This window comes from Saimiri boliviensis, chromosome 8 (genome assembly GCF_048565385.1).
Source record: "Saimiri boliviensis isolate mSaiBol1 chromosome 8, mSaiBol1.pri, whole genome shotgun sequence".
In the NCBI taxonomy this organism is placed as follows: Eukaryota; Metazoa; Chordata; class Mammalia; order Primates; family Cebidae; genus Saimiri; species Saimiri boliviensis.
The window spans coordinates 105,953,917-106,242,274 of record NC_133456.1 but is presented as its reverse complement, the minus strand read 5'-3'; the positions used below and the strand labels follow the sequence as shown (position 1 = coordinate 106,242,274).

General features: G+C 40.8%; 1 protein-coding gene, 1 long non-coding RNA gene and 1 pseudogene across 2 annotated transcripts; 1 reads left to right on the top strand and 2 right to left on the bottom strand.

The window, feature by feature from the left end:
- Nucleotides 1-41,124: 41,124 nt before the first annotated feature.
- Nucleotides 41,125-42,277, bottom strand: LOC101044951 (transcription factor E2-alpha pseudogene; annotated as a pseudogene).
- Nucleotides 42,278-54,056: 11,779 nt separating this feature from the next.
- ITGA8 (integrin subunit alpha 8) lies at nucleotides 54,057-240,280 on the bottom strand. The gene is made up of 30 exons (XM_003930633.4): nucleotides 239,928-240,280; nucleotides 239,138-239,271; nucleotides 205,931-206,031; nucleotides 201,697-201,820; nucleotides 197,348-197,409; nucleotides 196,209-196,254; nucleotides 191,291-191,416; nucleotides 189,620-189,664; nucleotides 184,897-184,940; nucleotides 182,709-182,765; nucleotides 178,722-178,774; nucleotides 171,844-172,049; nucleotides 169,987-170,178; nucleotides 146,805-146,850; nucleotides 144,008-144,115; nucleotides 138,639-138,694; nucleotides 138,065-138,219; nucleotides 136,678-136,815; nucleotides 136,117-136,184; nucleotides 133,862-134,009; nucleotides 126,621-126,713; nucleotides 121,282-121,361; nucleotides 115,847-115,927; nucleotides 108,063-108,168; nucleotides 104,596-104,754; nucleotides 90,887-91,015; nucleotides 80,805-80,918; nucleotides 69,395-69,496; nucleotides 57,707-57,829; nucleotides 54,057-55,651 (listed from the first exon to the last, which is right to left on the bottom strand). The coding sequence occupies exons 1-30, from the start codon at nucleotides 240,134-240,136 to the stop codon at nucleotides 55,565-55,567; spliced, it is 3,192 nt and encodes a 1,063-aa protein (XP_003930682.1). The 5' UTR covers nucleotides 240,137-240,280; the 3' UTR covers nucleotides 54,057-55,564.
- Nucleotides 92,451-123,977, top strand: LOC141585452 (uncharacterized). The gene is made up of 4 exons (XR_012518932.1): nucleotides 92,451-92,570; nucleotides 121,506-121,572; nucleotides 122,658-122,758; nucleotides 123,890-123,977. It is a non-coding gene; the product is annotated as an uncharacterized LOC141585452 (long non-coding RNA).
- Nucleotides 240,281-288,358: the final 48,078 nt, after the last annotated feature.

Sequence of the window (288,358 nt, the reverse complement as noted above, 5' to 3'; positions counted from 1 at the left end):
CCTCAATCATCTTTTTTTTTTTTAATTGGAATGACCTGAAATGTATCTCTTATTTAGTAAATCTGTTATTCATAATAATAACAAATAAAACAATTTTTCCAGGCTAATTGTTTTATTCTTGGTTAATACAAGAAAAGGGACATCAGAGGTTACTATGTAAATACTAAAAGAGGGTGTTACAGGAGCACAGAAGGCCTAATGGAAAAAAAAATAAATAAAGAGGGTGCTACTTGGGATGACAACAATATTTAGTAATATCTTTCTAAATTTTCTGAGTGGAAAAAGAAAATTATGACCTTAAAATTCTGCTCCTTACTTTTATACATATCTTTTATTGAGTACCCACTATATGCCAGGTTTTCTGCCAGGTGTAGTGGCTACAAAGATGAATGGGATATGACGTCTGTTAATTATAGCAGGCATTGGCACTGTGGTTAGCATTCCCTTTAAAAAATATCTGCTCTTTTTACTCTATAACTCAGATCAAATCTATAACTCATCCTTTTCAGAAATAATAAACAAAAGCATTGACTTCCACCTGTCACAGCCCAAGCATATCTGAGTCCATTAGGTAATTTGGGTAGAACATAATGGCCTGTGAGCCTTCTTTCACAGCTCTAGGAAGAATTGCAAATCATGTTTTGTGAGTAACTGGACTGAATGTTTGTGTTTCTCCTTCAACCAAATTCAGATGCTGAAATCCTAACTGCCAATGTGAGGCTATTTGGAGGTGGAACCTTCGGGAGGTAATTAGTTTAGTTGAGGTTGTAAGGGTAGGGCTCCCATGATGGGATTAGTGCCTTATTATAAGAGGGATGGACACAAGGAGCTTGCACTCTCCACTACGTGAGAATACAGTGAGAAGGTGGCTGTCTGTAAGCCAGGAGGAGAGCCCTCCCCAGAAGCTGGCCATGCCAGCACCCTGGTCTGTATATGCAAGGTCTCTAAGAATGTGATCAGTGCCCTTCTCCTATTTCCATCCTCAGGAGAGTCAGATAGAGTGCCTGGCACCCAAAAGGTTCTCAAGAATAATTTCTTAAATGAAATTCTTTCTGCTATTTTTTATGCTTTATTAAAATAACAATATCCTTGGGGAGCCTTTCTTCCTTTCTGTGTTCTTTCCTTTTTCTTATTTTATGAAATATTTTCTTTTTACATATAATTTAAATTTAAATCTAACATTATAGCAGGCATTGGCACTGTGGTTACCATTCCCTTTAAAAAAAATCTGCTCTTTTTACTCTATAACTCAGATCAAATCTATAACTCATCCTTTTTAGAAATAATAAACAAAAGCATTGACTTTCACCTGTCACAGCCCAAGCATATCTGAGTCCATCAGGTAATTTGGGTCGAACATAAGGGCCTGTGAGCCTTCTTTCAAAGCTCTAGGAAGAATTGCAAATCATGTTTTTTGAGTAACTGGACTGAAACATTTAACATTAAACCTATTCTTTATAGATGTAATACATGCACATTTGTTTGAAAGCTGGAATAGTGTTAAAAGACTGACAACAAAACAGTGGGCTGGTGATCCCACCTCCATTTTTCCCTCCCCGTATCACTTCACAGAAGCAATCACTTTCAACTTTTGAGAGCTTTCATGTGGTTTCTGATAAGAGGTGCTATTTGACTTCAGTCCCCTTTGATATTGCCTTCTGTATATAATCCTAAAGTACTATAACCCTAAACAATGACTTATAAGATAATTTTATATTTGATACTAAAAGCAGACAAACTGAAAGATGTAGGAAAGTAAAAACAAACAGTAATTCTATTAACTAGCAATAATTTTGTCTACGTATAACGGTGTGTTTCCTTCTCTTTAAACAAAATTCAGATTACATATACTTTAATATATACACAATTTGAGATATGTACAATTTGAATCACGTCATTAAAAATTTTTTTGCAGAACTTTTTTTTTGGTGATCATATATTTCCTTAAGTCATAAACTCAATGTTGAGGATTTTTAGATTGTCTCCAGATTTTCCTGGTCCTAAAATGCAATCATAAATATTACCATCATTGTATGTAAGCCTTTCCTCAGTCTAATCTTTTCCCTGAGATGAGCTAGAGACCTAGAAAGGAAGATTCAATGGGATGTCACTGTGCCCCATTCTGGTCCAGGGACGGTATGCAACAGATTCTTGCTTGCTATTTCTAGATTGCTTTCCAGTGAATTTACACCAAATTACACCAAAGGAAATGGTGTGAATGTTTGGCTCCTCAAGAGAATGATGGCATTGAGGTACATATTAGAGAGTAGTCACCATTCTCAAATATCCTGAGACTGTAGCCACAGAGCTTCATATCAACCACAGGGTATGATTGGAGAAGTGAATTACTAAAGGAATGACTTATGAGTTGTCAAAAGGAAAGTAGTGCTCACCAGCATCTCTTCCCTCAGAACAACTTGGTCATACTAACTTCTTTTGGTAGTAGGGTTTGTAGGGAATGATATAGTGTTTCTGGATTTCAACAAGGGAAATCATGGGTGAAATGGAGGAAAATAGCGAAATACAACCCTAATAAGAAGGATGTAATTTTTACACTCTAGAACTTAACTTGAGAAAAAGTCATATGGAAACCTACTTTAGCTTAACATTAAGACTCTTTGTGCAAGGCTGGGCATGGTGGCTCATGCCTGTAATCCCAGCACTTTGGGAGGCCAAGGTACGCAGAACATCTGAGGTCAGGAGTTCGAGACCAGCCTGGCCAACATGGTGAAACCCTGTCTCTACTAAAAAATACAAAAACTAGTCAAACATGTTGGTGGGCATCTGTAATCCCAGCTACTCGGGAGGCTGAGGCAGGAGAATCTCTTGAACCTGGGAGGCAAAGGTTGCAGTGAGCCAAGATTGCACCACTGCACTGTAGCCCTGGTGACAGAGTGAGACTCTATCTCAAAAACAACAACAACAACAACAACAACAACAACAACAAACAAGACTCTTCATGTAGAAGCAATGGCTCCTGGGGGGAAAAAAACTCCCTCTGACCCTGGAGATAATTAAATGCAGGCTGACTAATACTTGTTCAGGGAGTCCTAGAGGGGATGTGAGTACTAGATACATGTTAGAATCTAATGACTTTGAAGTTTTGTTTTTTTTTTTTGAATTCTTAGGATCTGTGATTTTTTTTTTTTTCTTTTGAGATGGAATCTCACTTTGTTACTCAGGCTGGCTTCACTGTAGCCTCAAACTCCTGGGCTCAAGCAATTCTCCTGCCTCAGCCTCCTGAGCAGCTGAGACTACAGGTGCACATCACCATGCCTGGATAATTTTTAAATTGTTTTGTAGAGACAGGGTCTTGCTACATTGCTCAGGCTGGTCTTGAAACTCCTGGCCTCAAGTGATCCTCCTGCTTTGGCCTCCCAAAGTGCTGGGATTACAGGAATGAGCCACTGCACTCAGCCAGGATCTGTGATTTTCGCTACAACCAGAGGCCTGGTTGGATGAGATCTGTCCCCAGTTCCCAGATATAGCTTGTGATACATAACTAAACCATGTTCTCATGGGCAGGTCACCATGGGTATTAAAAAAGAGTGCCAGTGGATAAGGGCAAAGTCATCTCACCGTCTCAATCACAGGAACAGTCTAAAGAAACAGTAAAGAAACAGATGTCCTATTCATAGGGACTCAACATCTCATCACACTAAGTCCTGGATAGCTTGGGTGTAGTTAAAAGCCATTTTCCTGGGTGGGTCACCAGGCTGGTCAGCAGGGGGAATACAGCACAGTTCAAGAAGGCTATAATGTCACCCTAACATCACAGACCAGTCAAGGTGATCTTAACCTGCAGGCAGAAAGATGCACTCCAGAGGCTGTGTCAGGTTCCTGTCTATCTCGTAATTCCAAGACACAGTAACTCAGTGACCCAGAAAAAACAAGGATTTCCCCTGAGACCAGGACTCTGAGCCAAAGCTGACCACCCACTGTCATCAACTCCCTTGAGAAGAGAAGCGATGTTCTCTGTCTCCCAACCCTACAAGCAGCAGCCCTGGCCTCTTGGCCTCACAGCTTCTGCGTGTGCTCTCCGAATGCTTGGGGAGGAAACAGCTGGCCTGAACTTTGGATGTGGCTAATAGCATTCTCATGACTTTCTCGCTCGAGGCCTGCCCCATCACCCGTACTGATTAGGGCTGGAAGTTCGGAGTCTGGATGGCTGGCTTCCTGCAGACAGGACTGAGAGGCTGAGCCACAGCCAGCAATTCATGGAGGTCACCAGGTCATTGTTCTCTTCTGTTTTCCTGTCCCCTGAAGCAGCATTTTGAGTAAACAGCTCTTTCCTCTCACAAAGAAGACATGAAAAATATTTCTGGGGTTCAGCTCGCTGCTTTCCTGGTCTGGTTTCCTATGCTCTGTTCATACATTCCCTCTGATTTCTGTCCTTTTGGGGTGTATCACCATGACAAATAGGAATAGAACAAATAGGCCACAACATTAATACTATTGCATTTCAGGAATGGTCTAAGTTACAGGAATCTTTTGTGTTTGGAAAGATACTGTGTTTTCTTAAAGGTATTTTCCTTGCAGTAATCAAGATTTCAAAAAATTCCACAAAGAAATATTTCCATTCTTGGTCATGCTTGAGATCATGCATCATTTAGAATTGGGTGAACATAATTAAAACAAGCAGGAGATTCAAACACATGCAGGAATATCAAGACTTCTGAATGCCAATGCAGGAATATAAAGTTGGCATCTCTCATCAGCAATGCCTCTGTTCTGTTTTCCTAACTTTATTGACTCCATCAATGGCTACATACATCTGCACAACCAACAGCCCAGTGTACACTACTCAAATATGCAACTGCTAACTATACACAGATCCCCGGATTTTTGATGATGATGATTTCTTCAGGACAAACCAACATAAAATGCTTGGAGGAAAAAAAATGTTCTTAGAATGTAAATAACATTTTACATACCAGTCTGGCTGCTGTAATGATTAAAACGCATTCTGTTTTCTTGTTTATTCCAAGTTCATTGCTTAGAAACCACTGAACCTGGAGATGCAGAATAAGTTATCCGCTCTTTTAGCCTTCTCTTTGGGAGTCATTTATGTGATTCTTTTCTTTCTTTTTTTTTTTTTTTACTTAATGTGTGTTTCCAGAGGTGGAAAAATTTGGCATTGTTTATCCTCTGCCTCCTAGTTCATTGATCTGAACTCAATGGCAATGATTTTGTTATTTTGAGCTTAAATTCCTGGGACCTGGCTTCATCCAAGCTATTATTATTTCTTGCCCAAATGTGTAAGTATTTTCATAACAGTTCACCAGTATATAAGTTGTTTTTCTCTAGAGATTTTTTTTTTTTTGAGACGGAGTTTTGCTCTTGTTACCCAGGCTGGAGTGCAATAGATATTTTTAAGACTCTCTCTGTTTTTGTCTTTCAACAGTTTGACTATGATAGGCATACATATGGATGTGTTTGTATTTATGCTACTTGGATTTGTTAAGCTTTTTGGATCCGTAGACTAATGTTTTTCATCAAATGTATGAAGCTGGTGGTCATCAGTTCTTCAAATATTTTTTCCTGCCTCCTGCCCCACTTTTTTCTCCCTTTTTTCTTCTTGGACTCCCAATAAACGTATGCTGATACTTAACATTGTCACCCAAGTCTCTGGGCTTCTGAATACATATTTTTACAATCTCATTTCTCTCTGTTCTTCAAATGGAATAATTTCTATTATTCTATTTTCAAGTTTATTGATTCTTCTGACATTTCAAATATTCTGCTGAAGCCCTCTATTAAATTTTCATTTCAGTTATACTTTTCAACTTCACAATTTTCATTTAGTTCTTATAATTACTTAAATCTCTTGAGATTTATTGTGCCCTTGTCATCATACTTCCCTTTAATTTTTTTAAACATGATTTTCTTTAGTTCTTTAAGTATACTTATGACAGCTTTCCCTGCTAACTCCAGCATCTTGGGGTGCTCAGAGACGGTTTCTCTTGACAGCCCTTTTTTCCTGAATATAAGCCATGTGTTCTTGTTTCTTTGCAAGTGTCATAGAAATTTTGACTTTTCTTCTTTCTGAGGGTTTGTGGCAGAGGTGATGTTGCTGGTTTTTCTTTAGTAACTTGCCTTGAAGGAATTTGTAAATTCTGTCCCCCGCAGCATTGTGCAGACACTGACATTTTTCTTGCTTTTATTTCTAAGTCTGGTTTTGAAGAGTTGCTCCGTTGTTTACATACCTTATGGTCCAGCTGAAGATTCACCAATGATTGTGCTCCAACATCTCAAGCCTATAAGAAGCAAATTCAGGCCGGGCACAGTGGCTCATGCCTATGGTCCCAGCACTTTGGGAGGCCGAGGCTGGAGGATCACTTGAGGTCAGGAGCTCAAGACCAGTCTGGCCAACATGGTGAAACCCTGTCTCCAGAAAAATACAAAGATTAGCAGGGTGTGGTGGTGGATACCTGTAATCCAAGCTACTCAGAAGGCTGAGGCAGGAGAATAATTTGAACCCGGGAGTCAGAGGTTGCAGTGAGCTCAGATTGTGCAACTGCACTCCAGCCTTAGTGACAAAGAGAGACTGTCTCAAAAATAGATAAATAAATAAATATTAAAAAATCAAATTCAAACTTAAGACTATGCTTACATCTGCCTGGGCTTTTATTCCTGCATGCTCTTTTATGTCTCCTCTGGGCATGTGCACAGGATCTGTTCATTGGCCAGAGATGTGTGGATGGCTTGGGTTCTGGTCTCTGCTGTACATTCAAATGACTTCTCGTCAATTTGGGATATATGGAATGCTTGCCAAGTCTCCTAGGGCTGTGTCATCTCTTGGAAATCCCTGTTATATCCCCAAGTAATCTGCCTACCTGTTGTTGTTCCTAAGCCAGACATCAACCTTAGGCTACTGGAGTCACTAGCTCTTCCTTTCACTTGTCAATGTGAACAAAGTCCCATTAACAGGCGATGCTTCAGGTCAAGGAAATTCACTCTGAAGGCAACTGCAAAGCTGCTGGTTTCCACAGCATCTGAAGAGTTTGGGGTGGGGAGAGATGGGAGCAGCCCTGGCCAAGAACGCCACTGTTCTTTTCCAAAAGTTAGTAGTATTCACAATAAATGCTTTACAATGTGCTGCATGCCTTTGATTAAGTTTCAGAATGCAGGGGTTGGTGGTTTTTGCCTGTTTTGTTCAGTTTTATAGTTGGCTTTTGGGGTGAAGGATTTGTTAACCAGTCACTCTGTCATGCTAGATGTCAGACGCCTCTCTCTGGCTTCATGTTACCACTTTCCCCTCATTCACTGTGCTCTGGCTCCACTGACCTTCTTCTATATGTTGAACACACTAAGTCAATTTCTCCTGCATGACTTTGTGATGGTTAATTTCATGTGTCAACTTTTCTGAGCAAAGAGCTGCCCAGAGTGCTTGTAAAACATGATTTTTAGATGTGTTTATAAGAGTGTTTCCAGGAAAGATTAGCATTTGTATCTGTAGACAGAGTAAAGAAGATCCCCTTTCACTAATGTGGCAGAGGTGGGGGGCTGGGGAGATCATCTGATTGGTTGAGGGCCCCAAATAGAACAAAAAAGTAGAGAAAGGACACATTTTGCCTCTCCTTTGTTTTTTTTTTTTTTTTGTTTTGTTTTTTTGAGGCAGAGTTTCACTCTTGTTACCCAGGCTGGAATGCAATGGCGTAATCTCGGCTCACCGCAACCTCCGCCTCCTGGGTTCAGGCAATTCTCCTGCCTCAGCCTCCTGAGTGGCTGGGATTACAGGCACACGCCACCATGCGCAGCTAATTTTTTGTATTTTTAGTAGAGACGGGGTTTCACCATGTTGACCAGGATGGTCTCGATCTCTCGGCCTCGTGATCCACCCACCTCGGCCTCCCAAAGTGCTGGGATTACAGGCTTGAGCCACCGCGCCTGGCCCATGCCTCTCCTTTGTTAAGCTGGGCCACCCATCTTCTCCTGCCCTTGGATACCAATCCTGAACCTTCAGATTCAGGGGTTTAGACCGGCACCCTACCTCCCCACTTCTCCCCAGTTCTTAGGCCTTTGACCTCAGACTAAGAGTTACGTCATGGACTCCTTTCGTTTTCAGACCTTTAGGCTTGGACTGAACTATGTAACTGGCATTCCTCGTTCTCCGGTTTGCAGGTGACATATTGTGAGATTTGGTCTTCATAACCTCATGAACCAATTCCCATAATAAATCTCTCTGTCTATCCTGTTCCCCTCCCCACCTCCGCCGGAGAAACCCAAATAATACAACTTTTACATTCTAAGTTTCTGGGAATGTTCTTTCACCATATCTTACTTACTTCTTTCTCTTTCTGATTATTCAGATTTCTGTTCAAATGACACCTTCTTAGAAAGGCCTTCCTTAATCATCTTCTTTAAAATAGCCTTTTACTCTCTCTTCACCTCTTGGCTGGGTGTGGTGGCTCATACCTGTAATTCCAGTACTTTAAGAGGCCAAGGCAGATTGCTTGAGCCCAGGAGTTCGAGACGAGCCTGGGCAGCATGGCAAAACCCCATCTCTACAAAAAATCAGCTGGGCATGAAGGCACACATCTGTAGTCTCAGCCACTCAAGAGGCTGAAGAGGGTGGATAACCTGAGCCCAAGAGGTAGAGGCTACAGTGAACCATGATTGTGCCACTGCACTCCAGCCTGGGTGACAGAGTAAGACCGCATCTCAAAAAAAAAAAAAAATCTCATCTTAGGTCTCTCCATCTACCTTGTTGGTTCTTTTTCTCTGGAGAAACCCGAGTAATACAACTTTATATTGTAAGTTTCTGGGAATATTCTTGCACCATATGTTACTTCATTATTTCTTTCTCTTTCTCATTATTCAGATTTCCATTCAAATGTCACCTTCTCAGAAAGGCCTTCCTTAATCATCTTCTTTAAAATAGCCTTTTGCTCTCTCTTCAGATCCATCTCTTTATCTTGCTTTATTTTCCTCATAAGAAGCATCAGTATTATGTTATTAATTATTTTGTAGTTATCTTTTCTCTCAAGCTTCAAAAAGTAGGAATTTTGTCAATATTTACAGCTGTATCCCCAGCACTCAGAGCAATTCCCAGCATGTTGTACATCTCAACAAGCATTTGTTGAAAGAGTGAGTTGAGAATGAAGTTGAACTTTGTCCTCTACATATGAGCCTCTTCTCATTTTTTCCTGCCTCCTCCCCCTCTTCTCATATGTAGAGGATACAGTTCTATGCATGCCTGAAGTCACTTTCCTTTTTCTTGTTCTGAAAATGTTTGCTTACATCCAGTCTTAAAATTGGAGCACTTTCAGAACACTGCAAATGTCTTTATAGACAATGAGAGTTTTTTCTCAAGTATAAGGCAAGTGTGGCTGCACCAAGGAATGGAAAACTTGGGCTGCATTGATTGATAGTAAGATGCAGACCATTCACTTGAGCATCCTTAGGTGTGACGCTGTTTGCAAAAGTGGCAGGAAACCTACCTTCCTCCAGAGCTTACTGTTCTATTTCTTCTTCTTTTCCTTCCCCACCCCTAACTCTGGCATATGAACAAATCCACATTTCACTAATCTACGTTGCAATGGAGGTTTGCTCTAAAGACAGATAAAATGACATGGACACACTAATAGAAAGATTTATAGAACAATCAGAGAGACAAAAGAGAAACTGAAAGAGCAATTAAGAGGAAGGGCACAGTTAAAAGGAAGGGCACTTGGATGATGGTGAAGATTCTTTGCCAGGGTAGGAACTTGCCTGTTTTCTGAATGGGGAAGCAAGGTCAGAATAGGAGGATGCAGGGAAAGGTGCTTTTATGACAGTGGGCAGAAAACTATATGGTGGCTGGATTAGTCCGTTTTCACAATGCTGTACAGAAATACCCAAGACTTAGTAATTTAAAAAGGAAAAAGATTTAACTGACTCACGGTTCTACATGGCTAGGGGGGCCTTGGGAAACTTGCAATCATGGCAGAAGGCAAAGGGGAAGCAAGCACCTTCTTCACAGTGTGGCAGGAGAGAGAAGAATGAAGGAGGAACTTCCGAACACTTATGAAACCATTAGATATCCTGAGAACTCACTCACCATCAGGAGAACAGCATGGAGGGAAAACGCTCCCATGATATGATCACCTTCCTCCCTTAACTAGTAGGGATTACAGGTCCCTCCCTCTACATATGGAGATTACAATTCAAGATGAGATTTGGGTGGGGATACAGAGCCAAAATGTATCAGTGGCCCACTGATGGGGGTCCTAATGTGTTTTTCTTGGTGGAAGAAGTTTAGGAGGAAGACAGATGTTTCCAAGCAAGTCGAGCCTGGTGTGAATTCTGGAGGACTGACTGGGGTTAGCTGGGTTTGGTGGGGAGCCAGAGGTAGGATATTCCAAGTAGAATGAGTAGACAGCAAACAGCAAGGAAGAAACAATCCCCTAAGTAATTGCTTTTCAACACTGGTTTGTTTAGTTCAGTCTGATCTGTGTCTTAGCTCTAAGCACACAGCTGCTGAACATGAGAGGCAAGGACCCCAGACAGGCTACAGGGTGAGGGAAGCCAGCCTAAGTTTAAAAAGGGGTCATATTCTGAAAGGTTAATTCACAGAGATATTTGAATGATGCTTGCATTGACATTTTATTATGAAATCTGTATTACACACATACTCACGGAGATGATTTTTCTACCATTTCCTATAGGAAGGACATACACAGTGTTTTCGGTTTATTTTGTTTGCCCCAGTGAATTGTTATACCTTTTGTCTATTCATTTAGATGAGATTTTACTGAGGCAGTTGACCATTAAAATAAGTAATAAAAATAGGGAAGTATGTCCAGAGTAGTCTGGTGAACTTTGATTAAATGAGAAATTAAGCTGGGTGCAGTAGTGCATACCTGAAGTCCAGGCTACTCTGGAGGTCGAGGTGGGAGGATTGCTTGAGGCCAGGAGTTCAAGGCTGCAGTGAGCTGTAATTATGCCACTGCACTCCAGCAGTCCGGGCGACAGAGCAAGATTCTGTCTCCTAAAAAAAAAAACCAATAATAATAATAATACATGAGAAATGCTACTCCAAGAGACCCCCCTGAGTCATTGCAAAACCATCTTGGCCTCAAGCGAGGGTTGAGCATTAGGGAAATTCAGCACTGTTGCCTTCCAGTAATGGCATCTTCTCTATCTCTATTCATCATCCAACTGCAGTTAAAATAACATCTATTGCTCTCTGCTTAATGTTCTAGAACAGATAATCAGGAAGCTATTAAAGCAGAGAAAATGGTAATTTAAAAATCAGTGTGAGGCCAGGCGCGGTGGCTCAAGCCTGTAATCCCAGCACTTTGGGAGGCCGAGGCGGGTGGATCACGAGGTCGAGAGATCGAGACCATCCTGGTCAACATGGTGAAACCCCGTCTCTACTAAAAATACTAAAAATTAGCTGGGCATGGTGGTGTGTGCCTGTAATCCCAGGTACTCAGGAGGCTGAGGCAGGAGAATTGCCTGAACCCAGGAGGCGGAGGTTGCGGTGAGCCGAGATCGCGCCATTGCACTCCAGCCTGGGCAACAAGAGTGAAACTCCATATCAAAAAAAAAAAAAAAAAAAAATCAGTGTGATGTCCTAACCAGTCTTCCCCCTACTTGCTGTAATTGGTTAAAGGCAGAGGAGATACCATGTTAAGCTGCCTCATGCCTGTCCTGAAGTGTGCAATTGGAAGCATGAGCTAGAGAATTAGAGCCTGAAAAGGGTCTTGTCTAAAGAGGCTTAGGAGTGGTACAGGGATTACTGGGGAGAGCCTGCTACTGGAAATCCAGGAATCTGCAACTCCAGTAAATTTCCACGTGGAGCTGGATTGGGGAAGAGTGAAAATAGGCTGGTATCAGCCATTTTTCTTCCCTGTGCAATCTTCCTTTCTTTTCCTTTCCCTTCCCTTCCCTTCCCCTCTCCTTTCGGAAGGAACTCTGAGCGCTTATCTGTTTCACTGCTTTCTCCTTAGGAACCAATGACATTGCTGACAGGGAGACCTCAGGATGGGAGCTGCCTGGCTTCAGCCTTGTCTAATAAGCCCCATTTCACCTAATTTCATCTTCTTTTCAATACATGGTCTTCATATTTAGCCCGTAGTGTTTTCTTCTATGGAAAACAGAAGGCAGTTTTAAGACCACGTATCCAGACATTGCTTTTTGAGTTGCCAGTATACAGATCCTTCCTTCCATCTGCCTCCTACAAAGAGTATTTTGGGAAAATGAATTGCACATGGCATCTGCTCAGATGGCCCCACGGGCTCCTGGTGGCAGGCAGACCCCTGGAAGATTTGGGTTAGACGTGACTCATCATGTCCTATGGACTACACCTTTGAAAGGGCTCTCTCATTTTTTCTTTGGAATATTTCTCTTCCTTCCCCTCTCTCTGTTGCCATAACCACCCCTTTTTCATCTCGACTCTCATTATCCGTGCCTGGATTTCAGGACGAATCTGACCAGCTAGCTGGCCTGACTCCCTGCTTAGAAATGTGAGGTGGCTTCTTATTTTCTCATCATTTCTTCTTGCCTAGATTTCAAGTCGTTCCTTGTCTGACCTATACTATCCCTCCAAGAATTTTAGTACCAGTATACTTCATCACAGACCCTCTGCTTTGACTGGACCGACGGTCTCATTCACCCCAGGTCGTTTCCCTCAAAGTCTTACTTCCTGTCTTATTTTATCTTGGGGTGGGATGTCTTTTTCCTTCCCTTCTGCCTAGTCAGTCACAACTTCCTCAGCCTTTGAGACTCCATCTTCCACGAGGCCTCTGTGGATATCCCTGCTTCCATTCACCTGTGGATTTCTCTGAGGCTTTGTGACAATACCAGCAACTTCATGCAGTTTTGCATTGACTTCTATTGCTCTCCATGTGTTTCTGGAGCTTGGTTTTTCAATTTTAAAATGTTATTATTGACGATTCTAGTATGCACTTAGTCGGTGTGTTAAAAGTGTCCTCAATGGTCCTGGGCCCATAATAATTCTCAGTAAATGCTCGCTACTTGATTAAGTCTGCACTTTTCAGCCCTAAGGAAGACTGTAGTCAGTTGCACAAATATATCACTTCTTTCCTTCTTCATGGTTATGGTAAGATACTTTTAACATCTTTAGGGGACTGTGTGTTTTGGATGATAGGGGCAGGATAAAGTGGCTTGAACTATTCATTTGGAAATTGTTTTTTAAGATACAATCACTCTTGTGACCAGAGTTCTTTCATTTCCTCTAAATACCACTGAGATGTCCCCCTCCCCTTCTCTCTTGCCCACTGAGTGCTAATACCTCTCAGGCGAGAATTTCCACCTAAGAATGGTGCTGTGTTCATTCCATTCTTCCCCATGGTTATTTCAGTCAAAACATGTACATTGAGTTTACAAATAATTCATGTCATTATGCACAGATTTAAGTACTCCATGTCAATTCACAAACACCACAAACACTGAAACATAACAATAGCATTTGGGTTTCATGGGGTTGTCATCCCACAGGCCAGTGAAGGTTTTTGTCTCAGTGCCTGTTTTACTAAACAAAGCCCAGATCTATATTGTTCTCAGGTCACTGGAATTTAGTTTTTCTGCTCTATTGAATTGGAGGTGAAAATTAATTGACTTGTAGGGAGTAGGAAAATCACATTTTGTTAAGAGGAACATTTTCATGAATCCCCCCCAAATCACATTTTGTTAGGAGAAACAGTTCACGAATCCCCAAGAATTCCTAATCTTTGATTTCTCTATTTTACAGCAAGAATTCACGCATGAATTTCCTAGGTTTTTTGACTCTGTTCCAGTCTTGCTCATGCTTTTGGAGGTCTGTGTTTTGCGTTATTTTCAACCAGATGTAGAACTTTTGCTGCGTTAAAACGTCACACCTCTAATTCCATTTTGATTCTCTCTGGGTTTTCTTTAAATTTTGTTTCCTTTCTTTGCTCTTCATCTGCCAGGTTATTAACAAAGACGCCTCTAATGGTCACCTCACAATGCTCTTTCTCAAATGGTCTCTAATGGTCTTTCTCAAAAGAGTTTACTGTTAATTAATCACCAGCCAAATTTCTCAAGAAAACTACGTAATGTATTTTCTCATTCACTTTATCTTCAGTTAAAAATTTTAAAACAGATTGAACTATTGGGACAATAATTTCACACCAATTTCATACTGTTGGACTACTGGATCTCATTGTACTGCCCAGGTTAAAGAAATTATCTTAACATTGATTCCTCGGAGACGAATATTTCTTTTAGTTCACCTGCAAAACAACAAGCCATTTCTGAAAGATTTTCTGGAGATGCAAATAAATGAGATAAAAGGATTTGAGAGGTTACCTTTTGGGGAAACTATCCATCATATAGAATATGTGATGCATCTCAAATCCTCAAAGATGGTTAGGAGCATCTTGTTTCTCCTTCACCATTTCTTTGTAAAATTCAGAAAATTTCATAGTCCCAAAAGCATTGTTCTGTTTCATTCTCTTCTTCTTTCTTTCTTTTTTTTGGAGTTGGAGTCTTGCTCTGTTGCCCATGCTGGATTGCAGTGGTGTGATCTCAGTTCACTGCAGCCTTTACCTCCTGGGTTCAAGTGATTTTCCTGCCTCAGCCACCTGAGTAACTGGGATTACAGGTGCCTGCCACTATGCCTGGCTAATTTTTATTTATTTTAATTGATTAATTAACTTATTTATTTTTTTGAGATGGAGTCTCACTCTGTTGCCCAGGCTGGAATGCAGTGGCTCAATCTCGGCTCACTGCAACCTCCACCTCCTAGGTTCAATCGAGTCACCTGCCTCAGCCTCCCAAGTAGCTGGAACTATAGGGGCAGGCCACCACAGCCAGTGAATATTTGTATTTATAGTAGAGACTGGGATTTACCATGTTGGCCAGGATGATCTCAATCTCTTGACCTCATGATCTGCCTCCCTTGGCCTCCCAAAGTGCTGTGATTACAGGCATGAGCCACATCACCTGGCCTAATTTTTGTGTTTTTAATAGAGATGGGGTTTCACCATGTTGGCCAGGCTGGTCTCAAAACTTCTGACCTCAAGTGATCTGTGTGCCTTGGTCTCTCCCAAAGTGTGTCTCATTCTCTTTTTAATCACTAACTCTAGAATTCCCCCTTACTCAACAACCACCACTTGATTTCTTCCATTTCAGAGGATTTGCAATAGAGTTTAGATTTAGAAAGAATACTTTTGGAAGGAAAAAATTGCCCCCATCTCAGTGGGGATAGAATCCCTTACACCTTAGTGAGCCTGAATTACCAAATCTTGCCTGAATGGCATGTGGGGAAGGTGGATATTAGCAGGAGATTTAGGTCTCGAAATGAGCTTTCCTCCATTGCACAGTGGCCTCCCCTTAGTAGGGTGGGGAAAAGGAGAGTGTGTATTATTGAAGCATTCATGGGTGACTGGATAAACTGCATAAAGTTCAGCAGGCTAAAGAGATAAACTCCTTCATTCCACATGCAGACATCCCACTGCTGCCTAAAATCAATAGCCTTGTGTTTTTAGGCATCTCTTTCCAAGACTGTGTTTTGGTGGTATGGCTGTTTATTTTGGAGATGTAACAATAAATAACTGCAGAGAGGATATGGGACAAGGCCTCCTTGGGAAAGGCTACAGATTCTTTGGGGACATAAAGCCTCATGTATGTGGCCTCTGATAAGAGGAAATCACTATATGATAGTATTTGCTTTTTCTACATTCCCTAAGGACAATAAAACAGAAACAGGAACAAGCAGTAGAAAAAAAAATCTGTTTGTTTGCCTAGTCAAGCCTTCTATTTTAGTAATTTTGCTTAAACAAGGGAATAAGGACACTCGATTCTGAGTTGAGTCAGTGCCCTGAGATGCACCAGTCAGATCCCCTGAACACCCAGGAGTTAGATGGTTATATCCAGTGGGGTGAGACCCACTCTCACACAACTGCGCCAGCTCTTTGAGGGACTTGGCAGGACTGTCCTGCATTGATTAGGTCTCTGGCCCATTTCATCTGCCACCATCTGAGAATGCCTGGTATAGAGTTTGGAGACAGGTTTGCAGCTGTGATGAAGAGGAAGGAAGAGCAAAAGTCCGTTTACCTCCCTCTCACAATGGTATGTACTTGTTTGCCCGAATGCAGGGGGCTTTATCGTCCCTAATCTCTTTGAGCATTGCTCTGTACCGGTTTTGGCCCATCCACAACCACTGCCACAAGAATCCACAAGCCAGAGCCAAATCTTACATCACCAGGAAGAGGAATCATTCCCCATGGAAGACCTGCAGCCACAGAGTCCATTGCTCAGGGGAGAGAAATGCATGCTGACTGCATCCTAGGGGGTGGCCCTCCCCAGGACCGGTACCCCTTACCTAGAAGAGGAAATGTCTCCCAAGGAGTCCCTGAATTACTCAGAGCTCATCAAAGAAAGGACTCTACTTCCCTGGAGAGTTGTTTATTTTTCTTCCTCATTACAATGCATAAAGGTATCTTTCCTGAAATGTTGATTTGGAGATTCTGAACTTATTTGTGAGGCTGCTTTCACTGTAGCTTGCAAAAGAGTTAGATTCTAAACAGCCCAGCCAGAAGCACCTTGGAGTCTAATATCCTTAACAAGGAAGGGGTAGTGCCGGGGAGTCAGGGAACAGTTACATTACTGACATTTTCAAAGGAATTATTAAGGTGGACAAAGATGGACAAATAACCGTGAAAGCCTCGAGCCACTGCATTAAAAATAAGAGAGCTTTAATGAGAAGCGGTCCCCTACTTATCCAAAAGAGCAGGGACGGGGGGAGGCACACTGGAATTAATTATACTTTAAATCTCAGAGGAAGATTCCTCTCATGTTGTAGTTGACAGAAATGAAGAATGAACTTTATTATCTGATCAGAGGTGCAGTCAGAAGTTGCTGAGGCGATACATATGGCTGGTGGGGATGAAGAAAAAAGGGCAAGTTTAAAATCAGCCCAGGAAAGGCTTATTTTCATTTATTTATTTGGGTTCGAAGCAACTGAATTCTCCCCAGTGTGGACTGTAATTGACATTTGTTTTACAAAGAAAGAAAACAACAAGAAGGAAAGTAGAAAGCAGGTACCCAGGTCCCCTGAGGAGCTGTGACCCCCGGGACTCACCCTCACAATCTTTCTAAGCTTAGGTATACTTTGTGGGGCCACTGACATGCTGGGCTAGTCTGGGTCCTCTGGGAAATAGATGCCAGGATGAGGTCAGTGTGGGTACGGGGGGCACATTTGTGAAAGAAAATAGAGCGGGAGCCATGAGAACCCTGGTGAATACCACCCAGAGTGAAGGAGGCCAAGAAGGAAGAAGGTTGGGTTCAAATATCCCAAGAGTGCTGTGCAGTTCAAGGAAAGTTCCGTAAGGCCACTGGGGAAGCCTTCAGTCAAAGTCAGGTCCCACATGTCAGAGAAGTGTCAAGTTTCCCAGGGGTGCTCCGCTGTGCTCAGCCATTGGCTGGGTTCAGCTCGTGAGAAGGGTGACCTTGATGTAAATGCAACTGTGGATGTCAGGATGTGCTGCTGATCCCCTTGGTCAATTACACTTCCTGTAGTTGGAGGTTTGCAAGATGCATTCTCATGGTCACTGCAGTTCTTCAATGCAGCATTCTTTTTTTTTTTTTTTGAGACGGAGTTTTGCTGTTGTTACCCAGGCTGGAGTGCAATGGCATGATCTCGGCTCACGCAACCTCCGCCTCCTGGGTTCAAGCAATTCTCCTACCTCAGCCTCCCGAGTAGGTGGGACTACAGGCGCGTGCCACCATGCCCAGCTAATTTTTGTATTTTTAGTAGAGACGGGGTTTCACCTTGTTGACCAGGATAGTCTCAATCTCTTGACCTCGTGATCCACCTGCCTCGGACTCCCAAAGTGCTGGATTATAGGCGTGAGCCACCGCGCCCGGCCGCATGCAGCATTCCTAATAGCAGGATTATCCTCTGTGCAATTGGAAGCAAACTTGAAGATCACTGTTCCAACTGTCTGACTGTGAAAATAAAAAGACTCGGGTAGATGGGGCTAGATGATTTCTAGGACTGGGGGACCCTGGAATGGGGGAACTAATTTTTTTCTAAACCTGGATGTTTCTAAAAACATCTAAAACCAGGAATCATCTAAAAACATCAATCTAAAAACACTGGAATCAGACAGATTTGAGTGTGAACCTCCGCTTGGTCCCTGTACAGTGGTCCTTGGATGACAGTGAATCAGTTCTTCAACCTCAGTGAGCTTCAGTTTAATTACTTATCCTAGGAATATCCCCTCAAAGAAAGGAAATCAGTGTTCCAAAAACATCCAGGTTTTTAGAACTCCAGAACTACTCCTTCCATGGAGCTAACTATACTAACAAATTTTGTGCTAGGTCACAATTTAAAAAGAAAAAAAAGGATTATATTTCTGATGATAAAAATGTACATATTCTAGAACGTTTGGAAAATAAACAGAAGTAACAAGAAGGGGAAAATATTATTCAGAACATGTCCAGCCAATCCCTCAAGTTCCTAACTATTTGGTGTTTTTTTAATAGTTTTTTTTCCCCTATGCCTTTTTTACACATCAAAGTTTATACTACATGAAACTTGAATCCTGATTTTTTTCACATGCCATCATGACCTCAACGTTTCATATATTGTAAACATTTCAGAAACTTAGTATGGATGACTATACAACTTATTCATCTTTTGATTCAGCCACTGTGAAGTATCTGGGCAAACAAAGGAAAATTTAGGGACATTTAAATTGAGTATAAGGATATTTATCAGGTGGACAAAATTTGTAACAACGCTTCTACTTTATATTTTGGAATATCCTTCCTCTAACTTTTAAAGAAAAATATTCAGACTGGCCTTTTAAAATTCATAGTACTTTCTGACAAGACATTATTTCTCAATCGTTTCAATATACCTGATTTCTGTATCTACTTGTTTGTGTTGAGAGTTTTTGTTTTGTTAGCTCTTTGGAAGTTGAAACTGGTTTGCAGTTTTCAGACTAATTGACCTAGTAAAAGAGAATTCTTTCAAGCAAGACTTTCTTAGTAAATCTGAATTTCAGGAAACGAAGCACGTAATAAAAGTGGTTAAAAGCATGAGCTTTGGAATCAGACAGATTTGAGTGTGGACCTTAGCTTGGTCCTTGTACAGTGGTCCTTGGATGACAGTGGATCAGTTCTTGAATCTCTGTCAGCTTAAGTTTAATTACCTATCCTAGAATATTCCCCAAAGAAAGGAAGTCAGTATACTAAAGAGATATCTGCCCTCCTATGCTTATTACAGCACTGTTCACAATAGCCAAGATCTGGAAGCAACCTGTGTCCATCAACACATGAATGGATAAAGAAAATGTGGCACATATACACAAGGGAGTACTATTCAGCCATAAAAAAGAACAAACTCCTATCATTTGCAATGACATGGATGGAACTGGAGGTCATTTGTTAAGTGAAGTAAACCAGGCACAGAAAGACAAATTTCACATGTTCTCACTTATTTGTGAGAGCTAAGAATTAAAACAAAATAATTACAATTTTTTGAAACTTTCATTCTCATTTTAATTTTAATTTTATTCCCATTTCACAGGAAATAGACCATAAATCTCACTTGATTTATGTAAAGATCAAAAGGATAGAATGCAAAGAAAGTACTTCTATTCAGTTAGGTACCAAATAAAATCACTATTATTATTGTCATAAGCTTTAGTCTGTTAGTGTCTTGTTTATTATACTTTTTAGTGTGTTTTAAACCTGAATGATGTATCTTGTTCACATAGTAAACCCAGACATTTCCTTGCTTTGTCAATGACAGTGACAAAGTCCTTTTGTTAACACCTATCTCTATTTGATGTCCCCATTATCAATCAATCAGATGTGGGTTATTACTGCAAATATACAACACTTTTAGAGGAAATACTGAGTATTCAGTCTATGCCTTATTTATGCTTGAGCTATTAATTGTGATTAGTGTCTAATCACACTTGTTCGGAAGAGTTGAATCCTAAGCTCCTAGCACAGGTAATGGAAGAAAGTCTGGTTTAACCCAACTCAAGGCCCTAACCCACAGCTTTCTGACACACACAGGGATCCCGTATGTTCCCCAGATTCTGATGACAGAGTGAGCTGTCCTGCCCCTTGGTGTCCTGTCCCACCAAGCTGTCCTAGCTTGGTGTCAGCTTGGCTCTGGCTATAGACGTAAGCTGGCTGTGGCCTATGCTCCCCTGTAGCCGGATCAAAGTCCAGTTGCTTGAGTACTTGTAGTGACTGTGAGTGAGGCATTTTTGTCCCAGGATTTTCCATGTTGCACGAGGCTGCTGCAGTAGCAAAAGCCCTGTTTCGAGGGTCCTCCACTCCACTTGGTTAGCTAGACTCTGTCTTGTCATGATATTTTAAAAAAAATCTCATGAAGATATGAGAATACCTTTGAGTTGCAAAGAGTATAAGGAACAATTTAGTTGTACTGAAAAATCTTATATTACAACCTTGCCCCACTAAAAACTCAATAGACAGGCCAGGCACGGTGGCTCACACCTATAATTCCAGCACTTTGGAAACCGAGGCAGGTGGATCATCTGAGGTCAGGAGTTCAAGACCAGCCTGGCCAATATGGTGAAACCCCATCTCTACAAAAAAAATTTAAAAAAATAGCTAGGCATGGTGGTGGGCACCTGTAATCACAGCTACTTGGGAGGCTGAGGTAGGAGAATTGCTTGATCCCAGGAGGCGGAGATTGCAGTGAGCTGAGACCACACCATTGAACTCCAGCCTGGGCAACAAGAGTGAAACTGTCTCAAAAAAAAAAAAAAAAAGGAAACCCTCAAAAGACAATGTTTCTTCATCTTTTGGTACTGAATATTGCAGTAGCATTGAGCACTACTGTAATTTCTATACCATTGTTGAGAAATGTTATTCTTGCTTGGGTGCTTAAAGAATTGTTAAAAAGTCCTATAAGCTAGAGATTTTAATAATTTCTTCCTATTCCCTAATGCTTCATAGAGAATGCTTTATCCTTAGCCCTATGGGACAGCTCTAATTACTGTATGACCCTGCTATTTTGGGCACAGATAAGGGGCCATGGATGGATAACTGACCAGAGCTGGACCATTAATAATCTTATCCAGAAATCTGTAACTGGGGAATCAGACTGAGCTTGCTGTAGGAAGTTGAATTCTGAGATAGTGTAGACTCAAGTGCTGATGTCTCCTTTGGGGGCAGCCATTGTCAACCTTGTAAAAATAAGTAAATAAGCAGAGAGGCCAGTTTATAGAGGAAGTTGAATGAAGCAGTCATAGTGTGAAAGCGAGAGGTAGCTGTGTGTGTGCACGTGTGTGTGTGTGTGTGTATGTGTGTGTGTGAGAGAGAGGGGGGGAGAGAGAGAGAGAGAGAGAGAGAGAGAGAGAGAGAGAGAGAGTGGGTGGGGGGGAATGCCCACTGGAGACACTGCCAGAGAACACATTGCAGGGTGCAGTATCTTGAGAGTAGAGTAGGGAATTTTCTTCTTTGTAACTCCCCTCTTTACTGGCTCCAGCAACTCTAGCCAGCCAAGTGCCTGGTCCCATCTGTGCATGTCTAGGGGAGAGCAGATCCGCTGCTTCCTCTTGGATTAACTGATGGCCATGGGCCTCAGTGGCACTCAGTGCAGGGCTTTAGAGAGATGGGAAGGCAAGTTGGCCACTCTTCCCCTGATGAGGGACCCTTAGCCTTGCTTTGGCATGAAATAGCCTTTGGAGCTATCTCAGAAGAAGGAGAAGCTAGGGTCTGGAATTTGGGTAAAAATGCCTTAGAGGCCAGGAGGAACTGAGTTAGAGGCAAGCCGGCGGTGGTTTGGAAGGTGATGGAAAGTGAGAATCTGTACCTTTCAGATACTGTATTTTTCTAAATCCAGTGCCCTGCTTTACTCCTTCTTAAAGATCATGTAACAGTGAGAGATAGGGGATTTGGGGAACTTTGATGCTGAGGCAGGAAAGTCAGGGGCTCCTGTTGGCAGATTAGGAGTAGAGTGAAAAGAGAATGAGGTCTTAGTGGACCCAATCAAGCAATTGAGAGTCTGGGCTCTCAGTAACACCTCCCAGTCCATTCACACTCTTCACATCGAGAGAATGTTGTTTGTTATAACCTGAGCCAAAAGGTTGAGAAAGGATGAGACCCAGTGAAACAAAAGGCAAGGAATCATTCCTTCACGCCACAGCTGATCATTGGACACAGAGGCACAGTTTCCTTGCTCCCCTCACTGTTTACTGGAATGAATTAATAAAATGACACCATAGGTGGCGGCTCTCCTCATCCTAGCCAGGGGCAGGAGCTCAGCTGGAGTCTAAATGAGCCTGGGTAACATCGGGTATAGGATTTTGGCCATTGTCGGTAGATATTTCACCTCTACAGAAAGATGCCATAATCTCTCCATAGAGTGTTTGGATCTTTGCACATAGAATTTTTTTTTTTAAAGGAGATGGTGGGCCTTGGAGAATGTTTCAAATTCTGCAAAGCACTAAGAGCACTGATGGGAGCTGTCTGCATGATGATCAGATATTTAAAAATTATGTCACAGATCGTGAGCAATTCCAAAGTCTCAATAATTATTAACTGTGTATGCCAAATAGCTGGCTTATTTCTAACTGAGAGAAGACTGAAAAACCATTCAGTGTCTTGGGAAATTCAGAGTTAAAAATTAAGCTTGCTGTTGAAGAACAGAAGTTGCCTCAGTCATTCAGCAACAATGGAAATTACGTCTCTAAATTGTATATGCTATTGAGAATACTACTTTGTCTTAAGTGCCAATAAGGCTAACAGCCCAAGTGACACATGAACTATTCAAATTATCTACACATAGCTTCAGTTTCTTGTCAAGTCACAGAGACTTTACAAAGTGGCTCTGTTTTTTTAAGCAGGAAAAACGTCAATGAATTAGTGCAGAAGTTACAGCAATTCCAATGGTGTTGATTTGTTTCCCCTGCCAAACAGTAGGATCAAGTAGCTTCTACCTATATGGTTCTCATTATTTAAGGCTAAAATTAGAATAAAGTCACTTCTGAAACGAAAGATTAGATTTGACAAAACCAAAGTATCCTTAGCTACTGAAATCACCATCTTTACCCCTTTGATCTCTTTGACTTGTAAAGTGTGAAAGGTCAAGGAAGCTAAAGGCAAATTAAAAGTGTTTGGTACAAAATGTGAGAAGACGTTATAAGATATTGTATTGCCTCAGTTGTGCCTCGTTATAAGATACTGTATTGTTCACTCAGCTAAAAAATTTACTGTGCACCTATTATGTGCCAGGTGTTTAAGACGTGTTCATTACACATGGGGGAACAAATCCAAGGTTCCTCCTTCCTGAAGCTGACATGTAATAATACTAACAAAGAACTCATGTAATATAAAATTTTACCATGGCCAATGTGGTTTGGTAGTTGACAGCCCTGGGTGGCAAATTAAGAAACTAGACTTTAAAACAATGGCATGCCACCCAAAGAGCTATGCGTTCTCAGGAAAGTACCTGATAGTTTCCATTCTACTGCCCTAAATCTTCTAAAGGGCAGGGCTAGCATCCGACTTGCTGAGGTCCCCTAAATTGCCTAACAGATTCCTTTGTCTGATAGATATGCAATAAATGTTTGGTGAATGAACAGACCTCACATTCTCTGACATTTCTATCATTCTATTCATTCTCCATGGCAGATTGCTTTTGCCATGGAGAGTCTAGCTCTCCATCTCTGACATGCCAGGTTTTAGATTAATCCCTTAGAAAAGGAATGCAGGAGAGATGTCCTTCCTTCCTTGCTCCATACACATATGAAAAAAGCCATTCACTCTTTGAACTGGTATTTCCCTATCTCATCTATTTGGGCCACAGTGCTTCTATCCAGGATGAATTTCACTGGTCGTCCAGTAATTCTTCTTATCTGTTTACTGACTAGGGTCATCCAGCAGCCATCTGCTTGATGCTCTTAATCCCAGTATGCAGGTTACCTCCCTGCAAATGTCCCTGTAAACAATGACTAAGTCAATTTTAAAATCCTGTATTACAAGTAAACAGAAGACTTCTTCAAGAATGTCTTTTTCAAGAAGGGGAGAATAAAAGCAATGGCAAAAGCACCAACCTAAATTCTGCACTTTATACTTACTTAAATACTAACCTAGATATTTGCCTAAATACAACTATACTTACCTTAATACTATAGTAATACTTACTATACTTTTACCTAAACACATTCTGCAATTACTTTACTCTGAGTCTTCATAGGCTCTGCATGTGCAAAAGTATTGCTCAATTACTTTTGCATAAACCTAAATACATGCAGAGCCAATGAAGACTCTGATTCCTTGGTAGCTGTTCGTCTTTCATTCTGACTCCTCCTCTTCTGACTCTGCTGACTCCAGAACCTGGGACCAGGTCTGTCATCCATATCACTTATCCAAGGACAAGTCTACTTGCTGAACAAATGAATCAATGCCTCCAGGCGCAGTCTTTTTCTTTTCTATTTCATTTTCTTACACTTCTGTGTGTCTCTCTCAGTTAAGAAGCAGTTTATTAGTCTTAACTATGTTTGTAATCATTACTATGTTACATTTTACATTTTGGTATAATTTCAATGCTGGCATCTATATCTAAATCTAAAACTAAGTGGAACTAAAGTCTCTACCCAAACAAGGCAAATGTATTGCAGCTATCATTTAAATAAATCATTGACAGATGCTTTTGAAACAATTGGTGAGACTTGGATATGGAAGAGTAGCTATCCGTAGAGACTTGGATATGGAGTAGCTATCAGAAAATTATCAATAATCTCCTTAGTAGTCATATTGTGATTATGTAGAAGAATGTCTTTAAGGAGATGGAGAATTATAATATTTAGAAGTCATGATGTCTTCCAAGCGACTTGCAATACCTGTTTATTGTCTCTCTATCTACCCCTTATCTAGATAAAACAAATACAGCTGGGCACAGTGGCTCACGCCTATAATCCCAGCACTTTGGGAGGCTGAGGCGAGCATATTGCTTGAGTCCAGGAGTTCGAGACCAGCTTGGGCAACACAGCAAAACCCTGTCTCTACAAAAAATACAAAACTTAGCCAGGCATGGGGCATGCACCTGTAGTCCCAACTACCTGGGGAGGCTGAGAGGAATATCACTAAAGTCCAGTGAGATAGGAATATCACTGAAGTCCAGGAGATCAAGCCTGCAGAGTGAGTTTCTATCTCAAAAAAACAAAACAAAACAAAACAAAACACTCCAATATGGTGGCGTGTTAAAAATTTTGATTCTTGATGATGGATCTATGTGTAATTTTCATTCTCTTCTTCAACGTGCTTGACAATCTCCATAAAAGCATTTTAAAAAGTGATATAGCAGATGTTTCTGATCTTGGGGACAAGTATGAACTGATCTTGTTCAGAGTCACCTCCCACCAGAATCACATTTGAACCATGAGTGTTGGAGAATAATGTTTCCCATCTTTCCTGGTAGCCTATTCTGTATTTTCATCATCTTTGCAGTCAAGAAGTTCTTTCTTCTGCCTATTTTAAATGGTAATGGAATCAGTTTGGCTCTCAGCTATTTTGGTATCTTCTGATTTCATAACTTGAAGGTTGGAGAATGTGTTAAATTTTGACTTTTCTCCAGGATTCATGTTCCCATGGGCATTCTGGAATGGCCGGTAGGAGAGATTTCTCTCCAGTGTGGTCTGATATTTCTTTGGAAACTCTGCAGGGAAACAGCACACTGGACTCTGATGCTGAGCCACAGAGCCACAGAGCCACATGGCTGTCCCTCAACTTCATTCATTCCCTCCTCTGTGTGTCCTGTCTAAAAGAGCATCCATTACTCTCTCTCTGTTTCCTGGATTTATTTTATTTTTTTTGAGACGGAGTCTCGCTCTGTCACCCAGGCTGGAGTACCGTGGCGTGATCTTGGCTCACTGCAACCTCCGCCTCCCAGGTTCAAGTGATTCTTCTGCATCAGCCTCCTGAGTAGCTGGAAGTACAGGTGCATGCCACCACATCCAGCTAATTTTTGTATTTTTAGTAGAGACGGGATTTCACCATATTAACCAGGTTGGTCTCAAACTGCTGACCTTGTGATCTGCTGGCTTCGGCCTCCCAAAGTGTTGGGATTATAGTCATGAGCCACTGTGTCCAGCCTTATTATTATTTTTTTAATTAGCATTGATCGCTGCCTTATGTTACAAATCAGTTTTTCTTTTTTATTTTTCTGAGACGGAGTCTTGCTCTGTCACCCAGGCTGGAGTGCAGTGGCGTGATCTTAGCTCACTGCAAACTCCGCCTCCTGGGCTCAAGCTATTATTCTCCTGCCTCAGCCTCCCAAGTAGCTGGGACCACAGGCATGTACAACCATGCCTGGCTAATTTTTGTATTTTTAGTAGCGAGGGGATTTCACCATCATGGTCAGGCTGGTGTCGAACTCCTGACCTCAAGTGATCCACCTGCCTCAGTCTCCCAAAGTGCTGGGATTACAGGTGTGAGCCACCGCGCCTGACCACACATTTCTTATTTACTTATTGTCTGCCTGTTCCACTAGCATGTACACTGTGAGGGTGTGGCCTTGGTCTGTGTCAATTTCGATTTCAATTTGGACTCAGTGGTTCCAGTTTGTAGTGTTTCTTTTTTGGCTTTGATGTCTTCCTGGGATGCTTATCCTTCATTAAGGATATTTCCTGCTAGTCAGTTTCATTCTAAAGGAGCCACCATTATAAGGGACACTTCATTAGGAGTTCCATGCTTAGGGGCACCCAGGCAAACACCAAGAGGTCATTCTCCAATCGAATTTAATTTCTAGGATCTCCTAGAAACAGAATAGCTTTAGCTAAGTGCCCCCAAATACTTTCCTCAAGTGAAATTTGATTGTATTCTACTAAATTGAACAAAACATGCTTTACTCCACATAGAGAACTGGGTTACTGAACTGAGTGCCAGAGAATAGGAACAGAATAATCTTAGGTATTATTATTAGCAATGTGCTATCTTTGTGAAAAACCATAGTTTCCAAATGACACAAGTGATCTCATCTTTCTTGGAATTATTCTGCAGCGGCCAGTTTGGTGTTTAAGGGACCTAGGGAAAATTGAGAAATGTGTCCTTCCAGAGGTATATTTGTTGTGCAAGACTTTGTGTGCACATGCCCTGTGGTAAAGATACGTTCTGGTCTGGAAATGCATGTGTGTGTATATGTATACACACGCACACATACCACCTACAAAAACACATACATACACACACAGAGGCACCAACTAAATACATGAGCTTGCACACTGGAATCCAGGCTGAAAAAAGCTGCTCCATCCTGGATGTGCTCAGATGGCTGGGGGAGTGGGGATCTGGTATATTTTCAAGGTTCTGTTTTGGTGTCAGATTGAGTGGCGATAGAGCAGCCATTAATTTAGCAGAGCATCTGGGATCTTTAAAGACAGGAAGAGCTATACAATTTATCAATCTTAATTTGCTCGCACTATCGTTAGACAGAGAAGATCTCTGGGAAACTCTGACAGGCCCCAGATGTTCTCTATGCGGCTGATATCACACACACCAGCAAAGGCTGCTGCGCCCCCACCCCCAGCTTCCTCAGTCACCCTTAAGCCTCGTCCCTTGCACTTGGGCTTTCTGTGCTAGTTCCTGGACAGTATTTAGTAGCAGAAATGCCCTCATTCAGTTAGAACTCACTGGGCCACCCTCCTTGCAACAGGACACTACCCTGTTGGAAGCTACTGGCACTGAGGGCCAGGGTGAAACTTTCAATCAAGAAAACATTTGTGTTCTTAATTAGAGAAATGAGAAGAAATGAGCCAACCCACCTAGAAATGCTCTCCTGGGTCAGCCATATCTTAGGACCCATGGAAGAGCTATTATTGTCACTTCATTATTTTAAGTTCCTTGAAGGTAGGACTTGAATGTAAGATGTAACTTATCTTCCTACAGTTTCTCCTTTTATGGCATATACACCAATTTTCAATTAATGTACATGGCCAAACTGGATCACTGGGCTCTCACCAACTTATCCAATTTCATACATTCTCCTTGAAAAGGAGGGTCTTAGTTCTGCAGAGTGAAAAATAAACAAACACATTCCTCTCTTCTTTAGGTTGTTCGTTTCCAACTACGTGTACCATCCCTGGTGAACAGGAGATAAGACAGACAGCATTTTTGGCTCCACAAACTTTAAGGTCTGGTGGTTGAGACACAGAAGTAAACAGCTGCTACACACAGAGTGATAAAATTAGAGGATTGGGGAGGGAGAAGTCCTGGGTTTTCTGAAAGAGTATAGCTGATTTTTTAAATTCTAGTTTGGGGTTGGGAGGAGGAAGCCACATTTATTTTGATTCTTGAAGCATGAGAAATGAGCCAGGTAAAGATGAGGGGTGACTCTTGGCACAAAGTTTACAAAAAAGTTGAGCATGGCATTTCGTTGTTGTTGCAGTTGTTTTGAAGCCAGAGTGATTTCCCTTCATTTTCCTAGTAGTGTCCCTAGGCATGGAAAGAGGAAGTGACTCTTCTGCTACACATAGGCATCAGCTTCTTGCCATATGCACTGTTCCTTTGAACTAAGTCATTCTATTTCAGAAGGCTTCAGTATAAATGGAAATGCTTCCAGAGAGAGGTAATATAAATTACCCATTAGCAATTTCAAATGACTTAAGTTATTTCTTGATGTTTTCTAGTCACCTTTCTGGGCTCTGACGAAATGAGCAATGTGGCTATTGATTTTAGTTACTTCTTTATTTTGAGACAGTGCTACTGTGTTGCCCAGGCTGGAGCAGTGGTGTGATCTTGGCTCACTACAACCTCCGCTTCCCAGGAAAGTATAGTAGCAAGTGATTCTCCTGCCTCAGCCTCCCAAGTAGCTGGGATTACAGGCACTTGCCACCATTTTTATAATTTTAGTAGAGACAGAGTTTCATCAAGCTTCCTGGGCTGGTTATAAACTCCAGACCTCAGGTGATCCTCCCTCCTTGGCATCCCAAAGTGCTAGGATTACAGGGATGAGCCCAGCCATGAATTTTGAAAGGAAGAAGTGAAGTTCAGAAGAAGGAAGGAAAAATAGAGACGGTAAGGTGTTGAGTTTCCCCAGTTGGGTTTCAGGAACTGTATTTCCACCTGGTGTTATTAGGTCTGACATTTACTCCTCTCAAAAGGTCCCATGCTAAAATAAGTTGGGAAAACACATGTTTAAAGGAAGTGAAAGTTTATTTATAGTAGGCATTTTTGGAGCTTTCATTATGCCAAAGTGCAACGTGACTTTTCAAGAGATGTTATAACATTAAACATCTTCTAAATGTGTTTGACCTCAGAATCTCTCTTTTTTTGGAAGGGAATTAGTGTTTCAGGCAACACATGTTGGGTGATTCTGGTCTGGTCTATGGAGTAGTTGAGAGGATGGACCACTCCTAGAAGGACCTACACTCTGTCATTGCAATGGCCAAAGCACTACATGGTGGAGGGTTTTGGGCTGACTCATTTGTACCCAAGATCAGACTGATTTCTTGCATGAATATATGTTAGTGTCTTTTGATAACCTAGTGTGGATTTAAGAATATGTTAGTTCTCTAAACAATCCTCCCTCAATTTATTTTTTGTGATTATTATTTCGAGATTAAAAAATTTCCATTATGCGCCCAAAAATGAGGTAGATCCCCAGAGTGTCTGAGCTCTCATGCAATAGCTTTCCAGCCAAATGTGCAAACTCCTTCTGTAAAAGTACCAGGCAATCCATCTTGTCCGCTTGACCTCGTTTATCTTGCTTCATTTGTCAGTTCATCTTGGAAACACACTTTCACCAAGCTGACCATGACTATTTATAAACACTTGGAAGACATTCCACTGGAAATTACTCTCAAACTGCTCTGTTCAGTATAGCAGGAAAGTGGTAATAGGACCCTACTGTGTCACCACTATGTTTTCCTTAAGATAGTTTCCTGTAGTGTTATCAGCTGGTTAAAGATTAAGAAAATCTCCTGCAGGCATTTCTAAACTTCCTTCCAACTCTTTTGGCTTCTTCTAGAGCAAGAAAAATTTATAAAAGATGAGAAGCAAAAATCTGAGAGGAAAGAGGGGGAGAGCTATTTTCTTTATTTCAACTGTTTAGATGTCTACTATACACAGAAGACTCTGTTGGACACTGCAAAAAGTAGAAAGGGATATGATATAGCCATGTGGTGCTTGCTATTATTAGGAGGTTGACAAGAGAGGAAAACAAGATAGCTGCATAATTGATTAACTATCAGGCAGCTAAAGGCAAATTCGAGATAACATCAAAATGCTGGAGGGAGAAGTTTCTCTAAAGACTTCCTGAGAGGCTAGGCATGGTGGCTTATCCCTGTAATCCCAACACTTTGGGAGGCTGAGACAGGTGGATCACCTAAAGTCAGGAGTTTGAGCCCAGCCTGGGCAACATGGTGAAACCCCATCTCTGCTAAAAATACAAATATTAGCTGGACGTGGTGGCGCACGCCTGTAATCCCAAAGCTACTCAGGAGGCTGAGGCAGGAGAATCACCTAAACCTGGGAGGCGGAGGTTGCACCGATCCAACATGGAGCCACTGCACTCCAACCTGGGCAACAAAGTGAGACTACACCAGAGTCCCTGGGTCTAGTGCTGGCTCAGACTTCTGGGAATGCCAGAAGTCCATACTGTTCTGTAGCAGGGAACGTTCTAGGGATTAGGTATGTCCTTTCTGAGGATTGATTGCCAGTGCCTTGCCGACGGCAAGAATAGTGGTGAGAGAGGGCCAGAGAAAGTATGGCGGGCTTTTGGCCTCTGTTTCATTCTGATTTATACTCAGTACCAGTCCACTTCCTATAAAAGGAAAATTTCTACATTCATAAAATTATATACCTAGACTGTTCGATTGCTCTTAAAAGAAGAATGTGAGAAATGACTGACTGCAAATGTGAACGCTGGTGACTAGGACACGGCGTAAAATGTTCATTTTCGGAAGGAATGAGGCATTGTTGGTGCATACCATGAAATCCTTTTAGTATTTTCAGGGCCAGGAGAAAAGGTACTTTACCCTGGTACCTTGCATAGGTCTCGTTCTTACCCTTTCTTAAAGAGAGTGCACTTAAGTTCACCATGCTTTCATTCATACGTTTGTGTGTTTACAGCCACTGAAACTGTCTGGCTATTTTAACTCAATCCAGTCCCCCAAAATATCACTTGCCAGAAACAGATCTGGAAAAACAAGCAGCAGCAAGGTTTAGATTAAGCCTGTGAGGAGGGGGAAATGGTTACACAGGTCAAATTCCACTGAGGCAAGATTTGGGCAAAATCTACTATGATCTGCATTTTCCTACTGATCAATAGTTTTCCTGAAGTAGGTTTTCTCATTAGGGTGCAGCCATCTTGCATTATTGTGCATTTCTGTGGTGACCGGATTTAATCTATAAATAGAACTTGAATGACTTTATTCTTCTGGGAATTAGAAGCAAATCGGCCCTAACCTCAGCTTTCATAGGTGACGTCTCAAATTATGGTCACTGTACACTTTCTCCTTCCTTTGTTGGGAAACAACACATTTTTGCATGGTGGTGTCATCAAAAACTTTGCAATACAGGGAATTTCCCTAAAATGCTGTGATTATGTTTAAGGATGTCTTCAGGCAGCTGATTTCTGCCCTGAGTTTGCAAAATGAAACCCAGATTTCTTTCTGGAGGTGTAAACAGAATTACTCCTATGGAGAAGCAAGGCCAGGGCATGTAAAAATGAGTACTCCATTAGTTTTCAATAGTGTTTTATGATTTTATGTGTCTGCATTCTTGACTACAAGTGGTCCCCAGGAAAGTAAAAATAGGTCAAATAAAGAAGGGGGATTAGAATGGTGTTCCAGGTAGGGAACAGCATTGGCAAAGTCAAAGGAGCAAGAGAAGTAATCCAGTGTGGGAAACAGCCAGTTGCTTGTAGGCAGGAGGAATGTAGGAGGAAAATGGGCAAGGCTGGTGTTGTGAAGAATTGCCTATGCCCCATCCTGAGGGTGAGGCATGGCCGCTGAGAAGTAGACAGAGGGGTCAGGGTGAGGGGCGGGTGCATGATCAGATTTGGACTTTGGAGTCATTCTTTTGGCAAAAGGATGGAAATGGACTGCAGGTGGTGACAGCGATGAGCAAGTCTTTGTAGTAAAGAATGTGAAAAATACAGCAGGTCTGGGCTAGACCAATGATGATGGGGATGAGCGAGATGTTCTGACTGAGCAGATACTTTGGGAGGGTGGTCTTGAACTCCTGACCTCAGGTGATCCACCCGCCTTGGCCTCTGAAAGTGTTGGGATTACAGGCGTGAGCCACCACCACTCCTGGCCTACGTGTACTTATAATAGCAATCATATTGTGCATATTCACAACTGCGTTTGTATGCTTTTTTTAAAAAAACATGTGTTTCAGAGCTCTTTCCATGTTGTTAGTTATAACAACCATGGCAGCCGTAGCTAACATTTATTGAACATTTTGTATGTGTAGGGCACTGTTCTGAGACTTTAATTCTCACAACAAAGTGGGTGTTGTTAATTCTGCCTTTCAGATGACACTGAGGCATGGAGAGGTCAGGGGTGCCAGTCACACAGACAGTAAGTGGTTCAGTTGGCATTTGAAACCTGCAAGTCCGACTTCAGTGTCTGTGAGCTCATGAGTCTATCAGTACCATGTGATACTGCCTCTCAGGCTTCTCAACTATTGCAGAGTATTTATATTGAATCCAAGACTCTTGAAGAACTTTAAGCTCCTTTTTGGTTATATACTTAGAATTTAATTGGGCATTGCAAGCTCAAATGCACTCAGAGACTAGGCAGGCATTGTAAATAAAAGATAATTACAAACAATGGGACCCATGAGAAAATGGAGATGGTGTGCCCCAGCAGAGGCCTCCAAATTTGAAATTGTGATAAACAGCATGGTCAAACAAAACACATGTCTCAAGGCTGTATTGAGCAAGTGAAGCTGTGGGTGTGTGGGTGTGGAAGCTTTGCTAAGTAATCCTTTCTTTAAAAACTGTACTACGTTTTAAAAAACTATCAATACTAATTGACTTTAGGTGGTTCCAAAATCTTATTATTACAAGATGACAGGGATATCTTGGTACATACATGCACATATTTCTGTAGATTAGATACCAGGCAATGGACTCTGCTGAGTCACCAGCTAATAGAGATTTAACATTTTATTATCTACTACCACATAAGCTCTAGCAATTTCTATTCTGACCCACAGTCTATGAGACTGCCTATTTCTTTGCCAATCCATGATAACATTCTTTTAATTTTTGCTAATCTTTTAATGGTTAAAAAAAAAATGGGGGAGACAGATCCAAGATGGCTGATCACTAGCAGCTCGGGACTGTAGCTCCCAGTGAAAGCGCAAAGAATGAGAGGATGCCACACCTTCACATGAATTCTTGTTGCTCAAGCACCGGGACATTCCCAGCGGAGGAGCCCCACGGGTCACCAGCGCGACTCTTGTGACCGGTGAGGTGGTTTTGCCGGCGCCTTGGAGTGTGGATTCTTGGTGCAGAGTCAGAAAAGCACCATCAATCTTAATGCCGCTGATTTAGTCGGCGCAGTGGGTTGCTCAGATTTCGGCGCTGAGAATCAATAAGTTGGACGTCCACTCAGAAACCCAATTACAAAGACGGTAATTATAAAGACCACAGATGGATAAATCTACAACAAAGGGAAGAAAACAGCCAAAAAAGGCTGAGAATACCCAAAATCAGAATGCCTCTCCCTCAGCAGGGGATCACAGTTCCTCATCAGCAAAGAAGCAAGGCTTGATGGAGAACGAGTGTGTTCCAATTACAGAAGCAGGCTTCAAAATGTGGATAATAAGAAACTTCTGTGAATTAAAAGAACTTGTTCTAACCCAATCCAAAGAAACTAAGCACTTTGAAAAAAGGTTTGACGAAATGTTACCAAGAATACGCAATTTAGAGAGGAATATAAGTGAACTGATGGAGCTGAAAAACACAATATGAGAACTACGTGAAGCATGCACAAGTTTTAACAGCCAAATCAATCAAGCAGAAGAAAGGATATCAGAGGTCGAAGACCAACTCAATGAAATAAAACAAGAAGACAAGATGAGAGAAAAAAGGATAAAAAGGAACAAGCAAAGTCTACAAGATTAGAGAAAAAAGGATAAAAAGGAACGAGCAAAGTCTCCAAGAATTATGGGACTATGTGAAAAGACCTAATCTACACTTGACAGATGTGTACCTGAATGTGACGAAAAGAATGAATCCAAGCTGGAAAATACGCTTCAGGATATTATTCGGGAAAATTTTCCCAACCTAGTAAGGCAGGATAATATTCAACTCCAGGTAATACAGAGAACACCACACAGATATTCCTCAAGAAGAGCAACTCCAAGGCACATAATCGTCAGATTCACCAGGGTTGAAATGAAGGAGAAAATACTAAGGGCAGCCGGAGAGAAAGGTCAGGTTACCCACAAAGGGAAGCCTATCAGACTTACAGCAGATCTCTCAGCAGAAATCCTACAAGCCAGAAGAGAGTGAGGACCAATATTCAACATCCTTAAAGAAAAGAACTTTCAACCAAGAATTTCACATCCAGCCAAACTAAGCGTCATAAGTGAAGGAAAAATAAAGTTTTTTGTGAACAAGCAAGCACTCAGAGATTTCATCACCACCAGGCCTGCTTTCCAAGAGCTTCTGAAAGAACCACTACACATAGAAAGGAACAAACAGTATCAGCCTTTCTAAAAAATACCAAAAAGTAAAGAGCATTAATATAATGAAGCATTTACATCAACTAATGGGCAAATAGCCAGCTAATATTAAATGGCAGTATTAAACTCAAATATATCATCATGGCCGGGCGCGGTGGCTCAAGCCTGTAATCCCAGCACTTTGGGAGGCTGAGGCGGGTGGATCACGAGGTCGAGAGATCGAGACCAACCAGGTCAACATGGTGAAACCCCGTGTCTACTAAAAATACAAAAAATTAGCTGGGCATGGTGGTGTGTGCCTATAATCCCAGCCACTCAGGAGGCTGAGGCAGGAGAATTGCCTGAACCCAGGAGGCGGAGGTTGCAGTGAGCCGAGATCGCGCCATTGCACTCCAGCCTGGGTAACAAGAGCGAAACTCCGTCTCAAAAAAAAAAAAAAAAAAAAAAAAAAAAAAAAATATATATATATATATATATATATCATCATTAATTCTAAATTTAAATTGACTAAATCCCCCATTCCAAAGACAGACAGGCAATTTGGATAAAAAACTAAAACTGATCAGTATGCTGCATACAGACCCATCTCGCATTCAAGGATATACAAAGACTCAAAACAAGGGATGGAGAAAAATTTACCAACCAAACAGAGAGCTAAAATAAATAAATAAAAAGCAGAAGTTACAATTTTTGCCTCTGATAAAATAGTCATTAAAGCAACAAAGATCAAAAGAAGCAAAGAAGGACATTATATGATGATAAAAGGATCAATGCAACAACAAGAAGAGCTAAAGATCCTAAATATATATGCACCCAATACAGGAATACCCAGACATACGAGACTAATAAAGAGACTTAGATTCCCACACAATAATAGTGGGAGACTTCAACATTAATAATAAACAGATCAATGAGACAGAAAATTAACAACGATATCCAGGACTTGAACTCAGATCTGCAACAAGTAAACGTAATTAACATTTATAGAACTCTCCACTTTAAATACACAAAATATACACTCTTATCAGTACCACATCATATCAACTTAGAAGTTTAAACGAAATGTTGGTTGGCTCCTTGTTTGTTATTCTCTTCCCTCATTTTCTTTAAGGACAATTATAGGCATACCCACATTTAGACTGCATTCTAGCCTGGGCAATAAAGCAATACCCCCATTCTCTCTCCCTCTTCCTCTTTCTCTTTCTTCCTCTTTATTCTTTTTGTTATTTTTTCTTTCTCAAAAAAAAAAAATGATGTGTCATTAAAAAAATTTGCATGTCCTTAATTACTAGTGAGGTTTTGTATGTTGGTCATTTAAATTTTCTCTTCTGTGAATTGCCCACTAAGAATCTTGCTGAGTTTTCTATTGGGTTCTTCGTTTTTTCTTACTGATTTTGGGATTTCTTTATATATTGTGGATATAAATTCATGGTCTCTTTTAGGTAACATTAAAAAAAATGAGAGGGGGCCAGGAGCAGTGGCTCACACCTGTAATCCCAGCACTTTGGGAGGTCAAGGCGAGTGGATTATCTGAGGTCAGGAGTTTGAGACCAGGCTGGCTAACATGGTGAAACCCCATCTTTACTAAAAATATAAAAATTAGCTGGGTGTGGTGGCTCATGCCTGTAATACCTGCTACTTCGGAGGCTAAAGCAGGAGGGTGGCTTGAACTCGGGAGGTGTAGGTTGCAGTGAGCTGAGATTGTGCCACTGCACTTTAGCCTGGGCAACAGAGTAAAACTCCATCCCCCATGCTTCCGCCTACGAAAAAAATAAGAGGTGGCATCAAGTGTGGGTTATGAGCACAGTCCTGAAGCGAATATGTCTGGATTCTAATCTTGGCTGTGCCACTTACTAGCTGTGTGATCTTGGCTGAGTGACTCAACCTCTCTGTATCTGAGTTTCCTGGCCTGAAAAGTGGGAAGGATAATAATAGTGCCTACTTTACACTGTTGTAGTAGTAAATGAATAAGGACATATTAGGTTGGCATCTGGCACATAATTAGCAGCATTTGAAGCAGTTATTACTGTATTATTGTTACTTTTTGCAAATATCTTCCTATCTGCTGTTTGTTTTCAACTTTGTGCTCCCTGTAGTATTAAGCAAGTTTAACTTTATGTGTAGACAAGGTCTGTCTCTGTTGCCCAGGCTTCAGTACAGTGGCATGTTCATAGCTCACTGCAGCCTCCAACTTCTGGATTCAAGTGATCCTTCTACCTCAGCCTCCTGAGTAGCTAGGATAACAGGTGTGTACCACTGTATCAGGCTAATTTTAATTTTTTTTTTTTTTTTGGTAAAGATGGGTTCTTGTTATGTTGCCCAGGCTGATTTTGAACTTCCAGACACAAACAACCATCCCACCTCAGCCTCCTAAAGTACTTGGATTACAGGCCTGATACACTGCTCCTGGCTGGAAGTTTGAAATTTTCGAATAGTAAAATCCATCAGTCTTTCTCTTGAAAGCTTCCGAATGTCATGTCTTTTCCGAAGGAGGCCTTCTCTATCTTAAGGCCATTTATGAACAAATTCTGTTTATTTTACTACCTATGTTACATTTCCCTGCTGTTTAATCCATTTGGAAATCATTTTCGTGTGTAGTGTGGAACAGAATTCTACCCACTCCATGAAGGAGGCATCTAATGTACAGTGTCTACCTGGTTCTCCTGGCTGGTTCTCCTCCAGAATGTTGCCATATCAGGGGCTTGGCTTGGTCTCTGTTGGCTGATGGGTATTCTGCAGTGGTGGTAGCCCGGCCAGTCTTGTGGAGGGAAAGTCAATATTGTTAAGCTGGTAGATGGTTTCCACCCCACACCTTGTCAACCACTGTGCATACTCTGTTCTGTGCCCCAGGGAGCTGACTACATTAGGCTGTGTTGGTCTCCATCATCTGCTTGAGTCTGGGAAATGACAGATGTTGGTGGGAGATCAGAAGACAGAATGAAAGAGAGGTCAGAGTGCTGATTCCGCTTGCTCTTTCCCTGACTGGCCACAGATTTGTCCTCTGTAAATAATCCTACTTTTAACATGCTTCAGTCCAATCTTCTGAATGTTCTCTAAGTGTCCTGCAGGACTTTGATTTATAGAGCAACAGGAATGCAATGAATGAAAATGTGAAACGACAAAGTTTTAGATGGAAGGAAAGCAGACAAGGCTGACACATATAATAGAATCTGATAGCAATTCAGCCAAAAATCTGTGAATGATAAGGAAATATACTGAATGAAACCTTGAGTTGATGACCACTCTAATTTTTTTGCCCATTTGGAGGGTAAGTTAATTGTTTTAGTGATTGCTAGTTGCTTCAGTACTATGGAGTGTTTAGCTGAGATTTAAAGTTTGCTGCCATGTGTTATATAGCACAACATGATCTCCCAGGATGAATATTTATGTTATTTCTGTTGAGGGAGGAGGAAAGAATCCTGGAGAAGGAGGGAGTGGATGGTGCTACTGTCAACACATAATTAAACAAATTTTTTCAAGGTCCTGTGTTTCAGGGACCTATGATTCCAATGTGATAACAAGGATAAAATGTGGCTTGAGCTACAGAAGCTTTGGAAGAATTTTTAGTGATTGTATACAAAACCATTTGACCTGGGTCCTAAGACCTGCCTCATGCTTTAAACTCCTTTAAAAACAGCCCCGTAAGAGCTGCATGAAGGATGGCTGTATTTTTACCTACCTCCTATAAATCAGGACACCGTGCTGTAGACCTGGTCGAGACAAAACAGTAAAAAGGTTGAATTAGTAACTCAGTACACCTTCTTTAATGGCATATTAATTACAGATGGATAATAGTTACAGAGTGGAAATCCATCCTACACAATTGTGATTACCTCCTTATTCCTCATTTAACTGACTTATAGAAACTGCCCATCTCTCCTTCTAATTTGTTTCGGGCAGTTTGGTACTTCCTACTGATTCAACTACCAATAAGTTAGCAGGAAGTGATTAAAATGTAAATACCAGCCAGGCTAGGTGGCTCACACCTGTAATGCCAGCACTTTAGAAGACCGAGGGGGATCACGAGGTCAGTGGATTGAGACCATCCTGGCCAACATGGTGAAACCCCTCTCTACTAAAAATACAAAAATTAGCTGGGTGTGTTGGTAGCACATGCCTGCAATCCCAGCTACTTGGGAGATGGAGGCGGGAAAATCGCTTGAACAGTTGCTCTGGTCGGGGTAGACTGAGAGGAACGTGGGATGGGGGAGGTGTTATCGTTTAGGGATTTATGTATAGAGTGGTGAGCCACCTGATTCTGTGTCATGGAAATGTGTTCCTGCTGGACTCGAGGCAGACGATCCATTTCCCATTCATCATGTCCCGGCGAAGGCCGTCTCCTTCAGTGTCCTGGTCACCAAACCAGATGCTACTTCACCCCTATGTCCGACTCCCAACCAAGGCACCAGCCAACTGACCCTTCTCCCTCACTCCGCCCCTATTCAGCAGGAAGTAGCCAGAAAGAAGCGGGGTCCTATATCATCAAAAGGTTCGGAATGGAGGCCGGACACACCCACCTCTGCACTCAGCACCTGACTCTGCACTGGGCACCAGGCTCTGCCGCTTGGCTCCCCTGGAAGGCTCCTGGCTAATGTAACCCTGGCCAGCTCCCGCACTGGAAAACCTGCCCAACAACCCACCAACCAATAGCAGCCCACCCATCTCAATCCCGCTCCCCTGGACCCAATCAGAGCACCCAGCTGTTTCTCATTCCTCCTAGCCATAAACCACCCCCGCCTCACCTGGGAGCTGAATAAATTGGCATTTAATTTTCTTAAATAAAAAAAAAAAAATTCAAGGCTTGCCATGAGCTATGATTATGCCACTGTACTCCAGTCTGGGCAACAAAGCAAGACCGCTTCTCTCTTTTAAAACAATTTTAAAATAGTGTATTCACAAACGTTTGTTCACTATTTAAAATTTCTACAGCCTTGTTAAATATGAAACCCAAGAAACGGCAAAATATCTAGGAAAATAAGTGCACAGCTACAAATTTGATTACAAAAAAAGTATTATAAATAGGCACCAGAAAATACATCTTATCTTGCAAACTCAATAATGGTTCTTCACACAAATAATAAAAATACAAAAAATAAACGTCACAAAATTACACTATTATAGAACTTATTTTAATAACTCTCCATTAGTAACTGTTCTTTTTTGTTGATGAATAACTTTGATTCAGTGTATATTCTTCTTAACCTAGTGAATAATAGTGGCTGCGATTTACAAAGGAATAAAATGGAATAAAGATTCCACGAGTACCTGGGGTCAGTGTTTGATATGTCACCAGGAAGAAAAAACAATGTTTGTTGGCTCCCTTCTTCAATATGCCAACATATTGAAGTAATATATATTATCCACAAATAATTAATGGACAACTATAGTGGAGTGATCCCTTACAGGTTTATTTCTTTGTTAAAAGAAATACATATATATACATATACTGCTCCAGCCCCAGGATGACCTGAACGGCCTGCTGCAGGATGAGCAGTTTGGTGTACAGGGAATGTACACGGAGTTCAGTTAGAAGAACAGAGAGCAATAGAATTTTCAAGACACAGCTAATATTTTTCAAGCCAATTAGGAGAAAAATAAAGCCTCCATAGAAATAAATAATGAAATATTTAAATACTACTTATTGATTAGCTTGTTTATGGTCTTTTCACCCACAAAATTGTAAATTCTGTGAGAGAAGGGAACATCTTCTTTACCAGTCTCTATTAGGTGCCTAAGCAGTGCTTGGCCTATGGTAGTTACTCAATGGTTATTTATTAAATGAATAAGTGAATGAATTCAAGAGCAAGGAATTAGCACAAAGGACTCTGAAAAATGCAGGCATCCCTAGCACACAGTGTAGGGTTAATTAGATCACCCTGAGATTACACAAGGTAATTAATTCAATTTGTACCTTGTGATAGGCAAAATAATGGCCTCCCAAAGAGTCTTTTTTTTTTTTTTTTTAAATACGTAATGTTCATTTTCCTTTAAAAAATACTACGCATAGGCACAATTTCCTGGTGGCTTTTGAAGGGTAAGCCAGGTTTCCACAGCATCTCCCTCGAGTGATGTTTTGATTTCTCCACATTTCATAGTTAAGGCATTTTTTTTTTTTTCTGACAAAGTGTATGTTTTGTTGCTTGCTTTCAGGTTTTGTTTACTTAAAAAAAAAAAAAAAAAAAAAAAAAGCTCCTGTCAGCCCAGGCAACAGGACCAAGATGCAGTTTCAGGATCCATGGGGCAGGTTACAGGGTGGCTGAGATTCGGGGGCAGGGGGAGTGAGGGGTGAGCCGACGTTCCCAGGGAGCGCCAGGTCCCAACGTTACCTTCATCGCCCCGGTCACTCCGAGCCTCCTCAGGTCCGCGTTGGCTCCATGCTGACAACAGGTGTGTGAGGTGTGGATGTGGATGAAGCCCGGAGCCTTGAGTGGCCGCTCTGGGCCCGGCGCACGGGGCTGAGGGCGGGTGACTTGTCCCACAGAGACGTGCCTTTCACACGTGTCCGGTGGGGTTGTGTGGGCTTCACTCAGGCCCCGGGTGGGCAGCGGAAAGCACCATCTGGGGTCTCTGACCACGCCCGACACCTTTTCCTCTTCTGGCCGTTTCAAACATGCTGCTTTGGGTTTCAGGTTCCGCTCTTGCACCTGCTGCTCCAGCCCGAGGATGACCTGAACGGCCTGCCGCGGGATGAGCAGCTCGGTCTGTGCCCCGTCCGACCCGCGGCGCATCTGGCACATGCGCCCCAGCTCCCAGAAGGCCGCGTTAATACTGCGCATGCGCATCCGCTCCCGCGCCTTCCCGGCCTTCCGCCTCTTCCGGTCCCTCAGGTGTTTCTTCTCACGGCACCTCCTCAGTGCTGCTGGTCCGGGCCCAGGGGGCCTTCGGCTCCTTCTTCTTCCCGTCCGAGTGGTCAGCCGTGGACGTGTTCTCTTCGTCCTCCTTCTCCTCCCACTTGACTTCGCCGGTGGCTGCTGCGGCACCTGCTCACCCTCGGGAGGGTAAGAGTCGCGAGGCGGGAGAGGTTGGGGATGGCGCCTGGCTGGCTGGGGAGGGCCGCGTGGTTATGTATGAGGCTGGCGCTGCCTGCAAGGCCGTCCTCTAAGTGTCTGCCTCCGACCAGGCCTGCGTGCCGCCCTGCCAGCTGCACGGGGCAGTGAAGCCCGAGGCCAGCACCCCATGGCTGGGCAGCGGTGTATGTGCGCCACCTGCCGTGCCCGCGGAGCACGTGGATGGCCTGGTCCAGGTGGTCTGCCGGCCGCGGAGAGCTCCGTCGTAGCTGGGTGATGAGGCACCGGGGGTTCCTGCTCGGGGACACTGCGACGTCCCTGCCAGGCCCTGTGGCCCACGGGAGTGGAGGGACTGGATGAGAGGTTATTGCTTGAGTGATCTGGGGACTAGATCGAGACCAGTGCCTTCCCGAGGGCGTCCCCGGAGCTGCCGGCTGTGATCCCTCGGAGCCCAGAAGGTTGTCGGCTCCATTTTCAGGCGGCGTGTGGCTGGAGACGCCGCCATACGCAGCTTCGGGGGCCGAGGAGGACGTGGATGCAGCCGGGAGCCCGCCGGGAGCCTCTGCTCCCTGCAGCTGGTAGCCCATGCGCTCCTGCTGGTGCAGGCCACCAAACGTGCTGCTGCCTCCGCCACTGGCCACAGGGCCGCTCCCTGTACTACTAAACATTATTATCCAGGTGTGGTGGTGGATGCCTGTAGTCCCAGCTACTCAGGAGGCTGAGACAGGAGGATCGCTTAAGCCTGGGAGGTATAGGTTGCAGAGAGCAGAGATCTCGCCGCTGCACTTCAGCCTGAGCAACAGAGTAAGACTCTGTTTCAAAAAAAAAAAAAAGATGTTCTTTTTTACAAAAAGATTTATTCACTTAACAAATAATTGTTGAATTCCCTAGTATGTGCAAAACACTGATTTACTTGCTGAGGAAACGGTGGTGAAAACAATAGGCATGGTCCTTGCTGTTGGGGTGCGGGTCGAAATAAACATAAAGTGAATAAGATAATTTCATACTCTGCTTTGAATATATAAAATCTATAAGGCTGGTTGGGCACAGTGGCTCACACCTATAATCCCAGCACTTTGCAAGGCCGAGGTGGGTAGATGGCCTGAGGTCAGGAGTTCGATACCAGCCTGGCCAATGTGGTGAAATCCATCTCTACTAAAAACATAAAAATTAGCCAGGTGTGGTGGCAGGTACCTGTAGTTCCAGCTACTTGGAAACATTGGCGATAGAACTGAGGCAGGAGAATCACTTGAACTTGGGAGGTGGAGGTTGTAGTGAGCTGAGATCGTGCCATTGCACTCCAGCCTGGACAACAGAGTCAGACTCTGTCTACAAAAAAACAAACCTGAAATGCCTATTAGGTGTCCAAGTGCAGGTGTTGAGGAGACAGTGGCATGACAGATGCACCTGCCAGGACATGACTGGAGATACATAATTGGAGTCATTGTCATCCACGGAGCTGTGGAGGTAATCTGGAAAGAGTGTAAACATATTCAATGAGAGAGCATAGGATAGAGCATGATAGAGCCTCACATTTGGAAACTGACCAGTGGAGAAGGAGAGACTCGGGCAAAGCAGTGAGCACAAGGTGAATGCGCTGATGTAAAAGCCAAGAGATGAGAATATTTCCAGAAGGACCGAATGGCTGGGTGAGCTGAATCCTGTGTGGAACTGGGGAAGAGGAACAAGAGGTGGCCATTGGCTTCTTGGAGTCTAACTTATTACCTTTGGAAACTTTTTTCATTAATTTTTTTTTTTTAAATAGAGATGGGGTTTTGCTATGTTGCCTACACTGGTCTTAAACTCATGGGGTCAAATCATTCTCCCATCTCAGCCTCCCTAAGTGCTGGGATTACAGGTGACCCTAACTTATTTTTAAATAAAGGACTGTCTCTAAACAGTTATCTCTGGTCAAGCCTAAGAAGAGTTTAAAACATTTTAGCAATTTTTTTTCTCCTCTGAGGCGACTTGGGGCAGTGATTTGCACAGCAGGTCATGTTTTAGCGTGGACAAATACTAATTTATACTCCGATGAGAATTTAATACTGTTTTATACTTTGATGATTTGATGTGCCAGATTATTGTTTTTTCATTAATCAAATGGTATATAGGTAGACAGATAAGAGAAAGGATGAGAAGTTCTCAGATGATTCTAATAAAGGCGCAGAGGCTGGGGGATGATAGTCCCTGGCCACACTCAAGGCTGTTAGTTACCTACCGTCTCTCTGTGACATCAGCCTGGATTATCAGAGCAGACACCACAGGGAAATGATGTATAAAGACTTACATTTTCAAATCGTTTAAAAGAGATTGTCCACAAAATCTCATCAAAAGCTCTGTTTGTGCCCAATAACTAATTGCTGTACAAGATTTAGTGTTTCCCTAAGACCTCCCAATTTTAGTTAACAGGATCTTCCTGGTCAATAAATTTAGGCCAAAAAGTGGTTTAACAGCCTAAATAAACTGTTGAATTTCCTCTCTGAACACACACTGTTTTCCTTCCGTCTCAATAAAACCCACAACCATTAGAAAACACGCCTACTTCCAAGCCAAAGCAAAATGGTCACACTAGGGAAGTCGTCGCATGACATCCTCTGAACTGCTTTTGCGGCCACACAACTTAACTCTCTCCAGATGTAACTCCTCATTCCTCTGACCTCCTCATAATTTTTGTCTTGAGTGAAACTACTAAAGGAGAATTTTTTTTTTTCTTACACGAACTCAAAAGTAGGAGCCACTGAATTGCAACTTCAGTGATAAATGCTTGATAGAATGGGCTTTATCTCCTGACCCTGGGATGTACATATAAGAATAATGGTATTATGAGAAAAAAATACCTAATACAGATGGGTCAAAAAGACTAGATTTTAAAAATCATGATAACTCCTGTATGTCTACGGGATGGCAGGGGACCAGCTAATCTATATTGGACTTGGGAGGAGGAGGCCCTGCTCGTTGTACCTCTAACTTTTATTCTCCTCCTGGGAAAAGCAGCATAGCCCTGGCATGTCCTTTTCATGGTGACAGTAGAGATGAACGGGACCAGGCTTCATCTTGCACATGCTTTTTCCAACATACTTGCTTTCCATTTGCTAATATCCCACTGGCCAGAGCATGCCAAGTGGCTGAACTCAGAAGCAAGGGTCAAGGAAAACTAGCTGGCCTTTTGATGGGAAGAACAGCAAAGCCATGTGGCCAAGGGCTTAGATATAGGGGAGAGTGAAGGATTGGGGCTGGTAATACAACCTACCATTTAGGGGCATATCCAGTTCCCCCAAATGATATCACTGAAAGGCATTGCAACACAGGAGGAAAAAAAGTTATAACCTTCATGCTACATATTCCTTCCCCATTGTCCATGGGATGAAGCTCTTTGCAGGGATTTCCCTTCTTCATGTCTCCCCTGTCCCTGACTTGTCACTCTATAAACCTGCCCTTTTCCAGTCTCATGCTGTAAATCTCACCGGCACTGAGGGAAACTCCCTTCCCTCTCACCAGACCTCTCCGTAGGATCCGTTCCTTGCTGAAGCACTGCATTTCCCCATACCTGAGCATCTAAGCTGGTAGAATGTTCCTTAGGATGCTTGCTGGTAGGTTTTGACTTTCTATGTGACCCCTTTGAGGTTTTTCCATGAGCATGCATCACAGACTTCTTCTTTCTCCACATACATATTATCTCTTTCTCTTACACACACACACACACCCCCACACTCACACCACCTTCACACATATTCCCCTAAAATCCTAAGGATAAGTATTAATGACAGTTTGGTCTTCATAAAGAGACAGAATAAAATTTTCTGTATTTCCCTCTCTTTCTGTCCAACCATAATGAAATGCTGTCAGTCTCAAGATGGCTTCACATCCCACATCAGGCAAAGCCACACCATCACCTTTCTTTCTTTGAAGAAAATTTTCAAGCCAGAAAGGAGGATTATTTTCTCTCCCTCTCCATCCCCCTCTCCATTTATCACATAAATTCAGGTTTATGTGATATTGAAATGCTATACATATCTTTTTAATGAAGATGCTGGGTGTAGAATTAGAAGAATGAATTTCTCCTAACTCCCCTTTATAAAACTTTCAGATCTCCTGAGACTGACTCACTATCATGAGAAAAACAGGAGAAAGACCTGCTTCCCACCAGGTCCCTCCCATAACACGTGGGAGTTATGGGAACTACAATTCAAGATCAGATTTGGGTGGGAACACAGCCAAACCATCATCATATACCAAAATTTTTAGGTGTCAAAGAAAGTTGAGAATGTTTAATCATGTGTATGAATCTAAATAGAATTCTGAAAGTAGAAGAGGACAAAATGTCTGTGGTTCTCGTTCCCAATTCTTTGTAAAATAAAGGAAGGATTCAGTTTTGTACTTCTGTATCTAGGAGCCCTTTGCAGATCTTAGCTCTTTTTATTCTCTGATTCTAAGAAGATTTAAAAGGGATCATTGAGGTCATGGCAAACCATTTCAACCTCATTATTTTAAATGGTTCCTTCTCTGCTTTCAACATAAATCCAGTAGGAATTCTCCATATTTGTTACTAATGGCAAATTATAGGATCCTGGTCTCTGGAATTAGGCAGACCTAGATTTGAATGTCAGTTCTGCCATTTGCTATGGGGCAAACCAGCAGACTAAGCCATGTACTCTGTCTAGCCTGTGATTCAGCAGCAAAACAGGGATCAGTTCCATACTGGCAAAAATTCTTTCCTTGGCCAAACTTTTGTCAGGCTCTTCTTAGCTCTCTCCTTGACCAGAGCCAAACCTGGGCTTTCATCTTTGTCCTTGTAGTGTCCTGTTTTAGAAAGAATCCTAAGTCCATTTGGAAAGAACTCCCAACCTTCACATCTGACCAAATTCCTCCTCCATGCCTCAGCTGATATCTGATTACCTTAGTCTGCCTCAGCCTTAGCCAGAATTGCCCGACCTCTGATGTTTCCTCTTTGTGATTTACCATCCTCCAGCCTCCACCCTGCTCCTTGCCTATAATCCCCACTTTTTCTTGCTGTATTCAAAGTTGAGCCCAATATTTTTCTCTACTGCAAAACCCCATTGCCGTGGCTCCTACACTCATGCCGATGGTCCCGAGTAAAGTCTGCCTTACCATCTAATAAGTGTCAGAATAAATTTTTCTTGGACAGTATCTGTCTCATATGGTTGTGTTGAGGATTAAATGGAAAATGCACATAAAAAACTTAGTGGAGGGCTTCATACAGAGTGGATGCCTAATGCATGTTCATTCTTATCGCTGTTAATGTTGTTTTTATGATTCTATCCTCAACTCCTTCCTTCTTTACTTTGTCTTCCTCAGAACAGTCTGTTAGGGACTTGGGGGTCAGTGTTTCCTCCAGACAGTCTCTTCTCCAGTTTAATCAACCCCAGGTGACTCAGCTATTCCCTGCGTGGTGTGGTTGAGGCATCTCCTATTTTTGTTGTTTTTCTCTCATTGATGAAATGCAGCCAATATCACTGATGCGTGGGGCTCCTGGGCCCAGAGAGACTCCTTAACCTGAGTGTGGGGTGAGAGGCCACTGGCCAAAGGAATATATTTAATACCCTCCACCTGGAGCTGGAGCCACTCTACATATAAATCAATGGAAATTCCCCAATAAATACTTGGAAAGAAGGTGGTGGGAAGAGCAGATACATAGGGTGGAAGCAAGAGAAAAGGCTAGCTTAGGGGACCTGCAGGCCAATTGTCCAATCTGTGAGACGACGGTGATGTCTGTGGGCAGGTACAGTTCATTCCCAACTGTGGCACCAAGGGCCCTACCTACTTATGTTTGGTAAATTCACTTCTACCGTAAGTGTGTGGCCCAGTGCCACATATAATATGTGCCCAGAGAATGTTCATTATCTTTATTTTCTTCATGCTGTCACCCACTGTGGCAACTGTTTTTCTCAGCCCTGGATCACTATAGATTTAAACGCTGTCTTCTCTGTGTTAATAGTGGGCTGGGGATGAAGCCCTGCAGCCCCAGTACAGGGGCCTCCCCTCTGCTTCCCACTAACTCAGCAATCAGCACCTTTGGGTTCTAACCAGCGAGGAATCTACTCATTTATATCATAAAACTTGGATTTATGCCTATTGCCCATGAGAATAAAATGATTATTTCAAGGGACAAGAAAAGTGGAGAAAGAGAATATGGCTGCTAGTGGTAAGAAACTGCAAAGCCAGGCAAAGATGAGTAAATTATATGAAAAGTGCAATTGTCTTCATCTTGTAATATGTGCATAGAGGTAGTAAGTGAAGGGAAAACATAAATTTGTATAAATCTATTATGCACTCTGCAATACAAGCATATTACCTGGGTGAGGAGAAATCAAAAGACGAATACAAAGATATCCTCTTTAAAATCTTCAGCCTATCCTTAATTCACATGCTTAAAATTTTTTATCATTATTATTAGAAACAGGGTCTTGCTCGATTTCCCAGACTGTAGTGCAGTGGTACAATCATAGCTCACTGCAGCCTCAAACTCCTGGGCTCAGGTGATTTTCCCAAAGCTCTGGGATTATAGGCAGGAGTCACCATGTGTAGCCTAGAACAGACACTTTTGAAGGGGGATGTTATGAGTTGAGTTGTGTCTCCTCCAAAAGATATGTTGAAGTCCTACCTTCTGGTATCCCAGAATGGGACCTCATTTTTAAAAGGGGGTCTTTATAGAAGTAATCAAGTTGAAATGAGAAAATTTAGAGCTGACTATAATTTTATTTATATGTCCTTATAAAATGGGAAAACATGGACCCAGGTCTACACAGAGGGAAGATGATGTGAGGACACATGGAAACACCATGTGATGAGGGAGTATCCATGTGCTGCATTTACAAGCCAAGGAACACGGGAGACTCCCAGAAGCTGGGAGAGATGCCTAGAAACAGGTGCTTCCCTAGTGCCTTCAGAGAGAACACAGCTCTCACAACACCTTGATTTTGGACTTCTGGTATCCAGAACTGTGAGACAATAAATTTCTCTTGTTTCAAGCCATCCAGTTTGTGGAACTTGTAGCCCTAGAAAACTAATACAGAAGAAAACTATGGAGTTTAGAAAAATTAAAAATCCTTGTAGAAATAAAAATTGTAGTTACGCATGTACCTTACAATCAATGAAGTGAACAAAAGTGGAAATACAAAACATTAAATCCAGGAAAGTCCACTGTAACTTCTTAAAAATCAATCCAACCTGAAGGTTGGTTAACAGGACAATTTGCTAATGACTTAGTTGTTTCTATAACACAATGCACAATCAAAATAAGCCACAGCACAGAGAGATGAGGAACGATTTCTACTGTGTCATATCATGGCACCAATAGAAGTTAAATCCCGTTGGGCACAGTGGCTCATGCCTGTAATCCCATCACTGGGAAGCTGAGGTGGGTTGATCACCTGAGGTCAGGAATTCAAGACCAGCCTGGTCAACATGGCGAAACCCCATCTCTCATAGGATACAAAAATTAACCAGGTTTGTTGTGGGTGCTTGTAATCCCAGCCACTAAGGGGGCTGAGGCAGGAGAATCACTTGAACGAGGGAGGCAGCAGTTGCAGTGAGCCAAGATCACGTGTACCACTGCACTCCAGCCTGGGCAACAGAGGAAGACTCCATCTCAAAAAAAAAAAAAAGAAAAAAGAAAAAAATAAATCTCAGACTTTTTATTGTCAGGAAGCCCTGGTATCAGGCTACATTTCTGTATGGATTTTGGCCAATAATCACAATAATGAAGAACTTGCTCATAAATAATCCCAAAGACAGTTGGTATTTGTGGGGTTGGGAGGGTTTAAAATGGCAAGCAGAGTTATATATAACACACTGGCCATCCTGAATATGCCATTGACTTATGCATCACTGGGGGAATTATCATTTTATTTGGCTCCCAAAATGAGCCTGAAGTTTCAATGCTTTAAACTTCTCATGCTAAAGAAATCAACATTTTAAAGTAATCAGAGTTGTAGAGGAGAAAATCTGCTATATTTGGGGAAAAGAAGATTAGACCCTAGGGAACTACTGTCTTAGCATTCATGGACATCAACCAAAGGTTTTCATGTTCTAGATCTTCCTTTGGGCACCAGAATGAGTGTTATTTTCTCTACTGGTAACCTGTGAGGATAGTGCAACATTTTCAGAGGAAGTGTGCAATCCACAAAAGAATTCTACCTTGTTAGAATTCTGCAAGGAGTGATTCTTATCTCATTTCACCCAGTCTAGGCACCCAAATCTCAACTCAACATTTAGGAAGTACTGCCACAGTTAAGCTTCTATATTTAAAATGGGAAGCAGCAAAGAGATCAACAGAATTCATTGAAGACTGAGCTCCCACCTTGTTTGTCCAGCTACAGAGCATTTGACTGCTATGAAAGACCTCACAGGAGTTCCTCTTCTTCTTTACGATGAATATGTGCAGGCTTTAACCAGTGGGACTGGCCAAGATGGTGCCTTCTTGTGTATGTCTCATGTAAGTCTTGCCCCACACAGGCTACTTTACACTGGCTGAGTGCTTTGCTCTTCAGCATCTGGCCAGGCGTGGTGGCTCATGTCTGTAATCCCAGCACTTTGGGAGGCCAAGGCGGGTGGATCACTTGAGGCCAGGAGTTTGAGAGCATCCTGGCCAACATGGTGAAACCCTGTCTTTGCTAAAAGCACAAAAAATTAGCTGGGTGTGGTGGCATGTGCCTGGAGTCCCAGCTACTCTGGAGGCTGAGACAAGAATCACTTAAACCTGGGAGGCAGAGGTTGCAGTGAGCTGAGAGTGGAGTGATCATAGCTCACTGCAGCCTTAAACTCCTGGGCTCAAGCAGTCTTCCTACCTGAGCCTCCTGAGTAGCTGGGACTACAGGTATGCACCACCACACTTGGCTGATTTTTAATGTTTTTGTTTTGTTTTGTTTTTCTGGTAGAGATAGGGTCTCATAATTTTGCCCAGGCTCGTGGCCTCAAGCAATCCTCTCATGGCCTCAAGCAATCCAAACTCATGACCTCAAGCAATCCTCTCGCCTCAGTCTCCCAAAGTGTTGGGATTACAGGTGTGAGCCACTGTGCCTGGCCAGGTGTGGGTTTTGAAGTTTGAGTGGTATATAATACAAAGTGAAGGATTCATCTTACTCTTTGCTGTGGGCTACAGGGAAAGCACTCAGATAAGTTGTTCTCACTGGGATTCATGAATGCCAGAGAATTGGCAAGTATTTAAATATCTTATGAGTTGTGAGCAATAAATTGGTTTATATTGAGTGGCTGATAGATATTATAACTCAAAATTAAATATGTACATTAAATTTACTAAATTCTAATAAGATACATATTAGCATAATGGAACATTTTAAAACAATTACCAAACTAAGCCATGCTGACAGAATTAGGAAGGAAATGGTACATTTAGGTTAATGCAAATTAACTCAGTCCTTTTAAGAGCACCATGTTATTGAGAGCTACAAAACTCTTCATATACTTTGACCAAGCAGTCTCATTCTTGAGAAATTCATTCATTGAAATAAAAAAGAAACCCTAAGTATATAAATATGAAAGCATTCAATTTAATGCTCCTCTCTCTTCCTCCTCCCTCCTCTTCCTCTCCTCCTCCTCCTCCTTCTTTCCCCTTCCTCCTCCTTCTCCTCCCACCTCTTCCTCTTCTTATTCCTCCTCTCCTCCTCCTTCTTCTTATCCCCTTCCTCCTCCTTGTCCTCTTCTCCCTCTTCCTCCCTCCCCCTCTTCCTTCTCTCCCTCCTCTTCCTCGTTCTTCTTCTCTTCCTCCTCCTCCTCCCCGCACTGTCACCCAAGCTGGGGTGCAGTGCAGCTCACTGCAACCTCAACCTCTTGGTCTCAAGCTGTCTTCCCACCTCAGCCTCCTGAGTAGCTGGGAATACAGGCATGCACCACCATGCCTTACTAACGTTTTGTATTTTTTTTTGTAGAGATGGGATTTTGCCATGTTGCCCAGGCTGGTCTCAAACTCCTGGACTCAAGTGATCTGCCTGCCTTGGCCTCCCAAAGCACTGGGATTAAGGCCTGAGCCACTGTGCTGGACTTTTAATGCTGTTCTTAATATAAGAAGCTGTCAATAGCTATTCCCATTAAGAGGGGGATGGTTAAATGAACTGTAGTTCACTAACTGAATAGAACATTAACTATTATAATCCCGTGGTACGAACATTGTAACTAGGAAGATGTACACATATTTCTCTGTGGCTGGTGCTTAGTAATGAAAGGGAATGATAAAAGCACATGCTCACCATGATTATGACTATGTGTATGTATAGTCATGTATTCATTCTAGCAATTGTTTTGATCACTGATTATATAACAGGTGTTGGTGCCACGTATAGGAAGCATACTGAGGAAGCAATATAGTTTCTGCTCTCACTGAGGGTCAGTCAGCCGGAAGGTGGCCATGGGAACAAATGGAAAAGTACAGAAATTCACAAATCTACTATTGGAGGACAGTTAGGCAAAGATGACAGGAAGGCTTTGTAAAGGAGCTAAGATATATCTACAATGGAGAAATCACTTGTATAAGGGTGGAGGTACTAGAAGGTACTTAAAAATTCTTAATGTCTTTATTGAACTATAATTCTTATACCTTAAACATGCTCATTTAAAATATACACTTTAATACTGTTTGCTATACTCATGGAGTTTAATACAACCATCACTGAAATCTAAGTAGAACATTTTCGTCTTCCCAAGGAGCACCACATTTTTGCTGTATTAAATTTCTCCCAGTGTTAAATGTTTTTCCAATAAGGAACTAAGGTGTAGAGACAGAAACCTCTGATGTCTGGCCACGACAGGGAAGCTTCTGTCACATGTGAAATAAACCGTAAGTATGCCATCATGTCTTTCATTTTTAATTTTATTAGTGACAAGGTAAATAGGTACATGAAAATCTTCACAGATATCTACACATGTATTTAAATAAAACAAGAGTTGAGTTCTAAGAATAGAGTTTCAGTGGTGACTAGTACATGTTATTTTTTAATTTACTGTAGAAAAATCTCCAAGTTTATAAAACTTAATTTGCCCCTATTCTTGTGTTTTAAAAACCCAGCTGCATGAATTTAAAAAGGGAATTATTTGAAGAGAAATACAGATAGACCTTAATAGGAGCACAGCATTTTATGAATTGTGAAAGCAATCGGCAATGCTCTAACTAGAAGCAGATACACTCAGTGTGTTGTCAGTGTCTTTGGGCAGAATTGATTGCTGGAAGGTTCAGCTGACCTCAGTTTCCTTCCTTCCTCCATTTGCTTCCATATTCTTTTTTTCCTTTGAGGCAGAGTCTTGCTCTGTTGCCCAGGCTGGTGTGCAATAATGTGATCTCAGCTCACTGCAACCTCTGCCTCCCAGGTTCAAGTGATTCTTCTTGCCTCAGCCTCCAGGTAGCTAGGATTACAGGTGCCCGCCACCATACCTGGCTAATTTTGTATTTTTAGGAGAGATGGGGTTTCACCATGTTGGCCAGGCAGGTCTCAAACTCCTGACCGCAGGTGATCCACTCGCCTTGGCCTCCCAAAGTGCTGGGGTTACAGGCGTGAGCCACTGTGACCGGCCTTTGCTTCCATATTCGAAGGGGCACAGGGCCCCTGTGTGCATATGCATGTGAGTAATGGCCCTCTGCAATTCCCATAGGCAGCAGTGCCTGTGGGCAGGTGGAAGGTGCTTGTCTCTCCAAGAAGGGACCATCTTAGCTGAGACTCTGGGATGGTGCAATTCCCTTGGAGCCCTCATGCCTTGCTTCGTTCTGGGTCTCAGTCTTCCTCCTGCTGTCTCTAGTTCCTTCCGGAAGAGGCATAAACCATCTCAACAGGACTCTGTTTATGTAGCCCTAAGAGTTCTCATTTCCTTCACAAATATTGGCTTAAAGACAAGGGGTGCATTTTTTTCAGGGACCTTTTTAGGACCTCAAATCTGAGGAGCCAGGATCACAAGAGTTAGGGCATTACCTGGGGACAGAGAGAGCTGTCTGGCATCACTCACATCATATCCTATAGAAAGCCACCTATTTGTAACACCGGCGCTACCTGGAGGACTAACACCAAAGACCCCCAGAGGCTGCTGTGGACCCCTTAAATTCTTTGAGGCAAGTTCAGTGCTTATCCATAGCCACACAAACCAGCCTTGAGCTCCTGACAGACCCAAAACTGCTACCAGGACAGTATTCAATTCACAGGCAGGAAGAGCATGAACTGCAACAGCGCGCTCCTCCATGTGCCTTTGATTTGCTCCTCAATGAAGTTCTGCAGCTGTGGCCAAATGGCTCCGCTCCAGGTTATGGCATGACATAAAATTTAATGTCTGTGAGCTTGGCTCATCCTTCAAATAAAGCGTGATTGTTGAAATCGGGACACAAATTTTTCCAACAGCTTTGTAAACTAAAGGATTTGGGTCAGCTTATTCTATCATACTGAACATTTAGGAAATTAATTTTAAAAGATAACGCCAGTGTAAACATGCTTCAGATACATAGGTCTATAAAATATTGCACATAAAAATTCATTCAGTATTTCTTCATAATAATTTCTCATTATTACAAAAAGGATACAAAATTGTGCAGACTGTAAATTTGGCTTGTCAATTTTACATCAAAAATGGTATTACACAATTATGAATTATTTACAAGAGTTTTAAACATAAAGAATTTGTGATGGTTAAATTCAAGATGATGGGAAAATAGCTTAAATAAAAGATTCTCCAAAGTTATGTACTATAAAGATTAGCAGTAAAAATAAGTAATAAAGTTGGAATAAGAAATTTTGAATAAAATCTTTAGGAATCATTTTTCCCAGTTTGACTCATACCTGTATAATTTTATATTTTCATCTAAGTTATGTTCAGCATGCTTTCTGTGTGTATACAAGTACAAGGCATAGCAGGAAAATAGGTACTTAATCCCCAAACTAAATATCTATAAGAAGTGGTGCTTCTTATAGATATTAAAAATAAGGTTTACCCATATTGTTAAATTGCTTTTTAATTAATGAACTCTAGACATTTTACCATTCGTTACTTTTAAACACTCCAAAGGGTAGAGAGTACCTTGAAATTCATGTATTAACTAAGTTAATGGAAAGATATACAAGGAAACATAAATGCAACATCTTGCAAAGCTAAATTAAGCAGATGTGAGTCCCTGGATAATGTGAGTGAATGGAGTTTCAGATCGAAGGCAGCAAGATATTAAATAGAACTGATTCCTGATGTCAATCTTCCTTTCCTTAGCACTGCCTAAATTCTGAAGAAGCTTTGCTAAATGAGTTATCTGCACATGGTGGTTCTTAGGAGGAAACTCAGTGGGTGATTTTGAAAACTAGCTAACCAAATCTTAATTTCCAAATCCTAGATGACCAGATTCTCAACCTAGAGACATGGAAAATAAATAAATAAACTGTAACTCTCACTCACGAGATTATTTTTGTCATTTCAAAAGTACTTTCACAGTACCAACAACATATTGCTTGTCTCCCTGAGCCATAATGTCATTAGAAATGTTTCTTTTCCATAGGGAGGTGTCAGATGTTCCATTGGATACAGTAGTGTTGGATGGTTTGGTCTCGGTTCTAAGTTCTATAGTAATTCAGTCATTTCACCTTAGTTCACCTTCTAAATACTATAGTGATTCAGACATTTCATCTCTGCAACTTAAGTTGGATTGATCTGGACTGCAACTTATGTGCCCATACCCATTTCAAAGTGTCTGCCAAATACAGAACGATTAAAGCAAAGTAAATCTTCCACAATTGCTGATGGCTTCTCCAGTGTTGGTGATTCCTTTTCCAGCAGGCTCATGGGGCACCCATGATAATTTCTCCAAAGTGTGATGTAGATGAGGTGATGTTTTCAGGGTCCCCTACATTTCCTAGGTCACTGTCAGGTACAGGAAAGCCTTGACTTTTAGCCCTCATGTTCTTTCTTTTTCTTTGAACAGTACCAGTGTTTGAGATCTTTGGTCTTTTTTTTCCTTGTCATGCCTCAGAGGTCTTGTCATTTGTCAGCTGTTGCTTGTCGGTCATGTCCTCCTGAGGAGGTCTGGCTCTGTCAAAGAATCCACACTACAAAGAGAAAGATGGGCTATAAAAATCAAATCATTCTGGGAACCTGTCAAACCCTTCATTCAATGAATTTTCAATTCATGTATGTATGTATGTACGAATGAAACAGTCTTGCTCTCTGTCCCCCAGGGTGGAGTGCAGTGGTACAATCTCAGCTCACCGCAACCCCCACCTTCTGGGTTCAAGCGATTCTTCTGCCTCAGACTCCCAAGTAGCCGGGATTACAAGCACGCACCACCACACCTGGCTACTTTTTGTATTTTTAGGAGAGAGAGGGTTTTGTCATGTTGGCCAGGCTGGTGCACATTCCTGACCTCAAGTGATTCACCCACCTTGGCTTCCCCAAGTGTTGGGATTATAGGTGTGAGCCACTGCACCTAACCCTTTATATATTTTGGAAGGAGATGGGAGCGCTGCACATATGATCAGACCATTTCTCCCAATTAGGAGATGACAGCAGAGTGTTTGTTACTTGTAGAGAGGAATTTATTGCATAGGGCAAGGTGAGCAGGAGGGCAGAGCACTTACGCCCTTTCTCCCGCCCTGTAGTGGGAGTAGTAGATGTCCCTCTTTCATACAAACCATCTATGGACCTTGGATATTTTCCTGAGATCACAGCAATATGTCCCAAGGATTTCCCGCATGCTTAGTGGAGCAGAAGCACTAACTGTTGATCCGCAAAGCAAGACTGTATAAGTATATTGCTGGCTGCTTTATATCCGGGATGGATTATAGGAAGAAGTGAAGAGATGGCTGCATATCCCTTGGTGCTTGGTGGAACATAGAGCATATATAGAAGGAGAGTCTATTTGTCATTTATTTCAGTGCCATAACCACGTCGGCACAGAATCTTAGTGACTTTCCAAAGATTAGTCAGCAACTCAGGAAGAGGTGACTCTAGAATTTTCCTCCTCTTCAGTGTCAAATTAATACTTTGCCAGTTAAATTATATCTTTTCATAGAAACCTGGAGCCTCAATTCTTACTTACGTTTCTCATGTTGGAAATCAATTAACTGGTTTTGGCTTATAGACATTGAATCATCTGTCTTTCCCAGAGCTACTGGAATATTCTGTCAATTGGCACACATGACTGTGTCTTATATTCACTGGAAATACAGTTACTATGAGTGACAGAACAATACAAAAGTCCATTCTAAAGGTATACCTTAGACCACATGAGTGTAGGATGGCACAAACAGCTGATAATGATCAGAAACACTATTCCTTAACTCAAAGCCAAGGTTTTCTCAGTTTATAAGTCTATTAGTCAGGCTGCATATTGTTTCAAAATAAAAACGCACTATGATTTTAGGGAACACACCATAGTTATCAAAGATGTGATGGGGTTACTCTTACAGTCATTTAACTGGGATATCATTTCCATTTTGGAATGGAAGGCTCTGTGAAACTTGGCATTTGTTTAGGTTGGTGGGCCAGAAATTAATTCCTCTTGTGGACTTTTAGAACAAACCTCAGTAAAACACATCAAAGACTAACTTCAGGCTTCCTAGTGGAGACAAACTAATTGGCAAGATTAAAAACCAACTCCAAGCATTCTATAACATGCATGATCTATTTGGCCTCATTAATAGTTGAAATGAAAAATCAGAATTGACCTATATTAATTAAATCTCTGTAAAGTGCTTATAAAAAAAATCTCAAAGGATTGATGATCGGGCCATGTCAATAAAAAGCTTATAATCTTGGTTAATTAAACAAGAAAAAGAAGTCTTCATTAGAATATTATCACTCGAAGCATATTGGAAAGAAGATCACAGGTCTTAGTTAATACAGTCCAACTCTCTCTATATTTATTTACAAGAAATCTGAAGATGAAAGCAACATTAAGCACACCCAGTCATCTTAAATGTCAGCTACACAAACATTAAGTATGCCAAAGCAAACAAGACATGATTTTTCCTTTATAGCCTTCAGACTGTTCAAAATTTCCAAAAATGCCTCTACAATTGTCTTTTAAAGTCCCTAACCATATCCCTCTAAATTCCCTCGATAGCTCCTCTAGTTTAAAAGGAAAATAAAGTAAATCCACTTACCTTCCACAAAGCTAAGGTTAAAATGGCCAGAACCAATAATCCAAGAAGTATTGCTAGTATTATTACCCATAATGGGATTGAGAAGGAAACATTCGGGGTTGCCCAAATAATTGATGTCTTAATCTGAAATAGAAAACAAAGCAAATGAACTCTAATGGGGACACTGTGTGGTAAAACAAAATGGTAACTACCTATACAATATTGGAAGTTGATCTGAAAGATCCATATGACAACTGAAATCATCTAGGGGAGATCTGAGAGGTAGCACTTGAACATGAACTCTTAGAAGCTAGCATGTTCCAAGATCTGCCTAGTCCTGTGAAAGTCTAGAGATACTGGTGGGTGAGTGACTTCTAGCCACGGAAACCCTAGAATAGAATTGATTGGGTCAGGAATCAACAAGGTGGAAAGGAATGGCCTTAACTTGCACCAGACATTTTAATGGGAACAATGGCCAAAATAGACTTAATATAAAACGGAATGAGTCTGTCTACCATGTTTCTCCTTAGAACTCAGCTGGCCTCACTGAGAAAGAGGTAAGCTCGTGAACAACCATGAATCTTTGGATGTGCAAGAAAGGTAAAAATCATCTCATCTAATCCCTTCATTTTACAGAGGAGAAAATTAACTCCCATAGGGCCTAAGTAATTCATTCACACAATGAATTAGTGTCAGTACTAGGTCTCTTTATCCCTGGATTCTGTGCTCTGTCAATGAAGAATATCCCAGAGCATGAGGCTAGGCATCTTGTATTTTATGGAAGTAACCGCAGTGTGCAAAGCAAATGTTTAATTGTCCTGATGTGTTGGAGATGACTTTAATCCTAAATCCAAAGATCAGGCCAGCGTGGTGGCTTATTCCTGTAATCCTAGCACTTTGGGAGACAAAGGCAAGAGGATTGCTTGAGCTCAGGAGGTCAAGACCAGGCTTGGCAACATGGTGAAACTCCATCTCTATTAAAAATACAAAAAAATTAGCTGGGCATGGTCACACACACCTGTGATCCCAGTTACTCAGGAGGCTGAGGCACAAGAATTGTTTGAACCTGGGAGGCGGAGGTTGTAGTGAGCCAAGATCATGCCACTGCACTCCAGCTTGGGAGGCAGAGGTTCCAGTCAGCTGAGATCATGCCACTGCACTCCAGCCTACACAACAGAGTGAGACTCTTTCACCCCCCACCAAAACAAACAAAAACAAAGATCAGATGGGGACTGGAGTCCATTTCATCCCTCACTATTGTAAGGGACCTTAGAGGAAAATGAGACCTTCCTAACCTGGTTACATGCTCAGTGTCTATGAACCACTCCCTCTGTGCGCAGAAGCACTTCTATTAGTCCTATGTTGGAGGCCTGTGCCTCCAGCGCCCAGACAGCAAAGAAGCTGCAGATGCCCAAAGAGAGACCCAGCCATGCTGCTAAAACCTTTTTGTCAAAGAAAAGAGCAATAAATTATTCTTAGATGCAGACGTTAATTCACTAAGGTAAGCATATCTGTTTTTGTCAGAGTGGCGAGCATTGCTTCCACTCAGTCTAAGGGCTCCTAGTTTTAAATGTATTTGTTGAAATGATCATGATTTCAATCCCGAAACACACTCAAGAACTCCAGGACGCATTCTATATACACCCATCAGGAGAGGCTGAGACTAATGACTAAGGTTGGCGGCTCTGAGATTTGCTCTGGCAGAAAATGTATGGGTGTTTTCACAGCCTGAACCCTGGCACTGAGCCCTAACCATGTTCACTTTGTTGCTTCTGTTTTCTTTTGTATATGTGTTTGTTTGTTTGAGATGGAGTCTCACTCTGTTGCCTAGGCTGGAGTGCAATGGCGTGATCTTGGCTCACTACAACTTCTGCCTCCCAGGTTCAAGCGATTCTCATGCCCCAGCCTCCCCAGTAGCTGGGATTATAAGCGTATGCCACCATACCCAGCTAATTTTTTTTTTTTATTTTTAGTAGAGATGGGGCATCACCATTCTGGCCAGGCTGGTGTAGAACTCCTGACCTCAATTGATCCATCCTCCTCAGCTTCCCAAAGTGCTGGGATTACAGGCGTGAGCCACTGCAACCAGCCGCTTCTGTTGTCTTAACTAGAGTTCAGCATCCTGATGGTGCTCTTCTCAGCTTGTCTTGGTTTTTATTGCTCCTTTCTTCTTGATCTGTGGCCCCCATGCAGCAGACACTGATGACTCAATTCACTTGATTATTCAGCCCCAAATGTTATTTATATCTACACTAATAAAGGAATTGACAGAGGAGTGAGACAGGGAGGGAGTCATTCCACCTTGACAGGAATGTGCCAGGGATGTTAGATGTTCTTCATGAGAAAAAGGCTGGCTTCAACCTACTCATTACATTCTCTTTCTTTGCCTGTTAACGTTCCTTGCTAGCATTATCCTTAATACATCTGACACATCAGTGTGAAGTATGACAGTCCATCACCACAGTGACATTACATACACCCTGCTAGCCACTGTTTAAGGATGAGACACGTGGTTCATATGTTGAAGAAACCTATTTCAAGGACCTGTCATGGTTTCAATGGCTGCCAAGATGCTATAGCCTAAGTCAGGCGTCCCCAAACTTTTTACACAGGGGGCCAGTTCACTGTCCCTCAGACCGTTGGAGGGCCGCCACATACTGTGCTCCTCTCACTGACCACCAATGAAAGAGGTGCCCCTTCCTGAAGTGCGGTGGGGGGGCCGGGTAAATGGCCTCGCATGCGGCCCGCGGGCTGTAGTTTGGGAACGCCTGGCCTAAGTAATTTATTCTGAAATAATCTAAGTAATGTATTCTGAAAGGATCTAATATTCACATCCTCATTCATACATGGAAGGTAAAAATAATGGATCTCGAGGTAGACAGTAGAATGATGGTTACCAAAAGCTGGGAAAGGGTGGGGAGGGCTTCATGAAGATAGAGGTTGGCTGACAAATGTTAAGTTAGGTAGAAGGGATGTTATAATGTTCAATAGCACAGTAGGGTGATTCTAATGAACAATAATTTATTATCTATTTCAAAATAGCTAGAAGAGATTTGAAATGTTCCCAACACAAAGAAACAATAAATGTTTGAGACAATAGCTATACTAAATTCCCTGATTTGATCACTACATTATGTGCGTGCTTTTCAAAATATCATGTGTACTCCACAAATATGTACAATTATGTATCAATTGAAAAGAATTCTTTGCATGTATACAGCTACATGAGCAAATCAAGAACTAGATTATTTCTCTTTGTACACCCTTCCTTACTTACATCTGATAACATGTATGAAGTCACTACTGAATCCTAACATTTTACTGTACTCAGAGAATGGGCATGAAATGATATTTCAAGATGAGCATAATATTCCTGGAAGCAGACTCACACAGTTTTGATAATGAGAATTTCAGAATTTTGGAAATGAAAGGGCAATAGTGGTCATCTACTTACAGGCCAATTACAATGACCCAGGAGAGAGAAATCTGGAGCCATGGAAAATTCTGAGGTTTCATGTAAATGCTAGTTCCTCATAAGCCCCAAGTTCACTGAGAACACAGTATAGTGTTAGTCCCTATTTTGAGCATATGTCAGAGCTCACCAAAATTTTCTAATAGGTAATTCTAATAGGTAATTCAGGGTGATACCTCCTGGTTTACCTAATTAATATCTCAAGGCCAGAAGCAGTGGGTCATGCCTATAATCCCAGCACTTTGGGAGGCCAAGATGGGTGATCACCTGAGGTCAGGAGTTTGAGACCAGGCTGGCCAACATGGTGAAACCCTGTCTCTATTAAAAATAAAAATTAGCTGGGCCTGGTGGCAGGTGCCTGTAGTCCCAGGTACTTGGGAGGCTGAGGTAGGAGAATCGTTTGAACCTGGGAGGCAGAGGTTGCAGAGAGCGTGCAACTTCATTCCAGCCTGGGCAACAGAGCCAGGCTGCATCTCAAAAAAATAATAATAATAAAAATTAATATCTTAAGTTGCTGCCTACTATTTTGTGTTGAAAATAAAAAAGAGTTCAAGTTTTTTAAGTTAGAGAAAACACAAAACATGCTAAAGGAGTTGAAATAGCTGCTATAGGTTCTTTAATTGTTAGTTTAATAAAAAGAAATGGGATGCACTGAGTGGATGCCCATTGAATACTTTGCTCGGTGACTTTGCCACTTGGTTATTGCAGGTTTTGATATACCATCTACAAAACTGGCCTATCCATAGAAATAAGCAGAGAAGGTAGCTTACAAAGAGCTAATAAATACATTTGAAGTTTTTTTCTTTTTTTGGTAGCAGTGATGAAAAAGTACAATGAAAATGTGAATTTGATGAAGATACGCTTCTTAGGGTTTTTTGAAGCAGAGGAAAACTTTATCTACAGTTACAGAACCTGCTGGCTTTGTGTTTACATTTGCTTCCAAAGAGCCTGACAGCAAAGTCTTTAAAAGGTCTGTGGGGAGATGATTCCCATGCAGTGATCACAAATTAGAAAATTCTTTCAGTTCCCCAATTGTGAAATTCTCATCATCAAAACTATTGCCAGTCTGCTTCCAGTAACATTGTTTGTTTTAAAAAAAATACCGCTTCAGGCCAGGTGCAGTGGCTTGTGCCTATAATCCTAGCACTTTGGGAGGCTGCGATGGGTGGATCACTTGAAATCAGGAGTTCGAGACCAGTCTGGCCAACATGATAAAACCCCGTCTCTACTAAAAAATACAAAAAAAAAAAAAAATTAGCCAGGTGTGGTGGTGGTGGTACACACCTGTAGTACCAGCTACTCAGGAGGCTGAGGCAAGAGAATCACCTGAACCTGGGAGGCAGAGGTTGCAGTGAGCCAGGATTGCACCACTGAACTCCGGTCTGGGCGACAGAGCAAGACTGTGCCTCAAACAAACAAACAACCACTTCATACCCTTTCTCTGATGTTAGAATTATGCATGTCATATACACTTAAGATGTATGTATGTCATATACATTTCCTACAGGTCATCATTAGAGAGAATTCATTCATGCAATTTGTTAGAGGGAAGGAGTACAGAGAGTCTTAAAAGAAGGCAACCTCTGAGTGACTCTCCTGCCATGCCTGCTTTCTGCTTTCCTGGTCCTTTTACCTGTAGGATGTCCATGTTGTACTAAGACTGCCCAATCTTCTCAATCTAAAATGAGTGCAGCTGCAGAGACCTTCCTTCACCATTGGTGTTTTCCTAAACTTATCTAGGATTTTGTAGAATAGTCCTGAAGTCACTACAGTAAGAACAGTGGAAATACAGAAAACCAACACAGCAACCCAGAGCATTTCTGGCATCCAGTGCAGAGGAGATATTTGACTCTTAATGGAAAGAGTTAGACAAGGAGCCAAAGGTAATATTCAAATAATTGAAGAATTTCTTTCTGCTGCACTGTAATAATTCAGTGTTCAGTTCTATTTCGCTAAATCAGGCAATCTTGTGCTTGCCTCTGAACACAGCATCATTAGAAGTCATGTATATATCTCGGAAAGAAAGGTCCTTCTGGGAATAGCATCATGGGGAGTCATGTGACATATTCATACCTCTAAATCAGTAAATGGCAATGGGGCATCCATGTGCAGGTAGAAACCAGTAAAACAAAGCTTTTCTTTAAATTCCATGCTCTGTATAGATTAGAGATTTGACTGCACAGGCAAGCTTAAGAGAAGAGTACTTAACTGATCACCTTTACAGGACCAAAGTTACTTTAAGTATGTGCTAGTGCTGTGGGATTGCAGGCTAGTTTGGGGGAAAGCTCGGCAAGAAAGAAAATGTTGACAAATACCAATACTCTGTTATTTCTAATATCTATATTTGTCTTATAGCTCATTTTCACAAGCCTACAGGAAGCTTAGATTTAATTATCCATTGGATAATAATTAATGAGGAAAAATAAGTCCCAAAGATTAGAGTTTCTCATGACAAAACACTGACATATGCTAAGAATCTTTCATTCATTTCAAGTAATATTTATTTATTTTTAGAGACAGGGTCTCAGTCTGTTGCCTAAACTAGAGTACAGTAGCATGATCTAGCTCACTGCAGTTTCTGGGTTCAAGCAATCCTTCTGCCTCAGCCTCTTGAGTATCTGGGATTGCAGGAATTCATCACCACACCTGGCTCATTTCAAATAATATTTATTAAACACTCTGTTCTCTGAAGCTCTGTAGGTATTATCAGCTCAAACCCATAACCTTGCCTTTGATCAGCACTGCCCAATAGAAATAAAAAGCAAGCCACAAGCATAATATAAAATTTTCTGATAGTCGGCCGGGCGCAGTGGCTCACGCCTGTAATCCTAGCACTTTGGGAGGCCGAGGCGGGTGGATCACAAGGTCAAGAGATCAAGACCATCTTAGCCAACATGGTGAAACCCCGTCTCTATTAAAAATACAAAAATTAGCTGAGCATTGTGGCACGTGCCTGTAGTCCCAGCTACTCGGGAGGCTGAGGCAGGAGAATCACTTGAACCCAGGAGCAGAGGTTGCAGTGAGCTGAGATTGCACCACTACTCTCCAGCCTGAATGACAAGAACAAAACTCCATCTCAAACAAAACAAAAACAAAAACAAAGGATTGAAAAGAAGCTGAGAATGTTAATTTTGATAACATTTTATTTTCTCTAACCCTAAATATCAACTATTATTTATTAATGATAAAACTATTATTCTTTCAACGTGTAATTAATATAATTTACATTCTTTTTTTAAACTAAGCCTCCAAAATCCAATGTGCATTTCACACTTGCAACACATAACAACTGTTAAATTTTTAATGGTTAAAGTGAAATGTAGTCGTATGAAAACAATACAACTGTGTTTAATGTAAAAAAAAAATTGTCTACTGCTTTAGTTTTTAAGTTTACATTGAAATGTGTGAAAATGAAATAAAATCACAAGTTATTCCGTTCCACTAGCCACATTCCAGGTACTCAATATTGACATGTACCTAGCAGCTACCATATTGGACTGCATAGTTCTAGAACATTCTGTATAATTTCACACAATGGTGCAATTGCCTGAATTACGCAAGTCTTTCATTATAAGATTATTTTACCAAGAAGTTGGACTCAAGGCAGAAGATGAAATGTATTTAGGACTAAAGGTTTACTTTCAGCATGGGGGCTTGTGATGAGATATTTCAGTTGCTTTAGGAAAGTTTTCATTGTTTAACACCTGCTTATGAGTGAGAACATGCCGTGTTTGGTTTTCTGTTCTTATGTCAGTTTGCTGAGAACAACGAGAACACATGGACACAGGGACGGGAACATCACACACTGGGACCTGTTGGGGGTTGGGGGACTAGGGGAGGGATAGCAGGGGGTGAGGGGATAGGGGAGGGATAGCATCAGGAGAAATACGTAATGTAGATGACGGGGTAATGGATGCCAAACCACCATGGCATGTGTATACAAACCTGCACATTCTGCACATGTAACCCAGAACTTACAATTAAAAAAAAAAAAAAGTTTCATGTTGAGTAACTGGAGTACTTAAATTTAGGGAGAACAATCTTGTGCCAAGTAGTCAATAAACTATTTTAATACATTTTTACTTATCAAGAACTTCTAGCTATTTTAAAAATAGCTTTAAGTAAGTTTAACAAGTCACTTTATTGTAATTATCTGTAATTTTAGAAAGTAGTATTCATAAATTGTAAGTGGTTTAGATTTTCTTAAAATGATTCTAAGTAGGGAACATTTAATCTTACCTTCATCATGTCGTAAATCTTGTTGTTTTTTTATTGTGGAGGAAAGACCATAAATAAACCTTTAATATGCCTACATTTTATTGTCGACATTTATGATATGTTTTTGTATATTTTGACAAAAAATACCAAGGTAGAAAGAGAAAAGCTCCCTTGTATTTGCAGTGGTAATTAATGTTGACGTCTGTATTTATGTATCACAAAATCTTGTGTAAACATACTTCAGTGGGGTCAGAAGAATGTTTTAAATAAACGTACCAAGACGCCCTACCTACAGTGCCATTTAGAACAAAATAATAACATGAAGTGGACTAGCTGAGCCCACATTTTGACAACATTTAAACAGTTTCCCTATGAGACAAGCAGTTCCCATCATAAATATCAACTCCAAATAAGTGTTTAATGTAATAGTTCCTTATTAAGGTGCCGAAGTTTTGCTAACAATTCTGAACACCAAATGGGTTCACAGTTTACACAGGATTTTTAAATAAGGATTTTCAAGAAATAGTTTGTAATAACCACCTTTGGGATTACACTAGACAATCCCACTCTCTGCTAGATGTAAATGATAGAACTGGGTATTAGTTGGATGATATGCAAAGGCCAAAGTTCCTTGGTGAGCCAAAAAAGGTTCAAATAATTGAATTTTAACGTCTTCTGTTGCACTGTAATGATTCAGTGTTCAGGCATGTTTCTTTGAATCAGGCAATCTTGCCTTTTGCACATGACAAGCATCACATGACATGGGGAATTTTATTTGTTATAAACACAGATGCTATGCACGTAGCAAATGGGAGCTGTGATTTTATTCCATAGGTAAAACTAATATAGGCCTCAAGAAATGGCTGAATTATGACTGTGTTGAAAAGGGAGTATTAACAAACTAATCATCACACGAAAGGGTCTAGGAAAACAAGCAAATAGTTACTCTCATTACAGAAGAAGGAACAAAGAATGACTTTCCTCAGCGGCAGATTAGAGCTCTCATGCTTCTCAAACTACCAATTCCAATGGATTCTACCACCTTAAAGCAATTCCCTTTTTGCTGGGCATTTTTTTTTTTTCGAGACAGGGTCTTGCTCTGTTGCCCAGGTTAAAGTACAGTGGCATGATCTCAGCTCATTGCAACCTCCACTTCTGAGGCTCAAGCGATCCCCACTGCCTCAACCACCCGAGTAGGTGGGACTACTGGCATGCGTCACCATGCCCTGCTAATTTTGTGTGTGTGTATGTGTGTGTGTGTTTTGTAGAGACGGTCTCACTATGTTGCCTAGGCTAATCTCAAATTCCTAAGCTCAGGCAATCCACCTGCCTTGGCCTCCCAAAGTGCTGGGATTACAGGTGTGAGGCACCCTCTTGGCCCTGCTGGGCTCCTTTGGAGAGAAAAATAACAAGGCCTTTGAGAAGAGCTCACTATAAAAAAATGTCTGCCAGCTCCACTCAGAATTCTCTCACATCAAGCCACAGTAAGGCAGAGTTTTCCTGTGTGCTTCATCGCTAACTTTGCATTGGCAAGGTCTTCTCCAGTTAGTCAGATATTGGAAGACTTGAAAGTGCTTCCATTCCTTAATCTTTTTCCAATAACCTTTACATAAATGATGTTGTAAATCACCTACATTAGATAAAAAGTCTTTTTTTTTTTTTTTAAATTCAATAACAGGGATGCCAGGGCTGCATGTATCGGATTATTTTGTGGATCTTTTGAGATGAGTTGAGAACAGCAGGCTGTCACCTGTGGCCAGCGCAGAAAGATGCAATCCTATTGATGGAATCAACTGTAACATGTGTTTCTGTTAGGGAACACGTGCTTGGGAAAAACAAAAGGGACTAGATTTATTTCCCTTAGCGCTATAAGCCTTTGAACATTTTTGGATGAAACTGCTATATTAAAATTCCAAAGCCTCTGTTTTCTAGTTTGAACATAAATCCAAAATTAAGAAGACATCACTGGAAGAAAGAGAGGTGGTTTAAATGAAGAAAGATGGTGCGGTGCTTGCTTTAAATACCACCAAAGTTTACTGAGATATTTTTACTGTGCACACCTATCTTTCTTTTTTTTTTTTGAAGAGATGAGGTCTCACTTTGTTGCCCATGTTGACGGTGGGCATGATCATAGCTCACTGTAACCTCGAACTGCTGGGTTCAATCGATCCTCCCACCACTGTGCAAATCTTTTTAAGATGGAGTTTCCTTCTGTCACCAGGCTGGAATGCAGTGACACCATCTTGGCTCACTGCAACCTCTGCCTCCTGGGTTTAAGCGATTCTCCTGCCTTAGCCTCCTGAGTAGCTGGGACTACATGCATGCGCCACCACACCCTGCTAATTTTTGTATTTTTAGTAGAGATGGGGGTTCACCATGTTGGCCAGGATGGTCTCTTTCACTTGACTTTGTGATCTACTCTCATAGGCCTCCAAAAATGCTGGGATTACAAGCATGAGCCAACATGTCTGGCCTGTGCAAATCATAATTGCCATTTTCAATTTGGACTTACTAGACTTAGCCAGAGAAGGGGAGACATTTTGAGTGGTTACTCTCACTTATTGAGATTTGAGACTAACTTGTTCCAGGTACAATGCTAGAGCTTTACACATATAATCTTATTGATCTCGTTAACAATTTCATCAGGTGGATGTGGTTGACAGTCTCAGGGAGATAAAGCGACTTCCCAAAGGTTTCCTAATTAGAGCAAGGCAGAGCCAGGATCAAGCCCAGGTGACTCTATCTTGAAATCCTTGAATTTTCCTCTAGGCCACCTGCCTGTTCTAGATGTTCTCAACCCTGGCTCCGCTGCAGAATTGTCCCTCATGAGACTTTTAAAGCACAGTGTCAGGGTCCCACCTCTGACCTGCTCAATATTTGGGGTGAGGTCTTAGCATGGATATATTATTTTAAGTTGCATGAGTGATGATTCTGCTGCTTACTCAGGGTTGAGAATCTCCAATCAAGTGGTTAATTTAAATTACTGAAAGTAGCCTAGGCTAGAAAGATTCAGTGTTACAATTAAGTTTATGATCTAGGCTAGAAAGAGATGACAATAGCATCAACTTACATACCATCCAAAGCAGTGCTTCTCAGACTTCACCATGCCTAGGAATGCCCTGATGATTTTGATAAAATGCAGACTGACTCAGTGAGTCTGGAGAGGTCTGTTTCTGTATTTCTAATAACCTCCCAGGTGATGCTGATGCTGTTCATCTGCAATCACATTTTGAGTAACAAGGTTTAGGGGACCAACAGTTCAAGCTGTGGATGGGAAATATCCACTGACTACCAAGGGATGAAGGTGGAAATCCTAATATTGTTTTTTGGAGCACTGTGTTTTTCACAAGTCTCCCACCACCTTGACAAAAAACTGAAAAGGCAGAGTTTTGGTGACAATCCCTGCTGGCCTCGTCATCCATTCCTTCATCCCCTTTGGATGGCCTTGCTGGGTTGCAGAGGATGATCAGAGTTGTTCTGTGATAGATATTTGGGTGTCAGTAATGTTTAGTAGTTTCAGTTTTTAAAAAAGATGTTTCGTTCAACTGAAGGTCAGAGTAGACTTTTTTATTCCCCTCTAGGTCAAAATAAAGGTTCTTTGCATAGTACGAAACAATGACTGTCCAAAGCCATGCTGCTGTTCCATGGCCTACTCCCCCTAAGAGAGAATTTCTTCCCTTCTTACTTGACTCAGCGTACTGTGTTTAAAATGAAAGAATCAGTACAATTTCATTGTAATGATAACTGCTATCTGAATTTCTCTGAACAAAATGTCTTAATTTAAAAATGGTATTAGTCCTGCCCTGTTATTTTTTGGGGTAGACATTTATATTGAAAGTTCAAAAACCAGATCAAAAGGCACTAGGAAATTTCCAGACTAATGTAAGAAATGAGTGAGCTGAAGAGGAAAACTTTTCTCAAGTCAATGTAAACATGAAAGCCCAGCGCAAGCTTGACAGTGATTAAAACAATGATTTCAATTAAATTGTTTGTACCTATATATATTTAAAGATACTCACTGCCATGCTTCCTTCTGGGAGTTTTGCTGGCTGATCTTTATAAGGCATCTTCTTAACTTCAAAGGACACCAGGGATGCAAGAGCATAGGGATCATTTTTTCTCTGAAAGTATAAGTATTTATTTTAATAAATTTCATATAAAGTTTTTAAAAGTTACACTGGCAGCCACCCAATTATTTTTGGTGTTTTGCATTTCAAGCCAAGATTTCCTCCTTCCTTATTTGCTCTGTTTTACCTTTTTTCCTCCCATCCAGGCATTCATCCATCCACCTGCACATCCATCCAAGCATGCATGCATCCATTCATCCATGCATCCATCCACATCCATCTATGCATCCATCCATCCAAGCATCCATCAGTCCATCCAAGCATCCATCCATCCATCCCACATCTATCTATCCATCCATCTATCCATCCATCCAGGCATTCATCCATCTGTCCATCCATCCATCCATCCGTGCATTCATCCAAGCATCCATCCATCCATCCATCCATCCATCCATCCATCCAAGCACCCACCCATCCATCTATCCATCCATCCATCCATTTATCTCCTTCCTTTTTCTAAGGAGAATTCGTCTCATTAATTAAAGACTGTGTATAATAAGTTTAAAATAAAAACAGAAAATCAGAGTCCTAAAAAGGAGTAAGCAAAGAATTAATATAGTTATTGCTAGTGAAAGACAAAGGAGAGACATAATGGGTTACCAAATTCTTATCAGATAGAGGGAAATATTTTAGGAGAGAAACTGGCAGTAAGTTATAAAGAAATGTATTGGCTGAGCATGGTGGCTCATACCTGTAATCCCAGCACTTTGAGAGGCTGAGGTGGGCAGATCACCTAAGGTCAGGAGTTCGAGACCAGCCTGGCCAACATGATGAAACCCCATCTCTACTAAAAATATAAGAAAAAAAATTAGCTGGGTGTGGTGGCAGGTGCCTGTAATCCCAGCTACTCAGGAGGGTTAGGCAGGAGAATGGCTTGAACTCAGGAGGCACTGGTTGCAGTGAGCTGCCACTGCATTCCAACCTGGGCAACAGGAATGAAACTCCATCTCAAAAAAAAAAAGTATTACATTTCACAATTTATACAAGACACACAACAGGGTTTCTTGGGCCTCATTAGTCCAGTCCAATTGTTGGACTGTAATAATTTTGTTTAAACATTTTTTTACAAAGTTTTCTCCTCTATGGTGGATTTTTTTTCCCTCCATTATTTAAACCCTTTTCCCTCTACATGGTAAGGGCAGGACATAGTATGTAACTTTTATATACTTAAACTTACTATATCTTTGGATGTTTCTTTCTTTGTACTCCTACTCTCTGGAATAAATAACCCTACTCATTTGGGAAAATTCTTTTTTGGATGTGATCCTAATGTGCGCTTCTCTCTTGGCATTTCCATTTTAACTAAAAGTTGCATTTTTGTTTGTTTGAGGAGTGTTTTTATAAAATTCAGGAATTTTTGCTCATAAAATCTTGTGTATACCTGGTGATTTCCATCTAATTTCCTTGCCATCCTGACTGATAGAAACAAGAGAAATTCTAGTAATTATATCTTGTGTGTAAGGATTATAATTATATTCTCAAATGCATTTCCATGCTCCCAAACCTCCAATGTAGAAGTTTTCTTTAATCTCTAAGTTCAATAGAGAATTGATAGAAAATATTACTGTTCTTGAAGTCATGTCTTTGATAAGCAAATAGTTTGAAAACCCCATCTCTGCATGAAAAGTTTTTAGGTGGAATGCTTTGTTCTTACAGATTCTGCATTTATAAATAGGAAAGTTTCTTATGCATCATAGATGGCATTTGAACTCTAGGATGTAGAATGTGGATTAACATGTGTCTCTAAGGGAATTTTCTTTCACTTCCTTCCTTTGCCCTTCCTCTGTTGCTAAGGCTGGAGTGCAGTGGTGTGGTCTCGGCTCACTGCAACCCCTGCTTCCTGGGTTCAAGTGATTCTCCTGCCTTAGCCTCCCAAGTAGCTGGGACTACAGGCTCACACCACCATACCAGCTAATTTTTGTATTTTTAAAGTAGAGTCAGGGTATCACCATGTTGGCCAGGCTGGTCTTGAATTCCTGACCTCAATTGATCCTCCTGCCTCAGCCTCCCAAAGTGCTGGCGTTACAGGCATGCGTCACCATGCCCAGCCTCATCACCAATCTCAACTGTCATTTCTGGTGGTTCACAGACCACTCTGCTTTGCTGAACTTCAGACGTACCTGAGAGCAGTCTCAGAGACTGATTCAGTAAGTCTGAGATGAGACTGTATCTGACATATTTTTTTGGAAGGTTCACATTGTTGTTTAATTTTTAATTTTTCTCTATTACTTTTCTCCCCAACTAGATGAAAATGGAAGGCATATTCCATGGAATATAATGTCTGTATCTTCTACAGACTCTAGAACAATGTGCACAGGAGAGCTTAATCAATATGGATGTCTGACCACATGAATGAAGGGTGAATAAACACATTTAATGCTTTGGTCATTTGACGACTCTCCCGCTCCATGTACCATCCATTTGTTGCCAATTATGAAAGATCTTTCTATTATTGAATTGGACACCCTTTCTCCGTTTAACTAGAGTAAAGAGTTCAGGAAGTTGTAAAGGGTGGTAGTAACATAAAATGAGGGCTACAGTCCATGTGAAAGGGATATTGACACGCTCTCACCTCTGCGATTTAATTCAGACATGTGCACAGACGTAGCCTGGGGCACTAACAAATCATGAGGTAGGCAAACAGCCTGTAACATCACCTCTCCTGGATCAATCTGCTCTTTGTTTTAAATGTATTCTCCCATAGCAAGGTTTCTTCCACCCTTTTTGGAAGGAAAAAAAAAGTACATCTTCTTCACTTTTAAAGAATGCTCTGGAGCTCCAAGGAATGGAAAGTGTAGTTTATTAGACTGATCAGCAGAGTCAGCATCAAAGATACCCAAGTCCTGCATTGCAGGTCAGAGGCATGGCACAGGTGAGTATTTAATAACTCTTGAAAAGCAATTATGGGCAGAGTTGTAATAGTGATTCCACATCCAAAGTTAAATGCTTCCAGTTGTGCTCTTTATATAACAATGATATTATTCTTATGTTCGAAATAATCTCCTCTCCCATACAGCAATCTACTCATGTAATAGCAATCACTGCCATATTGTAGGCAATTTAGAATTGAAACACCAGCTGGGGTTAATATCCCTTGGCAATATTGTGGACCTTTGTCTTGCTCCAACTAGCTGTTAATCCCCAGAAAATGCCTTGCTCCTCTGTCATTACTGCATCATTTAAACCATGGTTTGTAGCTCACTGGCTGTCTCTATGATGCATTTTTGCACTGGCTTATTTCACTTAACATAACAGCCTCCGGTTCAATCCATGTTCTGTCCTCAGTTTGGAAGCCTTCTCATCTCAACCTGGAGGGTTTCAGTTTGAAAGATGTAAGAAAATGAGATGCTCGCTTCCGCCTAAAATGCAAGACGTCTTTGCTAAACTCACTAAATCAGAACAGCTTGTGGCTTGAGGGAGGATAAGGTACAAGGATTTGGGAGAAAAGCCAAATGTTATCACAAACATGAGCCGAAGCTCCTCACAGATTCTTCTGCTGAATGGGCTGGCTGGCCACAGATGTCAGTATAGGTGCATTCCTGGCTGCACCTGTGCTTTTGAGCTATGGGACCAGCAGGACTTCTTTTCTGGTCCCAACCCTGATGACTAACACAAGACCTGGTACAGACAGGATGAAGGGAAGAAATTGGCTGAAGGCAGCCAATAGCTACTAAAGCAATCCCTAGCTGCCCTCATTGCTCATCAGCATAAGACACTCCTGCCAGCACCATGACCATTTGCAAATGCCATGGTAACAACCTGGAAGTTACCGCCCCTTTCCTGGAAAGTTGTGAATAACTTGCCCTTCAGTTTGTACTCACCCACCCCTTAAGTTGCATATAATTGAACATGGGTATAAGTGGATATAAATAGAGTTGCCGAGATTCCACCAAGTCCAGCTCTTGGGTGTGCTGTCTAGGAAGTAGCCCGCTCCTCGTGGAGCAGGTCCAGTTCAATAAAAGGTTGTTGTTTAAGATTGTGACTTTCCTTACCTCCTCTCTTAAAGTAAGAATGAAGCCCCTTTTGCCCCATAGCAGTGTCATCTGTCATCTGAAAAGGCAATATAAAGTTGCTTAAATTTGTTTCTGAATAAAGCCAAGAATGCTTATGAGCTAAGCCCGAATTTTGGGGTTCACCTGCCCTGCATTACTTTTGCATCTCAAACCAAGCCATCAAGGTGGCATTTCCAGAGATCCTAGAGAAAGGCTTCCAAAAGCACTTTTGGTTTCTTTTGTTCAAAGGTATCACAAATTTTTACATTTCCAGAATACCAGCTGCTTCCTGGGTCACTTGCCTTAGGCCATGAGGGATAATTTGTTGTGATCTCATTTGTTAGTTTGACTGCTTTCATTTTAAATCTACAAGGACTTGTAGATAAGCCAAGACTAGTATTTGGCCAGAGATTTTTCATTCATTAAAACATCATGAGTAGTATCCTGTGTCAGGTGATACAAGGGCTGGGAAGAAGATTCAAAGACAAGAAAACATTCCTCCTGCACTTGAGGAGCTTACCGTCTGGTGTCAGCTACAGATATATTTTTGGGAAGATTCCTCCACTTCCCTTCCCAAAACAACTTCTTCACACAACCTCACAAGTTTATTTTTTCATTGCGTATGGCAGAATTTCAGTATTTTATTCACTCAACAGATCTGAACCCAAAAGTTTACTTGTATGGTTCATGCTTATATCTAAGTTTCAAAGTAAAGCCAGTACCTTCTGTCCCTTGGTCTACATATCACATCATTTTGCTGCCTTTGCTCCCTACTCAGGAGAGCAAGCAGGAGGCTTTTGTGTTTATTCAAACCTGTAACCTCCCACTTAAGGAAAAGTAGATTCCTGATAGAGGTTTTGCCTTTTGAGGTGGCCAATGACACTGTTATGGGGGAAAGGGGACCTAACTCTTACTTTACAAGGGGATATAAGGAAAATCACAAAGCTAATATTAAACACAATCCAGATCTACATTCGTAGATATAATAATTGATTGTGTGATCGAATCCTGCAATTTTAAATGGAAATATACTTTCCTAACATTCTAAAACAGTACTGCCCCATAGAACTTTCTTCAAGGAGAGAAATGCTCTTAATCATCATGGACCAGTGCAGTAGCCACAAGCTATGACTCTTAAATACTTAAGATGTGATCAGTGAGACTGGGGAAATGAATTTTAAATTTTAGTCAAATTGAAATACTTTAAATAGCCATATGTGACTGTTACTACTGTATTGGACAGTATAATTCAAGAATCAAAAGATGTTTTCTTTTGGATTCAGAAATAGCATGCTATACTATTTAAATATCTTGAAAAAGTTTAATACATGATATTTAAAACCTATAGTAGTTATAGTATAGTCATCCATAATATAGGAGTAAATAGTTTAGCCATCTGTAGTACAGTGATCGTAATATAAAGTCTACAGAGGCTACTATAGTAATCTTTAGTTCAGCAGTCTAGCTTAGTAACATACATAGGGTAAAAGCTCAACATTCTCCCTCTTACTGTCTATGTGACTTGGGAAGCCCACATAATCTGTTTCAGTTTGCTTATCTGTGAAACGCAGCTGACAATAATAACACATGTCCCATGGGATTGCTTTAAGAGTTAAATGAGTCGTTCATATACAAGCATGTAACATGGTGCCTAGCTACATGGAAAGCACTCAGTAGTAACCTATTTGCAGACAAACAGGCCTCTTTGGAAAGACTGGCTGGCTGTTCCTTAAGCATAAAGAGCAATTTAGATGTAGTCTGTTCTCAGTCAACCAAAGCATCAACACAATACAAAAGTAGACAGCATACAGAGTTCTTGCTGGCTTATGCCAAATAGAATAAACACCATAAATTACTTGTGAGCTACCCGTAGAATCAGTGAATTTTCAGGCATAAAAGGAGCCTTTAGTCCAATCTCTTCATTTCACAAATGAGGAACTTGAGCCCCATGAAAGTTAAGCGCCTGAACACAACCAGGCAGGAATGGAGCTGAGCCCCTGCATCCTAACCTGACCTGGTATCTGCCAAAGGGAGAGAAAACAGACTCTGTCTAGTTTCAATTATGGTCATTGCTCCTAGAACTTGAATTTAATGTATGTCTGTAGTTTCTTGCACATCACTTTGCTAACAGGCAGTTTTCACATTCATGAAATTCAAAAGCATGCTCACCCCTGTGTTTACACATAGACTTTTGCCAATATTTACCAAAACTCCAAGAGCATTTGCACTCTTCTGGTTCAGAATTTTGCCCAATTAGTGATAATGTCTGAGAGTAGATGGCACATGTGTGTAGTAAACAGAGTCATAACAAAAACAACTGAAACCCTAATTCATTACTTCCCTCTCATACTAGTAAGTTTGGTGAAGTATTTTAAGAAGTAAATTTACTAGATTAAAGAAATTTGTGCAATACTGTGGCAAAACAGAGTCAGGCTTTGTTAGTGGGGATGGAAGATTATTGATTGTAAGGGGTTGAATAATGTCTTCCCCAAATTCATGTCCACTTAGAATCTCATTATATGACCTTGTTTGGAGTAATAGTCTTTGCAGATTTAATTAAGGTAAAGTTTGAGATGAGACTGTACTGGGATTAGCATAGGCTTTAAATCCAGTGAGAGTGTCCTTATAAAAAATAGAAGACAGGGACACAGAGACTCAGAGGAGAAGGTGATGGGAGATGGAAGGAAAGTAGAGTGACAGTCTACAAGCCACTGAATGACCAGGATTACTGGCAACCACCAGAAGCTAGGAAGGGCCAGGCCTGGTGATTCATGCCCATAAGCCCACTGCTTCAGGAGGCCAAGGCAAGAAGATTGCTTGAAGCCAGGAGTTTGAGATCAGCCTAGGCAATAGAGCAAGATATCATCTCTATAGAAATAATTTAAAACAGCCTGGCATGGTGGCAGGCACCTATAGTCCCAGCTACTCAGGAAGCTGAGGTGGGAGGGTTGCTTGAGCCCAGGAGTTCAAGGCTGCAGTGAGCTATGATTGCACCACTTCATTCCAGCTTGAATGACATAATGAGGCCCTGTCTCTACCAAAAAAAAGGAAAAAAGCAAACAAAACAAAACAAAACAAAAAAACGAAGAACAACAACAACAAAAAAACCCCACAAAACCCAAAAAAAACTTGGAGGGAGGCCTGGGATAGTTTATTCCTCAAAGCCTCCAGGAGGAACCAATCCTGCCGACGCATTGGTTTAAGATTTCTGGTTATGGACTTTGAGAGAGTACATTTCTGTTGTGTTAAGCCACTTAGTTTCTGGTCCTTTGTTGCATCAGCCCTAAATCAGCCCTAAGAAACTAATCTATTGATCACAATAATATAACTTACTTCCAGCTGTCATCTGACTAGAGAAGAACAGGATTTATAGTTTATGCTTTCAGACAAATTTAATCTAAAACAGGCATCCCCAAACTTTTTACACAGGGGGCCAGTTCACTGTCCCTCAGACTGCTGGAGGGCCGCCACATACTGTGCTCCTCTCACTGACCACCAATGAAAGAGGTGCCCCTTCCTGAAGTGCAGCAGGGGGCCAGATGCTGTAGTTTGGGGACGCCTGATCCAAAAGTAGGAAATTCAAGAGTTGGCTAATGATCAGTGGTAGCAACTCTCCAAGATGGCCACCAGGGACTCTTCCCTTCTGATATTCACACCCTTGTGTGGGTGCCTCTCCTACTGAATGAATATGGCTGATATGCGCAAATGATAGGACACTGTGGAAATGACAGAAAGTGGCTTTCAAGGGTAGGCCATGAAAGATATAAGAGCCTTGCTGTCTCCTGGCTCACTTGCCTGGGGGAAGCTAGTCACCATGTTAGGAGATATCTCAAGCACGGCCGTGGAGGGGGGCACATGGTAAGGCCTGCTGTGCATGTCTCCAAGCCATGTTGTAAACAGAGCTTCCAGCCCTACTCAAGCCTTCAGATGACTGCAGCCCCAACTGACATCTCAGCTGTAACCTCAGGAGAGACACTGAACCAGAATCGCTCAGCTAAACCATGGCCAGATTCCAGACTCAGGGAGACAGGATGAATGTCTATTGTTTTAAGCTGCTAGGTTTTGGGGAAATTTGTTATGCAGCAATAGATAACTAAAACACTGTTCAGAACAGACCTCTTGGTTTCCTCTCCCGAAACAGTGTTCCCCCAAGTCTTCCTCACCATTTGGCTTAGGCAAAAGAAACCTTGGAGTCAGTCTTGATTCCTCTCTTTATCTCATTTTCTCACAATAAATTCAACAAGTATAGCAAGGTATGAGTCTGGATTGATTTTTTTCTCCAAAGTCAATCCAGACTCATACCTTGCTATACTTGCTTCACTGTTTTGCCCTAGATTAACTCTACACCATTTCCCTCTGGACTATTGCAGTAGCTTTCAAAGCCAGTGTTTCCAATACTGCCCTTTCAAAGCTGTTTTATTAGATGCTGAGTAAACATATATCATTTATAGCATATGAAGATAGAGAAAGAAGCCAAGTTGAATATGCCTACCCCTGACTTTAATGAAACATTACAGGTACCTTTGAAACATTCTGTTTCTTGCTAAATGTCTTCTACTCTAAGAGGCTACTTACTACTCTCTTAATTTTGTGCTTTCATTTTCTTGTTTCCTTTAAAGTTCTACCAACCTACTGCTTAGGTTACCTTTTTTTTTTTTTTTTTTTTTTGAGCTTTATATAAATGGAATCATAATTGACTTGACTTTAAAACTCAATATTATGTTTCTGAGATTCATCCATGCCAATGTTTCTAATTCATTTCTTTTTATTACTGTGTAGTATTGCTTTGTTAGAGTATGTATTAATTTATATACTCCTATTCTCTTAAAAACGTAATTGTCACATCACTTCTTAGATTAATTTTGTGGTGGTCCATTGCACTTAGACTAAAATCCAGGCTCCTGTCTATGGCATGTAATTCCTATAATTTCTATCTCATCTGTGGTAATACAGACATGCTGGTCTCCATTTATTATTTGAACAGTTCTAAAGTGTTCTGGTCTCAGGGCCTTGGCACTGCTGGTTATTTTCTGTTGAGCACTGCCTGTAGGTCTTCCCATCTCAAGTCTCAGTTCCATAGCACCTCCTCCTAGGGCTCTCCTCTGCCCATCCTACCTGCAGAAGGAGCCCCGCTGTCTACTCTTTATCCCACTACCCTGATCTCACCACCCCACTCTACTTCCTTCCTGGCACGGATGCACTGGTTTACCTGCTCAGTGTCTGACTCCCTCCCCTGAGATAACAGCCCTGTGAAGGCAGGTGCTTTGTCTGTTTTGTTCACAGCTATTTCTCCTATAACTAGACTCCGAAGCAGCCCTTGGCACACTGTAGGTCTTCCCTACATATTTGTTGAGTGAGTGAATATATAATGGTTTGATTTTAAAAAGAGTCAAATAAATTGGGCACTGTGCCTCTCCTTAGGTCAGCAAATTGGATGATGTGCCTCTCCTAGGTCAGCAAATGGGTCAAAATGGGATGATGTTGTCCCCCAAGGACATTGGTAATATCTGGAGACAATTTTGGTTGTTATACCTGGGGTAAGGGTGCTGCTGATACCTACTAGGTAGAGGCCAGGGATGCTGCTAAATATCTTGTAATGCCCAGGGTGGCTCCCAACAACACAGCATGAGCTGGTCCAAAATGTTAATAATGTAGAGATTGAGAAACTCTGCCTTAGGAGAAAAGTAAGAAAAGAAAGAAGGGAAGAAAGAAGAAAGGAAGGAAGAGGAAGGAGAGAAAAAGAGAGAAAGAAAAGAGAGAGGAAGAAATAAAAGAGAAAAAAAGAAATGAAAAAATAAAGAAAGAAAAGAGGAAGGAAGGAAGGGAAGAAAGGGAGGAAAGGGAAGGGAGGGAAGATGGCTTCACAATGACCTTTAAAAAAAAAACTTTAATTTTCCTTATGTTTATTTTAAAAACAAAAACAAGATTGATGAGACTATAGAAGCATATTAAATCATAGAAAACATAAAAATCTAGAGATTAAAATTCTATATTTATAACTAGACTCAAAGGGAGTTGATCCTTTGATTTTTCAAGACACAATAAACCAAATGAGTTTGTTTAGTAGTTAAAATGTGAGCAAGAATGTGCAGATGTGGTAAGAGTTAATTTAGGATTAAAAAAAAAAATCTTCCCCAAACAATTACCCCTGTAATTCCAGCACTTTGGGAGGCCAAGGCAGGTGGATCACCTGAGGTCAAGAGTTAGAGACCAGCCTGGCCAACATGACAAAACCCCATCTCTCCTAAAAATACAAAAATTAGCCGGGCATAGTGGTACATGCCTGTAGTCTCAGCTACTTGGGAGGCTGAGGTAGCAGAATTGCTTGAACCTGGGAGGAGGGAGTTGCAAAGAGCCAAGATTGTACCATTGCACTCCAGCCTGGGTGACAGAGCACACAATCAATGGTATGATCCCTGGCTGTTGTGGGTGGAATGATCCCTGGCTGTTGTGGAATGCAGAGCTGATAACATGAGTGTTGGGTAATCTGTAAATCATAGCACATACCTGGAGCTTGGCTAAGTCCATGCTTCGGGATGACCTGACAAGAGGAACTTTCTAGAACAATCTCCCTTTGTCCTAAATTGATTTCTATTTTAACTTCTCTGGACATATAGGTCTTGAATTATGTTCTCAGACCCACCATGCTGCTACTGACCAGTAGTTACTGTGCCCAACACTAGCTATATAACAGTGCACTAAGTATATTTTCTGAATCTACTATCGAGGTCTTAGGAACTCAGGATATTTAAACTGTCTTCACCTGATGGGAAAAAGGAGCAGTTCATCTGGCTCAATTCCTCCACATAAATTTTCTTTAAATTTTTTTTTAAATGAAAACTTTTACATTAAAAAAACATAAAAAAAGTTTTAAGTTTAAAATTCAAGTTTTAAGAAAATGGAAAAATTTTAAAATAAAAAATTAAATAAAAATAATTTTTTAATTAAAAATCTTTTCTTTTTTTTGAAGCAATATCTCACTTTGTCACCCAGGCTGGAGTGCAGTGGCACAATCTTGGCTCACTGCAACCTCTGTCTCCTAGGTTCAAGGGATTCTTGTGCTTCTGCCTCCCAAGTAGCTGGGACTACTGGTGTTCACCACTATGACTGGCTAATTTTTGTATTTTTAGTAGAGATGAGTTTTCATCATGTTGGCCAGGCTGGTCTCTAACTCCTGGCCTCAAGTAATCCACCTGCCTCAGACTCCCAAAGTGTTAAATTAGAAATCTTTATGAAAAGACTTCCCACTGGGCTTTTGTGAAGCAGTTCCTAGTGAGCAGTGTGTATGTACTTCTGTGGGTGTTTCTTACCTGGAGGAACGTGTGGGCCCATAATCGTGACCTGACTTTCAGGACTGCACTTTCTCCTCCCTCGAGTCGTCCCACTGCACAGGAGATTTGTAAACACTCGATATTTGTACAGTTCTGCAAACAACAGCAGTGAGAACACATCAGAGTCTTTAAATCATGGTAGAGACTGAATACTGAAGTTAGCTTATTTATATTCTATTTCCTTATAATAAATTATTAATTTAAATAATAATAAATGCAACAATCAAGAAACCAAGAAAACACAGTTTAGTGGCAAGGATGTACCAACTTTAGTGGTAATATAGAGATAAAATGGAACACAAAATACAACATACAAAATACAATAAAATTTAAGCTCTTTTCTAACGACTTTAAAACAATCTTTCTGCAGCAGTGACTGAATTGTTCTGTTTCATTTCCTCAGAACCAGGGAAGACACTGCTCACAGATATTCACAATACCTGATGCTGGGTTTAGCAAGTCTGGAACGGGTTGCAGAAGAAGGCCCCTGAGCCTTTATTATCTCAAAGACCTACAGTTACTGACCCATTGATATACATTTGTTCCATAATGTTCTTCTGTCTAAATTATTTCCTGGTTATAAAGAAGGGTTTTCTGCAGCTTTCATTCATTAGGCTTTTTTTTTTTTTTTTTTTTTTGAGACAGAGTTTTGCTCTTGTCACCCAGGCTGGAGTGCAATGGTGCAATCTCAGCTTACTGCAACCTCTGCCCCCCAGTTTTAAGCGATTCTCTTGCCTCAGCTTCCCAAGTAGCTGGGATTATAGACGCCCACCACCAAGCCCGGCTAATTTTTTGTATTTTTAGTAGAGATGGGGTTTCACCATGTTGGGCAGGCTGGTTTTGAACTCCAGACCTCAGGTGATCCACCTGCTTCAGCCTCCCAAAGTGCTGTGATTACAGGCATGAGCCACTGTGCCTAGCCTCATTAGGCTGTTTTTTAAACCAGTTTCTAGAATTGCCTAGCATATGATGAAGAACCTTTAACATTAGAAATGCATGTTCCTGGAAAGGATTCATTATAATGACATTCTATCTATCAAATCAGATTTTCTTTTTTTTTTTTTTTTTTCTTTAAGACAGAGTTTTGCTCTTGTTACTCAGACTGGAGTGCAATGGTACAATCTGGGCTCACTACAACCTCCACCTCCCAGGTTCAAGTAATTCTCCTGCTTCAGCCTCCTGAGTAGCTGGGATTATAGGCAGCCGCCACCATGCCCGGCTAATTTTTGTATTTTAGTAGAGACAGGGTTTCCCCATGTTGGGCAGGCTGGTCTCGAACTCCTGACCTCAGGTGATCCACCTGGCTCGGCCTTCTAAAGTATTGGGAGTACAGGTATGAGCCACCATGCTTGTCCTCAAATCAGATTTTCTAATCAGATTCCAGCATGGAAATAAATGAATGCATCATAATCATAATTTCCCATGTGCCATGCACAGAATGATACGTCACTAGTTGTACTCCCTCACGGATCTATTTTTATCTTGTGGCCCATGCTTATTCATTTTTCATATCTCAAGCACTCAACATTGGCCTATTAGTGCTCAATAAAAATCAATGTATTGGATATTATGTGAAGTAGTTGACTGGCACATTTCATTCTAATGAAATGGATATAACACAGAATAATCCAGGAACATATTACCATAAGAACCTTTTTCAAGATCCTTAGAATTCTCTGCAAAGGGTTTAGTAATATATTATCTGATAAACTGCTGTAAGGTTCAATTCCTACAGACTATTTCCAAAGGCAGGTGAATGGGCTGTCCTTGGGCTACTAGATTTGGGTGCTGAGGTGCTGATATGGTTTGGCTGTGTCCCCACCCAAATCTCATCTTGAATTGTAGCTCCCATAAATCCTACGTGTTATGGGAAGGATCCAGTGGGAGATGATTGAATCATGGGGGTGGTTTCCCACATACTCTTCTCATGGTAGTGAATAAGTCTCCTGAAATCTGATTGTTTTATAAGGAGTTTCCTCTTTCTAGTGGCTCTCATTCTCTGCTTGACTGCTTGTCTTCTGCCTTCCACCATGATTGTGAGGCCTTTCCAGCCGTATGGAACTATGAGTCCATTAAACCTCTTTTTCTTTATAAATAACCCAGTCTCAGGTATGTCTTTATCAGCATCATGAAAATGGACTAATATGGTGCCCACAGCAGGAAAAGGAATTCTCAAAACTCTGTGGTTTGTGGTCCTTTCAAGGACTCTCATGTTGACCTGTGCTCCATGGCTGACATGCGGCTTACCGCTAATCCCTCCCTTAGAGGCAACAGGGGCATCAAGGTCAGGAGTTGCAGACTCCTGCAGATGGGAATCCCAGTTAGCCAGCTCTGTTGGAGGGTTCTGGAGAAGACGATTCTTGGAATGAGCCATGAAGAGTATGAATGGGAGGTCACCTAGCAGAATGGGAGGTCTGGCCCATGGTTCTGTTGTATAAGACCAGGGAATGCTCAAGAAAGGGAAGGACAGGGTCTATGAGGGTGAGGTGGACAGATGGAAATAAGATAGCAGTGAGAGAAAGTCTACATGAAGAGTCTTCCTACGCATGCTAAGGAGTTTAGATTTTATTCAGAAAGCGCTGGGGAGCCTGTGATGTTTTCAAATCCAGGGGTATTGATCAGGTTTGTATTTTAGAGGGATGGGTAATATAAGAGGAAAGAGAAGAGAGAGGGAAGAGTAGGTGGCAGAGGGTGACAGGGGCCCATTACAAGAGCCCCTGGTAAGTGATGCTGAAAGCTGAGCAGAGGCAGTGGAATGGAGAAAGGAAGATAAAATTTGGAGAAGTTTAGAAAATAGACTAGACACATGATGACTACACAGAGGTTGCATGGAGAGTTCTCTTGAGAGTGGGATGGATGGGTGCTGGCAATACTGAGACTGGGGATTCTAGAGAGGAGATACATTTGGTGAGTCATGGAGACAAGGGTTTTGGGCAAGTGAGGACTGGGGTGGCTCTTAGACATCCAGATCATGCCTTTAAGGCTTGAATACAGTAAGGGAGGGCTGAGATGACAGGAGGCACCAAGGAAAGACTGGAACTATGGTCATGCAAAAAATTAAATGGATGGGAGAGAAGGGGAGGGGACTGGGATGGAATCCTGAGGCACGGGAGCGTTGAAAGGACAGGCAGAGAGCAATCTTAGAAGAGAATTTCTAAGAAGGGGCCATCCAAATAGCAGAAAGAACCAGAGGGGATGTTTTGGGGGGAGTTCCAGAGATGTGAGAGTTTTAGGAAGTGACCAATAGTATCAAATGCTGAAGAGGCATTAAGAAAGGCAAGGTGGCTACAAGCTGAGCAATGAAAGGGAAGACAGGAAAATTTGGAGAGGAGACAGAGGTGATTGCTACAAAAACAGCAGGGGCCCGGGGTGAGAAAGGCGAGGGTATTCTTAGGCAGAGGAGAAATTATTTTTCAATGTTGTAGATACAAATTTTTCCCATGCAAATTGGAAATTATGATCCCAACACAGGATATTGGCATTTTGCATTTTCAAATTCCTCATCAGAAATGTGATTCAGTAAGTTGTTTTTAACTAAACAAAAACTGTAGGAGGGCTTATTTCACTTTTGATTTTAGAATAAACTTTGCATAATCACTTTCTATCCAGAGTTGTTTTGACTCTAGGACATGGGGAGGCATAGGATTTGCAATTTTTGAATAAATAAGAGAGAGAGAGTAACATATGTGTTAACAAAACCAGATATGGAAATCAAGAACTGCCTTAGCCTTCATCTGAAAGTTTCTTTCTTTCTTTTTTTTTAATGGTCATTTAACATTTTATTCAAACACCAGAAACCACAAAGCACAAATTAGTCACTTTAACTAAAAAGTTTTAAAACTCTCTACATGGATAAAAACAAGAAAAATCAAAACACAAATGACTAACAGTATGTAATACTTTTCACATATTGTCTATTTTTGTATTAGAATATTGATCTTTTCCCGATATTCTTTTTTTGAAACATGTGTCTTGTTTTGTCTCAGGCTGGGGTGTAGTGGGATAATCAGAGCTCACTATAACCTCAAAGTCCTAAGTTCAAGTCATCCTCATGCCTTGACCTCCCAAAGTGTTGAGATTATAGCTGTGAGCCACTGTGCCTGGCCTCTGATATACTTTTAAGGAGCTACTTATTTATTAGTAAGATTAGCCCTTTGTTAATGATCTGAGAGTAAGTTTCTATGATAGTCGGAAGTTTAAAATTTTTTTTTTTTTTTTTTTTGAGACGGAGTTTCACTCTTGTTACCCAGGCTGGAGTGCAATGGCGTGATCTCGGCTCACCGCAACCTCCGCCTCCTGGGTTCAGGCAATTCTCCTGCCTCAGCCTCCTGAGTAGCTGGGATTACAGGCACGCACCACCGTGTCCAGCTAATTTTTTGTATTTTTTAGTAGAGACGGGGTTTCACCATGTTGACCAGGATGGTCTCGATCTCTTGACCTTGTGATCCACCCACCTCAGCCTCCCAAAGTGCTGGGATTACAGGCTTGAGCCACCGCGCCCAGCCTAAAATTTTTTAAAGAGAAACAATAGAAGGGAAAAAATAGACCCTGCCACACAAATATACACAATTTTCAAAAAATATATAGTTATTGATCTCTACCGTCTCAGTGTACTCATGAGGCATACCCTGAAGTGGAAGTTAAAAAACATACTCAAACTTTGATTTTTCAAATGATTAGTTCTGCATAAGTTTGGACACTGGTTTTTCAGAGGGCTTCTCCCATTAGTACTGTGTATTAGAATTCTATAGATGTCTTTATTTTATTTTATTTTATTTTTTATTATACTTTAAGTTCTGGAATACATGTGCAGAAAGTGCAGATTTATTACATAGGTATACATGTGCCATGGTGGTTTGCTGTACCCATCAACATGTCATCTACATCAGGTATTTCTTCTCATGCTATCCCTCCCCTAACCCCACATACCCTGACAGGCCATGGGTGTGTGATGTTCCCTTCCCTGTGTCCATGTGTTCTCACTGCTCAACTCCCACTTATGAGTAAGAACATATGGTGATTGGTTTTCTGTTCCTGTGTTAGTTTGCTGAGAATGATGTCCTTTTCTGTTCTATTGTTCACCAGGGAAGCTTTAAAAAATTATAACATACAGAACTTTATTAACTTATCCTAAAAGGAACTGTTACGTTTTTTAAATATTACAGTGTCATAAAAATTTACCTGAGGCCAGGTGCAGTGGCGTATGCCTATAATTCCAGCACTTTGGGAGGCCAAGGCAGAAGGTTGACTTGAGGTCAGGAATCTAAGACTAGCCTGGCCAGTGTGGTGAAACCCCGTCTCTACAAAACCCACAAAAATCAGCTAGGTGTGGTTGTGGGCACCTGTAGTCCCAACTACTTGAGAGACTGAGATGGGAGAATCACTTGAATCCAGGAGGTGGAGGTTGCAGTGAGCTGAGATCATGCCACTGCACTCCAGCCTGGGCAGCAGAGCGAGACTCTATCTCAAGAAAAAAAAATTTAAAGTACAATCTTCCAATTGCCGTAGTTTTTTTGTCATGTAACTTCAGGTACTTCTATCATAATAAATGGTTCATTTGACTTAAGTTTAACTGATTATTTAAGTTAGATTTGTTTATTATATTTTTCTATCAATTTCCATAGTTCAAACATTTTCTACTGTCAAGATCAGGCATCCCCAAACTACGGCCCGCAGGCTGCATGCGGCCCCATGAGGCCATTTATCCAGCCCCATGCCGCACTTCAGGAAGGGGCACCTCTTTCATTGGTGGTGAGAGGAGCACAGTATGTGGCGGCCCTCCAACGGTCTGAGGGACAGTGAACTGGCCCCCTGTGTAAAAAGTTTGGGGACGCCTGGTCAAGATGAAATACATGAATGCCAAAAAATGTTTAAGACACACCTTTTAAAACCTATTTTAACCATTTTTAAAGTTAGGTGTACAGTTCAGTGGCATTAAGGACATTCGCAATGTGTACCACTGTTGCCTCCATTCAACTCCAAAGCTATTTCATTATCACAAACTAAAACTCCTGAAAACTTTTGCATCAGTGAGACACAGAACTAGGATTTGTTTACATCACTTTCATCCTAATATCCTCTTTGAGGGCTCTTTACTATGGCTTAAAAAAGTTATCCAGCCAGGCACGGTGGCTCATGCCTTTAATCTCAGCGCTGTGGGAGGCTGAGGCAGGTGGATCGTCTGAGGTCAGGAGTTCGAGACCAGCCTTGCCAACATGGTGAAACCCTGTCTCTACTAAAAATACAAAAAAATTAGCCAGATATGGTGGCACATGCCTGTAATCCAAGCTATTCAGGAGGCTGAGGCAGGAGAATCACTTGAACATGGGAGATGGAGGTTGCACTGAGCTGAGATCGTGCCATTGTACTCCAACCTGGGCAACAAAAGAGAAACCCTGTCTCAAAAAAAAAAAAAGTTGGCCATGTGATGGGCAACACATTTGGGATTTTCAGGAGTAGGAGTATGATTAATTTAATATAGTGTTATTCTACTTTACTGGACTGAAATAAATGATTGTCAGAGATTTAAATTACTCTGCTATGCTTCTGTTTTTAAAAAATAGTTATTTCAAGGTAAATACAGGAGTACAGGAATGGAAAGGAAGTTGATTTAGGACTTGTCCAGCTTCCCCCTTGCCACCCATTTGTCTTCCTTAAAACTCATGAGCCTTCTCTGTATCATCTGATAACTCCAACTAGCATCCCCTAATGAATTGCCTTGAGCTCAGAACTGAAGGAGAGGCAGAGCCTGTGGGGTGGAGGGGCTGTTCTTCTGGGTCCTTGTACCCTAAGTCTGTGGATTACAAAAAACCATGAACTACTCTTTTGGGCTAATGCTTCTCTAGCATGAAGCCATGGTCTCATGGGTGCCTCTGGGCTGCCCAGATCCACCCCTTGCATCATCTTTCTTGAGTCTTGCCTCCTGTATTGGAACCTCTGCATCCTCCCTTCCCATTATATGTGCACTTACACACTTGCACACATGCACACACACACACATCCCACAGATGCCACTAAGTTGGCTGAGAGAGTAGAAGACTATCCTTAGTGCATTTTCTGCTTTAATAGAAAGGACAACTGATTGTTAACATTCGCACTCACTGTCATTACATTTTATTTTTTGCAAATCCTTTCTTAAACTTTAATTTTTCAGTTATGTAAATCAAGCATATGAGTTTCAGTTCTACAAAACTCATATCAGGGAGAATATCAGGGATTCAATTTCTCTAGCACTGATTCCTTTCTTCAGTGATAGCTACCTTGAACTGTATCAGTTTCATAACTGGCCGTAGCAGTTCTAGTCCCTAAAGCAGACTTGAACATTGTTATAAAAAATGGCTGCTTTTAATTATTTATTATGTTCTAATAAATAAAATGACATAAATAAATAAATGCAGCCATTTTATTTGGAATTCAGCAGCTCGGGTGGCTAATGAATTTGGTCACTACCATTATCTTTTAAACAGTTTGCAGTATATCATTTGCTTATAATTGGATTTGGGATTGAGAGCGTTTAGGTTAAGAACAGTTAGGTAGAAGGGCTCACCATGGAGCATTTTAGAAGGTGACTCCAGAAACTATTAGTAGTGCCTGTGATGGGTTCATTCACTGTGTCATTCACACGTTTGCTCAACAGATGAGCTGGTACTGTGCTACATGTTGAGAAAACAACAAGAAAACAAAACATACTGACTACCCTAATGGGCTGTCAGTACTGTGGACAGGTAGGGAAGGAGGATGCTCCCTTGGGCCAGTTCACTGTGGCACCTGGACAAGTCTAGGAGCTATTCCAAGTTTCAGGGATGAATCCAGTCTAGAGAGGATCGGCAGCATAGGTAGGTTAGGTGTCTAATGGCTTTCAACCCAGCCAGGACAGTGACTGCTGCCCCTACAGAAAGAACTTTAGCTCTTCTTCCAGTTCTGCCTCCACCTTCCCTTTCTTATTTCTCATTTGCCCTGAGGCCTTCTGCCAAGGGTCTTTCTGTCTCTCTCTCTTTTTTTGAGACTGAGTCTCACTTTGTCTCCCAGGCTGGAGTGTCGTGGCACCATCTCAGCTCACTGCAACCTCCACCTCCCAGGTTCAAGTGATTCTCCTGCCTCAGTCTCCTGAGTGGCTGGGATTACAGACACCTGCCACCAAATGTGGCTAATTTTTTTTTTTTTTTTTGTATTTTTAGTAGAGACAGGGTTTCACTATGTTGGCCAGGCTAGTCTTGAACTCCTGACCACAGGTGATCTGCCCACCTCAGCCTCCCAAAGGGGTGGTATTCTACACTGAGCCACTGTGCCCAGCCGGGTCTCTCTCTTTGGCTTGTCTCTTTGGTTGGACAATCCTGGATTTGTCACTGTGGCCTTTGATTCAGTGTCACCACAAATCACTGCATATTGGACTGAGCTTCTGAACTGCAGCTTTGGGGCAGGAAGTAGCTGCTCGATCTGTGCCCTGCATACCAGACCCAGTGTGCCCAGCCTGTCCCTGCCCCTAGCACAGAATGTTTGCATTCTTGCTTTATCTTTATTTTATATATCTATTTTAATTTTTATGGTTACATAGTAGTTGCATATATTTATAGGATACATGAGCTATTTCGACATAGGCACACAATGTGTAATAATCACATCAGGGTAAATGGGGTACCATCACCTGAAGCATTTCTTGCTTTGTGTTATAAACCTTCCAATTATGCTCTTTTACTTATTTTTAAATGTACAATAAATTGTTGACTATGGCCATTCTGGTTGTGCTATCAAACAATAGATCTTATTCATTCTATTTAACTATATTTTGTACCTGTTCATCATCCTCACTTACCTTATTTGCTTGCTTTTGAGAAGGGTATTAGCTTTTGAGGTGATCTCTGATTACTTCTACACAGCTGGAAATGTGCATGTAGCTTCCTACTTTTTATGGAGATGGTCTGTAGAACACAGATGAAACCCTGACATTCACGTTGAACCCTTGCCACATAGTCAGGGAAGAAGATGGCTATTCACAAGAAAGGATAAAGCACTAGAAGCTGCTGAAATAGGATGAGTGGGAGAACAAAATTTTAAAAAGCTGACTCTGGCTGGGCATGGTGGCTCATGCCTATAATCCCAGCACTTTGGGAAGCCAAGACCAGCAGATCACTTAAGGTCAGGAGTTTGAGACCAGCCTGGCCAACAGAGTGAAACCTCACCTGGCCAACAGAGTGAAACCTCATCTCTACAAAAATGCAAACATTAGCTGGGCATGGTGGCATGTGCCTGTAGTCCCAGCTACTTGGGAGACTGAGGTAGGAGAATTACTTGAACCCAGGAGGTGGAGGTTGCAGTGAGCTGAAATTGCACCACTGCACTCTACCCTGAGTGACAGAGCAAAATTACATCTCCAAAAAAAAAAAAAAAAAAAGGTGCTGACTCATGAATACTGAAGATTTGCTAAGGGCTTACTAAGCTCAGGCTTGAGCTGCCACAGACCCCAATGCTGAGACTTAGCAAGGGTTTTGGCCCAGGAAACCTGAATACAGCATGTCTTTTTTAAAAAGTAGAGGCTACTATGTTGCTATGTTGCCCAGACTGGTCTCAAACACCTGGCCTCAAGGGATCCTCCTATCTTGGCCTCCCAAAGTGCTGGGATTATAGGTGTGAGCCATCACACCCAGCCCTGAACACACCATTCTTGCCTCTTCCAGATAAGCAGAGGACTCAGATTCTGGGACAGGTGCAAAACCCCAAGGGCCCATGCTCACTTCAAACTACCACAGCCCTGCATCTATGCACAGACTAACAACTGAAACTGTATGTTCCTGAAATGGACTGAAGATCAGAGTTGATGTTTTTACCATCATTCTCCAAGGTGGCCTCCATGGCAGCTTTAGAAAAGTGAAAAAGTTATATTGCAAGTGCTCCTTAATTCTTACAGAAAAGTTGCTTTTCATTCTTACGATATATACTGCCAAAAACATTAGGAATATCTGAGTGAGACTAAGAACGATCCTTGAAGTTAAAACCATCTGTATTTGGAAGTTCTGTCCAATCCACTCATTTCCCTCAGTTCTATGCACGCTGGGATAACTCACCAGTATTTTTGCAGGGCTTTGTCTGTGGAATTCAACCACAGGCACATCCCTCTTCCTGACAAGATGAGGAATGGTAGAGTTTCGCAAAAAGGCACTGAGCTCACGGGTGTCCTCTGGGGAGGCAGCAGGCTGCAGAAACAAAGTGGGAGATACCATGTACAAATGCATGAACAGTTGCTGCATTTTCATTAGCCTTGAACTCTAGGCATTTTTTTTTCCTCAATGGAATATGATTCACATGAGAATCCAGACATGTCATGATTACCAGCAGTGTGTTTGACAGTGACATGACCTGCACACACAAGGAACAAGCTTTTCCACTCTCCAATGACAGGAATTCATGAAGCATGGGGAATGCATTCCCAGGAAGTTTGTCTTGCAAGGAGAAGATTTTAAGCAGAAGTCATTTCCCCATAAGGATAGAAAACATGCAGGTGACGTTTCAGACATGAGGCATTCTTGTCTCATTACTTTTCTCTCATTGTATAGTGGGGCCAGTTAAACTGAGGAACATTCTGTATGGGGAGATGAATCCTGAGGTGATAGAAACGTGAGGTGCCAACCTCATTTGGGGGAACAGCCTGATGTGGTCAAGGACCCGACATCCACATGGCTGAATTCCACATTCCTGTGCTCCTTTAGGAGAAAACTCTGCCCTGATGAAAATGACTTTTCCAAAGCATGCTACATGCCCACTGTGCTGCAATGGAGGCTGTTTTCAGCCCCGAGTTTGTTTTGTTAATGTTCTAGAACTTACTATTTTGTCTCAGGTTCCATGCTGAGTCCATCTGCTGGCTGGATAAATATTTTGAGAATTCCAATAAATCACACAGAATATCCCATTAACATTCTTTATTTTAGACCCACTGAATACAGAGACCTAATTTTCTGCTCCCCACTCCCACCCTTGAGAATTATGACTTCTTTTACACGGTTTCTCGTTGTAGTCACAAGAGCAATAATAGTATGCTCATCTCTATAGAATGAAGAAATAAATTTCTACGTTGCAGATGTAGGCTGAATCACAAAAGATGAAATGAAAGTGCTCAGTTACGTCATGAAACCTGGAAAAAACTACCAGACAAACAAAAGGATGGAGTCCAGACTCCCTAGTGTGGCATGCACAGGTCCTCGCATGCTGGCCTTCGCCGGTTTCTTCAACCTCTTCTATCCCCAAGGGCCCTAGGTCCTGAGCTCCAGCATGAACTACTGCTCTCCAGTCCGGACGGCCCCAGGCACACTCACTGAACCTCTGTTGGATGTTCTGTGCGCTTGGTCTACAGCCCATCTGTGCCTATTCAGCTGTACCTCAATTGCCTGGTAGCTGATCTGCACTGCCCAATGAGAAAATGCAAAACCCAAAGCGCAGACTCACTTAGAGCCTCCCAGGAAACAGGGAGACAGAGATGATCTGGAGAGGAAAGCTAAGGCAGGGAAATCAGATGTAGGAGGTAATCCAGGAAAGTGTGGCTTTTACAGAAGCCTAAGGAAAAGAAAGTTGCAAAAATAAGAGAGTGACAAAGAATGCCAAATCCTGCAGAGGATTTGGGAAGGGCAAAGACCTTTATGCACTAACTTGGAAATTGTGTCTTGTCCTTTGCAGGGACATGGATGGAGCTGGAAACCATTATCCTCAGCAAACTAACACCAGGAACGGAAAACCAAACACCGCATGTTCTCACTTGTAAGTGTGAATTGAACAATGAGAACACATGGACACAGGGTGGGGAACATCACACACTGGGGCCTGTTGGGGTCCGGCAGGGGAGTGGGGACTTGGGGAGAGAGAATATCAGGAAAAATAGCTAGTGTATGTTGGGCTTAATACCTAGGTGATGGGTTGACAGGTATAGCAAACCACCAATGGCGCATGTTTACCTGTGTAATAAATGTGCGCATCCTTCACATGTACCCTGGAACTTAAATTACATTAAAAAAGAAGTTATGGGCCAGGCTTATGCCTGTAATCCCACCATTTTGGGAGGCCAAATCAGGAGGATCTTGGCTTGAGGCCAAGTGTTTGAGACTAGATTGGGCAACATAGTGAGACCTCATTGCTAATGAAGAAAAAAAAAAAATAGCCAATGTAGTGGTACAAGCTTGTAGTCCCAGAGACTTGAGAGGCTGAGGCAGGAAGATCATCTAAGCCTAGGAGTTAAAGGCTGCAGCAAGCTATGATCGCACCACTGCATTCTCAGCCTGAGCAATGAAGTGAGACCCTGCTTCTAAAAAAAATAAAAGAAGAACAAAATTACAGATGTCCTTTTATGAGGAGAGATTGATGGAGGAAGAAATTCAACTGCAGTAGCTCAAGAGTAAATGGATTTTAACAAATGGATATTGAAAAAGGTATGAAATTAAATCCTTCTGTAGTTCTTATATTAAATTCCCTATGGCTCAGAGGCAAGTTGAGCCTTGTCCCCCAAATAAGGCATCAAAACAAAATATTGATGTTCGTAGCAACACTATTTATAATATAGAAGAAAAATAGTAACAGTAGCCTAACACTTTGCAGGCATATATAGGTTACTGATTAAATAATTTATGATATATTTATACAAAAACTACTGGACAAGTTTTAAAAATGATGACATTTAAAAATGAAGCTCCACTGGAACTTAGAAAGATACAAGATATTAGTAAGGGGAAAAGACAGGTTTCCAATAGCATATATAATAAGATTGCATTTTTAATAAAAATGGATATATCTGACATTGCATATCTATAAATAGAAAAAATCTGGAAGGGCAGTCCTCAAAGTGTAAGGGTGGTGGAGATCTGATGATATTAAGGAAGTTTTGTTTATATCTATTTAGGTATGATAATAATGTTACAGATTTTTGAAGGGTCTCATTTATTTATTTTTCGTATCTGTAGACAGTGTCTCACTCTGTTGCTCAGGCTGGAGCACAGTGGGTACAATCAGCTCATTTCAGCACAGTGGTCCTCCTGCACATCCCCCCACACCTGGTGAATTTTATTTCTGTAAAGATGGAGTCTTGCTATGTTGCCAAGGCTGGTCCTGAACTCCTGGACTCAAGTGACCCTCCTCCCTCAGCCTCCCAAAACATTGAGATTACAGGTGTGAGCCACTGTGCCTGGCCAGGTCTCCTTATTCATTGGCAGTATGTGTAATCATAAAACGTTTATGGATGAAGTGGAAAAATAATGCATAAATAGAAAAAGTAACAGTAAACAGGTGATAACACTACTAGATATTTAAAATGCTCTTCTTTATGTTTTAACATATTGCCTTCTATATTCTTATGATGAGCCTTTAGCATTTTTAACATTAAAATTATGAACAATGTACAAAAATGTAAAATTGTAAAAAAAAAAAAAGTGAGAAACGAAGAAGTAAGGATAGCAAGTACAGCTTGACTATAAATGGAAGGGGAAAGAGGACCATTCTTGGAAGAGAATACAGAGTCAAGTTACTGCACTCACTGTTTGTTTTGAAGATGGGAGAAATTTAACAAAGTTCACAGAACCCGAGGAATGCCCACGGAGAGAAGAGGCTGAGGATATGGGAAATGGGGATACTTGATGTAGTAAAGTTATATCATGGAGCTGGAGGAATAAGCCTTCTTCCTCTGGAAGTGTTAGAAAGAAATTGAGGATGGGAGAGAGATGATTAGGAGATGTGTGTGTGGGGTGGGGGGCGTATTAGTCCATTCTTACACCACTATTAAAGAACTGCCCGAGACTGGGTAATTTATAAAGGAAAGAAGTTTAATTGACTCACAGTGCTGCCTGGCTGGGGAGGCTTCAGGAAACCCACAATCATTGCAGAAGGTGAAGGGGGAGCAAGGCACCTTCTTCACAAGGTGGCAGGAGGGAGAATGAACACAGGAGGAATTACCAAACAGGTATAAAAACATCAGATCTCGTGAGTACTCACTCACTATCACAAGAACCTGCCGGAGGAAACAGCCCCCATGATTCAATTACCTCCACCTGGTGTCTCCCTTGACACATGGGGATTATTGGGATTGTAATTCAAGATGAGATTTGGGTAGCGGCACAAAGCCTAACCCTATCAGGTGGGGAGGGGCTTGGGATGGGGAAATGGATCATTTGAAGATTCTCTTGTTTTAAGACCACCTCCTAATAGTAATGATAGAGCTATTACGTAGGAAGGACAGAGAGAGTGGTGAAGGTTTAGACAAGGCAATGAGGAAGATGGGGAAGAGTGATCATCACAGTGGCAGATGCTCCTGCGACCCTGGCTGCTCTGTAAACATGCGCGGACATCAGTCTTTCATGGCACCTTCAGGCTATGGAGTAGAGAAGCCAGGCTGTGGAACTGTGCATGACTGAGATTTTTCAGGGCAGGGACTTGGAAGGATACTTGAAACAGGGGGTTATGGGGGCTAATAAAGGCATGTTTCAAGTAACTCTTCATGGAGTCCAGGCTTGATAGGAAAGAAGGTATGGCCAGAGGAAGTCCTGAGAGTGGGATGGGGCAACTGAGTCAGAGAAAACATCTATGCCAGGGAAGAAAAAGTTTCTTGAAGAGAACAATTGAGACCATTATAAAAATAGGAGATTGAATTGGAGGAGAAAGGAAAGTTGAGTTGAATGTCTTGAAGGCAGGGTAGTTTGAAGTGTTGTTGAAGACCAGTGGCTGAAACCCTGGGAGATGGAGTGCATGAACCGGAGGGGAGGCCTTGGATAGGCCAGCCCTGTCAGCGCTGGGACATCTCAGGGCCATGGCAGGGCCTGGCACAATGAGGAGGAGAAGCAGCCCCACAGATCAAGGATGCTGTTATGTTTTGGATATTTGTCCTCCGAAATCTCATGTCGAGTTTTAATTCCCAGTGTGAGAGGTGGGGCCTGGTAGGAGATGCTGGGGTCATGGGAGTGTATGTATCCCTCATGAATGGCTTGGGCCATCCCGTTGGTGGTAAGTGAGCTTCCACTCTGAGTTCCTACAATTTAGTTGTTTAAAAATGTGTGGCACTCCCAGCCCCACCCACTCTCTCTCTCTTGCTCCTGTTTTCGCCCTGTGAAGTGCCTACTCCCCACTCTGTCTTCTGTCCTGAGTAAAATCTCCTTCAGTCCTCCCAGAAGCCAAGCAGGTACCAGCACCATGCTTCCTGTACAGCCTGCAGAACTGTGAGCCAATTAAACCTCTTTTCTTTATCAATTACCCAGTGTTAGGTATTTATAGCAAGGCAAGAATGGCCTGATACAGATGCTCAATGATCAAGGATCTGATAGGACAGGTTTTATGGCATAAGATAAAAAGTGAGCTTAGGTAGAAAATTAAGAATTGTGGAAATCGCCAGTTAGAATTCTCTCATATGTTTTCTATCATATACTATGTGGGTATCCATGTAGATTTTGCTTTGAGATGAATCATGTGAATTTTTTTTATAGGTCATTGACAATTATGTTACAGAGGTGAACTCTGTAGTTAACTAAACTACAGAAAAGAGGCACTAGAAAGAACTAGGAATGACTCTTTATTCCCAAGCTATAGCCTATTATGATTAGCAGTAGGCAGTAATAATAGTGATAAAACAATAGCCCAAAGGGCCAGGTGTGGTGGCTCACACTGTAATCCCAGCACTTTGGGAGGTCGAGGTGGGCAGATCACTTGAGGCCAGGAGTTCGAGCCCAGCCTGGCCAACATGGCAAACCCCATCTCTACCAAAAATACAAAAATTAGCTGGCCTGGTGGTGGTGCACACCTGTAATCCCAGCTACTCAGGATGCTGAGGCAGGAGAGTTGCTTGAGCCTGGGAGGCAGAGGCTGCCGTGAGCCAAGATAGCACCATTTCACTCCAGCAGCCTGGGTGACAGAGTGAAACAGTCTCCAAAAAAACCAAAAATCAAAACAAAACAATACCCTGAAGAAAACTCTTTAACTTCCTGAGTTTTCATCAGATGTGTCTGTGTACAAATGAAGAACATGACCTATTGAGGTAAATCGTCATTCACAAACATATGTAAGTGGTCTCTCAATAAAACACAGGGTTTACTTTGAGCTAGAGAATGAGAGCGTCACGTGGCAGGGGTTGATGAAACACATCTCTTTCTTTTGTGACACTGTTTTACAAATAGAGGAATGGCACTCTTAAACACCATAGTCAAAAGGTCTCCAAATAGCTTGCAAACCCGCTTTCTGAAATGGCATTCCAGAAATTATTTTATGAAAAACAAAACAAAAAGCAAGGAAGAAGTTATCCAAGAAATGTAAACAACAGTTAAAGCCCATTTTCTCCATGAACATTTGGAATCTCTTTCACAATTGACCATGAACCCACAGGCCATGGCTTCCCAATGAGGGTGGAGGAGGCTGGCCTTTAGCACCCATGATAGGCAGATGGTTCCCAGGACAGTTTGTGAAGTGCTAGGAGAAGCTGGTGGTAACCACGAAAAATGTCTTCTGCAGAACAAATGAAAATGACTTCTTTCTGCAATAAGGAAATAACTGTTGGTAAACACGTTTCTTTCTACAGCTGCTACTCAGAATTTGGCTCCAACAGGAATTTCTGATTTTCATAATTCTTTACCCAACTCTTCACTGTGGCATAGATTTAAATTGATGGATTAAAGGGATACTATGCAGCCTAAATGTGCAATACAGTTGGAAGTGCAGCCTATAGCTGAAGAAAGGGGTTGGGTAGAATTAGATTAAGGGCCCTGTGAAGCTAAATGAAAGCAATGCACACTATCTTTTTCTTGTTGGTAATTTGTTTTTGGATTTCAGATATTCCTAGCACGCAAGAACCAACAGACAACTCTCATATACTTTGCCTATAATTATACCTACGTGGAGACAAGGCCGGGGGGTTAGTCCACCATGTAATTTTCTTTAAGACACGAATGTTGAGGATTTGTAGGGAAAGAAAAACCCCCACTTTTTTTTAATCTTCTGAAAAGTTCATGCAAAGCATAACTAAAAGAATCAACTCACTATATATGCAAACCTGAAGACCATCTCAAAGAGAAGATAAAAATCTCAGAATGAATAATTCTGTCTTTGGTGGTCAAGAATTGGATCTTCAAGCACCCTATTTGTTTGTTTGTTTGTTTGTTTGTTTTAATCTGGTATCTGCTATGTAGCTATTCAGGCACTTTTAAGAGTAAAAGGCGAATACAATTCCTCTATCAGAGGTAGCATTCCCATAAGAAAGAGAAAGTATACCTAGGACAGACTGGCCAGGTCCAGGGGCAAGCTATAGACGTCACTAGATCGTCACAATTGGAGAGGCAGTAAATTAAAATTGGCTACTGTTCTCCTGATCAGACCTTCTGAAAGGTCTGGGAGGACAGTTTATAGAAGACAGCTGAGCATTAAAGCAGCAAGTAACAGATATCAAATAATGCTTCAGCTAGGACGTAAGTTACAGCTCCTGAGGTCAAGATTCTCAAAATGATTCCAAAAAGAAATCAGCAGTTAATGGTAAAGATATACTAAATCATCTCCATCTTACCATGTCTTGATTTTTTTTTTTTGTCCTGAGATGGAGTCCTGCTCTGTCACTGAGGCTGCAGTGTAGTGACACGATCTCACTGACTGCAACCTCCACCTCCTGGGTTCAAGCGGTCCTTCCTCATCCTTCCAAGTAGCTGGGATTACAGGTGCCCACCACCATGCCCAGCTAATTTTTGTATTTTTAGTAGACACAGCATTTTGCCATGTTTGCCAGGCTGGTCTTGAACTCCTGACATCAAGTGATCCTCCTGCCTTGGCCTCCCAAAGTGCTGGGATTACATGTATGAGCTACTGGCCATATGTTTTGATTTTTAAGAGTGTGTGTGTGGGTGTGTGTATGAGAGAGAAAGAGAGAGAGGGAGAGAGAGAGAGAGAGAGAGAGAGAGAGAGAGAGAGAGAGAGAACCAAAAACTGTTGTGCTAGGAAGTGCCTGCATTCTGAATAAAGGAAAACCAGTAAACAAAGACAGGAAGAAAGTGTACACTTCAGGATAAGACACAACCATACAAATATGCCAAACCACTGTCTGCAGACCCACTCATTCTAAAACATAACTCTAAAACTCATCCCTAATGAATGGATGGTTTCTGTGTCTCTGCTTTCCACGTTTATATTATCTGGTTGTAATTTGGACTTCCCATGGGACTGGTCTGGTTCAGGAGATACTCTCGACAGCAGTGTCCAGATTTCCATGGCACTCACAGCAGTTTTTACAAATAGCATTGGCTTTCTCTCATGTTAAGCTCTTCTTTGTCTATGGACTCTTTTAGGCCACTTTTATCTCAGGATTGTTTTCTTGAACTTGGGCCCAAAATGGTGTTCCATGGTCTTAACACAAGTGATATGTGGGCATCTTATTGGTCTTCCTCTCCTAGGTACAGTCTGACATCTAAGCCTGTTTCCGCTGCATCTCACACTTGGCTATTTATTACAAAATCTTGCCAACTAAAGAAAAATCCTAGGCCAAGCATGGTGGCTCACACCTGTAATCCCAGTACTTTGGGAGGTTGAAGTGGATGGATTGCCTGAGCTCAGCAGTTTGAGACCAGCCTGGGCAACATGGTGAAACCCCATCTCTACAAAAAAAAAGATACAAAAGTTAGCGAGGCAGGGTGGTACAAGCCTGTAGTCCCAGCTACTTGGGAGACTAAAGTGGGAGTTTCGTTTGAGCCTGGGAGGCAGAGGTTGCAGCGGGTAGAGATACCGCCACTGTACTCCAGCCCATGCAACAAAGCCAGACCCTATCAAAAAAAAAAAAAAAAAATGCTAGATGCAGTGGCTCACGCCTGTAATCCCAGCCTCTAGGAAGCTGAGGAGGATAGATTACCTGAGGTCAAGAGTTTGAGACCAGCCTGGCCAACATGGTGAAACCCTGTCTACTAAAAACACAAAAACTAGCTGGGTGTGGGTGGTGGGCACCTGTAGTCCCAGCTACTCAGGAGGCTGAGGCAGGAGAATCATTTGAACCCAGAAGGCAGAGATTGCAGTGAGCTGAGATCTCACCACTGCACTCCAGACTGAATGACAGAGTAAGACTCCATCAGAAAAAGAGAGAAAGAGAGAGACAGAGAAAGAAAAGAAAATAAAGAAAAAGAAAGAAAGAAAGAAGGAAGGAAAGAAGAAAGATCCTTTACTCATTATGAAACTTTCAGCTCTTCAATAGGTTTTACTTTTTCAACCTCATCTAAAGATCACAGTCTGCATGCAGGACTCTCCAAACCATAGGATAAAGCCCACCAAAATAAGAAAATTGATAGTCTGAAATGATTACTGTACTGCCTTTAGATTAGTTGAGAAATGCTTTACTCAATTCCAAAATTTTATTCCAAGAAGGATCTGGAAAATATTAGCTTTCATGGATTGCTTTGGATGCTGCAGGCAGCTGAACATTTCAAAATGTTGCAGATGGTACAATGTGAATTAAGTGCTGTGTTAAAATCGTCTACCTCTGACCTAGACCATGAAGCCTGGCGGGAGACCCTCCCTGAACATCTGCTTATGCCCCTAAGTTTACAGAAAACACAGCTGAACCCGATGAATCAGAAACTATCACAGGAAAAACAGAAACTCAAAGGAAGAAACATTTTCATTGGGAGGCAAAAGAGAAAGCAGGAAGGGATGTCCCCAAGGCACTTCCATAACCCTACACTGAAGTCAGTTGGGCCTTGGGGCCAACTCACGGGAAACATTGGTTGTGCAGCTCACCCAGTCTTTCCTGATCCACTCCAGCCCCCCATCCCTTTGCCTAACCCTGATTTCACCTTCCCTCACACCCTGAGGTTTGAAAATGTTGACAAACCAAGCTGAATGAATCCCATGAACCCTGATACAAAAAAGTATACAAGAGGCAGATGTCATGCTGTTGCCCAAGCTGGAGCACCACAGTGTGATCACAGCTCACTGCAGCCTCCAACTTCTGGGCTCAAGTAATTCTCCTTTCTTAGCCTCCTGAGCAGCTAGGACTCGAGGCATGTGTCATCATGCCTGGCTAATTTGTTTTTATTTTTTGCAGAAATGGGGTCTTGCTATATTGTCCAGGCTGCTCTCAAACTCTTGGCCTCAAGTGATTCCCCCCACCTCGACCTCCCAAAGAGTTGGGATTATAGGCACGAGCCATGCACCTGGTCCAAGACAAATATTCAGAATAAGAACTCACTGACTTCTAGAAGCATCCATGTGTGGTCATCCCTGCCCCACCCCAATTTAGTTGCTAAAGCTCTGTGTTTGGGCAACAAGTGAGGTGGTTGTGGGTGAGAACTTTTCACCGGTGTTTCCTGAAGTGGCCACAGGTTACAGGATGATCCCAGCAATAGCTTTCACAAGTAGTCAATGTCTTCTCCCAAAACTTTGGGGACATCAGGGTAACTTGCTGGGATAAGCAAACTGTAACCAGTTTCTACTGTGAAAAAACCCTCAACCTTTTTGGGTCTTATCAGATGCTGAGACTTATGTGAGAAGATGGGCAGGGTTTTGTTGTATTTGGAGTGCATGTCCAAGTTACAAACTGATTGTATTTCAGAAGGTTTTAGGCTAGATGTTTGGCACTCAGAATGCATTTCTCTTTAGAAATGATGTTTTAAATGGTGCTTCAGTTCTCAAGCCAATCCACAAAAACCCAACTTTATCCTCAATAGGGCTTTGATGCTGTAAAAGTACGTATTTGTAAGAAAAATAACAATGTCCAGAACTGCTGCCATATGAATAACTTAAAAAATAGAAAAAAAATCCATTTGTTAAATACATTACATTCAGCACTGATACTTAGGTGGAAATAAGTTTAATTGAGGGAAATGAAGTATGTGGGAACTTGTCAGAATTCTCAGGGTATATTTGGGAAGTTCTGAAGGCTTTAGAGTTAGTGGCAATGATTTCCTGGAGTGGGTGACCTTGAAAACGCTTCTTAGGAAGTCTGGATTATTTTTCACAAGTTTCCCTAGAGATCTGTGAGGGGTTAGGAAGAGGTAATGAAGAAGAGAGCGTCTTTCCAGTGGGACGTGGGCAACATGAGAACACGTAAGGAAAGGGGATGTTGACCACAAAGTGGATCTGAACACCACGGAAAGGGATTTTGCTGAAAGGAAATCAATGGAATGATTGAAGAGGAAAACATAGGAAGAAAATGGCAAATCCCTCAGCTTAGAAAGCTGGAGTGAGAGCTCCACTCTGACAGGTCCATGGTGGCCTGGGACATTTTGGAGGCTAGTCCAGTGGGGACTGGAGCATCCTCAGAAAGGGGGAAGGACTTGTAGATATGAACTGCTCATAGATGCAGCTGTTTTATGAGACATTTACTACCTATATCACTGGTATAAAGAAATGATAGAACCAAATAGTCAGGAATTGAACCTTAGTTCACTTCTCCAGTAAGTAAGATTGGATACTGAAATTGAATTCTTGCCTTCACAAATGTTATTTCTGCCTCCTCCCTTTTTATTTTCATAAGCCCATCCTCTCTCTGCTTCCTGCTAAAAATAAAACTATACAATTTTTTTAAAAAGAGATGGAGTCTTGCTATGTTGCCCAAGCTGACCTCAAACTCTTGGCCTCAAGCGATCCTCCCACCTCGACCCTCTGAGTAGCTACCAACACACATCATTGTGCCTGGCTATGGCACAGTTTTGTTTTTTTAAGAGCAATTCATTTTTATGCTAATTTGAATCTAAAATTGTTGTTAAAATAAAAAATTTCTCAAATCTATTACGGTGAAGACAACGGGTAAGAGATTGTTTTTCACTAAAGACCAAGTCATATTTAAGACCAAGAAAAGATTATCTTTGCATTCTCTAGGAAAAATTAAATTGCCAAGTAAGTTAGTAACAGCTTCAAAAAATTACTTATTAAGAGGAGAATAATTTTCAAGTACTCTCAATTTGTTGCAGCCACTAATATATAAACTCTCTTGATTATCTGTGTTTTAAATGTCTATTAATAAAAACTCTTTTAGACTCTGGAGCATTTATGAAGTCTAGGTGACAGTACTCTGAGAAAATGAAAGTAATAACATTTCAACTTCTCTATAAATTTAGAATTTCAAGAATTCACACATTGCTATGATTAGTTATTTAAGGGAGCTATTACTTCTTATTGTAGTTAAATCTTACATTTAATTTCCACAGACTGAAAGTTTTAGGAAAATGAATATAATTTAATTGCATTTTAAAAATTATTAGCTTCAGACAGAATTTTACTTCAAGTCTATACATTTAAGAATAAGTGGAGAGCAGGGAACACCAGGTGCTTAGTATATACTATTGCTCAGTTTTCAAGAATCTGTCAACATTTAAGACAAGTCATCTATTAGTACTATCCCAGTCACTGTATGCCCCAAAGAAACAAATAACTCACAACCAACATGGTGTATATTAAACAAGTTACATAATATATACAAACATATATAAATAGTGTCAGATATAAACTAAACATCACACTCAAAAAGAGAAGTTTCTGCAGAATCACGTGCTCAAAGAATGACGGCACGTACATGTTAAATGCAGTGCAGAATATGTAAAAGTTTTAATTATTTAAATGTTATACATTTGCATTTGCAGATGTTATTTTATAATAAGCTACTGTCCTTAAAGAATGTAAAATCATCTCAATGAAGAGCAAAGAGGAAATGAGAAAAAAAAAATCCAGGAAGGAAGTGTTTTAAAGACTCTCATGTAATACAAGTGGCCTTTTTTTTATTATTTCCACATAAAGAAAGAGGCTGTTGCCCTATAAGTCATTTACTAATGAACCCCCGTTTAGTCTTCCCTTTGAATAGAAGGCGTGTTGGGTTGAAAAAGAATGGCTTGTATAATGAGTAATGACCCAGTGCCACTGGCTGAGGTAGGGGCAGACATGCTGTGTCCTGGCTGGTGGGGTTGGTGTTCCGTGAATCCTGCACTGCACCATTTCTAACAGAGACGCTGTGTCCTGGTAGCTACTAGGAGAACGTTCCTTCTTACATGAAGTTCTCTCCTGAGGACAATGTCTGACTACAAGATGTTTTTGTCTTTTGTTTTTCTTTATACAAATGTGGCATTTTCAAGGGCTTATGCTAATTCATGTCTTTCTTTCCCAGAAGGACATTAAAGCCAAATTTGGATTTTAATCTGGATGGGATCAGATGAAATTCAGGCCCCACAGACTGGCATCATGTACAGGAGGTGGGAGCTTGTAGAGAGGCAGAATCTCAGGTCCAACCCCAGACCCTGCATTTTAACAGCTAGGTGATTCTGATTCCGATGCAGTTTGAAAAGCACTGCTCTGGGCTATAAGCTTCAATTAAAGAATATGGTCCAGAACATTCCATTCTGGGAGTTCTCATGGCCCTTGGCAAATTATCACAGTTTACCACTTGCTATGGGCTGCAGCTGGAAGAGCCTCTTTTGGCAAAGATCCTTACGAAATTCGGCAAGAGACCAAAAAGACTTTAAAAATAGCATTTTATACTAATTCTCCTACACTTGACATGTCTATTTATGATTTTGGCTTGGGTGTGCTGCTAACGGAGCCAAAAAAAAAGGTGCCTATTAAAATGGGTAAAATAAATAACAAGTCCCTATGAGCAATAAAACTAAAATAAATTTAAGTTGTTTTAGGAGTGATATTTTAAATTAGGCTTGATGTTTTAACCATAAAACAAAAAGGTCTGATCAATGATCATTGAAGCAACGTAAAATGATTTCACTCTTCTCTTTTAAACAAGCCCAGTTTGTATTTTTTCCATGTTATAAAAATAAAATCAACAAAGCCACTGATTAGACCAGACTCCTACCTTTAGATCCTGTGGATTGATATCAGGATTTGTTTGACACTGCAGAGGTCCCAGAGTTTGAATATAGAAAATATAGAGAAGAAATTCATCCCGGGCAGAGAAAGGCCAGCCCACCTCCAGGATGGTGTCACTGATCGTACTTGGTCCAATATTGTGCAGCTGTAAACAAGTGACATGTTATATAATGACACAACCAAAGGCAGAGAGATGAAATCAAACTCCATATACTCTACACCCATTTTAAAAAGCACATATTGTTGGTTTTAAGTCATCTGGACTATGTGGAAAATAAGAAAATTCAGTCTACAGTATATGGCAAGAAACACTGAAAACATCATGAGCTGGTGTTTAGCGAAAACTCTTCAATCCATGAACCTCTAAGAATGGATTTCCTCAGTGAAGACCATACTAACCTTGTCTGATAATTGTGATGCTGGCTTTAAATTTGTTAATTTAATCATACAACTAGAAATTTTAATTTTGATTATATGCCTCAAAACATAATGACTCCTTCTTTACATTGAAATCTGCCTCCGCTTTCTTGACTACTGACTGTCAATTGCAACCATATGTGATGCACGCTCTTTCACCCTCTAGAAGAATGTCCATCTATCAAGTGCCAAGGCAGGCCCATGATCACCACAGTTCATTCCAAGTGTGCATTTCAAAGCTGAGCTCCTTCAGTTTCCATCGGCAAATCTCAAGGCAAGAAAGGCTACATCTCATAAAGAGATGAACATTTTTTAACGTATGAATCCTGTACTTGGAGGACACAAAAGTGTTTGCCCAAAACACTAAGTGCATTTTTTTAAAAATTTACTTTAAAGACAGAAGGGATCTTCTGTTTTTTTCTTTTTTTTCACAGTTCTGAAAATTTCAGTGATCTATAAAATAATGGATAATTGCTTTTGCTTACTAGATGCCCTGTTTATCTTATCAAAGAAGCATGGCAACCATTGATATAGTACATTTTGAGTCATGAAATTAGCAATGTATAAAATATTTGATGATTTCTTTTAGCATTACCAGTAATTACCCTAAACTTTTATAATCCATTTACACTAAGATTTGAGACAGGACTGCCCTGAGAATGATTGAGTCTGAATATATTTTCAAACTTTAAAGTTTCACCATTCTTGAGCAGAAACCAGCACACACAGCTTTATTAAATGATTTGACAGCTTCTTTTTTTCTTTTTTCCAGTGAGATTCTTAATCAGAGTGGCTTTGGAGACTGTGTTATCCTTTTGCTATCAAAAGAGCTTAAGACAAAGCTTTGATCCAGCTTTGGACAAGGCTTCTGAATCAGAGCCTCAGGTTGGGCAGATGACGGAGGTTTTCATGCTGACGTTGCCCAGGAGTTGAGGCATCTTCCTCACATTTGTAAACAGTTCATCAGTTTTGAAAAGGCTTTATTGTTAATCTTAGGGGATGTTATTCATGTGCCTTGTAGCCTGAGATGAAAGTCATAGTCAGAATTACTAGATTAGAGGTATGAGTTACAAAGAGAAGGAACAGAAGGCATGAATCGGGAAGGAACCTCAAACAGAACGCCTTGGAACATGGTTTTACCAAAATTCTATGCCTGGTCCCTTGAAAATGAGTAGAAATAACTACTCTTGACTTTATTAAAAAAAAAAAGCAAAACAAAACAAAAACCTGAACAACTACTAAACTAATCTTTTGCTATATGTTGATTTCTTTTTTAAAAAAATATTTATTTTTATTTATTTTTGAGATTGGGCCTTATTATGTTGGCCAGGCTCGTCTTAAACTTCTGGCCTCAAGTGCCTCTCCTGCCTCAGACTCCCAAAGTGCAGGGATTACAGGCTTGAGCCACTGTGCCCAGCCATATGTGTTGGTTTCTAACTAAAAAAAAATTAAATGTTTCAGGTGATGGGTCAACAGACCTTCTCCCTGTTTACAATGTAATGCCTCAAATGGGAAAAGAAAACCAGCTCCTTCTTATGCATCACTGATTCACTTCTGAAAAATATTTTACTAATCAACAAACTATTTAAAATCTCAGAATAAGATACTCATTTCCAATTTGGGTTCTTTGGATGAAAAGTAAAATTGTTTTTATCTACCTACCATCTACCCATCTCATATATTATATGTGCCTTTATTATTATTATTATTTTTTAGCACAGTAGTGAATAGTTCATAACATTTTCTGACTGGTACCTTCTAGTTGGTGACCTGCAGTTTAAAAGATGGGTGGATTGGCCGGGTGTGGTGGCTCATGCCGATAGTTCTAGCACTTTGGGAGGTCGAAGCGGGCAGATCATCAGATCAGGGATTCCAGACCAGCCTGACCAACATGGTGAAACCCTGTCTCTACTAAAAATTCAAAAGTTAGCTGGGCGTGGTGGCTCGTGCTTGTAGTCCCAGCTACTCAGGAGGCTGAGGCTGGAGAATTGCTTGAACCCGGGAGGCGGAGGTTGCAGTGAGCCAAAATCTGGCCACTGCTCTCCAGCCTGGGTGACAGAGTGATACTCTGCCTCAAAAAAAAAAAAAAAAAAAAAAAAAAAAAAAAAAAGGTGGGTTTTAAGAATATCTCAAAATGTAGGAAAAAAGGAAATAATGTAGGAAGCTAGCCATTTTTATGTCCAGGTTGTCCAAATATTAAAAAGGAAATAATTTAAAATGATGACAACAACAACAACAGTAACAAGATAAAGTGCTTTCAGCCTGTAATGACTGATGCTAAGGAACAAGTGATTATATCCAGGATTACTCAACAGAACACCCCATCACACCCCACTGCAGTATGATAGCATAACAGCGAGAACCTACGCAGTAAATACAGCTCAGAACTTGGGCTGATGGCTTTTAAAATGCTATCTACTGCAGTCCTAGCACTGTGAGGGGCTCAGGTGGGTGGATCGCTTGAGCACAGGAGTTTGAGACTAGCTTGGGCAACATGGTGAAACCCTATCTCTAGAAAAAAATATAAAAATTAGCCAAGTGTGGTGGTGTGCACCTGTGGTCCCAGCTACTCAGAAAGCTGGGATGGAGGATTGCTTGAGCCCAGAAGGCCGAGGCTGCAGTGAGCTGTGATTACACCACTGCACTCCAGCCTAGGAGATACAATGGGACCCTGTCTCAAGAACAACAACAATAAAAAGGGCTGGGCATGATGGCTAATGCCCGTAATCCCAGCACTTTGAGAGGCCAAGATGGGCAGATCACCTGAGGCTGGGAATTCAAGACCAGCCTGACCAACATAGAGAAATCCTGTCTCTGCTAAAAATACAAAATTAGCTGGGCATGGTGGTGGATGCCTATAATCCCAGCTACTCGAGAGGCTGAGGCAGGAGAATCACTTGAACTTGGGAGGTAGAGGTTTGGATGAGTGAAACTCCATCTCAAATAATAATAAATAATAATAATGCTACATAGAATTTGTTTGCACAGAGCTTAAGAATAAACCCCTAACACAACTTTAACACAAACAATAGCTACCTCATAAATATGTTCCACCAATGGTCCAACCTCCTCCTCTTTGCGGGGTTGTTCTTCTGGTTCCCAGTTGTGAATGGGCAGAACAATCTGCGGAGGGTGTGACACTCTGAAACATGAAACGTCCTGTTAATCATTGGCAGTGGCCCAGGTAAAGAATGTTTCACTAGTGGACAGTACACTAACAGCAGCAGAAGAAAGTGTCTTTCAATTCATTTAAGTAGATATTGCCTACAGGAAAAAATGTTGAAAGTGATGTCCAGCAGAATGATGACAGTGTTGGTGAAGGATCTGAAACTGCTACTGTAGGCTCTCCAGCCCAGAGGGCAACTATTTTATAGCATCTCATCTTGTGGGCACTAAAGAGGAGTGGAGAGTGTTTCTGAGTTGAGATGAATAACAAAAACTATACAGATACAAATATATACATCCATCTATTTTGCTTGTGAGAACGTGTGTGTGTGTGTGTGTGTGTGTGTGTGTGTGTGTGTGTGTATGTGTGTATTTAACCCCTACTTTCAGCCACATCAAGAAATGGGACTCTTGGCCAGGTAATCCCAGCACTTTGGGAGGCTGAGGCGGGCAGATCATGAGGTCAGGAGTTTGAGACCAGTCTGGCCAACATGGTGAAACCCCATCTCTACTAGTAATAAAAAAATAGCCGGGCATGGTGGTGCCCACCTGTAATCTCAGCTACTTGGGAGCCTGAGGCAGGAGAATCATTTGAATCTGGGAGGCAGAGGTTGCAGTGAGCCAAGATTGTGCCATTGCACTATAGTCTGGGAGACAGGAAGAAAGTCTATCTCAAAAAAAAAAAAGAAAAGAGAAGATGACTCTTTTTTTGCAGAAAAAAAAAAAAAAAATCTAGGATGCTGTGTGTTGTGTTAAATGTCCAGCTATGAAGAAATACAGTTTCTGGTGGAAGATACCAGAGTAGAAAAGCGGCCATTAAACATTTCTCCTTCCTATATTTCTTTGGCTTCCTGGGAAAGCCAAGCCCAGAGCCAGAACAAAATAAAGTGTTATTGAGTTATGGAGTAGTCTTCCAGATATCTCAAGTGTGAGAGAGACACAGAGAGTTAAATGATGTAATCATGCAAGTAGGATATTAACTCGACATAGGATTATTTTTTCCTGCAACTTACACCTAGAAAATGAGCAATGGATAAGTGACATACAATACATGGCATTATTCCTATAAAAAGCTGATTATGAACTAAATTGTTATTTTTATAAAATCTTAAGAAGTGTACTCCTCAAAACAAACCAATGTTTTCTAGCAGTTTTTAGATAAAAGGTACCTTTAAAAGAATTCCTAGACTTTTGACTAAGAGTAACCTCAGCTGAAAACATCTCTTTTGGCAATCAGATGTCATAGTGCCCCTTTAAAGATATCCAATAATTAACATGGCCTCTGGCAACTTCAAATGTTAGCAAAGTTTATTGGGTTATATTCTGACCCTAGGGCAAGCAATTTAATTTTTATGTATCTCTCTTTCTTCATCTGGAAAATTATGATAAACTCTTTGGTTTGTGTACCACAAATGATTGGAAAACATCTCAAATGCTTTTTGGTCAAAGTGAATTTGGCTGCATTGTTTTCTAGGAATGAACACATTTAAAAAACAGACAACCGACAGAAATGTTGCCAAATTGCGTAACTCTTCATATATATCCTTACTGTGCAACTGTTAAATAAGTACAGGGCATGACTTTACTGGGCTGATACCACAAGCATTTCTACCTTTTTACTGATTTCTCATTATGCTATGCTTCATTTTCTGTCTTGGTTTGATTAAATCATGACAGACTGCTTTCATCAGAGAGAAGCCCAGAGAGCCTGGATTTCTATTCCTGTCTTGACAATCTCACCACCCAAAGCTCTACTTTGCTCTCAGCTTGGCGCAACAAAGAGTTGAGTTTATGTTCAGTTCAATATCTGTTATCCATTGTAAGGTTCTAGGGAAACTTTATTTATTTATTTATTTATTTTTGAGACAGGGTCTTGCTCTGTCTCCAGGCTGGAGTGCAGTGGTGAGATCTCGGCTCACTGCAACCTCTGCCTCCTGGGTTCAAGTGATTCTCCTGCTTCAGCCTCCTGAGTATCTGGGACTACAGGTGCACATCACCACACCCACTAATTTTTATATTTTTAATAGAGATGAGATTTCACCATGTTGGCCAGGATGCTCTCAATCTCTTGACCTTGTGATCCTTCTGCCTCAGCCTCCCAAAGTACTGGAATTACAGGTGTGAGCCACTGCTCCGGGCCGAAACTTTTATTTGTATTATTATTTTTTTTCACAAAGAACAATACAGCACATAAGCTGAACACATTTAATTTGAAAATTTTTGTTTTTGTGGTCATCAATGCATAGGACTGGCCATTAAATTCCCTACAGTCATTGAATCTTATGTATTTAGACCTTGACCAGTACTATGGAGATGATATGGTCAAAACCCCTCATTTTCTACATGAAAAGAAGACTGTTGTACAGAGAAGCAGAGGGTTAGTTGCAGGTGAGATCCAGAAGTCAGATTTCTTAAATACCACCTACTGTACTTCTAATATAAAATGTACCATGGAGGAATCCTAAGCCACAGTGATATTAGTGAATACAACTTAATGAAGAAAGATATAATCTATTGAAACATCATGTCAAAATAATTTAAAAAGCATGGCTTACAAACTCAGTTATTTACCCACTGAAGACTACTTCAATCCAGGGAAACCACAGTAAAGAATGATTTTATAAAGAGCTCAACTAAATCAGTGAAACAATGTTCGTGGTTTTCAAAGTGAATTTTTTAGAAAGAAGGAAGAAATCAAGCAAGGAATACAGAATATATTGAACTAATTTGCCTAGGATGAACAGCCAGTGTGGTAATCTTATGACCCTGACTGCATAGCCCTCCATCCTAAGAAGGAAGATAGAAGGTTATCGCATTGAGACCCCCAGATCAGAAGACTGGGGAACTACTAATGGTAACAACAATCATGATAAGTGAATTTTGGGAGAAACAACAAATTAGTTGTTGTTGTTTTTTTAATCCTTATTTTGAGATAATTGTAGATTCATATGTAGTTGTAAGAAATAATATGAAGAGATTCCATGTACCATTTAGCAGTTCACCCAATGGTAACAGCTTGCAAAACCAAAATGTGATGTTGTATATAATATCACAACCAAAATATTAATACTGACATAGTAAAGAAAACTTCTTATACCATGAAGATCCCCTTTTATAGGAACATCCAATTCCCTGTGTCCCTATCTTCTCCATATCTCTTGGCAACCACTAATCTGTTCCTCATTAATATAATTCTGCCATTTCAAGAATGTTATATAATTGGAATCATACAGGATGCAATCTTTTGGGATTGGCTTTTTTGACTCTGCATAGGCCTCTGAAGGTCCATCTGTCTGTCAGTTGTTCATTACTGTTTATTGTTGCGTGATACTCTATTGGATGGATGTACCACAATTCGTTTAACTGCCAACCCATCAAAGGACATTTGGGCTGTTTGCAGTTTTTGGCCACTATTAACAAAGCTGTTATGGAGATTTATGTATGGATTCTTGCATGAACCTAAGTTTTCATTTCTCTAAAATAAAGGAATTAGGTTTTCAGTAATTTGAAGTTTATACACAATCAGGAAATTCAAATCTGAGGATTTAGTAGTATGTTGTGAATCCTACTTCAAATCCTTGTTTTCAAACCCTATCATTCCCAAACCACAAAGCCTGCCATGTATTGTATGGACCAGTATTGACTCTACCTGCTGTGGACAGTATCCTAAGCAGACCTTGGCTGTTCATGTTTGTGATCTCTCTTAGTACATACCTACTCAATCCTGATTATTTTACAAAGTCTGCAATCTTATTACTCTTCATAAGCTCAGTATATGTGGTGCTGTTTCTTATGGCCAGGTTTACTTCTCATAGACATGTGCTTAACTGATCCTCTGTACCACAAAATGCATGCAAATCTGCTCAAAGATGATGTTATCTAGCTTTGAAAGAAATGGAACAATTATCAGTATTTTTACCCACTCAAATATTTTAAAAAATCTGTTTTATTTTTTAATTATAAAAAAAACAGTAGATAAAAACTGCTTAAAATAATGCATAATAAATTACATCAGAATAAACACCATCGACCAAAAAAAAAAAAAGAAAAAGAAATTTCCGGGAGACTCAACATGGAAGATTTTCAACACAGTAGCTGTTTGTTCTTTGAAGTACTAAACATTGAAACCAATGTTTTGCTGCATATTTGCAGGAAAGAGTTTTACTATGTAAATGGCTAAAAAGAATTTTAACACAGTCTTAGAGAATAAACTGTGGTCAATTGTTGGACATTGATCTAGCTATTAAAGTAACTACATTCATATGAGAAACTCAATTTTAATAATCTGTTTTGATTATTGGCAAAAGTGAATAGAAATTTTCTTCTTTTTAAACTGCAAGTAATAACAGTAATATTGAAAATATTAATCTCATAAAATGGATATTGAGAATAAAGACAGTTATATTCAGCTATTAGCTGTCTTGGATTTAGTTATGGCCTAACAAATAGAAACATTTCCTAATCTTAAATTTATTTTGGAATTAAGAAACAGTTTCAACTTATTTTTGGCTAGAAAAACTTGATACACTAAGCTTAAAGAAGGAGACAAAAGTTAATATACATTAATTGTAAAGTTTGAGAAGATATAAAAATAAGATAGTAAAAAATAATGTTTGTGTTTTTTTCTCTGATTTTTAAAAATGACATTTTTCTCATCAAGAAAGATACAACAATGAAATTCGAAGTCAACAAAAATAAAACATCTAGATTAGCCCCAAATATCTGTAAATCAAATAAGTCACTTCCCATGAATCCACTCATGACTAAGGAAGAATCACAAAGAAAACTAGAAAATATTTTCAGCTGAGTTATGATGAAAACCCAACATATCAACATTTTGGTATGCTGCTAAATTTATAGCACTAAATACTTATATACAAAAAACTTTCCAATCAATCATACAATTTGCAGAGAGGAACTAGAAATGGGAGAGAAATCAAATCCAAAGAAAGCACAAGAAAGGATAACAAGAATAGCTGAAACCAATAAAATACAAAAAAAAATTTAAAGAAAACAAAAATTTTTAATTAAAAACAAAAACAAAAACAAAAACAGATTTTTTGGAAAGATCACGAAACTCCAGACAGACTGATCAGAAAACATTAAAAAAAGAAGGGAAAAAAAGGAGAAGATATAAACTACCAAAGTGAAGAATGATGGAGAAGGCATCACTAGAAATCCTACAGCTATTAAAAGGACAATCAGAAAACATGAGCAACTTTATCCCAATACATGTAACAACTTAGATGAAACAGATAAATTCCTTTAATAAGAAACTACCAGAGCCCATTCAAATAGAAATAGATATTATAAATAGCCTTACATCTAAGAATGAAATTGAATTCTTAAAAACTGTTCTACCAAAAAATCCCCCTAAAATCCTCTAGACTCAGAAGGTTTCATTGAATTTTAGAAAATATTTAAGGAATAAACAATACCAATTCTATACAAAGTATTCCAGATAATAAAGTAGATGAAGGAATACTTCCAACTCATCTTATGGAGCTAGCATTCGCCTGATACCTAAACCAGAAAAAGATACCGCAAGAAAAGAAAACTACGGATCAGTACTTCTCACAAATATAGATGTAAAAGTCACTAACAAAATTTTAGCAAGTTGAATCCAAGAATATCTAAAAAGGATAATCATCAGGACTAAATGTGATTCTTCTCCAGAATGCAAGTTTGGTTTAAAATTAAAAAACAAAAATTAATCAGTTCACCACTTTGATGGATAAAAAAGGAAAACAATTTAACCATCTTCATATATGCAGAAAAACCATTTGGAAAAAATTTAAACATACATTCATGTTAAAAATTCTCAAGAAAAGTAGAAATAAGAGGGAACATCCTCAACTTGATAAATGGTGTCTACAAAAATCCCTCAAGTTGGCATCAAAGGTAATAGTAAAAGGCAAAATGGTTGTTCAAGACCAGCTTGTCCAACACAGTGAAACTCTCTCTACTAAAACTACAAAAATTAGCTGAGTTTGATGGCCCATGCCTGTAATCCCAGCTACTCAGGAGGCTGAGGCACAAGAATCTCTTGAACCTAGGAGGTGGAGGTTGCAGTGTGCCAAGATCTTGCCACTGCATTCCAGCCTGGGTGACAGAGTGAGACCCAGTCTCAAAATAAAATAAGTTATAGTTTTACAGTGTAACACTCAGGCAATTGACCTAAATGAATTACAGGTACATGCACCAAAATGAATCTCAAAAACATTGGTTTGAATGGAAAAAAAATCAGATATATACATAAAGTATGATTTTACGTAGATAAGGTTCAAAATACTATCTCCCAGGTAGGATAGTACGATCATTTCTGAGCATGAGCTCTGGGAGACAGTTGCCTATATTTACATTCTGGCATTTTCTAGTTTAATCTTCAACTCCTTGTTCCGCAATTTCCTTATCTGTACAAGGAGGACACTGGTTCATTTTAAGATGTGTCAACCTGGGGTAGCACCCAGAAAGAAACAGTAAATGTTAGACATTGCTATTATTCTCTAATCCGCTAGGGGGCGCCTCAGCGGCACGAGGACCTCAGGGCAGGCCCCACCGCGACTCTGGCTCTCCCTGCAGAAATCCCAGCTGTCATCACGGAAGCTTGTAAACCACCATGGAAAAGGAAGGGAACCAAGATTCTGGAACCCCAGTGACAATTTGGTCCAAAATACCAGTTGACATTTTTAGCCAAGTCCATGATTGTTCTGAAAAACCAGAATCGTAAGAAAAAAAATCAATGAAGTCCAACTTCAAGCAAGATAAGAACTACACACAAGCCATTTCTGATTTCTTTTTCCCCAAGGCATGGATTTTGCAGCTGGTAGTCATTTCCTTGACCCTCTTCCCCCTGTCTCTCAATTGATTGTTTATTGGCACCTTCCTCAAAGAATAGGACCAAAGGAAAAAGATATAAAATAGAGATTCAATCGACCCTTGCATCCAAGAGTTAGTCATTTATTAAACTCCAGATGTGGTGTGGTAGGGCTAAAATGTCATCATGCTAAAATAACTATTGGAGAATTGAGTTTTTTTTCAGGTAATCACATGGTGATCTATTTTATCTGGCTGCTTATCAACTGGTTTTTATAGTTTGATTACTGAACTGTCAATTTGGGGAATAAAGTGATTTTTTTTTTTTTAAGATGTAGTTTCACTCTTGTCATCCAGGCTGAAGTGCAATGGCATGATCTTGGTTCGCTGCAACCTCTGCCTCCTGGGTTCAGGTGATTCTCCTGCCTCAGCCTCCCGAGTAGCTAGGATTACAGGTGCCGCCACCATGCCCAGCTAAGTTTTGTATTTTAGTAGACACGGGGTTTCACCATGTTGTCCAGGCTGGTCTTGAACTCCTGACCCCTCAGGTGATCAGCCTGCCTTGGCCTCCCAAATTGCTGGGATTACAGGCGTGAGCCACTGCATCTGGCATAAAGTGATTTCTTGTTTTTATATTTTTGGAGTTATTATTTAAGGTTTACTCTACTTTCCAGTGGAAGGCTAATAATGATCAGTAGAAAAGAGTGAAAATTAACATCCAAAATGAACTGTGATCTCTAATGCATTGCAAAAATTCCACATGGCTTTCACTAGCATTTTATCTGAACCCTCCATACAGAAGGCGATTATACTATTACAGTGTGCTGCTTACTACTTACCCTCTTATTTCCACCTGCGCCACAGCAGTGATGTTGATTTGTAGGCTCACGGAATTGCTGTCTGGATTGTCCTTGTTGGAACTAAAACACAGGGACATGTGATTTAAATATATTTGCTCAGGTATATTATTACAATAAATGGTCATAAGAAACATTCTGTATATCACAGGAGTAACACACATCACTAACCTGATCATTGAGAAAACAAATGTATTCATTCTCCAAAATCATAACCATTTGTAGAGAGAAATGCTAAGATCTTTTATGATCAACAGTCATGTGACAACTTTCCATGAAGAGACACTTTCATGGAAAGTGTCTGGAAATACAATAGATATCTAGAGAAACTAACACTTTTAAATGGATGAACGAAAAAGGCACTGAACTGAGTTCATTTTTGCAGCTTCTACTTTGGACAAATTCCTTACATCTCTGTGCATATCATGTTCATTGCCCATCAAATAGGAAGCGACAGCTTAGCCAACTCCTGATTTTCCTTGCTAATAAAGAGGAGAACTGGCATGAATAACGCAGAGAAACACGTAATCGAAACAGCATTTGTATGTGGCTCTGGGATGCATCATACCATACATTGGCTTGGCAGCAATTTCATCTTCCTTATGGTTTATTTCTTAAGTTAGTATTAAAATAAGCGTGCATTCACTGCATACTCACCAGCCGACTAGGACAAGGAGTTGGAGGATATTTTAAAAGACTGGTTTAAATAACACACTTTTCATTATCCACAATACCCTGAACATATAAATAGACCCAAGGAAGTTGGACAGTTCATAAACAGCCAATTAGGTGATGACGTGGATATTTGCAAAACGCATCAAGAATCTCTAGAAAGTATGTGTTTAACAGTACTTCTTTGAACAGTGGCAAAATTATGTTTTGTTTGCTGGGCTTTTTTTTTTCCCCAGCAAATATAATTAGATATGAAACTACTTTTAAAAATGCATGTGTTTCAAAATGTATGTGCTGTAAGGAAAATAAAACATACTTCACCAAGAGGCTCAACCAGTAACTGAGTTTTAGAGGCAGCTTCCATCTGCATTTTATAGTTCTATTATGCTTTCATTGAAGCCACTAAAAACTTAGCAAACTTGAGACATGGCCACATCACCACTAACAGGTCATGTTTATATTCAGGTGTCATTAGGAAGAGAAGATCTTCTCTTTTTTCATGATCAAATCTCACCCAGATTCGATGGGCAAGCTCTAGTACCAAGAGGATGGTAATAGTATAGGTTCTGACCAGCTTTGGAAGCTTTCCAAATGCAAGAGCTGGAAAAGATATGATAAAACTGCTTTCAAAGCAGGAGGAGGCAGAATTGTTCCCATGATGCTTTTGAAAAGTCCTGGCTGATTGTATATACTGATAAGACAACTTAAACTGCAACCACACATAAAAAATATAAACAGGCGAATGTCAGGCTCATTTCCTGGAACGGAGCATCACCGCTAAGCCTGTGACTGAGCTGAAGGGACTTGTTCACCAGAGGCTGAACGCCATTTTATTAAGATCACATCTGCGGAGGATCATTCAACTAAAAGACGTGTGTATGTGTGTTTTTAAGGCAGTATTCTGAATTCTAACCACTAAGAAGTAATTCAGTAATTGTGTTTGTTGTAGACTTTATGGTTCCAAATACATTATGAGTCATTCTTTAGTTTGGAAATGTAAATATACTTGTGCCACAGATGAACTGGACATTTTTCTATTTCTATTTCTATTTCTTCACTTCTTTGCAGCCATGGAAATTACAGTTATGAAAAAGCAAAGTTTCTTAAGTTACTGCATAATTCTATTGTATTTTGTTCCCAAGTGGTTTAAATAACATACTTTACCCACAATACCCTAAATATGTAAATAGACATGGAACATTGAAAGCATCCTTGAACACAAGTCTAACATGAGGCTTTTTGAGGCTGTTTTGAAACGCAGCAAGAACAACAGCCGATGCTGAATCCAGATCTTCTGGTCGGCTAATCATCTTCTATCACATAGACTTGCCCTGACACTTGCTACTGCCTACCAGTGGTGTCAGCAAAATCTCCTGCTAAGAAGGGAACCAGGCTTGATAAATAACTTAGATGCCACCTTGACCCCTTTCCTGAAAGGAAAGCTCCCTCACTAATACCACTGCAACATCCAAACAAGTCATCCATCACTGCCAGGGAAGCTGAACTATCTAAACTGTTGGTGCTGGTTCTATACAAGAAATGATGAATTTCCTCTTTACAACTGCACCCTATACTACATACTATGGATAGACATGTTTTTCACTTTATTACTGCACAGCTATGTTCTTTTTCCTTGCTATCTCCTATTCCTATTTTCTAATTCCCTCTGTGCCTTCTGAGATCTTCGGAATGTCAGCAAAAATAACACAGTGTTCGTCTCAGCATTACTAAGGAAGCAACTCTCAGGATGGTCACAAAGACCTGTTTGTATGTGGCAACTGCAATCTGAGACACATTGTACACAAAGAGGAAAATGTTTACATCATGTAGAACGGGGGCATGGAGAGAACGCTTAAGGCAAATATTTGGTAACAGGAAATATTTTAAGTTTATTAACATATAAAGCCCATTTCTTTTTTGACTTCTATTTGTGAAAAAGGGATTCATTAAATGCAGGTCATGGCAGTCGATATACGGTTTGTAAGAGTTTAGACTTTGGAACATTTGGTTTAATTTATTTTTGGTTTAAACATATTTAAACCAAATGCAAAACCATCCATCTACATCCTTATTTTCAGCTTTGGAGTCAGCCAGCAAAGCATGCAGATAAATGCTCACCTCTCAAATACGCTAATATTCGAGTACTTACAGTGTTTTGACAGTTTTTACAGTATACACTGTAAAACTCAAATACTAATATCCTTTTTTTTTTTTTTAGACAGAGTCTTGCTCTATCACCCAAGCCTGAGGTACAGTGGCACAATCTTGGCTCACTGCAACCTCTGCCTCCTGGGTTCAAGCTGTTCCCCTGCTTGAGCCTCCAGAGTAGCTAGGACTTAAGGTGCATGCCACCACAAAATGCTGGGATTATAGGCATGAGCCACTGTGCCTGGCCTCAAACACTGTATTCTTGTTTTTATATCTATAATGTATGTTTTGGTTAATGGTTTATGTATATTCCAGTTCTTTCTGCATTTCTGCATTTTTATATTTTTGAGAGTCATGTTAAAATAGCCACGAGTAGAAATGGAACGTAGTCATTCATGACCCATTGTTTTACATGAGGAGAATGTTAAAAAAGTGGCCATTACTATTTTACAGCAAATTCAGCAGTTCATTACCGAATTTGTTATTTAGAGAAGGCATCTAAAACACCACTTAGTGTTTTGGTTTTTTTTTTTTTTTGGAGACAGAGTTTCATTCTGTTGCCGGGGCTGGAGTGCAGTGGCGCTATCTTGGCTCACTGCAACCTCCGCCTCCTGGGTTCAAGCAATTCTCCTGCCTCAGCCTCCGGAGTAGCTGGGATACAGGCACCTGCCACAACACCCGACTAACTTTTTGTGTTTTTAATAGAGACGGGGTTTCACTGTGTTAGCTAGGCTGGTCTAGAACTCCTGACCTCAGGCAGTCTGCCCACCTCGGCCTCCCAAAGTGCTGGGATTTCTTTTGCTTCTTAAATGAACTACTAACTGCATCCATTCTGTTTTGTAATGTCAACCAAGAGTGAGAAGGAAATATCAATGAATTTGCTTTGTACCTTTGTACCAGACTTCCTTTCTACATAAAGGTTGTGTATTTTATGAGAGATGTCTTTTCCCAGGTGACACAAACTTCATGTCACTGGAGGATCAGTGGCACAGACAATGATAGGAATACAAACTTCAGGTTACTGTCTGGAGGGATGGTGGTTCTTTGCCATGACATGGTTTTGTGTCTTTGTTTTTAAGATAGTTAGAAATATCAACAAAAGATTTCCAAAATAAAAATATTTACAACTACCTAAACCTTCAATATATTTTATAGATAGAAAGAAATGATTTAATATGCTTTTGGTAAAATGAAGGAATATTACAGAAGAATTTTCTCCATCTGTATCCTATCACTAAACTGTATCCAAATTTTAAAAGCCTAAAATTCAGCAGAAAATGTTTAAGTTAAATTCAAGAAAGACATCATTAAGCTCGGAAATGAACACCTAAGGTAAGCTAAGAAAAGCTTTCTCCCTAGAAATCTATCACAAAGTTTGGCCTGGGAGAGTGATTTGTGACACAGATTGCAGATTTTTTTAATCTGTTACATTTTTACAGAGTTTATATATTTTTTAAAAAATCCTAAATCTTTTATTGAAATATCTATTAAAAAGTAACCCATTGCACAGAGTCATTATTCTAAAAGTTATCACACTCTAATGATACTTCTTGCAAGATATTAAAATAAAATTAGAGATTAACCGTCTTGCACACTAGTATTTGAGAACCAATTGTGGATACGGACTTCACAGACATTTTAATACTTAGAGCAAGGGTTTACCATGCCAGGCAAGGTATAAATAAATACAGAAGTCCCGTATGTCCCGTTTACATCTGTGTTTTCAAACTTTTTAAACTGGAGACCACAAAAAATACATCTCACTAGACGTCTTACTATACATATTTATAATTACATGTATAGTATAAATATAAAATATTTATAACATTTCATGAACTATACTAATATATATTATACTGTATGTTATTTTCCATTCAATTTCCTTTTAATATTGGTCTAGAGACATTAAACTGATTCCATTACCCAGCTAATGGGTTGAAATCCACAGCTGGGAAGTCTTTCTGTGGGTCTTTCTGTTCATGAAATATTATCTTCAGCCACGAAGGAGCAAACAGAATAGGTGGTAAGAGGGTAAAATTACAGATGAATTATAGAACAGCGCCAGCCTTAGAAAAGACAGGTAGCTACCTATATGGCTCGGCTTATCATTGCTAGAGAAGGGTTTGCCCTCAAAATAGAGTATCTCACCTGCATCCTGCCACAGTGCTCACAGGTAAGCCATCAAAGATTCATTTAGTCTTGAAAGCTGAAGAGACTTCAGCATTGCAAATGTGAAATCTATGCTTTTTTTGCACAGATTTTGTTCTCAGGGACTAGGTGACATCCAGCTGAGATCATAGGAGTTAGGGTGGGGGAGGATCTGTGCTTTGGAATGAGGAAAAGCAGGAGTAAAGCAGGTGGGCAGATGCCCAGGCACAAAATTTTGCTATCTCATAACTTCAGTCTCTTTTTCAAAACCCTAAAATGTTGAAATAACAGAAACTATGGAGAAAAATAAAGAAGAAATGAGCTGTGAAAGTCTGGGTGCTAATTTCAGAAGAGCTTAAAGGTGAATGACCCTGACAAGCGGCATCATCTCACTGTGGACCTCTTTTCTGCTGAATGCTGTCAATAATGTCGGCATGTAAAGGTCTAACCTTCTGATTTGGAGATCGAAGTTAATGCTCATGTTTGTTTTCTCAAGACGTGGAACTGCAAATCGGAGGCCCAGAGAATACTAAAAAATAAAATAAAATCACACAGGACACAAAGTTATTACATGAGAGTAGCTTGTACACAACAAAAAAATATTTAGTAAGTCATTCCTGCAAAACGCCGCCCTGGATCACCGTAACTCTCCTTTATTCTGCCTCTACCCCAGGTGGCTGAGAGCTGAGAGAAGTCATGCAAAGAACTGCAGGGCCCAGAAGATTCAGGTCACGGTACAGGTTGGTTCTCTCTCTCCGTTTAGTCTGTACTGCCTTTTCTCCTGCCACCTTTTTGTGTGTTAAATTGAAAACAATCCAAAGCTGTGAGAAGAAACTGGTTGACTGATTGATTGATTGATGAGACAGGGTCTCACTCTGTCACCCAGGCTGGAGTGCAGTAATGTGAGCATGGCTCACTGCAGCCTCAACTTCCCATGCTCAAATGATCCTCCTTCCTTAGCCTCTCAAGTAGCTGGGACCAGAGTTACATACCACCACGCCTGGTTAACTTTTTTGTTATTTGTAGAGACAGAGTCTAGTCTGCTCTTGAACCCCTGCTTACATGCAATTCTCCTGCCTTGGCCTCCCAAAGTGCTGGGATTACAAGTGTGAACCACCACATCTGGCCAGAAATTGACTTAGAAAACTATGATGCTTTTATTTGATGGACATTTATACAGTCATTGAAATTATAGCTGTGAAGTCAATGCAACAATATGGAAAATGCTTCTAATGTAGTAACAATCAACAATGAATGGGGACTCAATGTTATGTGCAATGCGTCTCAGCTATGGGTTTAAAAGTCTACAAATTGAAAAATTAATCTACAGTACAGGAGTGCAGAGGTACTACAGGAAAATGTTTCAGAATAATATTTTCTCTTATTTTTCTAAATTTTAAAAATTTTTTATAACCTAGAAATAGATAAAAACATGGAGAAAATAAATTGAGTGATGATATAAATAAGGAAGTTAAAATAATAATTAACACATCTGTAATATTATGTTACTTTCTTTTCCAAGCACTGTACTATGCCTTCCACACATGATCTCATGTAGTCCCAAAAAGCACTCTGAGGTAGGGGCTGTTATTGATGACATTACACAATTGAGCAGCAACCCGAGGATTAGAGAGATGAAGTACCTTGCTCCAGATGGAGTGCAAATAAACCACAGAGCTACAACTGAAATCCCTGCAAGCTGACTTTCAAATCTGTTATTACAGCCACTACAGTAGCAGAATCAAACCATTAACAAAACCTCATATTAATAGGAATCAGCAACAATATGAACTAATAATCAATCATCTCTTTTGTCATAAATCAGCAGCAGCAGTTCACCAGCCCTACTGAATGTGCTTCGAGCCATGTACTGTCCTAGCAGCTTTACGTTTGTCCTGTCATTCATTACTCCAAACAGTCCCACAGGTAGGTGTTTTCCCATTTCAATGTAAGTTGCTCAAAGTATCATAGCTGATAAAAGGTATAGCTAGTATTTAAACTCAGATGTGTCTTAATTATAAGCCATTCTGCAAGGATAATTTTTTTTTTTTTGGAACAGAGTCTTGCTCTGTTACCCAGGCTGGAGTGCAGTGGCACGATCTCAGCTCACTGCAACCTCCGCCTCCCAGGTTCAAGCAATTCTCCTGCCTCAGCCTCCTGATTAGCTGGAATACAGGAATGCGCCACCACGCCCAGCTACTTTTTGTATTTTTAGTAGAAATGGGGTTTCACCATGTTGATCAGGCTGGTCTCCTACTCCTGACAGCCGTGGCCTCCCAAAGTGCTGGGATTACAGGTGTGAGCCACAGTGTCTGGCTGGATGAAATGTTTAATCATTTCAAAGGAGCAATTTTCTATCAGGCACCTGCACATGCTCTTCTCTTTTCTTTAGAAGCCTTTTGGCTTTTTCTTGCCTTTTCTACTTGAAGAACTTCTAACTCATGCCTCAAAGCTCAGGACAGGAGACATCTCCTGCAATACCTCCTATAATTCTATGGGCTGGGACAGGCAGAATTGTTCTCATTTGTATTCTCTGTATGTTTTTCACCATTCTTCCACCACTCAACTTAGGACACTGCTAATTTTGAGTTTCTTATTGAATGAAGATGGTATGTTTTTATCTTTATATTGCTACTCTAACTTGGAACCTAGCATATAGAAGCAGTGCAATAAAAATTGCCAAAAGAATGATTAGAGTGGCCAGGCACGGTGGCTCACACCTGTAATCTCAGCACTTTGGGAGGCTGAGGTGGGTGGATCACAAGGTCAGGAGATCGAGACCATCCTGGCCAACATGGTAAAACCCCATCTCTACTAAAACTACAAAAAATTAGCTGGATGTGGCGGCACATTCCTGTAATCCCAGCAGCCTGGGAGGCCGAGGCAGGAGAATTGCTGGAACCTGGGAGGCAGAGGTTGCAGTGAGCCGAGATCACACCACAGCACTCCAGCCTGGCGACAGAGTTAGTTGAGGGTGTGTTCTTGTTTGCTCATTTCCAGTGATAGAAATCTTACTGTATTGCAATAGAGGCTACCTAATGTTGGTTTTCCTTATAGAACAATCAGCATGGGATGATGAAGACCCAGTGAAGGAGTGACAGTTTCATACTGGTAAGAGGCGCATCTGTCCTTAACTAGTACCAGACACCAGATCTCATGGCATTGATTTTAAAGTGCTTTCATTGACCCCACCATTTTTTTAAAAAAAATCTTCCCATGAGAACATTTGCAACCTGTTATGAATCTTATTGGCATATAAACATCTTATATTACTATAGCTACTCTATGAAAATGACTTTACTACTTAAAAATCAGAAGTAAAGCTTCTGAAGACTACTTTGAATATTTTGTTAAGTTAAAATACAAAGTCACTTGAAAATGATTTTTAAAAGATATTAGATGGAACTAAACATTCCTAGCAATTTATGATGCTTTTAAAACCTTCAGCACTGCTTTTACATTTGGAATTTTACCACAACCCACTGAGAGTATTCTTTTTAAAGTATAAAATGAAGAAGAAAATAAATCAAAGTGTTTTATAACAAAACAGAATGCAATAAAATTTGATGTGTTTAAGGGCATTAAAGAATGAGATAAGAAAGCTATTAGGTTTCTTCTACTATGGCCCTCAGAGATAAATGAATATAAACAATTTACTTCCCTGACTTCTAAGGATTATTTGCTGTTAAATGAATTGGCATCCTTTCACATAAACACATTTGTGGTTAAGACCACACTGCGATTCTCCCTCTACTCTTAAGGATACTGGTGGCCAGTTTTGTTCCAAGATTACCGTTAGATGGCCTCTGGGTAACACTTCTAATATTGAAAAAGGAATGAATGACCAGTCACCTACAGATGCTAACACTATTCTACCACATCCATTCATTTCTCTTTTGCCTTAGGTAACTCTCTTCATATTAAATTAGGCGGTTGGATTTTTCTCAAAAACTAGCAAAACGATTCATTAGCTTCTAGATAAAAGGACTATTATAGTGAAAAATGTTCTAATATCCAAGTGTAGACATCCCATGCTCTTTTTCATGGCTTCATTTTCAGGTCTCATCTGTTATTCATTAGTTTTTATCCAAGGACTTTTCACCATGTTGCAGACCAGTTAGAACATAGGCTTTGCGGTAAGGCTTGGTTTGAATCTTGGTTCTAACCTTTACCCTCTGTGAGGCTTTGCCCAATGATTTGACTTCTCTGAGCTTCAGTTTTCTCATCCATAATAAAAAGAAAATACTTGACACACAGGGTTGTTTTGCAAATTCAATAAAATAACATAAAAAAGCTCCCCTCCTCCCAGTGATGAATTTATAACCTAGAGGACAATCAATCCATGGTAACTAACAAAAAAATCTGTTATAGGAATGTACTTGTCATTTAAATATTTATTTTTGCCCCAAGAAGTAAGTTAACTATAGTTTCAGCATATTTTTGAATACCCAAGATCAATGCAACATTAGAGCATAAAAAAGCAAAAATATCATTCTAGCACAATAGTCTAACTTGAGAAAAGTTTCAAATGCTCAAGTAAATGTATGAAACATCAGGCTAAAAGGTTTATTAACTGAAAGACTTATCAGCATCTTTACAAGGCAAATACATACCTGAATCTCCCAAGGAAGAACAGGATGTTCAACAGTAACCATATAACTCCCTTTTAAAGGCTGCTCTCAAGGGACTAGCACTCTTTGGAATACACTTTGGGAGGTTGTTTTAATACAAACCTACATAATTACAATTTTCCGTGAAGTTTCTTTGAAACAGGCTATTTCATTAGTAATAATAAACATCTAATTTTGAACAGAAGAATATGTATGTTCAATTTATGTTTTTAGTACTTTCAGAGTTCAGAATTTTTTTTCTGATTTTACTTCATAAAATAATTGCTACTGTAATATCTATTACAAGTTACCATGTGTATACTTAACTGTAATTGGATACAATCAATTTATTGTCTGAAAGTAATCCTGAATGAAAAGTTCCTAAACCTGGAAACAAGGAGGAGGAGGGGGAGGGGGAGGAGGAGGGGAAAGGGGAGGGGGAGGGGGGAGGGGGAGGGGAGGGGAGGAGGATGAGGAGGGGGAGGAGGGGGAGGGGGAGGAGGAACTATTTTTTCTCATGCACGTTGGAGATCATTATTAATCTTTAATTTTTCGGAGGAGGAGGAGGAGAAAGAACTATTTTTTCTCATGCACGTTGGAGATCATTATTTATCTTTAATTTTTCCCCTTGCTAGAAAACTACATTTTTCTTTATTATTCTTCAAGTAAAATAATAGAGAATATAGACTTGGTGAAGCTGATTCAAAAATTGGATTATGACAGTATTTTAATTTCAAAATACTGTGAATGATATTCATACAGGAGGTATATTTGAAATGAAAGTTAATTTAATTGCCACCACTAAAATCTTTGGTTTAATTTAGTTATTTTTAAAGTCTTTTATTTACATTGCATTTCTTTTTGAGTTCAAAGAGAAATATTTAAAGAAATATCTGTGGTGAAAACAAAGTCTGCTTAGATTTGTTGCAACTAACAGACGCCCAAAAGTAATGTCTAAAGAGGAAGCATAGAAGAGCATGCATTTTTCTGTGCTTAGCCTGAGACGATTCACTCTGTGTAGGTTATAATGTGAAATCCCATGACTCTGGCAATTTCCTGCCTAATTTGTTGTTGCTACTAGATGCTGAGTTGCTGAGCGGTAACTGGAGAGCTTTCCATTTGTTCCCTGTAAAATCCAGTTAGAAGGAAATCAGTCCATATTTCTGGTTTTCTCTTACATTTGTTCCAGACGCCATAGGGTTCCCAAGGTCACACACCACCATCCTGGTTACATTTTCCATCTTGTACTCACAGCTCAGTGGTCGAAATCCCTATGGTGGGAAAGAACAGGGGGTTTAGGGGGCAGAATAAATGACATCCTGACACAAAAGCAATGCTTGGGGCCTGTGAGCTCCCCAGCATCTCAAATACCCATGAGGGCGACGGTGCACAAGAAGTGATTGATGACCCCTAACTCAGAAGAGAAAGTGGAGAGAGAAAAGTAATGTATTGAGTGGGTAAGCTTATTTATTGTGTTTCATTAAGGAAGACAATGCATAATATAGTATTTATATAAATAGTTTAGACATTAGCTTCACTAGTGTTAATGCGAAGCTCAGGGCATGAAAATCACAAATCATTAAACATGAGTAAATAAACGGATTCTTACGTAAGCCTTGCAAAAACAAAATGGCCATAATATGTATAGATTATCATAAGATTCAATGACCATTAGCCAGAGAACGGCCTGGAACACAATTTCCGTACACCACGGTCCCTTTCTGAGATCACGCAATCGACTTTGTTCAGTCCTTCAATATTTCAGATGTAAACAGAACACTTCTGTGATTAGCTGTACTTCATATTTCCTTTCCTTCCCTATATCCTATTCTAAGTAGAGTTCATATGAACTGAAGTTTGAAGAGGTTCTTGGAGCTATACACTGGAGAAATTCTCAAGGTTGAGCAGATGAGAGAGGAAACAGAGGTTTGTTTTGGAACTGTTGCCTTTGGTTCCCAGCTCCTCTTTATTTCCACATGCTATTCCCAGCGCTGAGAAACTCACCCTCGACTCTCTACCCTATTCTCTTTCCATACCTCAAACCCTATGGTACCATTCTGCATTTGGCCGTAGCTACTTAATGCTTTTCCATTATTTCACTCTAACTTGTTATGTGCCACCGATATATTACCCGTCACCCATGTTCCCAAAGATAAGCTTGCAATATGTGGGCTTTCATAAAGGAGCAAATTTGCGGGGAATTTCTGTCCCAGTGATAGGTTCAGAAGAGGGTTCCCAACATAATGACCATTTGTCCATCTGTTAGCTCTATTGAAATTTTATTTTTTGGCCCTTTTTTGTTATCTATTGAAATTTTAAATAAGAAAGTAATGTAAAGTTTCAGAAATGATCCTCCATTCCCTTCTATTTTATTAATGAAAGCTAAAAGCCAAAACTCAAGCAGAAAACACCAAACATTTCCCCAGACATCTAGCAAAAGCATTTTGTAGGTAAATCACACACTTTGAGAATATAAGCTTCAAGAAGGCAGAGGTTTTTGAGTCTGTTCTAGTCCCAATGCCTAGAGCAGTCCTGGATACAAAGTAATTGATGGTTCAGGGACAACAGAGTAGACAGCTGACACTTTCTCCTAAAAGAAAAGGCTACAATGAAAGACAAGCATGCAGCTAAGTCTAAAATCCTGCTCCCAGAATCATCCAGACAGACAGACACATGGAGAGATCTGTCGTAATTACTGAGAAAGGAATGGATCACTGATATTTGGAGGCACAATTTAATACATTCTCTCTCCAAATATCCTGAAGGACAGTTACTTATGTTGAATGAGCTAAGACACATCTTTTCAAAAAGGTGGTAATAGTCTTTCTTCTCAAAGATAGGTTAGCATGTATTCAGCTTCTTAAGGATCCATAACAAACCCCTAATCATACAGAGATGCTTTGTCTTGGGATTATTAACTCAATCATGAAAACAGAAAAAAAAAAAAAAAAAACACACACACGGAAAAAGCTTTCATAAGTGCTCATATGTCCCTTGAATGTAATTCCAGAATTTAGTTTCTATAGTAAATATATATTTAAAAATCTCACCTAAAGGTTAAAAGTTACATATGCATTCTTTTCCCTAGCTTTCTGGAAATAGTTCGTTGACATCAGTCAAAGAGCTTTTTCTCCCTTTCACATCCCCTCCACCCTTTTTCTTTTTTTAAAGCATTATTTCCTCTCTTTAATAAGAGGAACAATGACCGTTTTTCAGGACATTTCTAGATTATTTTCCTCTGCAGTTCCAGGGACATTCTTGTTCTAATCCATTTATAGCTGTTACAGTGGTCTTCATTCACTGAAAATATTAACTGTACCCACTATTCACCAGGCCTGACAAATGAGATGCCTTGTCTTCACTGAATTCTTAATTATTTTAACAACTGTAACAAGTAATTCTAAGCAATTGTAAAGCTTAGAATTGCTTTATACAATTGCAGTGGAGTTGAGTAAATTTTGTGATAGGATAAATAAATAGTGACAAAGGAGGACCGCACATACATCCAGGCAATCAGAGAAGGCATCCTGAAGGAAGTGGCGTCTAAGCTGATGGGGACAGTGCATATCAGTTGTTAAGAAAAGGGGCCCAGCTGGCCATTGTAGCTCACATCTGTAATCCCAGCACTTTGAGAGGCTGAGGCAGGCAGATCACCTGAGATCAGGGGTTTGAGACCAGCCTGGCCAACATGGTGAAACCTTGTCTCTACTAAAAATACAAAAATTACCTGGGTGTTGTGGCAGGCACCTGTAGTCCCAGCTACTAGGGAGGCTAAGGCAGGAGAATTGCTTGAACCCAGGAGACAGAGGTCGTAGTGACCCGAGATCTTGCCACTGCACTCCAGCTTGGGTGACAGAACGAGATACCATCTCAAACAAAACAAAACAAAATCAGGGAGGCTGGGCGTGGTGGCTCATGCCTGTTATTCCAGCACTTTGGGAGGTCAGGGTGGGCGGATCTTGAGGTCAGGAGCTCGAGACCAGCCCGGCCAACATGGTGAAATCCCGTCTCTACTAAAAATACAAAAATTAGCCAGGCATGCTGGCGAGCACCTGTAATCCCAGCTATTCGGGAGGCTAAGGCAGGAGTATTCCTTGAATTCGGGAGGCAGAGGTTGCAGTGACCTGAGATTGTACCACTGCACTGCAGCCTGAGTGACAGTGATACACTGTCTCAAAAATAAAAAAAAAACCAAATCCTGGACCTAACGGTTGATGCTTGAACTTGCTTCTGCTACATAATAGCTGTATAACCTTGGGCATGTTACTTAATTTATTCTTATCTATAAAACAGGGATAATGAGAGCAGCTTGTCTATAACACAGTTATAAGAATTAAAATACATTCAGGAACTCAGAGAATTACCCAGCTCATAGCAGTTGTTCAATAAATGTTAGCCACCTCAATTATTATTCTCCATTCCTCACTTTTTATTGTCTCAATTATTATTTGAAGGATTAGTAGAAAGAAGTGAAAAGAAGTAAGATAGATAAAGAGGATGAAGGAATAGATTTAGTGTGTTAGGAAGAGAAAGGCTGGAACAAGCTCTCTGTCATTACAGGAATGGAAAAGGAATTCAAGCTTCCTGCTGGAAGCATGAGCATTTAGCGATGAGGCTGAAGAGGTGAGCAGAGGTGATATGATCAAGGGCCTCACGGGTCATCTGAAGGATTTGGATCTTATCCTCAAAGCAATGGGGGAGCTAGCGAGGCTTTGAAGAATGTCAGGCTCAGATTTGCAATTTAGAAAGATGGATTTTTTTCTAGGTTAGAGGTAGGGGGTTGGTAAGATGAACTAGGAAGACTGCTGCAATAATCTGGGCAATGAAAGTGGCTGTTGGATGGTCTCAGTCCACAGTCTCTCTAGTTCATATCTTTCTCTCCATCCAACTGCTACTGTCACCACCCTCATCCAGGCTGGCATCATTTTAGGTGTTAGAAACCAGGGGATGCTGGCGTCATTTTTAACGCCATAGAAAATAAAAGATAAGCCATCACATAGAAAATAAAAGGTAAGCCGGATGTGGTGGCTCATGCCTGATATCCCAGAACTTTGGGAGGCTGAGGTGGGCAGATTACCAGGTGCAGATTTCAAGACAAGCCTGGTCAACATGGTGAAACTCCATCTCTACTAAAAATACTAAAATTAGTCGGGCGTGGTGTCGGGCACCTGTAATACCAGCTACTTGGGAGGCTGAGGCAGGAGAATGACTTGAACCCAGGAGGAGGAGGTTGTAGTGAGCCAAGATCATGCCGCTGCATCCAGCCTAGGCAACAGATGAGACTCTATGTCAAAAAAGGAAAAAAAAAAAAGAAAGAAAGGGAAGGGAAGAGGGGTGTGAGCGGGAAGGCCAAAAGTCTAGATGCAGACATGCGGAAGGTGAGGCAGCTGTGAGAGATTGAAGAAGAGATGAGAACAGGTCCCTAGAATCACCAAATTCACAGAGACAGAAAGTAGAATGGTGCTTACCAGGGCCTGGGGAGAGGGAGCAATGGGGGAATTATTTTTAAGGGTTGGAGAGGTTGAGTTTGGGATGATGAGAAAGGTCTGGAGATGGGCAGTGATGATAGTTGCACAACCATATAAATATAATGTCACTGAACTGTACACTTCAAAATGGCTAAAATGATCAATTATATTGTAACATGTATCTTACTACAATCATGATGATGATCATGATAATAAATATAAAACACATACACCTTTTTTGTGGAAAAATTAAGGAGCAAGGTCACCAAAAGCAAATACAAAGTCTGGCTCATCTAAGGTTTCTAGAGCAAGAGATGAGAAACATTTACATTTTCTAAAAAGATGCATGTTTTCAACAAAAGAAGAGCCAAACTTACAATCAGATAATGCCAATTTTTTTTTCCCTTGAGGAAAAAATGATTAAAAAATCTTGAACTGAGTTGAAATCAAAAGGTACACAAACCTCAAACTGTTTCAAAACAAGGAAGAAATGAGAATGTGGCTTAGTCATGCAAAATTTAAAGACTGAGGAGGTCTCTGTCCAGAGGAAATTGCTGGAGAAAGAAGTAGTGAGGGGATCATTTGAGATTACAGATAATGTCCTTTGTAATGTTTATAGCCAAAGATAGAATCATAAATGCTCTCTCTCCCGTGTTTTCTATGTAACAAAGTCAACAGTAAACTGGATGTTTTGCTAAAAGAACATTTTAGAATAGGCACTTTGTTTAGCAAAGTCAGGGGTGGAGTGGCAAGAAACTAATTGAAATAAAAATATGAGTGGAGCCCTGGAATATTACAAACAAAACATACTTGAACTTCATGCTTACGTTTGTTTATGCACTACCTGCATGTTAAGTATTTATAGGTGACATTTTTCTTTCTGATTTTGCTTGTAGAGATTTTATTCTAAAATATCTTCAAATCAAAATGGTTATTAAACACCACCTTTATAAGTTGTGTGTATAAGTACTCCATTTATTCTTATTTACTTTTATCTTAAAGTGACTTGAATAGATAAATGAAGACGATTTTAAAAAATCACGTAATTGGCCAGGCAAGGTTGGCTCATGCCTATAATATCAGCACTTTGGGAGGCCAAGGTGGGTGGATCACTTGAGCCTGGCCACATGTTAAAGACCAGCCTGGGCCACATGGCAGAACTCCCTCTCTACAGAAAATACAAAAATTAGGCAGGCGTGGTGGTGTGCACATCTGTAGTCCTAGCTACTTGGGAGGCTGAGCTGAGGGGATTGCTTGAGCCCAGGAATCGGGAGTTGTAGTAAGCTATGATCATGCTGTTCTACTCCATGCTGGGCAACCGAGCAAGACCTTGTCTCAAAAAAAAAAAAAAAAGTCAATTCAAGAAAGAAGAAAACGAGATGATTATAAACCAGTCACTGGAGAAATTAGGTTTTATATTGTTTTCATGTTTGAAATAACAGGGAAGTGAAAGCTGGAGAGCTGTGAACACTCTTGAAAAGAAATGGAATGATTTTTCCTCTCTATCCAACCTCACTGCTGGCATGGAAGACTTAGGAAGAATTTAGGACTATTTTTAAAAAACGACTTTTTAAAGCTATGACTGACATACACAAAACAGCAGTATACATTTAATGTATACCATGTGATGACTTTGGAGGTATTTTTTCCTGCAAATTTCTTCAACAGAAACTCATAAGGATTTTAAACAACTATCAAAGATTCTCCATCATGACTCATTTTTAATTTTTTTTTTTTACTAAGATCATTCAACTAAAACAAAAAAACATGAGAATAGAAGTATGAATAGAGAATTATATATTCCATACGTTTTTAAGTGCTGTTAAAATACCAACATCACAACAACAGTTTGTTAACATCTCTTTAGAAGAATTACTTTTCATTACATTATTCAATCATTAAGACGATCAAGGTCCTCGGGGTGTGGTATTTGGAAAGTAGTACACATTTAGTACATTTTAGCTAAATGAAGAAAGTTATCAGCAAGTATTTGAGGAACACCTATGCTACACCTCATCCTATGAAGGAAACGTGACACTTGGGCTTCACCCTTAATTGTGAGTTTGTATATTTCCAATACTGAGGGACTTTCTCAGTGTAATGCAATGTATTTGTAATGGTTTTCTAGATCAAGTGATTAAGGACACTGCAGAACTGGAGGATACTTTGAATGGGAAGATTCATGTTCTGATAAGGAAGGGGAAGACTGTAAAGAACACTGTTGTCCTTTAAACAAACAGTGGCATTGAGGAATGACAAATGAGGAAGACCAGGCTCTTCCTGGTTGTATTTCTGGCAAGGGGGACCAAGCAGAAAGGAAAAGGACCTTGTTTCCCTTCCAGTGCCTGTCCAGACTGTTATCAATACTTAACAGGGATTGGTTGGACCTTCTTCCCTAACCAATAATGAAAACCAGGCTTCCTGACATGCGCTTAAAACTGAAAAGAACTCAACACAAGGGTAGAAAACCCAGCGAGGACAGGGAGTTAGCTTGGGAGGTTAGCTTATGGATCGCATTGGTAAGCTTCTTCGTTCAGCCAGTCTTTCTGCTTTAGCTCTCAATCTTTGGCCAATTTATCTTTGCACTGTGGCAAAGAAGACATTAATACTGTGTAATTCAAGCCTCAAATCACCTTTCACTTCCCTCCAGGCAGCTTTGACTTCCCTGTTATTTCTAACATGAAAATCAATATAAACCCTAATTTCTCCAGTGACTGGTTTATAATCATCCAATTTTCTTCTTTCTTGAATAACACAGTATTAATATCTTTCTTTGTGTATTCCCCGCCCCCTACTTCATGGCTCATTGTCGTTCTGATTTAACAAAAGAAGGTATCATTTTGCGACCTTTTACTAAGGAAGAAACTCTCAGCTCAGATGGCCCTTCTTAAGATTTACTTGACTTCAAGAATATACTTAGCTCTTGACTTCAAATAATTTGCGGGCATTACCTTGTTGTTGCGTTCTATCCCAACATAATCTGCCTCTTCTGGTATCATCACAAAGAGCTCAGCTTCATAGGCTCCTTCCCCTTCATTTCTTGCATTTATTATGAGCATCAGGTGATTTTCATCTCCAATGATTACCTGATGCTTATCTCTAAAAATGACGTTTAAAAAGAAGTATTAGGTACTCTACTTCTTGGCTTCATGAATATTTTATTTAAGGATTTATCGAAGAGCAAAAGAAAAATGGCAAATGCAAAATAAAGAAGACAGACCATCATGAAGAGATGGTAGGAAGTGGCAAGAGAATCATCTCTGGGTGAAAAGGGTAGGAAAACATGCAGTAGTATGTTGGTAAATGTTTAACAACCAGTTCTTTTTAAAAGAAAGTGTTGATTTATAGCATTTTCAGATTCCAGTGGTGTAAATCCATGCACTGTGGTCAACTTCAAGCTACCGACATATTTAATAATCTACCAACAAAATTCCTGCAAATTTAACATTTCACTTACAACCCAGAATGAAGCAGCTTCAGCATGTTATTGAAAACATACATTAGTAAGAAAACGGGCAATGGAATAAAACGAAGAGAGATGGTTTGGAAAGTAAGAAGGAGAGAGTAACACAAAGGAAATACTGAGAGGGAAGAAGTGGGCAGATACAATAAGATCTTAAATCACCAGTAGAGGATTTCAAGGTTTTTTTTTTTTTTTTTTTTTTTTTTGAGACGGAGTTTCGCTCTTGTTACCCAGGCTGGAGTGCAATGGCGCGATCTTGGCTCACTGCAACCTCTGCTTCCTGGGTTCAGGCAATTCTCCTGCCTCAGCCTCCTGAGTAGCTGGGATTACAGGCACGCGCCACCATGCCCAGCTGATTTTTTGTATTTTTAGTAGAGACGGGGTTTCACCATGTTGACCAGGATGGTCTCGATCTCTTGACCTTGTGATCCACCCGCCTCGGCCTCCCAAAGTGCTGGGATTACAGGCTTGAGCCACCACGCCCAGCCTGAGGATTTCAAGGTATTTTTAAGAAACGTAGTTGACTTACAAATCAAACCATTATTTGGAAATGCCTATTCCACTTTTTCTTTTCTTTTCTTTTCTTTTCTTTTCTTTTTTAATTTTTTAAAGCACAGAGAGACAAAGGAAGAGAGAGAAACAGCTAATTCTCACACTGAGTGAGAGAAAGAAAAGCGGTTCTCACACTGAGTGAGAAGGGTTCCCAGAGGGGGAAAACCAGAGAAGGAAAGCTCCTCTTACACTGAGTGAGAGAATCCAGAAAGATGGAATCCAGGAGAGGAAAGCAGCTTCCACACTGAGTGGAAGGGATTAGAGAGAAAGAGAGAAACAGGAGAAGAAAAGAGAAACCTTCCATGAGAGAGCATGTGGAAGCAGGACCCCAGAGGGGAAATCCAGGAGGGGAAAGAGAGCTCCCACCATGTGGGAGGGGATTCCAGAGAGCTAGAAATCTCCTATTCCACTTTTTAATCCTACTCAAAGTGATTGCATTTGAAGTTGATAAATTATGAAATTTGGGGGAAGAGCCTTTAAGAATTGACCAAGCGGATTCCAAACACTGGCAGTGAGATAGTTCCTGGGAGGGAAAGGAACACAAACCTGTTTATTGACCACAGGATGCTTTACATTCGAGTCTATGTCTTCCCGTAACAGAATGCAGTGCAATTTCCAGTACTGGAATGGGGGTGTCCACTCCCGGCAACTGTGCAGCCCTTTGATTCTTACTTGATTTTGTGACACCTTCTGCTTTACTCCAGAGAATGCTATTTAAGTTTGTTTTTTCAGTAAGTTATAATTAATTTTGTTTTGACAGTTTTAAGAATGCCTTTGAGTCATGCGGTGCTGAAAAAAAGTTTGGTGAATATGTAGATGGAACCTGCCTGTCAGAATCCTTTGTCTACTTGACTGAGGCAAGTAAATATAACCCAAGCCACCCCATCAACTTTTGTTGAGTTTATTTTCAACAAAAACATGGGTTTTTTTTTTTTTTTTTTTTTTTTTTTTCTTTGTTTTTGCTTTTGATGAAAGATGAAATGGCCCAGGCAAAATCTTAAGGTGTGTCATTTGACACCAATGACAAATAACTGACCCAATCCACAAGCTAACCCAAAGTATAGCCAAGCTGAAGAATTTCACGCAGCATATTTTTTGGTAGTCGTTGGAAGTGTAGACTTTCTGCAGAGAACCTTTAAGTTGCTACTTGTCATTCCATTAGAATGCACATGTTTAGTTATCTAAACTTACGGTCTAGCTGACAGCTTCAAGTCAGGAACACACAGATTGTCTTCTCCACAGTCCACCAGAATGTGAGCCTGTGTTGTAGAAACATGCATCAGGAACAATCTAGGAAAACCTGAATCACATCTTTTTTCTCGAAAATTCTGAACGCTGCTACAAATGGAACCAGAGCTTTCCTCTCACTATGCATGACTCTACCCAAGCCAATGCCCTGCATTTCACTGTGACCTCCCAATATAGGCTACTTTACATGATAGCCCCATTCCAATGCGCTCTGAAATATCTGCAAAGAATGCAACTCTGGCACTGTCATGAGGATTACAGGCTGTATTGCTTCCATTATAGCCACATTTTGAACAAATTAAATCTTGGTTGCACAAGAGGAAAGGCTTCCGAAAAACACAATCATGCAGTGTTTCAGGAAACATGGTAGGAAAACTCCCAAATGTTTCATGTCTGCATCCAGAAATAAGAAGGAAAGGAGCTGGCTTTAGTCTTAAAGCCCTAAGAACAACACCCCAGAAAGCCTGCTTGAGCAAATGCCGTCAAAGTCCGCCAAGGGCTTACCTGTTCACTAACAACGTTTTCTCTATAGTAGTTAAGTATTGGTTTCACTTCCAGGCCTTCTGTAAAGGTGGATTCATCCAAACTGTAATTCAAACTAATGTTGATTGGAGATAATTTATCTCGGAATTCAGTTTCATCCTAGGAAAAATAATCACAAACTCAACAGAGGCTCCATGAAATAGCTGCAAGATGTCAGTCTGCAAAAATCAGGCAACACTGGAATTTACTCAATGAAAGTGAATGATGAAACAATTATCTTTGCAGCAGGCTTAGATGGAGGCTGATTTATGTGGCATATAGTAGCCAGCATACTCAATCTATGTGCAGTGATGAAATCATTTAGAGCTGTGGCTTCATTGAAATATGCGTCTGGAGCCAATCTTTGGGTTCTCCAGATCTTCAAGAGCTCATGCAGAATTGGTCAAGTTGCAAAGTAAAAGATTACACTCATATACCATAAATGTCACAAAAACCATCATGAATTTGGATTTTTGTTTCCATGAGGTTGCTAGGATTTGTGAGTTCTCTGGGGCTTAGAAGAAGAAAACATCTAGATTCTCTTCCTCTCATCATCTTTTAAAACTCTTGCTTGCATGAATTTCAGAATGCCTTGAGAACATTTGAAGTTCTCTTGGAAAAAGAAACAGAAATCCTTTAGCGGGGAGGGATAAGTGCCAAACAGCAAGCACTAAACACACAGTGGATGTGTCACCCTTCAATTGTGTGCCAATCAAGGGTCATATATCCAACTTTTCATTTGTGAGTATGATTGTGAACCTGTGATCTTCCCTAGGGCAGCCCTTGCTAATTTAAGTCCCCTAATGGAAAAGAGAAATTGAGAGTTATCACAACCTCACAACTGCCAAGGTGAAGATAGGTAATTGTGTTATAAACATTTTTACTTTTTAAATTTTGGTAGGTTTTGAAGTCACTGTAAAAATACATTACTTTAAAGAAGGTAAATTATAAATTACTTCTAATAAAAGCTTTGGATGCCTAAATGTTTTCCTTAGTTGGCTCTGAAATGTGCATTGATAAAATCTAAGAAGTCATACTCACATAGGAGAAAAATTCATATAAATTGTGTTCCACTTTTATGTGTTTTGGGGAGGAGGCGGGTAGAAATGAAAACCATGTGAGTTTAGAAGGCTATTATAAAGATTTTGTTCAAAATGAAAAGAAGCCTTAGAAATTAACAGCAACACATCATTAGGTTAGTTGAAGTCAGGGTCAAGAAGAGCTTATTTGACCTTAAAGTTTCCTGCTTTGAAAATGAAAACAGACGGATGGGGGTCTATGCAGACAAATATGATGGTTAAATGGAGAAGAATGGTTGGAATTTGGATATGAAGATGAGAGGCCAGAGGAGTCTTTCTGGAATACTTACTCGAAGGTAAACGATGTAATCCTGGCACTGGTGGGATTTCTGCTGTTTTATCACAAGAGGGAAGACGTGATGAGCCTGATGGTTATCAAGAAAGAGCGTCCGTTTAATGGCCCCTTTCTGTTTCAGGGAATCTAGTTGCACCTCTGCCATCAAGACTAAAGGACAGAAATAAAGTAGAGAAAAAGTATTCTGTGAACATGGTGCTCTATCCGAGAGATGAATTTTCATTTCAAGTTGCTTATTCAGGAAACGTTTATTTTTCATTTCACATTTATAGTTGAGATCAAGCATGATAAATGAGCTGGAAAAATTTTATAATATACTCTCCAAGCTAAAAATGTTTTATAATGGTTTTATAAAAGTTGTTATTTATTTTCCCTATAATTATATGTTCTTATAAATAATAGCATTACCAAGTATTGAAGTAATATTTTTGTAGAAGATTCCATATATACAACAGAAACCCTTAGTATTCATCAAGGTGTCTTTCATTTTAAATGGTCTGTGCAGAGAAAATTTTACTGTTCAACTTTCTGAGTAGAGTATAAGAATGTAAAAATGAACACATGCTTACCTATTGTGTTCGAAATGCTCTGGCCTCTGACAGATGCACATACTCTCAAAGAAAAGCTATAGAAAATAATAGTAATTTATTGGTTAATAAAGTTTTGAATTTAAAGTAGAAGTCTTCCTTTATCTCATCCCAGATAATGAATATGATTTTCTCTATATATTTCTAATTATATACACACACACATCCCTTCTACCACACACACACACACACACACACACACACACACACACACACCCCTTCTACCAATTGGTCTCAACATTAATACAGTTAAGACAAGTGACATTATTACATGGAAGGTAATATTGGAAAATAGTGCATGATATTAACTGATTTACTCAATTGCTTAATTAATCAATTAGTTCTTGCTTTTATTCAGTAATTACATGCAAGTATCATCCGTGTACCAGGGAGGGAAAAATTAGGCAGCTCGGCAAGAGGATAGCTAGAAGTAAAATCTGGAGGTAAGAATCTGGACGCACTTGAGGAAACTAAAGTAATTCAGTGTGGTTGGGGCACTGAGCAAGATGGCAAAGTTGTAGGAGGGGAGGCTGGCTTGATGAGGAACCAGGCTTTGAAAGTCATGCTAAAAAATGCAGATTTAATCCTCAGAAGCATGGAGCACCATGGTATGCTTAACTGAAAACACCCACTCTGCGTGGAAGGAGATGAACATTTGGCAGAACCTTGGTAGAGTTGGGGTAAGACTGGAGGTAGAGACACAAAGAGGGAAGGGAGAAAGAGAAAGGAAGCTAGTGTGGCTTTCTCAAGCTATGTAGGCACAACAATACAGGCATAAAGACAAAAGCCTTCACTATCAGTGTCTGCACTGGCTTATAGGATGACCACACTTGGCTTTGGTGTGTGGCCACAGATGGAACAAGAGATGGCTAACTTTGGTGAATGAATGTGCTCACTTCTTCCTGAAAAATTCCAAGCCCTAACAGCCATCACTAGAGATGCGGCCCTTTCACATTTCTAGGAAAGTGAAAATATAAGAAAACGCTTAAGTATGATTTAATGACAACCATAAACAATCATACTAGTAAAACACTATAGTATGATTTGAATATTTCTACAGAATTCAAAGGGAGTAAATAATCCCCAATCATATTTGAATTATGTGTCAGCTTCCTGTGTCAAATGTAATGAAAAAGTGTCACATCTGGGATTCATCTATCTACCGTGACCTCAGTCAATGTCTTCCTTCAGGGTAAACAATTTGCCACATACCATTAAGCCAAAAGTTTCCTGAAATGTCTATGCTATTACAAGTGTTTATTCCACTTCCCCAGAGAAATCACAGATTCCAACCCACTTCTGCTTCTATAAGAATTATTCAAGAAAGATGAATAGTTAATCACATCTTTCAGTTCTGTAGTAAGTCTGGCTTTCAAAATCAGCACTTTCTGTGTCCAACTTTTTTGGAAGTATTTGAACAAGTATGTTCAAATCGGTCAATGATCTTTTTTCTAGTCATCATTAACTGTGTAGACAAAGGTCATTAGCTTTTATAAAATAAATTCCTATTTGGAATGAAATCAACACATATACATTAAAATTATTTTGGATACAGTATTTTTTAATACAAACAATTCAAAAGCAATAAAAAAATTTTAATAAAGGAATAAAGTTCTAAGAATGAACATTTTTTCCTTATGTATATGGTTGATAAATGATGTTATCAGCTAAAAGGTTGCTTTGATTTATGAATTACACGTCAGTATTAATCTCTATTTCTTTCTTAGTTCTCCCTTTTCAGTTAATGTTATATGAATATCATTAACAACTGGATGACTTTAACTTTTTTCTTTTCTTTTTCTTTTTTTTTTTTTTTTTGAGACGGAGTTTCGCTCTTGTTACCCAGGCTGGAGTGCAATGGCACGATCTTGGCTCACCGCAACCTCCGCCTCCTGGGTTCAGGCAATTCTCCTGCCTCAGCCTCCTGAGTAGGTGGGATTACAGGCACGCGCCACCACGCCCAGCTAATTTTTTGTATTTTTAGTAGAGACGGGGTTTCACCATGTTGACCAGGATGGTCTCGATCTCTCGACCTCGTGATCCACCCGCCTCGGCCTCCCAAAGTGCTGGGATTACAGGCTTGAGCCACCGCGCCCGGCAACTTTTTTCATACTAGTTTAATATCACTGTTACAATTTACTGAATTATCAATAACAGCACTCCGACCTAAACCTGCCAGTTCATAGATTAGTGGAAAAGTATCTGTCAAGTCATAATTTTTCAAGCACTCTCTCCTGGTCTATAAAGAAAATTTCAAGACTATAGTAGTGGGTTGATGTACTCACTCTGAAGTTAGAAAAACATATATACTATATTACACATAAACACACATACATGAAGGGTCATATAGATCACAGAATTAGGGTAACTTGCAGGTCTATAGCTAATTACGAAGTATACTTGGGTCTTTAGGGAAAGCTGTAAACTTTTATTAAATTAGAATTAAAATTTCAAACTAGAAATATTAGTCATTTTCAGTATGGCCCATTAGTCTAAATAGACTGATTGGAACAAAAAACTGATGAAATCAACACAGGTCCCTTATTACATAAATTCTAAATGCATCTATTTGTGGACAGTGCTTTTGATATGGCCAGAAGGCAGGGCAATAGACTACATGATCCTCTGAGGCTAGTCCCAACCCAAGCATGGTTGAAGTGATTCTGCGATGTGACTGTGCTCATAGCTATCTATGATGATGAGAAAATGAGATAAATGTGAAACGTAATTTGAAAGTACAAATAAATTTATTTTACGTTCTCATCAGTTTTCAATCCGATTTTGGTGATAGCAAATAGCAGGTTTCACGTAGTCACTCAAATCTGACACTTTTTTTAAAATCAGGTTTGACAGGCGGGTAGTTACTGACTTTTACATTTCTAAAATTAAGCTTTCCACTAAACAGTTTTTCTTTTTATAATTGGTTAGTCACCAATTATATTAACATTTATTGAGCTGGCTTTTTTTTCTTTTACTTACTTACAAAGGCCAATAAAGATAGATACTTTCTAAAACTACATAGCTGTTTGAAAGACACAGAAATCCACATCGATGGAAGTAAAGAACTATTTGCCAAGTAGAGTTTATGTGATAGTTTTCAGATGTATGATATAAGATAATATCAAATACAGACACTAATAACAGCAGAGAAAAAAAAAGACTTTTCAATCATTTTGGAAAAACTAAGTATGTTCCTAAAATAAAGAAAAAAAATCAAAGAAACACATTCTAGACTGAACCAGCTGTTAACTTACTGTCTTCTGAGACTCTGAGGCACCATTAACAAATTTTGCATATGAAAATAAGACCTCTTCCAGAAAAATGTATGCAGTAGAAACAAGTATAATTGTAAAGGGATATACATTTATCCATATAACAAATTGGACTTTATATTAATAATATGACTAAATGCAGTAAGAAAATGGCTCATGAAAAGAAAAACATTGTCTTGTTAAACTAATATTCTTTCCATACAACCAAACAGAACTCTTAATCTGTTAAAAAACAAACAACAACAACAAAAAAAACAAAAAACTTCAACCTTATAAAAATATCCATTAAACTAAAAACCCTTAGAAACAGTTATCTAGCTCAAAACAACAACATTCTATACCAGAGTGCTTAAAGGAATTCAGCCTAGAAGTTCATTCAGTTATGGATGAACATGGGTCCATTTGGAGGAAATACTGAAGTTTTAATACTCATGAACAAGTAGCAACTCTCACAGTTCACTGACTGCTCATTTAATCACGCAGGAGTAAGGAGAGATGCTGCCTTTCTCACCTGTTTTTCAGATCAGGTTTTCATTATACTATTTTATGGTTTTAAACCATTTTAAAATGTGCCCAGGGCAATTCCAACTCTTTTCAAAAGCAGTTAAAGAAGAGGACACTCTCAGCCACACTCCCCAGCAGCCAGCAATAGGATGTTTTTCAAAGAATTCTTCAGGGTCCTCTACGTCCCCACCCTCCACCCTCAAAAGCTGTCACTCCAGTATGAACTCCTGTCAAAAGGCCATCAACAACATGTTGAAATTGGCTGGAAATAAGTTCTCTGGGTCAAGACTGGTTAGTTCTGCAATTCTGACATTCTCAGAAACCAAAAATCCTGTCTGAGTTAGACCATATCTCCTGAAAAATAAGGGTAAAACATTAAACACCCCAAGCGTCTGTTGATCTTTCAGAGGATATGCCCTGATGGTATTAACCAACACAGTCACTTCTAACCCTTGAGGACCTCATACTGGGAAACAAAGTGGTATTTTCTTGAGCCGTGTTACAGTCGAGTTCCATCTTGTGCTTCCTCCAGATGGCTAACAAAATTCAGAAGGAACACTTTCAGAAGCTATATCAGCCAGTTTCTGAAAGTCCAGACAAAGCCTTATCATCAAGGCAGAAGGAATAATTCAATCCCTATTCTTAATGACAGACACAAAAATAGAGTTTATGGCACAAAAATCTTTACTTTTAGAATGTGTTCCTTCTGTCTCGTTGTATATGCTAACTTACAAACCTGGCATCTCTTGTCAGCACAGAAAACCTAGTAAATTAACCCAGTAAATTGGGAGTCAGGGGACATTGGCTGGGCATGGTGGCTCACGCCTATAATCCCAGCACTTTGGGAGGCTGAGACAGGTGGATCACCTGAGGTCAGGAGCTTGAGACCAGCCTAACATAGTGAAACCCTGTCTGTACTAAAAATACAAAAATTAGCCAGGCATGGTGGTGGGTGCCTGTAATCCCAGCTACTTGGGAGGCTGAGACACGAGAATTGCTTGAACCTGTGAGATGGAGGTTGCAGTGAGCCAAGATTATGCCACTGCCCTCCAGCCTGGGTGACAACATGAGACTCCATCTCAAAAAAAAAAAAAAAAAAGGATATTATATGTGCATATTATATATTTTATGTGAAAAGCAGTATAGCAGTATCTATAAGCATATGCCAAAATGTAAGAGTCTAGATATTTTGCTATATTTTTACCTTGGCTAGTGTTTATTTTGGTATAACAAGAATCTAAAAGTGATCTCCAAGATCTGTTTCACTGGGAATTTCTCCAAATGTTTTTATACCTCTCATATCACCTAGAGACTGTAGATTAGAGAAGTAGCCTTTGAATGATAAGCCAATAGCCAAAGAACAGCACCATATTATAGGTTCTCTTGAAAGACTAATTCCTTGCCACTCAAACTTGGGCCACAGAACAGTAGCATCAGCATCTCTTGAAGCTTTTTTCTAGAAATGCAAAATCTAGGCGTCACCCCAGACTTACTGAATCCAAACCTGTATTTTTCACAAGACACCCACATGATGCAAATTCACATTGGAGTTTGAGAAGCCCTGGACTAACTCACCAGGCTGCGGAGGTCATAGAGTCCGGAATTTGGCAAGTTTTATTTTCAAGATTGATAATCACTGGGTTCAGCAGAAGCTGGGCATCTACTGTCACAACCGGTCTTGCTCTGTAGGGAGAAAATGCAGGGTTTGTTTGAATAAACCACCTAGGTAACAGGCAGGAAGAAGCCCACTTCATGCAGACTGAACTCCCCAGTAGACAGAATACTTTCAGAGGCCATTGCCAATGTTCTCAGCATTTGTGCCAAGAATTTTGCTCACTGCATGAACAGGTAGGCACCACACTCAGCTAATTACCTCAAAACACATCTGGAAGTACACAAACACAAAGAGTGTTGTAAGTCTGTCAAGCGAAGTTGCATACACAAACCTAATTTCTTTACAAAGTGGGCCTCCAGTATTAAGGCAATATTGCTGTTAAATATTGCTCTGCCATCTGCTAGCGTTATCTATATCCATATCTGATGAAATACATCATCTTATAGCCATTTGTGTCCGTGAACACTTGAAGTTTGCAAATTTTGTTGCATCATTGATGATTTTTAAATTTCCGTTGATGGTTTTCAAGTTGAGCTTTGCAAATTTAGCTGAACACATGATGGTGGGTTTTCAGAATAATTCTGTATATCAGTCAGAGATGTGGTTCTCAATCCTGCCTGCATGATATAATCACCCAGAGAGCTTTAAAACAAATTCTATGCCCAGGCCCTGCCACGCCAACTGATCCAGAACCTATGGGGTAAGGACCAGACACTGGAATTTTAAACTCTCCTGGTGATTCTAATATGTAGCCAAATTCGAGGAGAGAGACTGATAGGGTATAAGGAAACTCAATTTCAGCCAACCAGATGAGGTTAACAAAACAAAAAAGTATGAATAAATCATGGGGGAAGGGAATGGAGCAGATTTTATAGCTTGATTCCAAGATATGACAGTTGGAAGCCAACATCCCCAAATGACAGGGAGAAATGACACCATGTTGGATAAGTTTTCCCCCTACAAGAGGAAGGGCTACGTCTTGGGGCAGAATGGGTTTACAGTACTGCCTTAAACAATAAGCAATGTACCTGCTTGGATTTCTCCTAAGTTCCTTCATGCTACTTGTCTGTATTTTGTTACATAATTTTGCTTTCAGTACTTTGTTAGTTTCATCCCTTGGAAAAACAGATGATAAAACAGAACTAGATATGCAAAAGATGTATTGGGGTCAAACATCTATGAGGAAAAGCGAGGAGAGAATGAAGGGGGCTGGGAGTTCTGATCCCTGGTAGGATCAAGGGAAGGACAGAGGACTAGAGAAGAAAGTTCTGGCCTGAGCAATGGAGAGTGCTTGAGCTAAATTTGCACGTGAGAGGAGTTCCATGTCTTGCAAAAACAGGCCTGTATTTGTGTTCTTGTTGTTCCCGCTAATTGTCTGGGAGCAGCTCATGGAAAACACAGCCTTGGCATGAAAACTCATGGAAAACATGGCCTTGGCGGAGTGGAAGCACAGCAGCTGGGCTCTGTGTCCATTCTGCTCCAGCAGCTCTGAGTGGGGCACTCCATGGCCACCGCAAACCCAAGCCTCATGCTTCAGACACCTTGAGGGTTTCAACTGATTCTCTAGAACCTTAAGCGGGACATGGTTGGTACAAATCAACCCTCTTTGAGTTTGTCTTGGAACTGATGAAGAAGAACACCTCACCTATTTGAGGAAACCTAACCTTTGAACCTCTTTGGGAGCTGAGTAGGTTAACACTATATGCCTAGTACACCCAGGTATGCCTCAGCCTTTTGTCTTGATATCCTGGCCTAGTGTCTTGAATTCTCATAATTTTTTTTTTTTCCTTGAGATGTAGTCTTGCTCTGTTGTCCAAGCTGGAATGCAGTAGTACAATCTCTGCTCACTACAACCTCCACCTCTCGGGTTCAAGTGATTCTCGTGCCTCAGCCTCTTGAGTAGTTGGGATTACAGGCATGTGCCACTATGCCTGGCTACTTTTCATATTTTTAGTAGAGATGGGTTTTTGTGGTGTTGGTCAGGCTAGCCTTAAACTCCAGACCTCAAGTGGTCCGCCTGCCTCGGCCTTCCATAGTGCTGGAATTACAAGTGTGAGGCACTGTGTCCTGCCATAAAACATTTTTTTTTTAAGTAGCTAAAGTTGAGCAACACCCCTCTCCTAGTTACTATTCTGTGTATGCCACATGCATATTCTCATTGAATCCTTTGAACAGAGGTAACCTTATAAATATTGTTATCCTTCGTATCAGTAATCTGAAACTCTGAAAGTGATAAGAACTTGCCCAAGATTACAAATCAGAGTGTATGGAATGTCCAGGCTTGGAATCCATGGCTGTTGTATTTGAATTGTTTTCAATACTTGTCTTTGGAGGCTACCTACTCCTGGAATGTTCTATTCCTTAATAAGTGTCCAGTTTGATTGTATAAGCCAGGATAAATAGTAACATTCTTCTACCCTGCACCCTTTATTTACAAGTGAACATTTCAATGCATTTCCAAAGCAAAGATAATAAATCAAATACAGTAACATCTGAAAAGTGGGTTGTTTTATAAGACCTGCTTCATTTCATATCTTATTTAACATTATGTTCATAAAATCTGGAAGTTTCGTCATGCAATATGAGAGTAAAAATGCAAAGGAAAGAAAGAGAAAGCAAACAATACCTCTAGACTTTAAAAAGAGTATCTAAATATTCACCAGAATAAATTGCTGAAACGTGCTCTTTAAGGCAAAACTAACAAGAAACTGTATTTGAAACAATGAGAAAAACATTTGAATACTACCAACCACGTACCTGTACACAGCGACTTTTCCTGTTCCAAATGCACCCACAATCAAATCTTAAAAAGACAAAAAACACAAAACACAAGCATGAATCGTATAGGAACAGTTAGTACTAAGTTCATAATCATAAGTAGCACATAGAAGAACCCTACATGCCGACTGTATGAGAGTCACAAAATTAGAAGAGGAAATCACACCTTTCTTAAGGCATTTTGGAAAAGATGTTGGAGTTTCACTATAACCAACTTGATAAAACAGTAATCAGTAGATCTCAAACCTTTCTGTGCTTAAGAAGGCCAATTTCTTTTTTCTTTTTCCTTTCCTTTTTTTTTTTTTTTTTTTGTAGATGGAGTCTGGCTCTGTCACCCAGGCTGGAGTGCAGTGGCATGATCTTGGCTTACTGCAACCTCCACCTCCTGGGTTCAAGGGATTCTCCTGCCTCAGCCTCCTGAGTAGCTGGGATTACAGGTGCTTGCCACTGTGCCTGGCTAATTTTTTGTATTTTTGGTAGAGATGGGGTTTCACCATTTTAGCCAGGATTGTCTCAATCTGCTGACCTAGTGATCCACCCAGTCAGCCTCCTAAAGTGCTGGGATTACAGGCATGAGCCACTGCACCTGGCCACGTTTGCTCTTTACAATTAGTATGACTGGTGAGTATACATTTCCTAACATTCACACAGGTAGGTAAGTGATGGAACTGAGTGATTGCAGTTCAGCAGTCCTAGACTAGGTTAAGAGGGAATGCTCACAATTATTTCAGTGATTGGCTAACATAGAGGTCACACTATCGACTAATCTCATTTACAATGTCTGTCCTTGGTAGAAGCAATCAAACACAATAAAACATGACAATGGCTAAATCTGCAGAGCAAAATTGCGATGCAAGAAAACTGGACCTCTATGGAAAAAACCTAAGTGTCCATCAACAGTGGATTGGATAAAGAACATGTCATACGTAAACACCACGGCATATTACGTAGCCATAAAAATGAATGAAATCACGTCCTTTGGAGCAGTGTGGATGGAACTAGATGCCATCATCCTAAGTGAACTCAGAAACAAAATCAAATATTGGATGTTCTCACTTATAAGTGGGAGCTAAAACAATGAGTACACAGAGACATAAAGATGGTAATGATAGCCACTGGGGACTCCGAAAGGGTGGAAGCAGGGAGGGTGATAAAGGTTGAAGAATTACCCACTGAGTCCAGTGTTCAATGTCTGAGTGATGAATACACTATAAACCTAAACCGCTTTATGCAATATACCCATGTAACAAACATGCACATGTACCCACTGAATCTAAAATAAATTTAAAAAGAGAAAAAGAAATCTGGACTTGGTAGAAACAAAGGCCACAGAAGAAGACTTACAACTGTTGAAACTATAATTGGTTAATTCTAGCAGAATAGGAATGAAAATAGAAAAAGAAAAAACGAAGGTAGAGGAAGGTCCTATTTGGCCACTCCATATAGAAAACAAATTCAGGAATTAAATTGGTGTAATGGAATTTGCACAGAAAAATGACTTGTAGCCGTATTCCCTTGGTGCTCACCTTTGGCATATATGATGCTGTGTGTCAACTTGACTGGATTGAAGAATGCAAAATATTGTTCATTGGTGTGTCTGTGAGGGTGTTGCCAAAGGAGATTAACATTTGAGTCAGCGGACAGGGAAAGGCAGACCCACCCTTAATGTGGTGGGCATCATTTAATCAGCTGCCAGCTCAGCCAGAATAAAAGCAGGCAGAGGAACGAGGAACAACTAGACTGGTTCAGTCTTCTGGCCTCCCTCTTTCTCCCATGCTGGATGCTTCCTGCCTTCAAACACCGAACTCCAGGTTCTTCAGCTTTGGGACTCGGACTGGCTTCCTTGCTCCTCAGCTTGCAGATGCCTATTGTGGGACCTCACCTTGTGACCGTGTGAGTCAATACTCATTAATAAACTCCCCTTTATATATACATCTATCTTATTAATTCTGTCCCTCTAGAGAACCCTGACTAACAGACTGTGCCTGTGAACAGAGACGGACTGTGATGATTCTTCCTTTGAGGGCTTAGTGTCTCTGGGAATGGCCCTTAGTCAGTTACAGTCAGGAATTAGAAAGTAAGCGGCCCAGCTTCCTTATCAGTCAAGTGGGATAACTGAGGTCTATTCTCTGATTCTTTGCTTTTCCCAGCAAGATGGGATTGCCCATAGTGGCAACTAGCTTGATGATAATTTTTACTGCATTCTTCTTTTCTATGTCTCTCTTTTCTACTCTTATCAGTATTTCTTGGAATTACTTAAATATACTGCTTGTTAGGCCGGGTGCGGTGGTGCACACCTGTAATCCCAGCACTTTGGGAGGCCGAGGTGGGCAGATGACAAAGTCAAGAGATCGAGACCATCCTGGGCAACATGGCAAAACACCATCTCTACTAAACATACAAAAATTAGTTGGGTGTGGCAGTGTGCACCTGTAGTCCCAGCTACTCCAGAGGCTGAGGCAAGAGAATCACTTGAACCTGCAAAGTGGAGGTTGCAGTCAGCCAAGATCATGTGACTGCACTCCAGCCTGGGCAACAGTCGGGACTCCATCTCAAAGAAACAAAAAAACAAAACAAAACCAAAAAAAAAAACACTGCTTGTTTTCTCATCTTTGTCTTAATGCCTGCTCTGGGACAACCCAATCTTAGACACAACAATACTTGTTAAAATTTTTGTTTTAAAAAAAAAAATCTGAAAGTTCTCCAGGTCAAAACCACTGTCAGATGTCTTCTGTTTTATGGATACAGATTCAGATTCAGTTGTTAGACTTGGAATTTGACTCCAAAGCTTCATATTTAAAAAGCTGTGCATGCTGATGTTCAAATAAGTTAAACAGAAGACATTTAAAGAGCTCCGTATTTATGAAATTAAAGAACACATTAAGCAAAGGTCTACACCTTGGCCACCTGTGGTTCGTGGAATAAAACATTCTTTTGTAAGGGTTTAAAGTTCCAAAGCCAGATGCCAAAGCTTCTAAGTTTACCAATGTTTAAAGTTATAATGATAAATTATATCAGACTTTCAACTTGTCAACTATTTTCACATGTATTCTTTCTGTTACATTTGTCTCTTCTAGCAGATCAGTGCTTTTTTTTTTTTTTTTTTTTTTTTTTTTTTTGCTGTCTTAGAGAAAAAAAGAGCTACTGATTGGAAGAAACATGAGCTCTGTTCTTCCTGCGTGATTACAAACTCCAATATTTAGACAAGTGTAACACAGGTGGCCCTGGCCTGAATCCCTATCTGTTGACATGACACCAAATAGGAGAGCTTCTTTAGGAAAACTGATTCATGAGGAGTTATGTGCTTTGTTCTTGACTACAAATAAGGTGAAATATTTACATGATAAGATTAGACATTTTATAAATAACAGGCAGATGTTAAGGATTGATTCTCTGGAAATGCTAAAGGAAATAAGACTATAAGCCCTTCCAGGGCAGGAATCTTTACGTTTGCACATCCCCAAATCTTCATGGAATATACGGGTTGAAATAAATGAAGAAAGAAATAATCTTTTCATGCACGTTACCAGGCACAGTGCCAGATACAGAACAGAGACTGTATAAATGCCTGATTAAATAAGGATAAATAATAATGAGTGATAATTAACTAAAGATAATAGAGATGAAGAAAATGAGACAATTAATTAAAAGCTACTACTCACAGCTGCAGCTAAATTCTGCTGGAGTTTTGCATGTATACTTTAAGGTGTTGAGATACACACACACACACGTTCCAGGTTTAGAAAGTAACGTAAAGTCTCCATCACAACTAGATTGTTATTATAGGTGAGAATTTGAGAGACACCCTCCCAATGGTAATGCGACATGGGCTTTTCCCTTAGGAACTTTAATTCCTGTGCCTTAGAATGGGAATTTATCCTACTCTGGAAAAATAAAATAACTGGCAACACAGGCCACAATTTTCTTCATGAGAATGTGGTCATAGTTATTCAGAGGCCAAGAAAACAGTTATCTACCACAAAAGTATGTTTGCCTTTAGAGACACTACCTTGGGATTATGCCTGCTAGAAAGAGCCAGAAGTACTTATGCTCAGGACCTTAAAATCATCAGATCTCTCCAGGGGAGGAGAATTGATTTGCTGGTTTGTGTTTTGAATGAATTTCTCTTTTCAAAATATGTGGTTGGTTTTGGAAAGCACTATGCTGCTTCCATCTAGACACATACGTATACAAGTTTGTATATACAGTGTATCTGTTATATATGTGTTCAATTTACACACACAGTTAGTCATATTTATGTTGGAGTGTGTATATTTATGTGTGTGTGAAATAATATTTAAATAATACTCAAAAATAATACTTAAAATAGTGCATAATTCTGTGCTTAGGAATTTAAATGATAATCTGGAGACAATGAAATTTTGGTGCGGACATTTGGATTTTTGACACTTGGAACATTTTTTTCTCCCTTACTTTGAGATAACAGGTCTGATGTCATTATCTATGTCTACTTCCTTTCTATAAATGCCTCAAGGGCAAATTCTGAAAACAAATAAAAAACTTTGCCTTTCTCTATACATAGACACTTAAGCTGGCTTTTTTTTTTTTTTTTTTTTTCCTGGAGGAAATAACTGTCAACTAAAATTGGTTCTTTCCTTTCAATCAAAAAATGTTCCCGACGTGCTGGAGGCCTTTGCTGTTGCCTCACATGGCCTGAGAAACATAGTTTATTTTCTTTTAGGGTTTTGATGAAACAACTGAGTACTTTTAAGGAAACAAAAAGGGGACATTAGCATGAACGTAGGATCGTTGGCAAGAAAAAAAAAGCCCTAAAAATGCGAGGTCATAGGAGACGCATTACACCTATGTTTTGTATTTTATTTCTTGCAAATTGTTATTTTTAAATGAGGAAGAAGAGCCAGACCTTTAAAGTGGTGCTTGGTTTGCAGAGTCTGATTTCACTAATTTGGGAAGGAAATTTTTGTGTTGGAAGAAGTTCTATTTGAAAACATCAGCTTCGTTTTGAGTGTGGATCTGAGGTTTGGATTAGGTGGGCAGGAAACAGTGAGGGGAGGGAGAGTGGAACCCTCCTAGGGAGGGGTCGGGCCAAAGGGGAAGACGAAGAAGAGCTGACAGTGTCAGATTAAAGAATCAGCCAGGCATGGTGGTACACAACCTATAGTCCCAGCTACTTGAGAGGCTGAAGTAGGAGGTGTGCTTGAGTGCAGGAGTTTGAGAATGCAATGAGCTATCACGGCGCCCCTGTACTCCAGCCTGGGCAACACAGTGAGACCCCCATTAAAAAAACAACAGCTGAGCACAGTGGCTCACACCTATAATCCCATCATATTGGGAGGCTGAGGCAGGCAGATCACCTGAGGTCAGGAGTTCAAGACCAGCCTGGTCAACATGGTGAAACCCCATCTCTACTAAAAATACAGAAGTTAGCCAAGCAGGGTGGTGCATGCCTGTACTCCCAGCTACTTGGGAGGCTGAGGCAAGAGAATCACTTGAACCTGGGAGGTGGAGGTTGCAGTAAGCTGAGATCCCACCACTACACCCCAGCCTGGGTGACAGAGAGAGACTCCATCTCAAAAAAAAAAACAATACATAACGAAACACAAAGCAGAATCACCCAGAATCATTTCAGGGGAGAAGTCTCTGTGGCCACCCAAGTGCCCACACTTCCTAAGCTAAGTCACCTTCTTCCTGGTTCCTTCTTCTCACCTCTTACTCTCATCTTCTTGATAGATACGCTAATTTTATATCTTGCTAAAAATGCCATCAGACATCTCCTTTTCTTTTTGGAATTAAAAAACATTTACTATTTTAGACTAATTCCAGACAGTGAGAATTGCCACCAGAAATTTCCAAACAAATGTGAAAATGGAAGTGTATATCTTATAGTTGTATGAAAAGATTATGAGTAATCAAAAGGGAAGTCTCCTTAAAGATGACCAAAAAAAATTTTTTTTTTTGATGACCAAAAATTTTTAAATCTAAACTACTTTTATAGCAAAACAACACATGAGCAAGGTTGAAAGAGAAACAAAAGCAACAGGGTGAAATGCTTTTGATGTACACACCTGATCGAATGGTAATTTTTTCAATTCTTAGAAGAATGTTTGTCACTTGGTAAAATAAATAAATAAATAAATAAATGTTAACAGTTACCATTATGCCTTACCAGTAACAGATTCATACCAATTAATAATAAAACTAAAAACTTTCTGATAAAAAGATTAGAAACAGGTAAGTCACATAAAAATAAATACCTGTGACTAATAAATATATGAAAAGCGTTCAGCTCCACTAGTCATCAAAGAAATCCAAGTGAAAGGAACAGAGAGATGTCATTTTCTTGACCTTGTAAATTGGAAAAGATGAGCACTAGGCAGTGTTGGACAGAGGGCAGAGGCACGCTCTTAGGCTGTTTGTGGGAGTGGAAATTGGCACTATTTTCATGGAAGGTAGTTTGTTGTTATATACGACTATGTGTACCTCTGATCTAGTTTCTCCTTCTAGGAATTTATCTTGAGGATATACTGGACAGTCATGCAAACGTAGATCAAACAAAAGCTAATATTTTCGATGTTTTAAATATAATTGCACCCTTTAAGTGCTACAGCAGTCCTATGGGAAAGATACTTTCATTATCCCCATCTTAGGATGAGAAAAATGAGGTACAGAAAGTCTGAATATAGTAAGTCACAAGATCAAGTTTTAAACCCAGGCAGTCTGGCTACTGAGCTCACACTGGAATCCTTTTCACCACTGCCTTCCAAGAGCTGTTGTTTTTTTCCCCTCTCCTTAAACCTTTAAAAAACATTAAAGATATGATAGCTCCCGTCCATAATCTTAGCATTTTGAAAGGCTGAGATGGGTGGATCACTTGAGGTCAGGAGTTCAAGACCTGCCTAACCAACATGGCAAAACCCCATCTCTACAAAAAAATACAAAATTTAGCCTGGTGTGGTGGCGGGTGCCTGTAATCCCAGCTACTTGGGAGGCTGAGGCAGGGGCATCACTTGAACCCAGGAGGCAGAGGTTGCAGTTAGCTGAGATTGCAGCACTGCACTCCAGCCAGGGTGACAGAGTTAAACTCCATGGAAAGGAAAGAAAGAAAAAAAGAAAGAAGGAAAGAAAGAAAAGAGAAGAGAGAGGAAGGAAGGGAGAGAAAGGAAGAGAGAAGAAGGAAGGAAGAAAAGAAGAAAGAGAAAGAAAAGAAACATTTTGCTACAGTAAATTTCATCCCTTTTTAGTAAGCTGATCTAAGAGCTTCGATAAGTGCACCCAGACCTGTAACCACTTTTACAACAAGACAGAGAGCAGTTTCATCATGCCCAAATATTGCCCATGCTATTTTGTAGCCAAACCTGATCTGTGTCTAGCCCCTGAACTCTACTAATCTATTTTCCAGAATGTCATATAAATGGGTCTGGCTTCTTTCACTCAGCTCAGTGCATTCGAAATTCATCCACAACATTGTGTGTAAGGGGAGTTCTTTTTTTTTTTTTTTTTTTTTTTTTTTTTTTTTTTTTATTGCTGAATTGTATTCCACTGTGAGGATGGCCCATAGTTTATTCATCCGTGCCTGGCTTGGGGCTCCTGAGGTTTTTCCAGTCTTTGCAAAGTCACCATAAACAACTGTGTACAGGTGTTTGTGCGTCGACAGGCCAATTTTGACTTGCATGTTGTCTATCTTTGAATCTCTTTAAAACCTTTGAAGGCTTCTTTGAAACAGTGTTGCATGTCAGATGGAAAATTACTGAGTGGAGGCTGATAAAGTAGCAATTCTCAACTCCAGTTTACTTTGCTGCTGGCTTCTAAATGGCATTGGACAAGTTAATCTTCACTGTGGAATCTCTGGTGGTCTTTGAGTCTCTGGATGAGAAGGCCAAGAGCTCAGTAACATTGGTTGGAGTCTGATGACTGGATCCTGTGTACTTTGATGTATAATCAAGGACTCTGCTTTGCTTTGTTCCTGCAGATTTAGGGACTCCTTGTGGCTCCACTGAGAGACAGCCGATTTCTGGCTTTCTCCCTGGCTTCACCAGACTGGATGTCCTCCCATTCGCCTTCATAACTCAGCTCTACAGACGCCTGATTCCTGTCTTGGCAATACCACTGCCCTCAGCTCACAGAATCTCCTCTAGGAACTGCCCATCACTGCCCGGGTTCCATCCTGCCAATCCTATTCCCACAGCACCCTAATGTTTTAAAGACGAACTAAGGCCATCAAATATAGTTGTTTATATAAACCAACCCAAGGTTGGCTGACTTTCATACAATGAAGACATTAAGAGAAATAAGGGGATTCAAGATAATGTATCCAATGGTGGGGTTACAGATGGCGCATACATCTGGCAATGCCCACTTCTAAGTGGGCTATGACATTAGCTTAAGTGTCTGGCATTGCAAACACAGCTTATGTCTGTGGGAATCCAGCATTCAGCTAAGTCTCCTTGATGTTGGCAAATGTGTTAATCTAAAAATAGACACAGGTTGCCTGTCTGCCTTGCTTTTTTATTGCAACGTGCAAAATATTACTGAGAGGAAGGTTATGAGTTGAGGAAGAAATGTTTGAAAAAAAAAAAAAAAGCATGATTTTATCCCAGAAAGTAATAATCCTAACAATCTGTCTGAAATGCTTCCAAATGAACTCTGAAGAAAAACATTTATGAGTTGGAACGTGGCATTAGGTTGCAACATTCTAATTTACTGGGGGATTATTTTCCTTCAAAAAAAAAAAAAATCCCCACAAAAAATGAGGGCAGAATATCGAGTGATGAGTCTGCCTTGTGAAAATAGTTTTCTGTATATTATTAGCATCCTGTGGCTACAAGAATGATCCTTCCCCCTTCAATTGTTTGATCCTCCACTTGTTACATTTCTTGTCACTGTATCAAAGGCATTTAACTTTATCCTTGTCATGACCACACTGAATCACAACATGTGCGCCATCTGCACAATTGCTAAAAGCCCTGGAGGAAGGTTTATTTCTTCAGCTAGTGTCACTTATACATAGCTGCCTCTTGGGAAGGGCTTCAGAATCTCCAGAAGAGGCTGAGAGCTCACAAAGATGCTTCCCTGACATCCACACTAACAGATAAACTCCTTTTAATAAAAACCTAATAGGACTTGATGCCTTCGCTAAGTGTTTTAGGCAGAATTGTGTCCCCCACAAAAAAGTCTATGTGTTGAAGTCCTAACTGCCAGCACCTCAAAATGTGACTATATTAGGAGATAGTGATACAGGAGTTAAGAAGAAATTGGTTAGGCAGATATGGGGGTAAGGAAGTCCCCGGTAAGGTTTTCCTTTTAATGAAAAGCAGTCCCCAAATCATTATTTTTTTTTCTAACAAAGAGCAGCCTATAAAATCGAGCTGCAGACATAGACAAGCAAGCTAGAAGCTTGAACGGACGAATGCCGGCATCTGTGGCAACAGGAAATGGCTGCCTGGGACCAGGCATGTTCAACATGGCAGCTCCATCTTCCCCTCTCTTTGTCAACCAGGTATACAGTAAGGAACAGGCAACATGGCACCTGCCCGGCAAAAACTCCATTTGCATAATAAAATTAGGGTAGGGCAGCCAGTGTCCTTGCATGTTATATAAATGTCACGCCTGGTCCAAACAATCTGTGGGTCCTATGTAAATCAGACACTGCCTCCTCAGGCCTGTCTATAAAATCCAGCACACTTCAGAGAGAGAGCTGTTCCCTCCCTCCCTCCCTTCCTTCCTTCCTTCCTTTTTTTTCTTTTGAGACAGAGTCTCACTCTATTGCCCAGGTTGGAGTGCAATGGCATGATCTCAGCTGACTGCAACCTCCGCCTCCAGGGTTCAAGTGATTCTACTGGCTCAGCCACCTGAGTAGCTGGGATTACAGGCGTGCACCACCACACCCAGCTAATTTTTGTATTTTTAGTAGATATGGGGTTCACCATGTTAGCCAGGCTGGTCTCGAACTCCTGACCTCGTGACCCGCCCGCCTCAGCCTCCCAAAGTACTGGGATTACAGGAGTGAGCTACAACACCTGGCCTCCTTTCTCTTTCTTTGGCCTATCAAACCTGCGCTCCTAAACCGGTTCTTGTGTATATCTGCATCCTCAATTCCCTTGTCATGAGAAAATGAGTATTTACCCCAGACAGCCTTGCTGATTCAGTAGAATCTTTAAAGAGGTAATTAGTTTAAAATGAGGTCATCTGGGTGGGCCCTAATCCAACAGAACCACTGTCTTTACAAGAAGAAGCCAGGACACAGACATATGCACGAAGAAAAGTCAATGTGAAGACGAAGGGAGAAGATGGCCATCAACAAGCCAAGAGAGAGGCTTAGAGGCAACCAACCCTATGAAACCTTGATCTTGGCCTTGCAGCCTACAGAACTGGGAGGAAATATCTCTCTATTCGAGCCCTCCCATCTGTGGTGACATGTGATGGCAGCAGCCTTGCCATTGACAGAGTTGCAAGAGAGATGGGGAGAGGAAGGAATGAACATTTACACCGGCGGTTCCCTATACTGGGCGCCCTCATCTAACGAGTCTTCACTGAATCTCCATCATGAGCCAAGTCCCACCCTAACTGCCCAGTATTCAGCAGGGGCCTTTAACACAGACACTCCCCTGCCTTCCAGCTGCTTAGAGTCTATCAATCAACTCACTGAGGTGTCCGTATTAAAAACACAGGTCAAGATCCACTGAATTGAAGTCACTGGGTGGGACCTACTTTCCCTGGATCACTCACATTCTGATGAGAATAAGGTCATGAGATCCTTCCCTTTCACATGTTTGAGAAGAGGAAGTTGTGTAAGGTTCTGCAATTGGTATGCAGTAGCCCTCAGGGACAGAAAAGAAAGGAAACAGGAGCTGGAAAGAGGGGCTGAGCATTCCCCAAATAAGCTTCACCTGCTTCACTATTTAGCCTGTGGTCTGGAGGGACTGCCAGCTTTCAGGCTTACGCTGGCTGTCTCGTGAACTTCTCTTAGGGTTGATAGTTTTTGGTAACCAGCTATTAATGTCATTGTAGGAAAACGTCAGTTGAGAAGATCTAAAAGGATTGGCATACAGAAAGAAGAGCATCGCATGAACAATGCTTGCAAACAGGAAGGACAAAAGAGATGAAAGAGGACTTTGTTGCTGTATTAATTATTTTGAAAACCTCCCATCTATCATTCCCAGAAGAGGTTTTAGACAGATTCCACAAGTCAACATCTGATGGCACAGGCCTGGGTCTGGGGCACAGAACCTGGACCCTCAGCCTTAGAGCTTGTTTTCATGCCTCCCACTATCAGAGGCATTTGAACCCGAGCAACTCCATCTTGAATAGGGGCTGGGTAAAATAAGGCTGAGACCTATTGGGCTGCATTCCCAGGTTAGTAATTCTTAGTCACAGGACGGGATAGATTAGCACAAGATACGGGTCACAAAGACCTTGCTGATAAAACAGGATGCAGTAAAGAAGCCGGTCAACACCCACCAAAACCAAGATGGTGATAGATTGGACCAAGAAAATGTGGCACATACACAACATGGAACCTTAGGGTGACAGCAAGCCTCTATTAAAAAAAATGAAGAAACACGAGGTCTTTTTGCAGCCATAAAAAAGGATGAGTTCATGCTTTTGCAGGGACATGGATGAAGCTGGAAACGATCATTTTCAACAAACTAACACAGGAACAGAAAACCAAATACTGCATGTTCTCACTCATATGTGGGAACTGAACAATGAGAACATATGGACACAGGGAGGGGAATATCACACACCAGGGCCTGTAGGGGGTGGGAGGCTAGGGGAAGGATAGCATTAGGAGAAATACCTAATGTAGATGACGGGGTGGTGGGTGCAGCAAACCACCATGGCACATGTATACCTATGTAACAAACCTGCACGTTCTGCACATGTGTCTCAGAACTTAAAGCACATTAAAAAAAATAAAAAAGAAGCCATAGCCAAGTAGATTCTATGGCACAATGGATAGCCATTGGACATCTAGCCTTAAAAAAAAAAAAAAAAAAAAAAAAAAAAAAGGCTGACAATTTCTATTAACTGTATCTTTATAAGCAAGATCAAGTATAAATAATATCTCATCATGTTCACTGGTTTCAGAAAGAAGCCAGTCTCATTATTTGAAAGAAAGTTAGTTCAAACTTAAACCGACAAATGATGTGTGGCATATAAATCTAACAGCCATATGGTTAGATTTCTTTTATCTGGTGAGGGAAATTTGCTATTATTTACTACCTATGAGTGGGATATGATTTAAACTTGCTTTGGGACACAATCTGGATTCTGAAGGATATATTATTTGTGAAGAAGGATTTATTATTTGTGAAATGTTTTATCTGAGAACCTGATTCAAGCGTGGGGAAGGATGCCGTTCAGGTGAGTGAGGGTGTCCTGGCTTCACATTTAAGGTCATTGACATAGCTGTGTAGATAAGGTCCAGTGTTTCAGTAGGGCTGCCTCTTCGAAGGTGAGTCAGAAATAAGACAGATGGAGGCACTCACAGGTTTTTATAACACACTAAGCAAAATAGAAATACCTGAGAGATATGACAGTTCCTACATTTTCATATCTTAATCTAAAGCTGGAAAAGAGTCAGCATATTATGTTATTGGACTTGAAAATGACTAGAGCTAAACTTTATTTTGGTCTTTCATGAATGCAGCTGTGAGTACAGACAAGAGTCATTCTCAGCCCGGGTCTGTGAATTTCTGAAAAGAGTAATTCCCCCTTGGAAACACATGCCACAAATAGGAGATTAGTGTGATCACGAGTCACCGGGCAGAAGCAGGTACATATTTCCGTTTCATTCAGTGATACAGATAGCAACTGTAGAACTCTTATCACGTCGGAGTCACTACAGCTTGAAATCACTCATGGTGAGGATATTTATACCACGGAAATCAGAAAATGCTACAAATCTGGGGAGATAGCATCAGTGAAGTTTAGAGTTAAAAAGACCCTAGGAAGGGCAATTCATGCACCTTTGTCTCTTCTCGAAGAGGAAGGGAAGACCCAGAGAGAGGAGTTACTGAAACCAAACATGGGAGAACTGGTTCTAGAACTCAGGCCCTTTCAATTTCCACTCATTTTCATTTCTACTTGACAGCATTCCTCAATTCCAGTCCAAGAGCTCTTGCAGTTGAATTACTTCAATTCAATCTATACACATGAGATATTTTTAGCCACAAATGTAATATTCTAATTTCTAATGTGTTTATCATGAAATTACAAATATCTTACTCATTAAGAACGTCATGTTTTGCTTTTCCCACAAAACTTGAGTAGCAGTTTAAGAAGTGAAAATAAACTTTGGCTATAAGATTTGAACCCAGTTCAACTCAACTTCACATTAACAATTTCAAGGAGCTCAAAGTGTAATTAAAATGTATTATTCCCTTTGGAGAAAGCCTCCTTTAATGTGTGGGTTCTGTTACTTGTTTGGTTGTGCTACACACACACACACACACACACACACACACACATTCATTAAAAAGATAATGGGTTATTTTATTTCATTGAGTGTAATTGTCTGAAATGGCTGCATGAGATAATCATATATTAGGGTCCTGGATGAGACAATGATAGTCTTGGCCTTCTGCCCATGTTTTCCTCCAGTTTTTATTGCCTGTGGTATTTCTACTCCCTAACAAAATCTGTACCTCCCCTCCTCCACCTTCCAATGCCTGGGCTTCCCGTTTACCAGATGGTGTTGTTTTACAATCACGTTTCACGGGATTAGAGTAGATCATTGGATTTCAGGATTCCTGACTATCGCAGCTGTTTCTCCTCTAAAATGCTCTCCCTTAATTAATGTATGCAAGATACTCCTCTGGTCAATCCTCCTTTCCCAATGAACTGAAACACAGAGACCCGAACACATCTACATTTGAATCAGAAAGTGAATTTTGATGCTAGAAATAAAAATACTTATGACTCTAGGTATTCTATGTGTGCCAGTGACATCTTTGTTGTAAAAAGCTTAAAAATGTATTGGGTGGTTAATGTTAGAAAAATTATTCTATATGTTATTTCCGCAATCAAATCTGTATATTCCATAACAAAATCCCCCCTACCATCTGTCCATGATACCATCCTTTTCTTGGGTACACGGAATTCAAATCTGAGTCGTCTTTTACACTCACCTCTTCCTGACCTCCTGCCACCTCCTCTCCCTTCCATCACTGCTAGTTGTTACAAGCTTTGTCGACTTTCCATTTACACTGTTGTGTTAGTTCCTTCACTTCAATTTCCCCTGTCAACACCATACTTCAGGCTGAATTTAGACGAATTTAAATACTTTTAAATGGGTAAAGGGCAGAGAGGGAGCAGCATGTTTCCTCTCTGCTACCCAGTAAGGCACAATAGTGAAAATGAAAGAGGCCAGCCATGGTGGCTCACACCTGTAATCCCAACACTCTGGGAGGCCGAGGTGGATGGATCACTCGAGATCAGGTGTTTGAGACCAGCCTGACCAACATGGTGAAATCCTGTCTCTACTAAAACTACATAAATTAGCTGGGCATGGTGATGCATGCTTGTAATCTCACTTGGGAGGCTGAGGCAGGAGAACCCCTTGAACTGGGGAGGCAGAGGTTGCAGTGATCCAAGATTGTGATACAACACTCCAGCCTGGGCAATAGAGTGAGACTCTTCGAAAGAAAAAGAGAGAAAGAGGAAGGAAAGAAATTCCTGACAGAAAGAAAGAGAGGAAGGAAAGAAATTCCTGGTAGAAATAGATAAACAAAATAAATCCCTGATACTTCATCCCCCACTTAGAAGCAGGAGGTGGAGGTGGGCGAGTGATTAATTACATCATGGTAGAGCAGCAACATCAGGATATGAGGGAAGCATTCAGTGAAGGTCCAGCAATGAAAATTCTATGCCTGATTCTCAACTCAGCAGGGTCTCCATAACTCTGTTCTTACTCTCATATTCCTATTTGTCTGGGGCAGAAGCAGCAATTGAAATGCTTTAAGTTAAATTGGGAGCCATGGAAGTTGATAAGCAAAAGAAAAATGAATATGGACTTGTGTGCCTGGCAAAAAGAATGCCTCCAGAATATAGGGTGTTATTCAAAAGTTGATTGAAAAGCTGACATTTATTAAACTATGGTCTGCATAATCTCATTTTAATTTTAGTATACAAATAATCTCATTTCATCTTTATATCAGCATGCGCTTATATGAGTTTACAGAGAGGGGAACGGAAGTTCAGAGAGGTTAGGAGATTTTCTCACTCTCATACAACTCGGAAGCAGTGGGATCCGATTTTCAACCAAGCCTGTCCCTCTCCAGCATCCTTGAATGCATTTTCTCAGAATCTTTTGTGGCCCCACATGACTGTGAGGTGAAATAGCTTACATTTTCTTCATAATTAGCAAATTGATTTCCTTTCCTGTTCTGAGCCATTTGGCAGCATTCTGTAAAAATCCTCTCCCAATCTAGAAAGTACATGCACACACAACCCAGTGAAGTAGGTCTCATCAGCCCCATCATACCAGATAAAGAAATAAAAGCTGAAAGTAAGTAATTGCTCAAATGTGATGCTAATCAGTGTTCAGTGGGAGTCTGAACTCAGGGAGTCTGATTTTCCTTCCCCTGTTCTCACAGACTCTTAGGTTAACTTTTTTTTTTTATTTTTGAGCCAGAGTCTCACTCCTGGAGCCCAGGCTGGAGTGCAGTGGTGCGATTTCAGCTCACTTCCTGGCTCAGGTGATTCTCCCACCTCAGCCTCCCACGTAGCTGGGGCTGCGGGCACACCCCACCATGCCTGGCCAAGTTTTTGTATTTTTAGTAGAGTAAGAGTTTCGCCACTTGCCCAGGCTGGTCTCAAACTCCTGGGCTCAAGTGATCTACCTGCCCTGGCCTCCCAAAGTGTTGGGATTACAGGCATGAGCCACCAACCGTCCTCATTGATTGACTTTAATGTAGTTTTTAAAATTGGTTTGATGTTTTCCAAAAGAAGTGAGGTGTCATCCAATCTTACCCTATAAACTCTCCTGCCGTGTACATACATATATACTGCATATAAAAAATACACACACACATAGATGTGTGAATATATGTATCTGTGCATCAGAGAGATTCAGAAATAATATTCTGTAATATGCACTATTTACCTTCTATGCAGTGGCTGGCATGCTTTGGACTCTTAATTATTAGTAGTAATAACTAGTATAATTGCAAAAATGTTAACATAACAGACTCTATGCCTGCACTTTGCTAGCATTCTTTCCTCCAAAGACAGGAAAAACAAGTAGTTTTGATGATAGGCTGCTTAGAAAAGGGTTTACAGCAGACAGTGAAAACCAGGAGACGCCAACACTGCCCAAGCTTTTAGATAGAGCTGCTAAGCATTTGGGCACCTGAAATGAGAAAGTGTTCATCTCAAGAATGGGAAAACCAACCCCATCATAACCCTCTCAGAAACCATCGCTGTTGGTAAGCATGGCTTCTCACAGACGCTCCATTCCCTAATCACGCCGAGTAGTCTGACTTATTTCCATTTAGCATTTTCAATATTAGTCTATGCACTTGTTTTCTCCCCAATTCTGCAGGTAACCAGGTAGATAAAGTGATAAAGTTTGGAATTTTGTTTCTGATCCACTTAGAAGGGAGAATTTGAAACAAGGCAGCCGAAAGCCTGTATGTCTCTGAGTGAATTTTAAAAGGACCCTGGGCACGGTGGTTCATGCCTGTAATCCCAACTCCTTGGGAGGCTGAGGTGGGAGGATCACTTGAGACCAGGAGTTTGAGACCAGCCAGGGCAGCATACTGAGACCCTATCTCTTAAAAAAAAAAATTAGCCAGGTGTGGTGGCAGGCTCCTGTGGTCCCAGCTACTAGAGAGGCTGAGGCATTTGGATCCCTGGAGCCCAGGAGTTCAAGGCTGCAGTGAGCTATGATTTGTGCCACTACACTCCAGCTTGGTTGACAGTGCAAGATCCTATCTCTAAAACAAAACAAAACAGAAAGTTGCCCCTGCCCCTTCCTGAGTGGGGTGTGCCCAGGCATCGCCATGGCAGTAACCACACAGAGGCAATATTAGAGAAAAGAGCTGCTGGTGGCTTTGGCAATCTGACTGCTGTAGATCTGGACACAGAGCCACCAAGATTCTAGGGTGGTGTTGCTCAAAGTGGGGTGCTGGGGAAAGGCACAGATTCCTCAGCCCCATCCCAGAGCCAGTCACCACAGTATCTGAAGGAGTGCTGTGCATTCAGCCTTTGTTAATAGGCCTCACAGATAATGTGCATGCACACTAAGTCTCAGCCCCTGTGGTGTGAAGTCCAGCAGTGAGGGCCGAACCTTAAGTGAGGAATCTGGCCACACCCACTCAACCTCTGCATCAGGATCGCAGTTGATAAACACGCCCAGGCGAGCTGTCTGCACACTCAGCAGGGCAACACTCCTCTAGAGGACTCCTTCCCAAAGTGCTGCACACCAGAATCACCAGGTCCCTTAAACACGTCACTATAGTTTGTGTTCCAGCCTGGAGAGTCTAATTTACTTGGTTTTGGTTTGGAGCAGGCGTCCCCAAACTTTTTACACAGGGGGCCAGTTCACTGTCCCTCAGACCATTGGAGGGCTGCCACATACTGTGCTCCTCTCACTGACCACCAATGAAAGAGGTGCCCCTTCCTGAAGTACGGTGGAGGGCCGGATAAATGGCCTCAGGGGGCCGCATGCGGCCCGCGGGCCATAGTTTGGGGATGCCTGGTTTGGAGAGTGACCTGAGCATTTGGAGGTTTTTATTCTTTTTTTGGATGGAGTCTCACTCTGTCACCAGGCAGGAGTGCAATTGCACAATCTCGGCCCACTGCAACCTCTGCCTCCCGGGGTCAAGTGATTGCCCTGCCTCAGCTTCCCAAGTAGCTGAGACTACAAGCATGTGCCACCATGCCCAGCTAATTTTTGTATTTTTAGTAGAAACAGCATTTCATCGTCTTGGCCAAGATGGTCTCGATTTCTTGACCTTGTGATCCGCCCGCCTCGGCCTACCAAAGTGCCGGGATTACAGGCAAGAGCCACTGCACCCGGCCGCATTTGGAGTTTTAAAAGTTTTCCAGGTGATTTTAATGTGCAGCCAAGGTTGCGAACTCCTGTTTATAAAGGCTGATGAGATAGATTTCAGATGGAGGAAGCCAATTTGTTGAATAGATTGTGACACTCAGAAGGCACAGGAATCTGTGTTGCATCAAACCCCTATCAACACCAGCAGAGATGGCAGAATATTCAAGAGGCAGAAAAACGGAGCCAGCAAGTGAGACATGAGGTTTCACTGAGGGCCCTGGTCCGGGGGAGAGAGTCCAGAGGTAGAGGGCTGGACAGGAGAACTGCAACCACCTGCAAAAGTCGTGCAGTTTGTAAAGCATCTTCGCTTAGTCGCCTTCTGCTGACAGTCTCCACCTGGCAACCTTCATTTAATCCAAACACAAAGGGCCTCACTCCCCTGTATGGCCTTCATTCCACACGACAGGCCCAGGTTTCAGGTCTTCCTCACAGACAAGGAATGGACTCTGGGCTGCCCACTCCCAGATTCCCTAGCTCAGATTTCCCAACCACATTCAGCTGTGCGTGCCACCCTGAGTCATTCTTGGGGTATGCCGAGGTTATTGCTCTCAGGTGCATCTACTTCACAGCGTGAAAGGCAAAATGCTTTTGATTCAAAAAAGCAGGACCCCAGCATGAAAGAAAATTCTCTTTTTAAGTTCTAAAAAGCACTGGTTTAGAAAATCACAAAACAGGCTGGGCTCGGTGGCTCAAGCCTGTAATCCCAGCACTTTGGGAGGCCGAGGCGGGTGGATCACGAGGTCAAGAGATTGAGACCATCCTGGTCAACGTGGTGAAACCCCATCTCTACTAAAAATACAAAAAATTAGCTGGGCATGGTGGCGTGTGCCTGTAATCCCAGCTACTCAGGAGGCTGAGGCAGGAGAATTGCCTGAACCCAGGAGGCGGAGTTTGTGGTGAGCCGAGATCGCGCCATTGCACTCCAGCCTGGGTAACGAGCGGAACTCTGTCTCAAAAAAAAAAAAAAAAAAAAAAGAAAGAAAATCACAAAACAAGTCACAGGGGCCTGGACTGGAACATACTGTTTATCAAGTGAACTATGGGGTTTAGAAAGCATGCCATCCATTACCTTTAGGGGAAAGAGGACTTTTGGTACTTCCCAGACAATACAGCGTTAAGACTGCAGCTCAATCCGTGGCTGGAGCAATGAGATGCCTGGGTGGAAACTGGCAACAGCTAAGGAAAATCGAGGTGGATCAGCCTGAGGGCAATCACAGAAACCTGAATACCCAACCTGTGAGGTCTGAGTCCTAACAGTGGCTCAGAAGCATTTGCTAAGAGGGGACTGAGAGAGGCTAAAAGAGGATGAAGAGGGCCCAGGACACAGGGAACGTTTGAGCAGCGGTCACTCCGCAGACAATTGAACTAGCATGAGCAATGCCCCAAAGACCACAAGGGACTGGGCTACTCTTTAGTCTGAAGCCAACAGTAGCAGGTGATGGATGTGAGCCCGTGAGCACTTCCCAATCTCTGGACAACAGGTATACCGCTTTCTACTCATTCCTTGGGAGGGTGGCTACACAGGGTGGAAAAAAAGAGTCTTTTTGGGGGGTGGGGGGGTGGAGTCTTGCTCTGTGGCCCAGGCTGAAGTGTGGTGGCACAATCTCGGCTCACTGCAACCTCTGCCTCCTGGGTTCAGGCGGTTCTTCTGCCTCAGCCTTTTGAGTAGCTGGGACTACACGTGCGTACCACCACGCCCGGCTAGAAGGATTTGAATCTGAATAAATGTTTATCTAAACCTAGAAGTGATTGCAAGATTGGCATTTTCTACCATGGTGGAAACGGAGGCTTTGAAAGCTAAGTGGAATTAATTCCTAGAAAAGTGAAGAAAGTTACATGTCTGATTCCTGAACTATGTCTGCAGCTTTCAATCAACTAGTTAAGAAAATCTAGTCACCTGCCTATAAGGCAGTTTCTTTGTAAGTCCTGGGATCTTGCTATCAAGTTAAAAAGGCTTCTTTGAATTACATTTTTTTTTTTTTTTTTTTTGCTAGAGGATGAGGATCAGGGAAAAATATTATAGAATCATGAATCACAAGACATCCATATTCCTACCTTAGAGGCAGAATTGGGGCTAGAACCCAGGTCTACTAACATGCATGGATGAACTCTGAAAGCCTTAAGACTCTCTTGAGGCATAAAAATTCAACCAAGCAGCACTGATGGGCCTACCTTAGTAAAGAACATTTATTTCAGAGACAGACACACTGCACTGACATCTCTGATTATTATAATTTGCATCACACTCCGCAGATAAAGTTGTTGACTAACAAACGGCCTCAGGTGAACATTTCTGATTGCTGAGGGAAAAAAGAGACATAATTAAGAGGTAATCAGCTGGGCACGGTGGCTCACACCTGTAATCCCAGCACTTTTGGAGGCCAAGGTGGGCAGATCACAAGGTCAAGAGATCGAGATTATCCTGGCCAACATGGTGAAAGTCCATCTCTACTAAAACTGCAAAAATGAGCTGGGCATGGTAGCGGGTGCCTCTAGTCCCAGCTACTTGGGAAGCTGAGGCAGGAGAATTGTTTGAACCTGGGAGGCGGAGGTTGCAGTGAGCCAAGATTGTGCCACTACACTCTGTCTCAAAAAAAATATAAAAAGTCCAGCCTGGTGGCTCACTACTGTAATTCTAGCACTTTGGGAGGCTGAGGTGGGTGGATCACGAGGTCAGGAGTCCGAGACCAGCCTGGCCAGTATGGTGAAACCCCGTCTCTACTAAAAATACAGAAATTAGCTGGCCATGGTGGCATGTGCCTGGAGTCCCAGCTGCTTGGGAAGCTGAGGCAGAAGAATCACTTGAACTCGGGAAATGACAGAGCAAGACTCTGTCTCAAAAAAAAAAAAAAAAAAAAGATAATCAATTATTAACATTGCACAGACTTCAGCTTCTTTTCCTTTTCCTGCTGCTTTTAATTTTTTCTTCCTAAAGGGAACATTCCTGGGGAGAAAAGTTGATTCATGCCACTCTCCTTCCTGGCTCTCGTTTGGGATATGTTTAGCCTTCAGAGGAAGTTGATGGGCTGACCATGTGATGGATACATCCTCTATTTCCTTTGCTTCATCGAATGCACAGCCTTTCTGTCAAGTTCCCTGGTACTAAGGATAGGAAGGAAACCTACGACTACCATAATAAATAGCAATAATTTTCTAATTGTTTACCTAAAAGGCAACGCAGGAACTGAATTTCATTAATCACCCTGACATTTTAGGGTGGGAATTACATAAGGGACCTAGATTCTTCAATTATTTTAAATTCGGATGTATTATGTACACAAACCTCCCACCATAACAACAACTAAGCACCATTGATTAGCATAATGTAACCTAAGAAAATAAATTTAACTGGATGTTCTCGAAATTGCCACAGGTAGAAAGCATTAGCATACGATATAATACCAAAGCCACTTGGAGCCTGCTATGACATCTCCATTAGTGTCATGAAAGGTTTATGGCAAATTTATAAGAATACGTTACAGTATCGTTTTTGTCTAACCCCAGGGGAGGCAAAGCCAAAGGCCTAAAATTAATGATGTCTATTTAGGCAGTGAGCTTATTGCACTACTGCCCCAAACAAAAAAATAGTTCTACATATGGAAAATTCCCAGTTAGGGGAGAGACTGGTGGAAAGAGACAGGGTTTTCATAAATAGTTGAAGCTGTCATTTAACTATTAATGATTTCTAAGTACTTATTGAAACCATCTTAAAATAACAAAAATGAAAAACCATAAAACCACGAAGTCTGATGTTCTCAGCTTAAAACTCTGAATAGTGAAATCAGCTTTTAAGACAAATCCATGTCTTCATATAGCACGCACAAAACATAAATTATCTGTGCTTTATGGCTCTCCATGTGCCTTCAATATGAATTAGGTAAATCAAGAACAGTTTATGGGCCAGGTGCCGTCTCATGCCTGTAATCCTAGCACTTTGGGAGGCCGAGGTAGGTGGATCAGAAGGTCAGGAGATCGAGACCATCTTGGTCAATATGGTGAAACTCCGTCTCTACTAAAATACAAAAAACTAACCAGGCATGGTGGTATGCACCTGTAGTCCCAGCTACTCAGGAGACTGAGGCAGGAGAATCGCTTGAATCTGGGAGGTGGAGGTTGCAGTGAGCTGAGATCACACCACTGTATTCCACCTGGTGACAGAGTGAGACTCCATCTCAAAAAAAAAAAATAGTTTATGATTCCTATAATGAACCAGTTCTTTTTTCTCCACTTTAAAATGTATCTTTGGAAAACCACAAAATGTGGCTGGAAGATATGTATATATATATTATATATTATGCATGTTATATATAAAACATATTTTATTTATATATAATATATACTATTTTATATAATATATATTATATAAATAAATATATGAAGATGTGTATTTTTTGAGACACAGTCTCACTCTGTTGCTCAGGCTCAAGTGCAGTGGTGCTATCTCGGCTCACTGCAGCCTCCACTTCCCAGGTTCAAGAGATTCTCATGCCTCAGCCTCCCAAGTAACTGGGACTACAGATGCCCACCACCATGCCCAGCTAATTTTCGTATTATTAGTAGAGATGGGGTTTTACTATGTTGGCCAGCTGATCCCAACTCCTGACTTCAAGTGATCCACCCATCTCGGCTTCCCAAATACTGAGATTACAAGCTTGAGCTGCTGTGACGGACGGGCCAAGCAGGAAGATGTTTGTGCTTTAAAAACATGAGCTTTATGACAGAAATGCTGAGGTTCATACTATAATAGGTGCTATGAGCTCAAAAGCATTAAAACAAATTGCTCCATAAAGGATGAAAGCTGTCTGTGTCAGGGCAGGCCGTGGTTTTGAGGAGTTTCAAATGAAAACATGGGTTGTGAAGTTGACAAGTTTTACCTACAATGCAGATTTTTAAGCCATTTTGCCTTTCTGTCATTTTTCTCTTGACAGGAGAGGGAAGTGTGTGTGTTTATCTTTCTTCAAATTCTCATGAAAGTCACTCTGGAATCATATATTAAAGGAACCTGGGCCACACTTAAGCTTCAGCCTCATCTGTAGGAGAACTGCCTTCGCATGATGCGTTTTCCAGAGAATGGACTCTTTTCAGGACGTAGACTGTCATGTGGGAAAAGAAAGAAGACCATACCTGGGTAATCATTCTTGTCTATGTCTGAATCTCCTCTTAAAGTAAAGCCAAATCCAGAAGGGACAGCCTGTGAGGTCCACACTCCTTGCAGCACTTGGGAGGGCTTGGTGTTTAAGCCGCCCTTGTTCCCGTTATAAATGAGCACTTCGCCTCTTTGATCCTTGCCTGCAAAGGGCACGCCAACGGCAATGTCTGAAAACAGAGACAGAAAAGCATCGTTTATGTGTGTATGTATGTACGTATTTACTTCTTCATCTATTCATTTTAGAGATAGGACCTCACTCTGTCACCCAAGCCGGAGTGCAGTGGTGGGATCATGGCTCGCTGCAGCCCCAAACTCCTGGACTCAAGTGCTCCGCCTCCCCCAACTTTCCCAGGAGCTGGGATTACAGGTGCACACCACCATGTCCAGCTACTTTTTAATTTTTTTTTTTTTTTTGAGAGATGGGGCCTTGCTATGTTGGTCCAGAATGGTCTGGAATTCCTGGCCCTGAGTGATCACCCCACCTCAGCCTCCCAAAGGGTTGGGATTAAAGGCATGAGCCAGTGTGTCTGGCCATAGAGACGTTTCTTTTTTAAGTACAGAAGAATTGTTTAGAAATAGAGTTTAGGATATTAAAAGAGCAGTATCAAAAAGTCTAAAGGGCTTATTATGTTTTCCATGAAAATCCTTTAAAGTCATTTAAGAATGACTGCTGTAATGACAAATTATTTATTGCCTTTATCCATCCAACAAATATTTATTAAGAGCCTACTATGTGCTGGTTGTAGTAGGTACAACAGCAAATTAGACACTTAAAGCTCCTGCTTTTAGGAAGCTTATATTCTAGTACAGGTAATTGACAATTTGAATGGAGAAATAATCAAGAAATTATCAAAAGCAATAAATGCTATATAGAGAATCATTTATATTTTTGAGATGGAGTCTTGCTCTGTTGCCCAGGCTGGAGTGCAGTAGCATGATCTCAGCTTACTGCAGATTCTACCTCCCAGGTTCAAGCGATTCTCTTACCTCTGCTTCCCAAGTAGCTGGGACTACAGGCACATGCCACCACGCCTGGCTAATTTTCTATTTTTAGCAGAGACAGGGTTCCACTGTGTTGGCCAGGCTGGTCCCGAACTCCTGACCTTGTGATCCACCCACCTCAGTCTCCCAAAGTGCTACGATTCCAGGTGTAAGCCACCATGCCCAGCCTTGGAGCCATAAGCTTTTTACAAGTATTGTTTTATGGTACTTTAAAAATGACTAACCATATGCTACTGAGAACTGTTTTATCAAAGAATGTGTAAGAGCACAGTAACATTTGCCAAATATACTAATCGATACTAATCTGATGTGAATACTTCCCAGTCTACTTTGTTAGAGCAAGATCCTGTTACTTCCTTGACTTTAATCAAGAAACCCACTATACCTTGGTTCTTAACTTAAAGGTTCTGAAAATGTATGCAAAATTTTGTGTGAACTGTGTTTTTCTGAGGAGAGGGTACTTGGACAGGTTTCATAAATTCGAACCTAAAGAACTACAAGCCTGGCTGGGCGGGCATGGTGGCTCACACTGGTAATCCCAGAACTTTGGGAGGCCAAGGCGGGTGGATCCTTTGAGGTCTGTGTTACATTGTAATCTTGTGACATTTGAAAAAAAAATTTTCAGAAAGGTGGAAAGGGAAGTTTCCATGTAATATTTATGTTAGTTGAAATGTATAAACTTAAAGCTGCCTTGAGATTTGTGATAGTTTATTAAAAATCAGTAATAACTGTACCCACACACACCATATTGAATACTTTAAAACAGGCATTGTTTCCTTTACGCAATGGTGACGACACATAAATGGCTCCCACACTTTGGTTTAACTTACCATTGTATCCGTCTTGGTTCAGGTCTCCTAAATGCGCCATAGCACTACCGAATCTCCCAAAAGTCTCTGTGCCAGTGAGAATCTGGGGGTCTCTGAAGAGGAGAGAGCTCACTTGCAAATACAGGTAGATTTGCCCTACTTCTCTGGGGTTACTCTCAAATTCACGTTCCATAAAGAGAGGTGCCCCAACCAGGATGTCATCCAGTCTGCAAGGAACAAAGAAAGCAGTTCAGCACACTGGCAGGCAGGAGAGTCATTTGGGGTGTATTTGTAATCAACTAGACTGGTACATTTCCATTGGTATTTTTCCTCTTCTGAGGGTCATTTTACAATCATTATATTTCTTTTACTGCTTTATGTCTATGGAATAGAAAGCTGTAAGAAAATAAGAGTTGTTAAATTTTCACACGGAACATTTTAGCTATGTTAAAAATGTCTGCTTTTAAAAAAACCACAGATATTTCACCATTTTCAGCTTCTTAGTACGTTTCCAGAAACTGTAGTTATACAAAGAAAACATATCAAGAAAGAACAAAATAGCTTTTTGTAAAAATAAATTAGAGTTTGTCTGCAATTAATATAACTATACATTTAAATTACTCAGTTTTTATGCAGTAATCATGTTTAAAATCAATTTTGTCCTTCTCTTTCCTTTGTTAGCTCAATTTAAATAAAGCAGAGAGTAGACAGGTGTATCAAGCTGGCTAGAAACATAGCAAACAACTTCGCAGCCCAAATAAAAATGTATATTCTTTGGATTTGTAAATTATAGCAAAAAACTAATATGTAATTTTTAAGGTTAAAAAAAATTTAAGAGATGTTCAAGCAAATTATTTTGAGAGAAAGATATAACCACCTGGAGAAAAAAATAAAAGAGTGGTTACAGGTGTTTCCTTCACAGAACCAGATGGGCAGGAAGAGGACTAAAATGAGAACCGTCACCTTGAGCCTTCTAAGAGATTTGATTTTTAAGAAAATGTATAACTGTAATTTTTATTTTAAAAATTTAAGTGACCAACCAAAAAAAAAAGTGTGTGTGTGTGTGTGTGTGTGTGTGTGTGTGTGTGTATATATATATATATAATTTGATCTAAATTTATAGTCTCCAATAAAGAGTGCCTGCAGATACCCTGTCTTGGCAGATGCAGTAATCTGAAGGGTGACCTGAGACAGGAATATATATTTGCATTTGACTTTTATGTCTATGTAGATTAGGTAATATGGTGAAATCTGCCAAGCAAACTGATTGAAATATTATGAATATAATTTAGCATTATATGTTAGTATTATTATAAATTTATATAATCATATGAAGAAAAAATATGTATAAAATTATATAACAATATATATTAACATTTTAAATGTAAGAAATATATAAAATTATATAAATTCAGTATATTATATAGATTTAAAACACTATATTATATATTATATCTAAAAATTAAGCTATATCAATAACATTGATACATGTATAATAAAATCAATAATATATTAATATGTATAAATAACAAATATAAATAACAGATTCCATATCAAGTGTCTCATATACATATTTAATATAATTAATATCAAAAGGCAGGAATGAAGTGGGAGCAGATGCAGCCCCTTGACCTTGGACTTCTAGCCTCCAGAAGTATAAGAAATACATTTTTTTCTTTATAAATCATCCAGTCTCAGGTATTCAGTTACAGCAACAGAAAACAGGCTAAGCTATATATTGCTTTAACATAGAACTTTTCTGTTTCTTTTTTTTTTTCCCATTAGTACACTTTGCCTGCTAATGCCCATGACTAATATTCAGAATTTAGTTATTAAAAGAATACACATTAGTGGACTATATAGTAGATATCAAATCAACCTAACTGATAAGCAAGAACTAACATCACTTCAGTTACATTACAGAAATTAATTTATAACCTTTTTATGGTTGATTTTTTTTAGATTTTTCTACCTAATTCAATCATAATGATACATCCTATATGAATGAACATACTTGGACTAAATCTAGCATAAAAATATAGTTCCCTAAGCTGTTTGCTTTGAAACATTTTTCTGTAAATTGTTCTCAAGTTAACTGCTAAGAATCTGTTTAAATTTGGCTCCTTTTGGTCTGGCAGAGGTTAGAAACAACAGTCTTATAGAAAGTATCCAATGGATTAAATTGTAATTCAGTGAATTTCTGAAGCAGTATAACTATTATAAGGCTCAAAAGCCATAAGAAAAAAAACATATGTGCTTGCTTGGGCACGAGATAAAAACTATCATCCATTTGTTTTTAACAGGTTTGTCCAGAAATTCCTAACAAAGCTTACACTGACAGAATCTGTAGTGCTGGAAGTCTTAAGATACCAAAACTGAAGATAATTTCCCCAGCTTGTTTATATTTTCAACACTGTCACAGGCTTGACAGTTTTAACCATCAACCAGCATGTACACAACTGTTGAGATGAAATGTTGGCAGTCCAGTCCATCATACTGGGAGATTTTTCTTAACAGAAAAATAGCGGGGAAAATTTCCACTAGTTAACTTATTTGGTCACTTTACTTATTGACACTGTCATTTTACTTTTCCCTGATGTTGAGATTTTGGAGCATTTTTAGGGATCTTGTTTCTGTTGACTAGTTTTCAAGGAATATGTGTTTTCCAAGAATGTTCACTAGAGAGCCTCCTGCATAAATATACTTAATTATCTCTGGCTTGGGGAAAGGAGAGTCTGGTTCAAGCCCATAAATGTGTGTGCACAGGGGAGTCCTCACTTCTGAACCATGAGCAATGATCTAGCCAAGTGAGTTTTTTAGACCCAGTGAAATATCTTGTAGATATCATCATTATTGTAATTTCAGACTTCACTTGAGTGGTTATCTGGCATCTTTCTCTGGCCAATCTCAATTACTTCCAGAGCATACTTAAAATAGGACGTTGAATTTACATAGCATGTAAGTAACTTAAAACAGCAAATGATATACTGAGAATCTGTGGACAGTTTATGAATGGCATTAGTAAGTTAATGGAAATATTCTTCAATGCAGTCTAAAGAATTCAGAAAATACTACATAATAAAAAAAACAATATGCATAGCAACTTTTAAGAACATCAAGAAAGAAGAAATTATTACTTAAGAAAAGTCTGGGCTGGGCACAGTGGCTCATACCTGTAATCCCAGCACTTTGGGAGACTGAGGCCAGTGGATCATGAGGTCAGGAGATCCAGACCATCCTGGCTAACACAGTGAAACCCCATCTCTACTAAAAATACAAAAAAATTAGCCAAGTGTGGTGGCCAGCACCTGTAATCCCAGCTACTCAGGAGGCTGAGGCAGGAGAATTTCCTGAACCCGGGAGGCAGAGGTTGCAGTGAGCCAAGATTGTGCCACTGCACTCCAGACTAGGCGAGAGAACAAGACTCCATCTCAAAAAGTAAAAAGTCCTGTGTTTGTTACTACCGTGTTTTGATTAACAGGAAGCCAATGAGGTCCTTTTCTCAAAAAAATTTTTTTAACATAACAAAAAAAAAGTACTATAAACGTTGTCACAAAACTTTACTATAGACTACGCATGTTTCCAGGAAGAACAGGGTGCCCTGCAGGGCATAAGGTGAAACTTGGGAAAAGTCCCAAGGATTCAAAACAGGAATGGGCCGTGGAAGAGAACCCATGGAGTGGATCCGTATAGCAGGGAAAAAGCCCCTGGTGCTTGTATGTGACCGTCTGCGGGGAGAAACGTGTCTGTGCATATCTGAAAGGCCGCAGTGGGGTCTTTTCTTTCCCCTGTAGCATGCACTCAAGAAATCTGGACAGCATGCTAGGTTTGCCTTCAAGTCCTTCTTCAGCTGTTTTCTTTCCAAATGACTAAAAGGCTTTAATTACATTTACAGTCCACCTAAGTTGGAAATCCTGACTGACAGTCCTAATGGCTACTTTATTTTTACAACTTAGATATCTGAAGATGAAGGCAATTTATTTTTAAATTAACTGCTTTCAGGATAAGATTGGGATTCAACTATAACTTCGAAATACATGCAGAGTGCAAGCTGCCATCTCCCGCCACTGCTGTTGTGCATACAGAGTCATTGCACTGCCCTCCAAGCCGCTGTCCTGCCTCCCCTGGTGCATGGCAGGAGGCTTCCAGAAGGCTCCGTGGCCATCTAGAACTGGTAGACGGAGCACAGCTGATCACACTGAAGCCTGGGCAGGTACTGCTCACCTGGAATCCCCGTGGCTCACAGGATGTTTGGCCCTCTTGGAAGTGGACTCGTTGTACTCCGTGGGAGAGTTTGTGTGGCGCCGTGTGTGGTATCTTGGAGTAAATGCGGTGACTTGCACACCTTCATGATCCAGCTCCCCACGGTTCAGTCTTCATGCCTCTCCACTGGTTCTTGAATATGCTTGGAGCTCCCCACTCAGGGAATACGCACCTTTTGCTCTTCCACAGGGAACACTCCTTCCTCCCGCTTACATCACCACGGCTGGTCCTCACCTCCTTTAGGTGTTTCCTCAGCTGAAATCTTTTTTTTTTTTTTTTTTTTTTTTTTGAGACGGAGATTTGATCTTGTAGCCCAGGCTGGACTACAGTGGCACAATGTTGGCTCATTGCACCCTCTGCCTCCTGGGTTCAGGCGATTCTCTTGCCTCAGTCTTCTAAGTAGCTGGAATTACAGGTGCCAGCCACCATGCCTGGCTAATTTTGTATTTTTAGTAGAGATGGGGTTTCACTATGTTGGCCAGGCTGGTCTCGAACTCTTGATCTCAGGTGATCCACTGCCTCAGCCTCCCAAAGTGCTAGGATTACAGGCATGAGCCACTGTGCCCGACCCTTCAGCTGGAATGTTAGACCTTCACAATTTACCCAATTGGGGATTCCATCCCTTCAGATACTCCCTATCTCTCCTCTCTATTTTAACAAGTTTATTTAACAGACTTTATGTTTTAGAGCAGTCTTAGATTATTTAGATTCAAAGCAAATTTGAGCAGAAAGTATAGAGTTCTCCCGTTACCCTCTTCTTACCCTACAAAATTCCACACTGTCACATCCCCCACCAGAGGCGCATGTTCGTTCCAGTCAATGAGCCTACATTCATACGTCATTGTCAGCCAAGGCCATGGTTTACACTGAATTCACTCTTGGTATCAAACCTTCTATGGGTTTTAACAAATATATAATAAGGACACTTATCCACTAAAATTCACTCCCTAAAAATCCCCTGTGCTTCACCTGTTGATAACTTTCTCCTTCAGAACCCCTGGGAAACATGGCCTTGTTACTATCTTTATAGTGTTGCCTCTTCCAGAATGTCATAGAACTGGAATAACATAGAATGCAGATCTTTCAGACTGGCATCTTTCACTTTGCAACATGCAGTTAGGGGTGTGTGTGTGTGTGTGTGTGTGTGTGTGTGTTGAGACAGAGTCTCACTCTGTCGCCCAGGGTGGAATGCAATGATGAAATCTTGGCTCACTGCAACCTCTGCCTCCCGGGTTCAAGCAATTATCCTGCCTCAGTCTCCCAAGTAGCTAAGACTACAGGTACCCGCCATCATGCCCGGCTAATTTTTGCATTTTTAGTAGAGATGGCGTTGGCCAGGCTGGCCTCGAACTCCTGACCTCAGGTGATCGACCTGCCTCAGCCTTCCAAACTGCTGGGATTACAGGCATGAACCATTGCGCTCAGCCCTTCTGTGTGTTTTAATGAATTGATAGCTCATTTCTTTTTAGCACTGAGTAAAATTCAATTATAAGGATGTATCAGAGTTTATGTATTCATCTACTTGGTTGCTTTCAGCCCTTTTGTTTTATTGTCTCCATAATACTTATAACTATCTAACATACTCTTTACTCGGTTAATTTTTGTAGTGCCAACCTTCCTAACTCTAGTATAGCTTTCATGAAGTTAGGGGTTTCTCTGCACCTAGAACAGTGCCTGCTAGTGCATAGTAGATGCTTGAGAAGTTTATATTCAACGAAGGAATAATAGAAAGATATTTCCCAACAGGTATGAAATTTATCTCCAATTAAATGCCACGACAAAATAAATAAAGTCAATTGATAGCTATTTGAAGGCCACAGAAAATATCTAGCAAAGATAGATCTAAAGTACTTAACCCACTGCCTAGAACATAGTAAGGATTCTTCAGATATTTGCTTTCTGTGAAAATGTGAGCTCCCTGAGGAACTCCATCTGTCTTCTGTGTATTCTGGGCACCAAAACAAAGCCTGGCACATGATGGGTGACCCAGTAATATTTTGGGGTGGATAAGTAATATATCTCATTCTAATGGTTTTTTATTTAATGTTTCATTAATTTACCTGTCAGGTGCTGTTAGTGAATCAAAGGGGTGTTTAATCATAATTTATTTTTGAAATAATGACTTAAACACAACCAAAATTTACCTTGCTGTTTGGTCCGTATTCAACTGTAATTTTACCACTGAAATCTAAAAAATAACATTATAATTTCATCTTTTCCATGGGTGTTGATAGTGTAATACATTTTTAAAGCAATGTAAAAAAAGATCCATTTATGTGCAAACGTTTTGTGAATGTATCACATGCTGGGGAAACGTTCTAAAAGTGAAGAGAGATAGATGAATGTCCTCAATGGCTATGGATTTTGAATGGCTGTAGGCTTTGTAAAATTAAAACGAAATAAAATAGTCCTCTTCTAGAAGCAGCAGATGTGGAAAATCTCAGTAAAGACAAAATCGGATGACAGAGAATTGTTTAATAGATGCATCCTCTTGTCGTGAACCAAAAAAAAGTTGAGAACAAGAGAGCCTCTATCTTGTTGAGGCAGTAAGGAAGGACATATTTTGTGAAGGGAATATACAACATCTTTATGGATGAATATAGCGTATTATATATGCGGGAAGTCTAGAAACTTACCCATCGCTGTTTACATCTGATATGACCACGGTATATCCAAAATAAGATGCCATCTGCAAAGGAAAACCAGGAGATGACATTTTATGTCCAAAAAGTCATTTTTGTAGTTATGTTTCCATTATCCCTGAAAGATTCATCTCATTGTGGTGCATTTTTTGCTTTTAAATTCATAGACTCTTGGACATGGCCAAGGTCCTTGAGTTATTTAGTCTAACCCCTGCCCCAGTGAATAATTTTCCCCAGAATAACTCTGACATCCGCTTGGACATCCTCTGCGGATGTTCAACAATCAGCCCATTTAATTTGTGGACGCAACTATCAGAATGTTCACTGCTAAATTTGGCCCTTCCATGACTTCTAGCACTTAATCCCACCAAGTTTTGCAATCTCGAATCTCACAGAATGAATCTAATTCCACTTCCATATGATGTTGTATGAAAATATCTTCAGGCCAGGTGTGGTGGCTCATGTTGGTAATCCCAGCACTCTGGGAGGCCCAGGCAGGAGGGTCGCTTGAGTCCAGGAGTTCAAGACCAACCTGGGCAACATGGTGAGACCACATCTCTACCAAAAATAAAACACAGTTAGCAGGGCGTGGTGGCATGTGTAGTCCCAGCTACTTGGGAGGCTGAGGTGGGAGGATTGCCTGAGCTGGGGGAGGTCATGGCTGCAGCTGCAGTGATCTGAGATTATGCAACTACACTGCAGCCTGGGTGACAGAGAAAGGTCCTGTCTCAAAGAAAAGAAAATATTTTCACTTGGTTCACCATCTGACTTCTCTGTCTTAGACAGATGATGTGTGGTGCCAAAACACCAATGACACTTGCGAGTGCACTGATGATAAGAGAAGAGTTAGGTAGGATTTGCGTTTCCTGCGTCGGAGGAAGCATTACAAGTTTATACGTTGGGGAAACCCATGTCTCAGTATCAATTTGTATTGTGCTCATAGTCAACAAAAGCTCCTAAATCTTTTCCATGAGTGTACGTAGTGTACCAGTCTCCCCACATTTTATTTTTATTTTGTATATTTTTTGAGATGGAGTTTCACTCTTGTTGCCCAGGCTGGAGTGCAGTGGTGCAATCTTGGCTCACTGCAACCTCCACCTCCCGGGTTTAGGCGATTCTCCTGCCTCAGCCTCCCAAGTAGCTGGGATTACAGGTACCCACTACCATGCCCAGCTCAGGTGATGCCTGACCTCAGGTGATCCACCCGCTTGGCCTCCCAAAGTGCTGGGATTATAGGTGTGAGCCACCGTGCCTGGCCTCTCTGCATATTATCTCAGAAGTTTTTTTTTTTTTTTTTTTTTTTTTGAGACGGAGTTTCGCTCTTGTTACCCAGGCTGGAGTGTAGTGGTGCGATCTCGGCTCACCACAATCTCCGCCTCCTGGGTTCAGGCAATTCTCCTGCCTCAGCCTCCTGAGTAGCTGGGATTACAGGCACGCGCCACCATGCCCAGCTAATTTTTTGTATTTTTAGTAGAGACGGGGTTTCACCATGTTGACCAGGATGGTCTCAATCTCTCGACCTCGTGATCCACCTGCCTCGGCCTCCCAAAGTGCTGGGATTACAAGCTTGAGCCACCGCGCCCGGCCAGAAGTATTTTTTTTAAACCTACGTTTTTGAATTTATATAATCTTTTCAGGATTTATACTCTCATCAGATTTGACCCATAGTTCCAGCTTGCCAATTTTGTTTCCATAGTGTGCCAGGCAGTGTTTTAGATGACATAGTTTTCCATCATGTCCTCATGTAATGAACATACAATCCCTTAGAAAGCGTGTTCACCAGGGTGCAGAGGCTTTGGTCTGTGTGGTTTACTGCTCTATTTGAACTTTCTGAGCAGTGTCCGGATCAAAGTAGGTGCCAGGTGCCAAATGCTCTTTGCAGAGAAAATAAATACGTGAGTCGGCAAGTGGCATGGATCAAGTCAATTCTCACACCTCTTTTCTCTGTTACAAACATACACAGTGAAATTCTTTTTTTTTTTTTTTTTTTTTTTTTTTTTTTTTTTTTTGCTGTGGTATGTGGCCTTCACTCCGAGGAATGTCCCCATTTATGTATTAGCTTCTAAGGTTCAGGATGACAGAACTGGGTGGGATTGATGACAAGAAGTTATAGAAAGGCTAAATGTAGCAATGTTTAAAAAGTTTCTAATAATAAAGGACTGCAATAACAGATCTGGGCAAAGAGAAGCATTGCTCGATTCTCATTTGCTTAGTAATTACCACCACTTAGAAACAGTTGTTTGAAATAGTTGTTCAGTATCTATTCAACTGAAGTCTTACTTCTCCAAATCTTCCAAAAGAATATCAGGAGATGTAAAATGCTTTGTTGAAAATTTCAGAGTGATAGACTAAAACCCCAAATTATAGCAAAAAGATGTCAAAATCATTTTGTATTTAAAACTTGCTTCTTTCTTTCTTTCTTTCTTTCTTTTTTTTTTTTCAGACACAGCAGTCTCACTATGTTGCCCAGGCTGGTCATGAACTCCTGGTCCTCAAGCGATCCTCCTGCCTCGGCCTTCCACACTGCTGGGATTACAGGTATGAGCCACATTTCTTTAAATACTGAATTGGTACTTCCATCTAAGGGAAGCCAGTTGTGAATTGATTTTGTTTCTCCAGACAATCGATTTTCTCTACTCTTCAAATTAACATGGTTAATTTTAAATTTATTACTTTCACAGTTTTGTACATATGTAGTTTTACATGAAGTGTATAGTTTGTAGTCACATGTAAGTTACAAACACAAGGATTTCCTTTGTTTTAGATTTGTCCTGCATTCAAACATGGAGAACTGAATCTCTATATTACTGAACTAGATATGCAATAGTACACGTATTTGGATGCATCTCAAATTATAGAAGATTTAGTGGCACATGGGAATTTAGTAGCTTTCATTTAATCAAAAGGAAGGAGACAGGAAATGGGATGGAAAGGAATTAACATTTGTTGCGGAGTTGTTATATGCCAGGAAATCTTCTAAGTAATCTACAATCCTTGATTTATTTCATTCTTAAAGGGAGCTTGAAAGAGAAACATTTTATTCTTATTTTGCAAAGAGGCTCAAAGAGGTCAGGTGATTTTCCTGTGGTCTCACGTGGTTCATGAGTGGTGTGATGGCAACTGGAAGTCTGATCTGTTCCCTGCAGAAGTCCAGGCCCTTTTTACAGTGACCTTCTTCCCATATCTTACATCAACACCTTCAGGCATTTATAGACTATTGAAAGATTAATTTAATACAGAACTGCTTCCCATTGTTCTTAGAAAAGAATCCCTAGTCCCAAACACGGCCCACCTTCCCAACCAGTCTCCCTTGAGTAGCCCCCGGCACCCCGTCCTCAGCTCCTACGTCTCTCTTGCTTACAGAGCCTATGACCTTCGCTCTGCTCTTCCCACATATCCCGCTGGCTCTTGTTAGAAAGCGTTCATATTAGCCTTCCCTTGCCTGGAAGGCTCTAGATAAGATGGCATCGTTGGCTCTGTCTTGTCATTCACATCTCCGCCCAGACACTGCCATCTCAGAGGCCTCCCTGATCACCCCATCTAAGGGCTTTTTTGACACCTCCCTCCCAGCTTATATCGCTCAGTTTTATTTTCTTTGAATCATGGTTCACAATCTGAAATTATCATGAACATTTATTTGCTTGTTAATAAACTGTCCCTTCCCCTCCCTCCCCTGCCACTCACTGCTGCCTGAGAGCTAGGTAGGATCTGCCTGACACATGCTTGCATTCCTAGTGCCTAGGACAGTTTCCAGTACATAGTAGCTGCTCATTAAATAATTGTTGAATGGATGAATAACTGATAAGAACATTATAGTCTGCTAGTAACTCAGAGTGATTTTACTTATTTGGTATTAAAATGTTTCCAGATTTTTTAATGATCGCCATTCTAACTGGTATTCATTAAAACATCTGGAAATATTTAGTATGCACCTAAAGTTAAATAAATAATTTTTTTTAAAAAAGAAAAAAATGTTTCTACCTGTTCGCCAGTGAAATTCTGAATAAAGGTCATATCTGTAGAGTTAATGATTGAGACCTGAAATCATAGAAATTAAACAGGTTATACCATTTGACATAGAATTGGAGCCATTTAAAAAAATTACAACTTGAATCATTTAAATTTTTTTTGTAAAGTGTGATAAGTGGTTAGCTAAATGTAAAACAAAAACAGAAGCCCACCGAATGATCTTATTTAAAAAAAAAAAAGCTAAATGAACTTTCTGTTTATGGTTAAGTCTGGGATGCTTTTAGACAAAATGTATGCTTATTCATCTGAGCTGGAGCAATAAAAGTTGAATTCAGGAATATTGAGGGCAATTAACTTGATAGTTGATTTAATGAGGATTTTTGGCTAAATCCATTTCTGTTGCTATTATAAATGGATAATTACGGTTCTTTGCAAGAAAAATTAGATTTTAAAATTTTGTCATGCTATCCACATGGCAAAAATATTCCTTTTAATTCTACTTAGCCAACCACAATGCTTGCTAGATACTTTTGTAAATGATGAACTTTATTTCAAATATGCTTTTCTTTCATGAGATCTATTTAGTTGCTTTTTCTAATTTCATTGTAATGGGTTTGAACGATATTGCCCCAATATTCATGTCTACCCAGAACGTCAGAATGTGACTTTATTTGGAATTAAGGTATTTGCCAATGAAATCAGTTAAGGATCTCAAGATGAAATCATCTGGTAAGCTGTAAATTTGATGACTGGTGTCATCATTTTTATAAGGACAACTGATGTCATCATTTTATAAGGACAACTAATGTCCTTATAAAAGGAGAAGACACATGTAGACATAGAGGGCAGAAGGCCACACAGGGATGGAGGCAGAGACTGGTGGGATGTTGCCACAAGCCAAGCAATGTGAGGGACCGTCAGAGGCTGAAAGGGGCCATCTATGATAGAAGCCTCCTATCACAGATGCTCTGGTGAGAACATGGTTCTGCCCACAACTTGATGTCAGACTTCTGACCTCCAGAACGGTGAGTGAATGAATTTATGTGGTTTAAAGCCATCCAGTTTGTGATTCTATGTTATAGCAGTCTTAGGAAACTAACAGATAATAAATTCACAATTAATTAAATTTAATGTTAAATCAAATAATTCAATTAATTAAAATAATGCAAATAACAATTGCTTTTATTTCTACTGTATGAGATGTATTAAGGTATTCATCATAACCATGGCATTATCCACTATTATTCTGAGATTATGCCCCTAGGTAGGATGAGCTTTGTGGGTTGTGACTTGCACAGTCACACAAGGCCCTGCGCTTAGATGGGTCCCACCCTTGGTTTAATGCACTGCTGCTGCTGTTCGGAAATTTTTAATGATTTTTGAACAAGGGACCTGTGTTTCATTTTGTTGTAATTACGTAGTTGGTTCTGCACATGGATCAGAACAAATCTACTCTGACTTGTTTTCCTTTCTTTTTTGTAAGCAAGCAGCGTGAATTATGAGGAGGAACTCCTTAAAAAACTCCAGGGTTTTTTTTTTTTTTTTTTCAATTATATTTTAAGTTCTGGGATACATGTGCGGATCATGCAGGTTTGTTACATAGGTATACATATGCCGTGGTGGTTTGCTGCATCTATCCCCTCTCATCTACATTAGGTATTTCTCCTAATGCTTCCTCTCCGCAATCCCCCAAACCCCTGCTATCCCTCCCCTACCCACCTCCATCCCGACAGGCCCCAGTGTGTAATGTTCCCCTCCCTGTGTCCGTGTGTTTTAAAAGACCTAAAAGTTGCATAAAACAAAACATTTGAGTATACAGATGGTCATTAAATTATGATGGTTCAACTGACAAAGGTTCAAAAGTGATAGACATTCTGTAATAATCATACTTTGAATTTTGAGTTTTGATCTTTTCCCAGACTAGCAATATGTGATATGATACTCTGACCTGAGATATCAATACTTTGTTATACGATAGGCTTTGTGTTAGATGTTTTCATCCAACTGTGGACTAATGTGAGTGTTCTGAGCATGTTTAAGGTAGGTTACGTAAGCTGTGATGTTTGGTGGGTAGGTGTGTTAAATGTGTTTTTAACTTACAGTATTTTCCATTTATGATGGGTTTATCAGGATGTAATTCCATCAAGGAGCATCTATACAAGAAAATATCCTATTTCTATAAGGTATTCTCAGTACTCACATATCCAAAATTCTGTGCTCCTCTTGGAACTCCAGCAACCAATTCTGGGGAAGAAAATAGTCATTTAGAAGGGGCATTACATACATGTAATCATATAATCATATAATAAATAAGTAGTAAAGACAGTGCTTTTAAAATGACTGGCTATCATATAGAGCAGGGGTCCCCAAGTCCCAGGCCACCAACCAGTACCAGTACCTGTCTGTGGCCTGTTAGGAGCACAGATGAGCCAGAACAAAGCTTCATCTGTATTTACAGCCACTCCCCATCACTCTCATTACAGCCTGAGCTCCGCCTCCTGTCAGATCAGTGGAGGCATTAGATTCTCATAAGAGCTTGAACCCTATTGAGAACTGCTCATGCAAGGGATCTAGGTTGCATGCTCCTCATGAGAATCGAACTAATGCGTGATGACCTGAGGTGAAACAGTTTCATCCCAAAACCATCCTTCATCCACCCGCCCCCACCATCTGTGGAAAAATTGTCTTCCATGAAACTGGTCCCTGGTAGCAAAAAGGTTGCGGATTGCTGATGTAGAGGCTTGGAAGTTTGAAGTCAGGGCTTTGTATTTACTGTTCCATTAGCCTTTGTTTCTTCTCCAGATAATAGAAAACAGAAAGCCAGAAGTCATACGTTGTCATACTTTGAGATTTATGTCTTCATTAAGAGTCTCTCTGCACCTCTGTCTCTAGATCCTGAGTCTGGCTTCTTGGGTCTGCGGGCGATTTATAAGTTAGACCTCTTACTCTGATTCTTCCAGCTTTTACTGTGGTGACATCTTTAGTACTAGTATAAAAATTACCATTCTGGTTCCAGAACTTAGAGTCAAGGGAGGGAATGGGATCAGGTGTGAAGCAGAGAGGGGAGTCTTGGACAGGAATGTAGGTGATTCATCTACAGCAGGAGGACCGCAGGGAGGCTTGCTCCTAAATCATAACACAGGGTTCAGAAAAACTAAGTTATCTGGATAGACTGCCAGGAAAGTTGACGGAACTGGTAGTACCCTGTCCAGTTTTCAATAATCGTTATTTGGTATAAATTAAGTTCTCTTGGCATGAAAAACAAACTACAATCAGATATAATAAGGTTGACTGATTTAGGGTCAGGCCAGTTGGTGAGGACAGATCCTAGAGGATTGGGCCATTTGAGAACATAGCAACCACAACTTCTCCCATCACACAAACATCAGGAATTTTGTTTTTAAAATATCTGTGGTCCCACCATCACAGTTACAATCAGTAACTGTGGAGTCTGCAATCTCATATGACCACAATGCTAAGGAGTTCTTAAATGTAATATTGAGTAAAGATGCTCACAATTTTAAAATACATGATCAGGACAGCTTAATTGCTTGGGGTCCAAGGCAAGTCTGAGCTGTCACTCAACTACAAAAATAGTCAGTTGGAAGGAAAAATAGGAGACTTTTCCCTATCAATAACTCAAGGTAAAATCTTCAGGAGGTTTTTTTGTTTTTTGTTTTTTAAAAGAGGGTGTCACTCTGTCACCCAGTCTGGAGTGTACTGGAGTGTAGTGGCACTATAATCACGGCTCACTGCAGCCTCAACTTCCTGGGCTCAAGCCATTCTCCTACCCCAGCTTCCTGAGTAGCAAAGTCACCATTTTTTCCAACACATCAAATTCCTGGAATTGGTTAGGGACAGATTACTTTCTTGGGTTTTAGCTCACTACATCTCACTCTAAAGTGGTAACAAAGGCTCTTAACCTTTTCTGAGTCACAACATGTATGAAAACTGAAAGAAATCTATGGATCCTCTTGTCAGAATATTGCATGTAATTTTTAGGGGTTCCAATCCAGTGAAGCCCATCCAGGTACCACCCAGCAGTGTGAGGATCCATATTAAGAATCCACCATCTAGAGGCCATTGAAGTGGTCACTGTTTTGTTTTGTTTTGTTTTGTTTTGTTTTTTTAAATATAATTTGAATTCCCCGTTGTCTAATTAAGTAAATCGTGAACATGCACAGTCTTAGGCTCGTAGTGGTCTGGTGAGATGATTGTGAAGTTCCTTGATAGTGCTTTTATCCTCAAAACACTTAAAACGCAAATCTGTTTTTCAGATATTTCTGAGATCTGATGGAAAATCACTACTGTGTTCTACCATCTTTCCCTGCAGTATACTCTTATGCATCATTATTTACTTTCTTGGGTGAAAACTGAACGCCATTCTGGAGAGCTTTCCAACAAGACTCTTTTGTTTGTTTGTTTGTTTTGAGATGGGGTCTTAGTTTCTTACCCAGCACTGGAGTGCAGTGGTGCAATCATAATTCACTTCCACCTTGACCTTCCAGGGTCAAGCGATCCTCCTGCCTCAGCTTCCTATGCTTGACGCCAGAGTAAGTAGCTGGGACTACAGGTGCATGCCACTATGCCCAGCTAAGTTTTGTATTTTTGAGAGGAGGTCTCACTGTGTTGCCCAGGCTGGTATGCCCAGGCTGTATTTTTGAGAGGAGGTCTCACTGTGTTGCCCAGGCTGGTATGCCCAGGCTGTATTTTTGAGAGGAGGTCTCACTGTGTTGACCTAACTCCTGAGCTCAGGCAGTTCTCCCACCTTGGCCTCACAAAGTGCTGGGATTATAGGCATGAGCCACCACACCCAGTCTAACATACTCCTAATGCCATTTAAAAAAATAATAATAATTCGGCATGTTTTATAGTTTCCTTTGTTACATTTTTAGTGATTTTAAGATTTGGCCATTTTTTAAGGTACTAGTTATTCAGTACTATCTTTGCTGCTTCCTAATTCAGTTGTTCTTATTACAGCCAACAGCACTTTTTAGAGAGCAGGCATTGCCCTGTTTTATGGATACAGTTAAGTCATTTAATCTCACAAGAACCCTATGAGGTAGACAGTAGTATTAGCAACATCATCCTTATTTTAGGAATGGAAAAAAATTGGAGGCACTAAGATGCTAGGTAACTTGTCCAAGGTCACAGAGACAGTAAGTAGTGCAGTCAGGGTTTAAACCCAAGAGGTCTGGCTCCAGAGTCCAGGCTCTTAAGCATTACAATATACAAAATACTTTTTAATACCTTGAAAAAAGGACAAGTTCTTTACGAATTAGTTTGTACCTAAAAGAAAAATATTATTTGAAAGAAAAAAAAGCACCCGATTATCTTCAACCTGAGCTGTAAAACTTTATGATGTTCTTCTTTGTATATCTTGTCAACATGAAACTATGAAAAGATCTGTGATGATTCCTAGAGGTGATCATATTTCATTTATTCCTAATTATTTGTGAATGAAACCACTTGCATTAGTGAAATGCAGTCAATGTTCATAGGAAACAAGATGGAAAATGATAAATACTGATTGATGATTGACTCATTCAATAAATATTACCAGTTAAGTAAAAGCTCCCATTTATTGCCTGGTATCTAGGTATTTTGCATGCATTAGCTCATGCAATCTTCAGAACATTATTTTGAGTTAGTTAACATTAGTGTCATTTAAAGATAAGCAAATAAGAATCAGGGAGGTTTTCATAGCCTCAGGAATAGAAAGTCTGTACAGTCAGAACTTGAACCTATGTGGATCTCAATTCCAAAGATTCAACTTATTTCTGTCAGGCTGTTTCCCGTATGAGTCTATTATGAGCAACATGTGGTCTGGTCTTTGTAAGGAAGATAAATAAGAACAATACATAACAATACATAGATCTTGCCTTCAAGGAGAGGGATGTGAAAAGTAATACATATGATATCATTCTTCCTTACTCTCATCTCAACCAAATCTACATGAGGCAGCCAGTCTGATTTGTTCTCTTTTTTTCGTTTAGAATATGAGCATAATAGCATCATATTTACTCCCCAGCTTAACCCTTTCATGTCTTCTCCCCTGCATGTTGAATGTATCCCAGAATCATTTCCATTACCCATAAAAGCAGACATGATCTGAACCCAGACCTTTCTCGAAGCCAATTTCATTTCACTACCAAAGTCTGGCAGTCAGACTGAGGTCCTTGAACACCCTCATTTTCCACACACTTTAGAATATAGAAGTTGGTCCCTGCCCCTATGTCTGTCCACCCCTTTCCCCGATCATCCCAGGCTCCGTTCAAATGTTTTCTCAACACCAAAGCTGTCCTTACTCTATCTTTAGAACTTTATCCTAGCACTTATCATAATTTAATTAGATATTCTGCATTCATTATTTCATGTTGATCAGCCGCAGTAGAAGACAGTCACAGCAAAGTAGAGAAGACAGGACATATGGGGTATATAGGAGATAGGGATTCATTTGTTCTGTTATTTGGGGTTTGGGTATGTTCAAAGAGGAAAAGTTAAGGCAGGGATGTTGGATTGGAGTTGGTTGGGAAGAGTAATTTTGGACGTGTCTGATAGGAGAGGTACTAGAAATGAAAGTTAAATTCATTTAACTTGGGATCTTAATTTCACAAAATTGATCTGCCACTAACAGCACGGCATTTAATCATCTGTATTTTTCATTCATAACATGGGACTATGACCCTAATTTTTGGCTGCTTAACTAGATTTTATAAAGTTGATTATTTGTTCTTATGAAATTATTTGAGACCTAAAATGCTGTACCAAAGCATTTTTTCTACAAAATATTATGTACATTCTGGGATTCCATTAATCTACCTTTTCTATAGCAAACAAAATCACATTGAAAAAAACCTTTTTATGTATTTTACCATTTCCCCATGCTTTGCAAATGATTTAAACTCAACAATGTCTCTCACCTTGCTGAGAATCCCCAGTAAACTCCCCAGCAGCAACTGAATATCCTGTTTTAAAGAAAAGAAACGAGTTCGTGGAGTGTAAATTAGTTCATCCATTGTGGAAGACAATGTGGCAATTCCTGAAGAATCTAGAACTAGAAATACCATTTGACCCAGCAATCCCATTACTGGGCATATACCCAAAGGATTATAAACCATTCTGTTATAAAGACACATGTACACACATGTTTATTGCGGCACTGTTCAAAATAGCAAAGACTTGGAACCAAACCAGATGCCCATCAATGATAGACTGGATAAAGAGAATGTGGCACATATACACCATGGAATATATACCCGCATAAAAAATGATAAGTTCATGTCCTTTGCAGGGACATGGATGAAGCTGAAAACCATCATTCTCAGCAAACTGACACAAGAACAGAAAACCAAACACTGCATGTTCTCACTCGTAAGTGGGTGTTGAACAATCAGAACATGTGGACACAGGGAGGGGAACATCACACACCAGGGCCTCTGAGGGGGTCAGGGGGGCTAGGGGAAGGATAGCAGGAAATGGGGGGATAGGAGGAATAGCATTAGGAAAAATAGCTAACGTAGATGATGGGGTGATGGATACAGCAAACCACTCTGGTATGTGTATACCTATGTAACAAATCTGCACGTTCTGCACATGTACCCCAGAACTTAAAGTATATGTATATAAAAAGAAACACACTAATCACACTTGATGACATCACCAAATTAGTTATATCTAGAAAAAGGTAAAAGGGCTTCCATGGTACTGCTTTATTTAGAAATCTCTAGACATATTATAAAATAAAAATTAAAGATTCTATGATGGAAAAATTAATCACACCAAATTAAACACTTTTATACTAAATCTTGAATGTATAATAGATCATCTACTACTTATCTTAAGTAGGAGCATAGCAAAAACAAAAAAAGAGAGAGAGAGATTCTGAGGTCAATTTTAAAAGCATGGATGCTTCATAATCCACCTTAAGTGTAAATGGTGGCTGTTGCATTTTAAGAGCTGCTGATTCAAAAACAGACAGAATACTCTGAAAGATTTCCTTTGGGCTCAGGTTTTGTTATTTCTGGTCACCAGCAAGACCTCCTTCCTAATACCTTTCCTCATGGTTTTCCACAATTTCATTTAGCTCTAAAGTGAGGTGCTGGCTACCTTGACAAAACATAGCTACAGTTCTTTTTCAAATTCATCAAGCAATCAAAAGGCCACCAGGATACCAAAGGTGGGAAACAGTAGTGGTGAAGTGACATTGTGTGGTTTGCACATAATACAGTTGGAGAATATTCTAGCAAATGGAACTTCTCTTGTGCTGCTCTGTAAACTGGAGAAGGTTGCTATCATGCTGTCCCTGTCACACTGGTAGCAGCCCCGCTAATACATAGTGTCTACTACTGATGAAGTGGTTCGTGTGGAAAAGACTGCTATGGAGCCAACAAAATAGCTGTACAAATTATGTATTACACATCATGGCTGGAAAAATAGCAGTATTAAAAAGAAAAATCAAAAGTCCACTCTAATAAGAGAACATTTGTGTAAGATGCCAAATAACATGGGGTAAGTCAGGGATAAAATCTGCAACTACATTTACTAGGTTTGTCTTTTGAAAAACCACAAATGTCTTCAGCAAGGCGTCTTACCAAGGTAGCTGTCATCATAGGAAGCTGGAGCCACTTCCGTCTGCTTTTCTCCTGCCAGTTTCCTGAGGATATCCTTGAATGAGTAATTTGCAATGATATCTGCAACACTGGCAGTGATGACTTGACCTGTGTTTAAACAAATTCATATGTTAACTAAATGAATGCAAGAGGCGGGCCCTCCCTGAGCAGACACACATTCCCTTGAAAGCTGTTGTAGAATTGCTTGCTTTTTTGATGATGAGTTTTCCTACCTGCCACTAGAACTCCAAGGCACAGTTAGTTACAACTGAGTAGAACTTTCCATTCTGACAGAAGACCAGAGATGAACTACAATACTGCATGGGTCTTCCTGCTGCTTTCAACATACACACACTCTCTACTTCCAAATGATAAAAGTATCTAAGAGTGGAGGCCAAATTTGCAGGCAAAATTTATGTGATGTAATTTTTATTCTGGAATATTCCAGTTGGAAGGAAGCTTTGAGATCATTTAGTCAAATATAGCTTATTCTAGGTGGAGAGACTCGGGCCCAAAGAGCTAGAGTGCTTTCTCTAAGGTCACATGGTTTTGCAAGTAGGGCATCAGGCATTACAACCAGCGTCTCCTTTGGCATTCTAATGAAACTTCTTGTGCTCTTGCAAAGTATAGGTATTGTGTTCAATCACGTATTCTGTGAATAGATGATAAAATGTATCAGCTAAGTTAAATGAAGGAATTATAAAATCTCTGAGCCATCTGCTTTTCTTGCTAAAATATAGAGAGAGCATAAAATTATGACAATGGGAAGCAGCTAGGTCCAATGAGATCCAAAATTCAGCAAAAGAGAAATCCATCAGCACCAACACTGATACAATATGAACTTTGGCTAATCTCTCTTAAAAGTCCCTCTCAGAAATCTTGAAATAAGATTGCATTGGGGTAGACAGGTACCTAAAAGACAGCCAGCAATTTCCACTGCAATTTCTATGCATTTCCATGTTTACCATGGACAACTAAAGCAAAGTGTGATGTCATGTTCTTTGGGAGAAAACTGAAGAAATGCTTTCAAAAGATTAACATGTAACATTAATTTGAAAGCTGAATTCGTCTTTGGGAATTCATACATAATTCCCACAGTCTTTCTGTTGGAAGTCCACAAAGAATAAAGCCATGAAACCAGATCATAAATATTTCCAGGTGACTGGAACTGAAATGACTATTCTGATACTAAGACAGTGGTATTTACACATAAGTTTCTGAACACTGTCTGTAGAATTAGCCAGTTTTCTCTGGGTTGGAACTAAATACCCTCTTTCCCCCATCCTGCATACACACTGCATTTTCGGTTTCCCTTAGCTATGTCTATCAACATTATAATCTTAAACCTGAATAAAATTGTAAATCCTATGTCTCAATCATATGTTTGTATATGCCATTGCTGTGGCAAATTTTTAGCAAATAATTTGTCTCAGACATTTTTTCAGTTTAGGGAAAAGAATAGATTATGTGAAATTGACCATGTGAATTAGAAGAAAACTTTCTATAAATATAATTTTAATTTTGTAGCCATCTGTTGTATAAAATACATAGTTTTTCAGTTTGCAAAGTAATTTTTAGATACCAAAATGTTAATTATTGATGTTTATAATTGTATATGCATGAATTGAGCTTAACATTAACTTCATATAAAATTTCATCATAAATCGGCCAGGCACAGTGGCTCACACCTGTGAGCACTTTGGGAGGCCGAGGTGGGTGGATCATGAGGGCAGCCTGACCAACATGGTAAAACCCTGTCTCTACTAAAAATAAGAAATTAGCCGGGCATGGCCTGTAATCCCAGCTGCTCAGGAGGCTGAGGCAGGAGAATCGCTCGAACCCGGGAGGCACAGGTTTCGGTGAGCCAATATCACGTCACTATACTCCAGCCTGGGCGACAGAGCAAGATTCTGTCTCAAAAAAAAAAAAAAAAAAATCATAAATCTATCTCTCTTGGATCTTTCTCATTGCCTTATAAACGTGATCAAGTTTCTTCCATTAAAAAATTTCCTCCCTCAACTATTAATCTCAGATTCTACTCTGTCCTGAACTTTACAGCCCAAATTACAAAATATTCTCAGTATTCTCTCTCTCGGCCTCCCATCGATACTTGTGGCCTCAGTTATAACCAGAATGCAAGTAATGAAAATATAGACTTCACTCTAGATGTCCTCTGAGCGTAAGCCCTAAATACTTAGGTGAAACCCTTTAGGTATCTCAAATATTTTCATACCCAACAGAACAGAAACTAAACTCATCATCTTCCCTCTCCAACCAGGTCCAAACCTGGCCTCTTTCAGTGTTCTCTATCTCAGTGAGTGGCACCAACCTACAACCATTCAGTTGCAGGCTTCAGAAACATTCCCTTACCACCTCTCTTCCCTTACCACCATATGGCCGACCCATCATTTAGGCTGCTTATTTTGCCTCCAAAATATTTCTCAAATTTCTCTTCTTTTTCAGTCTGTACCATCATCACACTAAGAAACAGACATGTTTACCTGAAACTTACACAGCTTGTTTACCTTATAAACGTAAAATTAGTTTATATCCTTGTAACAGCCTTGGAACTACTTTGCTGATATTTCACCTTGGCCAGCTTTTAGTTTGTTTTCTGTAACACAGCCAGAATGATCTTTTCAAAACATAAATTCAACTGCAGCACTCCATGCTTAAAATTATTTCATAGGTTCTCACTACACTCAGGACAAACAACACCTTCTTACTCTAGCTAGAGCCATCTATCTATTTATACTCTTAAAATCCCCCAGTGGTTTCCCCTAGTTTGTAGAATAAAAACTGCTTAACATGGTCCGCAAGCTTGCAATCTGAAACCTGAATAAAATTTTTAACTTCCATGTCTCAGGCAAATGCTTCTATATGCCATTGTATGGCAAATTTTTCAGCAAATCATTTGTAGACAACATTTTTTCAACTTAAAGAATGGATGATGTGAAATTGACACTGTTAACATCTCTTCTGTTAATTTCACATCACCCATTCTTTTGTGAAATTATGGGGCCACTCCATACCACCCTGGCACATCTTCCCTCACTCTTTCAACACTGGTCACCTTTCCTCTGTTCTCACCTACACGGCCCTCCTGCGTCCCACAGAACATCTGCACAGGGTCCCTCCTCTCTTCACGTAAGTAACTCCTACATAAGGTGCAGATCTCAGTTGAGGGTTGCTTGCTTTCCACGTTAGTTAACTTTTGGGCTGCCGTTGGCCTATCCAGCACCTTGACAAGAATTAGAGGACGCCATTCCCTATGGGCAGATGCCGTCTGTACCTGAGTTCATGACGCTTTAAGCAGAGCACAGGTTGTAGTCCAGCTCCCTGTCAGTCAATGGTCAGAGGACAAACACACCTAACCACAGTCACCCTGGAGAAGCCTCCTTCTCTTGGCCCTATCACCATATGCCTTTGCTTTGGAATGTGTATCACCGTTGGGGTCTCTTGGGTACTCCTGTGAGTGTTCGATTAATGCCTGCTATCATTCTCCAGATATTAACCTCCACGACAGTAAGAACAACATTTGTTTTTACTCAATAATGTGTCCCCAGCATCTAGCACTGAGCTTGGCAGAGCCTCAGCACATTCTTGATGGACAAATGAATTATTAAGTAGCAAGAGCATTTTAAAATATCATTTACATTATAGAGTAACAGGCTGGGTGCGGTGGCTCACGCCTGTAATCCCAACACTTTGGGAGGCTGAGGCAGGTGGATCACCTGAGAGGTCAGGAGTTTGAGACCAGCCTGGCCAACATGGTGAAGCCCCGTCTCTACTAAAAATACAAAAATTAGCTGGGCATGGTGGCAGGCATCTGTAATCCGAGCTATTCAGGAATCTGAGGTAGGAGAATTGCTTGAACCAGAGAGGCAGAGGTTGCAGTGAGCCAAGATCACGCCATTGCACTCCAGGCTGGGTGACAAGAGAGAAACTCCATCTCAAAACAAAAACACAAACAAAAACAAAAATACCAAACAGAGAATACAAATCAAAATGATGCTTCTGCTCTCACTCATATGTGGAAGCTAAAAAAGTTGATCTCATACTTAATGGTAGTTATTGAGGTAAGGATGGATAGAATCAGGGATAGCCAGAGTTTGGTCAATGGATACAAAAGTACAGCCTGGTAGTGGGAGTAAGTTCTCACATTCTATAGCACTGTAAGGTTGCTATAGTTAACCACAATTTATTGTATATTTTCAAATAGCTAGTAGAGATTTAAAATGTTCCTGACATAAATGATCAATGTTTGAGGTGATGATTTTGCTAATTACCCTGATTTGATCATTACACATTATATACATGTATGAACATATCACATGTATCCCATAAATAAGTACAACAATTTTGTCAATTAAAATAAAAGCAAAAAAGAAATGACACATCATTTGAGAAACGGATAAAGACATAAAATTAAGGTAATAGAAAGTAAACATTTGGCCGGGCACAGTGGCTTACGCCTGTAATTCTAGCACATTGGGAGATCGAGGCAGGTGGATCACGAGGTCAGGAGTTCAAGACTAGCCCGACCAACATGGAGAAACCGTCTCTTTACTAAAACTACAAAAATTAGCTGGGCTTGGTGGCACAGTGCCTGTAATCCCAGCTACTTGGGAGACTAAGACAGGAGAATCGCTTAAACCCAGGAGGTGGAGGTTGCAGTGAGCTGAGATTGTGCCACCGCACTCCAGCCTGGTGACAAAGTGAGACTCAATCTCAAAAGAAAAAAAAAAAAAAAAGCAAAAAAAGAAATGCTTCATTTGAGAAACTGTGAATAAGGACATAAAATTAAGGTAGTAGAAAACAAACATTTAACATTACTTCTGGGTCCATTCTTCTGTTAGTAACAACAAATGTGCTTTTCTGCTCTGCCAACAGAACATACCTTGCCAGTAGAAACTCCCCGGTCCCCCTACGATAAGGTCTCCATTCTACAAAACAGAAACAGCAACAGCCACCAGATTTGGAAAAGAAACACTGAGCATGTTTAAAGGGCGATAAATCATTGTTAATAAGCATTGCTCTAACAATTTGTTACATATAAAAAGCAATTTCTAAAAGAGCCTTCTATCTGAAGCCTGCAGTTTATTTTGTTTCCTCTTTTGCTTTCAATTATTTAGTGTGTTATATTAAATAATTTTAATTTGACTCAATTAGGTAAGTTGAACGCTCTCCCTTGAGAGAGATAAATTCTGTTTTCTGGCACTGCCTGTGATAAGCAAAATCTCAACATGTTTAATGCTGCGCCGTTCTGCAAGCATAGTCTTTTGAGACTTGGTGATAAAAAGACAATTCTGTTCCAATTTATTTCAAGGCCATAGTAATGCCTATTTTTTTCCCCATACATCTGGAATACCACCTCCTTCTCAGCAGAAAGAGCAAACACTCCAGACTAGCAAATATAAACATTTTCTCATCAATTTGCATCCTCACCTTTCATGTCTCATATCTTTAATTCTCGGTGGAAAACATCAGAACAAAACAAAAAAGCAATGATAAAAAGTGTGATGAAAGACAGTCGACAGTTTATATGTTAATGAAATGTTTCTATGCCATTTTCAAAACCACACAATCTTTCCCCTCTACGTTCTTACTGAACATCTCCATTCTTAATTTTGTGAAAGGATATATGAATTTTAATATTAAATGTAACTGGTCAATTATAGTTAGCAGATAAAACAATGAATAGAGTCTTGTGATCTCTTTCAGAAACATTTCTCTACTGCGTTTTCAGGATTTTCATTTCAAAAATTATTTTCACATTGTGTAAGAAGAAAGGCTGTTACTTTTTATCGTGCCTATTTCTCTACTATTTAATAGGCTGCTATGTGCATAAATTACTTACATAAAAATTGAACAGAAAAATTGTTTTAGAAATAATTTGCCTGAATGGGCTAGGTATGTTCCTCAAGATTCTTTGGTTCTTGGTGGTGGTGGTGGTGGTTGTTTTGGGGTGTGGGAGTGAGAGGCAGAGGGGAAAAAATCAGATCAAATATTAGAAGCTGCAAGACCAAAAGAATTCACCTTGTAAAAATCCAGACTAAATCCTGCTTGGCAGTAACCCTGGCCTTCCGGATCAGCATTGCCTAGAATGATCAAAACACATAAACGTTAGGACATCTTCATTCCCAAGATATTTCTTAATAACCAATTCAGGATATTATGTTATTTTCTCTAGAGCCTTCCAAATTAAAAATGATCAATATGTGTTTTATGTTTACTTTTAAAATGTATTCCAAGTAATTTATTAAACATATTTCCATCATTTCCTTACCCCAAATAACACCGTGATTCTCTAGTGAGATCAACAGGAATAACAGCCCTTTTGGCCATTACATTTGGTTTTATGACTCATGATCATTTGAAGAAATAAAATCCATCTTTGAGTATGTTCCAAATTTCCCATGAGGCAATAACGTGTCTCTCCTTTGCCCCCTTGTGCTGAGTGAAGGGAGATAGGTCTGTCATTCCTAACAGGTGACACCTTGAGGAATAAGGAGCAGTACAAGATGACCTTTGTGGATGCCATCTTCTGGGCCACCAGTAAGGATTTCTGTTGTTTCATGCTCTTTGATAGGAAGTGAATTTTAAATTATCCTTTTATGACTGGGCATGATGGCTGACACCTGTAATCCCAGTACTTTGGGAGGCTGAGGTGGGTGGGTCGCCTGAGCTCAGGAGTTCACCATCAGCCTGGGCAACATGGTGAAACCCTGTCTCTACTAAAATACAAAAAATTAGCTCAGCATGGTGGTGGGCGCCTGTAGTCCCAGCTACTCCGGAGGCTGAGGCAGGGGAATCGCTTGAACCTGAGCGGCGGAGATTGCAGTGAACTGAGATTGCACCATTGTATTACAGCCTGGGTGACAGAGTGAGACTCTGTCTCAGTCAATCCTATTCTAATAAGCTAGGTAAATAGAGAAATTGGGTTTCTGGTCACAGTCTCACCTGGACATTGCAGTGCTAGCGTTTACAAAAGAGAAAATTCTAGTAGTGGCTTATCTTGCTTTCCCTCCTGCATGACTCACTAACTCAATGTCCCATAGTATCTCATGGTACAGTTGTAAGCTATCGGCAGGCCAACATGACGATGTCAAGGCTATTGTTCTCAAAGTCTCTAGGGCATTAGGACCAGGAATTTACTACTTGTAACTTGTACTTTAAAAGAGTTTCTACAAATTCTCACATGCCTAAAATAGCCAAAATGTAGTGAATACAGTAGAGGGAATCTCAGTCCTGCATAGTTAGATTTGGACATGTAAACAATGATTCCTTTCTTATCAAGGATATTCCTTAATAGAAACTGAACTAAGAGGATGGGAAAGGAAATATGCATCATCACGGGAAATAGTGATGGCTGGGCATGCGCCTGTTCAGAATCTTCTTGAAATGGAACTGGCCTCTCCAGCTTCCCTTAGAATGTCTTCTGGTGTTTTCCTTCCTTTGGTCATCATTTAGCTAATTTTAGCACTGGCATCATTAATTTTTTCCAGATGCTCCCTTTATTTTTAAAAACACATTTTGACCTCATGCACTGTATTTTAACAAAACTTGTTCCTTACTTTACAACTATATTTCATGATTTATGGTTATGAATCCTGTAAAGTTATCTAAAGCTCATCTCTATAATCTGGAATGTCTGCGTACCAATTTTCTAGAAGTTTATATGCATAAATATGTATATGCATCCAGAAATATATATGAATACATGAGATATTACTCTGAACATACATGTGTTCATATACTGTTACTATATGTATTTTTCCATGCTTACGCCTTTTAACAAGTCCCTTTTATTTATTTATTTATTTATTTATTTTTAATTTTTTTTTTGAGACGGAGTTTCACTCTTGTTACCCAGGCTGGAGTGCAATGGCGCGATCTCGGCTCACCGCAACCTCCGCCTCCTGGGTTCAGGCAATTCTCCTGCCTCAGCCTCCTGAACAAGTCCCTTTTAAATTCAACCCTGACTTTTTATTAAGATTGCAAATTATTCAAAAGGGAAGAAACATGACAATTTTTGAAATTATTTTGCTTTAAAATAGGAGGCTGTAAAAAATTAAGAGAAAGCATTCATTTTTTTATAAAATTCACTGAGAAAATAATCAGCTCCAAATGTTTATTTTAAGTGGCAGTCATAATAGAGTGTGAGGTTCTTTCCATTGCAAAGTCATTTTTTTTCTTGTTGAATCATAATTTATGAGAGCTGAAGGAATCTTTCTTCCTTGGACTTGAGAGCATCTGTCAACTTGATAATTATGTCCTAGAGTGAACTCAGGAATCCATGGAAGCATATGGATCATTTGCTACTATTTGTTGACATCTTATCCAACAAATGGAAGGGTGTATGTGAACCATCCCCACCTGAATTCTAAATGACTGTAAGAGTCATAGGCAGATCATCCATATGAATGAGCAGGTAATGGCTAATAGTATCAGCAGAGTGGGTTCGTGGTGTAAAATTAACATGAAGTGCTTCTTTGCATTCTCTTTTGAAAGTAATATTGCTGATGTTTCCTGTTCTGGGATATCGACCATATGCTCATGAACAAGCTGGCTTTGTGTCAATGATCTGTGAACTTCTTGGCCAGGACCGGGAGTCTCCTTCTTGGATGATCTGAGTAAGAAGTGCCCGTAGGAATAGTGAGACCAGGAGGATGTGAAAACTGTGGCTGTACACCAGAGAGGAAAGAATTCATGGCAATTTATTGAGCTGTTCTGCAACTCAACATGTGCTCCCTTTTCTCTTTGTGGAGCTATTCTTTTATTTAGGAAACTAAACTAGTATCCTACTGTGTCCATGTAGCTTAAGATGCAATAGTACATTAATTTACATTTTTAGAGAATGGTTCAAACTCACTCTGAAACTTCTCCCCCAGAAGTCTATACTTCGTGTGCTGTATTTTGATTGCGTCCTCACATCCCATGCAGGTAGTCAGGCAAAAAGGCAGAACAAGGAGTGACTAGATTTATAAATGATCATCCTTGATGGCAGTGGGAAGAATATCCTACATTATGAAGGCAAAAGGCATGTGAGGGATGGGCTCATCTTTTTAGTTATAGTTATTTGCTGTTTGTTAACAAGCTAGCTGGTCTGTGAGCATATGGTCAATATCACAGAACAGGAACATGGGCAAATCATGGAGTATAGGATATGGATAGGTGTAAACAAAGATGAAACAAGTTCAGTAGTGAATCTCTCACTCCCATTAATTTTCTAAATATACTTTGGATATCCTTTGTTGTTGTTTGTGAGATTGTATCTTTAGCATAACAATCCTGACCTCTTAATAAACCCAAGAGCACAGCACTTTGAATGGAACATGACATGAACTATGCCTCACACTGGTTGCTGCCTGTGTCTGGGGAGTTTCTCTCCTTTCTACTCCAATAATCATTTATCATCTTGTCTAAAATACTCCTCCTCCCTTGGATTCCCCAGCACAGGCCTCTCCCTCCTTTCTTGTCTTGCTGTATTTTCAGTAGCACTTTTCACTGCCTGACATTGTATCATAAACACATTTATTTACATGTTTACTGTCTAGAGCCAGTTCCTTGAACAGAGGGCTTTTTTCCTCTTGTTCTTTGCTGTATTCCCTCAACACGGAAGAGTTAGTGCTCAATGTGTGTGTGTGTGTGTGTGTGTGTGTGTGTGTGTGTGTGTGTGTGTTTTGAAGAAATCCTGCTTTGAATAAATGAGTCCCATGATATACAAAGAACTCCTACTTTAAAGCTATTTAAAATAAAATCCTTGTTCCATTCAGCTGACATTTGATGTAATATGAAGAAGTGTCTGATTTACTTCAATATTTTTAAACAGAAAAGCAATAATCTCCTCCTTGTTAAAAATCCTTACCAAAAGCCATCAGAGTTAAAATGTTCAAGCCAGGTATGGCGGCACATGCCTGTAATCCCAGCATTTTGGGAGGCCAAGGTGGATGAATCACTTGAGCTCAGGAGTTCATGATCAGCCTGAACAACATGGCAAAAACCCCTCTCTACAAAAAATACAAAAATTAGTTAGGCATAGTGGTACATGCCTATGGTCCCAGTTACTTGGGAGGATTTCTTGAGCCCAGGAAGTGGAGGCCACATTGAGCCATGATCACACCATTGCTTTCCAGCCTGGGTGACAGAGTAAGACCCTGCCTCAAAAAAAAAAAAAGTTTTACTCCCAGTTCTTTAGGTTTCTAAATCTCAGTGGCCTCTTCGTTAACCCTCTAATATCACTATTCTTTCTCTTCATTTATTTATGCCATTTAATCATTATCTTGCCTACATTAGTCAGTGGTGTTTTGAGCTTACATGCTCTCCTGTCTACAATAGAAAAGCGCTTGAGGTAATGTCTGTTTCAAGGAATAAAAGTCACTTACTGTTCCGGCAAGGAGAGAACTCGGCGTAGGCGCTGAAGTTCTGAATTGCTACATAGCAGGTGCCAACTGGATCCTTTTCTGGTGTTGGTTTAAGAGTTCTCCAGTGATACAAAGGAGCGCAGGCCTAGGAAACGTGAAAGATAAAAAAGCACATTTTTGATGTAGGTTTCTCATACTATAGTTTTATTTGAATTATTGGTATAACAAACTGTTAAATTATTGGGTGAATTAACTGGCCGCTAGCATGCTAATGAATATGTTGGTCATCAGAGGTAATTAAACTTCCAAAGCTAATTTTTAATGTTACTATACTGTAGAATTGGTGAAAATTAAATATGTGCAAAAAAATGAGTTTTCTCTTTGAGTTTTTTTGAGACAAGGTCTTGCTCTGTCACCCAGGCTGGAGTGCAGAGGCATGATCACAGTTTACTGTAGCCACAGCCTCCTGGGCTCAAGTGATCCTCTTTCCTGAGCCTCCCAAGTAGCTGGAACCACAGGCACACACTACCATGCCTGGCTAATTTTTGTTTTGTTTTGTTTTGTTTTGTTTTTGTAGAGACAGAGTCTCACTATGTTGCTTCGACTGGCCTCAAATTCCTGGGCTTAAGTGATCTGATGTCTCAGCCTCCCAAAGTGCTGGAATTAAACAGGCATGAACCACAGTGCCCAGGTCCCATGGAATTTCAAATTATTATTTTTTTGCTTCCCAAAGCAAGCAGAAAATAATTCCTAAAAGCAAATAACTCATATTTCTTTTCTCTTTTTTAATTGGACCTACATAAAAGCAAATGATTATGGAAACAGTGAATTAATCAGTGTGATGTCTTATGAGAACAAGTTCCTTTCTGTGTCTAATTATTGCTTTTAAAAGATGACTTTCAAATCAAACGACACAAACAAGCTAGTAAACCTGTTTTGTGACACCTCCTAGTTTACTGCTGAAGTCTCATCCTAGGACTTTTAAACAGAGACTTTCAACTGGACGCATGATTCCATTTTCACAGTGTTTTTGGCTTGGTTTTTCATGTCATGGTTTTTAATCATGGCAAAACTGAAAGTAAAAGCATTTTATGCCTGTTTTAGCAATTTTATCAGGGATGATCAAAAAGTAAGAAAGCATGTTAATGAGCTACAAGCATTTTCAAGGCATTAAACCCCACAGGTGAAGTAATTCAAGTCTCTGCCCCTCCTTGTTACAGAGAAATTTACTGTGATAAACTCCAAAGATGTCAGACAGTCTTTTTGAGAGAGGAGAGTTATCCAAATCATTCTGTAAATGCCCGTTCCATTCTAAGGTGGCAAAAAACCTAAGGGTTAGAAACGAAATGTCACATGCTTCTTTCCAGCTAACATATAGGGTGGTAAATAATGTTGCATATTGTACCAATATCTGCTCATACTCTGGAACCTGTTTTGAAATTGATTTAACTTCCTACAGCACTTACATGTAAAGGTTTGCATATAAAACTTGCTTGCTAGATGTGTAACACGTTGAATTAAATGCATGCCTGTCAGAAGTTGAAACATAATTTTATAATACCAAATGATTATGCATTTGTTGTTTGGTTTGCTGTTATGATTTATAACTTGTCATATCAGAAACTGACTTGATGCCTCATCCACGCCTTTTCATTTTCGTAATGTTTTAGAGAAAATAAGACATAGTTTATGTCATTTCTATGACACCTTTTTTTGGGAATCATGGTGAAAAGAGAGAACTACTTCTAAATTCGTTTGCCTAAAATAGGAATATTATTGGCAAAAATGAATTTAAACAACAGCAAGAAAAACATGAAATCATCTGGCTCCTTTTTCAGAAGTTTAGATTCATTTTTTTTTTTTGGCAGAAGTTTAGATTCTAACAAGAGCACTGTATGGACTGATAGAAAATCCTCTTCAAGTAAATGAAATCACATTTTGTTAGGAACGAGAGAGGAAATAGACATGTACAAAACATCAGCATGGTTTGAACTTCTGCTTTGCTTGCCTGAGTCTTCCATAAATATTGTACCTCAGTCTCCAAATACTCATCTGGGAAGACAGAATCCTAGAACCCAGAGCTGCTAAACTGCCTTCTGATTTGATAGTATCGCACTTAATTCCAGAGAAGTGGAAAAAGATCCCAATTTGAAAGTAGTCTATGCTTCCAAATGTGTCCTTGGTGATTTGGCCCAATGTATAAGTACTTTTAGTAAAGATAACTCCTAGTCAAATAAATTAGACTTCTGCAACTTCAGTTGTTTGGTTTTGCCTCTCTATGTATTGTAAAATCTTGGCCAATACTCCAAAACTCTCTAACTCATCTAGGTTCCCCAAGGCATCTGGTTCATAAATTCAACGTAAGGTGCAGATGGGGAAGCACAGGGAAATTACGTTGTGAAGCATTCACTTGTGTGGCTTAATCTTATCCAACTGGCCTCACCTTCTGTTTCCCCCAAAGACATTTGATGCCGTGAAAATTCTCTTCAGTGTTTGCCTGATGTTAGCTATAAAAAGTTACTCTCTTTCAGTCTGCTCAGTTTCACAGTGATATGAAACATACTTATGTGATATATTTAGGCTTTGACCCAAACCTGATATGTATACCCACGGTATCTGGGTATATAAAATGATACTTCCGGAGGCAGCATTTTGCAGTTATAAAAATTATGTCATATAGGAGATAATTTAAATGTTCATTCTGCTAAGTTTCAGCACTTAAAGTTAGCTTGAAATATACTCTATATTATCCTATTTCCCATCATATATTTTAGAAAATGCAGGCATGCCAAAAATTAACCATTTTTTATGAACATGGTGTATTATTTTCCTTTCCATTGTTTTGAGGGTTTCTACAATTATTGAATAAATATGCAACCATTACATGTTACAGATAAAATTTCAAAACACAAAAAACTCAAAATGCATCCAAAATATTTTCTAAACCCCAAACAGTTATTACACAGAGTTAATTTTTCAACAACAATGCCCATATGTCATACTTCACTTTAAAAAGTTCTTACGAGTCCGTGGCTCATGCCTGTAATCCCAGTACTTCTGGGAGGCCAAGGCGGGCGGATCACAGGCCACAAGTTCAAGACCAGCCTGACCTACATGGTGAACCCCATATCTACTAAAAATTCAAAAATTAGCCGGGCATGGTGGCGCTCTCCTGTGGTTCCAGCTACTCGGAAGGCTGAGGCAGGAGAATAGCTTGAGCCCAAGAGGTGGAGGTTGCAGTGAGCTAAGATCGTGCCACTGCACTCCAACCTGGGCAACAGAGCAAGATTTTGTCTAAAAAAAAAAAAAAAAAAAAAAAAAAAAAAAAAAAAAAAAAAGTTCTTACGAATTCTGGAATGTGAAAAAATTATACGAATGCAAAGACAACTCTACAAAAACTATCTTGTAAATGCTTCTTAACTAGAGAGGGCTATATATACTTTATACATTACCTGTTTTATGTCATAATCTTTTGGGGGTTAACCACAGACTAAATAAAGCAAGGCATTTCCTTTAGATACTGATTCTTATTAAACCATAATTCCAGTAGGTTTCAACAAATCCTAAAAGCCAAAGTTATTGCCTTATTGTTGTAAGGAAATTAAAGCCAATAGGTTGAAAAAATTCCCCCCAAAATTACCTTAATAGTCATTTACTTCTCGATAACTTATAGACATGTATCATGGCTCAGAACAACCAAATAGTAGAATTATAATGTCATAGTGCTTTGAAGCTGAAATAATATCTATTGGGAATGAGTGTTTTTACTTTCAAAAGTATTGATGAACTCAGAGAATCATGCAGTTAGTCATTTAAGAATTATTATGAAAGACAGCTTTTCTTCAGTTGTAGAAAGGATCAATGAAACCACAGCAGACTAACTTTTTAAGCATCCGTATGGGTATTTCAGTCCTATTTTTCTGGTCAGACTTGCAGCGGCCCCTCAGCCAGTCTTAAGCAATACACTATTTTACTGCTTTAAGATTTAGCTTTTACTTTTGTTTCTTAGTTGTTTTGAAATATTTGAAAATAGTTAACTGCTCTTCTTGAAAACAGGGTTCATTTCCTAGAACTTTAAACACTAGAATACATTCTTTAGTTTTAAGCATTCAGTTTCTTTTAAAATGCCAGCAGGCTTATCGTTGAAAGTCTAACACGTTCGTATAGGAAAGAGCTTCCTTAAACATGAGCTTGAAAACATTCCAGTGCACACCACACTCCAAAGCAGCCACACAGGCCCACGCTTCATACTCACCACCACTTTTCCTTTGTGAGCTTTCACTGTTGCTCCAAACCACTGATTCGATTTAAACTCGATAGGTTCTTTGGTTCCATTAACTCTGATCTTTCTGTTGTCTGACAAAGAAGATATGAGTAGTTAATAATTTGTGTAACATAGCAGCCAATTAAAACACATAATTTGCACATCGAAAATATTTGAACGAATACCAATCCTTCTCTAACTATTCCAAAGAAATTGAGGAACGGCTGGGTATGGTGGCTCACATCTGTAATGCCAGCACTTTGGGAAGCCGAGGCGGGAAGGATCACTTGAGTCCAGGAGTTCAAGACCAGCCTGGGCAACATGGTGAAACCCTGTCTCTATCAAAAAGTACCAAAAAACAAAAATAAAAAATTGCTGGGCGTGGTGGTTTGTGCCTGTAATCCCAGCTACTCAGGAGGCTAAGATGAGAGAATCACTTGAATCCAGGAGGTGGAGGTTGCAGTGAGCTGAGATCGTGTCCCTGCACTCCAGTCTGGGCAACAAAGTAAGACTCTGTCTCAAAAAAAAAAAAATAAAACAAAACATTGAAGAGAAGGAAATAATTCAAGGGCCAGCATTACCCTGATGCCAAAACCAGACAAAGGTATTACAAGAAAAGAAAATTACAGGCTAACATCCCCAATAAACATGAATGCAAAAATCTTCAACAAAATACTAGCAACCCAAATTCAACAGCACGTTAAAAGGATTATCGATTGTGTTCAAGTGAGGTTTATCCCTGGGATGCAAGGATGGATCAACATAGAAATCAATCAATGTGCTACCCTATATTAGTAGGATATGGAATCATCTTAGATGTCTTTCAATAGATGAATAAAGAAAATGTGGTATATATATGGTGGAACACATTTAGTTTTAAAAATAAATCCTCAGCTGGGTGCGGTGGCTCACCCCTGTAATCTCAGCACTTTGGGAGGCCGAAGCGGGCAGATCACGAGGTCAGGAGTTCGAAACCAGCCTGGCCCACATGGTGAAACCCAATCTCTACTAAAAATACAAAAATTAGCCAGTTGCAGTGGTAGGCGCCTATAATTCCAGCTACTTGGGAGGCTGAGATAGGAGAATCACTTGAATCTGGGAGGCAGAAGTTGCAGTGAGCCAAGGTCACACTATTGCATGCCAGTCTGGTGCTAAAGCAGGACTCCTCAAAAAAAAACAAAACAAAACAAAAAAAGAAATCCTCTCATTTGCCACAACATGGATGAACATGAGGATATCATGCCAAGTCACAAATAATTTTGTGCCTGAAACAAGCTGGGAACAAAACCACAAATACTGCATGAACTCACTTACATGTGGAATCTAAAAAAGTCAAACTCATAGAAGCAGAGAGTAGAATGGTAGTTACCAGGGGCTGGCGAGGGCAGGAGGGGTTGGGGAGAAGTTTGTCAAAAGGTACAAAGTTTCATTTGGGATGAATAAATTATGGAGATTTATTGTACAGAGAGATGACCTAGAGAATAGTTTTTAAATGTTCTTAATATACACACACACATATGCACCAAAGGCAACCATGCTAGGTGATGGGTATGTTTATTAGCTTGATTTAATCATTTCACTATGTTTAAATAGATCAAAACATTTCACCATATACCATAAATACATACAATTTTTTTGAGACAGGGTCTCACACTGTTGCCCAGGCTAGAATGCAGTGACATGATCACAGTATGCTGCAGCCTCAGCTTCCCTGGGCTTAAGTGACCCTCCCACCTCAGCCTCCCGAGTAGCTAGAAATACAGGTGCATGCCACCATGCTAGACTTTTTTTTTTTTTTTTTTTTTTTGGTAGAGATAAGGTTTTGCTATGTTGCCCAGGCTGGTCTTGAACTCTTGAACTCAAGCAATCCTCCCGCCTTGGCCTCTCAAAGGGCTGGGGTTACAAGTGTGAGCCATTGTTCCCAGGCTTATACAATTTTTGTCAATTAAAAAAAAAAACTTGAGCATCAATTTTCATATAAAGGGGGATTTCTCTTTGATTAAGTCTAAGAGTGTGACTCCCAATAGATAAATATAACATGAATATATGTATTCATTCATTACATTTCACAACTTAAAAGAAGCATTTTCTTAAGATTCGCATTTCAGAGGTAAATGTCTTGCGAACTTAGTGTAGACTTTGTATCCCTGAATCTACGCTTCAGTTATTGGTTTCACATTGAAGACCATAGATTTATAATTGCTCTAAATATTTCCAAATCTTTCCCAATAGTAAAACACATGAGATTCTGCCCACTCTGAAGAACAGAGGCTTCTCAGCATGTATTAGCAGGAACCAGCATGAAGGACTCCAAAGTCCTGATTTCTGACTGAGTAACACAGGTCTACACAGCCACAGTAGATAACACCCCAACACAATTACATATACTTTGTAGATGTCAGCATGGGGGGGCCATCTGAGTAGAAATTCAACCCAGTTATAACACACTTCAGGTCTTAATAAAAGCATGAATCTTGGCCAGGTGCAGTGGCTCATGCCTGTAATTCCAGCACTTTGGGAGACCAAGGCAGGTGGATCACTTGAGGCCAGGAGTTTGAGACCAGCCTGACCAACATGGTGAAACCTGGTCTCTACTAGAAATACCAAAATTAGCTGGGCGTGGTAGTGCACATCTGTAGTCTCAGCTACTTAGGAGGCTAAGACATGAGAATTGCTTGAACCTGGAAATGGAGGTTGCAGTGAGCTGAGATCGTGGCACTGCGCTCTAGCCTGTACAACAGAGTGAGACTCTGTCTCAATAAAATAGAATAAAATAGAAAAATAAAGCATGCATCTTTTCTTCCACTGTTGATTTCACCTTCAGCTTATTTCACACGTGGTTCTAATTGCATAGTTTTAACTAGAGCTTTATCAGTAATAGCTAATCAATTTCTGTAGATATTTGTATTAGGGCATCTTATTTGTGTTTCCTGTGATATGCACTTTTTCTTCCTTGACCTTATAAAAACATATTACAAAATAAACTTTTTGTTCCTATTAAATGAGGCCAAAATAAACATGTAATTAAACTTTCAATCGAGTTTACTTATGATTACAGACTGTTTAAAGAATAAATTGTACATACTCAATCTTAACCTAAAATTTACATTTTGACATGTTAGTAGAAAATCGTGAATTTTTCTTTTAAAAAGCTCATGCTTTTGATGTTTCCAGATGTTTTTAAAGAACAAGTTCTGGAAATCCTCACCCAAAGTGCACATGACTAACAAAGTATTACAGCTCTTACAGTGTATAGCTTAAACTGGAAAATATCGGCATTTCTATTTATGTCTTGGCAGCATGGAAGATTATAGAATTTGAAGTGGAAGGTTCTTGCCATCACTGACTAGGCGACCCTGGGAAATTTATTTCATCTTTTGCAGTTTCTGATTTCTTCCATAAAATGAGGCTGAGAATAGCTTCCCCTTTTCCTCCTGCACGGGCCGTCATAAAGTCACGAAGGTTCCTGAGATCAGCGAACATGAAAGTTCTTTGTAAATTGGGAAGTCATACAACAGAAATCTTGTAGCAATATAGCTGAAGGTCCATAGATTAAAAAAAAAATCTCTTAAATAGAACTTAAGATAGTTTAAGATAATTTAAGTCTGTGTTTTGGTATCATACCTTGGTATCACCAGCTTAAGGTATCCCTCCTTAAGCTAAGATGTTGATGTTGTACTACAGAAGTCTTGTAGCAATACAACTACATGAAGGTCTGTGGCTTTAAGATATCTATCTTTTTAAAAATCTGTCTATATATTATAGATATAAAATATAGAGACATCTGTCTATATTATCGATATGAAATATATATATCTATACAATATAATCTATATTTATATCTATAAAATATATCTATAAAACATACAAAAATAGATACATAATATATTCTTACATATCATTACATATAATATATTACATATATTACATGTGTTACATATACTATATTATAATATTATTATATATAATATAGTAAATATAATTATATTTATGTATATATATTGTATAAGATATAATTAATATATAATTATATAATCGACATATTATGAGATATAATAATACATAATAACATACTATATCTATCATATATCTATTTTATACATATATATGTGTGTCTTAGGAACCTAGAAATTCAACCTAGATCCAAGAATTCAAAAGAACCTCCAGACACGAGTATAATTTGTTGTTAGTAGTGACTTGTGGCACTCAGGAATGAAATTATGACACCTCACAACATTGTCAAGTGGCTTTGATTACATATAGGGAGAAAGTGCTAGAGTGGTCTTGAAATCACTAAACCATGAAAAAGTCATGAAAAGAAGACCAGGGTCTCAAAAACTCAAACAGAGTTACAGGAGATCCTAAAAGGACTTCAGAAAAGCTGGTTTCAGTGAGGAAGGAAATGAATTCCAGGGAAAAAAGAAGCCAGCTCCGAATGGGATCTTCCTTTAGTTGCTAAAATGATATGATTTCGCCTGTGTGATTCCCGAGATATCTTTTCTGCCGTTATGGGGTGAACTGTGTAATAACTGGCTTGCAAGTGTCAACTGTGCCATTTTCAGCAATATGTTTCTTCTCGACCAAGGGTACAAATGAACGGGCTTCATTAATTTCATACCCAATCCAGGGATTATAACAGAGCAGAATTCCACTGTCCCAGGTCTCTATGTACTGAGATGAGTTTTGAATCTCACATTGATCTTTGCAGTCAACAAACCACCTTTCCAAAATTGTGTTTTATCTTTTTAATAAATGCTCGGACTTTGAATCTAACATCGTAATTTAATAAAGTTCAAATAAGTAAGATGTATGGGGGTTGACTGTGAAGGTAAGCTTTCCCTCATTTCTTACTTCCCTTTTCTGACCACGGCTCTTTCATGCCAAATAAGCTGACACAGTGCTCAGTACTATGTCATCCTAGTGCTCAATGAACCTTTGATGCATGGAGGATGTTTCTGATTTCATTTGATCCGACCTTTAGTGAAAACTACTTCTAAGTAATGTCTGAATATTCAGCACTATGTCAGCCCTTTAAGACTCGTCTCTCTGTGGCAAGGACTGAAGGTATGGAAAATGCATTTCCCAGACTTTCTAATGAGCAGGATTCTGAATGAATGAGAGGCTCAGGAGAGATCTGAGAAGAGGGAAAGAAAGAGAAGCCATTACTTTCTGGTGACAGCCACAGGAAGCACGTGGGCATGAGCGGCGACAGATGTGATGTTCTTCCAGCAGCTCCAAAATATCCTCCTGACAATCACCTCTTCAGTCCTTTGGACAGCAGAGATCAAGTCCTGTGATCCCTGAACTTCCGGATTCCTTGATCTGCAGGGAGCAACTTTCCGGACTGTCACACCCTATCCTTGCCAATGTCCATGAAAGCCTCCCAGACTCTGTGTGAAATTCCTTCCTAGTTGTAATACTCAATGTGCTTTCTGTTTTCCTAACCAAACCCGCTGACTGACATGGGACAACACATTTAGGGTAGGGCCACATGTCCTCTGAAGCAGAAGGAAGGCATTGGGTTACCCGGGGAGCACTGTCAACCCCACAGAACTCAGAAGGACCAGTGGTTCCAGGAGAGGATAAAGCCCGTTAGTTATACAAGCAAGTCTCTCAGCATATCATAAACTGCAGTGAAAGCAAAGGCAAAGGTTGGAAAAGCTTTTATAGTGACTGCATACAATGTCAAGTTTTCTAAGTGGCAGGAGCCAATTAACAAAGCTAATAAAAACCAAAGTGAAAACTTTTCAAGAAAAGGAGCAATGTATGTAATATGTAAGAGTCCCCAAATCAATGAGAAAAAGACTAAAATTCAATAGAAAACAGTTTCTAAGGATCTGAACGGGCATTAAGGGTAAAAATAAATTAGCCTGAAAATTCAGGGAGACAACCTGCGCCTCAAAGCAATAATAACTCACCACTGTCACTTACCAATCTGGCCCCAAATTAATAAAATTTTCTCGACTTTTAGACAATACTTTGATGCTGAAGTTTGGAACAGCCGTTTGGCAGCATGTATCCAAATTTTAAATGTAGATTTCCTTCTGATCAGAAATTCTGTTGGTATTGTGTTCAGTGGAAATAATAACACAAACAGTGGCTCACACCTATAATCCAAGAACTTTGAGGGACCAAGGCAGGAGGATTGCTTGAGGCAGGAATTCAAGGCTGTGATGAGCTATGATAATACCACTGCACTCCAGCCTGGACAACATGGCAAAACCCCATCTCTTGCCAAAAAACAAAACCAAAAAACAATTAACCAAGTATGGTAGCCCATGCCTGAAGTGGGAGGATCACTTGAGTCTGGGAGATTGAGGCAGAAGTGAGCCAGGATTGTGCCACTGTACTCCAGTCTAAGTGACACAGTAAGAGTACCCTGTCTCTAAAGTCTCAGAGTAAGTGCTCTCTTGCCTCTAAAACACACACACACACACACACACACACACACACACACACACAGATACAATGTGAAAATATTACTACATTGTTTGTGACACCAAAAACTGTAACAACTTCAATGTTTACAAACAAGAAACTGACAAAGAAATGTCTGCTATCTATAAGATAGACTAAGATTCAACTGTTAAACACATAGAACAGATTTGTATGTGCTGATACAGAATAATGAGATCACACTGACACAGAATAGCGATTCACAAGCATTATGGTACCTTTTGACACCTGTCCTCCGTTCTATTCCTCACCTCTCCTCCCCCTCCAGAAGTTGCCACCATCATGAATTAAATGTATGTGTTTCCGGCCTTTTGAAAAATATGCCATGAATAGTATAGGTCTGTAGTCTACAGTGATTTTCCTGTAAAAACTAGATAAATGTTTTAGGCTTTGCAAACTGTAATCTTTGTCACAACTACTCAATTCTGCCCTGTAACAAAAGTAGGTAGTAGACAATATATAAAAGAATCAGCTTGAGCTTGGCTGTGTTTTAATAGAATTTCGTGTAGGTACACAGAAATCGAATTGAATTTTATATAACTTTTATCTGTCATAAAATACTATTATTAAAAAACATTTCTCCAGCCATTTAAAAATGTAAAAACTACTCTCAGTGTATAGGCTGTGCACACACGGATATTTAGTTGTAGTTTGCCAATGACTGATAGAGTAGTCTTTGGTACAGTCATACGAACTAAAGAAAAACAGTATTATATTTTGGTTTTTTTTTTTCTCATTAAACTCTTTTTAATGGGCCTCAAAATTCTGTAACCAATTTTTGGTCATGTTGTTTCCATTAAAAAGTACTGATTTAAAAAACTAATATCTTAAAACTGCCACACGCAAAAAAGAAAACCTTTTCACAACATTCACACCGACATCTTTTTTTTTCTAAATAGCCATTCTTGGAGGAGTGAGATAGTATCATATTGTGGTTTTGGTTTGCATTTCCCTGGTAATTAGTGATGTTGAGGATTTTTACATATGCTTCTTGGCCATTAGTATATCTTCTTTTGAGAATTGTCTATTCACGTCATTAACCCACTTTTTGATGGTATTGTTTTTTTTCTTGCTGATTTCTTTGAATTCTTTGTAGATTCTCAGTATCAGTCCTTTGTCAAATTGTGAAAAATTTATCCCGCTCTATGGATTTTCTGTTAACTCCGCTGATGATTTCTTTTGCTGTGCAGACGTTTTCCAGTTTAATTAAGTCCCAGCTATCTATCTTTATTTTGGTTGCATTTGTTTTTGGGTTCTTGATTTTAAAGTCTTTGCCTAAGAAAAACTCGCATTTGGCTAGACACAGTGGCTCATGCCTGTTACCCCAGCACTTTGGGAGGCCAGCAGGCAGATCATCTAAGGTCAGGAGTTTGAGATTAGCCTGGCCAACATGGTGAAACCCTATCTCTGCTAAAAATACAAAAATTAGCTGGGCACAGTGGCACATGCCTGCAGTCCCAGCTGCTCAGGAGGCTGAGGCAGGAGAATCGCTTGAACCCTGGAGGCAGAGGTTGCAGTGAGCTGAGATCATGCCACTGTACTACAGCCTGGAAGACAAAGTGAGATTGTGTCTCAAAAAAAGAAAGAAAAGAAAAGAAAAGAAAAAAGAAGAGAAGAGAAGAGAAAAAAAGAAAAGAAAAGGCATTATATTTTCTGTACTTAGCAGTCTGTACTTGTGTTTTACCCTCAGTTTTATGTTTTTGAGAAATATCCATGAATAGATAGATGGCTAGCTAGCTAGATACATAGTTATATAGAAACATAGATGAGTGATGGGTAGAAAAGTAGATGATAAATAGATAGATACATAGATCAGTCTAGCTCATTCTTTTTAACTCCTGTATAGTATTGCATCCTACTGAATAATAGTCTACATTTTATTTATCCATTCCATTTACATATGAAAATGTATGTTTCTTTCCAGTTCTCCCTCTTCTACTCTGAGCTCTGACCATTCTGTATCCACCTCCATGTGCCTATGTGCAAAGGTTTCTCTCTGGCACCCACACTAGGAATGACATTGCTGGGTCATAGAGAATGATCATATTCATTTGATCAGACATGCCAACTGATCTCAAAAGTAGCTACAATTTTATGCCCACTAGCAGTGCAGGAGAGAGGTATTCTCAACTTTTGTTACTATAGGAGGACTTGTTAATATTTTCCAGTCTAGATGACCATGGAATGGTACCTCATTTTGTTTTCATTTGCATTTTCCTGACTTTTAGCAAAGCTGGTCATCTTTTCATGTTTGTGGACCATTCACTTTTTTCTTCTGTGAAGTGCCAGTTCATATTATTGGCTCATTTTCTTGGTTAGTTATTAGTTTTATTCATTAGTAATTCAATATTTTGGCTATTGATTCTCTTTCCCATATAAATGTCACAAGTATCATCTTCCAATTTTTTTCTATTCTTTTAACTTTGTCAATTGGGATTATTGTTCATCTGGAATTCATTCTTGTTTATAAAGCGGCAGAGACACATTTCTTATTCCAATATGAAAAGCCACTTGCCCCCACAGCACTTACTGAACAATCCGTCTCTTCTCAGTGATTTGTAGTTCCACCTCTGCAACAATAAATCCTGACTTGGTCCAGGGGGGCAACATAGTCTGGCCGCTGCTTGCTTCTCCAGTCTCAGTCCTTCCCGTCTTCCCATGCCCCTCTACCTGCAGACACACCAACTTCCTGTCCTTTGAACACACCCAGTGTTTTCAGTCTTGCCATTGCGTTTACTCTTCCTGGAATGCTCTTCCCACAGTGTTCTTCTTGGCTGCCTTCATCTTATTACTCAGGTTTTAGCTCCAAAACTACATCCTCAGAGACCAATTCCCTGAGCCACCAGTTCTGTCTACTCATTGTCATTCGCTCTCCCATAACTCCTTTACGTTCTCTTCATAGTGCTTACCACTGTCTGAGATTATCTTATTTATATGTTTACTGCGATAGCATACAATACTATGCAGAAGTTACAATTCTGTCTCTCCTTCCTCCCTCCCTCCCTTCCTTCCTTCCTTCCTCTTTCTCTCTTTCTCTTTCTCTCTTTCTCTCTTTGTTTTCTTTCTTTTCTTTTCTTTCTTTCTTTCCTTTTCTTTCTTTCTTTCTTTCTTTCTTTCTTTCTTTCTTTCTTTCTTTCTTTCTTTCTTTTTCTCTTTCCCTTTCTTTCTTTCTTTCTTTCTTTCTTCTTTCTTTCTTTCTTTCCTTTCTTTCCTTTCTTTCCTTTCTTTTCTTTCTTTTCTTTCTTTTCTTTCTTTTCTTTCTTTCTTTCAGTGGAGTCTTATTCTGTCACCCAGGCTGGAGTGCAATGGCACGATCTCGGCTCACTGCAACTTCCGCCTCCCAGGTTCAAGCCATTCTCCTGCCTCAGCCCCTGAGTAGCTGGGACTACAGGTGTGTGCCACCACACCCAGCTAATTTTTTATATTTTTAGTAGAGTTGGGGTTTCACCATATTGGCCAGGCTGGTCTCAAACTCCTGACCTCATGATTTGCCTGCTTTGGCCTCCCAAAGTGCTGGGATTACAGGTGTGAGCCACCATGCCTGGCCAAAAATCTGTTTTTATATAGGTAGTATCTACCCTTTGAGAATATACCTAGGTCCCACAGAGATGTTCTCTTATTTACCTCTGCATTTTCCAGTGCTTAAAACATAATAGATCATCAGTGTTTTTAAATGAATAACCAAGCTCCCATCTATTCATTCAAAAGTTTGTCAAGAGTACATTGTTTAGTATGATCCCACTTTTATTTAAAAGTCAAATATTCTACACATGGGTGTGTATGTGTGATTGTGATTGGGCTTGTGTGTGTATTTATTGACACTAGCCTGTGAGTGATAGTTATCTTGAAAGCAGGAAATATACAGGTGTCAGTGGGTTTTATATTTCTGTGGAGTATATTTCTGTATCGTTTGAGTTTTTACTGTGAGTATTAGTACATCTATGATCTGAAAAAGGGAAAACCTAAAGATAAACTGAAAAAATCTGTAGGTCAACCCAGGAAGTTTAGTTGAATTATAACAATACAACTGATTTGACTCATCCTCCATTCCTGGCTTTTGAAGCTGTCTCTCTGAAATTGGCAGCTTTGTTCTCTAGGCAGTCTGGCTGCAAATCCCAGTGGGTGACAAGCCTACAAGCTTTTGGTTCTTTTCGTTTCATGGGAATATGCATTTCAGAGCAGGAGTGAGGGAATGTGGAATATGGTACACACGTGGGCGATAAGCAGATTTTTCTAATTTTTTAGTGGAGTGAAATGAGAGGAATTGTAAGAAGTGAAGAGAGGTCACCCTGGGAGAGGGAAGAGAAGAGTTGCACCTGACACAGGTGTGGTCAAACATTTTGGCAGACAGGGTAATTTTTGAAAACTATTTATAAAGCATTCGACCCCATGTAGAAAACAGTAGGTTTCCCTATAACCTTCAGTCATCACTTTAAGTTCGTCTCTTTGGAGATTTTCTTAAAGCTGTTGCAGGAGCTATCCAGACATTTTTAATCAGGAAAAGGGTAAAAGAAATCCTTAACCAGCTGTTTATAATCTTTATCATAGTCAAATTTATGCTGTAAAAGTTTCTAATTGGAACTATGCATCTGAGAATGGGGAATACTCATATGTAAGATATCCGTGAACAGAGAACCCCTTGTCTAAAATAAACAAATCCAAGAAAAGGACCTGGATTGCTTTTTATGTCACAGAAAATTAAACTTCCAAATGCCTGGCTCCCAATACTCCAAAACCACTCTGAAAAACCTTTAAAGAATATCACACTAATTCACTTTTCCTTATGATGTTTGAGAGATGTGTTATTTTGACTAAATAAGTATTTTATTATTTATATCATATATGTGTACTATAAAAATGTGCATGTTTACACTCACATTAAATACTTTTCTTGTCTTTAATCTTTCTTTCTTTCTTTTCTTTACTTCTTTCTTTCTTTTCTTCCCTCCACACCTGACAATCTTATCTTGATCCCACAGCCTGAGCTCTGGGTATTGGCCTTCCTTTCTGTTTGGGTTAACTTTCTTTCTTTCTATTTTTTTTTTTTTTTTTTTTTTTTGAGATGGAGTCTCGCACTGTCACCTGGGTTGGAGTGCAATGGCGTGATCTCGGCTCACTGCGCCCTCCACCTCCCAATCTCTCCTCCCTCAGCCTCCCAAGTAGCTGAGGCTACAGGCACCCGCCACTATGCCCAGCTAATTATTTGTAATTTAAGTAGAGACAGGGTTTCACTATGTTGGCCAGGCTGGTCTCGAACACTTGACCTCGTGATCCACCTGCCTCAGCCTCCTTGGTCCTGGGATTATAGTAGTGAGCCACCATGCCCGGCCTGGGTTAATTTCTTTCTGTTCCCTGTTGAATCTCATTCCAAGACCTTGTTTCAGACATTTCTTTCGTAAAATTCATTTTTTCCTTGTCTGCCAACTTGTTCAAATCACTCCTTAAAAGCCCATTTTAAAATGTAGAGCTCAAAATTCTATCTTTTCAAATTGAAATTCTTTCAGATTGTTGTTTCAAATTTTTCAAAAAGTACAAAGTAACAAAACTGGTATAAAGAATTGTATAAAGTAGCAAGTGAACGGCCATTAGAATTCAATTCCCTGGACCTAGTCACTGTTCAGATTGGTAAACTTATTCAGAACTTAAGAAGCTTCTAGCCTATTTCTCCAGTTTATAGAGAAATAAACTATTCTTTCCTGGAAATCATGAAACTTCTCTTTAAAATTATATGTTCGTATCACTATTTAAATATTCAGTTTCATATATAACCGAATACTGTGATAACAAAGCTAAGTGAGTTAAATGCATGCTTTTAGAGTTTTAATCATTTTCATAAATATGGGCTTGTAATAGCAACAGTACAGATTGTATTACAATCTGCCTATTATGTAGTTTTTCTGGTCTGGATGAGAATATAAATTTTCTGCTGTAATTATTTTCATGTCTAGACTGCCTTCCTTAAGAAGAGAGATCACATTTCTAACTTCCTGTCTTGAATAACCCATAGTGCCTAGCCAGTGTTCTTCAGACATTTGTTTGATAGTAAATATAAATGGCTTTTCCACATCTCATACTATCATTTGGAATGTTTTTCATATGTAAGTTGACTAAGTAGTATGTATGATTTCGTCAGGAAATACCTATGGATTATACCATGCAAGTAATATTTTAGATACAATTCGAAGGAAATTGGAAGTTGAGAAATGAAAGAATTATCTCTTCTAAGGGAAATGAAAAACTACCTGTGGCAGATCAGATTAAAAACAAAAACAAAATTCCCAAGTATGGTGCAACAGTGTGAAACACAGAGCTGGTTACGGTGAATTGTATCGATCGAGACAACTTTGACCTTATCTTCTACAGCTCACTTCCCTACATCCATACAGGCTGGAACACTTTTTCCTCTCATCTGTCCGTCCCAGAGACAGACATGCACACATGCACACATAGGCATGCTCAAACACACACACACACACACACACACACACACACACACACAACGACCGCTCTTGAGCTCTGACCTTTCATGTGGTATTGTCTGAAAAGCCTCCCCTGACACACAAAAGCCCCCCATTTATTCAAGCACAGGAGTCTTTATTTTGCATATCTGAAGCCTTCTTCCCTTTCTGCTGTTACAGCACTTAAGCCTGGATTAGAACTGCCAGGCACTAGCATCCCATCAAAGTTGAATATTGTGAGATCTGAGGATGTCTGTCTTGTTCATAATTTTTACCTAATACAGTGGTAACCCCATTAACCAAGCCAGAACCTTGGAATGGATTCTTGCCTATCACCAATCTTGCACTCCCAAATTTCAGTGAGTCCTCAATTCCTGATGATGCTTCCTTCTAATATCTCCCAAATCCATCTACTTCTTTCCATCCAGGTCGCCATCACCCTAGGTATGGTCATCATGTCCCTTAGCCTCCGTTGCTGTGACAGCTTCTGTCCCATCTCCCTTCCTCCAGCATTGCCACCTTCAAATCCACTCTCTATCCTGAACCCAGAGCTGTTTCTCAAATGCAAAACCCGGTTTAGAAAACCCTTCCCGTGCCAGTATCACCTTTGTCATTCTCAGCCACAGTGGATTTCTTGCAGCTTTCTTCATACTTGAATCTTTCATATTTTCTCTCACCTCTAGATTTTTTCACACTTGGAATAATTACTGAGGATCATATATCTTAGTCATAGGTACAGCTAGGGAAATGAGACCTCTCAATATGGCTTCAATGTCAACTTCTGATAGTCAGGAACACAGCATGCTTCTGTTTAGTACCCAATCATCTATTTGCTTCAAGGAGTAATGAAAACCTCTCAGCATGGGCATCCTCAGGAAGGTGACTCACTGACATAAATTTCTTCAAGATGACCTCAAAGGAGTGCTTTAAAATACAGGATATGATTGGGTTTCAGGATGAAGGCTGTATAAACTTGCCTCCCAGTAACACTAGAAAATGTATTTATATTACCTCCTGTTACATGGTCCCATATTCCTAAGAATCTCATGCCTGCTGCCAAAAGATATAGTGAAGGGTCCCAGCCTTTCACCTAACAGAACAGATCATACTGTGTTTTTTAAAAAAAGTCACCATTCCCAATGTTACACAGAATAGTACACTGCAGAATCAAACCCTCTGTGTCTGTAATTTATCCTTAGGGAAGATTAACCCTCGAGAAGGAATTATTCTATGGGAAATCACCTTAAATCCTACCCCAAGCAAGTAGGACCATGCTACAGGCTGAGCAGAGACAAAACATTGCTTACCCAACTCACTGGTAATCCTATTAATTCATGACTCAACTTATTCCGCCATTCCGTCACGACTCTTTGAATTTCCTTTTTCTCCCAATCTTCTCTTTGACCTCCTCAACCTCAGATGCTGACTTTGCTTCCTATTTCAATGAGATTGCGCAAGTAAGGAGAAAAGCTCCTTTTCTTCCTCCTGCCATCCAATCCAGCGATCCATTCTCAGTTGTTTCCTGGCTCTGCCTGCCCTCCTGACCCTGCAGATGAACTGCAGTGCTGCTATTCGAAGGCCAATTCTTCCATTTGTATAAGAATCTCCCCCACTCCCCTCCGCTCATAAATTTGTTCCTGAGTATGTGCTGTCTCTTACAGTCAGCTGAACTTGATAATTCCTATCAGACTATAATCAAGCTGCAGTGCCTTAACTATTAAATTTCTCTGGTCTCATTTATAGCAAAACTCCTTTAAAAATGGCTGCATGTATTTGCTGTCCCCCATTGGTCATCTCCCATTCTCTCTTGACACAGCCCACTGCAACTGGATTTTTCAGTCATCAGGAAACTTCAGTTGTCAAATCAAATGTTTCAGATTTCCATCCTCATTTCACTCCACCTGACAAGACTTCCTTTATTGGCTTCATGGCTTGCTTTTACCCAAATGGTGACTTCTTCATGTTTTGTACGCTTCCTCCTCGCACCCCCAGTATTTCTGTAAATGTCACGCCCGGTGCCCCAGGACTCCATCTCAACCTGTTCTCATCTCTTTTCTGCACTTGTTTCTTGGCCTCACTTTTCCTCTCGCCTCCTCTCTCCATTAAGTCATGGCCTTCAATATTGTCTCTGTACTCAAACATCTTGCCTGAGCTCTGGGTTTATTTATCCAACTGCCCATTTGACATCTGCTGGGAGGTCTAATAAGGATCTCAAATTTCACATATCTGGACTCAACCCTGGGTATTTCGCCTAAGACACGCTCCTTACTAAGTCCTATTCCTTCAGATACTTAAGCCAAAATTTCCTCTTTCTTTAACACTCCTCACCTGATCCATAATGATAACCTACTAACCGCATTTCCAAATAAACTCTCAAACCAACCATTCCTCAAGTCTAACTACTACCATGCAATCCCAGCCATACTTCTCTGTTATCAGAAAAGAAACAGTCTTCTACATAGTCTCCTTGCTTGCGTCTGTTCTGCCTTGTCTCTAATCTATTCTTTGACAATAGCTAAGCTGATCTTTTTTTTTTTTTTTTCTACTGTCACTCACTATCATAGGCTGGAGTGCAGTGACAGAATTATAGCTCACTGCATCCTCCAACTCCTGGGCTCAAGTGTTCCTTCCACATCAGCCTCGCTAGTAGCTGCACTACAGGTGCACACTACTGCGCCTGCCATTTTTTTTTTTTTTTTTTTTTACATTTTTTGTAGAGATAGGATCTTGCTACGTTGCCCAGACTGGTCTCAAAGTCTTGGTGTCAAGTGATCCTCCTGCCTTGGTCTCCCTAAGTGCTGGGATTACAGATGTGAGTCACTGTGTCTCGCCAAAACTGATATTTTAAAAAACATAAATCAAATTATGTTACTTTCTTACTCAAAACCCACCACTGGCTGCCCACTACTCTTAGAATAAAATCCCAAATCCTGACTCTTGCCATGAAGGTACTATGCCATCTTGCTCTCTGGCCTAATTTTCTTTTTTTAAAAATTCAATTTAAATTATTTGTAATAAAGTAATTATAATTATAAATTTATATTTAATTATAATAATTATTTAATTATTATACTTTCAGTTCTGAGATACATATGCAGAACGTGCAGATTTGTTATATAGGTAGACCATGCCACAGTCATTTGCTGAACCCATGAACCTGTCATCAACATTAGGTATTTCTCCTCATGCTATCCCTCCCCAGCCCCCCTCCTCCTGACATGCCCTGGTGTGTGATGTTCCCCTCTCTGTGTCCATGTATTCTCACTGTTCAACTCCCACTTATGTGTGAGTGTGCCATAGCTAACCCAGAGTTAAAGCCTAAGCAATGCCATCTTAAACCTTGTGCCCTGCAAGCACCAAGAAAAATGGTTTTTCCTGCCGGGCGCGGTGACTCAAGCCTGTAATCCCAGCACTTTGGGAGGCTGAGGCGGGTGGATCACAAGGTCGAGAGATCGAGACCATCCTGGTCAACATGGTGAAACCCCGTCTCTACTAAAAATACAAAAAACTAGCTGGGCGTGGTGGCGCGTGCCTGTAATCCCAGCTACTCAGGAGGCTGAGGCAGGAGAATTGCCTGAACCCAGGAGGCGGAGGTTGCGGTGATCCGAGATCGCGCCATTGCACTCCAGCCTGGGTAACAAGAGCGAAACTCCGTCTCAAAAAAAAAAAGAAAAGAAAAATGGTTTTTCCAAAAATAAGTTGTAACTGCTGCCCCGTTTCTTTTGTGATAGCTGCTCGCTGCCCCGTTTTCCTTGCAATAACTGCTGACCTTGGCTTCTGTAAATAAAAACCGCTAGCTTGCTCTGCAAAATGCTGATTGAAAAGTAAGAGAAGAAAACATTTTCTATTGTAATGTTTGACTTACAGCTCTCCACCAGGGACCACTTAGAATTTCCCCAAATTCCAGGAAGCTCTCTATGTCAAGCTGCTTGCCTTTGCTTATTAGAAACTGCCAGAAATAGTTTCTGTAAAGTTGCTTGCCCTGCATCCCTTCACCCTCTTGTTCCTAAAACCAGGATGTGGTTTTTCAGCTTAAAAACCCTGCTCCGCCTGAGCTCAGGGCCACGGGTTGGAGAGACGCGAGTCCTCCGTGGCTGCCGGCAATAAAGACCCTGCAGTTTGGCATACTTTTGTCTTGGTGTTGACTTTCTGTGCTCACTCCAGTACAACATGAGGACATGTGGTATTTGGTTTTCTGTTCTTGTGTTAGTTTGCTGAAAATGACAGTTTCCAGCTTCATCCATGTCCCTGCAAAGGACATGAACTCATCCTTTTTTATGGCTGCATAGTATTCCATGCTGTATATGTGCCACATTTGTTTTGTCCAGTCTATCATTGATGGACATTTGGGTTGGTTTCAAGTCTTTGCTATTGTGAACAGTGCTGCAACAAACGTGTGCATGTGCCTTTACAGTAGAATTATTTATAATCTTTTGGGTATATACCCAGTATTGGGACTGCTGAGTCAAATGGTATTTCTGGTTCTAGATCCTTGGGGAATCGCCACACTGTCTTCCACAATGGCTGAACTAATTTACACTCCAACCAACAGTGTAAAAGTGTTCCTATTTCACCACATCCTCACCAGCATCTGTTGTTTCCTTTGTAATGATTGCCATTCTAACTGGCATGTGATGGTATCTCATTGTGGTTTTGATTTACATTTCTCTAATGACCAGTGATGATGAGCTTTTTCTCATATGTTTGTAGGCCACATAAATTTCTTCTTTTGAGAAGTATCTATTCATATCCTTCACCCACTTTTTAAGGGGGGTGGTTTGTATTTTTCTTGTAGATTTGTTTATGTTCTTTGTAGATTCTGAATATTAGCCCTTTTTCAGATGGATAGATTGCAAAAATTTTCTCCCATCCTGTAGGTTGCCTGTTCACTCTGACGACAGTTTCTTTTGCTGTGCAGAAGCTCTTAAGTTTAATTAGGTCCCATTTTTCAATTTTGGCTTTTGTTGCCTTTGCTTTTGGTGTTTTAGTCATGAAGTCTTTGTCCATGCCTGTATCCTGAATGGTATTGCCTAGGTTTCCTTCTCAGATTTTCATGGTTTTGGTTCTTATTTTTAAGTCTTTAATCCATCTTGAGTTAATTTTTGTATAAGGTGTAAGGAAAAAGTCCGGTTTCAGTTTTCTGCACATGGCTAGCCAGTTTTCCCAAAGCCACTTATTAAACAGGGAATCCTTTCCCCCTTGCTTGTTTTTGTCAGGTTTGTCAAAGATCAGATGGTTCTAGATGTGTGGTGTTATTTCTGAGGCCTTTGTTCTGTTCCATTCGTCTATAGATCTGTTTTGGTACCATGCTGTTTTGCTTACTATTGCCTTATAGTACAGTTTGAAGTCAGGTACCATGATGCCTCCAGCTTTATTCTTTTTGCTTAGGATTGTCTTGGCTGTACAGGCTCTTTTTTGGTCCCATATGAAATATAAAGCATTTTTTTCTAATTCTGTGAAGAAAGTCAGTGGTAGATTAATGAGGATAACATTGACTCTATAAGTTACTTTGGGCAATACAGCCATTTTAATAATATTGATTCATCCTATCCATGAGCATGGGATGTTTTTCCATGTGTTTGTGTCCTCTCTTATTTCCTTGAACAGTGGTTTGTAGTTCTCCTTGAAGAGGTCCTTCACATTCCTTGCAAGTTGTTTTCCTGGGTGTTTGTTTCTCTTTGTAGCATTTGTGAATGGGGGTTTACTCATGATTTGGCTCTCAATGTAAATGGGCTAAATGCCCCAATTAAAAGACACAGATTTGCAAACTGCATAAAGGGTCAAGACCCATTGGTATGGGTTATTCAGGAGATCCAGCTTATATGCAAAGACACACATAGGCTCAAAATAAAGGGTTGGAGGAATATTTAACAAGTAAATGAAAAGAAAAAAAAAAGCAGGGGTTATGATCCTAGTCTCTGATAAAACAGATTTTAAACCCACAAAGATCAAAAAAGATAAAGGGCATTACATAATGGTAAAGGGGTCAATGCAACGAGAAGAGCTAACTATCCTAAATATATATGCATCCAATACAGGAGCACCCAGATTCATAAAGCAAATTCTTAAAGACCTACAAAGAGACTTAGACTCCCACACAGTAATAGTGGGAGACTTTAACACCCTACTATCAATAGTAGGCAGATCAACAAGACAGAAAATTAACAAGGAAATTCAGGACTTGAACTGAGCTCTGGACCAAGCTGACCTAATAGATATCTACAGAACTCTCTACCTCAAATCAACAGAATATATATTCTTCTCAGCACCACATCACACTTATTCTAAAACTGACCACATAATTAGAAGTAATACACTCTTCAACAAATGCTAAAGAATGGAAATCCATAACCAGCAGTCTCTCAGACCACAGTGCAATCAAATTAGAACTCAGGATTAAGAAACTCACTCAAAACTGCACAACTACATGGAAATGGAACAATCTGCTCCTGAATGACTCCTGGGTGAATAATGAAATTAAGGCAGAAATAAATAAGTTCTTTGAAACCAGTGAGAACAAAGACACAACGTACCAGAATCTCTGTGACACAGCCAAAGCAGTGTTTAGAGGGAAATTTATAGCACTAAATGCCCAACCAAGAAAGCAGGAAAGATCTAAAATTGACACCCTAACATCACAATTAAAAGAACTAGAGAAGCAAGAGCAAACAAATTCAAAAGCTAGCAGAAGATAAGAATTAACTAAGATCAGTGCAGAACTGAAGGAAATCCAGACACAAAAAAACCCTTCAAAAAGTCAATGAACCCAGGAGCTGGTTTTTTGAAAAGATCATTGAAATATATAGACCGTTAGCCAGACTAATAAAGAAGAAAAGGGAGAAGAATCAAATAGACACAATAAAAAATGATAAAGGGGATATCACCACTGATACCACAGAAATACAAACTACCATCAGAGAATACTAGAAACACCTCTATGCAAATAAACTAGAAAATCTAGAAGAAATGGATGAATTTCTGTACACATACACCTTCCCAAGACTAAATCAGGAAGAAGTCAAATCCCTGAATAGACCAATAACAAGTTCTGAAACGGAGACAGTAATAATAGCCTACCAACCCAAAAAAAGCTCAGGACCAGAGGATTCAGAGCTGAATTCTACCAGAGATACAAAGAGGAGCTGGTACCATTCCTTCTGAAACTACAGCAAACAATAGAAAAAGAGGGATTCCTCCCTAACTCATTTTATGAGGTCGGAATCATCCTGATACCAACACCTGACAGAGACACAACAAAAAAAGAAAATTTCAGGCCAATATCCCTGATGAACATTGATGAGAAAATCCTCAATAAAATACTGGCAAAGTGAATCCAGCAGCACACTAAAAAGCTTATCCATCACAATCAAGTTGGCTTCCTCCCTGGGATGCAAGGCTGGTTCAACATATGCAAATAAATAAATGTAATCTGTTACATAAACAGAACCAATGACAAAACCCACATGATTATCTCAATAGATTGAGAAAAGGCCTTCAATAAAATTCAACACCTTTCATGCTAAAAACTCTCAATAAACCAGCTATTGATGGAACATAACTCAAAATAATAAGACATATTTATGACAAACCCACAGCCAATATTATACCGAATGGGCAAAAGCTGGAAGCATTCCGTTTGAAAGCCGGCACAAGCCAAGGATGCCCTCTCTCACCATTCCTATTCAACACAGTATTGGAAGTTCTGGCCAGGGCAATCAGGCAAGAGAAAGACGTAAAGGGTATTCAAATAGCAAAAGAGGAAGGCAAATTGTCTCTGTTTGCAGATGACATGATTGTATATTTAGAAAACTCTATCATCTCAGCCCAAAACCTCATTAAGCTGATAAGCACCTTCAGGAAAGTCTCAGGATACAAAACCAATGTGCAAAAATCACAAGCATTTCTGGCCTAATTTTCTATCACTCTCGCCCTGACTTGCTTTTCTCTAGCTCAGCGACCTTTCTCACCTGTATCTCCAGATGCCAACACCGACACTACCACAACTTAGAACACGTCTCCCTTGGATACCACCTGGCTCCTATCCTTACTCAAGTTAGGCTTTTGCTCAGAAATCACCTCCTCAGTGACAGTTCTTGTGATCACCTGTGGTCACACAAAATAATAACGCCCGAGAGGGCTACATCTGAATCTCCCCAAACTGTTGTCTATCTGAGGCTACATGGCAAATGGGGACTGACGTTGCAAATGGAATGAAGGTTGCTAATTAGCTCATCTCCAAATAGGGAGATTATCTTGGATCAGACAGGTGGGCCTGGTGTAATGATCAGGGCACTATCAGGTGGAAGAAGGGGTTAATAAAGGAGATCCAGAGATACGGCAGTGGAAGAAGACGTTGCTAGTTTTGAAAATGGAAAAGAGCCCTGAGCCAAGGAATGTGGGTGACCTGTAGTAGCCGGAAAAGGCAAGGAAGTAGGTTCTCCCAAGAGCTTCCAGAAGGAATGCAACTCTGCCAACACCTTGATGCTAGCCCAGGGAGACCCATTTTAGACTTTGGCTTCAAGAACTGTAAGATAGTCAAGGCTAGGCACAGTGGCTCATGCCTGTAATTTCAGCACTTTGGGAGGCCAAGTGGGGTGGATCACCTGAGGTCACGAGTTCGAGACCAGCCTGTCCAACATGGTGAAATCCGGTCTCTACTAAAAATACTAAAAATTAGCCAGGCTTGGTGGTGGGAGCCTGTAATTTCAGCTACTTGGGAGGCTGAGGTGGGAGAATCACTTGAACCTGGGAGGCGGAGGTTGCAGTGGGTCAGGATTGTGCCACTGCACTCCAGCCTGGGTGACAGAGTGAGATTCTGTCTCCAAAAAAAAAAAGATAACCAATAATCAGTTTGTGTTGTTTAAAGCTACTAAGCATGTAGTAATTTGTCATAGTAGCAATGGAAAGCAAATGGCCTGCCCAAGCTAAACCAAAGATGCGCGCACGCACACACACACACACACACACACACACACACACACACAATTCTCTGTCTTCTTGGTCTTTGCTTACTTTTTCTCCATTTGTTGCTGACTGTTACTACAAACCCCATCCAAGGGGGCAAGGCCTTAGGCTTTGTTCATGGACATACTCCCACGTCGGGAACCTCTGCCTGGGCGGTGTTGCCAAGAGCAGTCCCTGAAACGTAATTTTACCATTTGCTAAAGCTTTATTTTCAACTCTCTTTTGCTCTCTTAGATGACACTTTTACAAGTAAAGATGTGTTAAAATTAACCCAAGGGTGATTCCTGGGGAAAAAGATACTATGATTTAACAATATGTCACCAGAGGAACTGGAGTAAAAGGAGGAAGGTCATCCAGTCTTCCCAGGTAATCTTTGTGGTAAAGAATGGATAATCTATCACAGGAGTAGATAAAAGGAAAAAAAATCCAGTGGAGACCAGATGAAACAGGTTGGGAACTGAGTGTTGGTATACAAGCCTCACTCCTGTCTTTGAATCTGTTGACAAAACATCGTCTCCTTGCCATGTGTCTGTTCATAAGTGGAGGGGTTGAGACTGCAGCCCCAAATAACTGTGTATTTGAATGATTTGAGATTTCTAAAAACATGCCCTGCATAATAAAAAAAAAAGACAGTTTTAATCACATTTCCCAAAGACAATGTGTTTGAGCGCATTTCCTTTCTCATGCTCTTTTAAAAATGGTAGATACAATTCTGATAGGTGCAGATTAGTGAAGTTTTCCTTAGTTAAACAAGTTGGCATGGCAAGCCTCCTGGACATGATTTGGACTGCAAAACGTGTGAAATAATAGATGTCAATTCCAGGTGGAAGCTGTAACAGACAGTGTGCGACTGGGCACACCCCTTTTCCAATTAGGGTGACCTCAGACATCCATGTCAATAAGGAATCTCCATGAGGCTGGGTCCCTGTGTGGTTTGAACTGGCCAAGCCTCCCTATCAAATCACACTGAATATAACAGTGTGAGCAAGAAATGAACCTTAGATGCATTAAGCCAAAGATACAGGGTTGTTTGTTTCCACAGCCATTTGGGTGTGCTTTGGCCTCATAAATGTAAGGAGAAATAATGAATGTCAACAAATGTCCCATCCTGTGAATGCAATGTGTAAATCTCATAGAAAGGGAGCAAATGCAGCCATTTGCAAACTCATTTGACTTGCAACCTTTTTTGTTCATTTTCACACAAAAGAATAATGTGCAAGAGATTTTCAGGAACACTGCTCCAGCTTTCATTCGGTCAATTCTCCACCCCGAAACTTCTCACTTTTCTCTGCTCAGCTGAGATTGTTGGCAAGTGTGTTGACATACTCTTTACTTAGTAAACAGACACACCTTTACAGAACATTTATAAACCTTACTTAGGACTGAGTAGAATGGTGCACCCCAGAAGAAATGCTCTAAATAGATTTTATAACTCATCCTTGGCACATTTATAATGTTTTAAAGGGAAAAAAAATCTTCTTATTGTACATAACAGAGTAAGAACTAAACACCAATATATGCTGTGATTTTTAACACTGCTTCATGAGTTTATCTGGATGTCTTGACTCTATCCAATGCCTTCCATATTTTAAGGTGTATGGGATTATCCAGACCTATGGTCACTCTTGATTTCTTTCCAGTGGGCTCTTGTAACAAGTCTTGTGAATTGATTGCAGTATAAATAGATTGTGAATTAACTTCTGGCAAGCTCATCTTACTCAGACGCACTTAAAATCTGTTCTATATACAAACAGCTCTCAAAACTGCCGTGTGGGAACAAATCTATATTTCCGTTGATTTAGAGACAATTTAAAATGAAAACAGGTGAGACTCCACACTGCCTCTTCTTATTTTTACACACATTGTTACTGAAAATACCTTTCATCTTTAGTATTTTAGAACCTAGATACCTTATGTAAATGAATGCACTTCTAAACCAGTCAACCATCAACTCCCAAGGCAAGAGAGACAACATCTAAGATTGCCATCTTCTAATCCAGAGCGTTAATTCTAATCTTTTATCGTTATTCTTTACAGCACTTCATTGAACTCAATCATTGCATTTAGGATTTTTTGCATGTTTCATTTTTTCATTATTTTTCCTGATCATAAATAAATACTTATTTATGGTTTTGAAAACAAGAAAAAAATGCATGAGAAAAAACCTGTTTTAATCACAATTCCCAAAGATAGCCTCTCATTACACTTTCCTTACACTCTTCAAGAAGTTGTAGACACAATTTTGAATTTTCTTTTTTATTTACCATTGAAATGAAAGCATCTTCCCATGTTAATCTTGATTCTTTGTAGACTTCATTTTTAATGGTCATATAACACGTAATCACATGCTTTTATGCCTTAATTTGATTGACTATCCACTTATAGGTCGTTCAAAAACATTATATTTTTTAGTGTTGTGCCCTGTTTCCTTATTTTTAAAAAAGAATTTGTAATTACTTTAGAATTAATTCTGAAACATGTATCCTGAAGGGAATTTTAGGAGGAGAGAAGCCAGAAGTTCTAGAAAACCATTCTGGAAGATAAGATGTCCTGGGCAGCTGAGAAGAAGGCAGCAGAACACGGTTCAGGGTGTGGGGAAACACACGTGTATGCAGGAGTTGTTTGCTGCGCTCTAGAGAGACAAGCTGTACTGTGCTATGCAGCACTGTTATAAAGAGATCGGTTGTGTAACCAGTGCAGCGAGAGGGGGCAGGCATAGGCTGGAGACATCTGGGGAAATTATAGGCATTGACAACAGAGACAGCTGGAATAGAGCTACAAACTGGCCACAGGAGGCTGGCTTCCACTGCTATACCTGGGGTGAGATGCTGCATCTAGGGTGGGCCGGGTCAGGTTCTTTAATAAACCTATTCCTGTAGCAGTGGTGTGTGCCCTTCTCTCTGGTATCAGTATGTCCTAGACGTCAGAGCAGATCTATACAGAGTTTTTTGCAGTCTCGTATTCAAATCTGCATCCATATGTCAAATAGCAGAGCTGAAGAAGAAAATGGACCAAATGTTTCCAAGTGCCGTGCAGTGCCATTATACTAATTTTGATAACTACAATCATGTGTTTAAAGTGAGCTCTTTTCAGTGACTGCCAGTGAGGAAACTGTGCCTGGATTTCATAAGGATATAGGAATGACACAGTACAGCTCTTCATTGCATAGATATGCAACATGTTTGCATTCACTCTCCTCTTATCAGACATATTCGGAACATAGTATCTGCTATTTAAAGAATCTTAAAGAGCTTCCTACATGATGATCTCACTCGTCGTTCAGCCTTATTTAGGAGCAATGGCCTATGCTTCTCAGGGATATGTGACTTCACACCCCCAGGTACTGTTACGTCAGACCGCATAGTCTAAGAGCTTACTGTCCACGGGGTCAGAGGAACAGCCACAAAACCACATTTAATCATTGTATCACACATGTAACTCTCTTGCAATCTCCATATATATAGGCTTTTTCCTCTTCATCTTTTTGTTTGTACTTGTACATATATTTACATATTATTATATTAATATAGATTATTTCATTTGCTTATATATTTATGAAATCCACTTTTGGTGATGTACAGCAATATGGATTTTGATAAATACAGGCAGTCATGTATCCACCACCACAATCAAGATGGAGAAAGTCCCATCAGCCGCCCCCCAGTGAATTCCCTTCTATTACACCTTCGGAGTCAACTCATGTCTTCCACTTCCAATGCCTGGAAATCACTTCTTAAATACTTATTTTTGTAATCTATACCTTAATTTCACCAAAAAAGAAAAAGAAAAGAAAGGGTAAAGAATCACTTTCTCCAGTGCTTATGGGTCTAGGATATTTCCTCAATCTGCAGACCTTAGGGCTGATATGCTAAACACCACAGTCTTAAACTCTGGCCTTTCAGCAGGGTTGAGGTGCAGCTTCACTCCTTCTAGACCATCTAGTGACATTCGTCTAAGAGCTGCCTACCTGAATTCTATAGCAGTGCATTAGATGTGTTTGGTTTTAAATATAAACCACTTAGTCACAATTAGCTTGCATATATTAAATCGCCTTATCATGTAACTTAGAATTGAAATACTTTAATCTATTTTAGGATTTCATTGTGGAGGAACACCTTACTTTTTGCAATAAATTGTTCTTTATAAACATGTATTAAGCTGAATTTTGAAAAATAAGTATTATTTTAAAATGCTTTAAACATGCCTGCTGATTAAAGGACAAATAAGTGTTGTTAAATAAAACTATTAGTTAGTCTTTCAACTATATTCCTCAAAAATCCACGTTCAACGGCCAGGCGTGGTGGCTCACACCTGTAATCCCAGCCCTTTGGGAGGCTGAGGCCAGTAGATCACTTGAAGTCAGGAGCTCAGGACCATTCTGCCAACATGGTGAAACCCCATCTCTACTAAAAATACAAATAAAAAAAAGAAAGAAAGAAAGAAAAGAGAAAGAAAGAAAGAAAGAAAAGAAACTAGCTGGACATGGCAGCGGGTACTTGTAATCCCAGCTACTTGGGAGGCTAGGGCAGGAGAATCATTTTAACCCGGTAGGCAGAGGTTGCAGTGAGCCAAGATTGTGCCTCTGCACTCCAGCCTGGGTGACAGAACAAGACTCCATCTCAAAAATAAAAGGAAAAAAGTAAAAAAAAAACACCCCTGAGCTGAGCTTTTTTATAAGGTTGGCAACTCTCTCCACCAATGCAATTCACAGATACAGGACTCGTTACACGCTAACAGGTAAAGTTTGAATGTGCACATCTCAACTTGTCAGCCTACATGTCAAGGTATATTTTCTCTTTCAGAATAATTTCAAGCCATTTCTCCCAGCATGCTGCAGAGGCTACATGGAATATTCTTCTGCCAAGAACCTGGAAGCCTGTTCCCTCACACAGACTTCCAGCTTCTTGAAAGAATTTTGCAGATTAAGCAACGGGGCGCCTAATGCTCATACTGCTCCACTAGTCATATGGCAGATCTGTTTCCCATTTCTAGTTGGAGTTTCAAGGACTTCCTTTTTCTAATTGCTTCCTCAGTTGCTATGGGCTGTAGAGACTGCTGCCTCCTCCCTTCTCACAGCAAGGTTCAGTTGTGTTCTGTTGCATGGAAGTATGAGCCAACTGAGAGAAATTTAGGGATGATGGTTCCCTCTGTCATGCCAACATATCCAGGCATAATAGCCATCATGAATTGCTTCTAGAATAATAAATAAGACATCCAGCTAAACCACCTTTGATGACCCAACTGAATCAGCACTTAGCAGAGAAAGATTTCTGCCAATATTGTGGTGTGTGTGTGTGTGTGTGTGTGTGTGTGTGTACACACACTACCTTTTTTCTGAGTAGCAAAACTTACTCTCATTGTTAAGTCTTAAAAAGAGGAGGTTGTCTTTGGGCTTTGCTCTTCTCCCACCTTTGTAACCTTCCAGTTAAACTTACTAGAGCACAGATTTCTCCTGTCTTTGAGTCCTGTAACATGTATGTTGTTTCCTCTGTCATTTACTTGGGCAGCTCTAACCTACATTTTTCTCCTCTTTGTTCCTGAACAAAAACTGATTTCTTTCTGGGGAAGCTGGAAAGGCAAGACTTATGCGGCCAATATGTTTCCCAACCCTCACATGAGAAGAAGGGCACAGCCAGCACTATCAAAAAACAACCCTCTGCCAGTCGCAGAACCAGATGCTTTAAGCTGCTTCTCATCGTGGGATCACTCAACGCAAAATAAAACAGACCCCCCAAAACAAAGGCTTCCGGTCTCTGGCAATTCCAACGACAATCTTGTCATCAGAGCTTTGAAATATCCTAACCAAACTGTCTTCCATTTTAAGTTTCCTTTTCTTTTCTCTTCTTTTCTTTTTAACACAGAGATACTAAGTCGAGGCCAGGCAAATTCTAGTAGTCTTTCTCAGATGATATCTGAATCTCAATGGCACCTCCTACCTCTTCCGGTCTGCTTTTCACGTGGGTTCCTAATGGTGACTGGTTCCCAGCTATATTGCTTCTCTGTCATTATTAGAGCTATGATGATTTTCATCATTATTTAGCACACATTACATTTCTCCTCAAACATTTTACTTGAGCATTTAAAACAATCAAATACTTGTGTGCTATACTCTGGAACTCTGTTGCGATTTGCTCTTCATTATTTCAAAGGTGAGTCCTTTTCATTGTCTCATTCATTCTCCACCCCACCTCCCCCCACCCCGACCTTTTTTTGAGAGGGAGACTAACTCTGTCGTCCAGGCTGGAATGCAGTGGCGCAAGCTCAGCTCACTGCAACCTCCGCCTCCCGAGTTCAAGCGATTCTCCTGCCTCAGCTTCCTGAAAAGGCTGTATGCCTCCAAACTTGGCTAACTGTTGTACTTTTTAGTAGAGACAGAGTTTCACCTTATTGGCCAGACTAGTCTCAAACTCCAGACCTCATGATCTGCCTGCCTCGGCCTCCCAAAGTTCTGGGATTACAGGTGTGAGCCACCGTGCCCGGCCTCATTCTCCCTTTTGCCGAAGGGTTGCAATCTAACAATCCTTAATTAACCCACGCATTGGTTTGGAAAATGTAGCAAAAGAAGAAAGGGAGCCTTGGAGCAGACACAGAAGTGAGAGGCATGAATTAGGCAGATACGATGTTTTAAAGTGTTTAAGACGTGGGGCATAGTTTAAAGGGTTCCTGAGACAACAGTGAAAGAAATCAACTTGGTGATGGGAAGAATTTTCTTCTATTGAAGTAAAGAGGGAAAGGCAGAAAGGAGATGAGAGAAGTGCTCTTTTGTGGAACCCCTGGATTTTGTACAGAGCAGGAAAATGATCTCTCTGCACCTCCCCCACTGCATATGCTTATAGTATTCATGCATTTGAAGTGCTGGGCTATTGCAAGCTTTCTCTGTTTTTGTATTTATCGTGAGAAGTGTTAAAAAATCAAGTTATATGGTAAGACAAACGTAAAGTCAATAATGATTATTTCATGAAAAACAACAACGAAAGGCAGTTTTTAGAAAATGGCGACTAACCTTAAATAAATGAGGAACAGGATCTCAACTGGATTCTGAGACTCATTTATAGGGCTGTCTCCCTCAAAGTCTAAGCTGAGAGAATTTACTTGGTTACCAGAGCAGATCACCCAGTTGTAGACACCCCAGGAACATGAACAAGTTGAAACAACTTCATTGAAAGGTGAAATTTACTTAGGATGTCTTGATTTCAGATGTCATAGCAAAAATAGGGTAAAAGACCGGGAAAGTCACTGACATCTTGACAGATGAATGTTTGCAATACACATTTTCATGCCTGACACATCACACTCCTTTATGCGGATGTCAGTTTGGGGCCATTAACCTAGTTAAGCAGTGAAATTTTCTTCCTTTTGCGGGGAGAACCATATGTTACTGGCACTGGGCAGAGAGTAACTCAGGAGGCAGCTTATCGGAGACTGTAAATGGGCATTCTGTGGGAGTTTGAGCAAACCAGGGGCATATACGACTCACCATTCCCACCAAGACAAAGCCTGCTTCTACAGTGCTTCTACCAAAACTGGCTTTCCCTTTCAACTCTCCTCTGGAGAATCATTTAAAATGGAATTTGTAAACCACTGTTGGGGTGGGGAAACGGGGTGGGGTGGGGGGGAAGGTCAATAGAGCCCTCCAGAGCTCCTTGGCGCTTCCTTACAGTCTTCAACTTGCAGTCTGCTGGAGTCAGTTCTCTCCCATTTCTGGAAGAAAAGCAGGTGAAGAAGCGGGCTTTGAACTGGGCAGACCTCTATTCCAGTCTTGCTTCTACCGCTTACCACTGTACGGTCTTGGGTGTCCCTTTGATATCAGTTTCCTTGTTTATAGAATGAGTTTTACACAGTTGTTTTGATTTGTCTTATGTAGCAGAAACAACGCCTGTACATAGCAGCAGTCTCTAAGTGGGACACCTTTGGCAACACTGACGGCAGGACCCAGACCCAGTGATGTCTGTTTCCACCTTTCATCTTTGGTTCTAAGATTCCACATTGTCCACAAAACTGATGTTCAGGTTGGAAATAGCTACAGTGGCTTCTGCTATGCCTTCTTTACTTGGAGAGCTTTGCATCAAGTGGCAGACACTGCCAGTTCCACTCTCTGAGGGTATAAGGATAAAGCAATTGGCACAGATGAGGTAGAGGGTGGGTACCCACTCGGTAGCAAACACCTGGGCTGTGGGGCTGTGGCTTCTTTCTCCGCACCCATTTTCAGGCCATTCCCACTGGCAATCAAGGTTTCTGGGCCCACAGTACCCCCTGATGGCCAACGTGGGGAACTTTCTTTTCTCAGCAATTCCTTTCTTTCTCCTAGTGGAACGCCCTGTCTTTCCCAGGTCACAGCTACGTTCATTCTGTCATGGACCATTCATTTCTCAAAAGCTTTGTGTAGCCTTGCTTCCCATACTTTTCTATTTTTTTTTAAAATTTCCTGTTCAATTATTTCAGGAACATCTATTTGCCTCCTTCTTCCTTTCCCTCACTTTGTTCCATTTATGAATTCTGAAATTATTGTGATTGTAGTTGATAATAGTAGGAGTAATGCATTCATCTGTTTATCAGGGAAACTCCCATATATTTAGAAGTAAAATAAGACACTATTTGGAATGAGCAGCATCAATCTCTAACGCCCTTTGAGATACTCAGATATCTGCCTAACCTACACAAAAGAGGACATTGCATTTCTCCAAGTAACACACTGATCTTTTCTCAACATTATTTTTCCATTTATTTAATTGCCAAAATTGTTCTTGTTTGTCCCCTTCTGTTTTACTGCAAATATAATTCAATATTATTCAACTGTACAATAAGGGTTCAGTACATTCTTGTGGGCTATTCTGTAAACCAAAGCACATCTTTTAGCATTCGTTCTCTATGGGAGAGTGAATTCATACTTCAAACAATTGCTTTAGAATGAGCTTTAGAAAATATTATCTATTGTAATTTTTTTTTTTTTTTTTAAGATGGAGTCTTACTTTCTTGCCCAGACTGGAGTGCAGTGACACAATCTCGGTTCATGGCAACCTCCACCTCCTGGGTTCAAGTGATTCTCCTGCTTCAGCCTCCCAAGTAGCTGGGATTACAGGCATGCACCCCTACCCCAGGCCAATTTTGTATTTTTAGTAGAGATAAGAGTTTCACCATGTTGGTCAGGCTGGTCTCAAACTCCTGATCTCAAGTGATCAACCTGCCTCTGTCTCCCAAAGTGCTGAGATTACAGGCATAAGCCACCACTCCTGGCCTACCTATTGTAATTTAATACTGAAAATTTTCAGCTAGGAGTGGTTAATTTTTTTAAATTCATATTTGACATCTAGATTTGCTTGTTTTTAATCTGTTGGCCTATAACACCTATTGGGATGAATACTTACAAAGTAAGTCAGGGTAACTTAGCAGACACTGATTCTTCTTTTATCAAAAGAAAAATATGCTAAGCAGATCCTGATTTGATATGTATGAGACTATACAAGAAGCTTATTAAATTCAACTGTGTCTCAAAACATAAATGCTGCTTTTCCTTAGTGTAAATTCTAATAATGTCAATGATTCATGTCTTTATTTGGCCTGGGCTTAAAATACTTTCAAAAATACAAATGATTTGGGCATGAATTATTAAAATGGCATTAATTTCATGTTTAAATGTTTAATTCTTCTGATTTAGGAAGCTTATTCTTAAACCCAGAGGGCAGTAGCTAGAAAGCATCTCAAGTCTTGACAAAACAACTGATTAAAGGATTTCTGTCACAAATTAACATCAAAAGGTTTAATCTTCCTGGTTGCCAATACTCAAATGTAAAAGTAAAAGCTTATAAAAACTAGTATAAAATAACATAATTACTTAATAAAATGATAAGCTATTGTGATCATAAAAGGTAGGCATGATAAAAATATAATTTTTTTATGCTTTTATAGAATACTTTCCTAGGCTGGGTATGGTGGTTCATGCCTGTGATCTCAACATTTTGGGATGTCGAGAAGGGCGGATCACAAGGTCAGGAGTTCAAGACCAGCCTGGCCAACATGGTGAAACCCCATCTCTACTAAAAATACAAAAAGTAGCTGGGCATGGTGGTGTGTACCTGTAGTGCCAGCTACTGGAGAGGCTGAGGCAGAATTGCTTGAATCTGGTAGGCAGAGGTTGCAGTAAGCCGAGATCACACCACTGCACTCCAGCCTGGGCAACAGAGAGACTCTCTCAAAACAAAACAAAACAAAACAAAAAAAAAACCTTTCCTAATTAGGTCATAATTCAAGGTAACGCTTGTATAGTATGTTTTGCTTTGAAATGATTTTCATATTTATAGAACTGAAATTGTTTTTGCCTTTAACATAAAAGATAAAAATGAGATATAGTAACAGGTAAATATTACCCAGCCAATTTCATCAAAATTCTGTGAAAATATTCTGCGTAAATTCTATATACACACAAAATCAAACAATTTTAAAAACTCAAAGAAATCAAGTATGAAATCATAAAATAGTTGTGTGGTGCAAACGGTATTTTAAAAGATTATCAGACTTATTCAAGCTGGCATATTCACATTTTTCTGGAAAGAGGCATTTGCTTTCTAATAACATATACCTTTTGATTTCATAAAGTTTTGGTGGCACAAATTAAAGCACTCAGTGTTAATGTTTTTGAAAGCATTGCATTTAAATTATTTTCTCAGGCTCTAAAGAGAAAACACCAGAGGAAACATAACCAGGCTGAATTGTTTAAAATGTATTTTCCCTTTAATTAAATAAGAAACATCTGTCTAGGGATTTTGGAAATGAATGTAATCCATCCACACTCAGCCTGCACTAGCTTGCATCCAATGTCTAATATTTTGAAAGAAAATTCTTTCTTTCTGTAAAGAATTAAACAGCAACACGGAGCGATGTCTGAGTCTGTGGAAGCTAAGTCCTACCTCCGGAGTTTGGGCACTGGAAAGGCTCAGGATCTCTCTTTTTCTAGATCTGTCCTCGAAAAGCAACCAAATTCTCTCCACAGTCAAGGTTAGAACGTAGCTTTCATATTTCTCCAAAACATCCACTCACCCTGAAAATGCTCATCCCAGAACAGTAGGGAAACAGGAATTGCCAGGATGCGTCCAAACACTCCGGGTCAAAACAGTGTCCCTTCTCTAGGGTTCACTAAACATCGACCTCCACTTAACTCAGAGTTGAAAAAACTGATTTTCTCTGGAGGCCCACGCAACCCACAACACGGACACATCCGACAGGCGAAACGAGCACCGCACCGAGACAGTGGAAATTCACCTCTGGGATGGCCCTGGTTTTTCCAAACCCAGGCCCGCAGCTTAGAAGTACAAATCTCACTTACTGGTGGTGTCAAACGGTATCTGCCTGCACTGTGCAGACCCCTCCGCGGGCCAAGGACAGTAATAGACGGCTCCTCCTTCCACGATATTGGGCTGGCTGGTATTGGCTTTGGGTGCCCCCACCAAGACACTCGCTCTGCAAAAAGGTTGGAGAAAGTCACTCCTTGGGCGTCACAAAAGCGTGCGCATGCAATGCAGTCTCCGCAGCCTCAAACCCAGGGACGCTGGGGCAGGCGTGGGGGACTGGAACGTATTTATGATGAGGACCGACTGTCAATCTTGATTTCCTCTTGGAAACCTATGGGCGTACGTAACCTGGTTTGCAAGAGTGCAAACGTTCCTACTTCTCTAGGTGGAGCTCTGTGTGTTCAGTGAGAAGAGAGAAGGGGGTGGGGTGGGAGGAAGCCAAGGACAGAGCCCAGCTGCTGGTAGCCGACAGCTCTTGCGCCCAGACGCCGTCGTTCCAGGCTACACATAAACAGACCGCGCTGTGGTCGCGGTTTTAACCCGCTTGGGTCTTCTGCGTCCCGTTCTCTCCTTTGTAGGATGCGTGCGTCTTGGTGCCGGGAACACCCAGGACTTGCGTGTTCTATGCAAGTGGCATGTCTCTAGCTCAAAGTTCGCAAGGCGCATCCAGCATGGCAGGGGAGAGAAGGGGCTGGAGAGGGACGGGACCCCGGGAGGGCAGCGGGACGGGGATCCCAGACTGCGGGGACTGCACGGCGGAGCTGCTGGGACGGGACTCAGGAACGCGTTCGCCCCGCGCGCACCTCCCCGGGCCGGGCGACTTACGTGCGGGCGTCGGGTATGTAGAAGTCCACCGCGTAGCCGAAGTAGCTGCCCTCGGGGCCGCTGTACACCGTGAGCTTCTCCACGTCCAGGTTGAACGCCTGCGAGGCGGGGGACCACAGCAGCATCCCCAGCGCGGCCGCAGCGCAGCAGACCGGTGCGATCGGCTGCACCCGGCTTCCCCGGGGACCGCGGCTGGCCCTGGGCGACATCTCTCTCCGCCCCGGTGGCTGCTACCCGTGAGCACGAGCCGAGGACCCCGGCTGGGCAAGGGGCGCGGGCGGAGCCTGGCGGTCCCCAGATGTCCGCCTCCCCGGTTGGTGCGCGCGGCGCAACCGCGGTGACAGTGCCCGGCGTCTGCTGGCGCGCGCCCGCCCGCCCGGCCGGCTCGGGGGCTGGCCCAGGCGCTCTAGCCCTCCTCCGGCCGCGGGCGGGGACCCGCGCTCTCGCGGCGCCTCCTCGCGGCGGGTCCCCAGCCGGCGACGCCCAGGCGGCCCCGCTGGTGGCTGGCGCACGGGGTGCCTGTTCGGGCTGCCCGGATTTCTATTGCAGTCCCATCTCAGGGACAATCAGTTTCGCCTCTTGTCACCTCAAGCTATTTATTGCTTTAGAAGCAGTGCTCCGTGGAGCGAGGGCTTGCTCCGGTTTCCCCCAAATGCGCGGCTTGGATGGAGAAAGTGAAAACCAATCCCACCACCAGGAGGGGCATGGCAATGATCTCGGCATCACCTCTTGCAGCCTGACCTCAGCGCTCTTGTGGTTTTCGCTCCTGTGACTGAGAGTTAAAGCTGAGATGCCCCGAGCCTCTCCTCCCCAGGTCCATCCCACCTCCCGGCAGAGCTCACTCTAAGCAAGAAAGCCTCGAGGGTTTTTTTTTTTGCTTTTGGGGTGTGTGTGTGTGTGTGTGTGTGTGTGTGTGGTTTTTTGTTCTTGTTTGGTTGGTTTGCTTTGTTTTGTTTTCTTTTGTGTCTGTCTTTGTCGCCCAGGCTGGAGTGCAATGGCGCTATCATAGCTTCCTAAAACCTCAGACTCCTGGGCTCAAGTGATCCTCCTGCTTCAGCCTCCTGTACCTCAGAGGACTCATCACACCTGATTACTCTTCTACATTTTTTGTGTTGAGATGGAATCTCCTCATGTTGCCTAGGCTGGTCTTGAGCTCCTGACCTCCAGTCATCCTGCCACCTCAAGCTGACTTCAGATTTCTTTCTTCCCTTCTTCCCTCCCTCCCTTTCCTCCTCCCCCTCCTCCTCTTCCCCTTCTCCTTTTTCTTTCTTTTTTCTTTTTCATTCTTTTTCTTTTCTTTCTTTCCTTTTTTCTTCCTTCCTTCCTTTCTTCTTCCTTCCTTCCTTCTTTTTCTTCTTCTTTCTTTCTTTCGAGGGGGGGTCTATCTTTGTTATTCAAGTTGGTCTTGAACTCCTGGACTCAAGCAGTCCTCCCACCTCAGCCTCCCAAAGTACTGAGATTTCAGGGTGCGCCATTGTGTCCGCCCCTTGAGTTTTTATTTAAATCTTTCTTAAAGGCATCTTGGGCATACTAAATGACTTAATAACAAATCTCCATCCTGTGCAATTGTGACGAAGTTTGGCCAAGTTAAGAACGTTGGCATTTACAGTCTACTTTCTGCAGGGGTAGAAGGAGTACTTCACGGTCTGCAGGAGTTCTACTTCGGTTCGAATCCATGGGTGTTGTCAGTCTCTTGCCATGTCTCCCGTGTAGGGGGCATGAGGCACAAGTAGGGTGAGGACAGAGAAGAGAAAAGGAGTGTAAATGCCTTTACATAACACACGGTCATCTGTTAACAATAAACAAAATAGCATGAGCCAGAAGGGGCTGAGGTTAAATAGAAGTGAAGTTTACAGGCAGAAGAGGAAAGTTGTTTCTGAAGCCTCGTAAGGGGATTTGGTGGCAGATGATGATTTAGGCAGGAATTTGAATAGAGGGCTTAGATTTGGGCATTGTTGAGGGAGAAGATGAGGAAAAGTATTAATACTTCGCAAAGACAGAGATGAAATGGTTGTGCGTGGGACTGGAATAAAAGGGGTGGGTTAGGGAGTGATGGAAATAGGGCTGGATGGGTCTCGGCAGGAAAAGGATCTTAATAACAAGGACGTTTACTGAGGTAAAGGGAGCTAGTTCTAGAGCAGAGACAGGACATACCTACAGCGGTTCCAAAAGTTTAGGGGTGGGGCGTGGGGGGTAGTTGTTGGAAGGAAGGGAAAGCAAAGTAGGTGTTGCCCAGATGCAGTGGGAGATGAGGACCCGACCCTGGTTAACAGAAGGGAGGGGACGCCATCAATGCTAAAGAAAAGGACAAAAGTCAGAATGTGGATGACAGGCAGAAAGAAAGAATTCAAGATGTCTCAAGGTATTTACCTAGAAAAGAAGAATCGTGAACAGTAGTAGTGGGGCTGGTATGCAGGCTTAGGAAGTAGAAGGTGAGTTCGATGCTGGACTCATTGCTTTGAGTTACTGGCATGGGATCAGCAATATAGATTGTGGTTTAGGGAGTGGTCTGTCTCTCCACTGATTTGAGTCTATCCAGGAGAAAAAAAATCTCTGAACTTACTGAAATGCTGGACTTCTTGTGTCCCTTACATCGGAACCCACTCGGTAGACTGATCTGAAAGTTCTATCTTTACTTGTCTTGCCACTGTAAAAATAATAAACATAAATAAGCTATCAAAAATTTATCTGGCCATTTCCCACATCTGGATAATGTCCTAACTGAATACTCCTTTCCTGGATAAAGGCTTAGGAGTAGATGGTAGAAGACTTGCTTCTCAGTTTCAAAGTTCATTTGTGTTGAACTCAGAGTCTGCTACTCTGATCAAGTTACTATTGTTCAGAAAAGTGATGTTCCCTGCAGTAATTTTCAATGAGGAATTCTCAGGTAGCATACAAACAGGAATGTTGAGAACCGTGTTGGACACTGAGGTTAGAAAAATAACCTCAATTCAATCATTTCCTGACACTGGCATGCCAACATTTGGAAATCTGTCCTGTTGCAAGCTAGCCTGAGGTGGACGAGAAACATCTAAATAGGTGGAAGACGATCGCATGATCCTAGACATGCATCTGAGCTGTGTACTGACTTGCTAGGTGGAACTAGCTATATATTACACAATGCTTTGACTTGCACAGGGAAGCATGTCACCAGGGCATCCCCTGTGGTACCCATTTGCTGAGTTCCCTGGCATATTTCTTTTTCTTTTTCTTTTTTTTTGAGACGGAGTTTCGCTCTTGTTACCCAGGCTGGAGTGCAATGGCGTGATCTCAGCTCACCACAACCTCCGCCTCCTGGGTTCAGGCAATTCTCCTGCCTCAGCCTCCTGAGTAGCTGGGATTATAGGCATGTGCCACCGTGCCCAGCTAATTTTTTGTATTTTTAGTAGAGACGGGGTTTCACCATGTTGACCAGGATAGTCTCAATCTCTTGACCTCGTGATCCACCCACCTCGGCCTCCCAAAGTGCTGGGATTACAGGCGTGAGCCACCGTGCCTGGCTCTCCCTGGCATATTTCTTAACCTTTTTAGTCTTTTTGTTCAAAAATAGAGTGGGAGGCTGTGCATGATGGCTCGTGCCTATAATCCCAGCACTTTGGGAGGCAGAAGAGGGTGGATCAACTTGAGGCCAGAAGTTCGAGACCAGCCTGGCCAACATGGTGAAACACTGTCTCTACTAAAAATACAAAAATTAGCTGAGTGTGGTGTCACATGCCTGTAATCCCAGCAACTCAGGAGGATAATTGTTTGAACCTGGAAAGTGAAGGTTGCAGTGAGCTGAGATCCCACCACTGCACTCCAGGCTGTGTGACATAGTGAGGCTCTGTCTCAAAACAAAACAAAACAAAACAAACCACAACAACAAAACAAAAAACAAAAATAGAGTAGCTAAAGAAAAACTTCTGTTTACTAACACATATTAGGTATATTCTTGTTCCTGTGTTCTAAAACACACTTGCTGTTGACTTACACAAGTCTATATTCTTAATATGGTCACTTTCTACTTTATAGATGAGGACATCAAAGTTTGGAAAGTACAATAATATGCAGTTTACAGGACAAGTAAATGGTACTGTTTTAACCCTATCAAATGCCCAACCCAGTTTCTCATGCTACTAGTTCTATAAGGAATCGTGTTTTAAAGCTCTGATAATAATGAGAAGCCACCTTTCTAGAGGCAGTTAGCTATTCTGGGCTGCACTCTGGGTATGCCTATGAGTAGTCCTTGAGAGATGGCATGAAGCTCCTGTGTATTTTTCCAAGAGGTCATGGAAAAAGGTTTGGTTGCACCTTGGTATTTTGGAGAGAAAGCAAACTAACTCCAAGCTCTTTGACCTCCTGGCAGGCCAAAAGCCTGGGAGAGCAGTAAACCTTCCAAGAAGCCAGGAAAAAAATACCCGACTGTGATAATTGCAGAGAAAGTATAAGTCTGAATAGGCGTCTTGTACATTTCATCGTTCTGACATATGGGAACCATGCCAGTTGGTAAGATCTGGGGAATCATCAGAGAAACACATAGACAGTGACAGATCTCATGCTGAATGAGAAGTTTGACATTTTAAAGATCTACTAGCAGTGATTGATTTGTCAGAAAAGCAAGTCTGGGAGTTGTTTCTCATCCATGTGAGCATGTGTGTATGCTTCATACTGGGAAAGGTATACACAGTTCTTTCCCTAAAAAGAAAAGAAAAGAATCCAAAGGTCAAAGATGGAATAGATTTGGCCCAAACTTTCTAAAAATAAACAAGTAAAGAGTACCACAGGGGAAAAAAATGATGTCTGAGTTGTAGCTGTGTATGAAGTACTTAAAAATAGAAATGCCGGACCATTTAACCAGTTAGTGCATACTTTTTCTTTTCTTTTTTTTTTTTGAGAGGGAGTCTCGCTCTGTTGCTCAGGTTGGAGTTCAGTGGCAAAATTTCGACTCACTGCAACCTTTGCCTCCCAGGTTCAAGCAATTCTCCTGCCTCAGCCTCCCAAGTAGCTGGGATTACAGGCGCCTGCCACCACGCCCAGCTAATTTTTGTATTCTTAGTAGAGGCGGGGTTTCACTATATTGCCCAGGCTAGTCTCAAACTCCTGACCTCAGGTGATCCCACTTCGGCCTCCCAAAGTGCTGGGATTACAGGCATGAGCCACCACTCCCAACCGAGTGCATACATTTTAATCAAATACACGCATAACTTAATGAACAATTATAATTTCTGATTATCTTTCAGTCTATTTCTTTACGCGATAAGATGTGATCATGCCTTAAAATCAAGAGGTAAAATCAAGAGGAATGATGTCATTAATATAAACATCCTTCAAATATGTCAACTAAACTATTTACAGAATAAGCCAATGTAAATGCAATGTATGCACAGAGGCTCCATCAGCTTTAAAAATGAACGCACCAGAAATGGAAAGTAGCTTTTCAGTCTCTTCTTGTAAAATGGATAATTGAGGTTATCTCAGCTTTTCTTCTGGCCAACTGAATTCAGCTTTCCTGCAATGTTAGGAACAATGGATGAGTCAGAACTGGATGGTTAAACTTACGGAGGGGAAAAGACTTTAAAATGTGTCAGATGTCTCTGCTGACATCAGCTTATGTCTGCAAACTTTCTATTCGGTCCCTGGAGGGTAAACTTCACCATAGTAAAACCATTTTTTTTTCTTTTTGATAATTTAGTTTGTAATTCTCTTTTATGGTTTTCCTTCATGATTTTATTAGCCACTTTTAACTTAAAAGTGCTGTCGCACTGGCCCCTGTGTTGGCGGGAGTTCAAGCAGAGTCAACAGTTGGTTTCGCTGAAGGAAAATTCCCACTAGTCAAAACCAGATCTCCAATTTGATCTCTTTTTAGAACAAGCCTTGAAAAACAGCCCTGCTTTAAACAAAAATAAAAGTAAAAGAATTCTTTCTCCGAAGGGAAGGTAATGGTGGAAAGCTACGTTCTTCCAAAGCATTGACAAGTGAGGATAAATCTTCCTTGGATTCGCAGCCCTTGCGGGTGGGGAGGGCTGAGTTTGTCATCAGGACTCGAGTGATTTACAGGTTTCAGGTAGGGCCAGTTCACTCCAGAATGCTGAGAGACCTACACATGTGTGATGGGTTGGGGATGGATCATTTAGTCACGACTGGTCAAAATGACTAAGGGAAACTTTTGAGAGCATCTAAGTCGTAAATTAGGAGTCTGGCAATGGAGAATTCCAATTCCCCAAGGGGCTCATGTCTGAGTCCAGTGCCAAGTGGGGGCTGCAGGAATATTTAAGGTTTTTATTTTATTACAAAAATCTAGGTCTCCAGAAAGTGCTAGGGTTCAGAGCAGCACCAACCTCGTCCTTGAGAAAGAGGGCAAGATGGGAAATGGGGCATCCTTCCCACCCCTGCACATGCCAGGATTTGAAAGCATAGGCCTCTATGAACACAGGGCGTCAGACACCTTCATTGGCCCCAGATAACAGCAGCAATGGATGTGGTTCCGGGACAATCAGGAACCTATAGTCTTCTAAAACAGCCAGACACCCCTTTACTCAGCTCTTGGGAAAGGCTACAGAACTCAGATGAGACACCCAAGGCCTCCTACAAATAGGTGGGGATGCCCTTCAATTGCAGGAGCAGGTGAAGGTTGGAGCATCTGATGTATTGATAAGAGTGTGTTTAAAAGCCCAGGCTAAGTTGCTCTGCTTATTTTACCTTTAGGGGAAACACAAGAGTGTCTGGGACTGCCCTCTAGTGTCTGCGATCCTATTCAAGTGTGTGGGATTTTCCATGAATAATAGAAGGCTTCCCTGTGAAAAATGATTTAGCCTTACAACAATTTTGATGATTCTTACAAATGGATTTTTAAAAATATTTTTCATTAAAAAGTTTTCAAACATTCCTTTGATCTCTCCCACATTGATTATGATTTTTATTGCCCTGTTACATCTTTGCAAATCATTAGGTGAAAAAGAAAAAAGAAGAAACAGAGAAAGGAAGGGAGGGAAGGAGGAAAGGAAGGAATGAAAGAAGGAAGACTGGCAGGGAGGGAGGAAGGAAAAAAGGAAGGAAGGAAGGAACAGAGGGAGGGAGGGAAAGAAGGAAGCAAAGAAAGAAGCAAGGAAGACAGGCAGGGAGAGAGGGAGGGAGAAAGTATCCCATAAAAATAAAAATAATATTTTCCCAACTAATGACAAAGTCCAGATTAGACGTCACTGTCATCCATGGAAAGCCTATGTCCTACTCAACTCACTTGTCTTCCCGATTTTGATTTACTTACTCATTGTTTTTATCCTTTTAACAAATATGGGCACCAACTTTGTCTTAGGCACCCTGCAAGCAGTGGAGACACAGTGCTAATCTAAAAAGATGTTTCTCGCTTCATGGAGCTCACCGTCTCGTGAGGTGCTAGGTGGTGAACAGTCAAGCAAACTGAGCAGAATGTAATTAAATGGATAAATGCCAGGATTGAAACTAACAGGATGTGGTGTGAGAGAATGATGGGGCTGGAGGTAAGATGGAGAAGCCTTTATGAGATTTTTTTTCATCAGAGAAGACTAAAGCCATGTGATAAGGCAGAGAATAAAACAAACCGTTCATGGCATGACTTAAAAAATATATGCATGTGATTGTAACACTCCTTATGCAATCCCGGGAAACAAGGAAGTCTATGGCTTGTCTGGGCCACTGATTTAGAAAAGTTCAACCTTAGTAGAATTCATCTGAGAACATCAAACCAAGTTGATGTGGTTTGACTGTGTCCTCACCCAAATCTCATCTTGTAGCTCCCATAATTCCTATGTGTTGTGGGAGGGACATGGTGGAAAATAATGAAATCATGGGGGGGGCAGTTTCCCCCATACTGCTCTCATAATAGTGAATAAGTCTGAGAGCTGATGGTTTTATAAAGGGTTTCCCCTTTCACTTGGTTCTCATTCTCTCTCTTGCCTGCTGCCATGTAAGACATGCCTTTCACATTCTGCCATGATTGTGAGGCTCCCTAGCCACATGGAACTGTGCATCCATTAAACCTCTTTTTCTTTATAAATTACCGAGTCTTGAGTATGTCTTTATCAGCAGCATGAGAACAGACTAATACACAAGTTAAGACATTTACTGCGCCCATAAAATGCCATATGCCACCCATGCCGTCAACATTTTGTTGTATGTGTAACTTACATAAAAAGGCCTCTTACTTAACCATATAACAGTCTCCATGATGGCGTCTAACCCAGTTATCCATGACGACGGCCTTGATCATTTTAATTTCCTCCTTGTAAGAATGTCTTAGCCTGTTTTTAGAGCCAGAAGTCTTTGAACAACTTGAAAGTTGGAAGTGAATTTCTTCTCTTCTGCTGAGTTTGCCTAAAACATGACTCATTGACTTAAATTGGTCTTCCTTGTTTTTACTGTGTTAATGCATTAAAAACTGGGTCCTTTTCCCAAAGGCTTCTGGTTCCAAGTAAAAAAAAAAAAAAAAAAAAATAGAAATATGACAAGTTAAATTCAAACCAGAAGATGAAAGTTAAAATACAAAAAGAAAAAAGACACCAAGTAGCATTATCAGAAGGAGAAAAAAATAAGTCAAATGGATTGAACTTAGCCTATTTTTCAACTGATTTTCCAGGAGGACTTACTCAAAGTAGATGTTAGAGTGCCTTCCTACAAAATTCCTAAAAAACTATTTGCTACTACATGTTATCACACCAAATCAGCATAACGATGGTAATCCCAGAGACAGAAGGGATCTAAATTGCAGTTCTTTTTATAGTAATGTCAGGATGGTCTATCTAGCTTTTAGTCACTGTGTGATCCTACTCATCTGCATCTCAGTCATGGGAGGTGACAGGTTAACTCAAAACATATGAACCTTTCTTTCCTTCTTGAGCTCTAAATCCTGCCCAGTGTAGTCATGGTGTGATACTGTTTGGAAACCAGGGCTGTTCATCTTTGGAGAGGCAATAGAGCGTGACCGTTAACAGCATGGATTCTAAAGCCAAATACTTGATTTTCCGGCCTGTTTTTGCCACCTTCCTGTAGGACCCTAAGCAAGTTACTTACCATCTGTATCCCTCAGTTTCCCCATTTGTAAAATGCAGGTACGGGTTGTATTTTACAGGTACATTTCTTTCTTTTTTTTTTTTTTTTTTTTTTTTTGAGACGGAGTTTCGCTCTTGTTGCCCAGGCTGGAGTGCAATGGCACGATCTCGGCTCACCGCAACCTCTGCCTCCTGGGTTCAGGCAATTCTCCTGCCTCAGCCTACTGAGTAGCTGGAATTACAGGCACGTGCCACCATGCCCAGATAATTTTTTGTATTTTTAGTAGAGATGGGGTTTCACCCTGTTGACCAGGATGGTCTCGATCTCTCGACCTCGTGATCCACCCACCTCGGCCTCCCAAAGTGCTGGGATTACAGGCTTGAGCCACCGCGCCCGGCCTTACAGGTACATTTCTAATCCAAAAATCCCAAATCTGAAATATTCAAAAATCCCAAACTTTTTGAGCACCCAACATGACACCCTAAGTGGAAAATTCCATACCTGATCCCATGTGGTGGATCACAGTCAAAATGCAGTTTCATAACACAGCTTATTCAGCCTTCCCAAGGGAAAAATACAATCACCGTTAGGCTGTGAGTATAAGGTGTATATGAAAAATAGATGCATTTTATGTTTAAATTTGGGTCTCATCCCAAAATACCTTATTATGTATATACAAATATTACAACCTTCCCCCACCAAATTTCAAAATCTGAAGCTCTTCTGGCCCCAAGCATTTTAGAGAAGCAATACTCAACCTGTGCTAACAATAGATCATACAGACTTGTAAGGACTAAATGAATGAAAATATGTAAATCTGTGTAAGAATCCATAGGAAAAGCAATGTGTTAGCTAGTATTGTCACATGGATTTCTAATTGGCTATGGATTGCTAATGGCATAATGTTATTGTTCGCTTTTGATTGTCTGCGCTTGCCTGTCCTTCACCAGGATCAAGTGCTTACTGTTTGCCAGAAGGTAGCCTGGACACTGTCATACTCTTGAGGACATTTTCCTGTTATCTTGGTCAAGCCTTCTCAGTTAATCCTTCTCTGTAGCAGTCTGCCCTTGTCTGTGCCTTCATTTTATGCAGTTTCAGTTACCCACAGCCAATCACAGTTTGAAAATACTTATATTTTGAGAGAAAGAGAGAGACTACATTCACATAACTTGTATTACAGTAGATTTTTATAATATTCCCGTTTTATTATTTACTATTGCTGTTAATCTCTTACTGTGGCTAATTTTTAAATTAAACCTTACCTTAAGCATGTATGTATAAGAAAAAAAAATAGTGTATATAGGGCTCAGTACTATCGGTGGTCTCAGGCATCCACTGGGGGTCTAAAAACGTGTACCCTGCAGATAAGGGTGGAATACTGTAGCAGGTTGCAGGGAGGTTACCACGTTATTTTGAGTATTTTGGGGGTAAAAAATGGGTAACAAATGTTTTATAAACATTAATCTGACAGTTATGTGAATGAGGGAAAATGGAAAATAGTTATTATATACTTACAGTTGTATGTGAAAAATAAAGGTTGGAATTAGGATGGTGCAATGCAATGGAGATGGGCAGACGTGACAGCCATGAAGGAAGATGTAACTGAGCTCTGTGACTTGCTGGCAGGAAAGAGAGGGAAGAGCAAGCAAGAGGTGTTCTTCTTTTCATTTTAAACTTAAAAAACAACAACAACAACAACCTGAAGCACAACAAATACAAGAATATGGCACAATATAAATATAATGCATAATGGATTCACACAAAGCAAAATACCCCTGTAACGACCACCCAAATCAAGAAAGAGAATACTCCCTGCATCCCAAAATCTCCTCTAGTACCACTTCCCATCATACTCCCTCTCTTCTCAAACTCTGTTATCCTGACTTACAAAGCATAGCTCAGTTTTGTCTGTGTTGAACTTTATATCAATGGAATCCTACAGTATGAACTTCCTTTGTTCTTGTTCTTTTATTTAATAGTTTTGAGGTTCATCCATATTATTGTTTGTATCAGTGGGTCATTATTTTATATTGACAAGTACTACTGCATTGCAGAAATGCACCATGATTTATTTATTCATTTACCTATTCATGGACATTTGGATTGTTTCCATTTGGGGGTTCCTGTAAATAGTACTTCTATGGTCAGTTATGCATATGTCTCATCATCTGCATGCATTTTGGTTGGGTATATATCTAGGCACGGAATTGCTATGTCATAAGTATTGTTTAGTGCTGTTTGTGTTTAATTTTTTAATCTGGATGTGACTGTACCAAGTAACTCACAGGTAGATTCTATTGCTTTACCCTGTCTGTTAGTCTTTGCCTTTTAGTTGGAACATTTGGTAAATTTACATTTAACATAGTTATTAATCAATTTTCAACCTAAATCTACTATCTTACTATTTATTTTCAATTTGTTCTACCCACTCTATATTCTTTTTGTTCTCTTTTCTTGCCTTATTTTAAACTATTTTTTTATTATTTCATTTTTTCCCTCTATTAGCTTTATAATTTCACACTTTTTTACTATTCTTTTAGATGCAAATTTGCTTCATATTAAATTCTACTATAAATCAATATACATTTCACTTCTTTACAGAAAATTTCAGAGACTTTTGAATACTTTAAGGCCATTGATTCCCTCAGATTATATGCTACTGTTATCATATATTTTAATTCTGAAAAAATGTGACTCCGTAAGATGTTACTATTACTTTATACAAACAATATTTATTTACATCTGTTGATATATTTACTCTATTTTTTGTTCTTCATTCTTCCCTGAATTTCTCAGTTTCCATTTATGGTCTTTTGCTCTCCACCTGAAGAGTATCCTTTAGTCTTTGCTGGGGTTTACTGGTAATGAGTTCCCTTAGTTTTGGTTTGTCTGAAAATGGCTTCATTTCACCTGCATCCTTGGAGAACAGTTTTGCTGTGTAAAAAATGTGGGATTGACAATTTTTATTGATTGATTGATTGATTGATTTCACTTTGAAATTATCATTTTACTGCCTTCTGGTTTCTATTTTGTTGTTGTTGTTGTTAAGATGTCAACTGTCAGTCTCACTGTGGCCTTGAAGGTAATTTTTTTTTTTAACTGCCTGCTTTTAACATTTCCCTTTGCCTTTGGCTTTTAGTGATTTTAATACAATGTGCCTAGTTGTGACTTTCTTGTTATTTATTTCTCTTGAGATATAGAACTTCTATCTGTGGGATAATACTATCTCCTGTAGTTTAAAAAAAATTATCAGCTAATATAATTTTCTTCAAACAATATTTCTTCAAATACTGTTTCTGTCCCATTAGCTCTCTGATCTTTTGAGAATCCAACTGAGATATTAGACAACTTCATAGTATAGCTCATATTTTGACTTTTACATTTTTCATCTATTTAATTATGTGTTTTATCTCAATATTTTCTTCAGATTTATCTTGTAGTCTGCTTATCTTTATAGCTGTGACTAATCTGCTGCTAAATCAGTCAATCAAGTTCCAAATTTTAGTTTGTATATTTTAAACAGTAGAATTTCCACAGGTTATTTTATTTTTATAGTTTCCAATTTTCTGCCAAAATTCTAAACATTGCTTTTTATTACACTGAACATTCTCAGAGTTATTTTAAAGATATGTCTATTACTCTGTCTATTGTGTGCACCCTGGGGCAGGGTATGCTTGTATTTTCTCTTGTTTCTCTTGAGTTTTGTTCACACTATCTTGTCTTCTCGTGTGTTTTTCACATAAGAACATTTTAAAAATTAAATCTCAGATCGCATATATGAGGAAAATATATGAAAAATTTAAGCCTAGAATGATGGAGTTTAACATTTATTTTTGGCAAGTTACTATGAACACTAATACTATTCAACCACTTTAGTCAGTTTTCAGGGCTTGAGATGGTTGGAAAGTGGGCTTCAGTTGCTGGAAGGGCCAGTATATTTCCCATCCATCTTTGGCCCTAGACATAGACCTTTGGGATCTCAAACCTAAGTGTGAGGTATTTATCACTGAATCCTTACAAGACCGTGGATTACAATTTTTTTCCGTTTAGTGCCACACGCCCGTCCGACTGCCACCTCCAAGTACTTTATTTCAGTAGGAGCATAGAGGCTTCTTACAGATAAAAATAACTCCAAATATTGGCTTCTAACTCTAAATATCCTTCTTCCTTTGGAAATTGTCCTTACAATTCCGTAGTGACTTATAAATGCTTAGGGTCTTTAAGAACATTAAAAAAATACTTTGTGAATATTTTCTACTTGTTCACAGAGTGTTAGTCTGAAATATCCAGTTTGACATTACCAGAAGCTAATGACTTTGAGTCTGAAAAACATCAGTGAATTATTGCGCTTCCATTAGAAATGTAAAACTCTAATATGAGACTTGGTTTAGCAAAAATAATTTAACTTTAAGTGTTTTGAATTTGAAGTAACATTTATACACCCATGTGGCATTATTTCATACAGGTTAGGTATTCCTTATCTAAAATATCTTAGATTTTGGATTTTTTTCAGAATTTGGAATATTTGCATTATACTTATTGATTGAGCATCCCAAATCTGAACATCTGAAATCTGAAAGGCTCCAAAATATAAAATATTTTGAGCACTAATAGAATACTTAAAAAAAGTCTCATTGGAGCATTTTGGATTTCAGATTTTCAGATTTGGAATGCTCAACCTGGAGTTGGTTTGAAATACAAAACATAATCTCAATAAATAAGTCAGCTGAGTCTTGCATTAGATTTTACATGTGAAGAAACATATTTACCAAAGCAATTATTTCTGTGAAAGGTCCAAAGTGAAGAAAGAATTGGTGACCCTTTTATACTAAGGGGTTGCTAATATTTATTAGTCATGAGCTTGATGTTTTATTTTATCCTTTATATACATAGTATCATTTAACATGTTTTAAATTATTCTGTTTTTAAAAGGATAAGCCCTTGGCTTGATGGAGTTAAGTAACTTGCAGGAGGTTCCATGTCTGCTAAGTGGCAACACCTAAGGGCAAATCACAGAATGTCTGTGTTTTTGATGATTCCATTTCTGTTTTGTAAGTTTGGAACAAGGTGTTACCATCAGACCTTGAAAATTCAAAATAAGAAACATTAAAACAAGGCCTACCAGCTGGGTGCAGTGGCTCATGCTTGTAATCCCAGTAATTTGGGAGGCCAAAGTGGGAGGATCACTTGAGCACAGGAATTCAAGACCAGCCTGGGCCACATAGTGAAACCTCATCTCTACACAAAATAAAAGGAAAACAATTTAGTCATGTACAGTGGTGCTTGGCCTCTTGTCTCAGCTACTCCGGAGGCTAAGGCAGAAGGATTGCTTGAGCCCAGGAGTCTGAGGCTACAGTGAGCCATGATCATGCTAATGTACTCCTGCCTGCATGGCAGAGTGAGACCCTGTGTCTTTAAAAAAAAAAAAAAAAAAAAGTGCTACCACTAAGTGAGCCTAGAAGCAACAACACCCCAGTAGCAAAAAGCATACCCAGGACCCAGATCTTGGTTCCTAATACCATTCTCCAAAAACAGGATCCAGGTCCCTTGGAGAAATGGCTTATTTTAGGGCTGGGACAGGTAATGTGCAAGTTTAACTTGGTGTATCTTGTAATGCAGAACAATAAAGAGGGCTCTAGAAACAAACTGATGGGGTGTTCCAAAGGAACACGAGCATCAACTAAAGGAGCTCCCAATGGTCAGAGCTGGAACAGCATGAACAACAATACAAAAAAGCATAGAACTGGCTTATAACCTAAAATATAAAATAAGTATGCATAAAGCCATACTGATATAAACAAGTCATTAAAAAGTAAATAAATGGGAGGACAAGAGACACATTCCTACATAGAAGAATTTGAGGAAACTTGTATAGGTCCTTCCCTCTCAAGGAGATGGAACATCAACTCCCCACTGCTTAAATGTGGGCTATACATAGTAGAGACTGTCTTCCAAAGGGGGTGCCATGGAGAGGGGCTAAATGTGATGAATATCAACATCGCCAGCGAGAAGTCATGTTGACAATGTGCTGTTAGGTACGATGTGATGGGAACGGCACTTGACCTCTGCAGTGTTCCTCCCCCAAATCTACCGCCCCTGTCTAATCAAGAGAAAAGCATCAGACAAACATGAATTGAGAGACACTACCAAGTATCTGACCCTTATTTCTTAAAAGTACTAAGGTCATCAGAAAGAAGTGAAGTTTGAAAAACTGTCACAGTCCAGAGGAACTTAAGGAAACAAAAAAGACTAAATGTTACGTGGGAACCTGGATGGAATTCTAGAACAGAAAAAAGGACTGACCATGTCTGAATAATGCATGAGCTTTCCCCACCCTGCTGGAAATGAGGAGTAAGAAAAGGCGTGAGTCTCAGTTGTAATCCCAGCACTTTGGGAGGCCAACATCGGCAGATCACCTGAGGTCTATAGTCTTGAGACCAGCCTGACCAATATGGAGAAACCCTGTCTCGACTAAAAAGATACAAAATTAGCCAGGCATGGTGGGCTATGTCTGTAATCCCAGCTGCTCGGGAGGCTGAGGCAGGAGAATGGTTTGAATCTGGGAGGCAGAGGTTGCTGTGAGCTGAGATTGCGCCATTGCACTCCAGGCAGGGCAAAAAGAGTGAAACTCTGTCTCAAAGAAGAAAGTAATAATAATAATAATAATAATACACTAATTCTGGTTCATTAGTAGTGGCAAATGTATCATACTCATGTAAAGTCTTAACGGGATACTGAGGCAGGATACATACAGAAATGACCTATATTGTAAGTTTTCTGTAAATCTAAAATGCTTTTAAAGCAAAGTATTTACAGCAAAAATGCTAAATTATGTAGTTGTTACAGCTTACAGATAACTTATCTTTGATATTGTTTCACTGAATATTCCAAAGAGAGTATTTATTGCTTTATCTTGGGAACAAAGTTGAATTTTTGTTTTCTTTTTTTTCTCACTGAGCAGGTCCTATCCTGCTTTTTTTTTTTTTTTTTTTTTTTTCCCCTTTCTTTCTCCAAGACAGTTCATTTTGTCACACAGGCTGGAGTGTTGCATGATTATGGCTCACCGAAGCCTCAAAGTCTTGAGCTCAAGCGATCCTCCCACGTCAGTCTCCTGAATAACTGGGACTATTGGCATGCACCACCATTTCAGGCTAATTTTAAGATTTTTTTTTTTGTAGAGACAGGGTCTCACGATGTTGTCCTCACACCTCAAAGTCCTGGGCTCAAGCAATCCTCCCGGCTTGGCCTCCCAAAGTGCTGGGATTACAGGCTTGAGCCACTATGCCCGGCTTGCATTCTTGTAGTCAATATTCTGCCACGTGTTGGCCGAAGCCTGGGAATAAAGGGACGCTTAGGGGAGGGCAGGACCATCTGAAAATGTAGTGTGTTTATCTGTGTAAATGAGGAAGTCCTGTAGGTGTCTTTTAAGATGAATGCACAGTCGCCACATACAAAACCTCTCCACGGTTGTATCCCCCTCTCCTTGGTAGTCAGCTTCTTTCTCCTTTTGTAGAGAATCTCTGAAAAATCCCCGAAAACAACATTTGCTTTTAGATGTTTTGGATTAAATCTTCTATTGTCTTTTTTCTTTGAATCCTCTCTCTCTCTTTTCCCACAGAGAAACTCACAGATTTTTCACTTTAAGATTATGTTACTGAACCAGATGATCCATCCTGATCCTTTGCTTCTCAGGAAAAAAAAAAAAAAAAGGAGAAGAAAAAAAAAAAAAGCCTGCCCATGCTGGGAGATTGAACAAACACTACTCACTACGTCTTCTCTTCCAGATCTTGTCAGCTGCACTATTCCAATCGCACTCACAGCAGATCCGCAACTCCAAACCCCATTCCTGCTGGATTTTAGTGCTGGCCTTCCACCAAGAACTTGCTGCAGCTGCGCCTGCTCTCTGAGTGCCTTAACTCTTTCGTCTTCTTTATTCTTATTTTGAGAGTTGGAGATGGAGAAAAGAAGTTTCATTCATTCTCCCTGCAAGTGTTTATCGGTCATTATTATACACCAGCCACACTGTGCCAGGCATTGAAGTTCTGGCAGTGAAGAAGGCAGGCGAAGTCCTCATCCATAGCGAGGTCACATTCTAATGGATGGATAACAATCATGGAGCACTTATTATTTTACAATAATGCCTGTATTACTGAATGCAGTCCTTGTGATACAGGTAGTGTGGTTATTCTCATGTACCGAAAAACAGATGTTTGCTGACTCACGCAACGTCATGCAATTGGTAACTAATGGACGTACCATTTAAATCCAGGGACACAGCCTAGGCAATGAAGCAAGACCTTGCCTCTACTAAAAATAAAAAACAAATAGCTGGGCTTGGTGGTACGTATTGGTAGTCCCTGCTACTTGGGAGGCAAAGGCAGGAGGACCACTTGAGCCTCAGAGATTGATGCTGCAGTGAACCGTGATTGCACCACTGCACTCCAGCCTAGATGACAGAGTGAGACCCTGTCTTAAATACATACAAATAAATGGGCAGGGCGCAGTGGCTCATGCCTGTAATCCCAGCACTTTGGGAGGCCAAGGAGGGCAGATCCCCTGAAGTCAGGAGGTTGTGACCCGCCTGGCCAACATGAGGAGACCCTGTCTCTACTAAAAATACAAAATTATCCAGGTGTGGTGGCATGCGCCTGTAATCCCAGCTACTCAGGAGGCTGAGGCAAGAGAATCACTTGAACCTGGGAAGTGGAGGTTATAGTGAGATGAGATCACACCACTGCACTCCAGCCTGGGCTACAGAGCGAGATTCTGTCTCAAAAAACAATAATAATAAAAACAAATGAAGCCAAGGACTTGGATCCCAGAACACTAGGATTCCTAATCGCTGTAATATTGATAAAATTGTTCTTTTAGGGTTGATAAAAACTATTCTATTTCTAGCTTTCTCTTTCCACTGAAAACATCGTAAGATGCTTAAAATATATATCTGTAGTGTTTCCTTATTAAAATTCTAAAAGCAAAAGCAGGTTTTTCTTTTTCTTTTTTTTAAATGAAAATGGTGCAGTTGGCATTTACTAGCTGGTTTTGTAGAGTCCATCACCTCTCTGTCTCATTTCTGTGGTGAAGCTCTCCTTTCCTTCTCTTCTCTGTGCTCCTTTATAGAGCATCCAGGTGAGATGAACCCACCATCGACTCTACGGGTGGGGCTCTGATTGACATAAGCCAAACAACAGGCCCTATTCCTTTGGCCACAGTGATTGGTAGGGATAAGGATAGTGCTTCGGGCATGAACCAATCAGTGCCTGGCATTCAAATCACCACCACGACTGGTTCAAACTCAAATGGCGACAGAGATAGTGAGAGGTGAGGCTCTCTTCCTCCGGGTTGCGAAGGAGGAGGTATGTAACCCCAAAAGCTGCCAGCAGCTATCAGGAAAAGTGTGGAACGTGAGAGCAACACGGGTAAGTAGAGTCAGCATTGTCATCGAACCATGCCTCATTTCTGCCTTGCTTCTGGACTCTTCAGTTATGTGAGTTATAAATACTCTTTATTCAATTTCTATAAGTCATTTTGAATTGGGGGTTCTTATCCTTTCACCCTAAAGTACACCATCTGATTACAAATAATTTCTTATATTTTAGGAACATACATTCTAAATATTGAAGTACGTTTTAAAAAAACTCACAAGAAACTTAAGAAAAAAATGTAAATTATCCAGGGGGCTTCAAATATCCAGAGAACATTTGCAAATAAATTCGGGTCTCTGACTTACGTGCGAAAACAAAAATAAAATAAAATAAGAAAACAAAAGATACGGTAAAATAAAATAGCCATAGCTCGGGTGATTTGTTTGCTTCACATATGAAGACAATAAAGATTGTGAGCTGGTAGTTTGGGGCCAGATGTAACAGATGCTCACTTAATTGGCCCACAGCATGCTGGTTTCAGATTGTCCTGTACAGTTGTCTTGGATTTTGTTGCTAAAAACACTCCTGTTTTTGCCAAACAATACTGTTTTGGAGGTTGGCCACCACAAACAGAGAGCTTGCTGTGATGAAAATTTGTTCTTTTCGTGGGACGACAGAATACCACTAGATTATAATAATGTGAGAGGGAAGACATGGGCCTGCCTGTGTTGATCACACACTGCTTACTAGATTTAAAAACCATTTCTTTCTCAATAGCTAGCCACCAAGAGTGAAGATAATAGTGATGTGATCGGGCTTTTAAAATGCATAGGAAGTTGCATTCTATTCGGAGTCTGTACATGTCCCAGGACATTCCTTCCACAGTCAATTTAATGTTCCGTGGAGATCTTAGCCTATGCAGGAGAGAAGGCCAAAGCTAATTGAGAATCAGTGGGGATGCCGCACAACAAAGCTCAGCTTTTACCCCGCTGGGGAGGTGGAGTCTGCACAGGAGTTTGCTCTCTAATCGGAGACATCCCATTACGTTTTCAGCTTGCCCATTCGCTTTGTTGGTCAAAGCGGGGCAGCTTTTTGCTCTGCTTCTAGAACAAAATATTAAGAAAATAGAAGTCACTTTGTGAGCCGGGCGCGGTGGCTCACGCCTGTAATCCCAGCACTTTGGGAGGCCGAGGTGGGTGGATCACGAGGTCAAGAGATTGAGACCATCCTGGTCAACATGGTGAAACCCCGTCTCTACTAAAAATACAAACAATTAGCTGGGCGTGGTGGCGTGTGCCTGTAATCCCAGCTACTCAGGAGGCTGAGGCAGGAGAATTGCCTGAACCCAGGAGGCGGAGGTTGCGGTGAGCCGAGATCGTGCCATTGCACTCCAGCCTGGGTAACAAGAGTGAAACTCCATCTCAAAAAAAAAAAAAAAAAAAAAAAAAAGAAGTCACTTTGTGAGGCCAAAGTGGGTGGATCACCTGAGGTCAGGAGTTCGAGACTAGCCTGACCAACATGGCGAAACACATCTCTACTAAAAATACAAAATAATAGTAACTAGCTAGGCATGGTGGCAGGCACTTGTAGTCTGACCCGAGATTATGCCACTGTACTCCAGGCTGATCAACGGACCGAAACTTCATCTAAAAAAAATAAAAAGTAGTTGGTCTGGCAATGCTAAAAATAGAAGTTTTTCTTTCCCATTTTTATTTCTTTTAATATTAACTACTGTATCTGACAGTGGGATGTAGATAGACATAAATAATAAATTTATTCCCTTAGGAATAAAAGACATCTAGATCTCTCTTAAAATGAATGAGGATGAAACTCACATTGAGGGTGAATATAAAAACATCCTAGGCAAGCTCAGCCCAGGCTCTAGACAGACTGTGCTCCCAAAGTCAGTTTTTAGGGGTTGCATGGAACTTGGAGTGCATCTTCTGATGCGAACTAACATGATGAAGCTCAAAAAGTGAGCCTGCTTGGTTTGTTCATAATGGCTTCAACGGCGAAACAGTGCAGCTCAAAGCTCAAGCACAGCGTGTCAGGGTTGCTTCTGGGGGGAAATGGTTCAGACTTCACACCTGGCTTGCTGTTCATCCCGGCTGCACTGAGCTTGGCCATACCTTGTTGATGACTGGCAACAGACCAGGACTCAGGTGTGGCGGGATCTAGGACCCAGGGGATGGGAGCGTTAGCCAGTCGAGGGATGAGAAAGTCCATGGCACCTAACAGCATAAATTGTGAGGTCTCCACTGATAACTCATCTCCCTTTTAAAAACTCTTACCTTCAAGGGCAACATCAAAGAGGCAGACCTTGCCTGAGGTCACTTCGTTGACAAAGGAAATGATGGGGTATTAATTCAACTCAAATAATTACAGGGGATGTGGCATAAATATAAGGTTTGGACTCTTCTGACATAGCAAGATTTAGAATTCTGATTCTGGGGACTACCACAGAGTGGTATTGGAATAATCCTACGTCTCATCAACATGTGAGCAGAATGTTTTATTTTTTATACGTCTTAAGTTCCTTTTTTTTTTTTTTTTTTTTTTTTTTGAGACAGAGTTTCGCTCTTGTTACCCAGGCTGGAGTGCAATGGCACAATCTCGGCTCACCACAACCTCTGCCTCCTGGGTTCAGGCAATTCTCCTGCCTCAGCCTCCTGAGTAGCTGGGATTACAGGCACGCGCCACCATGCCCAGCTACTTTTGTGTATTTTTAGTAGAGATGGGGTTTCACCATGTTGACCAGGATGGTCTCGATCTCTTGACCTCGTGATCCACCCGCCTCGGCCTCCCAAAGTGCTGCGATTACAGGCTTGAGCCACTGCGCCCGGCCATAGGTTCCTTTTTTTTTAAGAGGTAGAGTCTTGCTCCGTCACCCAGGCTGGAGTGCAGTGGTGCTGTGTCAGCTCACTGCAACCTCTGCCTGCCTCGCAGATTCAAGCGATTCTCCTGCTTCATCCTCCCGAGTAGCTGGAATTACAGGCATGTGCCACCATTCCCCGCTAATTTTTGAATTTTTAGAAGAGACAGGGGTTTCCCCATGTTGGCCAGGCTGGTCTCGAACTCCTAACCTCAGGTGATCTGCCTGCCTAGGCCTCCCAAAGTGCTGGGATTACAGGCATCAGCCACCACACCCAGCCACTAAATACAATTTTTATTTTAGGAAGTACACCTTAATTTTTTCATGAAAATCATAAGTATGCATCTTCTGTATAATTTGTGTGTCAGCAAAACTCATTTAAAATGAAATAAGTTATATAAACATTTTTTTTTCCTGAGAGAGGGTATGTACCTACCTTTCATCAGCTCTTCAAAATGTTGCTATCCCTGGAAAAGCCGAGATTGACTGTTCTACAGGGAATGGGAGTAGTCATTAATTATGGGTACATTTATAGTTTTAGAGAGTTTTTTGGAAGAACTAGAGATTTTTTTAGCAGCATCCAAATGATTAGTTTGGGGTGTATTCATTTGAAAGTACTAATGTCTCAATTTTAGTTTTAAGATAACAAAAGCAAAATTTAAATATGAGACTTGTGAGGTTTTAATTGCATGATCTTGCAGTTTATTAAGGAGAATGTGGCTATAAATACATAATTATAGGTGTTATTTAAAGGAATGTGAACATATAAATTATCAGAGCTGATAGTAATTCCTGATAATGATAATTTTGGGGGGGGGATTAAGTCTCACTCTCTTACCTAGGCTGGAGTGAAGTGGTACAATCTCAGCTTACTGCAACCTCTGCCTCCCAGGTTTAAGAGATTCTCCTGCCTCAGCCTCCCAAGTAGCTGGGATTATAGATGCATACTACCATGCCCAGCTAAATTTTTGATTTTTAGTAGAGATGGAGTTTTGCCATGTTGGCCAGGCTGGTCTCGAACTTCTGACCTCAAGTGATCTACCTGCCTCCGTCTCCCAAAGTGCTGGGATTACAGGTGTGAGCCATCATGCCTGGCCCTGATTATTGAATGATTATTTCTTGCTACGACACTCTGTTCAGGTGGTTAATGAGAAAGTAATGGTGTGTGAGTTCTTTGAGACTGGGCGTTCTACCTTCCTTGTTCTTTTTTCCCTGAAGACCCATTGTCCTGCTCTCTATCTTTTTATATCTGCCCTAATTGATTCCACAGCCAGGTAGGATAAGTACTTACTATGGGGCTAGTTCTCTTGCTTGCTGTTAGTCTTCTTCCTGCCTCCACATAATCAATATCTTAGTGATTCTCTTCAGGTGTTACTCCCTTTGTCGGTATCCTGTGCTACTCCTCTAAATTCTCCTCTCATTTTTTTTTCCTGATATTCCACTGTAATCTTTGCCCACTTTACCAGCTTTCTGTTGTCAAAGGCCTCCTTAAATTCCCCCACACTCCAGTGCATTTGCTTGGAAAGAAAGACCAAGAGCATGAGCATTCAACAAGCATCCCCTGAACACACTCTGGTTTGTGTCAGGCAGCATGCTGGGTGCTGGCGATGAGACGTACAGTCTCTACCCTCAAGGAGTTAAAATCCAGGCAGGTTAAATGGTCTGGCAAGATCTTCCAGGACCTTTTGTCCTTTAGCAAGGAAGGAGGGGCTGTTGAAAATGAATAGTTTGGGTGCCACCCGTTCTACCATATTTATCCCATGATGCCTCTGAACTTTGTATGGGTGCTAAATAAATGAGCCGTTTCTCAGTCTGGTGTTACAGAAGAAAAAGGAAACTACACAGATGGTGACCATTTTACAAATAAATTCATTTTTAAAAGGCTGGGCACTGTGACTCACACCCGTATCCCAGCACTTTGGAAGGCAGAGGCAGGCGGATCACGAGGTCAGGAGATCGAGACTATCCTGACTAACATGCTGAAACCCCATCTTTACTAAAAATATAGAAAAATAGCCGGGTGTGGTGGCTCATGCCTGTAATCCCAGCTACTCAGGAGGCTGAAGCAGGAGAATCGTTTTAACCCAGGAGGTGGAGGTTGCAGTGAGCCAAGATTGTGCCACTGCACTCCAGCCTGGGAGACAGAGTGATACTCCATCTCAAAAAAAAAAAAAAAAAAAGGCATCCTGAGAATATTCCAATTTTCCCCTACCACCTCCAGAAAAGCCCCATTTATTCTCAACCATTTGAAAATGCATTAACACTTTTTTTCATTTTTGTTTTTTACCTAATTTTTTTTTTTAACTTTTATATTTAACTCAGGCGTACAGGTACAGGTACTGATTGGTTACATAGATAACCTTGTGTCATGGGGGTTTGTTGTACACATTATTTCACCACCTAGTTATTAAGCCTAGTACCCATTAGTTTTTTTATTCTCTCCCTCCCACCCTCCAAAAGGCGCCAGTGTGTATTCCCCTCTGCATCCATGTGTTCTCATCATTTAGCTCACACTTAGAAGTGAGAACATGTTGCATTGTTTCTCTGTTCCTGCGTTGTTTACTAAGGATAACAGCCCTGCAAAGACATGATCTCATTCCTTATTATGACTACATAGTATTCTACAGTGTCTGTGTACCACATTTTATTTATCTTTATTCAGTCTATCATTGATGGGTATTCAGGTGGATTCTGTGTCTTTGCTATTGTGAATAGCACTGCAATGAACATACGCATGCATGTGTCTTTATAATAGAATGATTTCTGTTCCTTTGGATATATACTTAAGTATATAAGTATATATTACATATATGTAAGTATAATATATAAATATTTAAGTATAATGTACTTACGTATTATACTTATATATGAGTATATACATATATTTATAAGTATATTATACTTATATATTATACTTACATGTACTTTACTTATATACATATATATGTATATAATATATACTTATATATACTTATATATGTATTATATACTTATACAATACTTATATAATATATACCTATATAATATACTTATATATTTATACTTTGTAATATACATATATACTTAAATATATTCAATCCATCACTCAGTCAACAAATGTTTACAGAGCACAGGTTGCTAGGTGCCAGGCACTGAGGACACAGCAGAGGCCAAGCCGGAACCCCTGCCCTGAACAGTTTGGGATGTACAGTGGAGACAGCAGATGGGGGATCTATTCCATCACTACTTGCCTGGTTTCTCTTAGGCCTGGTCAATTTCCTTCAAGTTTGATAAGTCCTATAAATAGCTGGTTTGGTTTGCTCAGCGGAACCAAACTTGAACTCCTGATTTCAAAGCCCTTGGGGTGTGGTGAGGCCCCTTGAACTGCCTCCCTCAGCTGCAGAACAATGACCTGTCCGCTGTTGCTGCTGATTTCACTGACTGGTGGGATCACTTTTCAATGGAGAGACGGCTGTAACTTAACCACACTGCACTGAGTCACAACAATATCTTCTCTGCCAAATTCTCCAAGAGAGGCTGTCTCCCACTCCTGTATACTCCTGTGAAACTCATAAAGGTGGATGTGATTCATCATATTACTAAGGCTTTTTCCAGAAATATCTTCATTTGATTTCTGGGAAAACAAATGAAGCAAGCTTTTTTCCTCAAAAACATGGGATACAGGGCCAGGCGCGGTGGCTCATGCCCATAATCACAGCACTTTGGGAGGCTGAGGCGGGCGGATCACAAGGTCAAGAGATTGAGACCATCCTTGCCAACATGGTGAAATCCCCTCTCTACTAAAAATACAAAAATTAGCTGGGCATGGTTGTGCACGCCTGTAGTCCCAGCTACTCGGGAGGCTGAGGCAGGAAAATTGCTTGAACCCGGGAGGCGGAGGTTGCAGTGAGCCGAGATTGCACCACTGCACTCCAGCCTGGTGCCTGGCGACAGAGCAAGACTCTGTTTCAAAAAAAAAAAAAGAAAAAAGAAAAAAAAAAAAGTGGGATACAAGCTTCAAAGCACTTAAAGGCAAACATCCCACCAGAATGAGGTTTTAACCATGTGAGATTCCATACTTCCCTTCACCCTACACAATCTATACTTTGCTCCAATGCTTTGAGACCTGACACATTCCTCTATTCTCATTCAGGCCCATAGACTAACATACTCTAGAGGTGACAAAGGCTTTCTGCAAGTGACACTATTGGTCTTTGTAGTTCTTTCCAACATAAGGGAAGAATACCATTCTGGCCAGATTGATGTCCCTATAGATTGAGGGTGTGTCTGTCTGTACTCAGTTCTTTAAGCCATCCCTCTAAAGCCTAGGTGAAGGACAACACCCCTGTTCCTGACTCCCTGTGCCTGTCTCTTACTCTCCAATGCTGGGGGTGGTCTTCTGGGCCGGTGAGGGCACCCACTTAGCACCAAGACTGATGGTTTGGCCAACAGATGTCTGGGCCAAGGAGATATCCTCACAGGGAGTCGTTTGGTCCCAAAACTTAAGATGTTGTAGATCTGGATAGCAGATAGGTTTCTTCAGTGTAGTGGCCCTGGCTTCTAATAAAAAGGCAGCCATAGAAAATGGAGAGTGCAGAGGAGAGGATGGGGAGTGTGTTAGGCAATTTTTACATTGCTATAAAGAAATACCTGGGGCTAGGTAATTTATGAAGAAAGGAAGTTTACTTGGGTCCCAGTTCTGCAGGGTGTACAGGAGGTACGGTGTTGGCATCTGCTTCTGGCGAGGGCCTCAGGAAGCTTCCAATCATGGCGAAAGGTGACGTTGAGCAGGCACATCACATGGTGAGAGTGGGAACATGAGAGAGAGAAGGGGCTGGCCTCAGACTCTTCTAGACAAACAGATGTCAGGTGAACTGAGCAAGGACTGACCACGAAGAGGGGTTGGTGCCAAGCCATTCATGAGGGATTTGCCCCCATGATCCAATCACCTCCCAGCAGGTCCTGCCTCCAACGCTGGGAATAATATTTCAGCATGTGATTTGGAGGGTACAAAGATCCAAACCATAACGGGGGGAGAGTGTGGCCCTGGGTACCAACCAAGGAGACCCAAGCCCAAGTACTTAACCTGCATCATGGCACTGTACCCACTGACCACTGGGCCTGTTTAACGCATTAAATGTGATCCAGGAGACTTTTGGGGGGCCTCATGTCAGTCATGACATTTCAGCATGCTGCCATCTAGTGGACGTGTCTGTGGATTGACTGAGTAGTTAGAGGAATTTGGACCGTTGGGTCTTCTTCCCCTTGATCAGACTGAGCACTCAGCACTGGGAACTTTGAAATGAAATGTGATGATCTTATTGGAAATTGTAGTAAAGGAAGGAAGTGGTGACAACAATGGACTGTCTACGATCCAGTCTTCCACCGAAGCTCCCTAGGAGCGTATTGTCATGGGTGTGACGTAGGTGACTGGCACATGATATTAACAATCCCTTTGTGCTTAGCTCGATGGTTGCTGTAATACCAGTGTTTCCTTGCTTTCCCTAGGGAGAAATCTACTAAAGAAGTTGCATCTCTTTATCAACGTGTTCCCTGAAGTGGTACCATTCTCAAAGGGCTCTGCTTTCTCATAGCGACCACTTCACTTCCTCCTGTCCCTCCCCTTTCGTAGCGATCAGAGCAGAACCTCTTCTTGTTCCGATGGAAAGTCCTTATGAGCCATTGGCCTGTTTATTAAAATCCAATCGGAAGATAGTGATCCAAATCCTATTGATAAAACCTCATTGAACTTAGGGAATTAAATACTTAGGACCAGAACAAGATTGCCTATGATTGATGATATATTTTAAAATATTATCAATATCTAAGCTTAAACATATTCACTGTGACTCAGTTCTCTTCCAACAGAAATATTAATAGTCCAATAATATTCTTTGGGAAATAACCTGAGCACAGACTAAAATTTGTTCTTCTCTCCCCTTGTACCTCCTGAAGTGAGTAGAAGTCATTGCTCAAGCCGGGCGTGGTGGCTCAAGCCTGTAATCCCAGAACTTTGGGAGGCCGAGGTGGGTGGATCACAAGGTCAAGAGATCGAGACCATCCTGGTCAACATGGTGAAACCCCGTCTCTACTAAAAATACAAACAATTAGCTGGGCATCGTGGCGCGTGCCTGTAATCCCAGCTACTCAGGAGGCTGAGGCAGGAGAATTGCCTGAGCCCAGGAGGCGGAGGCTGCAGTGAGCCAAGATCGCGCCATTGCACTCCAGCCTGGGTAACAAGAGCGAAACTCCGTCTCAAAAAAAAAAAAAAAAAAAAGTCATTGCCCATTCGCCCTGTGGCAAAGGTGCATTTATCTCCCACTACTCTCTGTGTCACAACTGCCACCATGTCTGTGAAGATGGTTTTCTGCCTCCACAGATTTCCTACACATAAAACACTACCACAGATGACCTGGCTTCAACTTAATGGACCACATGCTATCAGAAATCGGCCGTCATTTTGCCTTTCCGTTTGGGAAAGCATTGTTCTGCAGCGGACGATTCCATCCTCAGCTGTGCCTTAGAAACACTTGAGGAGTTTTAAAAACGTACATGCACCATGTACATGATTTGACACCTGAATATTCGGATTCTGTAGACTGAGGATGGGGACAGTCATCTGCAGTCTTAGCTCCGATGATTCTGTTGTCAGAACAAACAGCAGGCTGTTCTAGACCTTCCAAGTCGAGTTCCACAGTTCACTGCCTGTTGTGTACAGAACATCAGCCATATGGAATGGATCAATTCATACTCAAATAATAACTTCAGAATGGCACCTCTTACTAAAAAAAGGCAAATCCTCTTTGTATTCCCAACAGAATTCAGTTGTGATGACTCACCACAGTTCACTGGCCAAAGCACTCCCTTTGGTATCCATGATCCTTCCACTTCTACTGGTCCTCTGCCACCCCTGGCACCCCTGTTACCCCAACAGCTGGTCGGTATTAAGCTGTCGTCATATACATATAAGGAATTCAACAACCAGTGCTGGGCCCTAGGGGACTCGGGGGAGATTTGTGAGTCTGGGCTTGGCTCCAGATAAAATGCACATTTTGCCCAAGCCGGCTGCTGGAAGACCACAACTTCTGACTCTGCAACAAAACAACAGATGTTATCTTCAAGGTCTTTACACCCCAAACTTTCTACTATTGCTCATCCAAGACTCAAGACTCCCTTCTCTACCTTGAATCCTTATGTAAGCATTAGAAGAGGTTCTGGGAATACAGTGGCTTTACAATCAACCACTGGGTCAAAGAGCTAGGCGAAGAAAAGTTTCTCCCACCTCAGAAATGTTCTAGAGGACGTTAGGGCCTGCGCTGTATAAACTGGGAGAAGGAGCATTCCTTTTTTTTTTTTTTTTTGAGACGGAGTGTTGCTCTGTTGCCCAGGCTGGAGTGCAATGGTGTGATCTCAGATCGCTGCAACCTCTACCTCCCAGGTTCAAGCCATTCTGTCTTAGCCTCCCAAGTAGCTGGGATTACAGGCACCAGCCATCACACCTGGCTAGTTTTTGTCTTTGTAGTAGAGATAGGGTTTCACCATGTTGGCCAGGCTGGTCTCGAACTCCTGATCTCAGGTAATCCACCCACCTCAGCCTCCCAAAGTGCTGGGATTACAGACGTGACCCCCGGTGCCTGGTCAAGCACCGTCCCTCTCTCGGTGGTGGGAGGTGGTGTCTGAATTCAGTGAGCCCCTTGTAGAATTCATCCTACCAAAACCCAAGGGTGCAATTTTCTTTAATAAAAGCTACTCACTGCAGCTGTTTTCTTTGACTTGGGGAATGTTCCCAGACTCTGTGCCCACCCCCTGGTTCAAACCTTTTCACTGACCCTGGTTTCCTTGGCTTCTAGCTGGTGACTTCCCTCACACCTGTATTTTCTCTCTGTTTCTCCAGTCCTAGCCTGGGATTGCATTCTGGATAGGCTGTCCTACTGGGTTCTCATTTAAAGATGCTGCTTCCTGGGTCTGCAGTGGTGAAGCAGCTTTTTTCCCTAACATCCTTTCCAGTCTCTTGGAATAGAACATCCATGGCTCAGGCCTAGTCCCCAACCTGCAATTTTTTGAGTAGGTGGAGGGACTAGCCCCAAGAACCCAGTAAGAAAAGTTAACACCCTTTCCTGAATGTGGGGAAGGAACTGCAGAAGAACATCTAATCCCAGTGGGGGTCTTCCCTTCAATTCCTCAAGCTGTGACCACCAGTCCTGAGCTTGCCCTTAATTACTGTGTTATTTTAATGTATGACTTTTCATCTTCTTTCGCCCGACTAGATTGTTAGCTCTCTGATGACAACAGCACACTGCATAAACTTTGTTTCCTCGTACTATCTGGTGTAAGCTTTTACTTCAAAAAGGGGACCAAGTCCGTATCAATACATGTAGATGCGATAAATACGCAAACACACATCACTAGTGCTCTCTCTACACAAAGACAGAAGTGAATGTGATGGGTTCAGGGATTTCTGTGATTTGAGATAGGATGTGCTTGCTTGGGTAATCCGGCTTCTAGAGGGAGTCAGTGACAGGGAGGGGCTGCTCAGCTCTCACCCTTTGGAAAGTGTATTAATTCATTTTCACACACTGCTAAAGACATACCCGAGACTGAGTACTTCATAGAGAAAAAGAGGTTTAATGGACTCACAGTTCCACGTGGCTGGTGAGGCCTCACAATCGTGGCAGGTGAAACACACGTCTTACGTGGCGGCAGGCAAGAGAGAGAATGAGAACCAAGCGAAAGGGGAAACCCCATATAAAGCCATCAGCTCTCATGAGGCCTATTTGCTACCACGAGAACGGTATGGGGGAAACTGCCCCGACGAGTCCATCGTCTCCTGCCGGGTCCCTCCCACAACATGTGGGAATTATGGGAGCTACAATTCAAGATGAGACTTGAGTGGGGATCCAGCCAAAGCGTATCAGGGAGAGCATCTGACAAATGCAATGGAAGGATTTCCTGAGAATGACGGAGTTTATATTTCTAGCTCTCCCCCCTCAAAGCAATAAGGGGCATCTGCTGGATGGCTGTAACTATCTTCAGTTCTTTATTCGTGAACTTGTGAGGGCATTCACCCATGCGCTGGGCTCAGACGCTTGCATGGAATTTTTTTTTCCAGCCCTGGGCTTTGTTCTGTACCAGCTGTGCTGTGACATCTTTTATTTTTCCCCTTCAAAGTCCACTTGACTAAGCACAGAAACTGGTCTTTTCTGATGTAATTGCTTTTAGCACAGCCTGTAAGTCGTGCATCTTTACCTGTTGATTTTTAGGAAAAGGGTTTTCCCCCACCCCCGAATACGTTCTGCAAAATGCTGGCTATCCTCTCTTCAAATGAACTTTGCGTCTTTCTGTCTTTCTCTACCTAGATGAGCTTCTGCTCGGGTTCTCTTTGTTCGCTTTATTCTCTGCGGGCAAGAAGGATCTCTTTGCCCAGTGAACGTACCGTGTGCGGTTGTTTTACACAGCTCTGGTGGGTGCTGCTGTGACACTCCCTGTGGCCTGGAATGAAACAGTTCCGAGTCTTCTCACCATCCACTCACTGTGGGCTCTGTGGCCCGCCTGCAGGAGGCGTGGTTAATAGGATGAAGAAAAGGGGAGTTGCTGCTGCTGTTTGTAGTTGGACACTAAGGTTGTTTGATGATGAGGGTAAAGAGTACATAGGAAATATCTCTGTAACCCATAATCAATCTGATGTGATCAAGACTGTAAATATCATGTAATCACTGTAAAGCCAGTCATAGTTTCTGAAGACAGGGGTACCAGGTGTGAGAGGGCATGGGAGGAAGCAGGGGGCAGGAAGGTTGGTGAGGAACTCATCACGGGGCAGCTGGGTCTTAGGGCAGCATAATGTAAGAGAAAGGAAATACGTGGGAATGAAAGGAATGAGCAAGGAAAGGTTAAGTACTTGGAACCTCAAAATAATCTTTTATTGTTTTGAGATAAGGTCTTGTTCTGTCACCTAGGCTTGAGCGCAGTGGTGTGATCGTGGTTCACTGCAGTCTCAACCTCCTGGGCTCAAGCAATCCTCCCACCTTAGCCTCTGAGTAGCTGGGATTACAAGGGTGTGACACATGGCCCTCTAATTCTTTTTTTTTAAAAGCATACACAGGGTCTTGCTATTTGTCCAGGCTGGTCTCACACTCCTGGGTTTAAGCAATCCTCCTGACTCGACCTCCCAAAGTGCTAGGCTTTCGGGCATGAGCCACCATGCCTAGCTGACCCTCAAAAGAACGTTGACAAACTGCCAACACTCAGAAACCCTGTAAAGTTGGAAGCTGGCTCTGAGTTAATGAGCTGAGTTTGTGAGTCATTTTAACAAGGGGTCAACTGCCGTGCTCCTGGACTCATGCCTTACTCCATCTTGGGTTCTTGAGTTGGGCCTGAGCCCCAGACCGTCCCTGTGGGCACCAATTTTATGGACTGATTGATCCCCCGTGATTGCTTATTTCCTTCAGACTTTCTCCCACCAGTTCATGGAGAACCCTGCTTGCTGCCAGCCTGGATGTATCTTCAGGGACTGGAGTGACTTACTCTCTGCTGCGGTGCTAGTAACAGAAGGCTGTTATCTTCTTTTTTCACATACATCTCAGGCAGCTTCTATAAAAATCATAATCGTGGACGTAAAGTTTTGTAGAAAGTCTTAAAAAATATTCTACCCGCTGGCATTCTTTTTCATTTGCATTTGGAGGGGGCCGAAGGCTGGTCGAGGGAGTGAGTAAAAGGGACAACTTGGGAGACAGATTTTTGGCAATAGAGAAGGAGTCTTTTTTGGTGTGGCTTGGCCTTTTTTTTTTTTTTTTTTTTTCTTTGAGACACAGTCTCATTCTCTCTCCCAGGCTGGAGTGCAGTGGCACAGTCCAGTTCACCACAACTTCTGCCTCCTGGGTTCAAGCAATTCTCCTGCCTCAGCCACCCAAGTAGCTGGGATTATAGCCACGTACCACCCTGCCTGGCTACTTTTTGTACTCGTAGTAGAGGTGGAGTTTCACCATGTTGGCCAGGCTGGTCTCAAACTCCTGACCTCAAGTGATCCACCCACCTCAGCCTCCCAAAGTGCTGGGATTATAGGCGTGAGCCACTGCGCCCGGCCTTGTTATGTTTTATTTTTGAAAAGCAATAAAGCCTAAAGCTCAATTTGTTTTTGATTAGCTGTAGTTGCTGAAAAGAAATCCTTTGTCTCCGGCAAAGACAGAGAGGAGGAGTTTATGTAGCAGTAATGTGTTCACTGACACTTGATGTGGCCTCCGTAATAGAGGACAACAGTAAGAAGCAAAGGCAGCGCTCTAGAGGAGGCCAAGGCCATAACAGATAAATGAAAACTGTGCTAGATTCAAACAATGGGATTTGGGAGGATGAGGTAGGTGAATTACTCGAGCCCAGGAGTTTGAGATCAGCCTGACCAACATGGTAAAATGCCATCTCTACAAAATAAATAAATAAATAAATAAATAAATAAATAAATAAAATTAATAGGGCATGGTGGTACCCACTTGTGGTCCCAGCTACTCAGGAGGCTGAGGCAGGAGGATCACCTAGGCCCCAGATAGGTTGATGCTGGAGGGGGCTGTGATTGTGACCCTGTACTCCAGCTTGGGCCACAGGGTGAGACCCTATCTCACAAGAGAAACAATGGAATTTTGAATACATCTGGAATGATGGCTGAGTTGTCTCTTGGATTGTAGGTGAGCCGTTGAAATCAGAGGGCCTGGGTTCTGAATATGGCGAGCTGCATCTGTTCTTATGAGGTTCTGGACAGCATCTGTGTGTGAGTGTAGCTCTAAGACATAGAGCTAGGGTATTAGAGGCTGTCTTACTGTTTTTATCTTTTGGTGTTACAGAATAAGTTTTTTTTTGTTTTTGTTTTTTGTTTTTGTTTTTCACAGAGTCCTCTCTTGTGGCCCATGCTAGAGTACAGTGGCTCGCTGCAACCTCTGCCTCCGGGGTTCAAGCGATTCTCCTGTCTCAGCCCGTGGAGTAGCTGAGATTAGAGGCGTGCACCACCATGCCTGGAATTTTTGTATTTTAGTAGAGATGGCGTTTCATCATGTTGGTCAGACTGGTCTTGAACTCCTGACCTCAGGTAATCTGCCCATCTCAGCCTCCCAAAGTGCTGGGATTACAGCTGTGAGCCACCGCGCCCCACCAACAAATGACGTGTTTTCACAGCTAGGACATTCTAGGGCTCATGTGAAAGCATTCAAAAATGCAGTCACTGGAAGGACTTTAGTCAAGCCATTGACAGCTTCTGGCACAAAATAAGGAACTGAGAGACGATCTCACTGGTCCTGTGAACGTTTGTGTGGACCAAGAAGCTTTTCCTCGTCACAGGACAAGGCTGCTGCCCTGCAGTTCGTTTTCTGTGTGATATCCGTCTTGCACACAACTGGCATGAGCTGCAGGATGACATCCGTCCTGCACACAGCTGGCATGAGCTGCAGGATGACATCCGTCCTGCACACAGCTGGCATGAGCTGCAGGATGACATCCGTCCTGCACACAGCTGGCATGAGCTGCAGGATGACATCCGTTCCTGCACACAGCTGGCATGAGCTGCAGGATGACATCCGTTCCTGCACACAGCTGGCATGAGCTGCAGGATGACATCCGTCCTGCACACAGCTGGCATGAGCTGCAGGATGACATCCGTCCTGCACACAGCTGGCATGAGCTGCAGGATGACATCCGTCCTGCACACAGCTGGCATGAGCTGCAGGATGACATCCGTTCCTGCACACAGCTGGCATGAGCTGCAGGATGACATCCGTTCCTGCACACAGCTGGCATGAGCTGCAGGATGACATCCGTTCCTGCACACAGCTGGCATGAGCTGCAGGATGACATCCGTTCCTGCACACAGCTGGCATGAGCTGCAGGATGACATCCGTTCCTGCACACAGCTGGCATGAGCTGCAGGATGACATCCGTTCCTGCACACAGCTGGCATGAGCTGCAGGATGACATCCGTTCCTGCACACAGCTGGCATGAGCTGCAGGATGACATCCGTTCCTGCACACAGCTGGCATGAGCTGCAGGATGACATCCGTTCCTGCACACAGCTGGCATGAGCTGCAGGATGACATCCGTTCCTGCACACAGCTGGCATGAGCTGCAGGATGACATCCGTTCCTGCGCACAGCTGGCATGAGCTGCAGGATGACATCCGTTCCTGCGCACAGCTGGCATGAGCTGCAGGATGACATCCGTTCCTGCGCACAGCTGGCATGAGCTGCAGGATGACATCCGTTCCTGCGCACAGCTGGCATGAGCTGCAGGATGACATCCGTTCCTGCGCACAGCTGGCATGAGCTGCAGGATGACATCCGTTCCTGCGCACAGCTGGCATGAGCTGCAGGATGACATCCGTTCCTGCGCACAGCTGGCATGAGCTGCAGGATGACATCCGTTCCTGCGCACAGCTGGCATGAGCTGCAGGATGACATCCGTTCCTGCGCACAGCTGGCATGAGCTGCAGGATGACATCCGTTCCTGCGCACAGCTGGCATGAGCTGCAGGATGACATCCGTTCCTGCGCACAGCTGGCATGAGCTGCAGGATGACATCCGTTCCTGCGCACAGCTGGCATGAGCTGCAGGATGACATCCGTTCCTGCGCACAGCTGGCATGAGCTGCAGGATGACATCCGTTCCTGCGCACAGCTGGCATGAGCTGCAGGATGACATCCGTTCCTGCGCACAGCTGGCATGAGCTGCAGGATGACATCCGTTCCTGCGCACAGCTGGCATGAGCTGCAGGATGACATCCGTTCCTGCGCACAGCTGGCATGAGCTGCAGGATGACATCCGTTCCTGCGCACAGCTGGCATGAGCTGCAGGATGACATCCGTTCCTGCGCACAGCTGGCATGAGCTGCAGGATGACATCCGTTCCTGCGCACAGCTGGCATGAGCTGCAGGATGACATCCGTTCCTGCGCACAGCTGGCATGAGCTGCAGGATGACATCCGTTCCTGCGCACAGCTGGCATGAGCTGCAGGATGACATCCGTTCCTGCGCACAGCTGGCATGAGCTGCAGGATGACATCCGTTCCTGCGCACAGCTGGCATGAGCTGCAGGATGACATCCGTTCCTGCGCACAGCTGGCATGAGCTGCAGGATGACATCCGTCCTGCACACAGCTGGCATGAGCTGCAGGATGACATCCGTTCCTGCACACAGCTGGCATGAGCTGCAGGATGACATCCGTCCTGCACACAGCTGGCATGAGCTGCACCCTGAAAGAACAGCCAGACATCCTTCGTTTAAAGTTCTTCGGCAACTTCCCTTCTTCCCCGACCCCTCCCAGTGCCACTTGTATATTTAAATCGGGAACACTTCATATTTTAAGAAACTAAAATACATAAAAAGTTTAAAAATCTCCCCACAAGTCTAAATCACATCTGTCATCATGCTGCCAACTCGCTACCATAATCCCATAATCCTGGCAGTCAGACAGATTTGAAACATGTCAGTAGGTCTTTGAAGTTATGACATCATACATGTAATTGTACTGAATGGAACAGATTTATGGAGACTCTCCCATTTTTACTGATGGCATCAAAAACATTACATGCTAATACAACGGCGTGACTTACCAATCATTAAACCACTCATATAGTATTTCCAGTGATAATTGTCAAGGCATGGAAGGGCAGAACATACTCCCAGGGAGAACTTCCGGAGTGCTGGCAAATTAACACCCTGTCATGTCTTGGGGGGTCAGAAGATTTTCTAATATCAGCTGTCTTTCTAATATTTGACTCAGTCATTATTTGGGAAGATTTTCTACCCATGTTAATAGTTGTTGAGTTGTATTCCATTTTTTTAAGATCCAGTGGAGAGAAATATATTTTTATTATCTTAAAATCAACACATATACTCAGGGAAAAATTAAAATGTACAACTAAGCATAAAAAAATTCAGTGCTATTAATGCTTTGGTGTATGTTTTGCCAGGTCCTTGGCTGTGTATGAGTGTTGTAGAGTGACCAGCTGTGGCAGTTTGCCTGGCACTGAGGACTGTCCTGGGTTACTGGGCTCTCAGTCTAAAACCAGACATTGTTGGGTCAGCTGGGAGAACTGGTTCATATAGACAGACCCCTTGTGTACACGTGGATTTACCCACACCGTAATAAGTGAAATTATTTTATTGAGGGCTCCAGCGCAGGGCCAACACTAAGTTTTTTCTATGCATTATTATTATTCTCAGTTTTCAAGAGGGAACAGCTAAGCTCATGCCTGTAATCCTGGGAGTTTGGGAGGTCAAGTCTTCAGTTACTTGAAGCCATGAGTTGAAGACCAGCTTGGGTAATGCAGTGAGACCCGCCATCTACAAAGAATTCTCTGAGTGTGGTGGCACACACCTGCAGTTCCCAGCTACTCAAGAGGCTGAGGCAGGAGGATCACTTGTGCCCAGCAGTTTGAGACTGCAGTGAGCCATGGTGGAAGCACTGTACTCTAGCCTGGCTGATGGAGCAAGACCCTGTCTCTTAAGGAAAAATAAAAAAGGAGGAAAACAAAGGCTTAGGATGGTGTTACAAATTTTTTAAAATTTTATTTATTCATTTATTTTGAGATGGAGTCTCACTCTGTCACCCAGGCTGAAGTGCAGTACTGTGATCTCAGCTCACTGCAACCTCTGCCTCCTGGCATCAAGCAATTTTCCTGCCTTAGCCTCCCAAGTAGCTGGGGTTACTGGTGCCCATCACCATGCCTGGCTAGTTTTTTATTTTTAGTAGAGACAGGGTTTCACCGTGTTGGCCAGACTGATCTCGAACTCCTGACTTCAGGTGATACACACGCCTCGGCCTCCCAAAGTGCTGGAATTACAGGCATGAGCCACCATGCCCGGCCAGAATGGTGTTTTAAAATTAGTGAATGTCCTTTTATTATGTTCAGTCTGTTCTCACATTACAGTAGAGTTGTGATGTAAACTCTTAGCCACATACATGTATGTTATTTCCTAGTTTGTCATTTAAAAAAAAAGTTAGTTGGGGTTTTCTATATATAGACATTATATCATTTATGTGTTAGTACAATCATTTTTCTATTTTGTGTGATGCTTAGAAAGTCTTTTTCCCTCCCAAGACCATATAAAAAGTCACTTGTGACTTTTTATCAGAATTTTTGGGTATCAAATGCATTGGGGATATACTTTAGCACATATTAAACACATACAGACACAGACATGCGTATACACATGTGCACATACATGAACACATTTCTGTACCTTCCATTCTGTTCCGTCGGTCTCTTTCTGAAGCTGTATCCCACTCTGCTAATTATTATAGCTCAAGGGTAAGGGCAGGATGGGAAGAAGAACTATTACTTGTCTAGGTGCGGTGGCTCACCCTGTAATCCCAGCACTTTGGAAGGCTGAGGTGGGTGGATCACCTGAGGTCAGGAGTTTGAGACCAGCCTGGCCAACATGGTGAAACCCCATCTCTACTAAAAAATGTAAAAATTAGCTGGGCATGGTGGCAGATTCCTGTAATCCCAGCTACTCAGGAGGCTGAGGCAGGGAGAATTGCTTGAACCCGGGAGGCGGACGTTGCCGTGAGCCAAGATCACTCCACAGCACTCCTGCCTGAGCTACACAGCGAGATTCCATCTCAAAAAAATAAATAAAATAAAAAAATAACCTTAACCCTAGGAAATATGAGAGTAAAGATGAACCCGTAGGTAACAATTTAGCCATGAAAACTTTCCTCCAGCTCAACCCTACCGTAAGTATCTGGTGATGTTCCCTGGGAGAAACAGTCTATGTTTCAAAGTCATGTGTTGATGATTTGCAGTTCCCATAGAAACAGGCCTTGGAGGCCTTGGAGACCTGCAATAAGACTTAACCTTGTAAAGCTCTTAATTGCTGTAACAGACAGTTTTTAGCCTTTTGTCTGTTTTATTGCTACATATCACCAGACAGGGATGGAACTTACAGTGTTCTTTCATGTCGAAGGCTTGGAGCGCTTCTGTTTTTTTTTTTTTTTTTTTTTTTTTTTTTTTTCCCTTTACATTCCTTCTATTTTGTCTCTACAGTTTTGGTGTGAAGGGATAATGAGGACAGTGACACCAAAACTGCAGAGAGCAAATTGCTGCAATTTTAAGAGTATTGCAAAATCTGAGATTCTCGTCCTATTCTCAAGTGTCTCAACGGAGTATTCCAGGTTTTCTTCTTTCATCTTAAGTCGTCTTTTTCAGCTTAACTATGGGGCCAGCAATTATTAAAGATAGAAATAAAAATATCAGTGACACTGCTTCGTCGTAGTGATAGATGGTTTCCTTGTTTAGTAGTGCTCATAAGACCCTAAAGCTGTTTACTTTCTGTTTGCTCAGTAATTGTAATTTAAGCTAGTTCATGGTGGTTTTTTTTTCTTTAAGGCGCTGAGCAAAGAGACAAATGATATCTCATTTTCCTGTAATTTCTTAGTGATCGCAAATTGATGTCTTATCCAAAACATGCTTCGCTTGTTTGCAGTTTGCTTTGTCTATTGAACTAATAATAGTAGTTTGGAAAGTGTATCAGGTTTTGGTTTTTTTTTTAATTTAATTTTAATTTAATTTAATTTTTAATTTTTATTTATTTATTGCATTTTAGGTTTTGGGGTACATGTGAAGAACATGCAAGATTGTTGCATAGGTACACACATGGCAGTGTGGTTTGCTGCTTTCCGTACCCTCACCTGTATCTGTCATTTCTCCCCATGCTATCTCTTCCCACGTCCCCACCCCCGCCCCTCCCCCATTTCCCCCCAACGGACCCCAGTGTGTAGTGCTCCCCTCCCTATGTCCATGTGTTCTCATTGTTCAACACCCGCCTATGAGTGAGAATATGCGGTGTTTGATTTTCTGCTCTTGTGTCAGTTTGCTGAGAATGATGGTTTTCAGGTTCATCCATGTCCCTACAAAGGACGTGAACTCATCGTTTTTGATGGCTGCGTAATATTCCATGGTGTATATGTACCACATTTTCCCTATCCAGTCTATCATCATTGGGCATTTGGGTTGGTTCCAGGTCTTTGCTATTGTAAACAGTGCTGCAATGAACATTCGTATGCACGTGTCCTTATAGTAGAATGATTTATAATCCTTTGGATATATACCCAGTAATGGGATTGCTGGGTCAAATGGGATTTCTATTTTTAGGTCCTTGAGGAATCGCCACACTGTCTTCCACAATGGTTGAATTAATTTACACTCCCACCAACAGTGTAAAAGTGTTCCTATTTCTCCACGTCCTCTCCAGCATCTGTTGTTTCCAGATTTTTTAATGATCGCCATTTTAACTGGTGTGAGATGGTATCTCAATGTGGTTTTGATTTGCATTTCTCTGATGACCAGTGATGATGAGCATTTTTTCATATGTTTGTTGGCCTCCTGTATGTCGTCTTTTGTAAAGTATCTGTTCATATCCTTTGCCCATTTTTGAATGGGCTTGTTTGTTTTTTTCTTGTAGATCTGCTTTAGTTCTTTGTAAATTCTGGATATCAGCCCCTTGTCAGATGGGTAGACTGCAAAAATTTTTTCCCATTCTGTTGGTTGCCGATTCCCTCTACTGACTGTTTCTTTTGCCATGCAGAAGCTGTGGAGTTTGATTAGGTCCCATTTGTCTATCTTGGCTTTTGTTGCCATCGCTTTTGGCGTTTTGGTCATGAAGTCCTTGCCTACGCCTATGTCCTGAATGGTTTTGCCTAGATTTTCTTCTAGGGTTTTTATGATGTTAGGTCTGATGTTTAAGTCTTTAATCCATCTGGAGTTAATTTTGGTGTAAGGTGTCAGGAAGGGGTCCTGTTTCTGCTTTCTGCACATGGCTAGCCAGTTTTCCCAACACCATTTATTAAACAGGGACTCCTTTCCCCATTGCTTGTTTTTGTCAGGTTTGTCGAAGATCAGATGGTTGTGCGTATGTTGTATTTCCTCTGAGGCCTCTGTTCTGTTCCATTGGTCTATATCTCTGTTTTGGTACCAGTACCATGTTGTTTTGATTACTGTAGCCTTGTAGTATAGTTTGAAGTCCGGTAGTGTGATGCCTCCCGCTTTGTTCTTTTTGCTTAGAATTGACTTGGCTATGCGGGCTCTCTTTTGGTTCCATATGAAGTTTAAGGTGTTTTTTTCCAGTTCTGTGAAGAAGGTCATTGGTAGCTTGATGGGAATAGCGTTGAATCTGTAAATTACTTTGGGCAGTATGGCCATTTTCACGATGTTGATTCTTCCTAACCATGAACATGGAATGTTTCTCCATCTGTTTGTATCCTCTCTTATTTCATTGAGCAATGGCTTGTAGTTCTCCTTGAAGAGGTCCTTTACGTTCCTTGTTAGTTGTATTCCTAGGTATTTTATTCTCTTTGTGGCAATTGTGAATGGCAGTTCGTTCTTGATTTGGCTCTCTTTAAGTCTGTTACTGGTGTATAGGAATGCTTGTGATTTTTGCACGTTGATTTTGTATCCTGAGACTTTGCTGAAGTTGTTTATCAGTTTCAGGAGATTTTGGGCTGAGATGATGGGGTCTTCTAGATATACAATCATGTCATCTGCAAATAGAGACAATTTGATTTCCTCCTTTCCAATTTGGATACCCTTTATTTCTTTTTCTTGCCTGATTGCTCTGGCTAGAACTTCCAATACTATATTGAATAGGAGTGGTGAGAGAGGGCATCCTTGTCTAGTGCCAGATTTCAAAGGGAATGCTTCCAGTTTTTGCCCATTCAGTATGATATTGGCTGTTGGTTTGTCATAAATAGCTTTTATTGTTTTGAGATACGTTCCGTCAATACCTAGTTTATTGAGTTTTTTTTAGCATAAAGCGCTGTTGAATTTTGTCAAAAGCCTTCTCGGCATCAGTTGAGATAATCATGTGGCTTTTGTCTTTGGTTCTGTTTATGTGGTGAATTATGTTTATGGACTTGCGTATATTGAACCAGCCTTGCATCCCTGGGATGAATCCTACTTGATCATGGTGGATGAGCTTTTTGATATGCTGTTGCAATCCGTTTGCCAGTATTTTATTGAAGATTTTTGCATCTATGTTCATCATGGATATTTGCCTGAAATTTTCTTTTCTTGTTGAGTCTCTGCTGGGTTTTGGTATCAGGATGATGTTTGTCTCATAAAATGATTTGGGAAGGATTCCCTCTTTTTGGATTGTCTGGAATAGTTTCAGAAGGAATGGTATCAGCTCCTCTTTGTATGTCTGGTAGAATTCGGCTGTGAACCCATCTTGACCTGGGCTTTTTTTGGGTGGTAGGCTCTTTATTGCTGCCTCGACTTCAGACTTTATTATTGGTCTATTCAGGGTTTCGGCTTCTTCTGGGTTTAGGCTTGGGAGGATGCAGGTGTCCAGGAATTTATCCATTTCTTCCAGGTTTACTAGTTTATGTGCATAGAGTTGTTTGTAATAATCTCTGATGATGGTTTGGATTTCTGTGGAATCTGTGGTGATATCACCTTTATTGGTTTTTATTGCATCAATTTGGTTATTCTCTCTTATTTTTTATTAATCTGGCTAGTGGTCTGTCTATTTTGTTGATTTTTTTGAAAAACCATCTCCTGGATTTATTGATTTTTTGAAGAGTTTTTTGTGTCTCTATTTCCTTCAATTCTGCTCTGATCTTAGTTATTTCCTGTCTTCTGCTAGGTTTTGAGTTTTTTTGATCTTGCTCCTCTAGCTCTTTCAATTTTGATGATAGGGTGTCAATTTTAGATCTCTCCTTTCTTCTCATGTGGGCACTCATTGCTGTATATTTTCCTCTAGAGACTGCTTTAAATGTGTCCCAGAGATTCTGGTATGTTGTGTCTTCGTTCTCATTGGTTTCAAAGAACATCTTTATTTCTGCCTTCATTTCATTGTTTATCCAGTCAACATTCAAGAGCAAGTTGTTCAGTTTCCATGAAACTGTGCGGTTCTGAGTTAGTTTCTGCATTCTGAGTTCTAACTCGATTGCACTGTGGTCTGAGAGACTGTTTATGATTTCCATTCTTTTGCATTTGCTGAGGAGTGATTTATTGGCAATTATGTGGTCAATTTTAGAGTAGGCGTGATGTGGTGCTGAGAAGAATGTATATTCCGTGGATTTGGGGTGGAGAGTTCTGTAAATGTCTATTAGGTTTGCGTGTTCCAGGTCTGAGTTCAGGTCCTGGATATCCTTGTTGATTTTCTGTCTGGTTGATCTGTCTAATATTGACGATGGGGTGTTAAAGTCTCCCACTATTATTGTGTGGGAGTCTAAGTCTCTTTGTAAGTCATTAAGAACTTGCCTTATGTATCTGGGTGCTCCTGTATTGGATGTGTACATATTTAGGATCGTTAGCTCTTCTTGTTGCAGTGATCCTTTTACCATTATGTAATGTCCTTCTTTGTCTCTTTTGATCTTTGTTGCTTTAAAGTCTATTTTATCAGAGATGAGAATTGCAACTCCTGCCTTTTTTTGCTCTCCATTTGCTTGGTAGATCTTCCTCCATCCCTTTATTTTGAGCCTTTGTGTATCCTTGCATGTAAGATGGGTTTCCTGGATACAGCACACTGATGGGTTTTGGCTTTTTATCTAATTTGCCCGTCTGTGTCTTTTGATTGGGGCATTTAGTCCATTGACATTTAGGGATAGTATTGTTATGTGTGAATTTGATGCTGTCATTTTGATGCTACCTGGCTGTTTTGTTGATTAGTTGATGCAGATTCTTGATTGTGTTGATGCTCTTTTACCATTTGGTGTGTTTTTGGAGTGGCTGGTACTGGTTGTTCCTTTATATGTGTAGAGCCTCTTTCAGGAGTTCTTGTAGAGCAGGTTTGGTGGTGATAAAATCTCTGAGTGCTTGCTTGTTCACAAAGGATTTTATTTTTCCTTCACTTATGAAGCTTAGTTTGGCTGGATAGGAGATTCTGGGTTGAAAGTTCTTTTCTTTAAGGATGTTGAATATTGGCCCCCAATCTCTTCTGGCTTGTAGGGTTTCTGCTGAGAGATCTGCTGTGAGTCTAATGGGCTTCCCTTTGTGGGTAACCCGACGTTTCTCTCTGGCTGCCCTTAGCATTTTCTCTTTCATTTCAACCCTGGTGAATCTGACGATTATGTGCCTTGGGGTTGCTCTTCTTGAGGAATATCTTTGTGGTGTTCTCTGTATTTCCTGGATTTGAATATTGGTCTGCCTTGCTAGGTTGGGGAAGTTTTCCTGGATAATATCCTGAAGAGTATTTTCCAGCTTGGATTCATTCTCTTCATCACATTCAGGTACACCTATCAGACGTAGATTAGGTCTTTTCACATAGTCCCACATTTCTTGAAGATTTTGTTCATTCCTTTTTGTGCTTTTTTCTCTGTCTTGCCTTCTCTTTTTATTTCATTGAGTTGCTCTTCGACCTCTGATATCCTTTCTTCTGCTTGGTCAATTCGGCCGTTGAAGCTGGTGCATGCTTCACGAAGTTCTCGTGTTGTGTTTTTCAGCTCCATCAATTCACTTATATTCCTCTCTATGCTGTCCATTCTCGTTAGCATTTCATCCAGTCTTTTTTCAAGGTTCCTAGTTTCTTTGCATTGGGTTAGAACTTGTTCTTTTAGCTCACTGTAGTTTCTTACTACCCACCTTCTGAAGTCTGATTCTGTCATTTCTGTCATTTCATCACCCTCCTTCTCCATCCAGTCTGGTTCCCTTGCTGGTGAGGAGTTGTGATCCCTTTTAGGAGGAGAGGTGTTCTGGTTTCGGGAGTTTTCATCCTTTTTGTGCTGGTTTCTTCCCATTTTTGTGGGTTTATCCACCTGTTGTCTTTGTAGTTACTGTCTTTCAGATTGGGTCTCTGAGTGAGCTTCTAGTTCATGGATGCTGAAGTTACTTCTTTTTTTTTTTTTTTTTTTTTTTTTTTTTTTAAGCTTTCCTTCTAACAGTCTGGCCCCTCTGCTGTAGGACTGCTGAGGTCGTCTCCGGGCCCTGCTTGCCTGGGGATCACCTGCAGCAGCTGCAGAACAGTAAGGGTTGCTACCAGTTTCCTCTTCCGCTATCTTTGTCCCAGAAGGATGCTTGCCAACTGTCAGTCCGTTCTCTCCTTTATGAGGTGAGTCTTAGGATCAATGGGGGTCAGGGAGCTACTTGAGGAGACAGTCTATCTTTTATTGGGGCTTAAGTCCTGAGCTGTGAGCTCCATTGTTCATTCAGAGCTGCTGGGCAGGTACGTTTATGTCTGCTGCAGCTGAACTCATAAAGCACTTTTTATTCCCAGATGCTCTGTCCCGGGGAGTTGGAGCTTTATGAGTTTCCGTTGCACTACTGCCTTTTTTGATTTTTCTTTCAGGTCTGCCCCACCCAGCTATCAGCCCACCTGGCCACTCCCTGCCCACAGAGGCTTTGCTGAGCTGCTGTGGGCTCCGCCCAGCTGCCCTGAGCTCTTCCCTGCAGTCCTGTTTATATGGGCGTAGTTAGAACTGTCTCAGCAAAGGTGGCCCTGCCTCTGTTATGGCGGACTCTCTCTGTTGTGGCAGGTTGCCTTGGCAACGGCGGGTTGCCTCGGCGACGGTGGCCCGCCTCCGTAGTGGTGGAGAGTCTCAATAATGGCGGAAGCCCCTCCCCCACTGTGCCTGACCGTCCCGTGTTCAGCTGTGCTTGGTTTGAAGGGCTCAACCCAGAGGGTTTCCAATCACTGTTTTTGTTTTCGTTGTTGTTGGGGGTGGAGGGGTGGGACCAACCGAGCCTGAGCACCTGGCTCCCTGACTCAGAGTCTTTTCTTTTAAGTTGAACGACCCCGCGTTCCAGTCGCTTGTTGAAAAGGCGCCGGGATCTCCTGCGCTGTGACTCACTGAGTCGGTTCAAACAGTGGCGCTGGCTCCTGGTGGATTTTTTGCCTAGGAATCTCCTGGCCTGACTCACTATTTCAGCTGAATGGGCAACTCTGCCGTCTCAGGGCTCTGCTCGCCAGCTAAGAGGGCTCCCAGACCAGTGGCTTTTGTACGGAGAACCGCAGCAACAGGGCGTGGTCACAGCAGCCACGCAGGCGGAATCAGCCCCACGGGGGCCAAAACAGCCGCACCGGCCGGGACTGCGGCACTGGCGACCCCTCTGCCTGGGTATCTCCTGGTCTGTGGGCAATAAGAGTTCGTCTGGAAATGCGGCATCCACTCGCCCTCTGCACTTTCACTGGGAGCTGAAGTCCTGAGCTGTTCTTAGGCGGCCATCTTCCCAGCATTCCCCGTATATCAGGTTTTGATAAACATGACAATTGTTTGGTGTTCAAGTCTTTGAGAGTGGGTGGAATTTTTTGTTTCGTTGTGTTTTTTTTCACTCAGATGCAGCGATGTAGACTACAAGCGAAGGAATCTGAAAATAGCCTAAAAGACAATGAGCTACAATTGAGGCTTTGTTGGAGCTTATCATCAACACCATGCATCCTAAAAAACTTCATTTAGTTGGTAAAGACTGCATTAGCAAATGAGATTTAAAAGTCAAATATCAATGAAAGGTATAAAATATAAATTAGGTTGGGCAGTCAGTGCCCAATAACAAAAATAGGCAGGAACTTCCTTCATAAAATAGTGGAATGTGCCATTTGTTCTAAAAGCATGTAGCAGAACTGTGCTAGGAGACATTCCAGCAGCCTCGGTTGCCCACTTAGTGTTAGCTAAGCAAAAAAAAAAAAAAAAAAAAAGTTGAATAACTGTATTTGAAACTGCATGTGCCTCTCAAATAACTTATCCTCACTCCTTCTGATTCCAGATGATTTTTTTCCTTTAATTGCATTTTTCAACCCCTGAAATAAAACAGATTGGAATCATCTTTCTGTCCTTCTCTTTGTACCCCATTTCCAATGAGACCCTCAAGCCCCCATCCTGTTGATCTTTCTTTCCTGGGCTTTTTCATCTTCCTTCTTCCCGTCCCTAGTCAGGGGCCTCATCATTAGCGAATTTTCCCATTTTTGGTCTTTCTTTTCCTACCGTTCTGATAACTGATGCCAGATGGATGTTTCTAAACACTTATTTTCAAATTTCATGCCCAAATAGCATTCAGTCCTTTTAGGAATTGGAAGCATGAGCAGAAGTATCGCTCACTACAGCTGATGTAAAGAAGCGGCTTCCAAATTGGAATGTGATTAGCTATTCGGGTAACCAATCAACTGAGGCCATTATGTGCATATTTTGTGGTTGAAACCAGTATCCTTGAATTTCTTCCAGAAACCGCTGATTTAAATTTGAACTAGTAGAAGATGTGTCCCTAGTTAGCAGGTGGTATTTAATTCTGACATAATAATTGCATGAGATCATACGAAATCTTGACAGAAATTTTGAAGGTGAAACCTGGTTTCTTGGTCTGTGGTACTGGAGGTTTGTTGTATTGACTCTAATTGCCAGTTTCAGTGAGTGAGATGGAAACATTCCTTAACTTAGAGAGTGGTGAAAACGCCAGCATCACTGGCTTGCTCTCAGTGTCCTTTTGACCACACAGTTTCCTTTTTGCTATTTATTTGCTCACAAACAGCCTGTAATCTGGTCTCTTACTGCCCCTCACCTGTCACATGCATGTAGATGGTACTGTTTTGATCTTGGTCTATTTTCTTTTTCTTTCTTTTCTTTCATTTCCTTTTTTTTCTTCCATTTCTTCCTTTTTTCTGTTCCTTCCTTCTTTTCTTTCTTCCTTTCCTTCTTTTTCTCTTTCCTCCTTTCTTTACTTTTCTTTAATTTTTTGCCCCTCCCCTCCCCACCCCTCCCCATCCTTCCCCTCCCCTCCCCACCCTTCCCCACCCTTTCCCTCCCCTCCCCTTTCTTTCCAAGAGTGTTGTTCTGTGGCCCAGACTGTCATGATCTTGGCTCACTGCAACCTCTGCCTCCCAGCTTCAAGCGATTCTCCCACCTCAGCCTCCTGAGTACCTGAGTCTATAGGTGTGCACCACCACACCTGGCTAATTTTTTTTTTTATTTTTAGGAGAGGCAGTGTTTCACCATGTTGGCCAGGCTGTTCTCAAACTTCTGGTCTCAAGTGATCTGCCTGCTTTGGCCTCCCAAAGTGCTGGGATTACAGGCATGAGCCAACATGCCCAGCCCAGATCTTGGCATATTTTCTAAGAAAAATCGACAAACTGATATTGTCTTTTACAAATCTGGCTTTTGCAAAGTTGTCTGTGTGAAAGGATCTCCTAAATTAGTTCACAATTGGGTAATGAGATGAGTTTGAGATTTTGGATGTTGAATCTGTGGTGTAGACACTCCCCGAGATGGCGTGTGTGACTTGGCGGCCCCCAGTGACCCGTACTCCTTAGTGCTTCTGTCCTGGCTTGGTCACCTCCCTCATTGACTCTGGGCTTGGCTACGTGTGTAACCTTGGCCAACGGAACATCAGCAAACATGATGCAAGCGAAGGTGTGCTTGGCTCTTACACTTTGGGACTTGTCCTCTTGGACAACTCCCTTCTGGAATCTGGCTTCTGTGATGTGGGAAGTCCATGTGAAGAAGAACTGAGGACCCTAGGTGCAACCCCAGCTGAACTCCCAGCCGGCAGCCAGGGCCAGCTGTCAGCTGTGCAAACAAGGCCATCTGGAACTTTCCACCATCACAGTGACTCAGCCTTGACAAAGACCTCTCCATTCTCAAAATACCATGGATGTTCATGCCATAATTTCAATTACAGTATAACAAATAATGATAATAGGCATGATAGCAAACCTTAATGCAGCATTTGCTATGCCACAGTCACACGGGTAACCTCTTGATTGTGTGATTGCAACTCTGGTGGTAAAAATACTAAGTTTATTTTTTTCCCTGATCACTGACTTAAACCATACTTTATCAGATTTCCTTTTCCTGTCTTTTGACCAGTTATTCACAGGAGCAATTCATTCCACAAATACTTATTGAGTTTCCACTGTGTGTTAAACACAGGTGATACAGTAGTGAGCAAAATGAGCAAACGTCCTTGTTTTCAGTGAGCCTACATCCTAGTGCAAAATACAGTTAATAAAGAGTAGATGAGTTAGCTTGGAATTAGTTATATAATGGAAATAGTCTCTTTTTTTTTTGTTTTATTTTGGGTTTTTTTGAGACAGTTTCCCTCTATCACGCAGGCTGGAGTGCCATGGTATGATTTCTGCTCACTGCAACCCCTGCCTCCTGGGTTCAAGTGATTCTCCTGCCTCAGCCTCCCAGGTAGCTGGGGTTATGGGTACCTTCCATCATGCCTGGCTAACTTTTTATTTTTTTATCTTTTTTAGTAGTAACAGGGTTTTACCATGTTGACCAGGCTGGTCTCGAACTCCTGACCTCA

Coding starts and splice junctions, on each gene's coding strand:
- ITGA8 (XM_003930633.4), bottom strand. CDS start 240,136: ATGTCGCCCAGGGCCAGCCGCGGTCCCCGGGGAAGCCGGGTGCAGCCG. Junction 178,775..182,708: donor AGAATTTCACTGGCGAACAG/GTAGAAACATTT, acceptor TTTCCTTTGCAG/ATGGCATCTTATTTTGGATA. Junction 108,169..115,846: donor GCGCAGGTGGAAATAAGAGG/GTAAGTAGTAAG, acceptor TTCATGTTTCAG/AGTGTCACACCCTCCGCAGA.